General features: G+C 41.4%; 1 protein-coding gene across 2 annotated transcripts; it reads left to right on the top strand.

Moving 5' to 3' along the window:
• The first annotated feature begins 4,221 nt into the window (after positions 1 to 4,221).
• Positions 4,222 to 214,764, top strand: LOC126455662 (uncharacterized). Of its 2 annotated transcripts, none has more exons than XM_050091429.1 (4): positions 4,222 to 4,427; positions 128,515 to 128,705; positions 171,061 to 171,242; positions 213,603 to 214,764. In XM_050091429.1, the coding sequence occupies exons 1-4, from the start codon at positions 4,352 to 4,354 to the stop codon at positions 214,762 to 214,764; spliced, it is 1,611 nt and encodes a 536-aa protein (XP_049947386.1). In that variant the 5' UTR covers positions 4,222 to 4,351. The 2 variants fall into 2 exon arrangements, with proteins under 2 accessions (XP_049947386.1, XP_049947387.1); XM_050091430.1 differs by lacking the exon at positions 4,222 to 4,427 and adding an exon at positions 119,738 to 119,805.
• Positions 214,765 to 242,276: the final 27,512 nt, after the last annotated feature.

The raw sequence follows: 242,276 nt of genomic DNA on the forward strand, positions 1-242,276 counted from the left end.
CCCAGACTAAGCCCTTCATACACTGGTAAAATACGTTACTCTGCTGCATCCTTTTGCTAACCTCTCTCTCCATTCTCCATTATCACACTTCCTAGATACTTAAAGTTATCCACAATTTCATTGTCCTGTCCTTTAATATCAATTTGCCCTTACCTACTCTGTCTCCCGTGGTTACCACCATGGTTTGCTTTTCTACACATTACTTTTCATTCTATATTATATTTGTATCATCTGAAAACAAAACAAACTTGGCATCTGATAATGTTCCTGACCCATACGTATTATAAAAAAATGTATGTATGTATGTTCTCAACCAAACCCGGTACACATATCCTTTACTGTCAGACAACAATCGCTGTGGGGGTAAGGACCACGTACCTAATAAAGTTCAGAAGATATGACGTCATCAACAGATAGATGCGTGAAAAGTGCCGCATCATGCATGGCGTTTAAATGTATTACATCTGTACTACTAACTGTATTCGCAATAAATTTCGCAGACAGTATACATATGCTGCTCAATACACCTACAAAAAGTTCAGAGGATATGACGTCATAAATATTGAGATGCGTGAAAAACTGCCGCATCGTGCTTGACGTTTAAATTTATTACACCTTCGCTACTAACTTTATCAGCCATGTATTTCGCAGACAGTATCGACATATGACGCCGAATGTACCTACAGAAATACGTCATTGTACGACACATATCTGCAGAGATATGACGTCATAAACACTGAGATGCGTGAAAAATTGCCACATCATGCGCCAAATTTTAAGACATTTATTCTTTACTACTAAGACACCCGTACAGTCAAGTCAAATTAAGGAAATCCTTGACGCCCAGAAGCGATTCTGACACCTTTCAACTACGAAACACGAACGGCTGCACGCGAAAACGGTAGCCATCTATAAAGCTATGAGGAGGCGTTGCCATCGAGACGTTAACAAAATCGCGTTGCAGACACGCAAAGCAGCTGCATCCAGCATACAGAAACTGTCTGCAATTATGTTTCTCTATTTGGATACTACACTTATACATTTGTCCATTATGCATGTTTCATTGTACTACTGTTTCGTAATTACACCTCACTGCCAACACAGTTCATTTTTTGCTTTCGTTACTGACAGAAAACTGGCAACATGAATACCAGGAACAATGCCGGCTTTGTCAGCTAGAATACACAATAAATAGCAAGAGCCTTTAGATAGAACCCTGTGGGACACTACATGTAATGAGTCCTTTGTCTCTTTTTATATTCTGCTGTACTCTTAACGTCTTCTTGACGGTTCGTGTCTTTCTGCGGCGTCCTCGGGGACTAAGGAGAATGAATAAGATAAACATAGAGAAGCTTCCATCGCAACCTTGCCAGTGAATGGATTGCTACAAGATTTTTCGTAATTCGTGTTACACACATAGAGGTTGTAGAGGGGACTTGGTAGATCAAGTTTTACACAGGAACCTATGTCAGACAACGTCATCCAACGACGCTACAGAGCGTCGAAGTTATAGGCACCAGTGCCTGTAAATGGGGCTGATTCTGTTATGGCGTTGCAAACTTTCTAGGATGACGGAGAAGGATAACTGTATCAATTTGAGGTAAGGGTCCCTGTACCGAAAACGAACGAGTTGAAAGTTACAAGCGAAAACCGTTCTGATACCTACGACGGCGGAATACATGTGCTGGTACCGCTGTTTCTGAGACTGTATGGCTGTCAACTTTCAGAGGTGGTAGTGTAGACCAAAACAAAGAAAAAATGTCTAATAAACATGAGCTCTAAAATGCATACCTTAAGAGCTATGAGCACCTATTCAATAAAGATGTGTTTTGACAGTAGCGAACATGAAGAAGTGAGCGCTTCAGGCACGCATTTTAGAGCCCGTGTTTACCGGACATTTTTTTCCTTGTTTTGGTCCATACTAACTTATGTCAAAGTTACCTTCCCTACAATCTTAGCAACCACAGAAATAGCACATGTATTCCACTGTCAGATGTTTCAGAACGGTTTTCGCTTGTAACTTTCGACTCGTTCTTTTACAGTAGAAAGGCCTTTATCCTAAATTGATACATTTATCCTTCTCCATCGTCGCAGAATGTTTGTAACATCATATCGGAATCACCCTGTATACAGGATGGTCCACTGATAGTGACCAGGCCAAATATCTCACGAAATAAGCGTCAAACGAAAAAACTACAAAGGACGAAACTTGTCTAGCTTGAAGGGGGAAACCAGATGGCGCTATGGTTGGTCCGCTAGATGGCGCTGCCATAGATCAAACGGATATTAACTGCGTTTTTTTAAAATAGGAACCCCCATTTTTTATTACATATTCGTATAGTAGGTAAAGAAATATGGTTTAGTTGGACCACTTTTTTCGCTTTTTGATAGATGTGCGCTGTAATAGTCACAAACGTATGGCTCACAATTTTAGGGGAACAGATGGTAACAGGTAGGCTTTTTAAATAAAAATACAGAACGTAGGTACGTTTTAACATGTTAGTTCGGTTGTTCCAATGTGACACATGCACCTTTGAGAACTTATCATTTCTGAGTATGCATGCTGTTACAGCGTGATTACCTGTAAATACCACATTAATGCAATATATGCTCAAAATGATGTGCGTCAACCTCAATGCATTTGGCAATACGTGTAACGACACTCCTCTCAACAGCGAGTAGTTCGCCTTCCGTAATGTTCGCACATGCATTAACAATGCGCTGACGCATGTTGTCAGGCGTTGTCGGTGGATCACGATAGCAAATATCCTTCAACTTTCCCCACAGAAAGAAATCCGGGGACGTCAGATCCGGTGAACGTGCGGGTCATGGTATGGTGCTTCGACGACCAATCCACCTGTCATGAAATATGCTGTTCAATACCGCTTCAATCGCACGCGAGCTATGTGCCGGACATCCATCATGTTGGAAGTACATCGCCATTCTGTCATGCAGTGAAACATCTTCTAGTTACATCGGTAGAGCGTTACGTAGGATATCAGCATACATTGCACCATTTATTTAGATTGCCATCGATAAAATGGGGGCCAATTATTCTTCCTCACATAACGCCGCACCATACATTAACCCGCCAAAGTCGCTGATGTTCCACTTGTCGCAGCCATCGTGGATTTTCCGTTGCCCAATAGCGGTTTACGTTACCGCTGTTATTGAATGACGCTTCGTCGCTAAATAGAACGCGTGCCAAAAATATGTCATCGTCCCGTAATTTCTCATGTGCCCAGTGGCAGAACTGTACACGACGTTCAAAGTCGTCGCCATGCAATCTCTGGTGCATAGAAATATGGTACGGGTGCAATCGATGTTGATGTAGCATTCTCAACACCGACGTTTTTCAGATTCCCGATTCTCGCACAGTTTGTCTGCTACTGATGTGCGGATTAGCCGCGACAGCAGCTAAAACACCTACTTGGGCATCATCATTTGTTGCAGGTCGTGGTTGACGTTTCACATGTGGCTGAACAATTCCTGTTTCCTTAAATAACGTAAGTATCCGGCGAACGGTCCGGACACTTGGATGATGTTGTCCAGGATACCTAGCAGCATACATAGCACACGACATTTTTATCACAATAGCCATACATCAACACGATATCGACCTTTTCCGAAATTGGTAAACGGTCCAGTTTAACACGGGTAATGTATCACGAAGCAAATACCTTCCGCACTGGCGGAATGTTACGTGATACCACGTACTTAAAACGCAGTTGACATCCGTTTGGCCTATGGCAGCGCCATCTAGCGGGGCCAACCATAGCGCCATCTGGTTTCCCCCTTCAAGCTAGACGAGTTTCGTTCTTTGTAGTTTTTTCGTTTGATGCTTATTTCGTGAGGTATTTGGCCCGGTCACTATCAATGGACCACCCTGTATACACACATTTACAGACGGCGCCGGCGCCAATAACTTTGACGCTCTGCAGCGTCATTGGATGAAGTTTCCGCACATGGGATTCTATGTAAGACTGGATCTACTAGTTCCTTCTACGACCTGTAAGTGTATAACATGAATTGTGAGACACCCTGTATATGCGTAGTGGTCCCGCCGTGCTTGGCACGGCCCACTCCTCCGCGCCGGCTGGAGCGGCGGTACAGCTGGGAGGCATTATCTCCGAACGCCTCCAGATAAAGGCGGGCGCGCTAAAGTCCCCAGGGAGAGGTCCCAGTAGCTCTGTCAACATCACGGCGTCCGCTTATCGCGACGCCTCGTCCTCCAGACAGCGGGCATTCCGCTACTTCTCAGCCGCTGATGGGTGCCGCTCGTCCGCCTGAGATGACACGGCCGCCCAGCTAGACGCCAGCCACCCGCCGAGTACCCGATCGCGCACACGCCATGACGGAGGCGCCGCTGGAGAATGTCGTCTACTACCGCGGCGGTGGCGGCTACGCCTCCCTGCTGCGCTTGCCGCGTGAGTACACGCACTGCGGCCATCAACCCTTGTGTGTGTTTGCTAACGTACTAGAGACTGCACGCAGAATAACAACAACAATAATACGTGTTTCAAACGCTGTGCATTCGATTACATGCGACGAGCTGAAACTGTGTGCCGTACCATGGTTCGAAAGAGAATCCTCCTCTTTTGTGGTAAGCACACTATCAATGCCGCGTGGGCTCTCTCAGAGCTTCAATTCGCTGCAGACCTCTGATCGCCTCTTGTAAATCCCGTCAGCTTTACCCTGAGACGTGTTCAAATAGTGCTACTGGCAGAGTACTGTTCGCGAACGGGACATACCTAGTTTCAAGCTCCGATACGGTACACATATTTAACCTATCACAAAAAATTAAGGTAGCGTAAATACGACCTTGTAATTTGTTTATTGAATATGCACGTCGTGGTTTCTTGGTCTTCCTATAACGTCCTTCCAACGTCAGCGAAAGTTCCACGTTTTGTTACATTACCTTGATTCTTTTCTTTTTCCTGGCAGCATAAGGCCACATCCATAAGGGGTCGGCGAGTTGACGTGGATTTGGCAATGAACGGATTTGATCCGGGAGGGCAACGCGTCTCCCCTGATCCCGGAAGAGGCGTCGTAACGCGCACGCCTATTCGACCTTGTAGCATTACCTTCAGTAAATATTTTAATAGGCATTTGACAAGTATTGCAAGAATCATACAATGTAGGCTTTCATGGCCAGCATCTTTTTCAGTTAAAACTTCCGAGCTCAAATGACGTGGTCGATGCATAAAACTGCTTCCTAACGTTTCGTCACCAGCTGCAGGAGACATTTTCCGAGTATCCGTTTTACATCGGAAGATATCTCCCGCAACTGGAGACGAAACGTTAAGAATCTGTTCTGTACATCGACCACGGCCTCTCAGACCGGAAGCTTTAACTGAAGAAATATTACAAGACTTTCTCGAGGGAGTACTACCAATCAATACCGGCGCTTCCCAGAGATCCAAATTGTGGGAGGTGGCGCTTAGGTCAAGACACTGGTCTCTTTTTCGGGAGGAAGTACGTTTAGATCCCATCTGGACAGTCTGATTTAGATTCTCCGAAACTTTCTTAAAATGAATTCACACGAATATCGGAATAGATCTTTCAAAGAAGCAACAATTTATATTCAGCTCCGTTTTTCTTCTCTAGATGACCACGATGTCGATTAAACCTGACGTCCCTGCCATGCAGTCCTTAATAGTTCTTAGATTCGAGAACTACTGTTCAGAAAAGGGCTTTCCAGCGAAACCTCTGCAGCGTACTCGAAACAACCTTTGCAGCATGATGAAGTCCGTCCACATTCCTGCGCGTTGGGCTTGGTGGCGAGCTTCAGTTCTTGTAAGTTTTCATGTACCGCAGTGTCATCATGTCATCATAACTTTTCCGGAGCTGGCGTGCCTGTTGTTTCGTCTATGCCGCAGAAGTTTCTCTGGAAAGCCCTTACACATCCTCCATATAGCCTCGATTTCTCCCCAAGCGATTTCCATAGTTTTGGAGCCCTAAAGAAAGACGTTCGAGACCGTCCATTTGCTTCGATCGAAGAGATGCAGTCTGGATACAATCATGATTTCATAGGCAACGGCAAAAGTTTTTCGGTGAAGGCATTGACCGTCTTATATCACAGTGAGATAAATGTAATAACAATTACAGCGATTACTTTTGAAATAGTAAACACTATGCTTACTTTTTCCCATATGTCTCATTTTCATTTCACTGCCCCTTATAGTTTTTAGCAGCTCACACAGAGAACGTAACTATTGGTTGAATTTCAAGTTCTCGGAAACCTTTCTTTGGAAGCATATGATTTTAACCAAGTCAAAAATATGCAAATTGCATATTTTGAGAGTGTCTCTACCTATTTAATCTCGAAGAAACCTACTTTTGCACTCCGTATTGAAATAATTCCATTGTAATTCCTTTATTTTACTATGACTGCTTTATTATTTTTGACTCTCTGACTGATCAGTTTTAATTATTAACAGAAGGCTCTGATAATCGCGCCCTCGAGCACGTTGGCAGTCGAAATATCAACAGTGTTCTCCCCTTCAAAATGCATCTGAGTTTAGTTGCTAAATCTATGTAAGCCGCTCAAGAAAAGTTTTGCATCACATGTATGTCTGCAAACGTGTGAGGGCTTAGAGTCGGTGGGAGCAGGGAATAAAAGAACGAGCCTCATGAAAATAAAATGTATATCTACTGTGAAATAAAATTAAAACAATAATCAAAATAAAAGCAACTTGTTAGAAGATGCACGTCGGTAAAACCAAAATCTGCATCTGGGTAAAATTCAATAACATGATTCTCCACCGTTTGCATTTTAACATGCATGGATCCTACTCGATATGCTGTCCAGAAAGTTGTCGAGACGTTGCTGCTCATGCCATTCCCACCCTTCGATGGTGGTCTACATCTACATCTACATCTATACTCCGCGAGCCACCTTACGGTGTGTGGCGGAGGGTACTTATTGTACCACTATCTGATCCCCCCTTCCCTGTTCCATTCACGAATTGTGCGTGGGAAGAACGACTGCTTGTAAGTCTCCGTATTTGCTCTAATTTCTCGGATCTTTTCGTTGTGATCATTACGCGAGATATATGTGGGCGGTAGTAATATGTTGCCCATCTCTTCCCGGAATGTGCTCTCTCGTAATTTCGATAATAAACCTCTCCGTATTGCGTAACGCCTTTCTTGAAGTGTCCGCCACTGGAGCTTGTTCAGCATCTCCGTAACGCTCTCGCGCTGACTAAATGTCCCCATGACGAATCGCGCTGCTTTTCGCTGGATCATGTCTATCTCTTCTATTAATCCAACCTGGTAAGGGTCCCATACTGATGAGCAATACTCAAGAATCGGACGAACAAGCGTTTTGTAAGCTATTTCTTTCGTCGATGAGTCACATTTTCTTAGAATTCTTCCTATGAATCTCAACCTGGCGCCTGCTTTTCCCACTATTTGTTTTATGTGATCATTCCACTTCAGATCGCTCCGGATAGTAACTCCTAAGTATTTTACGGTCGTTACCGCTTCCAATGATTTACCACCTATGGCATAATCGTACTGGAATGGATTTCTGCCCCTATGTATGCGCATTATATTACATTTATCTACGTTTAGGGAAAGCTGCCAGCTGTCGCACCATGCATTAATCCTCTGCAGGTCCTCCTGGAGTACGTACGAGTCTTCTGATGTTGCTACTTTCTTGTAGACAACCGTGTCATCTGCAAATAGCCTCACGGAGCTACCGATGTTGTCAACTAAGTCATTTATGTATATTGTAAACAATAAAGGTCCTATCACGCTTCCCTGCGGTACTCCCGAAATTACCTCTACATCTGCAGATTTTGAACCGTTAAGAATGACATGTTGTGTTCTTTCTTCTAGGAAATCCTGAATCCAATCACAAACCTGGTCCGATATTCCGTAAGCTCGTATTTTTTTCACTAAACGTAAGTGCGGAACCGTATCAAATGCCTTCCTGAAGTCCAGGAATACGGCATCAATCTGCTCGCCAGTGTCTACGGCACTGTGAATTTCTTGGGCAAATAGGGCGAGCTGAGTTTCACATGATCTCTGTTTGCGGAATCCATGTTGGTTATGATGAAGGAGATTTGTATTATCTAAGAACGTCATAATACGAGAACACAAAACATGTTCCATTATTCTACAACAGATTGACGTAAGCGAAATAGGCCTATAATTATTCGCATCTGATTTATGACCCTTCTTGAAAATGGGAACGACCTGCGCTTTCTTCCAGTCGCTAGGTACTTTACGTTCTTCCAGCGATCTACGATAAATTGCTGATAGAAAGGGGGCAAGTTCTTTAGCATAATCACTGTAGAATCTTAAGGGTATCTCGTCTGGTCCGGATGCTTTTCCGCTCCTAAGTGATAGCAGTTGTTTTTCAATTCCGATATCGTTTATTTCAATATTTTCCATTTTGGCGTCCGTGCGACGGCTGAAGTCAGGGACCGTGTTACGATTTTCCGCAGTGAAACAGTTTCGGAACACTGAATTCAGTATTCCTGCCTTTCTTCGGTCGTCCTCTGTTTCGGTGCCATCGTGGTCAACGAGTGACTGAATAGGGGATTTAGATCCGCTTACCGATTTTACATATGACCAAAACTTTTTAGGGTTCTTGTTTAGATTGTTTGCCAATGTTTTATGTTCGAATTCGTTGAATGCTTCTCTCATTGCTCTCTTTACGCTCTTTTTCGCTTCGTTCAGCTTTTCCTTATCAGCTATGATTCGACTACTCTTAAACCTATGATGAAGCTTTCTTTGTTTCCGTAGTACCTTTCGTACATGATTGTTATACCACGGTGGATCTTTCCCCTCGCTTTGGACCTTAGTCGGTACGAACTTATCTAAGGCGTACTGGACGATGTTTCTGAATTTTTTCCATTTTTGTTCCACATCCTCTTCCTCAGAAATGAACGTTTGATGGTGGTCACTCAGATATTCTGCGATTTGTGCCCTATCACTCTTGTTAAGCAAATATATTTTCCTTCCTTTCTTGGCATTTCTTATTACACTTGTAGTCATTGATGCAACCACTGACTTATGATCACTGATACCCTCTTCTACATTCACGGAGTCGAAAAGTTCCGGTCTATTTGTTGCTATGAGGTCTAAAACGTTAGCTTCACGAGTTGGTTCTCTAACTATCTGCTCGAAGTAATTCTCGGACAAGGCAGTCAGGATAATGTCACAAGAGTCTCTGTCCCTGGCTCCAGTTCTGATTGTGTGACTATCCCATTCTATACCTGGTAGATTGAAGTCTCCCCCTATTACAATAGTATGATCACGAAACTTCTTCACGACGTTCTGCAGGTTCTCTCTGAGGCGCTCAACTACTACGGTTGCTGATGCAGGTGGTCTATAGAAGCATCCGACTATCATATCTGACCCACCTTTGATACTTAACTTAACCCAGATTATTTCACATTCGCATTCGCTAATAACTTCACTGGATATTATTGAATTCTTTACTGCTATAAATACTCCTCCACCATTGGCGTTTATCCTATCCTTGCGGTATATATTCCATTCTATGTCTAGGATTTCGTTACTGTTCACTTCCGGTTTTAACCAACTTTCCGTTCCTAATACTATATGCGCACTATTTCCTTCAATAAGAGATACTAATTCAGGAACCTTGCCCTGGATACTCCTGCAGTTTACCAATATTACGTTAACTTTTCCTGTTTTTGGTCTCTGAGGACGGACGTTCTTTATCAACGATGATAATGTCCTCTCTGGTAAGCCGTCAGGTATTTTATCGTTTCGCCCAAGGGGGGGTCCCTCTAACCTAAAAAACCCCCGTGTGCACGCCACACGTACTCTGCTACCCTAGTAGCTGCTTCCGGTGTGTAGTGCACGCCTGACCTGTCTAGGGGGGCCCTACAGTTCTCCACCCAATAACGGAGGTCGATGAATTTGCAACCACTATAGTCGCAGAGTCGTCTGAGCCTCTGGTTTAGACCCTCCACACGGCTCCAAACCAGAGGACCGCGATCGACTCTGGGCACTATGCTGCAGATATTAAGCTCAGCTTGCACTCCGCGTGCGATGCTGGTTGTCTTCACCAAATCAGCCAGCCGCCGGAAGGAACCAAGGATGGCCTCAGAACCCAAGCGGCAGGCGTCATTCGTTCCGACATGTGCTACTATCTGCAGCCGGTCACACCCAGTGCGTTCAATAGCTGCCGGAAGGGCCTCCTCCACATTACGGACGAGACCCCCCGGCAAGCACACCGAGTGCACACTGGCATTCTTCCCCAGAGTCATTCTGTAGTCATCCAGTGTGTGCTTAAGGTTCGTGCGAGGACACGCAACAACTTTCAACTGTGTCCAAACACACTGTCATTTTCCTATCTGCACGTACCGCAGGCCGCTTCATTCGGTTGATTCCTGTATCTGGAAGGAATATGTTCAGCGGATGGAGGAGGTGTGCTCGCATCCTCCACCAAAATGTTGACTGTAAGGCTGGGCAAAATGGTTGCAGGGTCCTGTCTCGATAATGCACAATATTCAACTTACCCTTAGCAGCGACGAGAAGCACTCGACGTCCGTATATAGGGTGTTCAATATTTTGAGAGACGGTAGTATGGACCAAATCAAGGTAAAATGTCCAGTAAATATGCGATCTAAAAAATGGTTCAAATGGCTCTGAGCACTATGGGACTTAACATCTATGGTCATCAGTCCCCTAGAACTTAGAACCACTTAAACCTAACTAACATAAGGACATCACACAACACCCAGTCATTGCGATCTAAAATGCATACCTTAAAACCTATGAGCACGTATTCATCTTCTCTTCTACTGCAAGCTCTAGCCGGTTGCTGTAACCGAGCGGTTCTAGGCGCTTCAGTCCGGAACCGCGCTGCTGTTACGGTCGCAGGTTCGAATACTGCCTCGGGCATGGATGTGTGTGATGTCCTTAGGTTAGTTAGGTTTGAGTAGTTCTAAGTCTACGGGACTAATGACCTCAGATGTTAAGTCCCATAGTGCTTATCGTTAAAGGAGGTGCTCAATATGGTGTCCAATCATAGTAAGGCATGCTTCTGTCCTAAATCTTCGAGAATCACGCTCTGTTTGAAAAACTCCATGTTGGTCGTGAATGCGCTGTCATACATTGATCACGCGTTCCTGTAGTGTTTGTACATCATTAAAGGGGCTTGCATACACCAAAGATTTCAAGTGTCTTCACGTTGATGATGAAGTCCCATACTCCTCGACAGAGGGTAGGGGACGATGCGGGAGACCCGCACTGCTGTAATAGGCAAGGTCCTAGCGGAGGTGGTTTGCCATTGCCTTCCTCAGACCGTAATGGGGATGAATGATGATGATGAAGACGACACAGCAACACCCAGTCATGTCGAGCCAAGTGAAAATCCCTGATGCCGCCGGGAATCGAACCCGGGACGCCGTGCTCGGGAAGCGAGAACGCTACTGCGAGATCATGAGCTACGGACGTGTCTCCACAACCAAAGGAATTAATATCGGGGGAACCTCCCCGACTACTCCATTGCCCATTAATGTCTGTGTGAGGTATTCTCGGACATTTAGGAGAAGATGGGGTGGTGCCTTGCTTCTAAAACTTCGCGTGGATTTTCATCAGCCCATGCAAGTTAATTACGCAAATTGGTAATCTTATCTCGCATGAAACCAGCTTCGTTTGTGAACTGTATTTTTTAAGCAGATCTTTAATACATCATTGCAACGTTCTTCATTCTGACAAGCTGATTTTGTGGTCGAAGGGCATGGACGCACTGTACATGACAAGGGTGTAGCATCGCCCAGACTGCAGTATGACTAGCCCCTATAGATGTTGAAATTCTGTGTACTCTAGTTCCGGAATCTTTGTCCATTTACCACTATCAGCCGTTTTCGTAACTTTAAAGCTAATGTTTGCTAGTCGCCGTTAAAGGTGGTGGAATAATTGCGCAGACGGTACCCTGCGTTCGGAAAATTTGCATGCCGGCCGGAGCGGCCGAACGGTTCTAGGCGCTACAGTCTGGAACCACGCGTCCGCTACGGTGGCAGGTTCGAACCCTGCCTCGGGCTTGGGTGTGTGTGATGTCCTTAGGTTAGTTAGGTTTAAGTAGTTCTAAGTTCTAGGGGACTGATGACCTCAGAAGTTAAGTCCCATAGTGCTCAGAGCCATTGGAACCATTTTTTGAAAATTTTCAGCATGCAATAGACGGGCTCAGAGGTTACTTCCATTTACCAGCCCGTGTGGAATAATAAGCTCGCATTATGTAGTTAAGTACAAATATAAAAGTGTAGTAAAGTAAAAACATTTCACAAATTTATCAAAACACTAACTGGTTACATTGGAACTCCCGGGTTCCCGGGTTCGATTCCCGGCGGGGTCAGGGATTTTCTCTGCCTCGTGATGACTGGGTGTTGTGTGCTGTCCTTAGGTTAGTTAGGTTTAAGTAGTTCTAAGTTCTAGGGGACTGATGACCATAGATGTTAAGTCCCATAGTGCTCAGAGCCATTTGAACCATTTTTTTTTACATTGGAACTAATGTATATGCCGCACTTACCCAGAACTGTGAATACGGTTTACAGTAACAACACTAACAGTTATTTACTACATACTACATCCTAGGACAGTAACAGGAGAATGGGTTTTCAATTGTTTACTGCTTTCTGTACGTCGTCAGTAATAGCAAAGGGCTTGTTGCAGAGAAGATGAACAAATGCATATAGCTCTTAAGGTATACGTTTTAGAGCCCATATTTACCGGGCATTTTTGTTTTGTGTTGGTCCTTACTACCACTTCTCAAAATATGGAATACTTTTTATAGCATCTTGTTGAATGCTCGAAAGACATCGCTGTGCTGTACGCCTGTTTAATGGGCAACTCCCTGCACTGACAACACTGCTTGCCGTAAAGTGACAACACGTACACCGTTAAGCTTGAAATGACTCTTCGAGGCTCGTTGACAGCCTGGAAATATTACACACAAACCGCACTGTCTTCTTCACGATTAGAGATACAGCGATCCATACTAACTTTTACCTCCATTACGCAAGTGGCTGTAGGTAGCGACTTTTTGTGTGAAACGAGTGTTGAGGAAGCTGTTCCGGTCAAAAAACACAAATTTATGTAAGTCATGAGGATGACGCAAATCTTTTTTGACCAGGTTAATTCAATTATTTTTCTGCATTCTTCTGTAATAAGTTTTGCCTCCTCCAGTACTACTTTATCTGAAAAGGTAAGAACATTAGTTTCAGATGTCTGTATTATTACTGTGCTTTATGGAAAGGTGCATATCTGTTGAAGGAAGAGAACTGATTTTTCATCTGTGATGATTAGATTATACGTTTTACGTTTATGCTATTGTTCAGATAATAGCAAATATTCTTCTCCATTACTAGTATAGTATTTTCATGGGTTTTATCGTCAATTTTTGTGTTATCATACCCAGGAGATACGGCATAGTATGAAAACGTGAGAGGGGAATTCCCTCTGTTAAAAATGGAAATCGACACTGTTGAATAGTAGTAGGACGCATACAATCGTATGCAATGGGATTTAAGTATGCCGGCCGGAGTGGCCGTGCGGTTCTAGGCGCTACAGTCTGGAACCGGGCGACCGCTACGGTCGCAGGTTCGAATCCTGCCTCGGGCATGGATGTGTGTGATGTCCTTAGGTTAGTTAGGTTTAATTAGTTCTAAGTTCTAGGCGACTGATGACCTCAGAAATTAAGTCGCATAGTTCTCAGAGCCAATTGAACCATTTTTTTAAATTTAAGTATCATTATGACCTTTCTTTGGATGTGGCCTTGTGAGCTTTGGCCGCTAATCTCTATTGCGTCCTTCCTGTTGAGAAGTGCTCGTTCAGCTTAGCTGGCAGCGCTCTAGCTTGCCACGCGGAGACTGATAGCCAGATTAACTGCCTTTGGTATGGCATGCTGTGCCGTGTGTGTGTGTAATTTTTTTTCTAGCGTTTTCCTACATCTCTAGAAGCCGTACATTCTTTTTATTACAAATAATTTGATTTGTAGGACACCAACAACTGAGAGGCATGATTAACAGAATGACAACCGCTTCAGTTGTAATAATGATTTATTCAGTCCACGACCGGTGTCGGTATTATAAATCCCACCTTCAGGTGCAAGAAAAACTGTAATATACAGAAGGATAGGAGGGAGTGAATATTACATAGCTGAAAAAATAGAAGAACAGACCAAGAAAGCAATGCGACTCACGTACGATTACTGTACTTAGTCACGAGTAACAAGCGCTCGGTCCAGTACGTGCAAAAACTTCTAGTCATTGCATCTTGTGCGGCACTAGAAAAAAGATAACGATACAGACCTATAAATGTAACATTCGTGGGGGTAGGACGAAGGAAAAAGGGACGAAAACCAAACGCTGTACTTACACTGTCCGCCGTCGAGCAGCCACACGCTTGTCATCCGTATAAAATCATTCACTTTGTTCAAAAGTCTGCATACCAGTGTTTTAAACATTCTGCGAGCGTTTAGGAATGTGCAGAACGGCAACAGAGAATCTCCGTTGTGAGGACAAGTTATCCCCCTTCCGTCTCCCCCCTCTCCCATCCACCCACGAATATTTGGTCCGCCAGCTTTTAGCTATACGCTGTGCAAGAATAAAAATCTGTAAGCGAAGTTATTGTTTTCAATAAAACCATTTTTTGACTGATAAAAACAGAACTGCTGTGAAATGGGAGATTATTTGCATGACGCCTTCTCTTTCATAAGAAAAGCCACTCATCCACAAACACTGCTAAAATGAAATGCGTCACGATATTGGTTAACATCGCCCTACAACACATGGACCTCGCCGAAGGGGTGCGGTTTACGGATCTCTGCGACACAGGTAGCCAAACCATAGGTGCAATCGTATCGGAGGGATATCTGTGGTTCCTGAAGAGGGGCAGCAGCCTTTTCAATAGTTTTGGCGGCAATGGTGAGAATGATTGACTGATGTGGCCTTCATTAGCCAACACGGCCTTGCTACATTGGTACTGCGAAAGGCCGAGAGCAAGGGAAAATTATAGCCTTTACATTTCCTGAGGAAATGCAGTTCTACTGTACTGCTTTATGATGATGGCATTCTGGTAAAATAAGCCGGCGGAAAAAAAGTCCCCAATTCGGATTTACGGGCGAGAACTACTCAGGAGGGTGCTGTCATCAGGAGAAATGAAGCTGGCGTTCTCCGGGTCGAAGTGTCGAATGTTAGATACCTTAATCGATTAGACAGGTTAGACAATTTAAAGAGGGAAAAAGACAGGCTGAAGTTAGGTATAATTGGCATTCGTGAATTGTGGGGACAAGATGATCAGAGTCTCGTCAGGTCAGTACAGGGTTATCAACACAAAATCAAATAGAGGTAAAGAAGATGTAGGTCTAATAATGAATAAGAAAGTAGGAATGGGCGTAAGCTAGAAGGAACAGCGTGGTGAATGTATTGCAGTAGCCAAGAGTTAGCTTTTCGTGACTGCTCTGAAAATCACACATAAGTATTCTCTTTGCTGTTGGATTGTGAAGAACACGCCGTCTTGTCGTTGTTGTGAAAAACTTAATGTGATGATAGCGGAATGAGTAAACGACAAAGACTGAAGTACATAACTTGGAAAGTACATCCGTTGTTCACACTAGTATTCTTTTTGTAATTCTCATACTACAGTAGCGCCAATCAGTTTAAAGACATGGATATTTGCAGGAAAATTGTCGTTGTTTGTTGAAATAGTTGTACTTAATGTAAATGCAATAGTAACAAATCCAGCGGACCGGCAAAGCAGTCAAATGATATCGCATTTGATGTCAGTAGTACGGTACATAACAAGACATCAAAGAATCATGTGGCAGAGGGTGGAACTCGGCACAAATGCAGTCGGCTCTGTGCGGTGTTAGTGTGTGCGTATGTGCCTTACTGCGGATACGAAACAGACATCATTAGTGACAGTGCTTGTTGTGTATATAAACCACGATTGTGACAATGCCCCGCGGAAAACAGCTACCGTATGTTGAAAGTACTTACAAGGAAACTGAACTCTCTTATCGTAAAATCGCCAAGAGTTTGAACTGTACAAGTGCGATGATTGATGATGCACGGTATGAACAGGCGGAAAATATGAGCAAATTAGAAAATTATCTGAGGCATAGAAATGCTTACAGTTGCGCAAAGCAAAGGCCACAGACCGTTATTCTTCTCTCAACTTGCTGCTGATTTACAGTTGCCTATAACCGCCAGACATGTACGACAAATTTTGTTCACATGAAAAATATCTTGCATTCAGGAAATGGCTGCAGAAACCCGCTGTAACTCCCAAATATAAACAGGTGAGATTGGAGTTTGCTGAAAAACATGTGACCTGGACTTCAGAATGTGATAAAGCGATATTCAGTGACAAGAAGTAGTTTAATTTAGATGGGCAGGAAAGATTTCAGTATTATTGACATGATCTGAGAACAGAGCAAAAGGCCATAATGAGCAGAAATTTTGATGATGGAAGTATTCTGTTTTGGGCAGCCTACTGCGCTAAAGGGAAATCACGCATTGCTTGGCTGAACACTAGAATAAACTCTTAACATGTACACTGAGATGCTAAAGACAGAATTGATTAGAAAGCATGAGAACCTAAGGGGCGAAGATCTAATGCTTCAAAAGATAGTACATCTGAGTTTGTTTCTGCGCCAACCAAAAAGTGGTTTGAAGATAAAAATATCGATATCTTGCCTTGGCCTGAACGTAGCCCGTATTTGAACCGCGTGCAAAACCTTTGGGGCAAGGCGTGTTCATCGCAATGGAAGGCAATCTGAGGCTATATAGGAGCTGAAAAGAGCGATACGAAAAGAGTGGGTGACAATTTTATTTCAAGAACTACAATCTCTAACAAAATGAATGCTGAAGAGAGCTTTTGAGGTAATTACTAAGAATGGTGGTTGGACAAAACGCTAACAATGCAATAACACGGCAGTAGTGCCTTTACACCAATTCCCATCCAGGTAACACCTTATTTTGTTACTCGGTTAATGAAAGAAGCTATGTAATTCCGTCATGATTGTTTATGTCTTGTATGTGTCTATTACTTTCATGGTAAATTCGACATGCTTCAGACATGATACTATTACTTTCATGGAAACCTGCATTTATTTATTTATTTAACCTGATCAGATTAGGGCCATCAGGCCCTCTCTTACATCGGACCAGTGTTCCACACATGCAGCATTTCACACATCAGAGTTACGTCATGATAATAGTTTACATAATAAAATTAGATTACTCTAGTGACAATATGAATAAAAAGTAATGACTAAGACCTAATAAAGTAAATGCTGGCAGTATTTTTGCAACAGGTGCTATACATACAGATTATGATGAAAGCAATAATAATAACAGTAAAAAAATCAAATAATAATGATAAACATGAGAAAAATTGGCAATAGTAATGACGATTTGTGCAGATGTACATTAATATCTTGGTGTGTAAAGTAGATGTTTACTACTATAGCGAGTTTTGGGGAAGGGAGATTTAAGGAGGGGGAAAGAGGGAAGTAATGAGGTAAAGTGCATTCATGTACAGAGGAAGGCATTACTGTTGCTTAAGTAGATACGTCGTTAACTGTTTTTTGAAGCCGGACATGATTTTAAGTTCTCTAACATAACGAGGGAGGTTATTCCAGAGTCGGGTTCCCGCTACTGTAAAGGACTTGGAGAAGGTGACTGAACGATGCAGTGGAACAGAGAGGATTTTATTATGATGGGAACGTGTGTTTCTGTCATGTTGTTCCGACATAAGCGTTAAGGACGAGGAGAGATATGAGGGACAGTGTACATTTATAAGGCAGTAGATGAGACAGAGTGTATGGAAATCTCTGCGTTTGTCTGCACGCAGCCAGGACAATTTTGCATATGCTGGTGAAATGTGATCAAAAAGTCGAACGTCACAGATATATCGGACGCAGGAATTCATGACCAGTTCCAGACGTCGCGAATTTTCCTGAGAGAGGCCTTGTAGGATAATATCGCTGTAGTCAATGATTCGGAAAATAAGCGTTTGTACTAATTTCTTTTTCAGATCGAAAGGGAAGAATTTTTTATATTTTTGTAGGACATGAAGGGATGCTGATGCTTTTTTGCACACTGCAGTTACGTGCTCTGTCCAATTTAGATTTTCATCTATTATTACTGCCAAACTCTTTGCTGAGGGAAAGAAGTTAATATTTGTTCCATTTAGGATAAGAGATGGTACGGATTCCCGATGTTTTGGGCTAATGAGTTTAGAGTGACCAACAAGTACCGCTTGGGTTTTAGATGGGTTTAGTTTTAGTCCTATGTCCTGTGCCCCTTTTGATAGTGCATCGAGGTCAGTATTGAAATTTTCAATATCTTTCTTACGATTGCTTGGTTTCGCACTTAGATGCAACTGAAGGTCATCAGCATACATATGATATTTGCAATAGGTCAGAACCGATGACACATCATTGACATACAGGGAGAAGAGTATAGGACCTAATACTGAGCCTTGGGGAACGCCTGAGTCTGCCTGCCGCCATTGTGATTTTATATTCCCAGACAGGACGCGTTGCTGACGAGACGTCATGTATGAGCGAAACCATTGCACTGCACTTGGTGAGAAATTTAGACCGCTAAGTTTAGCTAGTAAGATGTCGAAGTCGACAGTATCAAATGATTTGCTGAAATCTAAGAAGCAAATGATTGTCACAAGTTTCAGGTCATCTGTCACCTTTATCAGTGCGGATGTTGTGCTACGATGTTTACGGAAACCTGATTGGTATTCGTCTAGTAGGTTGTTAGTAGTTAGGTAGTTGGTGAGCTGGTCATGAACTACAGTATATATTCTAAGGCCTTTGATAGTGCAGGAAGAAGGCAGATGGGGCGGTAGTCAGAAGGCGCTGTGCTGATGTCCTTTTTAGGCAGTGCCTTAATTTGTCCCAGTTTCCAGGCCTCAGGGAAAACACTTGTGATTAATGAATCGTTGAAAATGTCTGTTATAGAGGGTAGTAGTTGGTCAATAATAAGTTTTACCATCTGGATAGTGATGCCATCATGTCCAGTAGATGCTGATCTAATCCGCATTATGGCTTTCTTGACAGTATTGCAAGTGACGTGCTGTAGATTGAATTTTTCTTTGCTACAGTCGTTCATCCCCATGAAATAATCAATGATTCTCTGTTTTTTTTTCTTTTCAATTGTGGTTGTAGGTACTGTGAAGAATCGGTTTAGTTCTTCAGCTGGGACCATGGGATTTTCTGCAACTTTTATTTTGCCTAAACCGAGACTATGGAGATTTTTCCATAGGATGGCTGGTCTACATCTATTGTCAGCTAATGTACGGGCATGCCTGAGCTTAGCGTTTCTCACCGCTTGACTGACTATGTTTCGTTTCTGCTTGTATACGGTATGATTTTCATTCGGCTGTAGGGTGTAGGGTGTATCTTTCACATAACCCCACAGAAAGAAATCGCATGGGGTTAAGTCGGGAGAGCGTGGAGGCCGTGACATGAATTGCTGATCATGATCTCCACCACGACCGATCCATCGGTTTTCCAATCTCGTGTTTAATAAATGCCGAACATCATGATGGAAGTGCGGTGGAGCACCATCCTGTTGAAAGATGAAGTCGGCGCTGTCGGTCTCCAGTTGTGGCATGAGCCAATTTTCCAGCATGTCCAGATACACGTGTCCTGTAACGTTTTTTTCGCAGAAGAAAAAGGGGTCGTAAACTTTAAACCGTGAGATTGCACAAAACACGTTAACTTTTGGTGAATTGCGAATTTGCTGCACGAATGCGTGAGGATTCTCTACTGCCCAGATTCGCACATTGTGTCTGTTCACTTCACCATTAAGAAAAAATGTTGCTTATCACTGAAAACAAGTTTCGCACTGAACGCATCCTCTTCCATGAGCTGTTGCAACCGCGCCGAAAATTCAAAGCGTTTGACTTTGTCATCGGGTGTCAGGGAGGAGGAGGTGGATATTAGTGTTTAACGTCCCGTCGACAACGAGGTCATTAGAGACGGAGCGCAAGCTCGGGTGAGTGAAGGATGGGGAAGGAAATCGGCCGTGCCCTTTCAAAGGAACCATCCCGGCATTTGCCTGAAGCGATTTAGGGAAATCACGGAAAACCTGAATCAGGATGGCCGGAGACGGGATTGAACCATCGTCCTCCCGAATGCGAGTCCAGTGTGCTAACCACTGCGCCAGGGTGTCAGGGCTTGTAGCAATTGTAAACGGTAAGGCTTCTGCTTTAGCCTTTTCCGTAAGATTTTCCAAACCGTCGGCTGTGGTACGTTTAGCTCCCTGCTTGCTTTATTCGTCGACTTCCGCGGGCTACGCGTGAAACTTGCCCGCACACGTTCAACCGTTTCTTCGCTCACTGCAGGCCGACCCGTTGATTTCCCCTTACAGAGGCATCCAGAAGCTTTAAACTGCGTATACCATCGCCGAATGGAGTTAGCAGTTGGTAGATCTTTGTTGAACTTCGTCCTGAAGTGTCGTTGCACTGTTATGACTGACTGATGTGAGTGCATTTCAAGCACGACATACGCTTTCTCGGCTCCTGTCGCCATTTTGTCTCACTGCGCTCTCGACCGCTCTGGCGGCAGAAACCTGAAGTGCGGCTTCAGCCGAACAAAACTTTATGAGTTTTTCTACGTATCTGTAGTGTGTCGTGACCATATGTCAATGAATGGAGCTACAGTGAATTTATGAAATCGCTTCAATCATTTGTAATAGCCCTGTATATTCCTCTTGTTTATCTACATTGTTGTCGGATGTATGTAGTACAGTAGGTGACAAATCAGAGCGTATGTACGCCCCTACTTCGCCCCCTCGTCTGTTGCATCTGTCATGCCTGAGAAAGATATAGCCATCTAGGTTTACGGAAGTTGTAGGAATACTTGGTTTGAGCCAAGTCTCTGACAAAAGTATTACGTGTATATCAGTAGTTTGAACTATATATTTGAACTCGTCGAAGTGAGCTGGCAGAGACTGGAAATTTGCATGTGCAATATGCAGCTTGGTGCGTTCGGGTGTTGATTGCCCGAGGAGTCTGCCTACCGATGTTTGCGGGTCGTGGTTAACGGTGACAAGAGGGTCTGGCATGAGGAATGCGGATGGCGTGTGAAGGAGGGGGGGGGGGGGAGGATGAGGGAGTGTCCTCCCAGTTCTGTGCAGTGAAAAGCGGCCGGGAGGGGGAGGGGGTGGGTCCCCCGGGGAGGCAACGGGATCTGCGGCCAAGGTCAGCGAGGTCTGCAACGGTTCTGGAAGTAGCCGTGGGCTGACAGGGGAAGGAATTTCGCTAAACACAACGGCAGTAATCTGCACGTAACGGTAGAGTGTGATTTCTACTACTGGATACAAGAAAAACTTCCGTTTCTTGTTACGTTACTTTGTGAATCTGCTCAACAGCTTGTCGGTACATCCAGTAATGCCTTCTTTGACAGGAGAAGTTTTTTTGTTGTGGCTATTTACATTGGAAGTACGAGGTGCATTCAAGTTCTAAGGCCTCCGATTTTTTTTCTCTGGACTGGAAAGAGATAGAAACATGCGCATTGTTTTAAAATGAGGCCGCGTTCATTGTCAATACGTCCCAGAGATGGCAGCACCTTACAGCAGATGGAATTTTACCGCCAGCGGCGAGAATGAGAACTGTGTTAAATACTTAAAATGGCGACGTTTTCCTTACTTGAACAGCGTGCAATCATTCGTTTTCTGAATTTGCGTGGTGTGAAACCAATTGAAATTCATCGACAGTTGAAGGAGACATGTGGTGATGGAGTTATGGATGTGTCGAAAGTGCGTTCGTGGGTGCGACAGTTTAATGAAGGCAGAACATCATGTGACAACAAACCAAATCAACCTCGGGCTAGCACAAGCCGGTCTGACGACATGATCGAGAAAGTGGAGAGAATTGTTTTGGGGGATCGCCGAATGACTGTTGAACAGATCGCCTCCAGAGTTGGCATTTCTGTGGGTTCTGTGCACACAATCCTGCATGACGACCTGAAAATGCGAAAAGTGTCATCCAGGTGGGTGCCACGAATGCTGACGGACGACCACATGGCTGCCCGTGTGGCATGTAGCCAAGCAATGTTGACGCGCAACGACAGCATGAATGGGACTTTCTTTTCGTCGGTTGTGACAATGGATAAGACGTGGATTCCATTTTTCAATCCAGAAACAAAGCGCCAGTCAGCTCAATGGAAGCACACAGATTCACCGCCACCAAAAAATTTCGGGTAACCACCAGTGCTGAAAAAACGATGGTGTCCATGTTCTGGGACAGCGAGGGCGTAATCCCTACCCATTGCGTTCCAAAGGGCACTACGGTAACAGGTGCATCCTACGAAAATGTTTTGAAGAACAAATTCCTTCCTGCACTGCAACAAAAACGTCCGGGAAGGGCTGTGCGTGTGCTGTTTCACCAAGACAACGCACCTGCACATCGAGCTAACGTTACGCAACAGTTTCTTCGTGATAACAACTTTGAAGTGATTCCTCATGCTCCCTACTCACCTGACCTGGCTCCTAGTGACTTTTGGCTTTTTCCAACAATGAAAGACACTCTCCGTGGCCGCACATTCACCAGCCGTGCTGCTATTGCCTCAGCGATTTTCCAGTGGTCAAAACAGACTCCTAAAGAAGCCTTCGCCGCTGCCATGGAATCATGGCATCAGCGTTGTGAAAAATGTGTACGTCTGCAGGGCGATTACGCCGAGAAGCAACGCCAGTTTCATCGATTTCGGGTGAGTAGTTAATTAGAAAAAAATCGGAGGCCTTAGAACTTGAATGCACCTCGTACTGTACTGTCCCCGCGAACACACACGCTCGGCGCTGTGGCTTATGGAAGCGAACGTAAACATTCGTTTTATAGTTTCAAATGTCGTGTTTTGTTGCAATACTTTATTTAATTTTCCAGATGGTTTTCGCTATATTAAAGGCGTCTTCACTGTTTTTAATGGAATGATAGACAGTTTTTTACATGCCATGATATTTATAGGAAAAATATAAAATGTAACTGTTACCTGTCTGTCCTGCCAAAATCTGCAGTTTTTCTTGTGCGGTCACGGGTTAAGGATGCAGTTCCACTTAGGAAAATTCGTCACGTCTTCGCCTCGAAATCTTTCATTTTCCATTAATTAAATGGTGTGAAACACTTCACTGCTGATTTGACAACCGCTTCAGATGTGTACTGTGACGATTACAGTTGTGAAAAGTTTGTTTAGTTTCTGTCTCAAGACATACTTGTGTACATAAGTGTTACCAACTTATTATGTGTTCTTTTCTGTACTTAGCTCTCATTTCATGTACGCGTGCGCGCGACCATGTGAAACAGCTTTTTATGGATTGGGACGATTAGGAATCTTGTAGCATATATATATAAAAGATATTTTCTTTGGTTATTTTTGCCGGCCGGTGTGGCCAAGCGGTTCTAGGCGCTTCAGTCTGGAACCGCGCGACCGCTGTGGTCGCAGGTTCGAATCCTGCCTCGGGCATGGATGTGTGTGATGTCCTTAGGTTAGTTAGGTTTAAGTAGTTCTAAGTTCTAGGGACTGATGACCTCAGATATGAAGTCCCATAGTGCTCAGAGCCATTTGAACCATTTGAGCCATTTTGGTTATTTTTGTTGATGACTTCCCATATCTCTCTTCTTTTCGAAAGATGGCCATTGCCTCTAAGTACTTAATACATCAACTGAAAGTTGTTGCACTGGGTGATCAGCAAATTCTATGCTAATTCCCCCAAGTATTCTGATAGCTTGGAGGCTTACAGTAGTTAGCACGCTGACCTTGTACTCGCGAAGACAGTGGTTCCAAACCCCGTGCGACTATCTATATTTAGATTTCCCGTCATTTCCGTATATCATTTAAGGTAAAAGCCGAGATGTGTACTTAGATTTCCTTTTCCTGTTGTAAGTAATGATCCGTCTGCAATGCCCTCATCCTCCACTGGAAGTTAAACCAATTCTTTCCTTTTTTTTACGAAAACGGTGTTTATTCGATTTCAGATTATTGACTGGTTCAGTCCGCTACTCTACTGCACACGACGAAGACTGCACTAGATTTGTAGCATATAGTTTGTAAGAAACTGGACAACAGCATACCCCACTGTCGTAGTTTTCCTTCCGTACTAGTTGTATACTCAGGCGTAAAATATTGTTGACTGAGCTTTTAGAATGCCGAAAGGAGCCAAAACGTTTCAGAAACGTCGGGTGCCAGTCACAAGTGACAAAGCTTTGTCTGTTTTAGAGACGTAGCCAGGGGAAAAAAAAAAAAAATATCGATTAGCACTATGGAACTTAACATCTGAGGTCATCAGCCCCCTAGAACTTAGAACTATTGAAACCCAACTAACCTAAGGACACGATACACATCCATGCCCAGGGCAGGATTCGAACCTGCGACCGTAGCGGTCGCGCGGTTCCAGACTGTAGCGCCTAGAACCGCTCGGCCACCTCGGCCGGCGTCGTGTATTTCAACCCAGAAAATAGTGGAACATATGTGTTCGAGAAGAAAATTAAATATTTGGCTAATTACTAACAGTGTAACCCTGCTCCTATTAAGCCTCGTTTTCCTGTAGGTCATTCCTCGAAGAAATAGCGGTAATGGGGCTTTATTTCGGACACTGCTGTGGTTAGAATACTGCGTTCACCGACTGACTGCAGCTGTATTTGCGAACTGAGTGATCAGGCTGCAGATCAGTAATCCTTGTGTTTCACAAGCTGCGACATGGTCACGAATTGAACAGTGACCCGAATATAGAATAAATTTCACGTCAGCTGTTACTTTTTTTTTTTCATCAGATTATCGGCTTCGGTCTATAATTACCATCTTCAGATCTGTTCTATAAAAATAGTATATTAGGACATTTTTTTGTAAAACAGATCTGAAGATGGTCATTATAGACCGAAACCGGTAGTCTGATGACAAAAAAATTTTGACCATTGACGTGAAGTAAAGGAAATTTACCATTGTATCTTATGACCTAGTAGCGGAAATGTTTATCCAAACATCCAGGCTGATAACTGATAAGATTTCCTCCTGACAAAGATGAGCAGCTGACTGAAGTGTGAACAGAAGATTAACGAATCAAACCAGTTGCGCTATAGAAATGTCTGAACTTACACTATGGCGTAGCAAAAGATAGACATTTTTTATCATAAGGCCGATAAAAAAATGACAGCCTTAGTCTTCGTGATAGAATATCAGAATACTGAAGCTCATCTACTGCAGACTGCTCACATAACTCACACACCATTTTTTCTCACAATTTTTTGAGTGTACAGATATACATCTTTTCTCTATTTTATTTTCTTCTCTCATTCCTCGAAGGCGAAAGAGGTGCGGCAGCAGTACAACATTTTACTCCACATTCAGAAGAATTCTTAAATACAGGTTGTCAGAAAAGTCTTTCCCTGATTACATAAATTGATAACTCAGGCTAGAAGTAAGATACAAATATGAAACTGGTGTCTAATTGTTTACAAACTATCAAAGTTTGTTTCACACATCAGTAAACTTCCACATGAGCACCCCTGGTAGCACGTAGCACATCTACGTGATATTCAATTTCCTTCCACACATTAGCCAACATCACTGGAGGAATCGATTCAACGACTGTGGTTATCCGTTGCCGCAGGATTTCAAGATTTGTTTCACGTGTTCGGTGACCTCGTCCTTGACGTAACCCTATAAAAAGAAGTCTAATGGGGTTATGTTAGGAGAGCGTGGAGGCCAAACCGTAGGCCCATCACGACCAATCCATCGCCCAGGAAAAGTCATATCGAGATAGGCACGGACGTCCAAACCCCAATGAGGCGGTGCACCGTCTTCCTGAAACAAGACATCGGGGTGATACTGAAGCAGCTGAGGAACAGCATACAGTTGCAACATGTCCAGATACTCTGCAGATGTGATGGTAGCCTCAGCGAAGAAGAATGTCCCGATATTTCGATCGTGCAATGGCGCGCACCAAACATTCACCTTTGGACTGCCTCTGGTGCACTCCATGACCTCGCCAGGGGGTTTTGAATCCCAAATGCGCACATTATGGCGATTCACTACTCCCCTGACAAAAAGGTCGCTTCGTCGGAAAAGGCAATTCGTCTGAGATAACCATCATCGTCCTCTATATGTGATAGCACTTCGACCGCAAAGTCATAAGGACGTGTACTGTCATTGGGCAACAAGGCCTGAACGATTTGCACTTTGTATGCACGAAACAATAAACGTTTGTGTAAAATGTCATGGAGAGAGCTTTTTGGCATCTGTAATTCACGTGAGGCCCTGCGCACCGATTTATTCGGACTTCGCAGAAAAGACTGCCTTACAGCTTCCACACTGTCTGCTGAGGTTCTTGGTTGACCAGACCCCGGAAGGTCAGCAACCGATCCTGTGTTCTTGAACTTCTCATACCAGGCTTTAATGCTCTTGACATCAGGTGGATTCCTTCCAAATGTTGTCTGGAAGTGTCTCTGCACTGTGGTTGGTGATCGTGTCTCATGGTACCACAGGACACACTGTGCCTTCTCCTGAGTGGTTAACATGAGTTCTTGGGCACTGCACCTCATCCACTACTTACGTACTGCGAACCTAAAACAGAAAAAAAACTTTGATAGTTGTAAACAATTCGACACAAGTTCCACATTTGTATCTTACTTCTAGCCTGAGTTACCAATTTATGTAATCAGGGAAAGCCTTTTCGGACACCTTGTATAACAACGACATACATTATCCGATCAGAAGTATCCGTGCACCACAATGTAATCCGATATTGACCACTGTATGTCACAAGAGACAGATCCGCCATTATAAAAGGAGGCGGGGAGTAGAGAAGCAGTAACAGCGAAATGGGTCGGCCAGTAGACCTCAGGGCGAACGTGGACTAATCATTGGATGACAACTGAGTAACAAATCCATCAGGGACAGTTCAACCCTTCCAAAGCAGCCCAAGTCGACTGTTTATGACGTGATATTGAAATGGAAACACGGAGGAACAACTGCAACTAAACCTCATGTACTGACGGAGGGGGACCGTCGAGCACTGTGGAGTGTGGTTGTAAAACATCATGTGAAATCAGAGAAAGGTATCACTCTTGAGTGCCAGGGCTATCACAATGTGTTTGCAGGATGGATGCCACTGTACAGAGAAGGACTGGAAATGAGTGATTTGGATTGAGTACCCTGTGGCAGTCCAATGGAATGGTTTGGGTCTGGCGAATACCCGAAGAACATTACCTGCCATCAAATGTAGTTCCAAAAAAATGTTCAAATGTGTGTGAAATCTTATGGGACTTAACTGCTAAGGTCATCAGTCCCTAAGCTTACACACTACTTAACCTAAATTATCCTAAGGACAAAGACACACACCCATGTCCAAGGGAGGACTCGAACCTCCGCCAGGATCAGCCGCACAGTCCATGACTGCAGCGCCCAAGACCACTCGGCTATTCCCGTGCGGAGCGTGGTTCCAACAGTGAAGTACAAAGGAGGTGGTGTTACGGTACGGGGGTTTTATCTTTGCGGTTTGGCTGAGGTTCTCTCATTGTAAATAAGAAAACGCTGAATTCAGAAGGATATTAATACGTTTTACAGCACTGTGTAGTGCGTACAGCTGAGGAAAGATGCGGAGATGGTGATCGTTTCTATCTGCACGACGATATACCCTGTCGTAGATTAGCGTCAACGAGACTATGGTTTGTCTACGATGACATTTCTAAAATAGTCTGGCTTGCCCAGAGTCCCAACGTGAGCCCAATGGAACGAATACCTTCGAGATGAGTTAGGGTGGCGGCCCCGAGGGTCCAACAACACTATCTTCTCTGTTTTCGGCTTTTGAGGAAGACTGGGTTCCATTCCTCCACAGACAGTCGGACAAGTCATGGAGAGTATCCCTAAAAAAGTTCAACCCGCCATAAAGACGAAGGGTGGTCACGCCCCACATTAATGTCCACTAATAGATGTCTGGACTTTTGATCAGTTGGTGTAAATTACCTCCCCCCATGAACCATGGACCTTACCGTTGGTGGGGAGGCTTGCGTGCCTCAGCGATACAGATGGCCGTACCGCAGGTGCAACCACAACGGAGGGGTATCTGTTGAGAGGCCAGACAAACGTGTGGTTCCTGAAGAGGGGCGGCAGCCTTTTCAGTAGTTGCAGGGGCAACAGTCTGGATGATTGACTGGTCTGGCCTTGTAACACTAGCCAAAACGGCCTTGTTGTGGTGGTACTGCGAATGGCTGAAAGCAAGGGGAACATACAGCTGTAATTTATCAAAATGGTTCAAATGGCTCTGAGCACTATGGGACTTAACATATGTGGTCATCAGTCCCCTAGAACTTAGAACTACTTAAACCTAACTAACCTAAGTACATCACACACATCCGTGCCCGAGGCAGGATTCGAACCTGCGACCGTAGCAGTCGCGCGGTTCCGGACTGAGCGCCTAGAACCGCTAGACCACCGCGGCCGGCCGTAATTTATCCCGAGGGCATGCAGCTTTATTTACTGTGTGGTTAAATGATGATGGCGTCCTCTTGGGTAAAATATTCCCGAGGTAAAATAGTCCCCCATTCCGATCTCCGGGCGGGGACTACTCAGGAGGACGTTGTTATCAGGAGAAAGAAAACTGGCGTTCTACGGATCGGAGCGTAGAATGTCAGATCCCTTAATCGGGCAGATAGGTTAGAAAATTTAAAAAGGGAAATGGATAGGTTAAAGTTAGATATAGTGAGAATTAGTGAAGTTCGGTGGCAGGAGGAACAAGACTTCTGGTCAGATGAATACAGGGTTATAAATACAAAATCAAATAGGGATAATGCAGAAGTAGGTTTAATAATGAATAAAAAATAGGAATGTGGGTAAGCTACTACAAACAGCATAGTGAATGTATTACTGTGGCCAAGATAGATATGAAGCCCACGCCTACCATAGTAGTACAAGTTTGTATGTCAATTAGCTCCGCAGATGCCAAAGAGATCGATGAAATATTTGATAAGATAAAATAAATTATTCATATAGTGAAGGGAGACGAAACTTTAATAGACATGGGTGACTGAAATTCAATAGCAGGAAAAGGAAGAGAAGGGAAGTAGTAGTTGAATATGGAATGGGGGTAAGTAGTGAAAGACGAGGCCCCCTGGAAGAATTTTGCACAGAGCATAACTTAGTCATAGCTAACACTTGATTCAACAATCATGAGAGAAGGTTGTATACATGGAAGAGGCCTGGAGATACTGAAAAGTTTCAGATAGATTATATAATGGTAAGACAGAGATTTAGGAACCAGGTTTTAAATTGTAAGACATTTCCAGGGGCAGATGTAGACTCTGACCACAATCTATTGGTTATGAACTGTAGTTTAAAACTGAAGAAACTGCAAAAAGGTGGGAATTTAAGGAGATGGGACCTGGATAAACTGACTAAACCAGAGGTTGTAGAGAGTTTCAGGGAGAGCATTAGGGAACGATTGACATTAATGGAGCAAAGAAATACAGTAGAAGAAGAATGGGTAGCTCTGAGAGATGAAATAGTGAAGGTAGCAGATGATCAAGTAGGTAAAAAGAAGAGGGCTAGTAGAAACTTTGGGTAACAGAAGATATATTGAATTTAATTGCTGAAAGGGGAGAATATAAAAATGCAGTAAATGAAGCAGGCAAAAAGGAATACAAACGTCTCAAAAATGAGATCGACAGGAAGTGCAAAATGGCTAAGCAGGGATGGCTAGAGGACAAATGTAAGGATGTAGAGGCTTATCTCACTAGGGGTAAGACAGATACTGCCTACAGGAAAATTAAAGAGACCTTTGGAGAAAAGAGAACCACTTGTATGAATATCAAGAGCTCAGATGGAAACCTAGTTCTAAGCAAAGAAGGGAAAGCAGAAAGGTGTAAGGAATATTTAGAGGGTCTATACAAGGGCGATGTACTTGTGGACAATATTATGGAAATGGAAGAGGATGTAGATGAAGATGAAATGGGAGATATGATACTGCGTGAAGAGTTCGACAGCGCACTGAAAGACTTAAGTCGAAACAAGGTCCCGGGAGTAGACGACATTCCATTAGAACTACTGACAGCCTTGGGAGAGCCACTCCTGACAAATCTCTACCATCTGGTGAGAAAGATGTACGAAACAGGCGAAATACCCTCAGACTTCAAGAAGAATATAATAATTCCAATCCCAAAGAAAGCAGGTGTTGACAGATATGAAAATTACCGGATCATCAGTTTAAAAAGTCATGCTGCAAAATACTAACGCGAATTCTTTACAGACGAATGGGAAAACTGGTAGAAGCCCACCTCGGAGAAGTTCAGTTTGGATTCCGTAGAAATGTTGAACACGTGAGGCAATACTGACCCTACGACTTATCTTAGAAGCTAGATTAAGAAAAGGCAAACCTATGTTTCTAGCATTTGTAGACTTAGAAAAAGCTTTTGACAATGTTGACTGGAATACTCTCTTTCAAATTCTGAAGGTGGCAGGGGTAAAATACAGGGAGCGAAAGGCTATTTACAATTTGTACAAAAACCAGATGGCAGTTATAAGAGTCGAAGGGCATGAAAGGGAAGCAGTGGTTGGGAAGGGAGTGAGACAGGGTTGTAGCCTCTCCCCAATGTTATTCGATCTGTACATTGAGCAAACAGTAAAGGAAACAAAAGAAAAATTCGGAGTAGGAATTAAAATCCTTGGAAAAGAAATAAAAACTTTCAGGTTCGCCGATGACATTGTAATTTTGTCAGAGACAGCAAAGGACTTGGAAGAGCAGTTGAACGGAATGGGCAGTGTCTTGAAAGGAGGATATAAGATGAACATCAAGAAAAGGAAAACGAGGATAATGGAATGCAGTCGAATTAAATCGGGTGATGCTGCGGGAATTAGATTAGGAAATGAGACGCTTAAAGCAGTAATTGAGTTTTGCTATATGGGGTTCAAAATAACTGATGATGGTCCTAGTAGTGAGGATATAAAATGTAGACTGGCAATTTTGTGAAAGTATTTGTATGGGGTGTAGCCGTGTATGGAAGTGAAACGTGGACGATAAATAGTTTAGACAAGAAGAGACTAGAAGCTTTCGAAATGTGGTGCTACAGAAGAATGCTGAAGATTGGATGGATAGATCACATAACTAATGAGGAGGTATTGAATAGAACTGGGAAAAAGGCACAACTTGACTAGAAGAATGGATCGGTTGGTAGGACATGTTTTGAGGCATCGAGAGATCACCTATTTATTACTGGAAGGCAGCGTGGAGGGTAAAAATCGTAGAGGGAGACCAAGAGATGAATACACTCAGCATATTCAGAAGGATATAGGTTGCAGTAAGTACTGGGAGATGAAGAGGCTTGCACAGGATAGAGTAGCATGGAGAGCTGCATCAAACCAATCTGTGGACTGAAGACCACAACAACACCAACAGTGTAAATTAATGAAAGAATAGAATGTATTACACAAATTTCAAAACTATTAAATATATGTTTTGATTGGAGACGTTAAACATAGCTACAGTTGCTGTTTTTAAAATCGAAGGTGCTAAATTGGAGTAGATGTTAAAATATTGTATTGAATTGGACACACCTGAATTAGGAAAAGACAACATAGGAGAGTGAATATTGATTGAGTTTGCGGAATCGTTCGATTTGAGAAAAAGAGGGATCAGGTAGTCTGGAACAGACGGAGAAATGAGAGTAATATGGGACGGTAAGTGGTAGGAAAACATGCAGTCTTGCGTAGGAGTAAACTAGATTGGAGGACGGCCTTGGAGAAAAACAGAGAAAAAAACGAAATAGGAGAGAGCAGTGGTAGACTTGATATGGAGAGAGCTGGAAAGAAATGAGTTAGATTTGGTAGGAAGGATAAATTTCAGGGAGGAATTTGTCTGGGAGTGAGAGTATTGAAGTCGTCCTACGAAAGAATGTGGGACCTGTTCATATTGATGTGACATGATATCAGGATCAGAAATTAGAGGGAAGGGACGATGGGGTCGTTGGGGTCGAGCAAGTCTTGAAATCTCTCCGTCTGACAGCCTCACCAGATACGTGATAATCTACCGATTCTCTATCCACAAAAGGAATATGGGCTGAACGATATTTACTAGCAGTATGAGAGTAGGAAGAATGGAGTTTAAGGCCCCGCCGATGACGTGGTCCTTAGCGCTGAACTGGCATGAGGGGTGAATCAGCCGTGGGTTCACTGAAACAATGTAGCGAAACAACGGAATTACCGAATCAGAATGCTACGTCAATCCTTGCGCCACTTCGTCACGTTTGCTAGCTAGGGGCCATGGACGCGAACCTGGCAGTGAATTTCGCTGAGTAGATATACATGTAAAATTTCATTTTTTTCGTTGTTTTTGGCACATAATTAGGCGCATATTAGATGATTCAATCTCAGAACGGTAATACGAATATCGTTGGTTTTTCTTATACTTATTGAGAATTTAATCAGATCCAATAATCAGAGTGACAACATGGTCCCGATTTCATGTGAAAATGTAGGTCGCCGTGTAACTGACCGAGTGGAGCAGCTCACATGGCGGAAGAGTATCAGCCTGCTACAGAATTCTCCCGTTCAAAACAAAATTTGTGGCTCATGAGCATTGTAGTGTCAAATTTCTACTATAAGCTACTAGAAAGTTGATTCTGTGTTTGTAAACGATGTTTCTCGTAGTCGTATAGTTCTAATGATCACCTCGAAAGACAAATAAAGCTATAACCGTGGTATCTGATGATGGTGTGAGTGTTGCTCAACATAGTCACCCTTCAACGTACACATTTTTCCCAACGATGGTTGACTATGCCCTTTGTCGAAGTCTGCATTTTGGCTGACGTGGAAACGTTCACATACCAAAACCCCCAAATTAGCCATACTGGAAATGCCTGCCATGCAACGGTTTCTTCATCCGAGGAAAGAGGAACTGTCTGGCTGTCAGATTTTCGAAAGCATGCGGAAATAGGGCAGGTGCTTTACTTGTTTGACCGTTTACCGTATTTGACGCCTCCGGACTGCATCTTAAGGAAGCATATCAAATCATTTGCACTGGAATCACGTGGGTGATGCTCAGACAAGGCTAACCAAATGTGATGTATCAATTGCGTGGGATATTTCTACGGATGGGACGAGGTTACATTTAACAGCACATAGTGCACTGCATGAAATATGTCTGGAGATGCTCCCTCTTTACACTCCTCAGCCTAGTTGGTGCCATTCGATGCATTTTGTAATAGCAAAATAGGTGCCTAATAAGTTTTAAATCACACACAAAAAAGAAACTACACCAACATACGTCTTCTCCCCGCATCTGAGTGTAAAATGTGCTCTTGGGTAGTAACTAATAAATACATAGACGTGTGTCTAATATGGGTAGAAGGCAGTTAAAAGCTATGGTGGAGTCGACAGAGGCAGTACTCGTATTCTGACTCAGGTCGCAACTGAAGGTAAAGCGGCTCGAATACAGCTGACGGCAAGCACTTGAGGCGTGGGCAGGTTGCCAGTAAACTTTAAGAGGCGGCGAGCGGCGTATCGCTTCTTATCATTGTACTGGTCAATAGAAAACTGAGTGCTCTCTATTTGTTTCATCATCCGCGACAGCACACATCACACTGCACTCAAAATGTATTCATCAAAGATTTTGAAAGTGTGCATAAACAAATCGAAAGATAAGCACGTAATCGCTTTCCAGGACACTGACAATCATATCCATCGGTTCTTCGGCGCCACGATATTTCTCCCTGAGCCCAACCGACAGAACACTGCTTTTACTAGATACCTTCTCAGGGTGACCCAGTATCCCTTAGCTTGTGACTCGCGAAATAAAAAGAAGCAGCATTTTCACAGTAAAATTTTGAATGCTATTATTTTTCTGGCTCTTTTTGCCACGACAATTTTATGTTTTCTAGGCATCACTACTGAAAATTAGCCTATTTTATAGCGCAACAACAATGCACTGAAAGAAAACATGATCGTCATGAAGGCGTGTACGTGGTCTGCAACCTTGTACGGTACTCCTTGGTCCCCATGGTGCCTTGCACGAGCTCCACAGGACCCATTGATGCCTATGTGAATGTTCCCCAGAGGATAATGGAGCCGGCGCCAGCTTGGCTGCGTTCCGCAGTACAGGTGCCAAGGAGCTGTTCACCTGGAAGACAACGGATTCGCGCCCTGCCATCGGCGTGATAAAGAAGGTGTCAGGATTCATCAGACCGTGAATTGCTCTGCCACTGCGCCAACGTCCAGTGGCGACAGTTACGTGCCTATTTGTCGTAGTTGCCGCTGTCGTGATGTTAACATTGGCACATGCAGGGGACGTTGGCTGCGGAGGCCCATCGTTCGCAGTGTTCGGTGCACTGTGTGTTAAGGCATACTGGGGGCCAAACCTCACAATAACCCTAGGTTAGGTGTGGGGCGGCGGTGGGGTAAGTGGACTGCTGTAGCCTGTTGTGGGGTTGTGTACCACCGAGAGCTAGTGTGGGGACGAAGCCTCTCCGTCGTTTCTAGGTTCCCAGTTCAATTCATACATACATAAAAATCCCAAGTTGGTACAAGGCTGCACAGTCACTGACCCTGTCTTTTGGAACTCGTGTCCTCCTTGCGACAGACAGGTGGACTGTGCTCTAAGCTATGCAGGTGGACACGGATGTCACATGGAGTGGATTTTTCTCAAGTAGTCCACATCTTCCACGACACTCATTTATGTAGAACCGCATTATTTTTGTCGGCAACACGTGTTATTTTATCAGAAGGAGAGGCACACAGCTTTAAAGAACAGTCAGGTCTCAGGCTGCAGAATAACATTAAATAAATCACGCATTTCTTCCTCAAGGGCGGTTTACGGAAGATGTTCAGTCATTTTTACTGGATGTGATTACAATGATTACAATTCATAGCCGTATGGTGTTCTTGTTGTAGATGAATCAGAAATTTGTCAGTGGAAGAAGCGGAAGTATATTGTTGCTTAGAAAGTAAGACTACACAATCGTTCGAAGGAAGAAGGACATCAGGAACAGATTGCAGTAGAGCGTGAAATTTCTTTTTTATCAACAGAGCAGAGGTTTACGGGTACCAGACATTGACATAGAAGTAATAAGAAATTTATGAAGCTGTTAGTCTGGGCCACAGTAACGTGTGAGTGTGAGACATGGATCATAGGGAAATAGAAACTAAAAGCATTTTACTTGTGGCATTACATGACAATACAAAAGATAATAAAAGTTAAAGCAGGACTGAAGAGGTGGTGGAAAGCGCTGGCAGCGAAGGGTATCAATGGGAAACTCTTCCCAAAGGAAGGGGTTGGTTTATCGTACGGATAATAAGGCGTCTGGGAAATAGCCAGTTTAAAACCACAAGCAGTAAAAGTTACTAGGGCAGCCAAAGACCAGAATATGCCGAACAGATTATCGAGCTTGCCGAGTATATTGCAAATAAAACCATCGCTACTACAGTGCAAAAAAAGAGACAGAGTACACCATCATATTAGTGGAAAGTCTGATGAATCAAAGAAAAGCAAGTCATCGTTGTCATCAGCCTTGAAACATTCGTGATTTGTGCGAAATATTCACTTTGCAATAATTCTTTGACGCGTAACATAAGGTGCAGTCAAATAAAAACGAGACAGATGAAAAAAAAAGTAAGAAAACTGTTTGTTGCCCGCCCGGTTAGCCATGCGGTCTAACGCACTGCCTTCCGGGCGGGAAGGCGTGCCGGTCCCCAGCACGGATCCGCCCGGCGTATTAGTGTCGAGGTCCGATGAGCCGACCAGTCTGTGGACGGTTTTTAAGGCGGTTTTCCGCCTGCCTCGGCGAATGCGGCCTGGTTCCCCTTATTCCGCCTCAGTTACACTATGTCGGCTATTGCTGCGCAAACACTTTCACCACGTACGCGTACACTATAATTTACTCTACCCTGCAAACATTGGGGTTACACTCGTCTGGTGTGAGACGTTCCCGGTGGGTCCACTGGGGACCGAATGGCACAATAACCCTGGGTTTGGTGTGGGGCGGGTGGGGTGAGTGGACTGCTATAGCCTCTTAATGGGTTGTCTACCACAGCGGCTACGGGGGGAAGAAGCCTCTCCGTCGTTTCTAGGTCTCCAGTTCAATACAATACAAACTGTTTGTTATTTTAAAAGTAATCGTCATAATTGTTAATACGTTTACATTTTCAGGAGCTGGTGCCCCACAGCCAGCAGAAATTTGAAAAATATGGATTCATGAGGTATCTCCATACTCGTACACGTCCATCCACTCGATATAATTTGAAACGAGATTCGTCCGAGCAGGCAACATGTTTCCAGCCATCAACAGTCCAATATCGGTGTTGATGGGCCTAGACGAGGCGTAAAGCTTTGTGTCGTGCAGTCATCGAGGGTACACGAGTGGGCCTTCGGCTCCGAAAGCCCATGTTTCGTTGAATGGTTCGCACGCTGACACTTGTTGATGGCCCAGCGTTGAGATCTGCAACAATTTGCGGAAGGGTTGTTCAAATGGCTCTGAGCACTATGGGACTTAACTTCTGAGGTCATCAGTCCCCTAGAACTTAGAACTACTTAAACCTAACTAACCTAAGGACATCACACACATCCATGCCCGAGGCAGGATTCGAACCTGCGACCGTAGCGGTCGCGCGGTACTAGACTTGCCTAGAACCGCTCGGCCACCCCGGCCGGCCGGAAGGGTTGTACTTCTTTCACGCTGAACGACAGATTCCCTTTAGTCGTCGTTGGTCCCGTTCTTGTAAGATATTTTTCCGGCAGCAGCGATGTCGGAGGTTTGATGTTTTACCGGATTCCTGATATTCACGGTACACTAGTGAAATATTCGTACGGGAAAATCCCCATTTTATCGCTACCTCGGAGATGCTGTGTTCCATCGCTCATGTGCCGACTATAACACCAAGTTCAAACTCACTTAAATCTTGATAACCTGCCATTGTAGCAGCAGTAACCGATCTAACAACTACGCCAGACACTTGTTGCCGACAGCAGCGCCGTATTATGACTGTTTACGTATCTCTGTATTTGAATACACATGCCTGTACTTTGGTGCTTCAGTGCATATGGCGAATATAAAACCATTGGCTAATAAAACTATGACTCTGTCACCGTAGTCACATCGTCAATACATGTGTCCCACTGAGACCAGACGGTCAATGCCTTCATGGAAAACTGTTTGCGGTTGCCTTCGGAAACAGTATTGTAACCAGACTAGCACCCCTTCGACCACAGCAGTTCTACGGCTACGAGTGTCCTTCCTCACGGCTCCAGACTATGGAAATCGCATAGGAAGAGATCAGTACTGTCTGGAGGCTGTGTATGGGACCACAGAGAAACTTCTGCAGCGTAGTCGAAACATCTCGTTGACTTGTGGGCTGACATTATACTGCTGTCCATCAACATACCTGGCAGTTTGGATTCGATGGAGCGCTCCAGTTTTTGCAGTACCCAAGTACGGCTTTGCATTAATTTTGGCACCGTGTTCCACAAAATCAATGAGAAGCGGGCCCTTTTAGTCAAAGAAAAGGTCGTCATGACTTCCCCGGAGCTGGCACGCACGGCTCTGAATTTCTTTGGTGGATGTGGATCCATATACTTCCAGTGTTGGCTCTGATGCTTGCTCTCCGGCCCAAAATGATGACACCATCTTTCACCTCCCACGGGACAGGAAACAATATTCTTCACCGTGATACCGTTCCAGGTGCTGCAGTGTCGTCGACATTCTGTTCAACTTCTGCTCCTTCGTTTGGTTTGTGGGGTGCACAGCTGTGCGGTCATCTGCGTGTTCCTTCGTCAGGCAGTGGGGAGCCCACCGCACACAGATTTTCCGGAACTTCAGATGCTCTGTCATGACGGCGTGAGTGGTACCAAACTGATGCCCAATATGGGTCGAATGTCTTCCACCGTCTGCCGTCGGTCATTTGTGACGGCAGCATCGACTGCAGCAATGACAGGAATGGTAATGACTCAATGAACTGTCCTGGCCATCTTTCAACCACATCCGATGCTCTCGACATTGTTTGTTCCATCCATAACATATGGGTACGAGACGTACTACGTTCGCCATACACCTGACACTCCTTCTGCAGTCGAAAACCGGACAACACCTCGCTGTTCCTGTTTCCCGGCCTCCATAGTGAAGCCCGGTCTCTTAAACTGACATACAACTGGGAGAGTGGTGTGCTGACCACATGACCCTCTGCAGGCTCATCCAGTGACACCTGTGGGCTGAGGATACCACGGCGGCTGGTCGGTACCGTTGGCCCTTCATGGTCTGTTCGAGCAGACTTTATTGTTTTTATTTCACAGTGAAGTCGGTAGCACACATGACTCGCTGCCTCACGCCGAGCACGTATGACAGACAAATGGCACAGAGGTGAACACTCGCACTGTTCGCTCCTGATTCGTAACCTGCGTTACCCTCGTCCGCGGCATTCTCGTTATATAGTCTGTATCGTTTTCATTTGACTTTCTATTGTAACGGCGACTGGAACGGTCGCGGGGTTGTAGTGACGGAAACGCGGCAGGAACCGCGGAGCGGCCCGCGAACAACAACACAACGGGAGAGGACGGACACGACGAACGGAAGGACCTTACGACACAGCAAGAACAGACAACAGAGTCACGAACCAAACGAGACAACCACGTCCACTCGTAAAGCAACACGAAAGTCAATATGCTGTCTAATGCGAGGCGATATGTCCTGAGATGCACGCGAGGTTAAACTGGTAGGCTGAGCGACAGGCAGGCGCTTAAGCACTCGATCGGGGACGCCGCTATTGGCCGCTGCAACCACGTGTTCCACTGTGGCGCCCTCACTCTGAATGCGGGCCAGGGAGCGCGCGCCGCCACAGCTTACGGCGCAATGGTAAGAGACCTCCATGGGTCTTCGACGTCCATGACGTCTGGCGGGGATTCAGATACCGTGGCGCGTGGTACCAGATCTCCCATTATGAATTTGAATCGTAAGATATTCTTCGCGCTTACCTCTGTTAAGGAAAGTTGGAAATCAGGTGATATCACCGTCCATGTTGCAAACCATGCACTCCCTGTCCACTGCTCTCCTACAAGTGTTGCACAGACACTTGCGTTCACTCAGAGCGTTGCAGTGCCATCATGTTGTTCCGCATTGACAGATGAATATTCCCCACGAGCATCAGATGTGTGTTATACAGAGATTGGCGTGATTTTGTTCAGAGGTGCGCATATAGCTTAACTCGCATCGCGGTAGCATCTGAAATGCCCTATTGGTCTGTTACGCTGGCTAGCTTGAGTGTGGTTTTTATGATGTTTTCCGCGCTCGTTTAGGCAAATGTAAAGCTGGTCGTAAACAGTCTCAGAAAATACGATAACACAGAAAACGAAGTTTACATAATTCACGACAGGTGTCACACACGACTTCCCTCCCTTAGGGCAACTGACACCTGTGCTGTCAGGAAGGCTACTTGGTCACGAAGTTAAAACAAATAACTTTGCCGTATAATGAAAACAGCGGACGCCATGCCACAGGATAAACACGTAGCTCGTGAACGATTTGTGGAAAGATATGTGCTGCTTGACAAAAGATGATCCTTTCTCCTAGATCTAGGATTGTTGTTAGCCCATTCCGCAGAATGTGTCAATCCTTCGTTAAAAGGTGGCTACCGATGTTACGTTGCTCATACGACGTTTTGCAAACGAATACTAAATTCATTATATTTGATTTTCTAGAAAGAACATTCTAATCATTTCTTTGCTGTCGCCGTACAGAGAAATACATCAGAGCAGTATGGCAAGGCAGGTTCTGGGACAAAGGGGCATTGTTTACGCTCTCTCAGGATAAAATAAGCTCCCTCCACTTCCCTCCCCTAGGCAGATGACGAGATCACCAAACCTCAGTACAGTTCTGGGATAGAGGATCCATTGTCCTGTTATGATGAGGTCAACAAGGCACATGACGAACTTCCAGACCATTAGGAATCAAGTTCCCCCTCCCCATTCCCCAACTTCATGTAAATTCAGTTGCATGAGAATTGTCATTCACACTTTGTTCGCCATAGAAAATAGATCACATTTACACTACGATTGCATACATAGTCTATAAAGTCATTGTATGAAGTTCTGATATGTGGACACCAACGACGTAATCTGCGTGTTGCGGATCACTAATGCACAGTAGAATTCATGCAGATTGATGAAATTCGCATGTTTAATGTATATGCATGTATCTCCTGAATTTATTTCCAGCATTGCCTCTCCATATGTATCGACTATAGACATCTTCCTCCAAAGGTTAATAGGAATAAGTGACAGGTCGTACACACTCATCATCTTCCTCACACTGTATTTCGTTGTACTGCCAAGACAGTCGCGTATGTACGCTTAGGCTGTAGTCTAGTGGTAAGCCATTGTCAAATATGTCAAAGTCACTGTTATGCACCAGGCCTGTATTCGTACATTTAGATCCGCTATGTGTCAAATTGTAGGTTTTGGCGAATAGCAGTATTCTAGAACCACTTAACTGAGGCAGTTCCGATAACTGTGGCTATCGCTGTGGGGGCACTGAAAAGTCCAATAAATCCGGAAGACCGCCTGTGGGTTGCTGTGGTAGTGCTAAGTCGAACACCAGTGTGACATGGTCCAGCAGCATGGACCCATGCACAACTAGAACAAAAAATAAGAAAGTTTAACACTTAGGATATTAATAATAATAATTTTTAATAATACAAATAAAGGATGGGCAATTACTTACTCTTCTTCTTATTGGCGGACCTCTGCTGGCATTTCACAGTGATCCTTCCCTATGCAGAACAAAGTTGGATTTATATTAAGATGGGGGAGGAGAGAATAACTTGATTTCTGTTGGCCCAGGAGACTGTCACATGCCTAGGTGACCTCGGCCTATTAGGACAATGGATCCTTTGTCCCAGAAACAGTACTGTGTTTCAGTGACTTCGGCACATGACTGGAGGATGGGAGGGGAGATAAGTAGAACAATGGGCTTTTTGTCTCAGTACCTGTCCTCCCCCTACTACTCATCCATACCTGGAAATATTTTTTTTTAGATCAGTAGAATAATATGCTCTTTATCTCAGAACCTGTCCTGCCCTACTACTTATCCATACCTGGAAATATACACTATTAAATTAAAAGTATCGAACACCTATTAGTGGACATTTAAATGTGGTTTGTCCACCGTTTGCCTTTATGAAAGCTTCAACTCTGCTGAGGACTCTTTCAGTGAGGTGTCAGAATATCTGTGGACGAATGACAGCCCATTCTTCCACAGCATTCGCAATCATAGACGGCAATTAAGTTGGACACTGCGGACCAATGACTATTTCATGTTCGAAGTCACCAAAGTCTCCTGGCGAATCATTCCGCTGTTACTGCTTCCTATTTACAACACCATACTTCGCCCCTCGTTTCATACTGACGAATCTGCCTCTAGTGACATCCATTTCGCATTACATGGGGTCTCCAGATACTTTCGACCAGATAGTATATTTTCATCTATCAAAACAGGCAATCGAACTTGTGACTAGTATAAGCTGTGGAAATTATTCTAGTATGGCTTCTAAATTCTGCAAATGATATAGCGGAAATTGGTGTTGGTGGTCCACCCACTACGAGAGATCAATTTAGAGGCTCCACAAGACAAAAACAAGCAAAGCAAGGTTATGAACGTGAAATACTCGTCTGTTGTATAATTGTAACAGACAGTAATCGACCACCATTGGTGAACTACGTTTCGTCGTATTGCAGAAGAACCACAACATCTGAGGTGTCTCTGCCAGAGATTTACTTGTCTGTTACTCGACAAAACGGACGGTAGACTTGGTGAAGCGGGAACTAACTTGATCATACGGCTACTAAAAGCCATATTACAGTTAGGGCACACACAAAAAGTGAACATGGGAAATACTGTTGCTGGAAACCCAAGGCAGCTTTCTGTCGTTAAATTTGTTAAAAATGAGAAGGAATAAGGAGTGACAGTGCTGTTGGGAAAGATGATGGAACGAATTAGCTAAAGATAAGTCAATCGTGTGCAAACTGCAGCACGAAGGATCCGATGCTGTGCAGAGTGGGAGTCAAAGTATCTTTCCCCCAAGGAAGAAGAAGTAAAGAGCACACAATAAGTATCATTTATGAGATGGATGATTTAGTTATTAGCCAGCAATTTCTTTGACACTATGGTCAATATAACGATATACGAGGGACAAATGTGCGAAAACTTCATAGACTTTGTCGCACAGAATGGACTTGATAGCTAGCAATGGAACTCAGGAAAAAAATTTTCTGCTTAAGCCAGAGAAAACGACTCATGTGCCAATAATACGATATACAGGTTGGTTAGACAGAGTCTGAAACGCTTGTAAGGGTGTTGCGAGGTAGGTTGTAACGAGAAATTATTGTCAAGGAAAAAAAAATCGATACGTTGCCCCGTTTCTGAGTTAAATAGGATTGAAGTTAGCCAATTAGGCCGTTGCGCCCGCAAATTCAAGCGGGTCGCCAGAGACGGTGTCACCAAACGTGTTCTTCGTTTGGTTTCCTAAAACTGAATAAGAGAGCGATTCAAAAATTTAACATTGGACGGTACTAAGGATCGGACCGGAGACAAAGGCTGAGCAGCCTCGTGGTCTGTCATTTATGCTATGAGAACAACTGACACCTATTGTATCTGGCGAGCCCCTTGAATTGCGCGACAGTGGCCTGATTGGCTAACTTCAACGCTAATTAACTCGGAAACGGCGCAACGTATCGAATTTTTTCTTAACAATTATTTCTCAGCACAGCCTACCCTGAAACACCCTTACAAGCTTTTCGTACTGTTTCTGAGGACCCAGCACACTATTTGTCAAAAACGTGTAACATCCAAAAGACATGTCGGATGTCAATGTAACTTCGCACACTTTTACAACATATGCTGGTACGTAAATAAGTGTTGCGATTCTCTGTGACATATAGAACGACCATCAGAGCGCATTAGTGTTGCTTGTGTTTAGCTTAGTTACCAGGTCTGGTAGGGTACATGAGGAGCGAGTGAACAGCGTCGGATATTGAGCGTTGACTACGAGGGACATGGAGATTCTGCATACTCGTGTGGGACAGCAACTGACAGAATTTGAATTGTGTGTCTCCACTTGGCCAGCTGGTGCAGTCATGCTTTACCCGTATTTTTGTGGAACTCGATGTGAGAGTGACCCATTGTTGGACTGCATGGGAACGTGTGACCAGGCGTACTCGTCGCCAAGGTTCCGATCGACCACATCCGATCACCACAAGGGAGGATTGCCATCTTATGCACTGAGCACATCGTAACTCCTTCACATCTGCGACTGCCATCAGAAAAGAAGTAATGGACTTCTGCAACATTCTGTGTTATCCCGCACCATTGATCGTAGTTTAGCAGTGACCGGAATTAACGTCCCATGCATAGACTGAACTTCAGGCGCTTCAGTCTGGAACCGCGAGATCGCAACGGTCGCAGGTTCGAATCCTGCCTCGGGCATGGATGTGTGTGTTGTCCTTAGGTTAGTTAGGTTTAAGTAGTTCTAAGTTCTAGGGGACTGATGACCTCAGATGTTAAGTCCCATAGTGCTCAGAGCTATTTGAACCACAGAACACCAAAACACAAACGACTGAGTTTGTAGTGGTGTCGTGACTGTAAACCATGGACTGCTGACTAACCACGTCGGATTGAGTTGAGTGCTGAATCGCGGTTGTGTGGTACCCCGGATGACCATTATCAGCGATTATGGCGGTGATTCGGGGAGGGGTCTCATTCTTCCAATGTTTTGGAGGGGCACAGCTGTGTTACTCCAGGCGCGGGAAGCCGTTGGCTATGACTTCAGATCTCTGCCAGTACAACGGTACGACACGGACATCCTGCGTTCGCATGTGTTACTTCCCATATGACAGTGCTGTGATGCCATTTTTTTAATAAGACAATGTAAGTGCACACATGGCTCGTGCCTGTGGCCAGCAGGACCCTACATTGTCCCCGACAGAACATTTGTGGGCAACAACCTCGCCCCAGTGGCCAGCATCCAGGATGCCAATCGCCAAAGAAACTGGTATAGGCACGCGCATTCAAATACAGAGATATGTAACCAGGTAGAATACGGCGCTGCGGTCGGTAACGGCTATATAAGACAACAAATGTCAGGTGCAGTTGTTAGATTGGTTACTGCTGCTTAAATGGCAGCTAATCAAGATTTAAGTGAATTTGAACGTGGTGTTACAGTCGGCGCACGAGTGATGGGACACAGCATCTCCAAGGTAGCGATGAAGTGGGGATTTTCCCGTACGATCACTCGCGAGTGTATGGTGAATATCAGGAATCCGGTAAAACATGAAATCTCCGTCATCTCTACGGCCGAAAAAAAAGTGCGCGAACGGGACCAACGACGACTGAAGACAATCGTTCAGCGTTACAGAAGTGCAACCCTTCCACAAGTTGCTGCAGATTACAATGCTAGGTCATTAACAAGTGTCAGCGTGCGAAACATTCTACGAAAGATCATCGCCTGGGCCCGTTAACACCGACATTGGACTGTTGACGACTGGAAACGTGTTGCCTGGTCGGACGAGTCTCGTTTCAAATTGTATCGAGCGGATGGACGTGAACGGGTATGGAGACAACTTCATGAATCCGTAGACCCTGCATGTCAGCAGGGGACTGTTCAAGCTGGTTGAGGCTCAGTAATGGTGTGGGGCCTGTGATATAGGACCGCTGATGCGACTCTGACAGGTGACAAGTACGTAGGTATCCTGTCTGATCACCTGCATCCATTCACGTTCATTGTGCATTCCGATGGACTTGGGTAATTCCGGCAGGACAATGCAACACCCCACACATCCAGAATTGCTACAGAGCGGCTCCAGGAACACTCTTTTGAGTTTAAACACTTCCGGTGGACACCAAACTCCCGAGAGATGAACATTACTGAGCGTATCAGGAGTGTCTTGCAACGTGCTGTTCAGAAGAGATTTACACCCCTTCGTACTCTTATGGATTTATGGACAGCCCTGCAGGATTCATGGTGTCAATTCCCTCCCACTACTTCAGGTATTAGTCGAGTCCATGCGACGTCGTGTTGCGGCACTTCTGCCTGCTAGTGGGGGCCCTACACGATATTAGGCAGGTGTGACAGTTTATTTGGCTCCTTTATAACATCCTTCCTAACCGAATCAGCGCCTGCATCCAGGCCAGAAGGGGTGCACCAGAAGGGGTGCAACGTCATACTAATTAGTGAGCTGATAATGGTTCAAATGGTTCAAATGGCTCTGAGCACTATGGGACTCAACTGCTGTGGTCATAAGTCCCCTATAACTTAGAACTACTTAAACCTAACTAACCTAAGGACAACACACAACACCCAGCCATCACGAGGCAGAGAAAATCCCTGACCCCGCCGGGAATCGAACCCGGGAACCAGGGCGTGGGAAGCGAGAACGCTACCGCACGACCACGAGATGCGGGCTAGCTGATAATTCCAAGATCTTTGTAAATTTGTCTATATCCTATAAACCCTAAAATAACATCACGTGCCCTCCCAACCCGTGAATTTCAATTTCATATTCTCCTCCCCTTTTGGGTGCTTCACTTTTTTCGTCACCTTTCCAAATTATATTTTACAAAAAAATTAAGCATCTAAATTAAAGCGGTGGCGATTTATCACGACGAAACATGTAATAATACACACATCGCTGCGAATAAATGTAGTCAAAATGACAGTGTGCAAAGACTACTGGTAAACGGTGCCAGTTGTTGTACAACTGTTGTGATATGCAGGACTCTGGCGTATAGACGTGTAGCGTGTGCAGCGTCCCATCTGTAAGAATGGTGGAGCGTGTACTATTAAGTACCTCCCTCCCTATTCCTGGGCCGTAAATAAGACGGTGCTGCCACCGTGACCAGGTCTTCATTTAGCTTTGCCGACATGCAGCACAATGGGCAGAGATGAGACTCAGAAATTGGGTTTCTACTTTGTTGGTCACAGTACAAAGAAAAGGAACAAAAGGTTTAGAGATGCAGAGATCGTCGTCGACGGCGAGGTCATTAGAGACGCAGCCCATTGCTTAAGGAAAGGATAGGAAATCAGCAGCAACTTTTCCACAAGAACCTTCCCTGCACCCGCCGTAAGTGGTTCAGGAAAATCGCAGAAAACTGAAGTATAGGTGACTGGACGTGAATTTGAACCCTACTCCTCCAGAATGTAAGTCTAACGCCGTCAATGCCATACGTAGATTGGTCTGTCGTCGTAGGAAAAAAAGAGGCAATACGTGCGAAATTGCAAAAAACATTATCTTCCTGCGTCAGTAACTGCTGTAAGCATATTACCTACAAATACAATACGTGAGAAGTAACTGATCTCTTTAATTTCATGAACTATAAAGAAAAGAAAGATAACGAGGGTTTATATTTTCAGAACGAGAGCTTCTTGTTTTGTTCATTTTCCTTCTGCACAGGAACCCACGAGGCGTGTCTAGCACTATAAGTGCGGCAACACTTCTTGCCGTTTTCGACTAGACGGCGCCTGACCTCTCATTGATAATTTTTTCCGTGTTTATGGTCCGACATGTTTAGGTCCTGCTTCGTGGGAGCGTAGTAGTTACGGGTCGTTAAGGGGCCATCAAAAGTCACGCGTTACGAGTAGAGCTCCTCAAGCCACGTGACAATTTCAAAATAACCGAAGACGTAGGCTGCTGTGCGTAACAGCTAGATGCAAGGGCTGATCACGACAGTGTCGAAGTAAACAAGCAGGAACTTTGTTTGAAACTTCACCTTTGTTTGATTGCAAAATTCCTCTAAATCCCCATCTTATATTCAGTTCTTTTAAAAGTACTGTTGGAATGCTGACTGCTGATCCAATGAAATTAGCATTTGTTTCAGGATTTGCTTCATCACAGTAATGAAATATATATTCTGCGAGCCATCGTTTCAAACTGATAAACAAAAGTCCACAGAATAGGAAGGCTGAAGACGTTTCGAAGCATACTTACAGGAATTTTCCTGTTGCAGATGTACGGAACAAAATAATAGTATAATTTCTCAATGATTATGCAGATGCATTTGCATTAAAAAAACTTTGTTTATATTGAACTGAACGATGTATTAACTCGTGCACATTTACTCCCACACACACGGACGGAGAGAGAGGAGAGAAGGGGAATTACCTTGTCAAAATCTGATTCCGGGCACAGGAATCATGCAGCAAAAAGTATCTGTTATTTGATACCTTTAACTCGCTGGAGGGGGGGGAGGGGGGGGGGAGAGGCAATGTTTTCATGGTTAAGTAATGTGCTCCATGTGAACAAGAGTAATGTTAAGTGGTGAATATTGGCGGTCATATTTAGTGCTCCTGACATGTTTGCGAACTCTACTATTCTTTTGAAACTGACTGATTAACTAAAAGCCGCACGGAGTGGCCGCGCGGTTTGAGGCGTCATGTCACGGACTGCGCGGCCCCTCCCGCCGGAGTTTCGAGTGCTCCCTCGGGTATGGGTGTGTGTGATGTTCTTAGCATAGGTTAGTTTAAGTTAGTTTAAATAGTGTGTAAGTTTAGAGACCGATGACCTAAGCAGTTTGGTCCCTTAGGAATTCACACACATTTGAACATTTGATTAACTAAAAACACTTGCGCTGGGAGTAAATGCCTTTGCGAGGCTGTTGTCAGTATACCAACTTGATTAAACAACAGGGACTATTCTACAGTAGCTTATTAGAATGAAAACAACATATCTTTATTTTACACTTTTGTGCAACAAAGCCGGCCGCGGTGGCCGAGCGGTTCTAGGCACTCAGTCCGGAACCGCGCGACTGCTACGGGCGCAGGTTCGAATCCTGCGTGGGGCATCGATGTGTGTAATGTTCTTAGGTTCGTTATGTTTAAGCAGTTCTAAGTTCTAGGGGACTGATGACCACAGATGTTAAGTCCCATAGTGCCCAGAGCCATTTGAGGTTATTTTTTGAAAAATCGTACGTGTACAGGAAAAAAATTCCAACGCTGTACGTATAGGGCACAGTACTGAATGGAAATGAATCGTTGACAGTGAGAAAATCGGAAAATAGAAGCTGGAAGCTATGAAATATATTGCTGCAGAATTGTGTTAAAAACTAAGTAAATAAATAAATAATGACTTCAAGAGATATTGGAAGCAGATGGGAATAAATGTTTGGAAAAGTCATTACAACGACAGGTTCGTTGGAAATGTGCTAAGACGTTTAGAACTTACTGACTTAACACAGAAAGAAGCACTAAAATGGGAAAGCAACGGTGCAGATTTACAGTGCAACAGTAAACACAGATTATAATAGGAGCTGGATGCGCTGGGTACGCGTAAATGAAGGGTGATGTTTCCAGTCGTTCAGAATACTAGGGACTGTAAATAAATCTGTATGAAGACTTTGAACGATTGCCAAAACCAAGAATAAGTGGCGTAGTCGTCTAAATATTTTCAAGCAAGCCTTCAGCTGGGCCAAGTACCAACAGCAGCACGATGACTGTCCCAGCGCGGTGTATGTTCGCACGGACTTGCCAAACGGCACTCGAATTAACGCAAATAGGATTGTGGCATTGCTGCCTTCGTGAAAGTCGCAGTTTGCATTTGAATTGTTTCAGTACGATTGCTACGCAACTTAGAATAAGACAGGCGACTGCAATGCCGGAGTGTCTGTTTTATCAAAACTGCCAAAATTTTAGCAAAATTGTCCAGTTTCTCATTTGGCACCCTTAAAGTCATGGATCAAAGCAATCAGGAGGATGCAGTATTTCTTGACGCCTGAGAAGAATTTGACTGGGTACCATACCAATGTTTATAGATCATTTGGGGTAGCAAACAAAATTTGTGACTAGAGTGAAGTTTTGTTGGTGGAGAATATGCAGCATGTTGTCTTGGAGGGCGAGTCATGGACAGAAGTAACTTCAAGCGTGCCCCAGGGACGTGAATTGGGACCCTTTGCTCTTCGTGTTGTATATCAGTAACCTATTAGGCAATAGTAATAGTAATGTCATACTTTACTCAGATGATGTATTTATCTGTAGCAGAGGTTCCCAAACTGGGGGGCGCGCCCCCCTAGGGGGGGGGGGGGGGTGATGATGTTGCAAGGGGGGCGCGGGTGGAGTTAGCGGTATAAACCTAATATTTCTTTTTAATATCGATATTTTAATAAAAATGAATGTGCAGGTATTAATGATAGATTATGGTGCTAAATGCAATCGTTTGGCGTCCCACTTCCCGCAATCCTATCTCAATAACCTATCCTAGAACATACAGCTTTTGAAGATCAAGTTTAGAATGTCACGTTTAGAATGTCACACACAGAAACTCTCAAAATTACGAAGGCGATATGCGTTAATTCTAATATATCAGATTTGTAAACAACTTACATCTGACAATTGGAAAACAGAAAAGTCAGGTATTAACTATTCCGTACATTTGTACACATGAACTGAACGTAATCATGTTATAACTTTTAGCCGTAGTAGGCTATGTTCATCAGAGTAATAATCACTTATACTGCGTAACTGCAAAAATGCCGTTTTATTACTCTGCCAACCCGCGGATCCCCATGTCATGCGATTACAGTGACTTTAATAGACTGTATACGCTTCAAATGAACTGGCGGCTTCGTAATTTGGACGCCAGGGTTATGCCCTTTGTCGCCAGAAAAATGTGCACGACGTGAATGCGAAACTAGTACAAGTGTTCGTTCTGAGCAGAGTACTTCACGCCGTTCTGGAAACATTGTCGTGACTGCTAACAATGAAACATAACCCAGCTAGGTAGACAATGAAGTCCATTAGTGAGGCTATTATTTTTTTTTTCGAACGGTCAGTACTACACCTCTTTCATTCGGATTACTTATGTCACAAAACAGTTACTTCTCTTCTGCCTTTTTGAAATACGGCATAATTTCGTTTGAAATTAGTGTACGTTCTTTGCTGCGACAATGGCTTCTTTTGGTATGAGTACAGAGATAACTGCTTGGCACTGTACACAGTTTCCAGCGATGTGTGAGGTGGATCCATGACCTTACTTAATTACTGTGAAATTTGACAACCAATTCATTGATGTTATCTCAAAACTTATAACGTTTCGTTTATAAATAACGAAAGATGGGGGCACGAAAACGATTTTCGCATAAAACCGCAGGCTGCACTGCTCAGAACAGCACCGCCTGGGTGCCTGTGGGCTGTTTCCGCCCTAATCCGGGAAAAGCACGTTTCTCGCAGCAAGAGCCCTGCTCGGCCACCAGGTCGCAGACAGACTGTGCACTGACTACCTGCGCTGCGGCTGGTCTTCCCCGTTCTTCGCCCCACTCCTCACTGGCAGTCATCTGAGGTGCCGACAGACGACAGTAGCTTTCCTTTATTTCAGTTGGTTGCTTGCAGTTGTTGACACATCTGATGTATTGGATTTTGCTGAAATCGCGTTGAATCTTTCCCAGTTGTGCCTCAGTAAAATCAGTGTTAGTGCGAAATTATACTGTTAACTTCTTGTTTTCTTTTTACTTCACCACGAGTGTCGTGAAAAAACGTAAATATAATGATGATTATATCAAATACGGTTTTGCTTCTATACAAAAAAATGGTGTAAACCAGCCGCAATGTGTTAGTTGCTATGAGGTATTGAGCAATGATTCCATGAGACCTTCTCGTCTGGAACGCCATTTATGGGCAAAGCATGGTGCATTGAACGAGAAGCCGAAGGAATTTTTTGCAAAATGTGATAATCTGAAACGAATGAAGCTAGACACTGCTGGATCCTTCGCTCAGACATCAGAAAAGGTACTGGAAGCCTCGTATGAGTTATCGCTACTTATTTCAAGGACCAAGAAAAGTATATTATCGGAGAGACACTAGTCAAACCCTGTTTGTTGAAAGCTGCTGATATTGTTCTTGGGTCAGAAAGTAAACAAAAACTTTCACAAATACCGCTTTCTGACAATACTGTGAAACGTCGGATTGATGATATGGCCGAAGACATACAAAATCAATTAGGTACGACCGTCAAACAATCGCAGTTTTTCGCAATACAGTTAGACGAGAGTACCGATGTTGCGAATTGTTGCCAACTGCTAGCTTTCGTTCGCTATATAGAAAATGAAGCAATTTAAGAAGTGTTGCTGTTTTCTACAGAGTTAAAGACAACTTCAAAAGCAATTCATATAATGGCAGCCGTCTCTGAATTCTTTTGTAAAAATGAGTTATCATGGCAGAAACTGATAGGTGTATGCACAGACGGCGCCCCATCATGCTTGGATGTCGCTCGGGATTCGTGCAAATGGTCAGAGACAAAAACCCTAGTGTTACTGCTATCCACTGTGTAATGCACCGTCAAGCATTGGCAGCTAAGACACTTCCAAAGGAACTCAATGATGTCTTGAAAGTGTGCATCAAAATCGTGAATCATATTAAAAAGAGTGCGTTAAATTCCAGGTTATTTACGGCTCTTTGTGAAGACTTGGGAGCAGAGTATAAAACACTTTCATTTCATACAGAAGTACGCTGCCTCTCAAAAGGAAATATGCTAGGAAGATTATTTGAACTTCGAGACGAAGTGATGCAGTTTTTGGAAAATAACAAACTGAATTGTATGTAGAATTTAGAAAGCCCGGTGTTCATGTTGCATTGGCTTATCTGTCAGATATTTTCGAATCTTTAAACACATTGAATTTGAAATTACAAGGTGGAGAGTCAAACATAATTTTTCATCGGGATGCCATAAAAGCGTTTACTGATAAGTTGCAACTATGGAAATGTAAGGCGGCCGGGGTGGCCGAGCGGTTCTAGGCGCTACAGTCGAATCCTGCCTCGGGCATGGATGTGTGTGATGTCCTTAGGTTAGTTAGGTTTAAGTAGTTCTAAGTTCTAGGGGACTGATGACCTTAGAAGTTTAGTCCCATAGTGCTCAGAGCCATTTTTTTGGAAACGTAAAATGTTAACCTGCAATTATTCCTGGTTTCCCAGATTGTTTGGAATCTTGGAAGAAGCCCGATTTCAAAATGATTTTAAGGATACTGATACTAAGAGTAAAATATCGAACCACTTGCAGCACCTCATTGATGAATTCGAACGATACTTCCCTAACACTTGTGATGATAAAATTTATTATGGGTTAGCGACGGATCCATTTCACGTTGACGTGGATGTGTTGCCAGACAGACTACAAGAGGAAGTCTTGATTCTGCAGTGAAGTATGACTTTGAGAAGATGGATAAGCCTTTATTTTGGGTGAAATATCTCACAGTGTATCCCAGCACAGCAGAACAAGCACTGAAACTGTATTCACCATTTTCAAGCACTTATTTGTGCGAAAGAGCATTTTCAGCGGTAGTGGCGATAAAAAATAAGCTTAGAAGCAAACTCAGTATAGCCAATGATTTACGTTGCGCAGTTTCTGCTATTCAGCAAAGAATTCAGAATCTTGTAAAAAATGTGCAAGCCCATCCTTCACATTGATTTATTTGTTTGTTTCTTGCCATATGTGTGTGGAAATAATATTTTTATAATAAATACGTCACATTATAAGAGAACTTGTTATTTTCCTCCTAACTATCCTTACATGTAGGCAATGCTGTAAAATTATAAAAAACTATTTCGAAGAAACAATATAAAATAAACATAGTGAATCTGATTTAAATATAAATACTGCGTGTGATCCTTATGGATTCTGATGTTACGTGTGGTATGTTATTTCAACTAATAATAGTATTTCTTCTGGATGAAGACAGCGAAAGTTTATCCTAGATATGGCAAGCGAAGAGTAGTCCTAAAATCGTATACTGGTGAAGAAATGGTGTGCAGCAAGGGAATGTAATCTAGGTAAGGAAGTTGTTTTATTCATATTTTTTTAAAGTTCTGTGTAGTCTGCAAAATTACTTCGTAAAACTTATTTTTTATTTTCTGTCTGGTTCTAGGAACTGGGCCTTTGTCGCCGTTCGGTAACTGTCGGCGTTGACATAAATGCCAACCTAATGCGCAATGACAATGGGGAGCGCTATAGGCGTACAAATCAGTGATGTTCGTTAACACCGTGACTGAGGGACTACTTTTGATAATGAGAGAAAGTAATAAGCTACACTCAACTTAAAATAATGGCCCGCATCCACTAATCTGCAAAGGTCGCAAATATTTTTCCTGGTTTACCAAGGACTTTCGTTACTTTAGGAGTGGCTTATAATCACTAGACTAGACTGATGACGTAATAACTGCCCACCATGTTACATGACGTCACCATCAGAAATTTTTGAATAGTTCCTTGATAAGTAATAAAAATCTATTTTTTTAGAGGGGGGGGGGGCACGGAAGTTTTCTTTTCGGCAGAAGGGGGGCGTGACAAACAAAAGTTTGGGAATTTGGGAACCTCTGATCTATAGTAAAGTTCTATATGAAGAAATCTGCATAAACATACATTCGGAACTTGATAAGATTTGGAAGTGGTGCGAAGACTCACACCTTCCATTTAATGTTAAAAAATGTGAGACTGTGCACTTCACAAAACGAAAAGAATATGGAATCCTATGATATTAATCAGTCAACTTATATACATAATTGGATTAACAATTCGTATGATTGTGAAGTGGAATGATCACATAGGCTTAGACGTAAGTAAAGCAGATAACTTCCGTTCATTGCAGAATTCTGAGGGAACTTAGTCAATCTGTGAAGGAATGACAATAGAACACTTCTGCGCCGCATTTAGAATATTGCTCAATTGTGTGTGACTCTTACCAAATAGAACCAACAGGGAATATTGAACTTCTTCAGAAAAGGGCACCATTAATGGTCACAGATTCGTTTGGGTTACGGGGGTGTCATGGAAGTGCTGAAAACACTGAAGTAGCATAAGCTTGAAGATAGAAGCAAATCAGCCAGCGAGAGCGCGCTTACAGAGTTTCTGGAAACAGTATTAAGTGACGAACCTAGGAATATTTTCAGCTCCCTACGTATGGCACCCATATGAAAACAGTGACAACATTAGAGCAATTATAGCGAGCGCAGTGATTCTTCCTGCGGTCCATAGGCGATTTGGACAGGAAGGAACCCTAACACACTGGGTACTTACAATTAAAGTGCAGTTACTCACGGAGGCCTAGCGTGCGCTGTAATTATGGTATGGCAGCGAAACTTGGTACATATGCTAACGTATGCCCTGTGAAGTGTCACGAGAATTACCCATCTCGTGGTCAACACAAACTTATGGAAAGCTTCGCTGCGTATTTTATTCTGGTACCCGTAGTAGATCCAGATAGTGTAGCGACTGAAGCCCTATGATCCACAGCAACATTTTCAATTCCCTCCTCGATTTTTGGCACATACTGAAGTTGACAACGTGAGGCTGGGCAATATTCTATGGAGTGATGGGTCACATTTTACGCTACAGAACGCGGCGAATACACAGAACTGTCGAATTTGGAATACTGTTCAACCGCGTGCTGTGCGCGAAGAGCCATTGCACTCACCGTGTGCGACCATGTGGCGTGGATTCACAAGCATCTTTATTCTCGGTCCGTTCTTCTTTAAACAGAATACACATAGAAGGCCTTTCAGGCGCACCGTGACGTTTTGCACGTTGCCTTCTCACCACTTGTCATATTTACGTGCAAGGAAAATTTAAGAAAAGAAGTGGTGTTCCAAAGTTCTCACCGGAACTCTGTCACAAATGAGGCACATGCTTTTTTGTCTGTGTCTTTTTTTTTTTTTTTTTTGCTGTGCATAAGCATTGTGGAAATCTGAGCGTAATTCACTGCAGACCTTACTACAGGTGCTTTATCTTGATCTAAGCTGATGTACATATCCTAGCGTCTTAACCGGCGACATTAACGGATCCACTCGAGAGCTCTTCCTCTCCTGGCAGTGACTAAACACCACGTGGTTCGCATCTACTATCTGGATGTTGCCTCATGCTGTGGGTGAATCTGCAACGGAACAATGAGATTCCAATAGCCGTTTAAGCTGATTCTCTCCTCACTAAGTAAGCCCGCAAGTAGATGATAGATGATTTTCGTTTCAATAAAATCTGCTCCTTCCATTAAAATATGCCGTAGTTTATTTCTTCCTTAGTTATAAAAAGCATAGTGAATATTTAAAAACATACCAAACGTGAATAGTAAGTAGTGATGTTATGTTAGAAACGGTGACTGAAAATCACTTAGTTTCAAATGAATTTTTCCTAACTAGAGTTTATTTATTTCATGTTTCATACATATTTTCTTTTTCTTAGCCTATATTATTTTATACATACTTTATACAGGGTGGTTGTAATTGAACTGTCGCTACTTGGGCTAGTGTTGACGGGAAACTATTTATCGTGTGGATACTCATCTTTATAGGAATGATGTTCAGACTGTGCACCGTAGGGTTTTCGTTGTCGATAGTGATAGTGTCATGACTTATTGATAGGCGCCGGTACTGGTACGGCGACATTGAGTTGAAGCACAAGCGTCAGTGTGCATTACGGTTGAACGCAGTCACGATGCGTCTGGACAAGGTCAGCAGGGCTTTACTCTTAAAGCTGTTTTATTACGACAACAGCAATAGTGCTGCTGATCTTCGCGAGTGTCGACGCATTAAAGGAATACAGAGAGTTCCTCTTTCCTCACCGGGGCTGAAGTACATGATTCGGAAATCAGAATTAACTGACGATTTGAGAATTGGTCCTGGGAGAGACCGACGGCCAATTGCACCAAAAATTGTTGAAGAAGTTAATATTGCCATAGTTGAGTATGCACAATCTGTGTGACGACAGCTGAACGTTTCGTGGTCCATCGTTCGAAAAGAGCTTCGAACAACTGTGAAATGGAATTTCTAATGTGGTTCCAGGCTGTCGTGGGTAACACTCATGTCACACCACTTTCTGCAAAGGTGACGTCATTTTGACGTCACACGCAATATGGACGACCGCAGACCGGCTATCGACTTTCTGACAAGGAAGAATACGAATGTTATTTCTCCTCGATTCACTCGCAACAACTTAAGCTGTCCTCTTAGGATTATGGGAGTTACGGTACGAACGATTCCAAACAAATATAGTTTATTGTCCTACAAGGTACAAAACATGTTGTCACAAATATCGATCAGAGCGAACTATCTGCGGGTCCAGGGAGGTTAGTTGAGCTACCTCTGGACAGCGACATTATTCCGGGCGACTCAACGGAGTTACGTCCCCACAGGTTCCCGCCTAACGACACACTTGGAAATCGCCACATTTTCGGGATTAAATAGCCAAATATTCATGAAAAGGCAGAACAGTGTTTTATTGCTGCTTGTTTCAGTCGCAGCAAATACAGCTGCCCTCTTTGGTTCCTGCCTCACCACACACCTGGAAAGCGTAGGGTGACCAGATGCAATTGTTTAAAAAGGGGGACAAACAGCTTCAAAAAGGGGGACAAAAGAAGAAAAAAGAGGACACATCAAACGGGTCAACTGCAGATGAGGATACCACCCGTCAGCTTTGGACAAGTCACGGGAGTGCCGGGAATAACCGGTGAAACCAGTAGTTAATTGTTGCTGAGCAATATTAAAAAAAATTAAAAACATTGATTGTGGTGACAGTGTGGCGTCAATTGTTTTGTTATGTCAACAACGCGGAATTGTTTACAGACCGAAAAACGTAAGACCATTCACCTCCCTTCATTCGACGCACCGCTTCCAACATCTACAACTCAAGCAGCAGCTGACGACATGTAAACTGCACTATAACCTTCCGAATACAAATAAATCGAATGACTATGAAACAATGAAATAAAACCATGACAGTTAATCTGTCGAGTTATTTCTTACATTTATTGGCCACTGTGACGTACGTTCCAGCTCCACATATCTTACATTCCGCTTCGAATTCATTTCTCCCTTTCTTAAAGTCGGATATTTGCAGGAAATGACATCAGAAAATGTATACTTTCGTTTAGGCATAGCCAAATATTTTACGTAATTCACTCGGTTAAAAATTACACTCACAAATCACACGTACACTACAGGAAGCCAAGCCAATACAAAGATACGAAACGAAAATTTTAAATAATCGATATTTGCATTCGCTTATAGGTAGATCAACGATAACATCGACGATCCTGGTACCACCTACTAACACTGCCTTCGTGCGTGTTTATCACGAAGGCTGAGCGAATAGTTAAAGTATTTAAGAAAAGAGCAATAGAACGGGACAAATTATAAATTTAACTGTATTACGCTCAACTTTGCGAAAAAGCCGGACACTGTAAAAATTCACCCGGACCCCGGACAAAGAGCTAAAAAGGAGGACATGTCCGGATTAATCCGGATGTTTGGTCACCCTAGGAAAGCGCTAAATATTTGTTTCATCCTTCGTTCTCAAATCCGACGGGATGTAAATGACATCGAATATTGCAGAAAATATGGAAGTTCCAGAATGTGTTAACAACGCTAACATGAAAAAAGATATATGCCTATGGCGATAACTCACATCATTTGACTCGACAAACCACGTGGTTTTCCATTCGCTAGCGTTTAGTCGCGTGATATTTATCTCCTGTCTTGGCTATCAGTGTCTCTTGAAAGGTTATATCGTTGATGCGTCATTATGTGACATTTAATGATAATGGTGAATAATTTTCAGTGCCCCGTTACATGAAACGGCACACTGCACATTATAATACAAGCGTGTTCATGCTTAATTTGTAAGTTATTGACGATAACAACTCATTCCTGAGAGAATACTCTTATATGAAGCTGCTAACCGTAGACAAAGGTTCTGTGAAATTTAATTATAGCAATAATGGTAACAAATCAGTCAAAGAATTATGTATTTTTATAAATCTCCGATACCCGTGCATTAAGTCTTGTGAGAGGCCCGTATCGAACACTAACGAATGTCCATAGGCGATCATGCGGTCGAGTCGGTTGCGAGTGACGTTGAAATGAGGTCACGTTTGTAGGAAGTGTGAAATGAGCGTTACCCTGCTGATGTTGTGGATGTAGATGATCGTCTCATTGAGCAACTTTTGTAACCTGCAACGTAAACATTATAATAAACGAAGAGTTAAGGTAATTTCTTCAGATTACGGAAACTTGCGATACTACTTAATTTTCACCTGTGATGGTGCCGATTTTAGGATATGAAGCATCCGACTCACGTTTTTCCGTAATTTCTCAATACAATGCACTCTGGCGAAGTTCTGTATTGTTTAAAGGTGGTCCAACACTTAATGATAGTTTTCCGTGCTTCTGGGTTATGCTACGGAAACTCCGCAACTCGTGGTCGTGCGGTAGCGTTCTCGCTTTCCACGCCCGGGTTCCCGGGTTCGATTTCCGGCGGGGTCAGGGATTTTCTCTTCCTCGTGATGACTGGGTGTTGTGTGATGTCCTTAGGTTAGTTAGGTTTAAGTAGTTCTAAGTTCTAGGGGACTGATGATCATAGATGTTAAGTCCCATAGTGCTCAGAGCCATTTTGCTACGGAAATTAGTCCTTCTATAAATGTCATGACAAAGTACAAAATACAACCTTGTTTTTACTTCTGCTTCATAAAACTAACGTAACATCATTTGTAACAGATGCCACTTACATTTGTGTACAGATTTATAATATGTGAAGCTTGTGACGTGACATGTCTAGGGAAAATAGTTAACTTATTTTGATAATCACAGGAAAATAGTTAACTTATTTTGATAATCACATAAACATCTTTTGTTTCTATCATACACTCCTGGAAATGGAAAAAAGAACACATTGACACCGGTGTGTCAGACCCCCCATACTTGCTCCGGACACTGCGAGAGGGCTGTACAAGCAATGATCACACGCACGGCACAGCGGACACACCAGGAACCGCGGTGTTGGCCGTCGAATGGCGCTAGCTGCGCAGCATTCGTGCACCGCCGCCGTCAGTGTCAGCCAGTTTGCCGTGGCATACGGAGCTCCATCGCAGTCTTTAACACTGGTAGCATGCCGCGACAGCGTGGACGTGAACCGTATGTGCAGTTGACGGACTATGAGCGAGGGCGTATAGTGGGCATGCGGGAGGCCGGGTGGACGTACCGCCGAATTGCTCAACACGTGGGGCGTGAGGTCTCCACAGTACATCGATGTTGTCGCCAGTGGTCGGCGGAAGGTGCACGTGCCCTTCGACCTGGGACCGGACCGCAGCGACGCACGGATGCACGCCAAGACCTACGCAGTGCCGTAGGGGACCGCACCGCCACTTCCCAGCAAATTAGGGACACTGTTGCTTCTGGGGTATCGGCGAGGACCATTCGCAACCGTCTCCATGAAGCTAGGCTACGGTCCCGCACACCGTTAGGCCGTCTTCCGCTCACGCCCCAACATCGTGCAGCCCGCCTCCAGTGGTGTCGCGACAGGCGTGAATGGAGGGACGAATGGAGACGTGTCGTCTTCAGCGATGAGAGTCGCTTCTGCCTTGGTGCCAATGATGGTCGTATGCGTGTTTGGCGCCGTGCAGGTGAGCGCCACAATCAGGACTGCATAGGACCGAGGCACACAGGGCCAACACCCGGCATCATGGTGTGGGGAGCGATCTCCTACACTGGCCGTACACCACTGGTGATCGTCGAGGGGACACTGAATAGTGCACGGTACATCCAAACCGTCATCGAACCCATCGTTCTACCATTCCTAGACCGGCAAGGGAACTTGCTGTTCCAACAGGACAATGCACGTCCGCATGTATCCCGTGCCACCCAACGTGCTCTAGAAGGTGTAAGTCAACTACCCTGGCCAGCAAGATCTCCGGATCTGTCCCCTATTGAGCATGTTTGGGACTGGATGAAGCGTCGTCTCACGCGGTCTGCACGTCCAGCACGAACGCTGGTCCAACTGAGGCGCCAGGTGGAAATGGCATGGCAAGCCGTTCCACAGGACTACATCCAGCATCTCTACGATCGTCTCCATGGGAGAATAGCAGCCTGCATTGCTGCGAAAGGTGGATATACACTGTACTAGTGCCGACATTGTGCATGCTCTGTTGCCTGTGTCTATGTGCCTGTGGTTCTGTCAGTGTGATCATGTGATGTATCTGACCCCAGGAATGTGTCAATAAAGTTTCCCCTTCCTGGGACAATGAATTCACGGTGTTCTTATTTCAATTTCCAGGAGTGTATTTCTAAAAGTTTTTCGTTCTCAAAAAGTATAATTTTATTCAAATCTGTCTTTTTTCCGAAAAGCGGACATGATCATGTGATTAATGTGATATCCGGAATGTTTCGCACATTACGTGATTCCCGCGACAGGTAGCTGAGACTACAATAAAACTAGATCTAAGTTAGTATCATCGTTTTACCAGTCGAGGCATGTAACACTTATTTAACTTAAAATGTCTGTTCCTTCACAGATATTATTCCTGTACTGCCTAACCTCGGTTAACACCGAACGAGATGTTGCTGTAGATAAGACTCGCATTCAAAAAGAAACTGTCCAAATTTTCGTCCGGCGATCTAGATTTCAGTTTGCCATCGTTTCCTTAAACCGCTAAATGCAAATGCACGGATAACACCTTTGCGCAAAGCATGGCCAAATTCCGTTATCATCATTCCTCAAGCCGGACTTGTTCTCTCTCTCTAACGATCTCATCATCGACGGGACGTTAAACCTTAGTATTGTTTCTAAACTGAGACTTGGCTACAACTGCACCCCCAAGTGCTGTACGTCGGAAGTAGTTGCATATTTTTAAAATGGATCGTCTGCCAGTTGTGAACTAAGTTACCGAACGGAATAATAATAATATTATAATAATTTCGTTTGGCTGAATGTCCTGGTGCTAGCCTTTCAATTAAACGTTAGCCACTTCGGCGACTTACATGACCCTCGTGTCCCTAACCTACCCCAGTTATTCAAACGAGGGGAGGGCACCTACAGTGTAACGTGGAATCCGAACCACGTGTCTTTCCTGGTGACTCCTCACGTTATTGGAAGGTGAAGGCTAGATTAAGTCGCAGATTGACAAATCCGAGGTCCGATAGAGATTCGATCCAGGTCTGTGTTATTGCTGCTAGACTACGTGGCCCGCCTAACCCAGCAATGAGTATCACAACCGTTCCTGAAGATAACGAGCAACTGCCTCGCAGAAATACTGTGCAGTTTAGATAAAACCATCCGACGCAACGCCAGTATACCTTTCAAGCAGTACCAGTCTGTTTGGAAGTCATCTTGAGAAATCTTGAAAAACAGCTGTTGGGAAACAAGTGTAGTTTTGCTTAAAGTTTACGTATGTCAGCTCAATAGCTTTCATTAGACTTTATTAGGATATTGAGAAACTGAGAACTGAAACAGCGTTTATGAACAGAGTTTCCATATCAACGAAACTATTCTTAGCGGTCCTAGAGAAATTTCTCAAAGTCTTAAATTTGGAATGCAGTTGATGAATATGGATTACTGTGTCATAAGTTGACCACATTCGTTTTGCTGACGACATTGCACCGTTTGCATCTATTACAAATAAGTTTCAACAACGAATGGAACGATTTAATAGAGAAAACTTGAAATTAAGCCGAAACATCAATTGCTGTAAGATTAAAATAATACACAATCAACATGTCGAAAAGAAAATCGTTCAAATAAACAACGAAGTCTTAGAAAAAGTCGACGACTTTTTAGGGCTGTTAAAGACAGTGGTTGGACGTACTACAAGGGAAATAACCAGCAGTGTACAAATTAAGACTTTCACTTGCTACGGTGAGATATAGATTTTTAGTTCGAAAACCGTTGAAGAACTGAGGTCTGTTCAGCATTGGAGAAATGAATGTTGGGAATTATTACAGCAGACAGGAAAACAAAGAAAAGAATCATGGAACAGACTAGAGAGGAATACATAATGCAAATGAAATTAGCTGGTGGGAAGTTCAGACAAGTAAATGGGCAGCTTTTGGACAAGGAAGTTCTTTGCTGAATCTGAGAGACAAAACCGGGACGACGACCTAATGAAATGGGCGGGCGGGGGAGGGGGAGAGATTGCATTAGAGAGCACACAGAAGCAAGATGGTTGCGTGCAGCTGCATGAGAAAGCCTAGAAAAAGCCTTTTGCAGCAGTGAGCATCAAATGGCCGTTGTTGTTGCTGCTGCTGCTGCTCATAATGATGATAAGAAGTGCATCTGAAACTTCAGAATGTAGGATCAACCCAAAATCCGTCGACAAACGTCGTCCTATTTGAGCTAGGAACATGGGGTAAAAAGTTTTTGGTGTAGCCCGGACCGACTGTCATTTGTATATCCATCCGAACATCTTTCTTACTGTAGCTTTGTTACAGTGTATCGAATAATTCCTCTTACAAACATCTTTGTTGCATTGCTGACAGCAGTTGTTCTTACGTAATTTAAGGATGCTGATTTCAGATCTGAGGTCGCTTTTTTCCTGAAAGCACTAGTTGTCATGCACTCGCAAAATGTCAGTATTTCATGTTATTATCATTAGATCATAATGTAGGCCGATGAATATTTAAATCTCTCGTACGTAGCCGGTAATTAAATTAAATTCAAATTACATAGAAACACAGTGTAAATCTATTCAGTGGTACGAACTGAAACGCTTACCCATCATGTAGAAAGTTACGGTTTGATAAAAGTTATTTCTAACTAACTAACGCTTTCTGTTGAGGCAGAAGTTTTCGTTTCAACCTCGTCCGTTTGTGGAGTACTTCAGGGAGATCTTATTTAATTCTCCAGCAACAGCCTGCCATCATATGTTCGTTCCATCTCTCTTCCATAGTCTTGAGGTCCTGATGGGGCCGAGCGACTGCTACGGTCACAGGTTCGAATCCTGCCTCGGGCATGGATGTGTGTGATGTCCTTATGTTAGTTAGGTTTAAGTAGTTATAAGTTCTAGGGGACTGATGACCACAGATGTTAAGTCCCATAGTGCTCAGAGCCATTTGAACCATCCTGATGGAGCCGTTTGTCTTGCTCGTCACCGACGTCTTCTAAGTTGTCAGGAAATTAGTGAAGATGACCATATTACACCTAAGAACATGAAATTCAGCTATGAGACTTTCATAGTTAACAGCTTCTTTATTAACAAGGAAGTTTTTCATTACCGCACCCACGCAGCCCTGTTCTTGATGTTCTTTTTTGCGACAAAATAGAGATAGTAGAATATGATATTTTATGCCTGTTTTTCATGCCATTTCCCTTTAGATTAACGATACAAAAATAGCAGTCGCTTGTGGGACCGGGATTCCGAAAGGTAAACATTTACTTCATTTCGTTCAGTCACGCAGCATTTCCTCAAAGTTGTGACATACAGTATGTGGTGCCCAAGCATTGCTTGGTCGCCAGATTTAAGTCCAAAAGTGTGCTCTGTAAGCTTGCATCACAAAGGATGTTATATTTCGTCTGGGGCGAATAGGGGTATAATATCTAAAAATGCAACAGAAACTGTCATGATGATTATTGCATTGATGTCTCTTCGTAGCCATGATGAAATGACATCAGATCTGAAAGAAAAGCAGATACAATGTCATAGCCCTAGTGATGACATAAACATGAAAGTAGTTAATCTAACCACAAACGGCTGGAATGAAAAGTTCTTACTGCATGGAAGCCAGAGCATGGAGAGCAAAACTGATTTAAGATGTGAAGGCAGCAGATCAGAGACATTAAGAATCAGTGAAACAAATCTCATGTAATTGAGAGTTCGAAAATTTTTTTGACCATTGTGTTACTTCTTCGGTAACAGCATTTCTCAGTTACATGGTATAGGTGCGAGTTCCGGGTAAACACACAGCCTTAATCTGTCGGCATATGCTATTTCCCGAGTGAAACCTTCATTTTGCGAGTTATAATACGAAAATACGTTCCGATCTCTTATGAATACTGTCATTGTGGGAACCGGATTACTGTAACTCAAAATCAGTTTGCTTGTCACTACTTGAATCCCATACTTCGATTAGCTTTGGCAGTACAATATTCGAAGAACTGGTTGCTGAAGCATAATTTTGTCAGCCGGCCGGGGTGGCCGATCGGTTCTAGGCGATTCAGTCTGGAACCGCGCAACCGCTACGGTCGCAGGTTCGAATCCTGCCTCGGGCATGGATGTGTGTGATGTCCTTGGGTTACTTAGGTTTAAGTAGTTCTAAGTTCTAGGGGACTGATGACCGCAGCTGTTAAGTCCCGTAGTGCTCAGAGCTATTTGAACCAACCATAATTTTGTCTAATAAATGTAACTCGATTCCACTGTTTTCTCGTTACTGTAGTATTGGTTAATTCTGTTATTTCTTATTTGCTGTAGATGTTCATGGGCCTTATGTCGGGTAGTACAGCAGACGGCAGTCATGATAGTCTCCTGATCCTGAAGAGCATGTGATTCTTTGAAATACTGCGAAACTTCAACACGAGACGACGCAGCGCCCGAGAATCTCAGTAACATTTAAGCACAGAAACCATCATTTCTGTCTTAATTTACGACTTCGTCTTAGTTTTATTCTCTGTAGATTAGTGGCTCAGTTTTCAAGGAGCTAGTTTGTTTCTTACAAGTGGTACTCATAAAACTGGAGGATTACTAATATGCCGATAGTCAGATCGATGTTATCGCACAATTTAGCGCAGCCGTCAAAGAAAAGATTATCTGCAGGCAAAGCTGAAGGCGGACTCCGCATTACTGATGTGTGTTTACGTAAGCCGCTGCACGCATGTGAGATGACGAGCGCGTGCTGCTGCTGTACATCAGTGTGTCAGAAATATGATGGATTACGGTGCGGTGTGGGTGATTATTACGGTCAGTGGGTGGCTTCCGTTATTGGCGTAAATAAATACACAGCTTGGGGACAAAAAACTGGAGCGCCCAGAACACATGATGGGATGTCAACATAACTTCGTAAACGTACCCAACATAGGATAGTCTGTAAATTATGAGCGTTGCAATTGTCTGTGACAGATACCCTAACCGCCAAATAAACTGTTATAGGCAAGCGTATTCAAGTACAGAGATATGTAAACAGGCAGAACACGGCGCTACGGTCGGCAACGCCTACATAAGACAACAAGTTCAAATGGTTCAAATGGCTCTGAGCACTATGGGATTTAACTTCTGAGGTCATCAGTCCCCTAGAACCTGGAACTACTTAAACCTAACTAACCTAAGGACATCACACACATCCATGCCCGAGGCAGGTTTCGAACCTGCGACCGTACAGCCGCGCGGTTCCAGACAGTAGCGCTTAGAACCGCTCGGCCACTCCGGCCGGCAAGACAACAAGTGACTCGAGCTGTTGTTAGATCGGTTACTGCTGCTACAATGGCAGGTTATCAATACTTAAGTGAGCTTGAACTCGTATTATAGTCGGCGCTCGATCGTGGGATACAGAATTTCCGAGGTAGCGATAAAGTGGGGATTTTCCCGTACGACCATTTCACGAGTGTACCGTGAATATCAGGAATCCGGTAAAACGTCAAATCTCCGACATCGCTGCTGCCGGAAAAAGATCCTGCAAGAACGGCACCAACGACGACTGAAAAGAATCGTTCAGCGTGACAGAAGTGCAACCCTTCCGCAAATTGCAGCGAATTTCAGTGTTGGGCCATCAACAAGTGTCAGCGCGGGAACCATTCAACGAAACATCATTGATATTGGCTTTCGGAGCCGAAGGACCACTCCTGTACCCTTAATGACTGCACTACACAAAGCTTTACACCTCGCTTGGGCCCGTCAACACCGACTTTGGAGTGTTGATGGCTGGAAACATGTTGCCTGGTCGGACGAGTCTCGTTTCAAATTGTATCGAGCGGATGGACGTGTACGAGTATGGAGACAATCTCATGAATCCATGGACCCTGCATGTCAGCAGCGGACTGTTCACGATGGTAGAGGCTCTGTAATGGTATGGGGCGTGTGCAGCTTTAGTGATATGGGACCCCTGATACGTCTAGATACGACTCTGACAGGTGACACGTACGTAAGCGTCCTGTCCGATCACCTGCATCCATTCGTGTCCATTATGCATTCCGACGAACCTGGGCAATTCCAGCAGGACAGTGCGACACCCCACACGTCCAGAATTGCTGCAGAGCGGTTCCAGAAACACTCTTCTGAGTTTAAACACTTCCACTGGCCACTAAACTCCCCAGACATGATAATTATTGAGCGTATCTAGGATGCCTTGCAGCCTGCTGTTCATAAGAGATCTCCATCCCCTCGTACTCTTACGGATTTATGGACAGTCCTGCAGGATTCATTGTGTCAGTTCCCTCCAGCTTACTTCAGGCATTAGTCGAATCTATGCCACGTCGTGTTGCCGCACTTTTGCGTGCTCGCTGGACACTGCACTTTATTAGGCAGGTGTACGAGTTTATTTGCCTCTTCAATGCATTTCGACCATCAGAGTGTATTAATGTGTTAAAGTGTTTAGTGTTGTTATCCGGCTCAGTAGGAGGCATAAGGGGCACGAACAGAGTCTGATCTTGAAGTACACGGAGATGCCGCGTACTTGTGTGAGACAGCGTTATAAGCACCTGAGAAAATTAGAAAGGAAACTTATGGATCTCCATTTGACCAGCTAGTAAAATCGTGCAATATCCTGATTTGTGAGGCATTCGGGCGTGACAGCGGACCGATGTTGGACGGCATGAGAACGTGGGGGTAGGCCTACTCGTCAAGATTCCGGTCGACCACGTCTGACCACCACAAGGGGGGATCACTGTGCTGTGAACCAAGCACATTGTAACAACCCCTTCACATCTGCGCCTGCCATCTGAGAAAAAGTAAAGGACTGCCTTCAGCTCTCTGTGTCATCCCGCGCCAATGGTCGGAGACAAGCGGCAGCTGGAGCGGGGAATTAACCATAGGCTGTCGTTAACAAGTAAAATCAACGGCTGCATTTGGAGTGGTGCCGTGACCGGGAAGCATGTGCTGCTGATGACTAGCGCCGCGATGTCTTCAGTGATGAATCGCGTCCCTACATTGCCTCGTCAGCGCGTAGGGCTGCGATCGTGGGAGTTCAGTTCTTTCAAGGTTTTGGAGAGGCACATCGTGTTATTCCTGGGGTCAGGGCGTGTGGAGGAGTCGGGTGTCACTTCACGTCGCTGCTGGTAGTGACAGAGGGAACTCTGATGGTACAACGTACGTCACAGCTATCCTGCGTTCTCATACCTCACCTCTCGTACGACAGTATCGTGTTGCAGTTAATTGGGAGGGCATTGTTCTTCTGTGGCACCTGTATGAACTCTGTGTTGAGGTACTCCCGTAGCCAACAAGACCCCCAGATCTGTCTCCGATAGATTTTGTGTGAGAGCATCTCGGGCGTCAGCTTCGTCTCAGAGCTAGGATTCGGGATATCAAGGACCTCGTGTAATAGTTGCCTCAGAAGAGGGTACAACCGCTTTATGCCTCCCTTTCCAACCGATCAGATCATGCATGCAGGCCCTAGGGTGCGCAGCGTCATACTCTATAGATGTGTTTTCTTTACATGTGTAGGTTGATTTAAATCAGTCAATGCCAGTCATTTTTTACAGCAAACTATGAGATTATGATTTCTTTGCTCCATTGTGGTTTGTATGCTGTTCATCGTATACTGTATTTTCTTTCTTCCACGCCGGCCAGGGTGGCCGAGCGGTTCTAGGCGCTACAGTCACGAACCGCGCGACCGCTACGGTCGCAGGTTCGAGTCCTGCCTCGGGCGTGGATGTGTATTATGTCCTTAGGTTAGATAGGTTTAAGTAGTTCTAAGTTCTAGGGGACTGATGACCTCAGAAGTTGAGTCCCATAGTGCTCAGAGCCATTTTTTTCTTCCACGAGAATATTCCGCTGTCGTTACGAATAACAACAATTTTTTTTCCATCATCAGGTATGTGTCCCATAATGTAATACGTCCGCAGCTCGTGGTCTGGTGGCTAGCGTTGCTGCCTCTGGGTCCCGGGTTCGATTCCTGGCCGGGTTGGGGATTTTCTCTGCCCGGGGACCGGGTGTTTCTGTTGTCCTCACCATTTCGTCATCTTTCGTGACGGTGGCTACATTGGACTGTGTAAAAATTTGGATTTTGTACGGGCGCTAATGGCTGCGCAGCTGAGCGCCGTACAAACCAAACATCATAATGTATTATCCTTATCTACTAATCACGTGCAAATTATTATATTTTACGATTGTTTTCCCATTTAATGTGATTTTTTTTTTCTTTTAGACTCGGGCATGAAATCCAGTATGGCTGAGGATCGCCCAGACAGTCTAGTGTCGGAGTACGAGATTTTATATGTAAACTGTGAGGCACGTAAAATAAGTTTCTTCAGATTCGAAGGTCTGAAGCTCAACCCTCAGCTGGAAGTAATTTTTCGGGTTTGAAAAATTCTAAGCTGCCTAGTGGTTCGTAGATAAGCCTTAGGTATCCCTATAACTCGTTGGGTTAGCCTGCTCAAATGTCAGAGGAAGGCAACTGGCGCACTATCTCCACTTTGACCGGCACTAGTAAAGCACTCGAGTGTTTCACTTTTATCGCAGCTTTGCCTTACCATGTCATTACGAGTAAGTCACAACACATTGTTCCAAAATTTTGATTTCGCCCCCGATACTGTTGTCGCACAAAAACGGGTTACGTCAAGCAAAGAGCTGCCGAAAGTGAAGGAAGAACGCATCATCTCCTCCTCGTCAGAGCGATGTATGGAAGAAATCTGTGTTGCGAGTGCAGCACGTGCGAGGTTGAGATAAGCCCAGCGCTTGAAGAGGGGGCGGGGGGAGGCAGGAAAGGGGGGTCGTCAGTCACGTCATTCTGTGTAAACAGTATGTGAGAGGCACGTCCTTAGGACAGATAACACAGACTGCAGCTATAAACATGGATACGAGCTAGGTGGGTATGATTTCCGACATGGGAAGTATAAAACACAAACTTCTTTGATAAATTTTAAAAAGATTGCCATGTCTTTACAAAGGAGCCACATAAAGCGTAGAAGACCCACAAACCACTGAAAATGCCTAATGCAATTATGTGCAACACGTTTAGTTCAAAGCAAAAGATGAGAGATTGTTATTATTACGCAGAAGATAAACATCGTTGAAGTAGCAACTAAGGTAGAATGGTTGGAAATGTTGATAATATAATTATACAGGGTGTAAGTTTTAAGTTGAGAAACCAGAATAACTCGAAAAATAAGCTTCACACAAAAAATGTGTAGAATCCAAAGTTGATTATTTTCGAGGGGGACATCAGCTGATGCTAAAATTGGCCCGCCACCCCAGCCCCCTAGGGGTGGGGCGGGAGGAAACTTTAAAATTTCAAATGGGAACCCCATTTTTTATTGCAGGTTCAGATTCTACATAAGAAACTATGTACGTTTTGCCTTAAACATTTGTTTTCTTGGTAGTTGGCGCTGTAATTGAATAAAATCCACGTTCTCATTTTTGCGTGGAAAATGGTTATGGATAAATAAAAAATACTTATTTACTTAGTGATTAAAACTCTCCCTCTCTCCCCATAGGATGGGGTTTGAGAGAGAGGAAGTAGAGTTTTACAAATGCTGACCCACATATTAAGCCGGCCGGGGCGGACAAGCGGTTCTAGGCGCTACAGTTTGGAACCGCGCAACCGCTACGGTCGCAGGTTCGGATAGGTTTTGTTTGTTTCGTGGTCATGAGGCCACACAACTTTTAATTATCAAACAAATCATCTGACTAACTAACTAACTAACCAAACATTCTACTTACTAACTAGTGACCTCTTTAACTAACAGAGTAAACAAAGTAAAAGACTAACCCACTCGCTAACTGTGAAACGTTCCCTTAGAAAAATTATGCATGACTGTGTTTAAACTGACACACAATATTTTTAGCGCAACGGAATCTGACTTTCAATAATCCCTACAAAGGAATGGCCCTGACTAACATTAACCTATACCTTTCACAAATCACTTACCTCACAAAAATCTTTGTTACTCGAACTACTGCAATACAGCGAGCGCCACTACTGCCAGCTAAATAAAAGATTCAAACTACTGAAGGCACTAACTACTAATAGGCATAGTTAGCAAATGAAAGATTTTGATAGAGAACAAACAATGTATTTACCTTACTAGTGTTCAAAAGTCATAATATATATAGCAGTTCACGACATCCATTCTTACAAATGTACTGTTTCTGTCCAGATCATCCGCTCTCAAAAATCCGCCATCTCACTTCCCCACATCCACCACTGCTGGCGGCTCACCTCCAACTGCGCAACGCTACGCGCTGTTCACATCCAGCTGCCCAACATTACAATGGCAAACAATGCAAACTAGCCACAGATTGCACACAGCACAGCCAGTGATTTTCATACAGAGCACTACGTGGCGTTACCAATAAGAAAACCTAAACAGCCAACTTACAACTGAAGGTGAACGTATTCTCTTTTAAGATTTGATGGTGCTGAAAATGAACGATTGGTTTCGTTTTATTGTTGATTATTTGCAAATACTTGCAAGTAAATGAATTTCGGGGTGCTTGTTTTCAGAGTCCTCTCGCTCCCACTTTCGGCCTGCTTGTTGTCCGTAAATCCCTTGCATCTCACCGTTTTTTGAAATCAAATTTTCAAAGTGATGACCTCCTACATCAATGCAATTATTGACTCGTGCTGTAAATCCCTGCACACATCTTGATAACATGTCTGGTGTAATTGCAGCGCAAGCATCTTTTATTCTTTGCATCATGTTTTCACGAGTGGTAGGCGTTTCCTGATAAACGATATATTTTAGATAACCCCATAAGAAAAAGTCTGGCGAGGTAAGGTCAGGCGATCTGGCTGGCCATATCACAGGATCTGCCCTGCCGATCCTGCGACCATGGTAAAGTCGATCTGGTACATCGCGCGCTACTAATGAGTAATGCGCTGAGCAACCATCATGTTGAAACCAAATATTTTGTCGAAGTTCGATGCTCGCGTCTTCAGGCAGATCTGGCAGGTCATTTTCAAATAGGTTTCGATATTTGTTGCCATTCAAATTACCGTCGATAAAATATGGACCGATCAGTTTATAGCCAATTACACCACACCAAACATTAACTGATCAAGGTCGCTGATGGTTGACTTCTCGAACCCAGTGTGGTACTGTTCACTCCAGTAATGCACGTTATGGTGGTTAACTTCGCCGTGATTTGTGAATGTTGCCTCATCGGAGAAAAGTGCTTTAGCAAAAAAGTTTTGGGTTGTTTGCAGCCGCTGAATTGCCCAGTGACGAAACGTTAGACGGTTTTTGAAGTCATTGTCATGTATTCCTGATTCATGGATACATGGTATGGATGAAATGTGTAGAGCTTCAGGATTTTCCAAACACTCATGTGTGAAATTTCTGATTGCCTTGATATTTCTCTTGTGCTCGCACGTGGATTATGAGCCACAGCAGCTACGGCTGCCACGTGATTGTTTTCTCAACAAACGGTAGCTGCACTGGTTCATTTTTTTCTGATCCACACTACCTTCCGCAGTAAATTATTTAATAACTCTAATAAAAGAGGACCGTGGTCTTACTCGGCCAGGAAAGCGCTGCGGATAAAGCGCGACTACATCGTCAAAATTTCTCCCACTTTCTCCATAGATGTACACCATCTCAATTTTGTCTTCCACAGAAATATAATTCATAATGACATATGCCACCTATTAATCTCCAGAGAGGAAAGATAAAGGGCGTCGAGAAGGCAGGGTTAGAATTTCTATGAGCGAGAAGCGGTCTTCTCGGCGTAATTCCGCCTAGCAATACTGACTCCGCGTCAAACGTGCTGTCTGAATGCTCAAACGGGTAAAAGATACAGCGCGTTTATTACGTTAATACTTATAATTACCGAGCGAGGTGGCGCAGTGGTTAGACACTGGACTCGCATTCGGAAGGACGACGGTTCAATCCCGCGTCCGGCCATCCTGATTTAGGTTTTCCGTGATTTCCCTAAATCACTCCAGGCAAATGCCGGGATGGTTCCTCTGAAAGGGCACGGCCGACTTCCTTCCCCATCCTTCCCTATTCCGATGAGACCGATGACCACGCTGTCTGGTCTCCCTTCCCCAAACCAACCAACCAACCAACTTATAATTTCTAAAGCCCAGTCTCATTACGCCGCTCATCAGCAAGGGCTGGATAAGAGCATCGATTATCGATCAGGGCTGAGTGGGATATCGATTAACGTACAGAATTGTAAAAATATAAACTACGTAACAGCCGCATATTCCGTAATAGCCGCGATATTCCGAAGTAAAATAAAAGTGTGAACAATGTGATTTAAGTAAATAAATTTATGAATGTCGTTTTCTACGTTTTGCCACCCGAAACTAAAAAACTCAAGCAAACACCCCAGTTGTGAGACTTATCGACAAACAAGAGTGATTACTCTGAATCTAATAAAAAATGAGGTTCGTGAGTCAGTTAGTTTTTTAGTTAATGAGTTCACACGTTAGTCAGTAAGATGTTTGGTAAGTTAGTTAGCTAGTCAGGTGATTTGTGTGATAATTATAAGTTGTGTGGCCTCATGACCACGAAACAAACAAAATAAACGCTAATTCCTCTCTCTCAAACCCCGCCCTATGGGGAGAGAGGGAGAGTTTTAGCTTTAGCAAATCAGAATTTACGAAATAAATAAGTATATTTTATTTATCCGTAACCATTTTCCACGCAAAAATGAGAACATGGATTTTCTTGAATTACAGCGCCAACTACCAAGAATCAAAACAACTGTTTAAGACAAAATGTGCGTAGTTTTTATGTAGAATCTGATTTTGCAATAAAAAAATGGAAGTTCCAATTTGAAATTTTAAAGTTGCCTCCCACCTCACCCCCAGGGGGCTGAGGTCGCGGGATAATTTTAGCACCAGCAGATGTACCCCTCGAAAATAATCAACTTTGGATTCTACACATTTTTTCGTGTGAAGCTTATTTTTCGTGTTATTCTGGTTTGACGACTTAGAATTTACACCCTGCTGGTAGCGGAAGTGTAGCTAAAAGGCCGAACTCCTTGAAGAGCAGGTGAATACCGCCTGTCTATCTAACATATGTAACCAACGTTAAAAGCTATGTATATAAACCAGATACCACTGATATCGTCAGGCAGATATTTGTCTTTGCGGGTGACATGTTAATCAGCTTCAAACTCTTGGCGTTTTTGAAACGACGCAAATGTTGATTCAGAGGAGCCGTGCAAAAAGATATGAAACTGTTGTAAAAATGGACCATCGTGTGTTTCCAATCAGGACGAAAATTCTTAGACACATATTGCTTTATTTTCAGCTTACCCACGTTGTCAAGCCTCAAGACGTCTGTTATCATTTTCCTTCCATTATTGGGTTTACGTCGAGTCATTATAGTGCCCTTGTATCACACGGGAAACGTTTCTGTTTGCCTCCGTCCTTCTCCTTTTACCTCGGTCATAAAAATACCGTATGTACAAACAGTTCTCGGAATAGACTCGTGAATGCTGGCTGCCAACAACAGCGAACTTTGTAAACATCACAGCGACAGACCGATGACGTGCGGGTATCTTCATTTGCGCTCTCCGCAACCGCAACTGAAAAATAACGCAATGGGACAAATCATACTTCATCAACAGAGTTATTAAAGACCGGCAGAAAAACAATGGCCTGGACTTGTTAATTACTCGTGAACTATCATTTAAAATACACATACTTGCAATCCCGAATAAAAATATCCAGATTATATCACTTTTGCCAATAATATTATGCAACAATTGGTAGTATTCTGGTAAATATCGTTAACCATTATCTTCTTTATTCCTTGTGAGTTAACGTCTTTACTGCATTGTAAACCAATCGCGGACACCATTCCTGCGCCACTGTTACTCATAGACTTTGAATATTACGTGTTAGAAAAGGTTTTGGAATGTTTCTAGTGATCGATCACAAAAAAATAAACCGTTAAGAAGCAAGTGAAGAATATTTCCATTTCTGCAACGATACTACGCTGGTGCGATATGAAGGAGGTGGCGTTCGACAAACGTCAAATTGGCACGATGTATATTACTTTCTTGTATATGGAAATGATTCAAAAAAATGGTTCAAATGGCTCTGATCACTATAGGACTCAACTTCTGGGGTCATCAGTCCCCTAGAACTTAGAACTACTTAAACCTAACTAACCTAAGGACATCACACACATCCATGCCCGAGGCAGAATTCGAACCTGCGACCTTATAGGTCGCGCGGTTCCAGACTGAAGCACCTAGAACCGCACGGCCACTATGGAAATGATTCCAAGATGAACGTCAACAAAAGTAAAACGAGAGTAATAGAATGCAGCTGAATTAAATTAGGTGGTGCTAAGGGATTTAGATTAGGACATGAGACACTGAAAGTAGTACATGAGTTTTGCCATTTGAGCAGCAAAGCAGGTGATGGTGGCCCAGCAGAGAGGATATAAAATGCAGTCTGGCAGTATCGCGGAAACCATATCCGAAAAACAGAATAGTGTTAATATTTGGTTGCCCTATTAGAAGTGAAACGTGGAAATAAGAACTTCGGACAAGAGGAGAATAGACGCTTCTGAAATGAAATGGAATCATCGTATGGCATTATTGGCCGCGAATCCCCATCTATGGTTTTTCGGTCACCTAGTGAAAATCTTTTTATTTGACGTCACTTCGCGACTTGCACATCGATGATGATGAAATGATAATGAGGCAAACACAACACCCAGTCCCCGAAAGGATAAAATCTCAGACCCAGCTGGGAATCGAACCCGCTCCCCCTACTCGGTAGTCAGCCGAGTTGACCTCTCAAGCTTTTGAAACGTGGCGTTGTAGAAGAAAGCTGAAGATTAAATGGGCAGATCGAGTAACAAATGAAGCTATCCTCTGTCGTTCTGTGCCGGTCGGAGTGGCCGAGCGGTTCTAGGCGCTACAGAGTGGAACCGCGCGACCGCTACGATCGCAAGTTCGAATCCTGCCTCAGGCATGGATGTGTGTGTGATGTCCTTAGGTTAGTTAGGATTAAGTAGTTCTAAATTCTAGGGGACTGATGACCACAGCAGTTAAGTCCCATAGTGCTCAGTGCCATTTGAACCATTTGTTGTTCTGTGATGAAGAGGCTTGCACAGGTAGACTAGCACCGAGAGCTACATCAAACCAGTCAAGGACTGAAGCGATAACAACAACAATGACTAGTATTTCAGTGCAACCGCACAGAGTAGATAAGGGTAATGCTGCCTACATTCTGCACACAGGGTGGCTCAGAAATGTTGCGATAAACTTCGAGGGGTTGTAAAGGGTGTCTTAAGGAACAAACCGAGAATAGGAACCTGCGTGCGGAAACATCATCAACGATGCCACAGAGCGTCGACGTTATAGGCAAGAGCGCTTACCCCAAGGCTACCCCTTCGGTACCAAATATGACTTTGTTCGCTGAAGTTGTGTAGGCAGAACGTCTCACAAGTGATCGCGACTGATTGGCACGATCGCCAATGGAGAATATGGAGCTAGCTGCTGTGTAGAAATGCTTGTCTCCTGTGAATGCCATGCTCTGTTGTCCTAGTGGATGACAGTTTCAGACACAGGTTTCCACCTGCAGTTTATTTTTCTCCTGGAACCCTCCCAAATCTCCAGTGTTTTTTAGTGTACAGAAGGAAAATAAACTGCAGATGGAAACCCACGTCCGAAACTATCACCCACCAAGGCGACTGAACATCGCATTTATAGGAGAGTAGGCGTGTCTACGCAGTAGATAGCTCCATCTACTGCGCTAGCGATTATGGCAATCAGTCGCAATCATTGACAATATTGCAAGACATTCCGCCTATGGTCCGTCAGCTAGAAAGTCATGTTTGCTGCCGAATGGTTGGCCCAGTGACGGGCGCCGCCGCCTATAACTTCGACACACTATAGCATCATTAGATGACATTTCTGGACACGTGTTCTTGTCCTCGATATTTTCCTAAAGAAAGCCTCTAAAACCCCTCTAAGTTTGCCGCAACATTTTTGTGTCACCCTATACAAGGAAAAATTACAGAGTGGATTTCACATTCAGGATTCGCATTTTGATGTTATTTGTTTTTGAGATTATGTGTTATTCCTCGTGTAAGAAGTAGAAACGGCTACCAGCTCGTGTTGGAAGTCGATAGTGACAAGATCGCGACCTATCGAGATGGCAGTTTAATGTTCTGAGATATTGCTGTTCACATTACTCGTCCAGTGGTAACAGAGGCACAGAAGAGGCATCACATTGTCTTTTCAGGAGAGTCTCGGTTTTGTGTGCAGCATTACAATGGAAATATTCATGTGTGAAGGCTATAATGAGAACGAACGTTTATAGATTGCGTTCATCAACTTCATAGGCCCCAGTAGGCCTAACTGGGATGATTGTATGAGGTGTGATCACTGCTGGTTCGAATGACCAGTAATTTGAGCAACAGCTGTTTCATTTCTGACGCCGTCAGGCCGGTGACTGTGGCCTGTCTTCGAAGTTTCCAAACCGCTTTCTTTCAATGAGGTAAACCAAGACCATGCGGAGCTGCACTATTGTAGCTACCCTTGATACAGATGGTGTTTCAGTTTGGCCTGGCCGGCACGCCCGCCACATCTCTTACCACCCTGAAAAAATTTGGTTATGGGTTGCTGAGAGACTGGCATGCCACCACTCGCCAGCAACTATGACTGACAAACTCTGGTACAGAGTTGAAGCAGCATGGAATGAGAATGCAGGCTTCCTCGGCGAATCTCGATGATAAAATCTTCTCAGGTTGACAGCCGAGTCAATGTGTTGTTTTCCAGCAACGTTTCAGCAAGTTTCTTACTTGCCTTCTTCGCCTGAAGATGGTAAGTAAGAAACTTGCTGAAACGTTGCTGGAAAACAACACATTGATTCTGCTGTCAACCCGACAAGATTTTATCAGCATGGAATGACGTACCTGAGTCTGTCGTCCAAGTCAGTTCAACTGGATGATCAGCTGGGGTTAAGCAACTGTTGCTGCCAAAATTGGGTCAGAGTAAGTTTGACTGTTGAGCTAGCCAGTACATTCGCCAGATCTCTTACCTCTCTGGAAACATCTGGTTATAGGTTGCAATCACCATCACTCACCAGCTACTATGATTGACGAACTCTGGAGTAGTGTTGAAGCAACATGGAATGACATAGCTGGGTCTGTCATCCAAGTCAGTTCAACTGGATGCTCAGCATGGTTTAAGCAACTTTGGTGCCAAAGTAGGTACACAGGGAGTTTGACTGTCGGGCTGGCCAGCACATTCGCCAGATCTCTTACCTCCCTGAAAACATCTGGCTGTAAGATGCTGAGAGAGTGGTACGCCACCACTTACCAGCCACTACGTTTGACGAAGTCTGACGTAGAGTTGAAGAAACGTGGAACGGCATACCTGGATCTGTCATCCAGGGCAGTTCAACTGATGTTCACCTGAGTTTAAGCAGCTATAGGTGGTATGGTAGGTAAAAAGGGAGTTCGACTGCTGATCTGGCCAGTGCATTCGCCCCCCTCTTAACTCCCTGAAAACATCTGGTTATAGGTTGCTGGGAGACTGGTACACTGGTATACCACTACTCGCCAGTCACTACAGCTGACGAACTCTGGTGCAGAGTTGAAGCAGCATGGAATGACATACCTGGGTCTGTCATCCAAGCTCAGTTCATCTGGGTGCTCAGCTGCGTTTAAGCAACTGTCGCTGCCAAAGATGGTCTGTGGCATTGTTGGCTGGATGGCCCCATTCAGGAGAGTTCGGCCACTGGGTACAAGTCATATTTCAGGCGACGCCACATTGGGCGACTTGTGTGTCAGTGATGATGAGACGATGATGGGGACAACACAACACCCAGTTGAATAAAATCTCCAATCTGGCCAGGAATCGAACCCGGACCCTCTGCATGGTAGGCAAGCACATATCCACTCAGCTAAATGGGCAGACAAAGATGGTAGAGAGGGTATTCAACTGTTGGTCTGCCCAGCACATTCATGAGACCTCTTGCCTCCCTGAAAACGTATGATTATAGGTTGCTGAGAGACTGGCACACCACCACTCGTCAGCTACTACTCTAGTGTTGTGCTGAAGCAGTGTGAAATGACACCCGGATCTGTCATCCAACCTCAGTTCAGCTGGGTGTTTGGCTTCGTTTAAGCCATTGTGAACAGCTCTGTCTTCTAAATTTTACATCCTGAAAGGGCGTATCTTTCCTACTATAGTGTACACATGCAATAAGTAATATGCTATTTACTAACCTTGCTGTTGTTACAATTGTAATGTCCAACATTGTAGTTTAAGATGAACACTGCATACAAGGTGACGTTGTGGTGCCTGGCAGGCCATTGGTTTAGTGCACTCTGTAGTTTTCGTGCATCACTTAACGCGAGTGTCCAAATTATTCCTTTGAAAAGGTCTCCGCCATTTCTTTTATCAGCTTGTCCCAATAGGCTCTTGCGCCCTGCTTCTAATGAACCGGTCATTTACGGACGTTAAACACTAGTCTTCCTTCATAAATACAGGCAAATTGAGAGTTAGAAAAAAATGCTTTAGCACTAAAAGTATTTTAAAATTTGCTTTTTGAAACAATAAACAAATTATACTTTTGGAAGCTATCTTGAAAGAAGTTTATTAAATGTGTATGTAAGCACTACATGGGAGATTCCTTTTGTACTCCGTTTGGAAAATGTAGTCTGTCTTTCGATATTGAAGTTACGGGGTCCGTTTCATCTAAAACGAAAGAAAGATACCGTTAGTATCTGCTTTACGTTTCCCAAGGAGAAATAGTTAAATGCACGCTAGTTACAGATTACGATATCTGTTGTCTCAAAAGTACGCAATGGAAAATATAATAAATAAATCTTCGTTACCGAAGTCACCACCCAATTCATTCATGAAACGGAAAGAGTTGATCGAGTTGGTTAAACAATGGACTCGCATTCGGTAAAGTAGTAGTAGTCAAAATTCTCATCCAAATATCCTTGCAAATTTCTGCAGTTTCACTAAAATACTTCAGTGAATGTCAGATCGGCTTAAGAATCATGTTGACATGCGAAGCCCCTCTGCATTTGTTAAAGTGTTAATATTTATTTATCGTATAAATATGCAAATACAATTCACATCAATATTCACACAATGAAGTACAAAAGGAACGTGCAGAAGCTCTGGTCTCATTTGATCTTACAAAGTGATGTCAAGAGAGTCTATCCATTCCAATGGCACTTATGATGTCCTTCCAGGCACTACTGAAACGTCTTTTGGGACAGTCTTCTATAATGTGGTGAATGATATGATCTGAAGCTTCACAGATACTCAGTGGGGTTTCCGAGAGCCCTTATTTGTAGTTTTTCCGTGTTCACATCGCATTCTGTTCAGTTGACGCCAGGTTCTTCTAGGCAGTTGCAAGACTGATATACCTGTGGGGTCTTCGAGGTCATGACGACGTCTGTTGGTGTTTTTCCATATCTTCTTCCACACATCTTCACTGATCGGTGGTTGGATCTCACAAGCTGACCAGAATGGTTTCCTTGACTCGAGACTCATCCTGCTTGGACTGAGCACAATTTTCTGGGCATGTTGTCTTTGGGAAAACTTTGAGTTATTAATTTTTTCCCGTTCACAGGTCACTGCATCTTGTCGCTTCAAATGTGCTGGAACGATGTTGCTCAGAGCATACAACCAACGTAGAGGAGTTGTTCTCGAGATGCCCGTTGTGTTTCTCATTGTATAGCTCAAATGAAAATCCATATTTCTGTCATACACACTCTTGTACCATAATGGTGTGCAATATTCAGTTACAGAATATACAAGAGACTAGGCCGCTGCGCAGAGAGTGTTTTGTACTTAATTACCTCGATGTCGACGGGGCGTTTAATTCTCCTCCTCTGCAAGAACTTATTTCTAGAATATCACCGTAAGTTCAGGACAGCGCACAAATGTAGTTAAAATCACGCGTCGCTAGTGTATGTAGTATGGTGTTTATTGAATGACACTAGTATTTAATACGCTACGCAAAAAGCTGAACATTCTTGACGGATTTTACAAGCCTTCAACTGAAAAACAAATTAATTACATCATAAGCCTTGGCGATGTATTCAGACCAGATAATCCTCTTGCCTACAACTCACATCAGCTACTTACAAATTCCGATACTTAAAAAATTGCAGCTACGTTTGATGCTTTTAATTCTTCCTCAGATGTAGCACCTTCGCCAGTACTGTGACTTCTTATCTTGATTGAATATCTTTAAAATATATGACACATTTTAACTGATATTTTTACAATTCGTTAATCCATAAAACAAAACACAAATACATCCGTTACTAGTGAAATATTAGTTGCAAAGCCAAATATGCAACATTTTTGAAATGGGAGAATATGATAGCTCACTGACTATAGATTTACTCAGTAGCTGTTCGGCATGTTACGAGGACGGGCTAAGAAGTAATGCCTTCGAATTTTTCATGCGATCATTCTTAAAGATTTTTAAATGAAACGAACGTTATTAACTTTCTGTATCTTTATTGTTTATGTCTACATGTCTGTAGCCCTGTGCCGCTAGAGGTTTCCGAACTGTAGGATATAACATGTGGGTGTGTAAAGTAACTGTGTCGGTCGTGAGAAGCAGCGTGCTGTAATAAAGTTTCGAATTTAAACAGTTCATCCTCACATGGAGCACCCTCTCCTTCCGCGTGACAATGCCAGACCATGTACGAGCTCTGCAACGTCTGCAACAATCCGACGCTTTAGGTTCACTGTCGTCATCCTCGATACAGTCTCGACTTGGCCCCATTCGATTTTCCTCTGTTCCCACGACTTAACGCACATCTTCGGGCTACGAGGAGTTCACTTTGATGGTGTTGAATCGATGCAAGCAGAGGTGAGTCAAACAATCTACGAGTATCAAGAAACACGTTCCTCGTTGGGAGAAATGTGTTCGCTGCTAGGGTGATTATGATGAGAAATAAATAGGCGGACACGAGGAATAAAGATGTAGTCTATTAAGGATACAGGGTACTTTTTGTAAAAATCAACACCTATTTCTTTCAGGCACTGTTTCTAATGTATATGTTTTACAGATTTTTTGTTAATATCAGGTTATGCAGCACACTTTCTAAGCAAATTAGATGGATTTTGAATATTTTTGAACCTGCATAGGGTTATTAAAAAGTTACAAAGAAATAGATACAATTTTTTTCCAAAATGCTTCCTCTAATTGAGGTACCATTTAATCCAATGTTGTACATTTGAAGGAGACCAGACTTTTACCAGATATGCATGACGTGATAGCTAAGGTACTAGACCTATTTAATTTCACCAACAAAAATGTTATTTTTTCCATTATTTAGTTGATTCTGCAATAAAGCTAGGGTCTACTATATAAGTATGGACTATTGAAAGTTACAGAAAAAATTAGAGCAATGCTTTACAAACTTTAGGACATATTTGTACCTGAATTCTGAAAAATACAACTTGCAGGAAATTGTGAATGAAGATATGAGTCCAATTAAAGTGTGCTTCAGAACATTCCTGAAGCATAGTCTTCATCATGTAGCATTTCTTCATTTTCAAGCTTCCTCTTGGCATTCCTTTTAGCACTTCTTCCTTCTTTGGTAACTTGATTAGCAAATCTTTCAGCTTCTTGCACCCCTTGTCTGTCACACACAAGCAATTGATCTTCCATATTAGAGCCACATTTTATGCCTAAATTTCTCAAGACTTCCAACCTTCCTCTCACTTCATCATTGAAACATATCACTGCATCTAGTACACCAACTTTTAATTATTTAGTCCTACAAAAACATTCTAAGGTAACCTTTCCCATATGCAATGGTTGAAAATTTCATTTGTATTCTGAGTGCCCCCATGAAGACATTTACTAAGCAAGACAGGTTCATTCAAGTCTCTAAAAAATGGTTTTATTTCATTCATAACAGGCTCAGGAAGAGAATGCTTATGATGATTTATTTGACCTCTTTCTTTTGCCCCCAAGAATCTGCTCCTTTAGGGCAAAGTCCGTGAACAGGGTGGTCATCTGTGGACAACTTATGAAAGTAGGTGGCCCATACAGCTTTTCTCATTGCTATTAGATCATTCAGAGGTGCATTTCGGCTAATGGCCAGTCCATAATAACTCTGAAGAAGTTTCTGTCACTCTGCCTCTGGAAGACAGAGATTTTCCATCAGATAGCAACTTTCATTTCGTTTCTCTGCATAGCTTCCTAAATGTAACACCCATCCTCTTTTTCACATGTCCACAACACTCCAGTTTTGTTACCAAGATATCACCATTAACATTGAATTCATTAATTTTATTGAAAGCTTTAGAGTCCCCATCGCCTAGGTACTTCGTATATCTAACATTATAATTTGGCACTGACCTCTGAAATATTTTTAGAGCTCCATCACACTCTATACCTCCACTGTAACCACCATAATCCTTAGAACACTGATGTTCAATATGTCCTTCAGTGTTACCATGGCAGGTGTGGCAGTACTTAGGTAAGCTCTCAACATCAACAATTTTTCCTTTCTCCAGAGAAGTGGCACTTACAACACCACTCAAGGAACGATGTCCTCGACGTTGCCATGTCCCATCATGTGCAAGAGCAATGTCCCTGGTTCCATTAATATTTTCACTTTCTTCCACTGCTCGTTTCATAGATGCTTTAGACACAACCGTCAAGGCACGTACAAGTATTTTTATGTACTTGCTGAACTTACTGTGAGGAGGAGGAAGGTCCACCAAACCACAGAACGTTTGCGCAGCCTTTTCTACTTTTCCTATCGCATGCATTGCATACACTAACTTCAAATTCACATCATATGAATTATGCACAATGTTCGAAGTCATTTTCGAGGTAGATTTATTGCAGTATCTACACAGAACAACTTAGTTTGACGCCAAACCCTTCCAGCTAATTTGTTGTTCAGTTATTTCCAGACAGCCTACACCATCATATTGTTTACATTTCGCTACTTCCTTTACCAAAGAAGACAAGAAGCAAACATCAACAACAACAAATCCATTACAAACAGCGTCATTGTTAACATAAAAATTTGAATCACCAGGAGGCGTGCCATGTGGGAATTACTTCCCTGAAGAACTGATACATAGGTTACTTCCAACAGTGTGGCTTGCTTTATTTGTGAACTGGTTACCACGGAATTTCCTTTTATTGAAATTCTTGATGCGTGGCATAGTTCGTATTTATTGCACACTAAAGGATATGTAATTCCACAAATATATGTAGCGCTTGGGCAACAAACATTCAGTAGTAACACGTGAACAAACTGCTTCAGCGAAACAAAAGTAAATACTTCAACGATAATCATTTATGGACACTAGAAACCTGCACTGTTATCAACATATACAATGTATTATACGTATAATTACTGGAAACAGAAAGTTCACAGTTCTTTTCGAAATAATACTGGTTTCTGTAACAGAACTAAATGGGGCGTGGCTGCATAAATGACTGCAACTTTAAAATTTGTTATATATAGGTCATTTTTCATTTGAAACCCTATAATGTATACATCAGTGTAATCAGGAAAGACTATAGAATTTAATAAAGTCATAAAAAGATTGATTTTACCACCATTTATAAGTACCCTGTATCCTTAATAACTTTTGTTGTATTTAAAAAGCTATAAGAGTTTTCACATTAAAAATGTTTGTCGGGCATTAATTTTCATCACGCCCTCATATGTGAGATAAATAGAGCCAAAGCTGGAAACGAATAAGTGAGTTATTTTCAAGTATTTAAAAATAAATCATTTATTGACCTATACAGTAACAATTACATAACTTATTGGCTCCTTTTTAGACATAATACTTGCTAACTAATACAGAAATATACAAAGATATTACCAGGGAAATTAAAAAAAAGGGAAGTCATTGGCACTTTGTGTCTCATCTAACCAATCTAGGAATTTTCACGGAAGTGTAAGGTTGTGTATACTGTTTTAATAATGAATAAAAATTTCTTAGCAGTTCATATAGTGACCAGCTTAGTCCTCTATTCGTTCTACATCTCCTGTTCCCAGCGACTCAGTGCACAATAAATTGTTACATATTGTACTTCAAGATTTCATCCACATCAAAACAACCACAAATAAATACAAATGGCAAAACATGAACGATTTGATATACACGAACAGGTCACAATAAGGCGCTCAGTCTGTGTCACAATTTTTCTTTTGTTTAGGCCTACGTACAGTATTCACTACACAAACGACTTTGATGGGAATGATTTTCATAATAAGTTCTGTTACCGCAGTTTACAGGAAATTAAAAATGCTGGAGGCTTTACAACACCATCTGCCCTTGCAATATTTGCTGACATCATTGTTTTCCTCGTCTGTCAAACAACAACTTCAGATGGTGGAGCTGCATTCTAAGAGCGAAGAGATATGAGTCATAGGTGTAATCAGAGATTAATTACCACAACCTCTTCTGACTTATCATGTACCTTTGTGTAGTCACGTGTCACTTCTGATGGGGGCTGCAAGTGCATGTTCTAGATTGTTGTCGATTAATTACGTCGGCACGGCTAACGCCTAATTTAGTACCCAGTTTTACATTAAGGTGACAAAAGTCACGGAATATCTGCTAATATCGTGTCAGACCTCCTTTTGCACGGGATAGTGCAGCATCTCGACTTGACAAGGATTCAACAAGTCGTTGAAAGTCTCCTGCAGAGATATTGAGCCATTGTGCCTCTATAGCCCTCCATAAATGCATCTAAGTGTTGCTGGTAACCGCGCGGGATTAGCCGAGCGGTCTTGGGCGCTGCAGACATGGACTGTGCGGCTGGTACCGGCGGAGGCTGGAGTCCTCCCTCGGGCATGGGTGCGTGTGTTTGTCCTTGGGATAATTTAGGTTAAGTAGTGTGTAAGCTTAGGGACTGATGACCTTAGCGGTTACGTCCCATAAGATGTCACACACATTTGGACATCTTTTTGTTGCTGGTGCAGGACTTTGTGCGCAAACTGACCTCTCCGTTATGTCTCATAAATGTTCAGTGATATTCATGTCAGGCGATCTGGGTGGCTAAATCACTCATTCGAATTGTCCAGATCGTTCTCCAAACCAATCGCGAACAATTTTGGCCCGTTGACTTGACGCATTGTCATCCATAAAAATTCCATCAATGTTTGGAAGCATGAAGTCCATAGATGACTGCAAATGGTCTCCACACAGTCGGACATAACCATTTCCACTCAATGATCGGTTCAATTGGACCAGAGAACCCAGTCCGTTCAATGTAAACACAGGCCACACCATTGATTTCTGCCTTTATTTCCCGTTTTGCTTGTCTACCAGCACTGACAACTGCATGCGAATGCCGCTGCTCTTGCTCGTTGAGTGAAGGCCGTCGGACACTGCGTTGTCCGCGGTGACAGGTGATGCATGAAATTCGGCACACTCTTCGACACTTTGGATCTCGGAATATTGATTTCCTACCGATTTCCGAAATGGAATGTCCCAGGCATCTAGCTCCAACTACCAGCCCGTGTTCAAATTCTGTTAACTCCTGTCGTGCGGCCATAAATCACGTCGGAAACCCTTTGACATGAATCATCTGAGTACAAATGTCAGCACTGCCATTTTATACCTTTTGTACGCGATACTATCGCTATCTCTATATGTGGATATCGCTTTCCCATGTACTACCAAATGATGTTTCGAAATCAAGCCAAGTTGTTACCTCAACTATTCAGAGAATGCAGTATACAAGCAGCAGGGCACATGAAAAGTTCAGTGTTCAGCACGTGAAAAGAAATGATCTCGTCGCTGTTTGACATATTTATTAGGCAAAATGGTGTGTAATGTTCGTGACTTTGAGGTCAAGAAAGAAGGAGAAGCTCCTTGGAATGGAGAAGACCGAGGAAGCAAATGGCCACGCCATGTTGGGGAAATCATCCCAGGTTTTACCAGAGGAAGTTGGTTACAGAAATCGCGGAAAACCCGAGATTGCATAGCCAAACGAAAATTTAAATGAAACCTCCCCCGTCCACAAGTTTTCCGTGCACCATTTGCCAGTTATGCCCCATGCCCGGTGTTCTATTCTCCCAATAATGAGAAAGGGAGGGGAGAAAAGGACCTTTAATATTACAACATTATTGATATAGTAATTTGATGGTGCATTAAGAGCATATATACGCACATTGTCATTGCACGCAAAGGCTGTAAGGTATATAAACTCACAGGTCACAATACAGGGTGTTTCAAAATGAATGGCTTGATTTCCAAACTCCATATTTATTGATAAAAACACAAAGTCTTAAAGTTTTAGCTATGCTGTTACAAATGCTCATTGTGTCCACCAGCAGCAGCACTTCAACATCTAGACGGAGCTAAATTCGTGTTAAGCTTTATACAATGTATCTGCTTCTACAGAAGTTATGGCTCTGTTATTCTGTTCTTCACTTCTTCTATGTCACGAGTTGAAGGGAAGATGAACACACTTTCCTTCACATATCCCCACAAGAAAAAAAATCGCATGGCGTCATGTCTGGCAATCTTGAAGGCCAAGAATGGAGGCCAGTGTCTCGAGGTTCCTTATGATGCAAAAGCGGAAGATTGTGTTTAACGTCCAGTCGACACTGAGTTCATTAGAGACAGAGCACAAGCTCGCATTATGTTAAGGATAGAGAAGGAAATAGGCCGTGGCCTTTTCAAAGGGCCGGCCGGTGTGGTCGAGTGGTTCTAGGCGCTACAGTCTGGAACCGCGCGTCCGCTACGGTCGCAGGTTCGAATCCTGCCTCGGGCATGGATGTATGTGATGTCCTTAGGTTAGTTAGGTTTAAGTAGTTCTAAGTTCTAGGGGACTGATGAACTCAGTTGTTGTGTCCCATAGTGCTCAGAGCCATTTGAATCATTTGAACCTTTTCAAAGGAACCATCCCGGCATTTGCCTGGAGCGATTTAGGGAAATCACGGGAAACTAAATCAGGATGGCTGGATGGAAGTTTGAACAGTCGTCCTCCTGGATGTAGGTCCAGTGTGCTAACCACTGCGCCACCTCACGCTATCCATTGTTGTGGCAGAGTGTCATTGAGAAACTGACGTATGTTGTGCCAATGTTTGGAGCCCCAGCCTGCTGTAAGATGAAGTCATCGGAGTCCTCCTGAAGTTGCGGAAAAAGCTAATTCTGCAGCATTTGAAGATAGCCCACTTCAGTCATTGCGTTTTCCTATAAAAAAAAAAAAAAGGTACCACGAGAAATGGCACAGAAATCTTCACTTTAGGTGGGCCTCTTTCATGCTCAATAACGTCACGAGGGTTCTGGAGTTCCCACATGTGTACGTTACATTGGTTTACTTTACCGCTAACATGAAATGTTGTTTCATCACTGAAAATTAACCTTGGTAAAAATGTATCGTCTTCCATGCCCTCTAGCAGAGCATTGCTGAAGTTAGTCTGATTCCCTTTATTACCAAACCAAAGAGTTTGCACTAATTCTAGTCTGTATGGTTTATAGACCAAACGACGGCTTAATCACTCGCTGTACAGCAGACATTCGCATGAGGCATTGCCAGTTCTCTGCTTTGCGCCGACTATTCTTGCGTGGGCTCCGCTCAACGTTTGCCGAATTGTTTCCACCATGTCGTCAGAAGTATGAGGTCGACCTGGACTGGACTCTTACCTTTGTACAAGTATCTTGTCTCTTCAGATTAGCGTTACCAAAGACGAATGTTTTTGGGTGCAGGCGGACCAGTGCCAAAACGCCGACGAAAAGCGCACTGAACCGAAATCACTAACTCAGTCTTTGCGAACTCCAGCACACAAAGCGCCTTCTGTTGAGCGGTAGCCATCTTACTTCTGACTGACTGCAAACTTAGAAGATGCGCCAACTGACACCTAATGGCGATTTTCTGAAACTCTAGGCCACGTCCATTCAAACAACACAATTTTCTTACCAGCACGTCCCAAGTTTAGTAGTTATTCCCGTTTAAAATCAGGTCATTCTTTTTGAGACATTCTCTTTTAGTTCACAACAGTCGCTTTGAACTGTAGATGGCGCAGAAACGGTACCACTCAACCATGTGACCCTCCACTTTTGACAAGAGTCATATACATCTGCATCTACAGGATTACTTTGCAATTCACAATTAATGCCTGACAGACGGTTCATCGAACCACGTACATGCTATATGTCTACCGTTCCACTCTCGAACAGCGACGGGGAAAAACGAACGCTTAAATCTTTCCACGCGCACTCTGATTTCTCTTTTTTATTATGATGATCATTTCTCCCTATTTATATGGAAAACAACAAAATACGAGGGTTGGAACTTTAATAGTGGCAACTATTATTTACAGCTCGTACAAAATAGATACGTGTTTCAAAGTTGTACTAACCTTCAAAGTAGTCACTACCATTGCGTATAACCCGTTGCCAGCGATGTGGCAGTCGTAGGATACTCTTAGCAGTGCTAGTTGTGTTGACAGTTCGAGCGGCACGGTCTATTGCTCAAGGAATTTGTAGCAGTTCTGAAACGAATGCCGTGAAGTGTTTCCTTCAGTTTAGAAATCGAGTTGAACTCACGAGGGCTTAAGTCAGGGGAGTGGGTGGTATAGCACTTAGCAGCCCAATCAGTCAAACAAATCAGCAACAGCTTGCACTGTACGTGCTTGAGCATTGTCCTGCAAAATGATGGTCAGATCCTGCAGAAAGTGTCATCACTTCTGTCTCTAAGCTGGTCGTAGGTTGTGTTCCAAAAATGAACAGCACAGAGACACGGCGTAAAGGCAGTGGTCGTAAAAAGATCCTAACCGACAGGACTGAGTGTCATTCCTTGTTTATGACACACAGGCCCCACGTCATCTCAGAGCCTGTAAGTTTGTCAAATGATTTAGCCCATCTCGAAGTCACATATCGTAAGGACGGTTATAGCGAAAGACAGATCAGATACGAGTTCCGCTTTTGAGCAACCGTGCGCCTGGTGAATGATGAAAATACCGAAATGGCACCAAAGGCTACGGCCTTTTTGCCTTAATCAGGAAGCATTTCCAACAGATTAGTAGTCTTTTGCAGTGATATGATGTGAAATATATTTTTCGACCACCAACTTAGATTAGGGCCCTTTAGGATCTATAAAGGATGATCTTGGTATTGGTTAGGTGGGTGTAGATCGTATTCGCCGCAGATGTGCCACGTCATATATTACTCATACCGTTAATTCTTGGCTCAAATGGCTCTGAGCACTATGCGACTTAACTCCTGAGGTCATCAGTCGCCTAGAACTTAGAACTAATTAAACCTAACTAAACTAAGGACATCGCACACATCCATGCCCGAGGCAGGATTCGAACCTGCGACCGTAGCGGTCGCTCGGCTCCAGACTGTAGCGCCCAGAACCGCACGGCCACTCCGGCCGGCTCAGTCAAGTACCTCCACAGTTGGCCTCATAAGGGCTTAGTGCACCCCGCTTGCCAACAGCACCCGGCAGACCCACATTCAAGTGCTAGTGAAGCCCAAAGCAGTTAACTGTGGTGATCTGACGGGAACCGGTGTTGCCACAGCGGCAAAGCCATTGGCTCCATATGTGGACGAAACTCGATTAGAGCATGCTGTTCTTCACGCGCCGACATAGTTATGTCACTCAACGCCATGTCACATACTACAGTTCGGAGCCCTTTAACAGTAGAAGGCTGCAGATATGTAGACATGAAGACTAAATACGTAGAACGTTAATAACGCTCGATTTGTTTAAAAAGTTTTAGGAGTTTTCACATTAAAAATCATAGGCATTACTTTTTAACACGATCTCGTAAGTCTTAGGTCAACATTCTCGGCGACCATTCTTCTACAGCTCTGTGATGGGTATGCTGTAGACAACACCAGTGTCTCAAGGCTGCACGCATGCCATCCTGCTTTGATGAGTAATCGAGTGCCCTATAACGGCGCGAATGGTCCGCTAAAACACCCGATCTTAATCCCATTTAATGTGTCTGTGACTAGTTATAACGGGCGGTGAAACGTAGCAATCAACATACCCGCAATTTGCACCGAACTGGATCCAAACCACGTTCAACATTACAAATGTGAAAGGAACTCTGTCTGTTAAGTTTCACGACTAAAACGCTGTACCGATGTAGTATGGAGATAGTTTGAACGTTTAGGAAGGACAAAGACTACTTTAGAAAGCGTGCAGTACAATACATTTATTGATTTGGGGAATACAACGCGAATTGCGGAACAATACTTACTGTTCGAAAAAGCTATGTACTCTTTGACCTTTAAACTTTATTAACCTTGTGAAAATGTTTTTGTTGTTTGATGTGGTCTGTATAATACGATTCAGCGTAATGAATACAGTGCCTCTACAATACTCTACGTGTTTAATGAATACTTCCATTCCAATATCAGTCATAGATCCATTGAATTTTAGCCACTGGGCGTCACGCGTTCTTATAGCTTCTAAGACACGCATCAGCGTGTGTCAGCTGTTGGTGGTCTTGTGGTGGGCGTTTTGAACCATCGCCTGTGGGATCCCGGGTTCCATTACCCGGCGAGGTCGAATTTTTTCCGCTCTCGCCTGAGTGTGTGCTTTTTCCTTATCATAATTTTACCATCATCGATGAGCAAGTCTTCAAAGTGATGTCAAATAAAAAGACTTTCACCAGACGCCCGAACTTCCCGGACGATGTCTCCCGGCCAATGAAGCCATACACACGTTTCATTTCATTTTACTTATTTGCGAGCGCAGCTGCGGGTAACACAAACACTATGTGATCAAAAGTATCCGGACACCTGGCTGAAAAAGACTTACCTGCCTGAAAAAGACTTACAAGTTCGTGGCGCCCTCCGTCGGTAATGTTGGAATTCAGTATGGTGTTGGCCCAGCCTTACCCTTGATGACAGCTTCACTCTCGCAAGCATACGTTCAATCACGTGCTGGAAGGTTTCTTGGGGAATGACAGCACATTCTTCACGGAGTGCTGCACTGAGGAGAGGTATCGATGTCGGTCGGTGAGGCCTGGCACGAAGTCGGCGATCCAAAACATCTCAAAGGTCTTCTATAGGATTCAGGTCAAGACTTTGTGCAGGCCAGTTCATTACAGAGTTGTTATTGTCGTGTAACCAATCCGCCACAGGCCGTGCATTATGAACAGGTGCTCGATCGTGTTGAAAGATGCAGTCGCCATTCCCGAATTGCTCTTCAACAGTGGGAAACAAGAACGTGCTTAAAACATCAATGTAGGCCTATGCTGTGATAGTGCCACGCAAAACAGCAAGGGGTGCAAGCCCCCTCCATGAGAAACACGATCACACCATAACACCACCGCCTCCGAATTTTACTGTTGGCACTACACACGCAGGCAGATGAGGTTCATCCGGAATTCGCCATACCCACACCCTGCCATCGGATCGCCACATTGTGTCCCGTGTTTCGTCACTCCACACAACGTTTTTCCACTCTTCAATCGTCCAACGTTTACTCTCCTTACACCAAGCGAGGCGTCGTTTGGCATTTACCGGCGTGATGTGTGGCTTAAGAGCAGCCACTCGATCATGAAATCCAAGTTTTCTCACCTCCCGCCTAACTGTTATAGTACTTGCAGTGGATCCTGATGCAGTCTGGAATTCCTGTGTGATGGTCTGGATAGCTGTCTGCGTATTACACATTACGACCCTCTTCAACTATCGACGGTCTCTGTCAGTCAACAGACGAGGTCGGCCTGTACGCTTTTGTGCTGTACGTGTCCCTTCAGGTTTCCACTTCACTATCACATCGGAAACAGTGGACTTAGGGATGTTTAGAAGTGTGGAAATCTCGCGTACAGACGTATGACACAAGTGACACCCAATTACCTGACCACGTTCGAAGTCCGTGAGTTCCGCAGAGCCCCATTCTGCTCTCTCACGATGTCAAATGACTACTGAGGTCGCTGGTATGGAGTACGGTACCTGGCAGTAGGTGGTAGCACAATGCACCTAGTGGCAGCACAATGCACCTAATATGAAAGACGCATGTTTTGGGTGGTGTTCGGATACTTTTGATCACATAGTGTAGTTATTGTATAATTATGGAAACGGTTGTCCGACAGCTCCATAGAACAGCGAGGGCATTTGAACGTAGACATGTTATTGTACGTGGTTTATGGCAGACGGAGCGTCGTGGATATGATGCAATATTCACGAGCGAATAAATGATTCAGTGGTTACAGATGTGTGTAAGAAATTTTCCCGGGCTCTGCATGTGAAGTTGAAGACTGGTAAGGAAGAAGCGGACGTCTTTGAACGACTACATCTGACAGGAACGAACCGATGCCCTGACTTGTCTTCAAACTGATCATGGAGGTGAATTGTACGATCGCTGTTTCATGCTAGTAATCAATACGCGGCTTCAGCTGGACAAGGCACACCTGAAGAAACTGTTGATCCTCTTTCTTGCCGAACGGGTACCATTATCAAAGTAAGAGGCGATACTACATTGTATTATGGAGATATCTCCTGTGGGTGACAAATCAGTGTCTAGTGTGCTTAGCATTCCTTATATGTGCAACACGAATTATGAGAGTTGTAATCAGACGTTCAGCAATTCGTGGGTCTTTTAGAATTCACATAGCCATAAGATCGTGGAAATTTTGACTTGCACCTACATCAGCCCATCGTAATTGTGGCAGGGGACCTTGATTCGTCACCGCATGGTTGGTGCAGAGATACAGTGATAATGAAGTGATATCGCTAATCCCGATAAATACACAGTACAGCAGAGATTAAACACTGCGTTTTCAGCTGACATTGGTAACTGACTCCGATAAGGCGCCAGGGTTATGTCTGCACTTCCTACACGGTGCAAGTTTTTTTAACTCACTCTAAGTTCTGTCATTGTGTTTTATTTTGAGATGTACTCTAGGACTTCGTCATCGACGTTGGATTTACCTCCTAATGAGTAACACGATTTCCGGCCGGTGTCGCCGAGCGGTTCTAGGCGCTTCAGTCTGGAACCGCGCGACCGCTACGGTCGCAGGTTCGAATCCTGCCTCGGGCATGGATGTGTGTGATGTCCTTAGGTTAGTTAGGTTTAAGTAGGTCTAAGTTCTAGGGGACTGATGACCTCAGATGTTAAGTCCCATGGTGCTCAGAACCGTTTGAACCAATTTAGTAACACGATTGCGGCATACTGAATTTCAGAATAATGCCGATAAGTCATAATCATTAACCGGTTTACTCATTGCTGAATCTCGAGACATCAATCTGTCATTTACTTCTTAAGTAGCAGAGTCGTCGACATCCCATCAACAGCTATCTTCAGCTTTTCTAATGTGAATAGGTGGGTCTGTAATCTACACTCCTGGAAATTGAAATAAGAACACCGTGAATTCATTGTCCCAGGAAGGGGAAACTTTATTGACACATTCCTGGGGTCAGATACATCACATGATCACACTGACAGAACCACAGGCACATAGACACAGGCAACAGAGCATGCACAATGTCGGCAGTAGTACAGTGTATATCCACCTTTCGCAGCAATGCAGGCTGCTATTCTCCCATGGAGACGATCGTAGAGATGCTGGATGTAGTCCTGTGGAACGGATTGCCATGCCATTTCCACCTGGCGCCTCAGTTGGACCAGCGTTCGTGCTGGACGTGCAGACCGCGTGAGACGACGCTTCATCCAGTCCCAAACATGCTCAATGGGGGACAGATCCGGAGATCTTGCTGGCCAGGGTAGTTGACTTACACCTTCTAGAGCACGTTGGGTGGCACGGGATACATGCGGACGTGCATTGTCCTGTTGGAACAGCAAGTTCCCTTGCCGGTCTAGGAATGGTAGAACGATGGGTTCGATGACGGTTTGGATGTACCGTGCACTATTCAGTGTCCCCTCGACGATCACCAGTGGTGTACGGCCAGTGTAGGAGATCGCTCCCCACACCATGATGCCGGGTGTTGGCCCTGTGTGCCTCGGTCGTATGCAGTCCTGATTGTGGCGCTCACCTGCACGGCGCCAAACACGCATACGACCATCATTGGCACCAAGGCAGAAGCGACTCTCATCGCTGAAGACGACACGTCTCCATTCGTCCCTCCATTCACGCCTGTCGCGACACCACTGGAGGCGGGCTGCACGATGTTGGGGCGTGAGCGGAAGACGGCCTAACGGTGTGCGGGACCGTAGCCCAGCTTCATGGAGACGGTTGCGAATGGTCCTCGCCGATACCCCAGGAGCAACAGTGTCCCTAATTTGCTGGGAAGTGGCGGTGCGGTCCCCTACGGCACTGCGTAGGATCCTACGGTCTTGGCGTGCATCCGTGCGTCGCTGCGGTCCGGTCCCAGGTCGATGGGCACGTGCACCTTCCGCCGACCACTGGCGACAACATCGATGTACTGTGGAGACCTCACGCCCCACGTGTTGAGCAATTCGGCGGTACGTCCACCCGGCCTCCCGCATGCCCACTATACGTCCTCGCTCAAAGTCCGTCAACTGCACATACGGTTCACGTCCATGCTGTCGCGGCATGCTACCAGTGTTAAAGACTGCGATGGAGCTCCGTATGCCACGGCAAACTGGCTGACACTGACGGCGGCGGTGCACAAATGCTGCGCAGCTAGCGCCATTCGACGGCCAACACCGCGGTTCCTGGTGTGTCCGCTGTGCCGTGCGTGTGATCATTGCTTGTACAGCCCTCTCGCAGTGTCCGGAGCAAGTATGGTGGGTCTGACACACCGGTGTCAATGTGTTCTTTTTTCCATTTCCAGGAGTGTACTTTGCATAATCCTATCATCTACGTGCTGCTCTTCCTTGTGGTCTTCTGTTTCTTTTTTGCCTTGCAACATGGTCTTAAAGTTATCCCGTCCTTTTATCAAAATGTGCCCAAATAACTGAAAGCATCTTTGACTGACAAGGAAAAAGAAACTTCTTGTGATGCGAAATTCTTCTATAATGGAAAGATTGGTTCCTCTTTCTGTCCATGGCACGCGTAACATATCTCGAAAGCATCAGTTTGGGCCTTTCTCACTACCTTTCACGGTCCAGGTTTCGCAGCCGCACAAGAACGCAGAGAACACCAATGGCTCCACCCAGCGCATCTTCGATGCTCGGATACTATCCGATTCTTCCAGATCTTAGTTGGTCTAACAATTGCAGTTCGGCCAAGGACGATTCGTCGTTTTATTTATCACAGTTTACTGTGTCATTGATCAGAGATCCTAGATGTACGCAGTCATTCACCGCCTTCATATCCCTTAAACAACTTGTAAGTGTAATTTGGTCTAAACCTTGTCAATTAATAATAATTAATGTGGTCTTTTTCATGTTAGTCTCAAGACAGAAATTTAAACTAATTATCTTCACTCTGGAAAACTGATTAGTAAGCTCTTCCTCACTTTCTGCAGTTATAGTAGTATCGTCAGTAAAGCAGAGATTGTTGATTTACCCATCACCAATCGAATTCCACCATCCCAGTCATCCGTTGCTCCCCTGGTGACATTCACTGCTCAGGTTTTATGAGCTGAGCAGACAATATATGTACTTGTCTGGCTGTCCTTGTCACATTGACAAGTTCCGAGTATTCACCATCGGCCTGTACTCCTGACTGTTAGAAAAATCTTTTGTTTGAACTCATATCGTCATGTATCAGCCAAAATCAAAATATCTCAACCACTGCATTTTTAAGAATGAAACGACAGTAATGTTTTTTCGCTTACTGATCATTTCATTTTCTACCTGGGGAGGGGATGTAGCAGATGTCAGCAGTAGTCATAGGGCGCTCTTCATCCAACAGAAGTTTTAAAACTGTATGTATGATCAAAACATCGATAACAAAATGGTACAAGTCAATAATAAAATAACGGAACCAGTTAGTAAAATTTGTAGGCCCTATTTAGAGGAGCTGAAGACCACAACTGGACGGACAAGAAAGGGAATAAATGGAAGACTAAAAGTATCATGGAGTGTCTTTTTGAAAACTACATAGAATTTCAAAACGAAACTTCTGAAGCATTGGAAGTGGAAAGTTTATAATCAATGTGTATTAGTAATATGTATTTTGTCACTCACGCCCAGCGGGCTCACAGCTCTTATCTGAGTAGGTGCTTTGCTACGACTGTGCCCCAACCTTTGTAGCACTACTTCTCTTCAAGGCTGCAATCCTATACTTCTACCATCCCTTTTCTCCCTTTGCCTTTCCATCAGATGGTCTGCCTAGTCCAGACCCTGCTTGGATCTGGTACAGGATTTAGGACCATACTTTCCCAGTTCACTTCTGGCGCCCTCTTCACTTCTTCATTAGCAAATCCATGGACCCCATTGTTGGGTTTGACTGCCATCACTTTTCCAAATTTTTCATAAATGCCAATCGTGCAGGGAAGGTCACTCAATGTGGTGTACGATTCACCTCTATGCATTTCCACTTTCACATCCTTCCTTTCCACTATGGTAGTATACCATAAACCAGGCATGATAGCCATCCTGTTGTGAGGAGTCGTAAAGTGCTTGCACGGTGGTAGCCCCCTGACCACACATGGATCCCACTATTAGTGGTTCAGTTGCAAAGTCGCTAGTATGCCGAGGAGTAAGTGCCCATCGCGATTGGGGCATGGGGACTTCGAGCAATGGATTACTGGCCAGTTACCTGTTGCTGAGGCTGGGTGGCGCCTTGAGGAAAGCCCCCAGTAACAGACGGTGGCACCATGGCAGATGACTTGCATATGGGGTGGATCAAGCTTTCTCCTACTTGTGGCCATTTGATCCCATCAGTATCTTCAGAAGGCAAGAACTCGTTCAATGCAGAGAGATATGGCTCAAAAATGTTTCCTTCCCTGGCTACACCATGGGAGAAAAATAGTTAAGTGACAAGCAGAGAATACTCTTTTTTTGGCCACAAAGCATTTATTCTTTGTAGAGAATATAGAGGACAGGTTTCGGAAGTTACAGCTATCTTCAAGATCTTGAAGAGTGGGTCTATTTTGATTAAAACAGCATCCCGTGCTCAGTGACAGGTGTTGCTTGTTTGTGACAAACTGGATAGCATTCTGGTGACGATCACTCCTCATAATAATCTAAACATGGTTTAGGACATTACTTTCCATCATGATCTCCTTTTGCAGTCTGATGTAAGCTTGATGCCAGCTTGGAGTGCTGGGGTTTACACTTTGTCTGTCATGTCCATTGGGGGCCAAAGAGCAATAGGATTGCTACCAAGCGATTCATCATGGCGTTGAGGGCGATTTGTTGCCTGAAAAGGTCAAGGTGATGGTATATCGATGTGATATGAAACTGTACTCCCCTCCCCCACCCCCATCCCATGCAATGATTCAAAAGTATGAAATTCAGACACATGTCTTCACATTGTGATGTAAGCCCAATCTGTAGGGATTGTGGACAACGGAATGTGAATGTTCTTTGAGCCCCTCCCCCCCCCCCCCCCCCCCATCTGCATCAACTGTGAAGTGCACCATTCTCCATGCTCACCAGACTGCATCGTCTTTCAGAGAGAGAGAAAAAAACATAAGAAAGAGACCAAGAAAAAGTATGAGCATTTTCATCCTGCACTCATACCAATTGTTGTATGCTTCAGTTATGACTACGTCGCTCTCTCTGCAGATGGTGCTCTCACCTGTTATGCCTCCTTCAGCAAGATCTCAGAACTGTTAGACTGTGCCTGCCCCCCCAGCTGATCGGGGTCTCTCCTCCTGCTACTTCCTCCACACCCACTTTGGGAGTAATGACTCCCCACCTGCTGGAGATGTCGACCCCATCCCCCAATCAGAGATGCATCACCATCATCTGGCTTCTCACGCCAGAAACGGATCTCTTTGGACACACTCATCCAAGGTTTCTGCTGGTCTGCAACTGGATACCAGCCAGTGGCTGAAGGAGACAAAGGTCGCCAGTTTTAGAGCCTCAAGATCTTCCTCTGTCTCTCAAACTATTTCAGGGATGCCCTGCCAGCCACCCAAACCCCTAAGAAGAAGAAAGACCAAAAGAAGTCTTCAAAGTCGAAGGAGATACTGGTGGCCCCCACGCCTCTATATTCCACATGTTGTGCTTTAGTGTCTGAGGCATCGACTCTGGTCGTCCCTGAGGCTCCAGATCGCACCAGAACTTATGTGTCTTGATACCATACCCTCTCAACCAGTGGCAGCAGGTGACCCTGGGACATATCCTGTCTCCTTGGTCTCTTCACACCCTCCCAGTATACTGCCAGCGTGATTCTCCAGTGGAACTGTAGCGGTTTTCTCCACCAGCTGGCTGAGCTATGATATCTCTTAAGTTTCTCCCATACTTTCTGCATTGCCCTTCGGGAAACTTGGTTTCCAACAACGTGGAAGCTTGCCCTTCTTGGCTACTGGGGATATTTTATGAATCATGCAGTCTGTGATAGGATGTTGGGTGGAGTTTGACCATATGTTCTTGACTGTGTATTTAGCGAACTTGTTCCAATTGTTACAACTTTGGAGGTTGCGGTTGTTCAGATAAGGTCATTTCAGGATTTTACCATCTGTAATGTTCATCTCCCTCTCGATGGTGGAGTGCCTTAGAACGTATTGTCTTCATTGGTTTCTCAGCTCCCCCAACCGTTCCTGATCTTGGAAGACTTCAGTGCTCATAGCCATTGTGGGGTGGAACTATGATCACTGGTCACAGTAAAGACATTGAAAACTTACTGTCAGATCTCTACCCCTGTCTCTTGATACTGATGCCCCCACACGCTTCAGTGTGGCCCAGGGAACTTATTCGGCAATTGATCTTTCTTCTACTTGCAGCCCTTGTCTTCTCCTATCTATCCACTAGAGAGCCCTCAATGACTGTGTGGTAGTGATGACTTCCTTATCTTCCTGTGTCTTAACTTCCCTGGGTGCCACCAAGACCGTCTCTCCACAATGCCGACTGGAATGCTTTCACCTCCACTTCCGCTCTTAGCTCCCCGCTACATGGACGTGTGTTCAGAGTGCAACACCAGCCATTCTATCAGCAGCTGACTTAGTGATCCCCTATTTTTCGGGATCCTCCATCAGAAGAAAATACGTTGGTGAACCTCAGAAATAGCTGAGGCCAGTAGAGATTTCAGGCGCGCTCTCCAACGCCAAAAACAGTATCCATCGATGGAGCACCTCATTGCCTTTAAATGGCTTCAGGTCCACGTCCACCACCTAATACAATGACGAAAGCAAGAATGCTGGGAACGGTACATTTCAACCATTGAACATGTACGTCTCCTTCACAGGTTTGGGCAAAGATCAGACGCCTCTATGGATACCAGTCCTCTGCAAGTGTCCTGGTATTTCCTTGAACGGTGCTATTTTGACTGACCTAGACACTGTCGCCAGACATTTTACTCTGCATTATGTTCAGAAATCTGCATTGGAGTATTATCAACCTGGATTTCATGTCCTTAAACAGCGATTGCACTCATCTTTCACCACAAACCACCTGGAGCCCTAGACTACAACACACAGTGAGTGGGAATTCTTCCGTTCCCTACCCCTTTGCCCTGATACATCCCCTAAGCCAGACAGCATCTGCAACCAAATGCTCAAACACATGTCATTGAATTTTCAGCGTCATCTCCTATCTTCAACCCTATCTGGAGCGAGGACGAGAACGGACCTTACTGCCAATGTGGTGCCCAGATTTGGGTGCTTTGCAGTGATATTGAAACTTCCTAACACACTACTTCTGGTGCTAGTGGACGACGCCAAAGTGGCTGACATGGTTTTCCGTTTCACCTGTGACGGTGGCTTCTACTCATCTCTGTGAGGTGGGGCACTTTGATCTCATTGACTGCCTGAGGCGATGGATGAGCACCACTCGCCTGCTGTGGTCCATAGGACCCACAGTGGCCCTTGCTCTGTGGCCCAGCCTGGTCCCTACCTTTCCCACCGTTTTATTCTTCTTATTCATTTATGTTTGCTGTTTTGTCTTTCCTAACATATTATCATCCTGTCTATGCTGCTCGTCTCCTTAGGGTAATGATTGGTGGGTAGTGCTGGTCGGATGCAGACGATGCATCTTGTAAAAGGTCAACTGCCTCTTACGTATAGAGAGCAATATGTCTTTCCCTCATGCAGCTCGCAGTAGGTACTATCGATAGTTGAGCGCCCATTGCTCCAGGAGGAGTCAGTGTTGAGACTGAGCAAGTAAGTTGTTTGATGCTAAGCGAGCAGGGTGGATTTCGGCAGGACGGCCGACCACGTTTACAGTTAACGGCTGTGTGTGTCACCCAAAGCGGTGAGCCTGACCTCCAGCAAATACGTAGATGACGTTAATTGAGTGATTTGTTTGATGTGTTTAAGTGTTCATTCGTGCACCGTGATTACACAACTGCGCTGGTCACCCACGATTTGAATTGCAGTGATGATTGTATATTCAGTGCCACATGAAGGATATTGGTGTGTGACGGCATAAATAGGCATCTGAGATGTGTTAACCGTAATTACTTTGTCAGACGAAGCAAGTAACTGCCTCATTCGTGCCGTTTAGACAAAAGATATAGGACATTAACAACAAAGTATGGACCGATTTCTGGTATCTGACATCCTAATTAGCTATGTTGGATTTGATATGAAACAACTCCTGTGCAAATATTAACCAATCAGCCTTTGTCAGTTGCACATGGTCAAACTAATTTAAACTGTTAGGTTGTAATCCACTAGTCAATAATGGTGTGTTTAACAGTCTCCCACCACATAGTATGCCCTTTGGACCTGAACTGCATTCTGGACAGAGCGGCTCGCCAACCCCCTCTCACTGCCCTCTTACTTCTTCTTCATTTTATCTCTTTGTTACAACTGGGCTTTCCAGGATTTGCTTCTCTTTACCCTTCCTCAGAGGATTACTCCTGATTCGTTACATGAAGGATGAAAGGACTGATGACCTCCAATAATCAACCAATCACGTCAGTCAGGCATTAACTTTTAAAACGAAACAATCCAAAAACTGAAGGTTGCTCAGTGGGGAATGGGGAAACGCATGTTAGTAATATTCAAGCAATCAGGAAATAAAGAATTGAATCTCAAACAGACTTAAGTAAAAAACGTAATTCTGCATGTAATAGGAATGAAACACAGGAGGACGGTTTATGTAGTCAGGTGAATGGTTGATAGACAGACCAAAAGACGTTCTTTGTTGGATTCCATGAGATAAGAAAATTTAATTCAAGATAGCGGTATAACATTAGTAAACATGCAGGAGCGAGATGGATACACATTCCAACATATCTGGAAACAAAAACATTTTCCACGGAATTCAACAAGAATTTCGATAACATCAATTGTGTGAAACTCTGTGGTATCATCCAAAGATCGCGGCGCCATACCGAAATCAGCAATGCACATCGATACCACAGACATTAATGATGTTTCACTGCAATCTGCAATGATGAACGGGAGAGGCTGAAGAAGGCACACTCTCTCAGCACAGAAGTGCCCTCGTACACAGATCAGTATAGAGCAGAACATGGAAGTACCCCACCCATTGCTCCCTCAGCTGAAGCAGCCAACATCATTGAGTACGATTAAAGAGTGTTTTCATAAATGTTCAATGTTGTACTTCAAAAGATTTGTAGTTGTATGCATCTAGTAATGCTTTAATAATCAATGACAAATGCAAATTATCAAGCCCTCTTGTGGCAAAGGAGTGTATCAAGGTAAGTAAATCTTTTTACCATTGAATGAGCCATCTCCCACAGCAAGCAAAGAACCCACAGTTCTCGGTCGACGATTATTGTTTCGTCTGGTCATAGCAAACTTAACTCGCATTGTTCACATATGGCATCCACAGTGCTATGGACAGAGGAAACCTGTTTTCTCCGGCTGTTGAGTCACAGCCAGAATCAGTAATATCGTACAAATTATCTAACAGTTTGTAATATATGAACTGCCGTTCGTTTGCGAAAGGTACTGCATACGGAATACTAATACAGCCCATACATGAATACTATTCAAGTGTACCGTAGTCATGTCAGGTCCAGACTAATTGGAACGATCCTTTTTATACAAAGAAAGGGGCGTGAATGGTTTATTAGATGGGTGAGTGAGTGTAACAGAAATGATGAAAAATCCTAACTGGCAGATGCTAGAAAAAGACGCCGTACTCCTCATGAGAAAATGCTACAAGGATTTTCCGTTGAAGGCAGAAACGAGGATTATTTGTCTCCTCCCAGTGTTCCTAACACATACAGACGTGGCAAATAAAATGAGGCAGACATAAGCTCTCACAGATGTGTACAAACATTCTGTCCATGCTAGGTCTGTGAATGGAACGTAAAGAGATACTACTACACTGAAGAGCAAAAGACCTGCCTAATATCGTATAGGGCCCCTGCGAGCTCGCAGAAGTGTCCCAATACAATGTGGCATGGACTCGACTAATGTCTGAAGTAGTGCTGGAGGGACGTGACACAATGAATCCTGCAGAGCTGTCCATAAATCTGTAAGAATACGAGGGGGTGGAGATCACTTCTGAGAACACGTTGCAAGCATCCTAGATATGCTCAATAATGTTCATGTCTGGAGAGTTTGGTGGCCAGTGGCAGCGTTTAATATCAGAAGAGTGTTCCTGGAGCCACTCTGTAGCAATTCTGAACGTGTGGGGTGTCGTATTGTCCTGCTGGAATTACCCAGGTTCGTCGGAGTGCACAATGGATATGAATGGATGCAGGCGATCAGACAGGATGCTTATGTACGTGTCACATGTCAGAGTCATATCTAGACGTATCAGGGGTCACTTATCATTCTGATTGCACATGCTCCACACCATTACAGAGCTATCACCAGCCAGAATAGTCCCCTGCTGACATGCAGGGATGTCTCATAAGAAACTGTTACAAGGATATTCGTCTCTCATCGCATATCACTCTAACTGCACACGCCCCACACCATTACAGAGCCTCCACCAGCTTGAACAGTCGCCTACTGACGTGCAGGGTCCATGGATTCATGAGATTGTCTCTATACTTGTACAAGTCCCCCGCTCGATATAATTTGAAACGAGACCTTTCCGACAATGCAACATGTTTCAAGTCACCAAGAGTCCAGTATCGGTGTTGATGGGAGGCGTAAATCTTTGTGTTGCGCAGTCATCAACAGTACACGAATGGGCCTTCAGTTCCGAAGGCCCACATCGATGATGTTTTGCTGGGTGGTTCACGCCCTGACTCTTTTTGATGGCGCAGCATTGAAATCTGCAGCAATTGAAGGAAAGGGTTGCATTTCTGTTATGCTGAACGATTTTCTTCAGTCGTCGTTGATCTCTTTCTTGCACGATCTTTTTCCGGCCGCAGCGATGTCGGAGATTTGATGTTTTATCGGATTCGTGATATTCACTACACAGTCGTGAAATGGTCGTATGGGAAAATCCCCACTTCATCACTACCACGGAGATGCCGTGTACCATTCTGCCGACTATGACAGCACGTTCAGTCTCACTTAAATCTTGATAACCTGCCATTGTAGCAGCAGTAACCAATCTAGCAACTGCGCCAGACACTTGTTGTCTTGTATATGCATTGCCGACCTCAGCGCCGTATTCTGCCTGTTTACATATGTCTGTTTTTGAATACACATGTCTATACCAGTTTCTTTGGCCCTTCAGTGTATATAGTACAACAAAGTGTGCCCTGTTCCATGCGTTTCACAGTGTCCGCAGAGTGTAGATGTAAATGTACAGGGGTTGGCGCATGCTTGAACATAAATGCAAATATTAACCAAGCCTGCAGGTTGAATTGTTGTATTTTATCATGAACAACACCTGTGTAGTGCCCTCAGTACGTTGCAAGTGTCAGTCATGTTCAGAACAGTATTCCCTGTAGTAGTGACTGAGCTAAATGATTTCGAACTTGGCCAAGTTGTTGGTAGCTGTATGCTTCCATAACCAAAGTATACAAAGTATTTGGCGTGCCAAGAAGCACTCTATCGAAAGTTATGCAATGCACAGGGAATAAATTGCTGGGAAACATCAGAAGACCTGACCTTGTGCAGAAAGACGTCGTAAATCTATTGAACAATGTGAAGTTTTCTTCACTACACTTTCAATCGCATCAGTGAATGTGGAACGTAGGGAATTTGCTTGGATGCAATACCTACCTTTCCAAAATGTCCCCACAACTGTAACTGAAGGGATAACAACATAGATGTGACAATGAAAGGTCAAAAGAAATAAAATTATTTTCCAACATAAAAGAAACCATTTCCACAACTGTTGTGACATCTGAGTCACAAACAACAAGAATCTTCAATGCATTCACTTTTGACGCAAAAGAAATTACATTTACAAAACTTGTTTTACTGGAATGTCGAGTGAAGTATGAGAATTTCCTACGTGTCAAGGAAAGTACCTTTCATCAGAAGAACAGATAAAAACACAAATATACTTCTCATGAATGAAATATGTGTTTGTATTCTCTTAATTTCAATGGAATATGCTGCAGTTATACAAATGTTCGAAAGTATTTGTTTTTGAATAAGTTGTAACTTATGGCACCGAATCCGAGCGATTTGGCTGTTTTTCATGTATTTCATGATCATTCTTGTCTCCTCGTAATCCGCTAAACCACGACAAGAATGAAACTGTGTTTTGAGAAGTTGTGTCTTTTGCAAAATTTTACCGTGTGCTACAATGTGTGGCCCATAGACCTTTGGGCGACAAGGGTTGTAACCATAGTTAAAATGAATACATTAAATTTACACACATAAACTGAAATGTTTAAATATATTTAAATGTTATAATTAATCGTTTAACTCTGTGAGAAAAAAAAAATAAATGAAAAATGTATATGGTAGCAGTGACATCGAACCCAAACTGCTGAGTTGCCAGCTTCTTCCTTTTTTCCCACTTGTTGCACTTTACCATTGGGCTACTGCACTGATGCATGAACTGCTGCTCAAAAATATCTCAAATTTGTAGACAACATTTCACCTTTTCCTACAGCCTACTCAGGTTAAATATTCAAGAAATTTGAAAGGGGCATCATTCCACACCCTTGTGTTGTTAGTTTTACATTTGGAATAGATCTAACAAACTTTTTAAAAGTAACTCTCTCGTTCAAAGATATACCAGAAAGGGCCCTACAGCAGATCATCTATAGAAAACACTTTCATGCAAAATTTTCTGGTATATGCACTTTTCTACGACCATCTATATCCTTTTCATTTGCGAAACTAGTAATCATAACTAAAGTGCATATGTTAATTATATATATATATATATATATACACACTCCTGGAAATGGAAAAAAGAACACATTGACACCGGTGTGTCAGACCCACCATACTTGCTCCGGACACTGCGAGAGGGCTGTACAAGCAATGATCACATGCACGGCACAGCGGACACACCAGGAACCGCGGTGTTGGCCGTCGAATGGCGCTAGCTGCGCAGCATTTGTGCACCGCCGCCGTCAGTGTCAGCCAGTTTGCCGTGGCATACGGAGCTCCATCGCAGTCTTTAACACTGGTAGCATGCCGCGACAGCGTGGACGTGAACCGTATGTGCAGTTGACGGACTTTGAGCGAGGGCGTATAGTGGGCATGCGGGAGGCCGGGTGGACGTACCGCCGAATTGCTCAACACGTGGGGCGTGAGGTCTCCACAGTACATCGATGTTGTCGCCAGTGGTCGGCGGAAGGTGCACGTGCCCGTCGACCTGGGACCGGACCGCAGCGACGCACGGATGCACGCCAAGACCGTAGGATCCTACTCAGTGCCGTAGGGGACCGCACCGCCACTTCCCAGCAAATTAGGGACACTGTTGCTCCTGGAGTATCGGCGAGGACCATTCGCAACCGTCTCCATGAAGCTGGGCTACGATCCCGCACACCGTTAGGCCGTCTTCCGCTCACGCCCCAACATCGTGCAGCCCGCCTCCAGTGGTGTCGCGACAGGCGTGAATGGAGGGACGAATGGAGACGTGTCGTCTTCAGCGATGAGAGTCGCTTCTGCCTTGGTGCCAATGATGGTCGTATGCGTGTTTGGCGCCGTGCAGGTGAGCGCCACAATCAGGACTGCATACGACCGAGGCACACAGGGCCAACACCCGGCATCATGGTGTGGGGAGCGATCTCCTACACTGGCCGTACACCACTGGTGATCGTCGAGGGGACACTGAATAGTGCACGGTACATCCAAACCGTCATCGAACCCATCGTTCTACCATTCCTAGACCGGCAAGGGAACTTGCTGTTCCAACAGGACAATGCACGTCCGCATGTATCCCGTGCCACCCAACGTGCTCTAGAAGGTGTAAGTCAACTACCCTGGCCAGCAAGATCTCCGGATCTGTCCCCCATTGAGCATGTTTGGGACTGGATGAAGCGTCGTCTCACGCGGTCTGCACGTCCAGCACGAACGCTGGTCCAACTGAGGCGCCAGGTGGAAATGGCATGGCAAGCCGTTCCACAGGACTACATCCAGCATCTCTACGATCGTCTCCATGGGAGAATAGCAGCCTGCATTGCTGCGAAAGGTGGATATACACTGTACTCCTGCTGACAATGCGCATGCTCTGTTGCCTGTGTCTATGTGCCTGTGGTTCTGTCAGTGTGATCATGTGATGTATCTGACCCCAGGAATATGTCAATAAAGTTTCCCCTTCCTGGGACAATGAATTCACGGTGTTCTTATTTCAATTTCCAGGAATGTATATAAACTGAACTGTTTAAATATATTTAAATTTTACAGTCAAAGCTTCACATTGCGAGGGATGAAATAAAATGAAAAAACTGGTATCAGCAAGATTTGAAAACAACCTGACGAACTGCCAGTCAGTGCATTTGACCACTTTTATTTCCCTCAGCCACAGCGCCATTACATCAACTGCTCCACAATAATTGCTCATATTGTACGCTTTCACAGTTCATTACTTTCAGTTTCAAAGAAAAATACTGACCTGATCCTGCAAGCAATGTGAGCATCAAGGGAATGGAAGATAACAGAACATTTGAGCTAGAATTAGAAAAAACTGTTAAATAAATGTTTTATAATGTAGAGGAATGTTTTGAGTCCCTAACAAACAGTTGTATTTTCTTCATTGTCATTTGAATTGTGCAATTCCAATGTGAAATTTATGTTTTGTTTGTAGACACTTTAACTCTAAATGATGTGATAAATATGTTCTTCAAAGTGTACTGCATGCATGTCAAATCATTGTTTACTAGTTCAGAGAGCATGTTTAAGACCAATGCATTAATTCGTTGTCTCAATTTTTAACACACTGTGAAATATTAGTATTATATTTATTATACATTAATTTGTAGATTTTTGCTGTGCATAAGCTGTATGACATTATCATATTTTACCATATGAAGTTGCGACACTCACTGCTATGAAAATTGTTACCATCTGATAGGTGGAATGACACTAACAGCTCAAGTGGCAGGGAAGCCAGCTGTAAAATTAATGTTTGTTTTTAATTATTTTTCTACTTAATTAAGAAAATAGTTATTATTGTTTTACGTTCCAAGCATTATTAAATTATCAACAGAGAAGAGTGATTGTGAAATAAATAGAAAAATAGCCAAATCTCTCTGATTCAGTGGCATAAGTTACAACTTATGCGTAAAGAAATACTTTGGAATACGTGTATAATTGCAGGATATTCCACTGAAATTAAGAGAACTCAAACACGTATTTCATTCATGAGAAGCATATATTTCTGTTGTTGTTATGATACATACTTTCATTGACACATAACAATTTTGAATGAAGTCTAATGTTTTGGAAATTTGCGCACTTCACTCAACTGTGTAATACACAACTACTTTTGTAAATGTAATTGCTTTTGCATCAGAAGTGAATCCACTGAAGACTCTGGCTGTTTGTGGCTCACATGACGCAGTAATCGAGGAACTGGTTTCTTCTCTGTTGGGAATGTTTCTTTTGACACTTCATTATCATGTCTATGTGTATTTCCTTTCAACCACAATTGTATTGGCTTATTTGTACGTTAAATAATGTAGGTATTGCATTCCGTACAAGTTCTGTATGTTCCACACTCACTAATGGGACTGAAAGTGTAGTGAAGAAAACTTCCCATCGTGGATACACGACATCTTTCTGCGAAAGCTCAGTCTTCTGTTGTTTCCTAGCTATTTTCCCTTCTTAAAAGAAAACAATATTCACCAGTATATACCTGTAGTTAAAAGAGAATTTTAAATAAGATGTTCTATAATGTACCGTTTCATACCTCCAAAGAGTCCCTAGGAAACTAAAGAAAGACAGAAGTATTGTAATTTTTTAGTTACTACCAATTTTTATAGCACTGCATATGCTGTCTATTCTATGTTACACATTTATATAAACGACACGATTCGCACTCATCCATTATTGCATTTTTAAGTGTACCTTTCCGTCCACTTGGAGCACTGCTGTCACAGTGTGTAACAAGCATGACAAGGAATTTTGTGACTGTATAGATTTGTTTAAGCAGCTACCAGAGAACTACTTTCAAGGACTAAAAAACAGGTGATGTGTGTTTGTTGTTTTCTCCGCTCAACCTTTCAGATCTGAATTTTTTGTAGCGGAAGAAAACTTCTTTTCATGCCTTAATGCTCTTGGCATGATTTTTAATGATTTTTGATACAAGATTAATAAAAAAATGAGAACTCATTTTCAAAACATACTGTGTACACTTGGCATCTTTTTATAGACTAAAATAACTAATTTTGAAATATTCACTGTTGTATTAAATAAACTTGTAATTCCATAATTACCATGCAGGATAACAACTATAATAATTATTCATATATACAGCGGAATATAACTAACCACTTCTATATATTCTGGTGGCCACAAGCACTGCATACTGCTACATTAACTTGTTAATATTTTATACTGAAGCCCAGCAGTTGGCAGCACTTGTACTTGATAAAAAGATTGAACATTCACAAATGTGTACATGAGGTTGCCACTGGGAAAAAATATTTCTGTTACAACTACGAGACAGTGAAATTCAATGTACACAGTTATAGCCAGTAGGTCTGAAAAGAGATAAATGCATCTCGTTCCATTTCTGGTCAGATTTCCGAACACAGTGATGTATCAATAGCTGATACATGTAGCAGCAGCAACTGCATATCTAGATCTACATCTACATTTATCCACTCCAAACCATGGCAGAGGGTACATCCCATTCCACTCACAAATGGAGTGGGGGAAGAATGATTTTTTTAATGCCTCTATGCATGCATTAATTATTCTAACCTTATCTTCATGATCCCTATGTGAGTGACATGTAGGGGGGCTGCAGTATATTCTTGAGTCATCATTTAAAACTGGGTGTTTAAACTTTGTTAACAGACTCTCTCAAGGGTAGTTTACATGTATGTTAAAGAGTCTTCTAGTTCAGTTCCTTCACTAACTCTGTGACTCACTCTCACAGATTAAACAAACCTGTGACCATTTCCGTTGCCCTTCTCTGTATATTTCAATATCCTCTGTTAGTCATATTTGGTATGGGTTCCACACACTTGAGCAGTATTGCAGGATGGGGTCACAAAAGTGATATGTGAACTATTTCCTTTTTAGACTAATTGCGCTTCCACACTGTTATACCAATTAACTGACATCTACCATCTACTGTACCCACATTTGAGCCTATGTCACCATTCCATTTCATATCCCTTCAAAGTATTACACCCAGATATTTGTATGACTTGCCTGATTCCAACAGTGAATCATTGATATTATATTCAAAGGACACTACGTTTTTTCGTTTTGTGAAGAACACAGTTTTACATTTTCGAACATTTAAAGTAAATTGCCAATCTTTGGATCACTTTGAAATCGTACCAAGATCTGGCTGAATATTTATGCAGCTTCTTCAGACAGTACTCCGTCATAAATAATTGCATCATGTGCAAAAGGTCTAAGGTTACTATTAATGTGGTCTACAAGATCATTAATATACAATATGAACAAGAGGGTCCTAACACACTTCCCTGGGGCACACCCAAAGTTAATTCTACATCTGACAATGACTCTCCATCCAAGATCACATGCTGTGTCCTCTCTACCAAAAAGTCCTCAATCCAATCACAAATTTCACTTGATTCCCATATGATCATACTTCTGAGAATAAGTGTAATTGTGGTACTGAGTCAAATGCGAGTTGGGAATCAAGAAACACTGCATCTACATGACTGCCTTGAGCCAAAGCTTTCAGTGTGTCATGTGAGAAAAGTGCGAGTTGGGTTTCACATGATCGGTTTTATGCATCCATGCTGGTTGGCATTGAGGAGGTCATTCTGTTCAAGATACCTTTTTATGTTTGAACTCAGAATATGTTCTAAGATTCCACAACAAATCGATGTCAAGGATATTGGACAGTAGTTTTCTGGGTCACTTCTACTATCCATCTTTCAGACAGATGTGGCCCTTGTCCAAGAAGTGGGCACAGTTTTTTATTCGAGGGATTTACAATAGATTAAAGTTATAAGAAGTGCTAAGTCAGCCGAAAATTCAGTATACAAACTGATATGGTTTCTATCAGGAATTGTAGCTTTTTTCAATTTTAACTGTGTCGGTTGTTTCTCAACACCACTGAGGCTAATACTTATTTCATTCACTTTTTCATTGGTATGTGAATTAAACTGGGGCAATTCAACTGGGGCAACATTTGACAACAGAATTTAACAGTTCAGCTTTTGCTTTGCTACCCTCAATTTCAGTTCGTGTCTCATTGAGTAGGGCAGGACACTAACAGCCTTTACATATGAGCATAATATCTTTGGGTTTTGTGAAAACTCATTTCATAATATTCTACTTTGGTAGTCATTGAAGGTATCATGTGTTGCTCTCTTGACAGCCAAATGCGTTTCATCCAGAATCTCTGTATCTATAGCCCTACACTTTGCTTTACGTCTATTGTGCACTAATCTATGTTTCTTTGGAAGTTTGTTGACAGTCACTGTATACCATGGAGTTTCCCTCCCAGCATGAATTGCTCTACTGGGTACATATCTATCCAGTCGATGGTCAACTATTTTTTAAACTTGAGTCGTAATTCCATTACATGCTGCTGTCCTATGTTGAAAGTTTCAGGTTCCTCATTGAGATTTTTTATCTAGTTTAACGAAAAAATGTATCTTTCTGATTATTTTAGTTGTCCTTTGTACTTTGGTAATCATTATTGCCACAACTGTCTCATGGTTCACTGACACCAGTTTCGATGTGGACATCCCAAAAGACGTCAGATCTATTTGTTGCTACTAGATCCAATATATTTCTATCACAACTGAAGTTTCTAACCACCTGTTCTAGGTAGTTTTCAGAGAAGACATATAGTAATGTTTCATAGGATGCCTTACCACACCCACCACTAACAAAACTGTAATTTTCTCAATTAATTGTTGGGTTGTTACTTTAAATCCGTCTTGATTGCAAATTTTTTTGTTATTCATATGACCGGTTTCGGTTCATTCAGAACCATCTTCAGATCTGATATTTAAGTTACAGGAGTAACCCGTCCAATTCAGCAACTTTCACATGCTACGTCACAGATGTAGTTACAGGAGTAACCCGTCCAATTCAGCAACTTTCACATGCTACGTCACAGATGTGACGTAGCATGTGAAAGTTGCTGAATTGGACGGTTACTCCTGTAACTTAAATATCGGATCTGAAGATGGTTCTGAATGAACCGAAACCGGTCATATGAATAATAAAAAAATTTGCAATCAAGACGGATTTAGAGTAACATTATAAAATCAGTGATTGCTGTTATCCCATAAGACATTATGTCTGTTTTTGCAAATAATTGTTGGGTGATTAAAGTCTCTGCTGATGATTAGAGTATGACTGGGGAACTTAGGTACAAGTGAACTAAGGTTTTCTCTAAGGTTTTCGTTTACATCAGGAGATGAGTCTGGTGTACAATAGAAGGATCGAATGATCACTTTATGCTCACCCCTAATATATATATACAGCTTCAGTTTCTGTCTCAGCTGATTTGAGCGTCTTCTCTACTGCAACAAAAAGATCACCTCCATTTCCCATTTGCCTATCTTTTCATTATGTACCGACATTTTCCCCAAAAATCTCACTGCTATCAATTTCAGGTTTCAAACAACTTTCTGTACCTAGTATCATGTGAGCTTCATTGATTTTCAGGAGCGCCTCCAACTCTGGCACTTTGTTGCAAATCCTTTGGCAAGATTTATAAATTTTCTCCTGTGGGAGGCATTTCTTTCGCTATTGCAGTCATACTTCTGGGTTTCCTACAGCTATCATTGTCTGGATTAGATGAAGAGTCGTCTAATCTGAAAAAAAAACGCTTTGTGTGCACACCATGCACATTCAGCAACATGAGAAGCTCCGATGTGTAGTGCACACGTGACCCATTTAAGGGGACCCTACAGTTCTCAACCATATGGCACAAGTCCAGGAAGTCGCACCCTAGCTTGTCACAGAACCTTTGAAGTTTCTGGTTCAGTTCTTCCACTCGACTCAGAGCCAAAGGGCCATGATCAGTTTTGGTAATGAAGCTGCAAATTGAGAACTTTGTTGAAACTCCACACACAAGGCTGGTCTTCTCAACCTTCTCTGCCGCTCGTTGAAGGACCCAGGAATGACCTTGGAGCCCAGACAACAGAAATCATTTGCTCCAACATGCACTACAATCTGCAGTCGGTTCCACCCTGTTCACACAATGGCTGCTGGAATAGCCTCTTCAGTGTGCTGGATGAGCCCACCATGCCCACACATTGAGTGCACATGATGTCCTTTCCTGTCCCTTGCTACCATTTCCCTACGAGGCACCACCATTCATTGTATATTAGAACTGCTGACAATTAATAGACCCTCTACACTTTTGTGTTTGCATCCCCCTGACACTGGATAAAATAGATTACCCCATGACAGGTGAAGTGAGTCCCACTGCCTCAGTTTCAGTTTCAGTGAAAGACAGCACCTCAAACTTGTTGTTTAAAGGGATTGGTACAATATCCTGAGTCCTCCCTATCCCCATCCACCCTGTGCGGAATGCCTAGATCTACCATTGACACACCACTTGCAGTCAGGTCCTGTAATTTCTGTAGAAGAGACAGGATCCACAGGAGAGGATAGTACTTGAGGTGCCTCCAGTATAGATATCACTGTTACATGGCTCTCAGGAGCTCTTCCAACACACTGATTCGCAACAGCTGCCAATCGTTTAACAATAGTCAGAGCGATTTCCAGCTGCTTATGAATGGCAAATAACTCATCCCATGTTTGAGAATAGCATTCGCAGTGGGGCTGCATTTTGGCTGGTGCAATATATTAAGTGGCAGTGAAAACAGAACATTAAATTAGGGCCTCTGATTATCTTTTATCTGTTGAGTTAAAACGTTCCTAATTCCCCATAAGAACTGAAACAAATACACAAAACGATATTTCCATTAAGGCAACACAAAAGTCTGGCCAAAATTACTACTTTCTTAACAAACTCAAAAACAGAGTTAATTTGTGAAAAATGAAATAACATATAGAGCTACCCCTCTTTAAGGGAAAACTAGATGTATCACAATATGTTATCGTATGAGGAGGAAGGAATACAGCTACTGCTAAATGTCCCTTTATTTTCTTCGAATGCTAAGTCATCTTCCATGGTGAGATCGTGTGGAGCACAGCGGACTCGAATGTAGTGAATACGTCTTAAATTTTCCTCAATTTTAGATGGTACAATTGTCGAAAACGCTGTTTTAACAATCCAAAGCAGTGCTCAACAACACACCTGTTTTTCGAGAGTCCAGTGGTAAAATGATTTTGAGCTCTAAACAGATGCCCCATATTTCTAAATGGGGTAAATAAATTCGTAATGCATTGTCATCGAAAAGAGAGAATCCATGAGGATTTAGTTAAGTGTTGACGTCCTGAACAGTTCCCCATCACATACAGCACCCAGATAACTGACGAGTAAGTCCCGCATCCGTTGGTCATATTCACAGACTATTTGCAGTTGCAGTGAAAAACAGTTTTTCCGGTTCAAATACCACTGGGGGTCTTTGGAGGACTGTTTATTCTACTGTGTGTCCTGTCGATTACACCAATCGCTCCAGGAATCCTATTTCCCCGGAAATTATCCTCAATTTATGCCCTTTCCTTGGCGGACAGCCACTTTGTAAATCCTAAATCACTAAACAACTATGTAATTCTTTTTATGACATGGTGCAAAAAACCAATACAATTGTTAAATCTGTCTACCACATATCTAAAGCTTGCTGCTTCGTGGTCAGTAACCGCAAAAACATCAGAATGTGCTGTAATGGAAGGAGCTTGCTATTGCTACCTTCCTGATGCTTACAATTGCTGAATTTTTCTCTTAACTCCTCCCCCACACAACACCCACACGAAAATATTCCATAAATTCAGTGTCTCTATACTGCAGCATGACATTCTCGAAATATTTTTTTTTTTTGTCTTTTGGTAAGATGTAACACTTCCAACTCCACGTCACTCAACAGAAAAATCGGTTTCGATTTGCTAGACATCTGGAATAAGTGGCAGTTATAAGTTCCGTATTTCAATCAATTGCAGTTCTTTTGCACTTCTAGAAGTAAAGATGAATTTATAGGAATAAGTAAAATGATTACCTTACATTTAACGAACAACCACAAACATGAACTAGTCGAAAACTGCAACTACAGCAGCTTCCAAAATATCAAAGAACTCGCCAAACAAAGCATGACTCACTTGGAGTATACCGCGCTCTATCTCAGGCAGTTCTGCGCATGCTGCATGGTAGCTTGGGAGAGCGAGAAAAATTTTCCAGGTAGAGTCTGGCTGCTTCACCTCACTGCTTATACAGTGAACAGCCACACACTAAGTTGCCAGAAGCGGCAGAAGGAACTGTTTATATGCGGTTTCAACTCTGCAAATGCGCATGAGCCCGCCGGAAACTGCTTGAACGAACCTTCTGTGTTAGCACAGTCTAATAATACGTACTATTAGACTGTGTTTGTATGTAAATTCTGTGATACAATCATGTAAGTGATGCAGCGGATGATTATAAACTAATCTAAAAAAAGGCCAGTTCACACCAGCCGTCATATTACGTCTCGACACGTCAAGGTTTCTCGGGGAGAAAGTATTGACAAGTGGCTTCGCGTGCTAACATTGGAAATTGTTGCCGCGCTGACGCATTTTATAGTAGTGGATTTTGTGTTTTAGCATCTTCTTAATTATTGTTGTTGTTGTTGTTGTTGTTGTTGCTGTTGTTGTTATTGTGCTTTGTTTGCTGGAAAATTGCAAGTGTTCCGTGACAACTTGGATATTCTTCCATTGAGTGTTCTCACAAGTGAAGTCATATACATGAAAGCAAAAAATTATGTAGGTTTTACAATGATTTTGAAAAAACCCTCTATATCCATATCTGTACACCGAATACAGTCATACCGACAATTGATGTAGCATATGAACAGGGCTCAATTAACAGGGTACATTTCTCCAAATTTTTCGGTGTTCGCATTAATGACAACTTGAACTGGAAGAAGCATATTACTGAGCTTCATAAACAATTAAGTTCAGCTTCTTTCGCTCTTCGTATAATCGCTAGTCTTGGTAATAAACAGATCAGCCTCCTAATGTACTTTGCATATTTCCACTCAATAATGTCTTATGGAATAGTTTTCTGGGGTAACTCACCACTTAGACATAAATTATTGATTGCACAAAAGAGAGCAGTGAGGATAATTAGTGGTGTTCACCCAAGGACGTCATGTAGACACCTTTTCAATGTGTTAGGTATTTTAACTGGACAATCAGAGTACGTATATTCGCTAATGAAGTTCGTTACAAATAATCCATCTCAATTCGCAAAGAACAGTGATGTTCACCTGTACAACACTAGAGGGAAAAATGACCTTTCCTATCCGTTATTGAAGCTGTCAGTTGCTCAAAAATGAGTACATTATTCAGCAACAAAAATCTTTGATTAGATTAGATTAGATTAGATTTACTTTCATTCCAATTGATCCGTAGTGAGGAGGTCCTCCAGGATGTGGAACATGTCAGAAAAACAACAATACATGACAAATATTTAAACTAAAACAAATAAGCTAATGTACCATTCCACAGGTCCCAAGTGGAATGATCGTCATTTTTTAATGAACACTAAGAGTCATTTTACAAATACTATTGCACTGAATTTAAAATAAAAAAGTTTTTTATTTATTTATAAGGTAAGAAACATGTAATACAACTACTGTAATACTTATTTACAATGAACACATTACTGCACTGAAATGGTGCAGAAGTTAGATTATAATTTTCAGTGAACACATTACTGCACTGAAATTGTGCAGAAGATATGTTGTACTTATATACAAATCAGTTGGTTTTCCTCAGAAATTCATCAATGGAGTAGAAGGAGTTGGCCACCAATAAATCCTTTAGGCTTCTCTTAAACTGAATTTCATTGGTTGTTAAGCTTTTTATGGCTGCTGGCAAGTTATTGAAAATGTGTGTTCCTGAATAATGCACACCTTTTTGTACAAGACTAAGTGACTTTAAATCCTTGTGAAGATTATTCTTATTTCTAGTATTGATTCCATGAATTGAGCTATTGGTTTGAAAAAGTGATATATTTTTAATGACAAATTTCATTAAGGAATAAATATATTGGGAAGCTGTAGTTAGTATCCCTAGTTCCCTAAACAGGCTTCTGCAGGATGTTCTTGAGTTCACACCACATATAATTCTTACTGCACGTTTTTGTGCCCGGAAAACTTTAGCTTGGCTTGATGAATTACCCCAGAAAATAATCCCATATGACATTATGGAATGAAAGTAAGCATAGTATGCCAGCTTTTTCATTTTTATATCCCCTATGTCTGACAAAATTCGCATTGCAAACAGAGATTTGTTAAGACGCTTCAGCAGTTCTGTGGTGTGCTCCTCCCAGTTGAATTTATTATCAAGCTGTAATCCCAAGAATTTAACACCGTCCACTTCTTCTATCTTCTTGTCATCATATGTTAGACATATACTCTTGGGACACCCCTTACAAGTTCTGAACTGCATGTAGTGTGTTTTTTCAAAGTTTAGTGACAAAGAATTGGCTAGGAACCAGTGATTAATGTCTACAAATATTTTATTGGCTGATCTTTCTAAGACTACACTTGATTTGCTATTTATTGCAATGTTTGTATCATCAGCAAACAAAACAAACTTGGCATCTGGTAATGTTACTGATGAAAGGTCATTGATATACACAAGAAAAAGTAAGGGCCCCAAAATGGAACCTTGTGGGACCCCACATGTAATTAGTTCCCAGTTGGATGATGCCTGATAGCTTGATACATGTCTCTTTCCTAATAACACCCTTTGTTTCCTGCCAGAGATATAAGATTTGAACCATTTTGCAGCATTTCCTGTTACACTATAATATTCTAGTTTACTTAAAAGGATATTGTGATTTACACAGTCAAATGCCTTTGACAGATCACAAAATATACCAGTTGCCTGCAATTTTTTGTCTAATGAATTAAGTACATTTTCACTGTAAGTGTAGATAGCCTTCTCAATATCAGAACCTTTTAGAAATCCAAACTGTGACTTTGACAGTATGTTATTTGAGATAAGATGGTTATAAAGACGACTGTACATTACTTTTTCGAAAATTTTCGAGAATGCTGGCAACAATGAAATTGGACGGAAATTTGATGCTATTTCTTTATCTCCCTTCTTAAACAGTGGCTTAACTTCAGCATATTTCAGCCATTCGGGAAATATTCCACTGATAAACGACTGGTTACACAGATAGCTTAATATGTTACTTAGCTCAGAATCACATTCTTTAATTAACTTTGTTGATATTTCATCATACCCACTAGATGTTTTTGATTTTAAAGATTTTATGATGGACATTATTTCTGTTGGGGTAGTGAGGGTCAAATTCATATTATGGAAGTTACTTGAAGTGTCTGGTCTAAGGTAATCCATAGCAGCATCTACCGAACCTGACAACCCCATCTTTTCAGTAACAGTTATAAAATGTTTGTTAAAAAGTTCTGCAACACTATACACATCTGTCACCAATGCATCATTTACTCTTAATGCTATTTGTTCCTCTTCATGTCTGGTTCTACCGGTCTCCTCCTTCACTATATCCCATATTGTCTTTATTTTGTTATCTGATATGACTATCTTTTCCTTGTAATATATTTGCTTTGACATCCGTATTACAGTCTTTAATATTTTGCAGTATTTCTTATAATGTGCTATAGCATCAACATTGGAAATGTTTCGGATTGACAGATACAGTTTTCTTTTTGTTTTACAAGATACCCCTATTCCTCGAGTAATCCATGGCTTCTTTGTAGACTTTGCTCTAACCTTGGTAAGTTTTGGGGGAAAGCAGTGTTCAAATAAGGTAAGCACTTTATTAGCAAAAATGTTATATTTTTCATTCATGCCATGAGCACTGTAAACATCAGTCCAGTGAATGTCTCTGAGGAGTGTCCTAAAATAATCAATTTTTGGCTTACTGATTACCCTCTTGAGCTCAGATTTAACAGATTTTATGATCATTTGCCCAACGACATAAAGTGTTACAGGTAACAGTTCGAGTTTTAAATCTAGCTTAAAATCATTTCTTTTGGACAACTCCTTCTACTCTGTGGACGAGTTCCTTTTTCAGAAAGGGTAAAAAAAATGTACCTCTAAATGTAGTTGCATGTGTAGAACTAAAAATTTGAGTAATATTAATATTAGCACATTCATGTATATATATATATATATATATACACATCTTGTATTCTGACTTGTTCCATGTCAAATCGATAAAACAATCTGCAAAATGGTTTATGGAACATGACATAACTAAACTAAACAGAACAGAGCTGACACCAACAGTGTATACAAGTAAGAACATATGGGTTCTTAAGAAATTTTCATTACATAACGTTTTGAGAGAAAAATTCAACTCTAATTAAATAGTAAAATATGGTTATTTATGACTTAATAGTTACATAAGGAAAAAAAACATAATGTGTAAAATAAAAAGGCTCTATTAATTTCCTTACAAATATTGTTTGATGTGAAACTTCCTGGCAGATTAAAACTGTGTGCCCGACCGAGACTCGAACTCGAGACCTTTGCCTTTCGCGGGCAAGTGCTCTACCAACTGAGCTACCGAAGCACGACTCACGCCCGGTAATCACAGCCTTACTTCTGCCAGTACCTCGTCTCCTACCTTCCAAGCACTTGCCCGCGAAAGGCAAAGGTCCCGAGTTCGAGTCTCGGTCGGGCACACAGTTTTACTCTGCCAGGAAGTTTCATATCAGCGCACACTCCGCTGCAGAGTGAAAATCTCATTCTGGATTGTTTGATGTTTTTGTATGTATACATTTTCTTATGTCTTGAAATGTAGTTTCGCGTTTTAGCACTTTTTCACATAAAATTGATCAAGAACATGCGTTATGAAGTTTGCTTTGGCCATTAATAAACTTTATCGTCGTAAATTCCTCAGTTCCGATAGTATAGTCGAACTTTTGTCCCACGGGTGTTAAATCATAATCTCACTTTCACCAGTGCGTAGTGGGCTACGCGAATTGACGTGACGTGATGGCCAGTATGAACTGGCGTGTAGTGGTCAGAGTGGACTCAATGGAGTTGACGGAGTGTATCAACCACCTTCACTCTGCCAACAAACCAACATATTTAAACTACATGAGAGAACGAACGAAAGGAAAATGAACGATTTTCCAGATATTGGAAACACTGGAAGATACGGATAAATATACGTGTTATCAGTGAAATAATTGTTCGTTTTTTGATCCGTGAAAATTTGCAGTGTGCTATTTCACATGAAATATAGTCTGCGCAACTCAATAGATATTATAGATTTCGATGACTGTGGAAATCCAATTGTTTATATTTAGAGAGAGAGAAATACTAAGAGTTCTGTTCCGTGGGTCGTTTGCAGTAATCGATTACTCTCGAGTTTGCGTTTCTGTATGAAGTGTATCTGTGGTGTAATAGAATGTAAACATCGACAGCTGATGCTTATAGTGAAAAACAACCAAGTTTTATTTTCAAGACTTTGTAACTTTATTCATGAATTTTGTGGTAAACAAGGTACATAAATATATTCTGTTTATATCAAGGATTTATGACAGTCAGTGACAATCGAGAAATCAATGTAATTATCAACTGCGTCAGTAACAACTACCTGTTCTAGACACCAAACAAATTTATTAGTCCAAAACACGTCAACATTACGCTTCTTAAAATAGCGTTTCTAGGGAAAATGTGTCTGTCTCATCAGTATCCCATGTTTCGAAGACTGACATCAGTTGTTACCCCTTGCCGCTTTTTCATAATTTGTTGCCAGACACCATTAGTTGATGAGAAGACTTCCCATCTTTGTAATATGTTACTGTTATCATTTAGTTATGTGTTACATAATTTGCATGTTGACAATGATGTGTGTTTAATGTGACTAGTATAGTATGGATTAGTCTGGTTTGTTGTAGCAGCTTGAGTCCATTGCGATAGTGAATGTCACGAAATGCAGTCATTTATATGACTATCTCCTCGCCGTAATTCGTAGGAAATAATGTGACAATTTAATTACTTTGTTTTACAATAGTATGATCAGTGTTCTGTAGAGGACTTCCTTTTTACATGAAATCGAGACTCCAGAAGAAGACTACCTTTTTTTGTGTGCTGGTTTCATCAGTTTCAAACAAAATGTCTCATTTTACTTTATATGGAAATGTATAAGATTCTGAAAAACGTAGGTACATTATAATCATCTCAATTTTGTTTTAATCGCCTTTTAAATACATGCAACGATATTTATACTTCACATCATACATTCCACACACACACATCACTTATTCGATTTCATTCTTCCATTATTTCCTTTGGAAGGGTAACTTCAGCACTCTTTTTATGTACTTGAAAATAATTGGAAAAAGAGAAAAGGCAATAACATCAAATTTATTATTTAAAAACATATCATTTACATATAATACATGTTGTCTGCATCTGTGTTTGAACTGCTGCCTTGGCATCAGCTTGATGTTTCATCCAGATCGAACTGGATAATGCTTTTTTATGTTCAAAATTTCCTCATAATACTGTTATGTAACTGTATTATCTGTGATTAGTCTGAGATTGCAACTAATACCATGTGCTAAGGGATTTATGTATAACGTGAATGGATATATCATTTTTGCCTGAATCACAGTCTGCTGCCTTGGACTGTACATCAAGGACTACTGTTGCAGAATGTCAAACACATTCAGCTTTCATAGAGTTCTGCTCTTTCCCCAACTTATTAAAAATATATTTAGCTGTCACTCTCGAATGCAAAGTCTCTTCAAAAATGTGATTGCATATGAACTTTGCTATGCATGAGAGAGATTACTTTGTGCAAATATTAGTAACTTTATGTCAATAAAGTTTGCATGTGGAATGATTGTGTGTGTGTTTTACTACATGGTCTTATTCTCATAGTTTTTATTTGAAGCATATGATGTGGGCGAGCAGAAGTGTTGTGCAGTCTTCTTCAAGCACCAGTTCAGAAGCACGGAAGTATACATTGCTGCCCAGCCATCTCAGTGTAGGTTTTTTGTGATTTTCCTAAATTACTTATAGCAAATGTTGAGATGGTTTCTTTGAAGAGAATGTGATCAATTTTCCCAACCTGAGCACATTCTCCATTTTCTATCACCACCTCTTTGATGGAATATTAAACCTTAATCTTCCTTCCTTCCATTAAATACCATTTCTCTAAATTTATCCAGAGGTTTTTGTGAGAACATTGATTAATTTCTTCCAGAGATTCCCATTTACTTTGATCCACTGACATGTTACTGCCTTAGCATTATACCTCCAGATTTATTCAATATCATCCGTCTTGCTCTTGAATTGCATTTCATTCACTTACTGTGTTCCATAGGTTCTAGTAAGAAGAAAAAACTTCAGGGATGTAAAACAAGTCTAGGTAAACTGTAACGAAAGAGAAGTAATTTTTAAAGCTTCAGTTGTAGACTGTACTATGAAATATTCGCTATTACACCAGGTGTATGTAACTTTTAATATTAGAATCAAAGCCGCAAATTTGGAAAACGCTGCCATTTCCTCACTTTTATTAAGTAATTACTGTTTATCTTGTATTGATAGCTTAATATTTCCATGATTACATGAATAAATAAATGAAATATTTTTCAGAGAAAACAGCTCCTATCAACAGTTAAGGGGATGGGTGTTAATGAACGATGTGAAATATTGATATATGCGTATGACACAGAAGGTTGTAGTGATGGTTCTGTGTGTGCTTCAGGTGTAGATGTTGTTGTGTTTTGTTTACCATTTGTCTAGTTCTTGTCTGTGTTCTGGCAGCCATTTAATTCTTGTGCTTAGTTCATATTTTTGTTTGTCACTCCCATCCATGATATGTAAAATTTGTATAGAATTATTGTCATTATGGAACACATTCCTAGTGCTATTGATGGTTGTCGTATCTGTACCTTTTCCTCTGGGGACCATCCAGGGAGTGAGGGAATTGTTGGAATTGACATTTCAATTGATGCTGTTTTTCTGATAAGTCTACATTGTAACAGAAGAGGGTTAATTGATATTTGAAATGACTTGAGCTCACCAAGGAAAAAGAGACATTTGTTAAGTGTTGTCATTTAATAGACCTAATGCATGTGAGTGCTGCTAAGTCCACATGTGGAGTGGAATTGTGCCACCATCAAATGGAGGTGGTGGTACACAGCGTCCTTACACCAAAACAAGGAAAAATTTCACGTAAACATATGTCCAAAACTTCATTTTCAGGTTATTAATGAAAGTTTATCAACACACAAATTCATAATAAATGCTCAGAATTTCCTCCTCTTGCTTCTAAACATGCATACACTCATTGAATCATGGACTATCAACCCTTTCAAATACTCCCTGACATTTTCATATGGCTTTGCGGGCTTCCATGATACATCAATGAAGATGTCTGCATCCAGGTGGTGTGTGCTGCATAGATCAGTTGTTTAAGGTGTCCTCAGAGAAAAAAATTGAGGGTTGAGGCTGGGGGAATGTGCAGGCCAGGTCCTTCTGTACTTATCCATCTGCTATGGTAGATACTGCTCAATGTGTCTTGAACACTGAGGCTGAAATGTGCTGGAGCTCCAGCATGCATAAACTAGATATTTCTTATTTGCGGGGACAGATCTTCTAGTAGATTCTGAAGAATGTGCTGAATAAAGTCCTTAGTGGCAACACATGTAGGATGGGTTGGGAGAATGTATTGCCCTACAAAACAGTCATCTTCAATTTCAGCTCACACATTAACCTTAAACTGATGCAGATGTCTAACTTGTACAGTAATATGAGGATTGTGTCAACCCACATGTGCTGGTGATGGAAAGTGTTACTCCATCTCTTCCAAATGTCGGCTTGTTTGTAAACAAAACTCAGGAGACAAACAAACCATTGACAAAAGTTCTTCTGTGGTGGATGATCGTTGAAGGTGATACAGATGCATGAGATGTTCGTGAAGTGCCTCCACATTGAAGTTGAAAATGTAGCACAGGCCAGGGCCACTTGTCTTGCGCTGATACCTGGCTCCTCTTCGACAGCTTACAGAACCTGCTCTTCCTAGTCATACATCACATGGTCTTCCTCAGTCAGTAGACTGTGGTGCTACAGATTCTGACCTGGCAATGCAACAGTACAGCATCAAATGCTGTATGACTTGGCTGTCTTTGGTCTGGAAATGCCATCTGATACAGCCATGCATTTTCATACAAAATTATGTACGGTTACTTCCCTGATCCTTGTGAATATGTTATACTATGGCGCAGGTCATTACTGACGTACAGATTTTTCTGTGGAATCCTGCACATGCTGTGTGACAAAACCTACGTAATGACCAACACCCATTGGAACCTAGTTTCAACAATATTGTTGGGAAAAGTGTAAAAGATATCATGCTTTGTCTTAACTACAACCACTTATGATTAGAAAGCACAGACTGAATGTGAATGCTTGTTACACAATATTTTTAAAAGGCAGAGCTATATAAAAAGATAGGTCAAAGCTGAAGTGACTTCCAACAGCAGCATATTACATTAAATGAACTGTAGCAGTGAGCAAGTGCTTGTGGAGAGAAGATTAATGTTTAATGTATCCACAGATGTGGATCCAACATGGTTCCTGTCTCAATATTAAGGAGTGGTGTGATGGAGTAATTTCTTCATACATACCAAAGGTTATTCTTCATACATACCAAAGGTTATTCTTTAGAAGAAATGGTTATTGTAGCAGATGTATCATCATGTGCAGATCTTGTGTTGGTAGGGGCAAATACCATACTCTTCAAGAAATTCACATAAGGAGTGTGTTCATAACATGAATACAACAGATTAGGGTTGCAAACATTTCTCTTCTTGATGAAAAAAAATGCTATGAGATGTGAATTGGTACAGTATGTTGATAATGATTCGTTCTGATGTGTTTCTGATTTAACTTTTCTCAAAACATCTTCGTTACAGTTACACACTACCATCTTTTCCTCATACCTGCTCACAAACTTGTCTGGGCGCAATGGACAAAGAAATCCGATAGTGTGCCATGGAGGAGAGCCAGAATATTGTCTACTCAGGCAAATCATATTTCTTCTAAGGGATGATACTTTGTACCATGTTCAGAGTCTCCAGTGAAACCTCCCAGACTTGCATGTAAGTTGTGGTGGAAGGTGGAGGAGATATTTGATGTTCTGAGAACTCTTTAATTATGCAAAAGTTGATTCATTCATTGATCTAAATGATATGTTGAATAATTACATTGAGCTGGTGGATGTCCAGGTTTTTTCTTTTGTGTGCCATCGTAATAGAGACGGTAACATTACAAGCCGATTCTTTTGTTGCAAGGTTAAATATTCAGAAGCAGTCACACTTTTGGATTGAACCTCAAAGCTACTAAAGCTTGAATCCCACAGAAAATCTCTCAAATCTCTCAGAATTACATGTCAAATATCAAAATGAATGTCAAATGTCAACTACATGCTCTGACCAAGTTTGAGTCATGCCAGCAATGATATCCAGATAATTATCCAGTCATTGCCTTAATGAATTTCTGCCATTTGTTGCTAGTATGTGGTAGTGCTGCCCAATTTGTGGTTTGTTGACAGACTGATCTGTAGCACTGGGGTCATTCCATCCCAAGTGATCACATTTTTCACAAGCTTTCCGCTCTTGTGTTTCTGATTTTGCTCAAATTTACCATGAGTAGAGATATACTGTAGAAATGAACTCGTGCAAAACTTGAGTTCATAATACCCAATATGTTTGAAAATGTGGTCCTGTGTTTGAGAAGCTCTTCGACAAGGGTATGATGAAAGTGAACAAACCCCATTGTCTGACATTTCTTAATACAGTGGAACACCATCTAGGAACATCTTGTTTTCAGATCCTATACAACTGTTGGTCCTGAATCGGAAAAAACATGGTGTGCAGTAGGAAAACACTTTGCGTCCCAGTATAATAAATCAAAGTACCCCAAAAAATGTGCATAGAAAAACATTCAATTTTTTTGGAGTTCTCTGTAGGCAGGTATCTCTGGAAGGAAAAAATGCAAAACAACTATAATTTAGCAGATATATTAATGGTACCTGGGGCAGGGTCTTATCAGTACATCTTCTTGCTGAAGCACTTATTGTGCATCACACTCAACCAGAAACATGATGCAAAATATAAAACTGCAGAAAGTGAGCCAAGTTCAGGCACAAATATTGCAAAAGGATGACTTCAGAAGTTCTTCCATCCAGCACCTCTGGTAAGAGCACACTTTCCTCCGCTAGAAACATCTTGTTGTATCTGAGAGTTGAGTCAGCAAAAGGGATGAAAAAGTATTATGCAAATGCAAGCTCTGTCAATTGGCATATTATTTTTAAAGGCAGAATTGTATAAGCTCAGAAGATTTAACTTCCCTCAAAACATCTTTGGTACAGTTATGCACTACCGACATGCCAATTTGTTATTAATCTGAGACAGTTGTTTATTCAGTATGGAAAAGAAAACATGGAGCAAAGAAGTTGGGTTTCCTAAATTTTGTGAGATGCAACAACTAAAATGGTGGATTACTGTTGGAGCAAATTCGGTATGCGTTTGCACAATCCATCAAATTGTAAAGCTAATGTGTAATGTGGTCTCTACTGACATTGACTACAAAGCCCTTCTTGCCAAGATTTTCTGCAATTTAGATTTAGATTGCATGCTTCAGTGGTGTGAAAGCTGCCCAGAAAGCATAGAAGTAGGGAAATATTTAACAGAAGTGTTTAAAAACTGTGATTTTGGTGATGTGATTGAATTCAAACAATGGACCCAAACTGATTGTGATACACTGAAGACAAAGTAGCTGCCTATTGAAGAAGTTAGTAAGAATTTGATTCCCAAAATTTTGAAGCTTTGTAGTCATGCAAAACATCAGACTTGTCACTTGAAGAAAATCAAAGAAAATTTGAAGCCTGTGAACTACTCATTCTAATGCATTTTGCAGAAAATTATTCTTTCCTCATCCAAGATGCTGTTCAAAGTTATCACTGGGACAACAATCAAGTAACATTACACCTATTTGTTGTATACTATAAACTGAGGAAGTACAATGTATTAGCTTATGCATTAGCTGTGCACGTCTCGAGCATGACACCATTGCCGTCCATATATAGCTGGCCAGATTGATGAACAATCTGTGAAGTAGTATACATTCACTATTTCAGTAATGGTTCCATTGCTCAATACAAGAATTACAAATAGTTTATAAGCCTGTGCTATCACAAGAAGGACTTTGGTATAACTGATAAATGGATATTTTTGGGACAAGCTGTGTTAAATTTTTGTGCTATGGAATTGGTGGAACATCCATTATAATTATCCGGGCTGTTATGCCGTGGTCGGTTGATGAATTCTGTGTCGATTCCCAACGTTTCGTCACCGACTGCGGGAGACATCTTCAAGGTGGTCCGTAGCTCGATGGAAGGTCCAACATACCCACTGGCTCGCTACCACATTCCAGTTATCTGGGTTTCAAGTGAAACAACTTATTTTGTGACTTCGGTTTATCAATCAACTGACACTAATGTGGTTTCCATTCATCAACCGACCACGACATAACAGCCTGGATAATTATAATGGACATGGTATTTCCCGGCCGTGAAAGTCTACATTTTAGTATCTAAAGACTTAGCAACAAGAACAAGCCTGCAATGAACTACAGATGATCAGATTTTACCCCCAGAAGATTTATTCAAATTTTGGGACCAACAATTCCAAGGAATCTTGTTCATTTTTGTTACTAGCCAAGAAATAGAAGACGAAAGAAAGCTAGAACAACAATTTGTAAATCACCATACTTTAGCTGGAACATTTTTTTCCAGTGGATTCGAACCACATTCCAGTTATCTGGGTTTCAAGTGAAACAACTTATTTTGTGACTTTGGTTTATCAATCAACTGACACTAATGTGGTTTTTGTCTCAGTTTTAAACTGTATTCCTGGTGAATACATTGCATGCATCTACGACAATCACTTGTGGATTGGTAACATGTGTGGAGTTGATATTGAAGAACAAGATGCCCTGGTCAAATCCGTGTGTTCTTTTTGTCCAGCTTGCTCATTTTGTTAGTCTGAAAGATAAAATAAATATTGGATTCCTGAATAGCACATCATCGTGAATATTGCAGCACCTTCAGATCTAGAACAAAATGTAAAAATTATCGGACTCCAAAGAAGGTAAAAAATCTGTGCATTTTTCACTGCAGGTTTTTTTAACCACTTTCATGGATTATGATGCTTCACAGAATGCTTCACATTCTGTCACACTGTATTTTTCTGATTGACAGCTGAAAGTTATCCAAGACCTGAAAGTGCTTACGTGTCTCTTGTAACAAAAGAGCTTCAAACATTGAGTTTTGTTCATTTTCACGCACATTCATCAAAAAGACATTGAAATAGAAGGCCAATGTTTCTCATATACTTAAACTCATTATTTAAAACTTTGCACAGGTTCATTTCTTGCGTAGTTCTAGACCCACAACAAATTTCAAGAAAATTGAAGCTCAAGGAGTGGGAGGCCCATGATCACTTGAGATGGGATGACCCACCACTTAAGGTTTAGTTTATGTTGGATGGTGCTAAATTTGTTGAGTTGGCAAAGACTACAAATGAGAATATGTAATGAAGGTTGTGGTAACAAATTTATCTTTCACATAGCCCTTGTCTACATTCCCCATATATATACCTCTCTTTTTACTACGAAAACTATAACCTTTAAAATAAAAAAAGTTACACTAGATAATTGACATATCTCCAACAGATATTTTGTTGCAAGATATTGTCATATATCGTCTGTAAACTGTGAGCAATGCAAGGAGGGGAAGGGGATATGTTACATAACCATTGCCCTTTGTTAAGTGTCTTGTAAATGTGCACAATATTAGGATCCCAATACCTAATGTTTTGTGGGATGAGCTTATTTATGTTGCTCACATAGTTTCAGATTTTGATTTGACATATGTAAAAAGCGTAATCGATTGAGGAGAGAGGGAGGGTGGAGTATTTTTCCATGATGGGAAATTGTCTAAATTTTGAATACTTTGTCTTCTGTTAACTTGCAAAAGTATGTTAGAACAGTGGCAGTATTCTTTTTCCAGTGCTAAAACAGCATAATTAATTAAAATGTGGGTAACAGTAACTGCTTATGTAGAGTACTACTGTATTAAATGCAATACTGGATTTTCCCATGTTCCTCATTACTTTCCTTTCATTTTGTTTCCAGAGAAGGGAGCGATGCATGGAGCACGACGAGTTGCAACTTTCTGCTTGTTGACAGCAGTCCTTCCAACCGTCCTCCTTGTTATACCCTTGTACCTGCGTCACAGTGTTTTCTCAGACAGAATGTTTGAAGTTGCTGAGGATGAAATTCTGGTTCTTGAAACGGTAGAGGGAATATCTACTGTGTTCTGCCAGGTGAGTCAATAAACATAATAATATTTATTTGTAAAGGTGTAATTTTGAGTAAAAAAACTTCACACGAACTAAATGGTTCTATTACACCAATGAATTGGTTTCATTGATGCAAACGAGTGCGAAAGATATATGTTAGGAGGAAGCAATAGATACTGTGATTATTGTGCGTGCTCTGTCAGTGCTATTCAGAACCACTCATTTTATTTCAGTCTCACACAGCTGTTAGTTCAGCACTCTGTAACTTTTCATCAAATGCAGAAACTGAATGATGAGGGAATGAACTTTTTGTTATAAGGGCTACAATGTGTTTCCACAGATTTGTGAATGACCATACAACAATATAATATGAACACACCTTTATTGCTCTAGGAGATTTCGATGAACTGAAATTCAGTTCTGAAGATTCTAATAAAAGGCAAAAGCTCTATCACTGGTGCAGTTCAACAGAACATATCTGAGAGATGGAGGGATGGAGTTTTGAAAAACATTTCTCTCATATTTAATCACTTCCACATTACTGAAAATCAGCCACGATTTACTTGGTTGAAGGTTCACTATAATGTGACTTAAGTCTTATTGGGCTTGCGTGTGAAATCCAGTGTCTGCAATCTTCTCTCCTATGTTATAGAAGCTATCAATTTCTTACCATTCTGCACCATTGTCCTTGAAAGTACATCTACCCAATTGGCCATGCTAATCCTCTTTGTACCTTTCTAGTTCTAGTTAACATACTGTGAAAGCTAGTACTTCTGTTTGAAACCAGTCTAGTTGTCACTTGGGCCACTTAATGTAGTATCTGTTGTAAATCACTCATTTAAATGCTTAATCCAGACCTGAAATATCCTTTGTGACAATAATCTTCTAAGCGAAACTGCAATGAAATAACAGCAGTAGCAACGTGGTGTTGTGGTTATGATACTAGACTGTTGCATGGAGGGTCGTGAGTTCAGAAGTCACCTGAACTGTATAATTTTAATTTCTATATTCGGTTCGACTATATTCTAGAAGTATCCACAAATGTCAAGAATCATTGTACTGGAATGTTCTGTAACTGTATATATACTGTATGTGTTCTGGCCAGAGGCAGTTCGCTCTGCGCTCTTGTATGTGCAAGTGCTGAATAAACCTTCGTTAACTGAAGTTAGTGTTCGTCATTCATCTAATTACATCTTCTTCTACATGACATTATTGTGGCGGAGACACTGGGTATTGGAACTTGTGGTAGTGCACATGACACGATAAATCAGTCTAATCTAAAAGCTGTAAATTCAACTAAATACCTAGATATTACAATTACGAACAACTTATATTGGAAGGAAAACATAGAAAATGTTGTGGGGAAGGCTAACCAAAGACTGCATTTCATTGGCAGGGCACTTGGAAAATGTTACAGATCTACTAAGGAGACTGCCTACACTACGCTTGTCCGTCCTCTTTTAGGAAATTGCTGCGCAATGTGGGATCCTTACTAGATAGGACCGATGGAGTGCATAAAAAAAGTTCAAAGAAGGACAGCACGTTTTGTATTACTGTGAAATATGGGAGAGTGTGTCACATTAAAAGAAAGGCATTTTTCGTTGCGACGGAATCTTCTCACGAAATTCCAATCACCAACTTTCTCCTTCGAACGCAAAAATATTTAGTTGACACCGACCTACATAGGGAGAAACTATCACAACAATAATATAAGGGAAATCAGAGCTCGTATGGAAATATATAGGTGTTCGTTCTTTCCGTGGGCTCTACGAGATTGGAATAATAGAGAATTGTGAAGGTGGTTCGATGAACCCTCTACCAGGCACTTAAATGTGATTTGCAGAGTATCCGTGTAGATGTAGATGTAGAAACTACTTCTGTGTACCAAGTGCTAGCAGACTAATTTGCACAGAAAATCTGTGTCAAAGCATTTGCTGGTGTTCTGTGACGAGTATCTTAGAGTGTGCAGCCAGGAGTACTTGACTTCGGATTTGGTAGACCCAAGTTTTCCAGTATGTACTGCCCATCCATTCTTTGTGTAAGTGCCAAGAAACAAGGAACATCTACAAAACATAAAAAGCAAAGGACATCTACAAATTATTTAATACTCTGTGCATGAACAATGAGCCAGGAAGATGGATGACTGAGGGTTGAGGCAGAAAATTTATAAATATACATTATCTGGGGTAATTCTCATACCTCAGTTTTATTAGTTTATCAAAGCATGTGGGGCTGTGCTTATAATAGCAATTTTTATGATAAAAACAAAAAAAATTCTGAACATAATTGATATGCCACTGAAGAGTGACAGTACCCTCTCAAGTAATTAACTGTGGATAGACCAACAAGAATGATACTGAAATAGAGAACTAAATTGTAGCAGACCATTAACACATCATAAGCTGTTTCTGCTAGCATTGGTAAGTTACACTATTTTTATGTGTAAAAGTCTTCTAAAATATTGTGGAAATGCTGAAGTCAGTAAACAGCCAAGAACTGATAGTGAGTTAGTGAGTAGGAAATAGTTCACTGCATTAAACAGGGCAAATGCACCTGCAGTCTTGAGTACTTGCTGTAAAGTTAATCTCCTCCACTCTTCAGATATACCATAGATTCCATAGCCCTTGTTATTAACTTTTGTATGTGTTTGCTCCTGTCACCACTTGGTGAGTAGATTTTTTATTTATCCAATTCTATCATATTATTACTAATAAAACTGTAAAACCATTGTGTCCTTTTGAACACAGTAGTCCCCAAAATTACAAGATAAGTTTCATAGAGGTTTCCTTTGGTAACTTGAGCGTAGCTTGGAGCAACATACAGACTTTATTTCATCAAAATCAGATCGGGGGAGGAAGGGGGGGGGGGAGATGTTTTAATTAAAAGTTTTATCTAAAACTGTCATGTTGATTTGTTTGAACACACAAATCTCCAAAACTGCTAGATGAATTTTCATGGGGTTTTCATAGTTAACTTGAGTGTAGCGTAGGGCATTGAACATGGCGAGGGGGGGGGGGGGGGGGGGAGATAAAATTTTATCTAATATTGTCTGCTCAGCTTAGTAGTTTGGATGTTTAATCACCATGGCATAGGACACCAAAGAATAAATAGATGGTGGTGTTATTTTTTTTTAACTAGGTGACAGAATTGATTTTCAGAAGTTTATATCAGTGACAGAATTAAGCCCCACAATCTTATGTTTACGAATACAAACAAATAGCGAACTTACTTGGCTAAAATGTACGGATTAACTGATTTTGCTTTATGTATAAAAATTAATGACATTGCTTTGCTTCTTTCAATAGTTTGTATTTATATTCTTTGCTAGGGAAAACAAATTTATTAAGTTTGCTTTGTGACTTGGGCACCTACTCACGATATACCATTTCACTTCAAGTGTGTACAATTTCCGGTAAGCTTATGGTATGCCATTACCGTAAATAAAGCACAAGGCCAGGATGCTGTGTGTTGCAGTTCTCCATCTGCTCATCACCTAGGGAGCTTTTCAGGTCTGTAATGCCCCTCTGTTGAGCAAGTAAAGTTTCTGTGAAAAAGATACCTGCAATAGAGATAGAGCAAAAGTCTACCACATGTTGCCACATATCTGCTCCCTTACAAAGTCGAACTTCCAAAATAGATTCTCTAGATATAACATTATTAGAGAAAACAGGAGTGATAGAAAGGGTGAAATCACCCTCCTCATCCATGAAACTACAGCATACCACCAGTTAATTCTCAAGCAGGTGTGCCTGTGTAGAAATTGCGCTATCCTTAAACAACAATGTCTTGTACGGTTCCATTGTTGTTTTACAATTGTGAGCCCATAACTGTTCCTTCTATTGCTACAGCTAACACAATGATAAGTAGTGGTGCCATATGTCCAAGTGAGCAGCAGCAATATACAATAAACAATGAGCTAGGTGAGAAAAAATTTACGATCCTTGCAAGAAAATGCCCCATATTCCAAGCTAGTGGCACAATCCCATAATGAAGCAGTTGTCGATCACATAATTAGCAATTTAATAAGCAGTTGATCAGGATCTGATGCAACTGCACTGTTTAATGCTTTGCTTGGGTTATTACTGTGGTGTAACATGTGTATACAACAACAGAGTAATATAACAAAAGTTTATTTTATTATTGTTTAATGAAACAGTGATTTAGTTCACATAATGTAAATTTATTCTATCATTGTTTCATTGAACTGAGATGAAAGTGCGATTTTGCTCAACCATGTTTACGTTGGTAACATAAAGGTAGCTGTTCTTTACATGTGTACAAAGTATGCTGCAGGCTCACTCGGGGTTTAGCGGCACTGGTTATGCTACGATCACCACTTCACCTCATGGCAGCCCACATTAACCTGTCAGGTAGCTCAGTTACTATCATACAATACCTCTTAACTACCCACAAAGGACAGTCATGACATATGCCTGGAAATTTCACAGATACACAATGAGCAACTAACTCAATTCTCAAGTGGCAACATGGAGTGTACAAGGCAGCAGACAGAAATGGAGCCGCTATTCCTCCACTAATAATAGTCCAGAACTACATACTGTTGGAGATCTTCAACCGGCAGTGGCACCTTCACCTTACCAAAGGAGCTCACTTGTTGATATCTCCATTTCTTGCTCTGATATGTGTCTGTGAAGTTTTGAAAAATAGAATGGGGATGGATGATTATCCCATCCTGATCACTTTGACAGCAAATTTGCGTACTCTCCAGATAATTGGACCAGGCAAATGAAACTGTGACAAAGCTGCCTGTTTGGTCATTTCATCTTTCTCTTGTATCAAATATGCCAATTTCCTATCCCAACTCACTGACTTATGCCATAAGACTTAGTCATGGTACCACTGGAGAAACTAGCTTCCACAACCATCATAAGGAAAACTGTATACTGCTCTGTAAAAAAGTCCTGTGATATGGTTGAACCCGGAATACTCTTGAGCTATTGCTTGAAGGTGACCAGCATTAAGGGTGAAGCAGTTCTTGAAACAATGCAGAAGTGATTTTTTTTACAGACACAGTCATCCCAACATCTGTAAATCCTGAGTCAATTTCATATGATCTCATTGTGAAGGATCACTTTCAGTGCACACTCATTAATGAGGAAACTTCTTCTGACAATCAAACCAATCTCTAACACTGCCACCGAGAGTGATAAAATTTGTTACTCAAATGTTTTACATTTGCTATTAGAAGTGTTACAGCATCTGCCGTGTATCCTAGGTCAAATGCAGAGTATATAATCATTATAGATGACATTGGTCACACATATAATTGTGCCCATACTGAAGTAAAGAAATAGTCCTATTGCTCTGTCAGCAAAGCTCTGGAACATGTTATGGAAATGGTTCTCAGGAGAGACATCTGACGTCGTCGTGAAATTCTCACAATATTTCATCAGCACAATGGAACATCATCTTCTGGTGTGATAAAAACACTGCTGAACTGTGACTGAAGCTGTTAGGGGTTCCGCATTCGTTTGCTGGCCATGGGTTTGGTGACCCCGGGGTTCCTGAGCTGGGGACTGCTAGATGCCACCAGTCTCCTGATGCTGTAGGCTCTGAGCATGCTTCAGCAACCACTGTAGTGGAACATTGTGTGCCACAGGGAGTGGGGATCTTGGCTTGACCACCCAGATCAATGATAGTTTCTGCGGCGGAAAACACGATCCCTCATTCTTTAGGGTGTCCCGGCGAAAGACAGTCCACATGGTGGTCGCCGGAAGTCGCTGAGGCAATTAAGGAGCGTCGGCGATCTCTACAGCGGCGTAAGCGGCACCCTTTCCTGGTGCACCTAATAGCCTTTAAATAGCTCCAAGCTCGTGTTCACCAGATTATCAAAAGACAGAAACGGAAGTGTTGGGATAGGTACATGTCGACCATTGGATGCCATACATCACTTTCACAAGTCTGGGCAAAGATCAAATGAGTTTTTGGGTACCAGACCCCAACAGGTGTTCCTGGTGTTAACATAAATGGCGTGTTATCTACTGATGCAAACGTGATTGCCGAGCACTTTGCTGAGCACTATGCTCGCGCTTCTGCGTCGGAGAATTACCCTCCAGCCATTGCCCCGACACAGCTCCTGGACCTGATCAGATCCACAGTCAGATGATTAAACATCTCTTGTCTGACTACAAGTGACATCTCCTCATGATCTTCAACTGGATCTGGTGTGATGGCGTCTTTCCATTGCAATAGCAGGAGAGCACCATCATACCAGTTCTCAAACCCAGAAAAAACCCGCTTGATGTGGATAGCTATTGGCCCATCAGCTTCACCAACATTCTTTGTAAGTTGCTGGAATGTGTGGTGTGTCGGTTGGGTTGGGTCCTGGAGTCATGTGGCCTACTGGCTCCATGCCAGGATGGCTTCCACCTGGGTCACTCTACCACTGATAATCTTGTGTCCCTTGAGTCTGCCATCCAAATAGCCTTTTCCAGATGCCAACACCTTTTTACCATCTTTTTTCATTTACATAAAATGTATGATACCACATGGCGACATCATATCCTTGGCACATTATAGGAGTGGGATATCCGAGGCCCACTCACGATTTTTATCCAGAATGTCCCATCACTTCGTACTTTCCGTGTCCAAGTTGGTCCCTCCCATAGTTCCCACCATAACCAGGAGAATGGGGTCCTGCAGGGCTCTGTATTGAGTGTATCTCTATTTTTAGTGGCCATTAGTGGTCTAGAAGCAGCTGTAGGACCGTCCATCTCACCTTCTTTGTTTGCAGACGATTTCTGGATTTCGTACTGCTCCATCAGTACTGGTGTTGCTGAGTGGCGCCTACAGGGAGCTATCCACAAGGCACAGTCTTGGGCTGTAGCCCACAGCTTTCAGTTTTTGGCCACAAATTCATGTGTTACACACTTCTGTAAGCATTGTACCATCCATCCAGAACCAGAACTGTACCTTACTGATGATCCCCTCACTGTAGTGGAGACGTATCGATTGTAGCGCCCTTGTTCAATCCCGCCTTGACTATGGGAGTCTGGTTAATGGTTCGGCAGCACCATGAGCATTGCATTTACTTGACCCAGTGCACTACTGTGGTGTTCGGCTAGCGATGGGAGCTTTTAGGATGAGTCCGGTGACCACCGTCCTTGCGGAGCCTCGAGTTCCACCATTTGCAGGTCAGGGGTGCACAACTGCTCACCAGTTACATTGCACATGTTCATAGTTCTCCCGTGCATCCAGATTACTGTCTCCTTTTCCCACCCATGGCGGTTCATCTCCCGCATCAGTGTCCCAGGTTAGGGCTTACAATTGCAGTTCGCGTCCGATCCCTTCTATCTGAACTGGAGTCCTTGTCTTTACCACCTATACTCGAGGTCCAATTGCGTACACTTCCTTGGTGTACACCTAGGCCGCAGCTTCGCCTGGACCTTTCACATGGCCCAAAGGACTCAGTTCACTCCGTGGCTCTCCGCTGTCATTTCATCTCGATTCTTAACATGTACTGAGGCCATGAAGTGATTTACACCAACAGCTCGATGGCTGATGGTCAAATCGGCTTCGCGTGTGTCCATGGAGGACATATTGAACAGCATTCCTTGCCCAATGGCTGCAGTGTTTTCACTGCAGACCTGGTGGCTCTATCTCGTGCTCTTGAGCACATCCGTTCATGCCATGGGGAGTCATTTCTTCTGTGTACTGACTCCTTGAGCAGCGTACAAGCTATCGACCAGTGCTACCCTTGTCTCCTTTGGTAGCGACCATCCAGGAGTCCATCTATGACCTGGAACGGTCGGGTCGTTCAGTGGTGTTTGTGTGGACCCCAGGACACATTGGAATCCCAGACAACGAACTTGCTGACAACTGGCCAAACAGGCTACACAGAAACTGCTTATGGAGATAGGCATTCCAATAACTGACCTGTGTTCATTTTTATGTCGCCAGGTTTTTCGGCTTTGGGAGATGGAATAGCATAGTCTCAGTACGCACAACAAACTGTGTGCCATTAAGGAGACTATGAATGTTTGGCAGTCCTCCATGTGCACCTCTCGCAGGGACTCTGTGGTTCTCTGCTGGCTCCGCATTGGCCATACTTGGGCGACACATGGATACCTCCTGCGCCGTGAAGACCAGCTTGAGTGTCGATGCGTCGCCAGGTTGACAGTGGCCCATATTCTGATGCATTGTTCCACTTTGAGTGCCCTGTGACAAAATCTTCGGTTACCAGACTCGTTGCCGCTAATTTTATTTGACAACGCCTCATCAGCTGATTTAGTTTTACGTTTTATTCATGAGGTTTTTAGCGCATTTTCTTTGTCCCTCTGTGTCCTCCACCCTCGTGCTTTCAGGGTGGAGGTTTTAATGTGTTGCAGAGTGGCTGGCTTCTCCTTTTTATTCTCATGGTCATCCAGCCATGGTAATCTGTTTTGTCGCTTTACCCTCTTCTACCTGTTTCTTGTGTTTCTGTGGTTTTCTTCTTCCCTTTTTTTCCATTTAAGTGTTTGTTGCCCTTCTGTCATTCTTGTGGTTTTTCCTTTCTCTCCACTTTGTGTTGTCAGTCTTGCTTGTTTTATTCTCACCCTTGTGGCATTGTTTTATTCAGAACAGGGACCAATGATCTAGCTGTTTGGTCCCTTCCCCCCTCTTTTAAACAAAACAACCAACCAACATGAAGAAATCAAAAAGCCATGGGCGAATTACAGCAAGGGTGCAGTGACATGCAGGGATCTAGTGCACATTCCCAAAGGAAAACAGAAGGTTGCGTGTGCCCAAGAAGGCATAGTTGATGTCCTGAATGATATGGAAAGAGTGGAAGATGATCTGGTCAAATCCAGCTAATGCATCCTAACTTTCAATAGCACAAAGTTACCGGAGTATGCAGGGAAGGTTTTCTTTGTTTAAATGTGTGACTTTATTTCCCTAATCCAATGCGCTGCTTTAAATGTCAGCATTTTGGGCATTCTACTCGTTGATTTAAGGGAGAAGCCACTTGCAGCAGATGTGCAAAGGCTGCCCATGAAGGAGTCATTTGCTGTTCTCCAGTGAAGTGTGTGAATTTCTCTGGGTATCACAGTGTATAGAGTAGGAACTGCAGCATATACCTTGAAGAACAGAAGACACGAGAGCTTAAAACTGTGAAACCGGTGAGGCCAGAAAGATGTATAAGGCCATGTTGACATACATGGGAGGTGCCACCTTTACTTCTGTTCTTAAACAGCCTGTACAAAAAAACTGATGCTGCTGTATAAATGGAGGTTGCTAGTGTTGGTGTTTGTCAATGCACTTGTGCTGCTGCAGTTATTTCAAAGCTCATAGCTGCCCCCAGAACATCATAAAAGGCTGTGGCTGCTGAGATTGCAGAACTCCCTGCCTCTCCAACGATTCAGTCTGGTCCATTGTCCAGGACTGCCACTACCACTCTGCAGTTGTGGGTCCATAGTCTGCTCAGGCCAAAAATCACAGGCAAAGCATCAACCACTGATGGAGATGGGAAGTAAGCAGTCTGACAATGTCAATGTAACTCCCTCAGATGTCTCACACTATTTCTCTTCAATGAAGCCTTCTCATGCAAAGGCTGAGCTTCCACCTATTGTGGAAAGACTGGGTGAAAGTGCTACCACAATGATAAATTACTCCCATGCTACAGTGGAACGTTAATGGGTTCAGGACACACATGGGGGAGCAGATGATGTTCCAAGTATGTTATTATATTTAGTACCCACTCCATGGGCACCAACTGTCCTTTACTATGTTTCACTGGAGACAGGATTTATGGCTCCCTGTCTGATAAGGATGATGAACTACATGGCTCAACAATTTGTTAAGCACGTTTCGTTGTCATTGTACTCCACATATACATTGTCCACACAGTCATGTGTATATGGCACGACACATTCCACTGGCTCATCTTGCAGAAACATTAATATTTCATCTGCTAGTTCATTCTCACTCTATGAAACCCTTTGGGTTCCTTTCCGACGAAATGTTAACTTCGTCAACTGTTGTAGATATAATGCAATGTTTGCTTTGTTTTTCATTGCCATTGCTCTGCTCTGTATCAACACCACTAGAACTGTAGCACTGTTGTGATTTACTCATCGACTAATCAGTTGAACTACGCTCCATAGCCTGAAGCTGTGTTCACCATTGGATGCCTCCAGTCCCGTCCCCTATTGCCATTAGCAGCCAATATTATGGTTGCATGGTAGACAGTATGTGGGATGTCAAATGCTGTAAACATTATTGGCATCTTGCGACCTCCGACCATCGACCTCTCTTTCTGCTATCCAGTCCTCGCTGTCTTTGTTTATTACTGCTCTGGATTCACCTACTGGATGGAGTTCTCCCAGAAATGATACAGCTACTGTGGATAATCAGCGGATCTAACTGGACACCATTCAGCTAGCTGACTTAGTCTGAATACCACGACAGCATCCATGAGTGGGTGGATCGCATCACGAGTGATCCACCATGCTACTGACTTCACCATCCCAAAGTCCTCTGGTCATCTTCAGAGGCAGCCCGCCCCTTGGTGGGCTGATGAGTGCTGTTCATTAATGTGGATCAGGCAAGTGGCTCTGCAACAATTTAAGTGCCACCCAGCAGCAAAAGAACTCGCAGCCGTTTGAATGGCAAGGGCCAAGGCTCGATGCATCATTTAGAAGAGCCAGGAAACATCATGACAAGCAGTGCAGGACCTGTTAACCATTCAGTTTGTTCCACAACAGTGTGGGAAGCAATCAGGAGGATTTCCTGTAAAGGCAGTCAGTTACTTATAGCGGCATTGTTGAAATGGGTGTCTCCAAACAACATATGGAGACATTGCGTAGACAATGGCAGAGCATATTGTACTGACTACCACCATTGCGAGCCAGGATCCAGTGCCACCATGGAGACGGTCGAGGTGGACTTTCTGTCCACCAATTCGGCGTCCTACAACTGCCCATTACCCATGTGTGAGCTGGATTCGGCACTGTCGGACGCTCGTGATACTGCACCTGGTCACGACCAAATCCAGTACTGCATTCTGCAGCACTGGCAAATGGTGCCAAAAGAAATCCTCTTACGACGTTTGAATTTGATTGGCTGATAGGCCAGTTTCCCAATTCCTGGCAAGAGCCAATTTTGATACCTCCCCTCAAACCAGGAAAACACCAAATGTGTCCCAGTTGTTAATGGAGCTGTGCCTTACCAAGCTATATAGGAAAAGCCCTAGAGTGCATGGCCATCTGATATCTGCCTGGATATTAGAGATCAGGCAGCTCCTTAGCAGCTGTCAGTATAGATTCAGGAGATGTTGATCAACTGTCAACAACCTGACCCTTCTAAAGGCGGCAGTCCATCAGGCTTTCCTATGTAACAACCATTGACGGGGGGGGGGGGGGGGGGGGGGGGGGTATTTTTTGAAATAAGTGAGGAATGTAACACTACTTGGAGGCACAATATACTCAGTCAGTCCAACGATGCTTTCACAGCCAGCTCCCCGTCTTCATTAGGCCCTTCCTCTCAAGATCCCTTTTACGTACAGAGTCAGTGACATGTTGACAGATAGTTTAAAATGGCTCTAAGCACTATGAGACTTAACATGACAGATAGTTTTGTGCAGGAGAATGGTGTTCCTCAGGGCAATGTTTTAAGTGTCATCCTCTTTGCCATAGCCATTAATAGTATAACATGCACAGTAAAGAGTCCCATCCAATGCTCCTTGTGTGGACGATTTTGTGGTCTTCTGCTCTTTCTCCAGTATCACAGCAGTGATTTATCAGTTGCAGCTTACAGTGAAGAGAGTGGAGGTGTTTGCTGCAAAGACTGGTTTTACATTTTCTGCAGATAAGTGTCTATGTTTTCATTTTAATGGTTCTTGTCAGATTTTTAACTTTCCTGAATTGCGTATATGGGACACCATTCTCCCTTTTAAAAACTCTGTCAGGTTCCTGAGTCTCATTTTTTTCTCAAAATGGTTGTACTTACCACAGCTAAAGGACCTGAAGGTGAGAGCCCAGAAGGCACTGAATATCTTTAAAGTACCTTGGGGAGCAGACAGATCATCATGGGGTTGTGACTGGACTACAGGTGCACATTGTATAGCTCAGTGAGGCTTTCTTACCCAAAAATCATTGACACAATACATCATGAGGGGACCAGGCTGGCCATAGATGCTTACAGGACCAGCCCCATACCCGTTCTCTGTACCGAAGCTGGTGAACCACTGCTTACCATTCAATGGCAACTCCTCATGGTGCACCAAGTGTCTACATTCCTTGACACTCCACTTCCCCAGTATTCCATCCCATTGTTCGCCCAGCTGTGTAACATCTATTCTCAAATTTTCTATCAGAGGCCAAGAGTAACTTTAGATTTAGTGCAATATCGGAGAGTTGTACTCCTGCTTCTTTTTTTAATACATTTTCTGACATTGTGTTGTCCTCAATGCCAAATTATCTGTTATCTTGAGGGCATTGGAGCAGATGAGATGTGCTGTGCCTGCTAAATTCCTTGTGTGTGCCGACTCCCTGACTGCCCTTCAGTCTCTGCATTGTTTGTGTACAACCAGTGAAGTAATCCAGGATATCCAGAATGCCCGTCTCCACTTACAAAAACTGAGGAAGGAGGTTCCTTTCAGCTGGGTACCAGGGCACATGGGCATTGTAGGGAAAGGAAGTGTGCATGAGCTGCTTAAGAGGCATGTTGTGAACCTCAATTAGTTCAGTGTACTGTCCCCCTACATGCTATCACCTAACTGTTGATGTTCAGAATCATGTGTCGATGCGAAGAAGAGGACCTGGAAATGACAGATAGTAAGCTGTGTCTAGTATACTGCACTATGTGGCCCCAGCATACCCCCTACCAGCCGAGCTGGCAGGATGAGGTACTATGTACTCTTCTTCATGTAGGCCACAGCCCTGTGATGCATGGCTTCTTCCTCCAGCAAAAGGAACCTCCAATGTGTGGTGCTTGTGGCATACAGATCACCATTTGCCACATTTTACTAGATTGTGTTTTATTTTCAGGCCAGAAGCAAGAGGCCAATTTGCTGACAGATCTGCCCTGTAGTTTAAGTGACATTCAAATGAATGTGGTTAGAGTTTAAGGTTTTTTTATGTGTCCAGCTTGTTTCCTAAGATTTTAGGGAGATGTTCTTAATGTGTCAACTGGCTGACTGGCACACCCATGTTTTTTATAAGTAGTCAACTAGTCATATTTCCCTCTTTTGATATAGTGGCTCTTCTTCTGTATTTCTTGTTTTACTTCAGTTTAGGACCTTTAAGGTATTTTACAGACTGACTCATCCTTGTTTTTTGTAAGTGTTTCACCAGACACATTCCCCTGTGTTGTTATTTTAGATCCTCTGTCGTTTTGATTATGCTTGAACCCCAGGTGAAGCACCTTTCATCCTTTCGCCTTTGTCTTAGGGCATATAAGATCAAGTTATTGTGTGGGTCAACATGTGTAAGGTGGGAGTGAGTTAGTGTCATTTTGTGGGCTTAGTTCTCACTGGGTGACAACATTTTAGCCATTTTCTCCATATTTGTTTCTTTTAATATTTGAAAGGATGCTGATAACCTTGCCATTGAGTTCCTGTAAACTCCAAACACACACAAACTGTAACTGAAGCCTATTATTTGTACCAATGTAAATAGAAAATGCACAGGCAGAAGGTACCAAAGTCAGTGGCAAGTAATGAAGATTTCCAGATTGATAGCAGGAAAGAGAGCTATGCCACCTGTTGCATGATAAGCCAAGAGCTTTGGCACATACACAGAGGCTCTTGTTCTTACTGTATGCTGCTGTTGACTACCTCAGTGCCCTGTGTTAGTAGCTGCAGGCTGATATGTGTGTCTGCACTGGCATATGATCATCCTTCTCCACTGGCTCCTGAATATGTATGTCACCAACAAAGTGTCAACCATTTTATCAGCAGTAGTCGCCCTTGTGATCACTATGATTTTAACGTATCCAGCGTTACGAGTTAACTCTGTACTTTGAGTGTCTGTTTAGCACATTCATCGAGCTGAGAACTTCCACCACTTTAACAACACTTACCCAGTAGGAAGACATCAACTAGAGAATTTTGCATTGTACTGAGACAATTTTTTGCCACAGCATATTTCTCTGGCTGGTCCAGTCATGTTTGTTGTCAATGTTTGACACATCTTTCTTGCTCAGTACAACGTGTTTGTCCAATGTATGATGTCCCAGAGCTGCAAAGAATCTACACCAGACCGTCTCAAACCAAGATTGTCTTTCACTGAGCCTAGAAGAGATCTGAGTTTTTTGTTGCGGATGGAAGATGCATTGAACTTTGTTTTTTCAGTAATCTTCCAATTTCTGAAGAAGTGCTGCCAACATACGGCAAGATGACCATTCCTCTTTGCTTTTCACTTTCTTCCATCTCTTCGCTTTGTATAAAAGGTGCCAGGTGTTAAACATGGCGACTCTCCCATTCAGAATATACGTTCTAACATCTTAAACATGCCACTTTGTTGTAAAAGATGATGATAGCTGGTGGCCTGTAAGTATAAGACGATTTGTGTAGGTTTATGGTACACAACATGATCCAAGGTGCCATCCTCTTTTTCTCCATGCCAATGCACCCAAGAACAGTAATTCACTATTTTTCTGCATCTCCATCATAGACTTGTTGTTTGAATGAAGAGTATCCCATTGTGTTATGGAAACACAACCAATGATGCAGTACCATGAGGCCAGATTACAAAGATGTCAATCACATATCACCAAAAGCATGTAGGTTTTGACTTTGCTGACTGGAGTGCTCTCTCCTCAGAATCTTCCATTAAAAATTAGCCACAATGGGAGACGAGGGACTATTCAAATTCAACACCATTAGTCTGTTCAGAGTATTGGTCATTGAATGAAAAATAGGTTGTGGTGACACCACGCTCGAACAAATCAATGAATTTCCTTTCCAGTTTTTCTCCAATGAACAACTGTGATTGCTGCACTGGTGCTAGAGTTAAAAGAGAGAACACATCAAAATTTGCAAGAATATCTGATGGTGTAGGTCATAAGTTCTTGAGCTGATGATGGAGTCTTCTGAGTTGCAGATGTGGTGCTCATATTTTCCTATCAAAGGCCTTAGTTACACTGCCAGATCTTTTGCCAGAGAGTAAGTGAAAGGCAATCTTGGTTTGAGAAAGCTTGGTGTCTATAAGATTCCTTGCAGCTGAAGGACATTATACTCTGAAAGAAACTTGTTGCACTACAGAAGACAGATGGATTGAACGTTGACTATACACACAACTCAACTAGCCAGAGAAATTTGCAGTACAGGGCACAATATGGACTACAAAAATATCAAAATTCTCTTGTTTTCATCTTTTTACTGGGGCAGCATAATTGAAGAAGTGGTGGAAATTCACATCCCAACAGTTCTGCTGAACAGAGACAAAGGATGCCAACTTACCACAGCGTGGGACCCAGCACTGGCAATGTTAAAATCCACAGTGACCACAAAGGGATGATACTTCTTTGGCAACACAGATATTCGGCTGACAATAGGAATGATGGTCGTATGCTAATGCTAATGCATTTATCGGCATGCTCCTCCTCCAGAGAGTGCTCACATGGCTGACAGCAGTGCAAAACATGAACAACAGCCTTTGTGCATGCACTGAAGCTCTCGATTCATTGTCTAACATGTGACATAGCTGCCTTTCCCACTACCAATCAGGAAATCTTCACACTTGGTCACCAAATTTGGCACCTTCATTTTTTAAACTGTGCCTGCAATGGTGACAGGAATGCAGTCACTTATTACCAAGCATCTGAAATGACTTCAGAAAAGAAAGGGGATTGTAGGACAAACATGCATTATTGAAACTTGTATCTTAACTGATCTCATCCAACACAGCTTTCTAACCACAGTCTTCTTTGATATCTCAGCTCCATACAGCAATGTACAAGTTTCTATGCTAATACATAGGCATTGTACTCTTAGAATACTGGATACTTTCATCACATTTATCTAGGGACTGCTTCGCACTTAAGATATACATTTGTTAGAGCAATGATATGTTGGACCTATGAATATTACTGCAGAGCTTCCCTCAAGTGCAGTCCTCAACTCAATATTCTATTCCACCAATTACTAAATTATTACAATATTATGTTACAGAATGGCACATATCTCCAGGAAATGTGTCATAGTCTGTATCATGCTGCCATATTGCTTGATGGTTGACTGATAAAAACTGGGTTCGCATCACCAAGTCACAAATCTCAAGTAGTCGTGTACTCACAAACATGTGTAGCATTGGGCTCCACAAATGAATTTAGAAGAGTATAATACTAATAACTTTGACTGACTGCACTATTCTTGAGACTGATCTTTGACTCAATATGACATGATAATGCCATATTAAGTATTTATTTCCAAGACTAATAAAATTTCCATTGGCTGTGCATTGTGCCATATTTGGTGGAACAAAGTAGCATGGATCCCACTGCAATGCTCCCTCCTGCACTAATCACTGGAGGAACCTCAACTGGATTGCTGTGTGAACATCTAACACATTTTCCAGGTTAGACTAATTAAGAAACTGCACCATTAGAATCTATATTAGAGTAATACCTTCAACCTCACCTAATGTTCTGCTCTTTGGAAGCAGCAGAGATGCTTGCTCACATTTGGCACCAGTATATGGTAGATGAACATTAAGACTCCCAATTCTGCAGTCTACGTCGTTTAGAAAGTAACTGAACAAAGGAACTTCTTGAAACAAATTACCTGTTTTGCCTCCCCCCCCCCCCCTTCTTCTCTCTCCCCCTTCCTCCCTCCTCCTGTCCTCCTACTCCTCACTGCAGTCTCTCTCTCTCTCTCTCTCTCTCTCTCTCTCTCTCTCTCTCTCTCTCTCTCTCTCACACACACACACACACACACACACACACACACACACTCTTCTTGTTGTTGTGGTCTTCAGTCCTGAGACTGGTTTGATGCAGCTCTCCAAGCTAGTCTATCCTGTGCAAGCTTCGTCATCTCCCAGTACTCACTGCAACCTACATCCTTATGAATCTGCTTAGTGTATTCATCTCTTGGTCTCCCTCTATGATTTTTACGTCCACGCTGCCCTTGTGATCCCTTGATGCCTCAGAACATGTCCTACCAACCGGTCCCTTCTTCTAGTCAAGTTGTGCCACAAACTCCTCTTCTTCCCAATTCTATTCAATACCTCCTCATTAGTTACATGATCTACCCATATTATCTTCAGCATTCTTCAGTAGCACCACATTTCGAAAGCTTCTATTCTCTTCTTGTCCAAACTGGTTATCGTCCATGTTTCACTTCCATACATGGCTACACTCCATACAAATACTTTCAGAAACGAATTCCTGACACTTAAATCTATACTCGATGTTAACAAAGTTCTCTTCTTCAGAAACGCTTTCCTTGCCATTGCCAGTCTCCATTTGATATCCTATCTACTTTGACCATCATCAGTTATTTTGCTCCCCAAATAGCAAAACTCCTTTACCACTTTAAGTGTCTCATTTCCTGATCCAATTCCCTCAGCATCACCAGACTTAATTCGACTACATTCCATTATCCTCGTTTTGCTTTTGTTGATGTTCATCTTATATCCTCCTTTCAAGACACTGTCCATTTCACCGAGCGAGGTGGCGCAGTGGTTAGACACTGGTCTCGCATTCGGGAGGACGATGGTTCAATCCTGCGTCCGGCCATCCTGATTTAGGTTTTCCGTGATTTCCCTAAATCACTCCAGGCAAATGCCAGAATGCCCTGAAAGGGCATGGCCGACTTCCTTCCCCATCCTTCCCTAATCCGATGAGACCGATGACCACGCTGTCTGGTCTCCTTCCCCAAAACAACCAACCAACACTGTCCATTTCGTTCAACTGCTCTTCCAAGTCCTTTGTTGTCTCTGACAGAATTACAATGTCATCGGCGAACCTCAAAATTTTTATTTCTTCTCCATGGATTTTAATACCTATTCCGAATTTTTCTTTTGTTTCCTTTACTGCTTGCTCAATATACAGATTGAATAACATCGGGGAGAGGCTACAACCCTGTCTCACTCCCTTCCCAACCACTGCTTCCCTTTCATGCCCCTCAACTCTTATAACTGCCATCTGGTTTCTGTACAAATTGCAAATAGCCTTTCCCTCCCTGTATTTTACCCCTGCCACTTTTAGAATTTGAAAGAGAGTATTCCAGTCAACATTGTCAAAAGCTTTATCTAAGTCTACAAATACTAGAAACATAGGTTTGCCTTTTCTTAATCTAGCTTCTAAAATAAGTCGTAAGGTCAGTATTGCCTCACGTGTTCCCATATTTCTGTGGAATCCAAACTGATCTTCCCCAAGGTCGGCTTCTACCAGTTTTTCCATTCGTCTGTAAAGAATTCGCGTTAGTATTTTGCACCCGTGACTTATTAAACTGATAGTTCAGTAATTTTCACATCTGTCAATGCCTGCTTTCTTTGGGATTGGAATTATTATATTCTTCTTGAAGTCTGAGGGTATTTCGCCTGTCTCATGCATTTTGCTCACCAGATGGTAGAGTTTTGTCAGGACTGGCTCTCCTGAGGCTGTCAGTGGTTCTGATGGAATGTTGTCTACTCCCGGGGCCTTGTTTCCACTTAGGTCTTTCAGTGCTCTATCAAACTCTTCACGCAGTATCATATCACCCATTCCATCTTCATCTACATCCTCTTCCATTTCTATAACATTGCCCTCAAGTACATCGCCCTTGTATAGACCCTCTATATACTCCTTCCACCTTTCTGCTTTCCCTTCTTTGCTTAGAACTGGGTTCCCATCTGAGCTCTTGATATTCATACAAGTTGTTCTCTTCTCTCCAAAGGTCTCTTTAATTTTCCTGTAGGCAGTATCTATCTTACCCCTAGTGAGATAAGGCTCTACGTCCTTACATTTGTCCTCTAGCCATGCCTGCTTAGCCATTTTGCACTTCCTGTCGATCTCATTTTTGAGACGTTTGTATTCCTTTTTGCCTGCTTCATTTACTGCATCTTTATATTTTCTCCTTTCGTCAATTAAATTCAATATTTCTTCTGTCACCCAAGGATTTCTACTAGCTCTCGTCTTTTTACCTACTTGATCGTCTGCTGCCTTCACTACTTCATCCCTCAGAGCTACCCATTCTTCTTCTACTGTATTTCTTTCCCCCATTCTTGTCAATTGTTCCCTTATGCTCTCCCTGAAACTCTGTACAACCTCTGGTTTAGTCAGTTTATCCAGGTCTCATCTCCTTAAATTCCCACCTTTTTGCAATTTCTTCAGTTTTAATCTACAGTTCATAACCGGTAGATTGTGGTCAGAGTCCACATCTGCCCCTGGAAATGTCTTACAATTTAAAACCGGGTTCCTAAATCTCTGTCTTACCATTATATAATCTATCTGATACCTTCTAGTATCTCCAGGGTTCTTCCATGTATACATCCTTCTTTCATGATTCTTGAACCAAGTGTTAGCTATGATTAAGTTATGCTCTGTGCAAAATTCTACCAGATGGCTTCCTCTTTCATTTCTTACCCCCAATCCATATTCACCTGCTATGTTTCTTTCTCTCCCTTTTCCTACTCTCGAATTCCAGTCACCCATGACTATTAATTTTTCGTCTCCCCTCAGTACCTGAATAATTTCTTTTATCTCATCATACATTTCATCAATTTCTTCATCATCTGCTGAGCTAGTTGGCATATAAACTTGTACTACTGTAGTAGGCATGGGCTTTGTGTCTATCTTGGCCACAATAATGCATTCATGTTTGTAGTAGCATACCCGCACTCCTCTATTTTTTTATTCATCTGACCAAAATTCTTGTTCCTCCTGCCACCGAACTTCACTAATTCCCACTATATATAACTTTAACCTATCCATTTCCCTTTTTAAATTTTCTAACCTACCTGTCCGATTAAGGGATCTGACATTCCACGCTCCGATCCACAGAATGCCAGTTTTCTTTCTCCTGATAACGACGTCCTCCTGAGTAGTCCCTGCCCGGAGATCCGATTGGGGGACTATTTTACCTCTGGAATAATTTACCCAAGAGGATGCCATCATCATTTAACCATACAGTAAAGCTGCATGCCCTCGGGATAAATTACGGCTGTAGTTTCCCCTTGCTTTCAGCCGTTCGCAGTATCAGCACAGCAAGGCCGTTTTGGTTAGTGTTACAAGGCCAGATCAATCAATCATCCAGACTGTTGCCCCTGCAACTACTGAAAAGGCTGCTGTCCCTCTTCAGGAACCACATGTTTGTCTGGCCTCTCAACAGTACCCCTCAGTTGTGGTTGCACCTATGATACGACAATCTGTATTGCTACGGCATGCAAGCCTCCCCACCAACAGCAAGGTCCATGGTTCATGGGCTTACTAATTTTTATTTTGATTTTCACTCACATAATATGAAATACAATAGGCATAATTGTATTCAAAATTCTATGGGAGAAATCACACTTTTTGTTTTGAGCCAGTTTTTTTAAAGCTAGGTTCACGCAGGGAGCAGTTTATGCAGTGTGTGTCTTCAAGGTGGATGGTTGTTAATCTTTTTTGAAAATGAAGTTTCAAAAAGAGATGTGGAGTCAGTTGCAATTTACATATTTCTCTGGGACATATTTACCCCAAAATTCTTCAGAGGATGCAGTTTTGCAAGTTTGCGAAGAAATATCTTTCTGCAAGTGTGTTATCCCCATTTGGAGTAAAGGTCTTGAAAGTCAGAACAACTTCCCAACCACATCAATCCATTCTGCTGCTGGAGAAAATTTAAGAGGCGATTTTTAAAAATTGCGACAACTTCTCTATCTTTGCAAAGTCTTGGAATCTTCCTGCAAATTCTTTCCTAAGTTCTCACATACAATTTGAAAATATTGCAATGTCTATTTCAGAATTATTTTTACATTCAAGAATTGTTAGAAACTGGATAAATTTCCAGCTTGTAATATCTTTTTCAAAGATACACAGTTTGCAATGGAAAGAAGACATACTTTATGTCAGAACCCATATTAGTTTCCCCATCTCCTTGTAGCTCGATATTGAGTACATTTAAATTTTTCAGAAAGTCTTTCAGGAAAGCCGCAGCTAGCTTATTGCATTTTCTTCCTAGGAACTCCAGATGCTTCCTTGCTTCTTGTGTATCCCAAGTTGTGTAAGGAGGAGATTACTTCTTCTTTTATTTGCCAAAAACAATCAGTCACTTGACCTTCACTTAGCAAACAAACATTTTTTTGCTATAGTTAGTCAGAATGTGCCAAATTACTCTCAGATTGAAACTCTTTGAACTGTCTGTGCTGAAGAGGAGCACAAGTACCTCATAAAATTTATCAACCTGATCAAGCTGTCCATTACTTCTTTCAGAGTGGCACTAAGTTTTTCACAAAGGACGGCGTGGTGAATTACGTGTGATTAAGATAGCAGCCCAGCATTCTTATCCTGGATTCTCTTTACTAGTCCCTTTCCTGTGCTGATCATTGCTGGCATCAGTTGAAAGAGACACCATTTTAATTTATGTTTGATTTTGTCATGATGTGTCTTGAATAGATTTTCTCGACGAGTCTTGCTTGTAAATGATAATATTGCTAGCAGTTATTCCCTAACTGCTTTACTTTCAGTATCCAAAAACACATGAGGGTAAACATTTGTTCTTCATCAAGAATGCCGCACGATTAATGAGTTGCTATGATGTAGCAAGACATTTTCTGCAGAAGTTCAAGCAAACTACTTTTATTGTTAGCAGCCAAAATTCCACTTCATCTTGCATTGCCAACAATGGAGTACCTTGAATTGCAGCAACAGCATCCTTTTTCTCTCTAAAAAGTGCCATGATCACTTCCAGCATACATTTTTTAGTATCCGAGTCTGAAAATAGCTTCTACTGTTTATTAAATGACACACACACACACACACACACACACACACACACACAAACAAAAAATTGCTACTTTGATAGTTTTTTCTTGTGTGCTTGTAGGGTGATTGATTTAGTAAGGGTGTGCTTTTTTAAAGGAAGCTAGATATGCCTGGAGTTGTTTTTGATAAGCTTTACTGCTCTGAGAAAAATTTTTGTGCAAAAACTGATGAGTTGTCTTGTAGTGTTGCTTTAAATTGGCACTTTTAGCATGAGAAACAGCTTTGTTACGTATGAGGGAAACTGGAACAGCTTCAAGTCTATCAGGCAGTGTAAAACCATATTGTTCAGTCAACTCAAGCAAAATATTCCAATTTTCACTATCAACTTTACATTTTTTAGGATCATGATTGATGCAAAAAAACGTTATAAGTCTTGACAGTAACAAAACAAATGAAGAACAGCTCCATATGAGATCACAGTACCTACTGATGAGGTAATGATAAAATCTGTTTGTTTTATTTAGATTCATTCTATGTAAAAATACCACCACCCGGTACAGAGCACATGCCAACACACCACAGAAGAGCTACTTCTGTGTCAAAGTGTATGTTGATGCACTGCGAAAGTGTCGCTTCCATGTTACATGTCGCTGCAGCCATGTACATGCACCTGAAAGAGAAAATTGTTATTTCACAATAAAGTTTCATAAAGGGTGTTAAGCTGTCATTCGAGTTACGAGCACAGAAATTGTGTTAAAATGAATATTCCTGCTCTGATTAAAAAAGATTTCATAGGTCACCAGAGTTAGAAATCAATTTATAAAATTTCGTGTTCCATTAGATAAATTCTCGTGTTACCTTAAGGTGTACAGAGCTTTTATGTGGATCAATATAACATGCTGTGCTGACAGGCCAGCATGCCCCCCTTCCCCTGCCACCTGCCCTGCACTGCACAGCATAGCAATTATGCATTTAATGTGCTTAATAACCATTCAGAACTCAAATCACTCACACAGCTACTTGTAAAATACAATACAAGATACTAAGGTTTTTGTTGTGACAGTGCCACGACATTTAACAGTGCCGCCACGACAGTAAGCGCAAATGGCGATAGAGGCGCTCCGCAACTCGGCTGAGCGCGGGAGCGCCACCTAGCTACGAACGGCGCCGGCCGCATGTCACGGCACGGCAGTCGAATAAGAGATACTGAGTTGTTATCATGTAACCAGCTATTGTTTCTAAGTGAGTGTGTTTGAATATCCACGTAATTATTGGTGATTAAAGGTTATAGCACTTTTTGGCGACGAGGTCGGATATTTTCACTGCGTTGTGGATTTGTGTGTTCGTGACGGGGCAGACATGGAACAGCTTATGCAAGCGCTCATTGAACAACAAACACAGCTGACGGCTGCTATTCAGGCACAACAAACACGGCTGACGGCTGCTATTCAGGCGTTGTCGACGTCGCTTACTCATCGTATGTCTTCCTCTTCTCCACCTCCATTCCCTCCTTACGACGAGGCAGCTGAAGACTGGGAGGATTATGAGAAGCGTTTGCAGCAACACTTCTTGGCTTTCGGCATTGTCGACGCTCCTATGTGTAAGTAGTTATTTCTATCTTTGATTTCCCCACGGGTCTATCAGCTGCTATCTCAGTTAGCCCCTCTGCGGGAACCTGCCTCTCTGTCCTTCCAAGAAATGTGTGACTTATTATCTAACTATTACCAAAAAAACACCCATGTCGTTGCTGCCCGCGTGGCGTTCTACCGGTGTAGCCCCATCAATCTTACCAGGCTTGGGTGGCGGAACTACACGGTCTGAGTAGGGAATGTCAGTTTGTCACGGACACTCATCATGAGTCTTATGCTGATTCAATGGTTAGGGATGCTATTCTACAGCTTGCTCCTGATAAAGAAGTTCGGCAACGTACCCTACAACTGCCAAACCCGTCGTCGTCGGAAGTTCTAAGCATCGCTCAATCCTTTGAAGTGTCTCACGCTGCTGGCGCACAAATAGACACGTGGTGTGATGTAGGCGCTGTACAGTCAACTTTCGACATGGACAATTTGCCTGTTTCACAGGAGAACGAATATGTGGCGGCGGTTCACTCGTGTAAACAACGTCGCGTTGGGCTGCAACGCTCGCAGCGAAAACAGCAACCACAGAAGCAGGTTCGTTCCGCACTTCCTTCTTGTCCACGTTGTTTCATACAGCATGACAGGGCCGCGTGTCCAAAACGTTGGGCCACGTGTAATTCATGTAGGAAAAAAGGCCACATTGCTTCTGTGTGTCAGTCCCCTAAAGTTCCTGTCAACGAGGACGAGGCATCGGACATGGATGTTAACTGTGTGCTTTCTCAAACAAATAAGTTGTTTGTTACTGTTCGTGTTCTGGATAAAGACATTCGCATGCAAGTGGACACTGGCTCTGCAGTAACTCTCATTAATTCTCGCACGTATTTGGAGTTGGGCTCCCCTCCCTTGTCTCCAGTTACGCGAAATCTGAGAACTTATAATAAACAGAAAATTCCTATCAGTGGCCAGTTTGATGCTTCCACTGCCTACAAGTCTGTTGTTAGGCCCCTCACATTTTATGTGGTGGATCATGCGGGCTCTGAAAACCTGTTCGGTTATGATGCTTTCCAGCTGTTCGGGTTCTCCATTGATGATGATGTGCACCTCATATCTGAGGATATTCCGTATCAACAGCTGGATAGATTCTGTTCTGAATTTTCGTCCGTGTTCTCTGCTGGTCTGGGTCGTGCCAAGGATTTTGAAGCCCACATTACTCTTAAACCTACAGCTTGCCCTAAGTTTTTCTGGGCACGCCCTATTCTGGTTGCGTTGCGTGCACCTGTCAAGGCTGAGATAGACAGGTTAACAGCTTCAGGGATTCTCCTTCCTGTTACCTCCAGCGAATGGGCATCGCCAATCGTGGTGGTTTCTAAACCAAACGGAAGTCTGCGATTGTGTGGTGATTTTAAAGCCACTGTCAACGCTCAGAGCCTCATTGACACTTATCCTCTTCCCCGTCCTGAGGAGTTATTTACCAAGCTCGCTGGGGGCCAGTTCTTTTCCAAACTTGACTTATCGGAGGCGTACCATCAGTTGCCGTTGGATGCTTCTTCCAAGGAATTTCTCGTCATCAACACTCCTTGTGGGTTGTATCAGTACCAGCGGTTACCATATGGCGTCGCTAGTGTGCCGGCCATTTTTCAGCGGTTTTTGGAACAGCTCACGGCTTCCGTTCCCGGCTGCATAAACGATCTGGATAACATTGTTGTCACGGGGGCCTCCACTGAGGAGCACCTTCGCAATTTGCGTTCACTGTTTCGGGTTTTGCATTCGGCTGGGTTGAGGTGCAATCTGGACAAGTCACAGTTCTTCCAAACCTCCATTGTGTATCTTGGTTTCCACTTGTCCCGTGAGGGTATACGTCCTCTACGTCAGCGCGTTGCGGCCATTAACACTCTACCCCGGCTGTTTACAGTCAAAGAACTTCAGGCGTTTCTAGGCAAGATTGCTTATTATCACAAATTAATTCCATCCGCGGCGGCGGTAGCTCATCCTCTGCATCAGCTGTTACGCAAAAACGTCCCTTTCTGTTGGTCCGACGAGTGTGAGCAGGCTTTTGTCCGCCTGAAGGCTCATTTGCAGTCGGCGCCTTGTCTTGCCACATTCCGTCCAGGTCAGCACTTGGTTCTGGCGACTGACGCGTCACAGCTGTTCTCGCCCATCGATATGAGGATGGGTCGGAACGACCCATCGCCTTTGCTTCCAAGATCCTCAACGATGCGCAACGGCGTTACTTTCAAATCGAAAAGGAGGCGCTCGCTATCATTTATGCTCTAAAAAAGTTCAGCGTTTCTTTGTATGGTTCTAAGTTTCACCTCATCACCGACCACAAGCCGCTGGCCTCTCTGTTCAGCCCATCGGCGTTGCTTCCGGATAAGGCAGCTCACCGCCTGCAACGTTGGGCCTTATACTTGTCTCGTTTTCACTATGAGATTCACTGTTGCCCCACAGCCCAGCACACCAACACTGACACATTTCGATGGGCCCCGCCCCGGTTTTCGATCGTGATGAACTACTCTGTTTCCACATTGATGAGGAAGAATGTCGTGCGGTCGAGGGTTTTCCACTTACAGGTTCGCAGGTCGCGTCAGCTACTGCGCGGGACCCAGTCCTGTGTCAGGTGATCGGTTTTGTTCAACGGGGTTGGCCGGACAGGACCCCGGGCCGGGCATTGGATCCCCTTCGCAACTACCATGCCTTGCGCCTTCGTCTGTCTGTTCGTGATGGTGTTGTTCTTCTGGCCATGGATGGCGCATCTCCACGGGTCGTGGTGCCAGCCTCTCTTCGCAAAGATGTTCTCAAACTGTTGCATGAAGGCCATTGGAGTATTTCTTGGACTAAGTCCCTGGCCCGCAGGCACGTTTATTGGCCCGGTATTGATTTGGACATCGCCCAAATGGTTACTGCGTGTGGTCTGTGTGCTCAACAACTGGCTGCACCTCGTACAATGCCCTCTCCGTGGCCTGATCCGACGCAGCCATGGGAACGGGTGCATGCTGACTTTGCCGGCCCCTTCCTCGGTACTTATTGGCTACTGTTGATTGACGCCTTCTCGAAGTTACCGTTTGTTGTTCGATGTCCGTCGCCCACCACTGCGGCGACGATGCTGGCTTTGTCCGAAATCTTTGCGCTAGAAGGTCTTCCATCCACGATCGTCACGGACAATGGCCCTCAGTTCTCTTTGCAGGCCTTCCGTGATTTTTGTACTGGACAAGGGATTCATGATGTTACAGCACCGCTCTTCCATCCGCAATCGAATGGGGAGATCGAGCGCCTTGTCCGTACTTTCAAAAGCCAGATGAAAAAATTCCTTAGTGATTTTTCCACAGATGACGCTCTGCTGCAATTTCTGAGTTCTTATCGCTTCATGCCTCTGGGTGATCGCAGCCCTGCTGAACTCTTGCATGGCCGCCAACTGCGCACTCTACTGCACCTGCTTCAAGGCCTTGTGCTGTGTCCCCTAGTGCGGGAAAATACTCAGTGGGTGCCGACGTGTGGGCACGAGGGTATGGATCTCGCCCTAAATGGATTCCAGGGGTGGTCAAGGCTCTTCGCGTTTGCCGGCTTTGTGAAATACCTACGGACGACGGCATGGTTGTTCGCCATTACCACCAGATGCGCCCACGAGTCGTGGCCACGCCTGTGCCACTGCCCCTTCCTTCGCCTCCACCAGCCCGAGAAGCCAGTCCTGTCGCTGCTGCCAATCTACCGTACGTGTTGATGCAGCAGACGTCGCTACCGCTTCCGAGTACGCCGGAAACGGCCCCAGTCGCGACACCGCCTTCTCCGGGATCCATCTCGCTGGAGCACACCCCCAGGTCCATGACACCTATGGATGCTGCTCTGGAGTTTTCACCCATCATCTCGTCCAGGAGACACGTTCCACGCACGAGCTTCCGTCCTGGACATTTTCGACCATACTCTCGTGTCTCTCCGCGGGATCTTCTCGGGGCCTCACAGGAGGCCATGGATGTCTCCGCACTGTCCATGTCTCCAAGGAAGTGAGTGTTCTTTTTTTTTTTTCCACGGGGGGAAAAGTGTTGTGACAGTGCCACGACATTTAACAGTGCCGCCATGACAGTATGCGCAAATGGCGATAGAGGCGCTCCGCAACTCGGCTGAGCGCAGGAGCGCCACCTAGCTACGAACGGCGCTGGCCGCATGTCACGGCAGTCGAATAAGAGATACTGAGTTGTTATCATGTAACCAGCTATTTTTTCTAAGTGAGTGTGTTTGAATATCCACGCAATTATTGGTGATTAAAGGTTATAACAGTTTTGCTCAAACATATTGTTATCAATAGAAAAATATTTTTTAAATAATTTACTTGAGTAATTTCAGAAAGTTTTTGTTGGTCTAGGTTGGTCTAGCTTTTGACCTTCAGTGGTGTGGACGTGGACCATGATCCACCATTGCTGACGGTGGCCCTAGCTGTACATATGGACAAAAATGTTCATTTGGTGAACATAATGTAGAAGGTGTTAAGTTGCGGGAGTATGAAATTTTGGTGTATTTCCTCTGGATTCCATCACACCAAGGCCTCCAACAAAAGGGATATGTTCCCTTCCTCACAAAGGATGCAATGCAAAAATGGGCACTTTCTTATTCCCCATGTTGATGTATCCAACAACATCCCTGAACATGAAGCCGGGGAACCTCTAGTACTATAACGTACAGCCTGTTCCAAACCCACACCATCTCTCTCTCCTCCCCCCTTTCCCTGATGCTTCCCACCCCCCTTCCAGAAGAATTGGTTTATGGAATTGTCATGTGACACATGGCGTCCAATATCAGTGACAAACATGTGTTTCTCAAGATTGTAACCTGCTGGTCAGCTACTATGTGCTCCCGTTGTACTAGTATAAACTTGTTGTAATCCTCAGATAGATTATTAATTAAATATTATGTCAATTGCACAGCCAATAAAATAAAATTTAAAAAAAAAATTTATTATGTAGGCCAGCTGTTCAGAACTTCAACCCCTTGTGAAGTGAAGGTTTGCAACCCACTTATGACAGACCACTAGAAGACATTGACATAACTCGAGTAATTATGCTTCAACAAGATGTGTCTATATCTTCTTATGCTCGTTAATAATTGAGTTACAAACTCTCGCTTCCCAAAAGGTTGTTTAGTTTGCCAAAGTTGACTTGCATTTAAGCATTTTTGTTTATTTTATTTTGTTGCTGTTTATTGTAAATACCATGTAATCAACATCATAATACATCGCCAGTAGATGTGACATCCTGGTAATGATACCACAAAGTGTATAATATGAAAGTATAGGAGTCATGCCAGGAGAATTCAGTGCTGGATGATGTAAACCCCCCCCCCCCAGCACAAATTCTGATTGGTCAGTGTTAGTGACTGTGCAAGTGTGTGCCTAATAGGTAGGAAATAGAGTACCTTAGGGACTAGCCTGGTCCTCTTTGATTTTGTTCGTGCTTCTAAGATTAGAAGTTTAGTGTTTGGACATCAGTTATCTAAAGTAGTACTACACACTTTTCAAAATAAACTAAAGAAAACACATTTATATGCTCTTTTTAAGTATAAAACACTTGTTGATTAAGAAATTTGACAGTAGCTCAGCATGTAACATAATTGGTTTGTATTCATTAAGCTGATGGTTCAAATCTCACTAGTAGCATACTTCCATTATTACTTTCTCTTTTAAAATTGATTTTTATTAACAGTTGAAATTTTTAATATCAAATATTGAATCAACACTGTAGGAAAAGGCAGATTGCTACTTACCGTAAAGAAGAAATGTTAAGTTGCTGACAGGCACAATTAAAAGACACGCTTTCAGTCACATCCTTCATCAGTAAAGCACACACACAAGCAGGCACACCTCATGCACACACGACTGCCAACTCCAGCATCTTGGGCCAGAATGCAACTGTCATGTGGGATGCAAGCAGCAATCAGGAGAGGGTGGAGAGGGAAATGGATAGTAGTGTACAGTTGGGGGAGAGAAATGAACAGTGCCTGGTGGAGTGTGCAGGGACCAGACTGTCAACAGGCGCAGTGTCACAAGGTTGTGGGGCAGGGAGGTGGGAGAAAAGGAGCAAAAAAGGAGAGGAGTGGGGGAAGATGGGTGAATGCATTGGCAGAGTGCTGCAAACAGTCAGGGTAGGAGATGAGAATGGGGAGGAGATGATTGAACAGAAGGGTAGAAACTGTTGGGTGGAGGGTGTGGGTACAGTACGTTACCATAGGTTGTGGCCGGGATAATACAGGAGCAGAGAATGTGTTGTAAAGATAACTCCCATCTGCACAGTTCAGGAAAGTTGGTGATGGAGGGAAGGATCCAGATGGCTCGGATTGTGAAGCAGCCATTGTAACCAAGTGTGGTATGTACAAATGCATGTTGTGCCACAGGATGGTCTACTTTGCTCTTGTCAACAGTTTGGCAGTGGCTGTTCATTCTTGTGGACAGTTGGTTGGGAGTCGTACCGATATAAAAAACTGGGCAATGATTGCAGCAGAGCTGGTAAATGACATGGCTGCTGTCACAGGCAGCCCAGTGCCCGATGAAGTAGGATAAACTGTGACAGGACTGGAATAGGAGATGGTGGGCGGGTGGATTGGACGCGTTTTGCACCTGGGTCTTCCATAGGAATATGATCCTTGTGGCAAAGATGTTGTTGAGGTTAGCTGGGCGACAGAACACCACTTTAGGAGTGGTGGGAAGTATCTTGGGTAGGATGTTCCTTGTTTCAGGACAGGATGTTAGGTATCCAAAGCCCTGGTGAGGGATGTGTTCCAGTCTGGGGTGGTACTGGGTGATGAAGGGGACACTCGCTTGTGACTGGTTCTTGGGGGTGTTGGGAGATTGGGGGCATGAGGGGAAATGGCACGGGAGATCTGTTTGTGGACTAGATCTGGGAGATAGTGCCTGTCTGTGATGGCCTTGGTGAGACCATCAACATACTAAGCAAGGGAGTTTTTGTTGCTGCAGATATGCCATACCCATGTGGACAGGTTGTATGGGAAGAAGTTTTTGCTGTGAAAGGGATGACAGCTGTCAAGATGCAAGTATCGTTGGTAGTCGGTGAGTTTAATGTGGGGAGAGGTGCGTATGGAGCCATCAGAGAGGAGGTGGTCAACATATAGAAAGATTACACGCTGGGTTGAGGAGGATTGGAAATACCCTTCATGAAAAGTTTTAAAAAAATTAAAATTTAGATAAAATTCTGCAATCACATACAATTGCAATGGAAAACATACATGAGAAATTGAAATACCTCAAGTAAAGCCAATTTACTTGCAATTGATGTGGTCAGTAGTTCAGTAAGACAGTACAGTTAATAAGACAGAGGGCTATTCACTTTGTGTTTAGCTTAGCTTCAATGAAACTTGTGTTCTGCAGATATCACTTGTAACTCAGAAGTTTCTGCAATGATCAAAAAATGTTCTGTTTGGTTCTCTGGAGCCTTAAATCCAGTCTAAAGCAAATTGTTCAGTCAGTGTGAAATGGGTGCTCTTCACATTTTTAATGAAAGTGGAATACCATACTTACTAATCAAAGTTGAGGCAATTATTTTTCTGAATATAAATAAATAGGACACTGAATGATCATCGTACAACACACCAATATTACCAACCAAGCATCAGATTACCTGTAATTTGACATTATAAAAATTAATCCAGTATAGTTTAGTTGCCACAATTTTAATTTTAATCAGTTGCTATACAATTGAAAATTTATGCCTTTTGACTCATATAGTTTTGAGAAGTATCCTTATTATGTTTAAGATTCTGATTTTTAAATTCCATTTATCACGAGACTATGCTTATGCTGACTTTCTGCCAGTACTGACAGTAATTTTGTCTTTGCAGTAATAATCTGACTTTAACAGCATCAACAAATAAGCGATACTAACAGTGTGAAAGAACAGATAGTGCTCACCACATAGATGAGGCACTGAGTGACAGACAGTCACAATGAGGAAAAAACTGTTGTTTATTATCAGCTGTTGGACTAAGTCCATCAGACATAGACAAAATAACACACACACACACACACACACACACACACACACACACACAGAGAGAGAGAGAGAGAGGGAGAGAGAGAGAGAGAGAGCGCCATTGACATCTCCAGGCACTAAGGTAGTAATTGCAAAAGAAAATGATACCTGGAAAATTGATAGAGTACTGGCATCAAACTTAGGACTGATCATCAAAACAAGAACATCCCGTCCCTCATCATCACTCGTGGAACAAAGTTATGCACTGTAAGAATTACAGTACAAGTCACATGTTGAATGAATGACGAACTGTAAGGGTAGGAGAGAGTAAAGAAAAACTAATGCTCAAACAGGCCACAGTTATTAAGGTTTGATAAGTATTTTGTTGATTTCACTCTGTGGAAGAAATCAAAACCTCCTCCTCCATGAAACTGACCGAAAAGCAGCAATGCCTGTGTTTTAACTCCTGTTGAATGCCCTGATTATTTCTGCTGACTGATGACCATAGATGTTAAGTCCCATAGTGCTCAGAGCCATTTCTGCTGACAGTATTATGTTTAGTAAGCCCAAATTGTCTTACAGCTACTAATTCAACTCTCAGCTCTCAACTCTATCAACAAAGTTAATTAAGGCATGTTCTTGTGATTTTAGTACAATTCTAAGTTACTTGTGTAACCAGTCAATTATAACAGGGACATTTCCTGACTGGCTAAAATATGCAGATGTTAAGCCTCTATTCAAGAAAGGGGATAAAGAGATACCATCAAACTACAGACTGATTTCACTTTTGCCAGCATTCTCAAAAATTTTAGAAAAAGTAACGTACAGGCAGCTTCTCAACCATCTGACCACAAATAACATATTATCAAGAACACAGTTTGGATTTCTGAAGGGTTCTGATTTCGAGAAGGCTATTTACACCTACAGTGAACATGTACTTAATTCATTAAATAACAAACTACAAGCAGCAGGTATTTTCTGTGATTTGTCAAAGGCATTTGATTGTGTGAACCACAACATCCTTTTAAATAAATTAGAATTCTATGGCGTCACGGGCAGTGCTGCAAAATGGTTCAAGTCATACCTCGCCAACAGGAAACAAAGGGTGTCAGTGCAAGGGACTAGTGAATTAAGTCATCAGTCATCATCAGAATGGGAAGAAATTACATGTGGTGTCCCACAAGGATCCATCTTAGGGCCATTGCTTTTTCCTTGTGTACATTAATGATCTCTCATCAGTTACACTGCCAGAAGCAGAGTTCGTTTTGTTTGCGGATGACGCAAGTATTGCAATAAATAGTATGTCGAGTGTAGTTCTAGAAAGATCTGCTAATGATATTTTCATGGATATTAATAAATGGTTTAAAGCCAACTCATTGACATTAAACTTTGAAAAGACTCACTACATGCAATTCAGAACCTGTAAGAGGTTTCCACCCAGCATATGCATAAAGTCTGAAGAAGAGCAGATAGAAGAGGTTGACAGTCTTAAATTCCTGAGATTACAACTTGATAATAAATTCAGTTGGGAGGAGCACACCACAGAACTGCAGAAATGCCTTAACAAATCTGTATTTGCAATTCGAGTGTTAGCAGACATAGGCGATATAAAAATGCAAAAGCTTGCATACTTTGCCTACTTTCATTCCATAATGTCATATGGTATAATATTTTGGGGTAACTCTTCAAGTCAAACAAAAGCTTTCAGAGTCCAAAAGCGTGTAATACGTATTATTTGTGGAGTAAATTCACGGACGTCATGTAGAAACCTCTTCAAAGAACTGGGTATAGTAACCACTGCCTCTCAGTATATTTACTCCTTAATGAAATTTGTCCTAAATAATATATCTCTTTTTTCCAACAAACAGCTCAGTTCATACATACAATACCAGGAACAAAAATTATCTGCACAAGGACTTAAAAGCACTTACTTTAGTTCAAAAAGGGGTCCACTACTCAGGAATGCTCATCTTCAATAATTTGCCAGCAAACATAAAAAATTTAGTTACAAATAAAGATCAGTTTAAAAGGAGCCTGAAAGACTTACTAGTGGCCAACTCCTCCTTCTCCATTGACGAATTTTTTAATAGAAACAAATGATGTATTGTATATATTCATACTATTAGTATTGTTATTTCAGCTTTTTTTTTTTTTTTAAAAAAAAGGGGGGGGGGGCATGTTCCACATCCACAAGGATCTCCTCAGCACGGATCTATGGAACGAAAACTAATCTAATCTAACAAGCTTTTTTTGTACATTTGCCATTGGGACATATTCCAGTGCACCTTATTTCTTAAAAACTGACATATCTACTTCCTTCTTACCATCAACCTGTGTAAAATATTTGTGGTTTAAAATCAGTGTGTCTGCATGCAGCTTAAAGTATGATAATATTTTATTTGAGAAGCTCAGGTTATTGTTGTAATAGGAATACCATTTCTGGATAACTTTTCTTTATCTTTATCATCTTCATCATCGTACAGTTCCGTTTCACAGGTGCTCTTAATGAGGGGGACTGATGGCCTCAGATGTTAAGTCCCATAGTGCTCAGAGCCATTTGAACCATTTGTTAATAAGGGATGGTGGTTATTGTTGAAACAGCTGGTTTGCAGTCTAAGTTAACCTGACTGTCAAAACGGCTCAAAATAAACAGTTTTCAGAACAACCAAAATGTAGATTTTGAATAAAGGAGTAGGAGATCTCAACCAATATGGGGTTAAAATTGTGGCGGAACTTGGTATCATTATCTTCAGCAAAGATGGTGAAGATAAGAGGGATGGGCACAGAGACAGCACGAGAGTGCGATTTCACAAGTGGATGACTTTCCTCCGTTGTCACCTGTGGAATGCATCAGTTTCCACCATGAGGCAACCATAAAATTAAGGGTTCACATATTATCCCAAGTCAATAACATGTCAATAATTATATAGGTATATCAATTAAATTTGTGTTCTTTTCTTTGTGGATATTTTCTCCTTACACTACTGCTCAATCTCTCTTCTGACAGTCCTATCAAAAATTTTTGAGAAAGTAATGTATTCAAGAGTAGCCTCCCATATTTGTAAAAATAAAGTACTAACAAAATGTCAGTTTGGTTTTCAGAAAGGCTTTTCAACAGAAAATGCTATATACGCTTTCACTGATAAAATATTAAATGGTCTGAATAGCCGGACATCACCCATTAGTATTTTTTGTGATCTCTCAAAGGCCTTTGATTGTGTAAATCATGGAATTCTTGTAGACAAGCTAAATCATTATGGTTTGAATGGGGCAGTGCACAGATGGTTTAATTCATACTTAACTGGAAGAATGCAGAAAGTTGAAATAAGTGGTTCGTGTAATGTTAAAACAACAGCTGATTCCTCAAACTGGGGGGGCTATCAAGTACGGGACCCCACAGGGTTCGGTCTTAGGTCCTTTACTATTCTTGATATACATTAATGACTTACCATTCCACATTGATGAAGATGCAAAGTTAGTTCTTTTTGCTGATGATACAAGTATACTAATAACATCCGAAAACCAAGAACTAAGTGATGTAATTGTAAATGATGTTTTTCACAAAATTATTAAGTGGTTCTCAGCAAACGGACTCTCTTTAAATTTTGATAAAACACAGTATATACAGTTCCGTACGGTAAATGGCACAACTCCAGTAATAAATATAGACTTTGAGCAGAAGTTTGCAGCTAAGGTAGAATTTTCAAAATTTTGAAGTGTGTCCATTGATGAGAGGTTAAACTGGAAGCAACACATTGATGGTTTGCTGAAACGTCTGAGTTCAGCTACTTATGCTATTAGGGTTATTGCAAATTTTGGTGATAAGTATCTCAGTAAATTAGCTTACTATGCCTACTTTCATTCACTGCTTTCGTACGGCATCTTATTCTGGGGTAATTCATCATTGAGTAGAAAAGTATTCATTGCTCAAAAATGTGTAATCAGAATAATTGCTGGAGCCCACCCACGGTCATCCTGCAGACATCTATTTAAAGATCTAGGGATCCTCACAGTAACCTCACAGTATATATATTCACTTATGAAATTTGTTGTTAATAATCCAACCCAGTTCAAAAGTAATAGCAGTGTGCATAGCTATAACACCAGGAGAAAGGACGATCTTCAATATGCAGGGTTAAATCTGACTTTGGCACAGAAAGGGGTAAATTATGCTGCCACAAAAGTCTTTGGTCACCTACCAAACAGCATCAAAAGCCTGACAGATAGCCAACTAACATTTAAAAATAAATTAAAAGAATTTCTAGATGACAACTCCTTCTACTCATTGGCTGAATTTTTAGATATAAATTAAGGGAAAAAAAACCTTAAACATTAGTGCCATGCAATATTTTGTTTAATGTAATATCTTGTACAGACATCTTTTATTAACCTGACACATTCCACATCATTACGAAGTGTCGTATTCATGATCTATGGAACAAGTATTAATCTAATCTAATCTAACATGATATCGAAAGTTTGTTGTACCTCCTCCAGTTTCTAATCTTTTAAAGCAAGTGGAGCATTGTACTTTAGAGCTACCGTACTTTGTAAAATATTTCCAAACTAGGGGTCTGCAATACAACTGAAGTCCAAGGACAATAACGAGAAACTAACAGGGGGCTAGGAGGGGCAAGTCTTCCACACTGCATGTACTTGCATTCCATGTAACAGACCATGCCACATGACGACAGATATGTCGTTGCCTCAGCAATGTTGTATTAATTGTTATGTGTTTGTTCCTAGTTTCTGCATTGTTATTAAAATAAGCTACTCGGTTTTCCCATTTTCTATAATAAATCAATATTCCAAAGGAATGGAATTTTTGTACTAACAAACATTACTCTTAAAAAAAAAAGATTTATTTAAAAACCAAACATTTTAGCACTGCCGTTAAGGCAAATTGATATGTCTTTTGTTAACCTAGTTATTACATGTCCAACCAATGGATTCTGGGTCTTCCTACAGGACATTTTCTTACACATTAAGGAGTAACTTTCAGAGATGTAATAGGGAAGGCAGTAGAGGGTCACATAAGAAACAAGACACAGTAGAAATCCATGGATAACACAGGAAATACTGCAGTTAATTGGCGAAAGGAGAAACTTTTGGAACACAGCAAATGAAGCAGGTGCAGGAGATACAGTCTAAAAAATGTGAAATAGACAGAAAGTGCAAAATGGTAAAACACAAATAGCTAGAGGACAAATGTAAGGCTGTAGAACCATACCTAACTAGGAGAGAGATATATGTTCCCTACAGTAAAGCTAAAGAGACATTTGGAGGAAAGGAAAGCACCCATATGAATATCAAGAGCTCAGATCGTAAGCCAGAACTAAGTAGAGAAGGGAAAACACAGAGGCGGAAGGAAAATATAAATGGTTGAAATAGGGGAAACAGACTTCGAGACAGTATTCTGCACTGTCTGGTCACATTAATATGACCATCTGGCAAAAATTTGAATAACCACCTTTTGCAGTGTGGACAGCTGCAAGACACGCAAACAGGGAGTCAGTGAGGTTCTGGAAGGTACCAATGGGGATGTGGAGCCATGCCAACTGCAGTGCTGTGGGCAGCTGCAGTAGGTTTCTCGGTTGACAGCCTGTGGCATGAACAGCCTAATCAAGGTGGTCCCACAGATTTTCAATTGGGTTTAAAGCTGGCGAGTTTGATAGCCAGGCGAGTACAGTCAACTCAACCTAGTGCTATACGAACCAAATATATACAGTGTAAGCTGTGTGGTAAGTTGCATTGTCATGCTGGTAGATGCCATTGTGTTGAGGAAAAACGAACTGCATTTAGGGGTGAACATGGTCCTCAAGAACAGATGTGTACTTGTGTCGATTAATTCTGCCTTCCAGAATGATGAGATCACCTGGTGAATGTCCTCCAGCATGATTCCCTCTGACAATTGTTGCAGAGTGTTTGCTTTCAGATGTTTTACATCATAGCTGCTAATGGTCTCCTGTCCAATGGAGCATAGAACATCCAGTCATGATATTGGTACGAAAATTTCAATCTTCACCACCAATAGACAGCAGTCAGCATAGTTGCATGAAACAGGTGCCTAATGTGGATGTACATAAGCAGTAACATTCACTAAAGTCATCGAGAAGACACAGTTAATAGCCCTGTTGGTTCATCTGAGTGGTCAGTTGCTCAACAGTTGCACATGTATTAACCCGTCCACATCTCCGCAGCTGTTGGTGGCCCTGTGACCTATGGCCTGTGCGGCACCACATTTGCCTTGGCACCAGTTTTGAATAGTGCCATTTTACCATGCATGGTATACTTTAACCATGGTGGCAGACAAACAGTTTACAAACCTATCTGTTTCAGAAATGCTTCCACCCTTGGCCTGAAAGCCAGTGACGACCCACTTTTGGACATCAGATAAATCGCTCTGTTTCCGCATTACAAAGATGACTGCACTGTTTTTCACATCCCCCCCAATTTGTTTTATATACCACCCATTGCTAGTGCTGCCACCTGCTGTCTGTGACTGGTTGTTGCAGGTTGAAATTGAACATGGACATGGTCACATTAATGTGACTGGACCTTGTAGAAAGAGAAGAGGATCTAGATGAAAATGAGATGAGTGAAATATTACTGTGAGAAGAATTTGGTGAAGCATTGAAAGATGTAAGTGGAAAAAAGCACCCTGAGGTAGATAACATTCCCATAGAATTGCAGAAATCATTGACTGACACAGCCATGACAAAATTATTCCACCAGGTGTGCAAGGTCTATGATAAAGGCGAAATATCCTCAGATGTGAGGAAGAATGTAATAATGCCAATTCCAGGTTTGAATACTACAGAACAATCGGTTTAGTAAGTCATGGTTGCAAAATATTTACAAGAATTATTTACAGTATAATGGGAAAGGTGATAGATGTCTACCTCGGTGAATATCAGTTTGGATTCTGGAGAAGTATAGGAATACATGAGGCAATACTGATCTTACAGCTTATCTTAGAAGGTAGATTGAAGAAAGGCAAACCTATGTTTATAGCAAACGTAGACTTAGAAAATGCTTTTGACAATGATGAGTGGAATACAGTCTTCGAAATTCTGAAGGCAGCAAGGGTGAAATGCAGGTAGCAAAAAGTTATCTGCAACTTGTAGAGAAAGCAGACAGTAGTTATAAGAATCAGAGGGTATGAAAGGGAAGCAGTAGTTGAGAAGGGAGTCAGACTGGGTTGTAGCCTATCTCAGCTGTTATTCAATCTGCACATTAAGCAAGCTTTGAGGAAAACTGAGGAGAAATTTGGAAAGGGAATTAAAGTTCGGGGATGCGAAATAAAAATATTGAGGATTGCTGATCACATTGTAATTCTGTAAGAGACTCCAAAGGACTTTGAAGCACATTTGAACAGAATGGACAATATCTTGAGCATAGTTTATGATATGAACACATCAAAAGTAAAAACAAGGGTAATGTAATATAGTCAAATTAAATTGAGCAATGCTGAGAGGATTAGGTTAGGAAATGAGACATTAAAAGTTTTGCTGTGTGGGAAGCAAAAAAACTGATGATAGCTGAAGTAGAGTGGATATAAAATGCAGACTGATAATATCAAGAAAAACATTTCTAAAAAAGCGGAAGTTAACATTTAATGTGAATTTAAATGCAAGGAAGTCTCTTCTGAAAGAATTTGTCTGGAGTTTAGCCTTATATGGAAGTGAAAAAGTGGACAATAAGCAGTCCAGAGAAAAGACAATAGAAGCTGTTGAAATGTGATGCTGTAGAAGAAGCTCAAGATTTAATGGGGAAGATCAAACAACAAATGAGGAAGTACACTTGAGTAAATAAGGTATCAGTTGATAGGACACATCCTGAGGCATCAAGGAATTGTCAGTTTGGCAATGAAAGGAAGTGTGTATGGTACAAATTGTAAGAGACCAAAGCTTGAGTACAATAACAGATTCAAAGGGATGTAGGGTGCAGTAGCTATGCAAAGGTGAAAAGACTTGCATAAGATTGACTAACACAAAGAGCTGCATCAAACTAAACTTCAGACTTAAGAGAGTGGCAGCAACATCAACAATATCATTTGTACATCAACACAAAAAGGAGGTTGCTGTCATTACTAAGGAACTATTTTTTGTGATGCAACTGTTCCAATCTTGAACTATGTCTTATATTGTGACAAGTTTTATCAGAATCTTCAAATCATTGACAGTGGATGAGTAGTGCTTCACAAAAATCTTGTGTTTCAAGTCCGAGAACAAAATGTTAGACTGACACTGCAAGTATGTTGTTACTATGTTCAGTTAGTGGAATCACCTTCAAAATAGGACACATTAGAATTGCATTGTTCTTTCCCCTGCTCCAGATTTTTGTACAGATGCTTTCCCATTAGACAACACAGCTGCTCCACTGTTTTTGCCATCCAGTGGAGTATGAAAACATTTTTGTAGTAAACTGCTAGTCCTCGGAGACAGAATTGATCGATTTTGTTGAAATATTTACAGCATAAGGGAAAAGTTCTAGGTAAAGAATAGTTGTGCACTAATACACAATGATGAATAGTTTAACTAGTCTTTTATTTTGTGTTGAGGTAGCATATTTTATTGGTAATTAAGTTAATGTATGTTACATACTCTGAAATACCCTTTTTCATGAATATGTGTTCCTATGCAGATAATTATGAAATCTGCCATTTTAAGGCAGAATTTCTGTTTGGCTGACCCACTGTGTTTATGACTGTAATTAGACATTCGTATTTGTTGCTTCCTCCTAATTACTTGTGTCTGCCCTTTGACTTATGATTCAAGAGTGACACACTTTTTTTCCTATCTCTGTCACTTTTTGTTCCTAACTCTGTCACTTTTTTGCACCTGTCTCTCATTTTTCTCTTAGCTCATGGCTTCCCCTTCTGACTTTTGAGTTTCTGAAATGTAGTTTTAATTGACTCAAGTATTATTCTAAATAGCTAATGAAAACCTGTACTAATTGCAATTCTGTCTGATGATCTATTTGTATGTGTCTTACATTATAAATTAATTTGTAATCATTGAGGGGTGTCTGGCTGTTGTTTTTAGGTTAGTAATATGTCAGTAGTTGTTTACCATTTTCAGCCACAGTATTTTTCTGTTTATGTCCAATGCATTTTGGAGCTACAGCTTAATTTTCAAGAACTATTTTTTCACCTTCACATAGCAGTAAAAGAAACAGTTGTTAATTTTATTATGAAGGTGTCTGAGATGGAGTGAAACAGAGAAACAATATATTGCCTAAAGATAGTGTGCTATTTTTGAGATTTTTTCTAATTTATGTCTCTTTCATAAATTGCATCTTTTTCAGCTTCTTTCTCTAACATAAATTTACTATAGCAATTTTTCACTTTTGATTTTCATTTCGATGTTTTTTACTATGTTATACGTGGCAGGTTTCCTATGTTTTATTATTTTACTTTAGTCAGTTCCATTTCATTTTCTTTCTTTCAGGTCGTTCAGTTTTCTACCTCCAGCTTAAAAACTTCTCCATGCCTTAACACTGTCACCATAACTCATTTGAACTGTGGATTTCATATGAAATAAGAAACTTTGGATTTCTTATGTAATAAGAATCTGTTTTATTAAATAAGCACTGACTGAATGGCTGGCAACTGTTCACCTTTCAGAAAAAATGCTGAGTGGCAGATAAGCACTTATAAAGCAGATTACTGATCTGTTGTTCAGAGAAGGAAGGTTAGATAGATGAATGTACATATGCTTTGAATGCTACAGCATGAGCAATGGTTTAGAATGAGAACCACAAGAAGCCATGCTCATGAAAACGTATTTGCTTTCAGCTGCTACTTCATATCTTTTAACTTACGAATACAATCTCACACCTGTGTTCCTAATGTCAAGTCCTCTTATCTATGCCATGAAAGAAGGAACTGACAGTCTCTATTACATCCTAAGGAACTGACAGTCTCTGTTACATCCTACAGTCTTCCAAATCTTGATGGCATCAACTTCCAGTACCCCAACCTCTCTAATCTCCTGTCATTGCTCTCTCGATCATCTGTTCCTTTTCTGTTTTCTTTCTCTGTCATGTGAATGTGAGACTACTCATTTGCCTTTCCTCCTTTATCATATACAATTATATTTACTTTTTATGTAATTTCTTAGATCTTTTCTTCATCCTTCTTTGTGTCCTACCTCCCTTTCTGGTTTCCTCTTTCTTGATGCCTCCCTACTCGAAACATCTACACTTGTCCTGTCCATAAAATATCCCTGCCTTCAGTTAGTTCTGGAAACTGTCCCGTATTTGTGTCACTTCGTTGCCCCACTTCCCCATCAACACACTCTGCCCAGAGCTACCTTTTCCTGTCTTAGTCTCCCCCACACTTCATCCCTGCATCATTTTTGTGGTCTAGGCTAGCACTATCCCAGTAATGTTGTGAGATCAGAATCATGTATGAATGTATAAACTTTGTCTAATGAAGAGAGTTCAAAAGTCTAAGAAAATAGTTATTTCTGCCAAAACACTTCCTAATGTTCTTTTAAATTATACTTATTTGGCTTTCAGCTTCTCAGGATATCTTCAGGTGACAACCAGTTCACTTGTCACCAGAAGATGATAACAAGAGGCCGAAAGCCAGTTCATGATTAAGTAAATGTAATTTGCAGAACATTAGGAAGTGGTTTCCTTTGTAATACTACTATCATGTTCTACCAAGCACCAACAGAAAATTCAGTTAATGTTATATTTGTCATTCATCTTTTCATGTCTTAAGGTACATGATGACATGTCCTCTCAATCATTGTTGTCAGTACATCCAGAAATTTAATTATTATAAGTTCATTATTATTGAGTTTCTCACATAGCCATTGAAAATATCGTGGAACTCAGCTAACATCAGTTGTGAACTGTAAATATGTTACACATTATACTGTTTCTACATGGGGATTGCATTTTCTCCGTTTATACTTACTGATGTATGAAATTTTATTTGCCCAGTTTATATTGGTTTGTTTCTGCACTTTAGTCTAGTTAATTTTGCAATTTCAGGGCCATTCTTTGAAGATGAATTCCACCTTTAATGCTTTTCAGCTCAGGACTGTTCCTGAGATTGGTACTAAAATGAAGTCTTCAAAAATAATAAAAAAATTCTCACTTCATGATGATACTTGGGAATATTGGGGTTTCTTTTTGCCAAAAGGATCTGCTATAAATGTAACACTTTGCTCAAGGTCAGTAATATTTCATTTGCATTAAAGTTTCTAATCACTATGAATCTTACTTCTTTCAAATGAAAACAAGTGCCACCCAGAAATTCATTTTAACAATATTCTAAATTAAGTTCTTTTTGACTATATAACTTAAGGACAACATACCAGAGTCTTGGAATTGAAAATACCACTGGTATATGTGATATTTGCTGCAAATGCTCTTTTACATATTATCTGCAGTACTCTCTCTCATCTCAGTGTAGTCATATCACTATTTCGCAATAGTGAACCCAGTGACCTTTCATTCAACTTTGTTTGTATTTTTGCGCTATGCCAAGCTCCATTTTCTCTTTGGTATCAACTAATGAAATATTACCGTTTATTTTAATTTCATGGATTAGTTTACATTTTCACATCTGCTTTGTGCCGTTTTCTCTAGTGTGGGGCTATTATTGTTTTGATCAATTTAAGTTTATCATCTTTCACTGTTAAGCTTTATTTGTACTATTATATCAGAGTAAATACAAAGTGCTGTAACAGATTATTAAACAAATCCTATATAGTGCTTCCCAAAATACAAGTAGTTATGTGTAAACAAGTATGGAAATCTCATGGATTTTGTGATGTTGATGCCTAACTCAGCTGTTATTGTTAGCTTACTGTGTAGTATGAAAAACTGCAGTTATGGATAATTAAGACACATTTGTTACCCACAAGTGGTTTGACATGGCTGTAAGCAATAAAATGAAGCTTCCTGGCCTACGTGGTATCAGGAGAGTAGAAAGCATGATCCCTCCATACAGAATAATCACAGGAAACTATCTACATACTGAATAAAGGGGCACACACAACTTAATATTATGGCAGTCAGGAAATAGGGGAGTGTGATTATTCTCGGACATTTGTGCTGAACACAGCAACTGAACGTGTACTTCTGAATAGTTACTTTGTTAAGATATGTTTACATGGGCAACAGAAATAGATTATTGTTGACAGTACTGCTGGCCATACAAATTGCAGCCACATGTCAATAACATTTCTGGCAACTGCTGCTTGTGAATGTTTGCAACAGTACACTTCAAGGCCAGTAGTGTTTATATGGGTCACAGTATTTCTGCAGAATAGATAAAAGTTAGGCACTGGAACTGAGTACAGCTCTCCTGTATTTGCATTACACTAAGTTTTGCAACCCGCTTGGGGCCCTTCAGTTTTTGGCTGCTGGTAATTCATACAATAGTTTGATATCACTCTTTAAAATTTGCTCAAATGGCTCTAAGCACTATGGGACTTAACATCTGAGATCACCAGTCACCCTTCAAAATTTGCCTCTCACTGATAAGCCTCTTGGTATGAGACATTGCAACACATCAGTGGAAGGATGTGAGAAATTCATGAAGTTAGTTAGAAATAACAATCAAATATTTGTGATGATATTTTATTGTGGATCAACAGCACTATGAGAGAACAATGAATTTCACAAATGCAATACATCTGTGGCCAGACTTACGGGACATGATGTGTGCGAAAACAGGAATAGAAGAAGAAGAAGAAGAAGTAGAAGTTGGCAAGTTACTGGCCCTGAACACAGAAACACATGTGGTGAAATGTAAAAATGTTTAGATCACTTGACCTGTGTAAAATTGAATTATGGCTTACTCCATCAGATTCTTTACTATGTTTGTAGCAGTGAAAACGTCGTTTTACAGACTGCTTCCTTTGTGTGTATTAATTTCTATGTGCTGTAGCTCTGGCTGTAAAAGTATGTTTCAAATTTTTGCCCACTTGTACTTTGTTTTAGACAATAAAAAAATTGCACACCAACTTTTGAACTGAACTGACATAATATTGTTTCATCATTCAAAATATGCAACTTAATAGCGCAGCACTTATGGCTGGAGAAAGAGGCAGCAAGGCTAAGAGTGAGAGGAAAGCATTTACAGGCAAGTACAGAGATGCTTCCACTCATAGAAAATATTTTCCTCTCATGGTGATCAAAACCAGCAACTCCCTCCTTGACCATACCTCGGCAACTACTTACAATGGCCTACTCAATCAGCAGTGTTGCTAGGCCATACTGCAACATTGAGGTGTATTGCAGACAGATTGCAGCAATGTTGATACCAACAATATTGCAGTATAAGAAAACACACACACACACACACACACACACACACACACACACACACACAAAATTCAGCTGCCCAGCTACATTGTCCCAGCTCACTAATTGGTGCTCCCCTGCAACTTAATTGGTGAAGAATTGTATTGTATAGGATGAGCAGGGAGAGGAAGAGGTGGAGAGGAGGGCCAGGGTTATTGGAAGGAAAATTTGCTGGTGATGGAAAGAGAGAGGCAAGTACGTGAGATGGGAATGTGACGCCATTGTGCTTGCTTTGTCACAGGTAGGGGGCTTGTATATGGAGAGTCAGCTGGGAGAAAGGGATAGCAAAGAGGAAGAGGGAGGCAACAGAAAGAACTGTGTGAGTGTAGAATTAGTGAAATGAGAGGTTATGGAGCAGGCTTGCAGGTGGGTGTGCAATAAGGGCTAGTAGAGGTTGAGGAATCAGAGAATGTGTTGTAAAGACAGTTCCCAACTATGGCATTCAGATATGCTAGTTGGGAACCATTGGGCACTGAAGGAGCCAGGTATCAAGCATTGTCAAGTGGCCACTGTAATTGATGGTTTGTGATCAACAGCATCTCTGCCACTGGGTGCTCATCGCTGTTCTTGGGCGCAGTTTGGAGTTCTGTTGATTCTAGTAGACAGTTGCTTTGTGTCCATGCTCACATAAAAGGTGTGCAAAAGTTACGTGATATGACTGCTTTTACAGGTGGCCTTACCTCTAATAGAATAAGAGTATGCACATTAGGAACAGAAGTAGGACATGCTTGGTGGGTTCATAGGACAGGTCCTGTATCTGGATCTTCCACAGTGGTATGACCCAAGTGGCAAGGGTTAGAGTGTAGATGCACCTTAAGGATGGACCAGGGTATTTCATAGATTAGGTGGCTGGCAGAATACCACCAGAACACCAGAAGGAGTGGAAAGGATTGTGGGGAGAGTGTTTGTCATTTCCAATTGCAATGATAGGTAGTCAAAGCACTGGCTAAGGATATAGTTAAGTTGTTATAATGCCACAATCTTCCTGACATCAGTGTTCAATAGCCTCCGTCTCTCACTCATTCCATTCCCATGGTGCCCCACCCACCACCCTACCCTTCATGTGATGTGTTCTACAGTGTGTCCAAGAAATCCTCATACCCATAGATCAAAATACTGTATCGTGTATTGAAGTACTTTTGTATAAAACTATGCATCCCCCCATGAACCATGGACCTTGCCGTTGGTGGGGAGGCTTGCGTGCCTCAGCGATACAGATGGCCGTACCATAGATGCAACCACAACGGAGGGGTATCTGCTGAGAGGCCAGACAAACATGTGGTTCCTGAAGAGGGGCAGCAGCCTTTTCAGTAGTTGCAGGGGCAACAGTCTGGATGATAGACTGATCTGGCCTTGTAACATTAACCAAAACGGCCTTGCTGTGCTGGTACTGCGAACAGCTGAAAGCAAGGGGAAACTACAGCTGTATTTTTTCCCGAGGACATGCAGCTTTACTGTATTATTAAATGATGATGGCGTCCTCTTGGGTAAAATATTCCGGAGGTTAAATAGTCCCCCCATTCGGATCTCCGGGCGGGGACTACTCAGGAGGACGTCGTCATCAGGAGAAAGAAAACTGGTGTTCTACGGATCGGAGCGTGGAATGTCAGATCCCTTAATCGGGCAGGTAGGTTAGAAAATTTAAAAAGGGAAATGGATAGGTTAAAGTTAGATATAGTGGGAATTAGTGAAGTTCGGTGGCAGGAGGAACAAGACTTTTGGTCTGGTGATTACAGGGTTATAAATACAAAATCAAATAGGGGTAATGCAGGAGTAGGTTTAATAATGAATAAAAAAATAGGAGTGCGGGTTAGCTACTACAAACAGCATAGTGAACGCATTATTGTGGCCAAGATAGACACAAAGCCCATGCCTACTACAGTAGTACAAGTTTATATGCCAACTAGCTCTGCAGATGATGAAGAAATAGATGAAATGTATGACGAGATAAAAGAAATTATTCAGGTAGTGAAGGGAGACAAAAATTTAATAGTCATGGGTGACTGGAATTCGTCAGTAGGAAAAGGGAGAAAAGGAAACACAGCAGGTGAATATGGATTGGGCGGAAGAAATGAAAGAGGAAGCCGCCTTGTAGAATTTTGCACAGAGCATAACTTAATCATAACTAACACTTGGTTCAAGAATCATAAAAGAAGGTTGTATACCTGGAAGAATCCTGGAGATACTAAAAGGTATCAGATAGATTATATAATGGTAAGACAGAGATTTAGGAACCAGGTTTTAAATTGTAAGACATCTCCAGGGGCAGATGTGGATTCTGACCACAATCTATTGGTTATGAACTGCAGATTGAAACTGAAGAAACTGCAAAAAGGTGGGAATTTAAGGAGATGGGACCTGGATAAACTGAAAGAACCAGAGGTTGTACAGAGTTTCAGGGAGAGCATAAGGGAACAATTGACAGGAATGGGGGAAAGAAATACAGTAGAAGAAGAATGGGTAGCTCTGAGGAGGGATGAAGTAGTGAAGGCAGCAGACAATCAAGTAGGTAAAAAGACGAGAGCTAATAGAAATCCTTGGGTAACAGAAGAAATATTGAATTTAATTGATGAAAGGAGAAAATATAAAAATGCAGTAAATGAAGCAGGCAAAAAGGAATACAAACGTCTCAAAAATGAGATCGACTGGAAGTGCAAAATTGCTAAGCAGGGATGGCTAGAGGACAAATGTAAGGATGTAGAGGCTTTTCTCACTAGGGGCAAGATAGATACTGCCTACAGGAAAATTAAAGAGACCTTTGGAGAGAAGAGAACCACTTGTATGAATATCAAGAGCTCAGATGGCAACCCAGTTCTAAGCAAAGAAGGGAAGGCAGACAGGTGGAAGGAGTATATAGAGGGTTTATACAAGGGCAATGTACTTGAGGACAATATTATGGACATGGAAGAGGATGTAGATGAAGACAAAATGGGAGATAAGATACTGCGTGAAGAGTTTGACAGAGCACTGAAAGACCTGAGTCGAAACAAGGCCCCGGGAGTAGACAACATTCCATTAGAACTACTGATGGCCTTGGGAGAGCCAGTCATGACAAAACTCTACCATCTGGTGGGCAAGATGTATGAGACAGGCGAAATACCCTCAGACTTCAAGAAGAATATAATAATTCCAATCCCAAAGAAAGCAGGTGTTGACAGATGTGAAAATTACCGAACTATCAGTTTAATAAGTCACAGCTGCAAAATACTAACGCGAATTCTTTACAGACGAATGGAAAAACTGGTAGAAGCCCACCTCGCGGAAGATCAGTTTGGATTCCGTAGAAATGTTGGAACACGTGAGGCAATACTAACCTTACGACTTAGCTTAGAAGAAAGATTAAGGAAAGGCAAACCTATGTTTCTAGCATTTGTAGACTTAGAGAAAGCTTTTGACAATGTTAACTGGAATACTCTCTTTCAAATTCTGAAGGTGGCAGGGGTAAAATACAGGGAGCGAAAGGTTTTTACAAGTTGTACAGCAACCAGATGGCAGTTATAAGAATCGAGGGGCATGAAAGGGAAGCAGTGGTTGGGAAAGGAATGAGACAGGGTTGTAGCCTCTCCCCGATGTTATTCAATCTGTATATTGAGCAAGCAGTAAAGGAAACAAAAGAAAAATTCGGAGTAGGTATTAAAATTCATGGAGAAGAAGTAAAAACTTTGAGGTTCGCCGATGACATTGTAATTCTGTCAGAGACAGCAAAGGACTTGGAAGAGCTGTTGAACGGAATGGACAGTGTCTTGAAAGGAGGATATAAGATGAACATCAACAAAAGCAAAACGAGGATAATGGAATGTAGTCAAATTAAATCGGGTGATGCTGTGGGAATTAGATTAGGAAATGAGACACTTGAAGTAGTAAAGGAGTTTTGCTATTTAGGGAGTAAAATAACTGATGATGGTCGAAGTAGAGAGGATATAAAATGCAGACTGGCAATGGCAAGGAAATCGTTTCTGAAGAAGAGAAATTTGTTAACATCAAGTATAGATTTAAGTGTCAGGAAGTCGTTTCTGAAAGTATTTGTATGGAGTGTAGCCGTGTATGGAAGTGAAACATGGACGATAACTAGTTTGGACAAGAAGAGAATAGAAGCTTTCGAAATGTGGTGCTACAGAAGAATGCTGAAGATAAGGTGGGTAGATCACGTAACTAAAGAGGAGGTATTGAATAGGATTGGGGAGAAGAGAAGTTTGTGGCACAACTTGACTAGAAGAAGGGATCGGTTGGTAGGACATGTTTTGAGGCATCAAGGGATCACAAATTTAGCATTGGAGGGCAGCGCGGAGGGTAAAAATCGTAGAGGGAGACCAAGAGATGAATACACTAAGCAGATTCAGAAGGATGTAGGTTGCAGTAAGTACTGGGAGACGAAGAAGCTTGCACAGGATAGAGTAGCATGGAGAGCTGCATCAAACCAGTCTCAGGACTGAAGACCACAACAACAACATTTTAACGGGGCTGGGCATTTTGATGAATGCCAGTCTAGTGGTTCTGAAATTGTTCTTGAAGGAATTAGCACACCTGAAAAGCAGACTGTGATGGATCACAATCCTGTTTATCCACACATGGTCCACAATTCCCTTGTGTTTTAGCAGAGATGTTAACCATGTTTACATGTTCAAATAAGAATTTGCATTCATGTACCCTTAAAAAAATTGGTCCAAACTGATATTGCCATGACATCCTAGTTCATATCATAGTATGAGGTGGATTTATTTCCAGTTTCTATGCATAATTGGATCTTTCTTTGACCAGAAAATCACATTCTCCCTTTTTGAGTTGCAATATATCACAAATTCACCAGGAAGTAATTCTCTTATGTAAGAGAGGGAGATTGGGAAATTGTGGCATCAAAGCAGTGCTGGCTGCAACTTGATATTCAATTTCATCATTAGACAATTCATTTATAAACTCTGGTGTAAATCCTTTCATTTTTAAATAGTTTCTTTTTTAATTTGGTCATGCCATGTTGACCATAGTACTTGTTCCTTTCACTTTTGTGGATGGATTTCCTTGGTTCCTATTCAGTTGATCAAGTGATGGCAGCACACTTTCCTGTTGCATTTTCTTATGTTCATTATGTAGCCTGTCTTTGACACTGCCTGAATCAAATGCATGTTTCTCCCTGTCAAACAGAGTAGCTTTATGATAAGAAACATTGCCAAAGCAATCGCTAAGTACACTTACTATCTCTGTCATTTTTCCCTTATGTGCTTGTATGTGATCATTTGTATTCCCACACAGATGCTACTGATCACTCCTAAACAGTGTAACTGTATTGTTTCACATCAGCAAAGGCTTCACAGCCAAAACACTGCAATTTTGAAACAAAATATTACTGTACTGACAATAGGCTTTCTCCTCAGCTTCAAAGGAGGGATACCAATAAAACTATTATTTATTTCCCCAATTGTACAAAGCCAGTTGTACAAGGACTTCTTGGATACCCTGTACACTCACACCCTTGTCTCGTCTCATCTCCTGTCTCCCCCTTCCCCTCTCTTGTGCTGTCACCAGTGCCACATTCCTTTCCTGTGCATTTGCTGACCCTCTCTGCCAGCCATTGGCAGTGCTGCTGTCCAAGTCTTCTTGCTTCTAAACATTTTCTTTTTCCCTATCACCCATTTCACCCCATCTCACCAGTCAAGCTGCAGTGCTGGTACAATATAGTAACTTTTAAGTCCTGTTTATGGATTATGGGCCTATCTACAACTCTTTGCCTCAGCTGTATGGTGAATTGTTGACTCAAGGATGTTGCTTACAACACTGAAACTTAAGGGGAGTACTTATGGTGAAATTGGTCAAAAAGTGACATTTTCTGATTATTATCTCTTAATAATATTTTATCTCTCCTGAATAATTTGATGCATCATTTGTCAATTAATTCCAATTGGAAGTGTACTTTTTATCATTTCAAAGTTAATAGTACAAGTGTAAAAAAATATCCGGCCTTCTGCATTGACTAGCTATCTCTGGAACTATTCAATCTACAAAGCTATTTATTCCTTGAATTCATATTAAGAGGTTGGATGCACTGTGTAAACAGAAATGGCAGTATTGCACATGCAACTTGTGCATTTACTTTGAGGGTGTAGTGTTTTATAGGTGTTGAACTGTAAACATAGTGGTTTGGTGCACTATTACACGTTCTTATACCTCTTTTCAACATGATGAGAAGAAAGAGTTCTCTTAAGAAGTGATATTTCCATGGAAATCAGCTTACTACTGTATCTGAATCCAGTGCTGATACTGAAATAGATGTTTCACAGACACATGAAAAGGACATGCCTACTAGTGCTTCGAGGAGGAAACTTGGAAACCATGAAGATTTATTTATTGACAAAGGAGGTCATGTAAATAGTTCAGGTCATGTTTTATTAGATTTGAGTATGTTAGGACAAGTTTTACAAGATGCTGTATTATGTAAGGTTTGTGGTGGGCAAATTAGCATCTTTGAGGACGCATCTGCAAGGATTGCAGGCACTCTGCATCATTTTGGACTTCTCATAAGTGCAAGAATGACCGCTTTGAGAACAATGTTAGATTTTTGTATGAAATGAGGTGCATAGGTAAAGGACTGACTGCAGCTCAAGCAACATGTGTGATGCTGAATTTGTCAAACCCACCGACCAGATCAAGCAAGTACGCAGAAGTAATTGGTGAATGTGTCAGATCTGTTACTGTTGCTTCTGTGAAAGCCACTGCTGAAGAAGCAGTAGAATGAAATAACATGCCAGACTTATCTGTCGCAGTTAATTGTACATGGCGGAAGAGAGGCCACACATCTAAAAATACATTTGCAACTGTCACTAGTGTAGACACAGGTAAAATTTTAGACATCAAAGTGCTAACTAGATACTCCCACCAGTATAAATCAGTTGAAAATGAAACAAGTGGGAGTCATAAAACAAATTGTGCCGCCAAGAATTATTAGGGAACTAGTGGGGGTATCGAGGCTGCTGCAGTTGTTTATATGTTCAGACGCTCACAGCAGGAAAGAGGTGTGTGCTACACTGAGTACTTGGAGGATAGTGATTTGAAGGCCTTCAAATCAGTCATGGAAAGCCAACCTTATGGTAAAAAGCATATTTTGAAGATTGAATGTGTGGGCCACATTCAAAAATGGATGGTAAAATGCCTTTGAAAATTGAAGCAGACAAACGGAAAAGAAAACTTATCAGATGGGAAGACACTAAGTGGTAAAGGAAGACTGACAGACAAAAACATTGATGAACTCCAGAAATATTATGGAATGGCAATAAGGAACAACACACGCAACCTACAAGGAGTGAAAAGAGCAGTGTGGGCTACATTCTTCCACAAATCATCCACTGGTGATACACCTATGCATGGTCTTTGCCGACCAGGTGCTGATTCATGGTGCAAGTACTGCAAAGCTCAGGCAGTGGGCACAGAGGAACAAGTTAGGCATAGAAACAGCATACCAACTGTAATGAGGGAGGTAATTAAGCCAATATAGAGAGAGTTAGCTCATCATGATCTTCTTTCCAAAAATCTCCGTGGTTGAATGCAAAACCCGAATGAGTCTTTCAATAATGTCATTTGGAACTGCATACCAAAAAATGTCTTTGTAGGCATGAAAAGTCTATGCTAGGGTGTTTCTGATGCTGTGACAATGTTTGATGATGGAAATAAGGGAAGAATTAGGGTACTACAGTAACTTGGTATCACTCCAGGAGCCAACACACTGCAAGCCTTCCAGTGAATGAATCGACTGAGGATCATGAAAGCGCAGTGTGCAGCAGAGGAAATGTCTAAAGAAGCAAGAGGCAGGAAAAGAAGGAAGCTTCTAGGTTTGCAGGATGATATTTATTTATTTACACGTCAAGTTCCGTAGGACGAAATTGAGGAGCAAATCTCCAAGGTCATGGAACATGTCAGTACATGAAATTACAATATAAAAGTGAGAACAGATAAAAATAAAATGTTTGTGAACCCGAAAAGAGTCAGTCCATAAGTTTAAGTAAACACAATCAACAATGCAACAAGAATCTGCTTAAATTTTCAAGGATCTCCTCGACAGAATGAAAGGATTAACCCATGAGGAAACTCTTCAGTTTCAATTTGAAAGCACGTGAATTACTGCTAAGATTTTTGAATTTGAGTGATAGCTTATTGAAAGTGGGTGCAGCAGTATACTCCACACCTTTCTGCACAAGAGTTACGGAAGTTCGATCCAAATGCAGGTTTGATTTCTGCTGAGTATTAATGTGAGTGAAAGCTGCTTATTCTTGGGACTAAGCTAATATTGTTAACAAGAAATGACAGTAAGGAATATATATATTGAGAGGCCAGTGTCAAAATACCCAGACTTGTGAACAGGGGTCGACAAGAGGTTCGTGAACTCACACTACTTATTGCCCGAACTGCCCATTCCTGAGCCAAAAATATCCTTTTAGAATTGGAAGAGTTACCCCAAAATATAATAGTATATGACATAAGTAAATGAAAATAAGCAAAGTAGACGATCACTCACTTCAGGTACAGTTTGAATAGTAAAAATGCTAGAAACTGTAAAAACTGGGTCTTACTGTGATTTAGCATTAGTTTATTTTCTACAAGCCATGGACTTAGGTCATGAACTGCACTATTTGAAACCGAGCCAATGTTGCACACAACATCCCTTAGTACCAAGCTAGTGTCATCCGCAAACAGAAATATTTTAGAGTTATCCTCAATACTATAGGGCGTATCATTTATACAAATAAGGAACAGGAGTGACCCCAACACAGATCCCTGGGGCACTCCTCACTTGACTGTTCTCCACTCAACCCCACATTACAGCCATTCTCAGCATTGTGAATAATGACCATTTGCTGTCTGTTGCTAAAGTAAGAGGTGAACCAATTGTGAGCTTCTCCCCATATTCCGTAATGGTCCAACTTCTGGATTAATATTTTGTGATCAACACAATCAAACGCCTCAGTTAAATAAAAAAATATGCCTAGTGTTCGAAACCTTTTGTTTAACCCATCCAGTACCTCACAGAGAAAAGAGAATGTAGCAATTTCAGTTGTTAAATGATTTCTGAAACCAAACTGTACATTTGATAGCAAATCATGTGATATAAAGTGATCAGATATCCTTACATACACAGCTTTTTCAATAAAAGGAACTATTTAGCAAACATTGATGGCATAGAAATAGGTCTAACATTGTCTACATTATCCCTTTCTCCCTTTTTATAAAGTGGCTTTACTACTGAGTACTTTAATCGCTCAGGCAACTGACCATTCCTAAAGGAAAAATAACAAATATGGCTAAATACAGGGTTAACATGTGCAGCACAGTACTTTAATATTCTGCTAGGCACTCTATCCTATCCCTGAGAGTCCTTAGTATTCAGTGATTTAATTATTGACTCAATCTCCCCCTTGTCTGTATCACATAGGAATATTTCAGACATCAATCTCGGAAAGGCATTTGCCAAGAAAGTTATATGATTCCCTGTAGAAACTAAATTTTTATTTAATTCACCAGCAATGCTCAGAATATGATTGTTAAATACTGTACATATATCTGATTTATCAGTGACAGAAATATTTTTACTACGAACTGACTATATCGTTGACCTTGTGATGTTGACCAGACATTTTCTTCACAATTGACCACATAGTTTTAATTTTGTAATGTGAATTAGCTGTTCTATTTGCATAGCACATACTCTTTGCCTTCCTAATAACATTTTTAAGCACTTTACAGTACTGTTTGTAATGGGCTACTGTAGCTTGATATAATTCCTGCTTTGTTCTACGTGATATCCTTATCCCACTAGTCAGCCACCCGAGCTGCCTATTACTGCTAGTACCCCATTTAGAACTTCCTAATGGACTCAACGAGCATGAGAAATGGGTTAAGGAAAGCATTATATTTCTTATCCATGTTGTCGGGACTCTAAACATCCTGTCACTCTTGTTCCTTGACTAGGTTTATAACACTCTTTATTGTTGTTGGATTAACTTTCATACATAGTTTGTAATTATATGTGACATTTCTTTGAGAACGAAAGCCCTTCAGTGTTAAAATTTGTGCATGATCCAGATAACCTAATTATGGGTCTGACTGTTTCTAAGAGCTGGCATGGCTCCATATGTGAGTTGATGTCAAATAAAATGTTTGTACTTGATTTCCAGATAATTATAATTTTCAGAATATTTGACCCATTATCTCAGGAACCAGGGACTTTTTTTTAAAACAAAATTGAATATAATTTTTGAAAGATCATAACTAACTAATAGTCTGTCTGTATATTCTGATCCTTTTCTGAAAAGGAGTGAAACTATACTTCCTAAAATTTCAGATTTCTGTCTCTCAAAGGTTCTGAGATAATGAGTCATCAGTATTGCAAATTTAACACTGTAGGTGTATGACGTACATACTCCCCTTAATACAAATAAAGATGAGCCTAAATAAGAGGGAAAATTTTTACCTGAAATGGTCAGCATTATGTGATTGTTGTGAATTTGCACCTGTTGGAAACGTAACATTCTGTTGCCACACACAATGAGACTAACAGAGTGGGGTGGGCCACATGCATTAAAATGCTGGTCTGTTCATATATGGGATCAGCATGTGTCATTATTGATTTTCAATGGAAGCAGCGATGTAGGTTGTTACATAATTTACTGACAGAAACATCACACAACTTAATCTAAGAGAAATAGAGAATGGATACTTGTAAATAACACTTAACAACCAGTATAAATGGTAGTGGCTAATTAATACAGTTGAACATATTTATTTCAAAAGTATTTTGAAATTTCTTCTTTCTAGAGAGCAGTAATCAATTTTTAATATTTCCCACTTTATGAATGTATTTAATGCAGTAACCAGTCACATTACACACCAATTTAAAACTGCTTTGCTGCCATGAGCCCTACTAAAGACATGTACAGACATTAATTGTATTCTCGGATTTCTTTTACCTCTTTGTAACTGTTATGTCATAATGTATAGCACTTGTAGAGCAAATGTGTATGCCTTTAACTTTTTGTGTACAGTCCCATTGTTATTTCCAAGACCGCTCAGCCTTCAATGTCAGCAAGTATATAACTGCTACACTATGAACATATTTCCTTGTTAAATGCATTTAGGAGCAAGTGATAACCGTACATTGTGTTCAATAACCTTGTCATTAGCGTCTACATTGCCACAGAGATGCATTTATAATTTTTGTGTATTATGTCAATAACCAACTATTATTAAAAATAGACAGTTTTTTTGTCACACTTATAATGTTGTTTGCATATGAAAAGAGTGGCAATTAGTGTTTAATACAAGATGGTCAGAAACATCTGAACAGTTTGTAAGGCTGTTGCAGAGTAGATTGTGCTGCGAAATAATTGTTAACAAAAAATTCGATATGCTGCATTGTTTATGAGTTAATTAGCATTGAAGTTAGCAAATCGGACAATTGTCCATGCTAATTCAAGTGGCCTGCCAGAGACGTTGTCACCAACTGTAAAGCAATGGCATTGTCTTAGACCCTGTAGGTACAAATAGGCTGGACCTTGTGGACAACGTCAATATACAAATGGGGATGTCATTACAGCAGCTATGATCACAAAAGTTAATAAATCAGTCAGGAAGGCTAGGAGAGAGTTTCTGCTAGATAGAGAGGATAAACAGTTATTAACATCTTACTTAGACGGTGAATTGGCATCACTTAGTACCAGTAAGATGGATGTAGAGGAATTATGGGCAAAGTTTAAGCAGACTGTAAATTTCGGTGTGGAGAGGTACGTGCCTAGTAAGTGGATAAAGGATGCAAAAGACCCACCATGGTTTAATGATGAAATTCGTAAGATGCAGAGGAAGCAGATGATGTTGCCCTCTAGGTTTAAAAGGCACACACAAATGACGACAAGCGAAAGTTAGTAGAGATTTGTGCATCTGTGAAAAGATATATGCACAAAGCATACAACAACTACCACCATCACACCTTAGCAAAAGATCTGGCCGAAAACCAGAGAAAATTCTGGTCATTCGTAAAACTGCGAAGTGGACCTAAGGCTTTCATTCCGTCCCTTATTGACCAGTCTGGTCCGGCAGTTGAAGATAGCAAAATGAAAGACGAAGGTTTTAAATTTCACGTTCAAGAAACCGTTTATGCAAGAGAACCATACTAATGTACCATCATTTGACCATCGGACAGACTCCTATATGGATAAGATAAAAATAACTATATTTGGCATAGAGAAGCAACTTAAAGATTTGAAAACAAGTAAGTCACCAGGTCTGGATGGAATCCCTGTTCAATTTTACAAAGGCTAGTCTACAGCATTGGTCCCTAACCTAGCTTGCGTTTATCATGAATCTCTCGCCCAGCACAAATTCTCAAGTGACTGGGGAAAAGCACAGGTGACTCCGGTATATGTAGATGTAGATAGATAAGAAAGGTAAAAGAATGGACCCACAAAGTTAGAGACCAATATCTCTAATGTCTGTCTGCTGCAGAATCCTTGAACACATCTCAGTTCAAATATAATAAGCTTTCTTGACACTTAGCAGCTTATGTCCATGAAACAGCATGGTTTTAGAAAGCATCACTCTTGCGAAACTCAGGTTGCCCTTTTTTCACATAATATACTGAGAACTATGGTTGAAGGGCAACAGGCAGATTCCACATTTCTAGATTTCTGAAAAGCATTTGACGTGGTGCCCCATTGCAGACTGTTAAGGAAGGCATGAGCATATAGGATAAATTTACAGATATGTGAGCGGCTTGAAGACTTCTTAAATAATAGAACCCAGTATGTTGTCCTCAACGGCATGTGTTCACGAGAGACAACGGTATCATCAGGAGTCCCCCAGGGATGTATAGAGGACTACTGCTGTTCTCTATATACATAAATGATTTGGCGGACAGGGTGGACAACAGTCTGCAGGTGTTTGCTAATGATGCCTTGGTGTATGGTAAGGTGCTGAATTTGAGTGACTGTAGGAAGATACGAGATGACTGACTTAGACCAAATTTCCAGTTGGTGTGAGGAATGGCAGCTAGCTGTAAATGTTGAAAAATGTAAGTTAACGCAGATGAGGGGGAAGCACAAACCTGTAATGTTCAGATACAGTATAACTAGTGTCCAGCTTCACACAGTTAAGTCACATTTTAGGAAAGAGAGGGTCACCTGTGAAGGAGACTGCATATAAGACACTGGTGCAACCTATTCTTGAGTACTGGTCAAGTGTTTGGGATCCGTACCAGGTCAGATTGAAGGAAGACATAGAAGCAGTTCAGAGGAGGGCTGCTAGATTTGTTACCGGTAGGTTCGAACAAAACTTGAATGTTTTGGAGACACTTTGGGGACTCAAATGGGAATCCCTGGAGAGAAGTTGGTGTTCTTTTCGGGAAACTTATTGAGAAAATTTAGAGAACCAGCATTTGAAGCTGACTGCTGAACAATTCTTCTCTCATCAATATACATCGCACTTAAGGACCACAAAGATAGAATACAAGAAATTAGGGCTCATATGGAGGCATACAGATAATCGTTTTCTCTTGCTCTATTTACAAGTGGAACAGGAGGGGAAATGATGAGTAGTGGTGCAGGGTGCCCTCCGCCGCATTCCTTACGATGGCTTGCGGAGTATCTATGTAGATGTAGAGCCGGCCGAAGTGGCCAAGTGGTTCTAGGCGCTTCAGTCTGGAACCGCGCGACCGCTATGGTCGCAGATTCGAATCCTTCCTCGGGCATGGATGTGTGTGATGTCCTTACGTTAGTTAGGTTTAAGTAGTTCTAAGTTCTGGGGGCCTGATGACCTCAGATGTTAAGTCCCATAGTGCTCAGGGCCATTTTTTGTAGATGTAGAAACGTGTTCTTTATTTGGTTTCCTAAAAATGAATAAGAAAGTGATACAAAAATGGGACGTGAGACGATAGTAAGGATCGAACTCAAGTAATGGTACAGGGTACCCTCTGCCATGCCCCTTACAGTGGCTTGCAAAGAATCTATGTAGATGTTGATGTAGAAATGTGTTCTTTGTTTGGTTTCCTAAAAATGAATGGCTGAGCAGTATCATGCGCTACCATCTACACTATGAGAACAACTGACAGTAATTTATTTAGCAGGTTGCTTGGAGTTGCCTGTGCATTGTCTTATTGATTAACTTTAATGCTAATTAACTCAGAAACAGAGCATAATATTGGATTTATTTCTTAACAATAATTTCTCAGCACGAGATACCCTGGAACACCAATAAACTTTTCAGACTGTTTCTGACCACCCTATATATTTAGCAGAGGAGGCATTATTTTTAAATAAGCTGTTGCTTTTTGAGTCATACAGTTGTTCTGCTGGTTATCTATTGCAGCAAATGTAACACCTATGTAAGGCCCTGAATGCTGTTGGAGGATGACAAATGTGTCAGTGTATGGCTAATTATAATAAAAGCTATTCACTGTAGTGCTTACAACGTGTTGCAAAACCAAAATTCAAAATTTCTGTTGTGTACCAGAATATGTAATAAGATATGGGTTTAATTTCTGGAAATCTATATTTAACCAACATCTATGGTGGAATACATATTAGAACTATTTGCATGAGAAGAAAACCCCAAATTGTACTACAAACAGAGAATCCACATTGAAAGCAGCAGTTGTATGCCTTATATTGTGGTCTCGTGAGCTAGACTGTCTGCATATGGATCAATTCACACTCGTCATGGATGGGATTCATTCTCGACGTGGTTTCTCATATTATTCACCCAACTGTAATCTCTCTCCAACAAAAGTAGAGTCTAGCTAAATGAATGTACACCCTGTAGCCAAATATCTGACATTAAGCATGCAGATAAGTGAAAATTTTATCTTCAGAACATGTGGAGAAAAAAAATATTTTCTTCTATCAAAAATGATGTATTTCGTTTTTAGTTACAGTGGCTGAATGCAAGCGAAAATGAAGAACCTGCAGAGTATGTTCATCAAGAATCTCAAGTCCAAACAGAGTGATAGTGGAGCAAAAAACAAGAAACGCCATTACCTGATGGATGCAATGAAATTTACTATTTGTTTCATAAAAGTAACTGGTGGCCATACTGATAATTTATGTACGATCTGCCATCCTTCGCCAACACCAGATGTTTCCAAAATGGAAAATCTCAACGAAATAACCCTCTTCTCAGAAAATATTTTGTCCAGTTTGAAGTATCGGAACTAACCAATAATGACCACTGTCCTCCCTGTCGTCACGCCAACCCACACCTGTGGCAACACCACCTGAGTCATCTTGGCCGTGATGCCAGGACCACGTTTGACAATTCATAAGGACTGGGTGACAGCATCATCTGATCCCAGGTAACCCTGGGAGAAGACAAGTCAGGAAGAGAAAATGTTCAAATTTTCAAAGTGATGCAGACAAAGCCTTTGCTGAATATTTTTCATCACAATCTTGATGCAGACAAGGGATATTCAGTTGAGGTGTTATAAAAGAAATGCATTGCTTCTCATAGATTAGGTTACAGGGACCTCTCAGGGAATCTTGTACCATTCTGGAAGAAGAGAGCCGCCATCCTAGCAGGGCATGGCAGGATTCAGCATCAACGACAGTCAGTTTTAACATTCATCCCCCGCTGAAGAAACACCAACAGGAAGTGGTTTTTCCGTGTTGACAGAGCTAGCAAATCATCCTGAACATTGCAGCATCTTCCTTATCACTAGAACTGTTCATTATACAGGTGTTTATTGAAGGAAATATCCAGCAAAAGTTTTGTTGCTCCCTGTTGGTGAATTGCAAGCTGTCTGAAGGAAGATCGCACCCATGATGAGTGTGAATCGATACATGTGCAGATGGCTGTTCATAATTCATTTGAAATGGGCTTTACCCTCTTTGTCATAGGTAACATTAAACAATAAATAAGCTGACAACTAAGTGTGATATTTCCAAAATCCTCAGACTTCTGCAAGAGCTTGATTATCAAATTTGCATAACATTCTATTTGCCCAGTTTTGCCCAGTAAATTGTTTACTGATTTTAGCTGCATTTCCCCAGAAGAGCTTCTTGCAAAACAACTGGGAGTGAAAATATGCTAGATATGTAATTGTCTGTAGGTCAAGAAAATAACTGAATTACAAAGGCAAAGCAGTTGCATGAGTTTTTTCTTCAGCTTGTGTGTTGATTCTGCTTAATAGTATGCCTGAACACCCAGTATTTGCAGACATGATGTTCTAACAAGTAAGCTCCCTACAGTATCTACTCCTGGACCTGCTGAACATAGTTATTAGTGCAAAGGATAAACTTTTGTAAGATTGTGACTTAGGCTATGTGCTTAGTCTTTGTTCTGCTTTGAACCTCCAAGCCCTGCATTTACAAATTCTACAGAACACTTTATCCTGAATTTCACCTATTAATCAAAAAGAGTTACACATTTCATACTAGTGCATTCTAAGCGTGCTGTTACTGTCAATTGTGCAATAGATGTAGAGGTTCAGAGTGTCTATCATGCATGAAAGTCATTAGCATGCAATCGCCTTTACATAATATTCATCTGAAAAGCCTAAGTCATATGTGATATCTTATAGCATTTACCATCAATTAAAATACTAGTCACTTTTTATTTTCCACTCAAGGATTTCTCAACAAGTTCTGACATTTCCCTCCTATGACTGTTATATGAAATGGGAATTTTAGTGTGAAACCAGAACAAGAAGTAAATGATGGCCAGAGAGAACAATTGAAAACAATAAAAATATGAAGAAGACAAAACAGAAACTTCTGTTGGAGTAGACTTCATGTTTTGTTATTCAAGATAAATATGAACAGAGAGAAAACTGTACAAGAATTCTGAAATTTCTGGAAAAAAAAACCACGTGTTTTTACAGTTCAAAAGATAATTAAGATAGTTTAATAATGAAAATAATGTCAAAACCATGTATAAAGCTGTTCAAAACATGAAGAAAAAATAGTTTTAATAGAAATTGTGAAAAATGAAAGCAGAATAATGCAAAAGGCACTTACAAAATTATTTACAGAATGCTTGCGAAAGAAGACATGTCTGCAAAATTGGAAAAGCACTTCACTAGAAAAAGGATAGACAGGACCTAAAACCACGTATGGTACCTGTCAGCCCCTTCTCTATAATAGAAGATATTCACTAAAATTATAACCAATCAGTGTTTTTGAGAATATTTCTTGTGGAGAAAATCAGCGATCTAGCTAAAACACTTCAAAAATGGATTAAAAACAGTCCTGACCGCAATAAAATATCCATTTGTAATGGTAACCCGTTTTGGCCAGAATTTATCTTCAGATCATTTAGCAGCTAAGCAGTTGTCTTTCATGAAGCCACAATTTCTGCTTCATTCACAGCCATCGCCTATCATCATGGTATAAATGGTCTGAAGATGGTCATATTCTGACCTAAACTGGTTATCAAGACTGTTTTCAATCCCTTTTTAAAGTATTACCGATCACATTGAAAAACTATGGCTGTAGCAGGTGCCAGTAGTTGAACTCAGTTATAGTGGTGTGACACCAACAATATTTTGCAGTCTGATTGGAGTCCAGGCTGTGAGTGTGCATAACGGAGCTCATAACACCTGAAGAAGACAGTCGAGCCGATCATTGAAAGTTTATTGAACACAGGTCATAAAATTAGTACACAAAGTATAACTTCAGTGCACAGAACTGAGTCCAGGCATAGACATCAGTAAACAGCAAGCAAGGATCTGGCCAACACAATAATCCGTAGAGAATCAGTTGTATAGGTAAGAGCTGTAGTTGGTGGTGCGGTCAGACTGTAGCAAATGAGCAGACACAGTAATCTTCTTGTGCTTCGCTTATGCCACCCCAGAGGCCAATGCTTGGTGCCCTGTAACCATATGTGGCAATCTAATGCTTTGGACGACTTATAAAGTGGTGAAGTATATGTATAAACTCCCACGTCTTTAATGATACGACTTACTTGAGATTGTCAGCCGACTTTCCTTGCTGGTTACCTTGCTACTGCAACCTCCTTTTCTCTTCTTCTCTGAAGTATATTTGCTAGGAACAGAAATTTCTCAAGACTCCTCCTACTTATAAAAATAAGCAGATGTACGCAGTTTCTTTTGCTTCACTTAACAACGTATATTTAAACATCAGACTTTTACAGATCTCATTCTCCACATAAACAAACACTGTCAATTAAGTCTCCTTGCCTATCCAAAGGTTAGAAACAAAGTTCATTTTCACGTAAGAGAAAGTTGGCTTAAAAACCCAGTCCATTCTCATCCTGAATCTGAATACACATCTTATCCTCTCCAAGTCCAAGACAAGCATTAATTAACAATATCTCAACTGTTCTTTTTTTTCCACTACAATAGTCAAAGTTATAAAAGAGCACAGAATACATAAACACTCCTTGTTCTTTCACTACAGCTTCCATGGTGTGACTGGCAAGCACTTGTCGGTGCCGTTCGATCGCTGTTTCTACAGTCGTCTCACGATAAACTTCAAACCTGCACACACAGCCAAGTGATGCACAGTAAATAGGTTTCCTTTCTCCCATTCACAACTAAAATATCCAGTGTTCAAGAAAGTGGAAGGCTGAGTGGTTCTAGAATTTACACAGAATTTCTTGAAGCACTACATATTCCCCCCCCCCCCCCCCTCCTCCCCTCCTTAGATCAAACACGCGATATTTTATACACAATTATTATGTACATTAATACCACATATAATAACAATTCACATTTCAACAGTATATATATTCCACATTTTTTAATAACCATGAATAACCTTTTATTTAATATTTAGCTATTCTTTTTTCTTCACTTTAATAATAAAACATGAGCATTACACTCAATGTTGGAGTCAGCTCTTTTAATATCTATGAATCGTGAAGACTAAATTTTTTTTCCTTCTCCCCCCCCCTCCCCCCCCCCCCTCCCCCACCCCCCTATCATAGGTTTCAGGTGTTTTATGACATATGAACAATCTATCTCCGGTTCTCAACTTTTTGTACTACTTTCCTTTTTTAAGTATGTACTATTTTCAATATTTTATGTAGTTTGGGGGAACTCTGGGCACTATGAAGCATTCCTTTGGACACTCGTAAACTTACATAAAACGTAATAATGCTCATTTTGTATAGAATTCAAACTTACCAGGATAATCCATATAAAATGCGTGACATCTGTCACAATGCTATCGTTTTCCTCTAGGATCAGTACCTATACCTTGCCTGTGGGTTGACCATAAGAGTGCGCTTCCTCTTTCCAATCTTGTAGTTACACCCTGTTATACAGCATCCCTATTCTTTAGGCTACAGGTCGTCCTCTATCTATGTAGGTACAACTGCCCTTTATATTTAGTAAATGCTGGGTACGCACTGCTTATTCTTCCTGAGTAGGCCTCATGGTTCGTACTTGGGCTATATGAGTCCCCCTATCGTACAATTCATCAGAATATTTGTTGGACTGACATTCCTTAATGACTCTCACAATTAACTCCTCTTTGGCTTATGTTGTCTTTCATTACTCGTGCCTCTTTCTTATGAATACTTGGAAATCGTCACAGTTTTTATATTTATTTTTATGTACACACATTCTTTCCCCCTACCACACTTGGTGGTTCACACATTGCGACAGGTTTCTAATCTTTCATTCTAATGTTTGTGTTTAAGTGTATTTTTTTTATGTATGCAGATGTGCGTTCATGTTGTCTGATTCTTTGGCTTTCTTATCTGAAGATAAGATGTAGGTTATTGGAAACCACGGAAACAAGGAAGGACTAATGCGATAGAAGTCGATGAATATGGAAAGAAGGAAATATAGATAGGTCCTCAAATGAGAAGTAAGAAAGGAAATAAATAGAAATGGTTGCTAAGATTGAAGAAGAGAAAGAAGATAGCCCCAAAGACAGGAAACCCTTTCCACCCCACTTCCCCAGGATCCCTACCTCGCAGGTACATGAGTGAGACACTGGAGGTGGTTTGATTTTAAATCGTCTCCTACAGAACGGACATTCCCACCTTCACCCTTGAGGTCCCTGAAGGAAATCTTAGCAAACCTATGGAAATGGCAAATGGTGATGAATCAGTCACACTTGTTTGTGAGGGTTGTCTGCAAGGTGTGATGTGTGTCTTGTGTTAGCCATGATTTATCGGTTGGTGTAAATCCTGCTTTACAATACCCACCCCTTTCAAAATTTATACAAACCCTCCCATTTACATCACATCTCATAAAAGGTATAAAATATCCTATACAAAATAGAAAATTATACACTACAGTATCATAGTCGTTCAGTTCGTCACATTATATTTTTCACAAACATAATATTCTTATTCTGTTTATTTTGTCTAAATCAGTATTTGTTTTATTGTCATATCCAGTTTCCAATTAAAGTTTACAAGATAGTTTAAGATTTTCGAAATAGATGACAGAATAGTTTAAGATTTGTAAGGAATTCAGTGCAGGAAATCTATTTTGGAAGAAACACCAAAAACAACTCAGGATCCGACGGTCGTCACTCCGCCTGTTTACTCAGAATGTTAATGTCCCTGGGGGATATGTAGCTTTACATCTTTTACATTGTACTTTACCTTTTCTGATCCAGTTGTAGGATTCACTAAAAATAATGTCTTGGAATGGATTATCGTTTGTATTCGGTATGGTCCTTCATATTTTTGGAAAAACTTCTGTGTCTCTTTCTTCATGGGAGACTTTGAAGGCATTGTTTTACAAGAACTAGGTCGTCGACCTTGTACTGAGGTTGTACAGCTTTCTCATTATGCTTACTCACCCCTTGTAGGGCCTTTTCAACTAAATTCTTAGAAGCTATTTCCTGGTCATTTTGTAATTGACACTTGGTTGTTCAGGCCAACTAAAACATTTAATGAGGTGTTTTCCTACAAAGGGTTTGCCTATTACTTCTAATGGTGTCAACCCAGTTGATAAATGTGGTAATTCATTTAGAATAAGTTCAAAGTCTTTAATTTTCATTGCCCGTAAAGTATGTTTTTCATGGCAGTGGGTACGGCATAATTTTCCGATTTCCTTCATTACTCGTTCACATGGATTCGAGGACGTGTTATAATTGGATATTAACATGTGACGAATACCTTCCCAAGTTAGAAACTCTTTAAATTCGTTACTCATGAACTGTGGTCCATTATCTGTGAGAAACCGCTTTGGTTTACCTACTTCTAGAAGGTATTGTTGTAAACAGTGTACAACTGTCTGCGTATTTGCTTTTTTGATAGGATATAGCTTAACATACTTTGACCAGTACTCTATGATGACCAAAATGTGTGACACTCCTCCCTTTCCTTTTGGAACTGGTCCAAAAAATCCTGCTGCTGTGAGGTTATTTAATGACTTATTGATAATCAGATACATTTTGTATTTCACATGGGAATTATTCTTTCACCTTCTGACAGATTTCACAGGTTCTAATTAAAGATGCTACTTTATGCCACAGCTTCTTAAAATAATAAAACTTATTCATTTGGGTTATATACTTCTTGATTCCGAAGTGTCCATATCCTGTATGAACATACCACACAAGTGCATCTTCCATTACCTTCGGAATGCATAAACACCAAAGTTCCGACGTCACGCTGCCCCTCCAAAACAAATTATTACCTATAATTGTCCATTTTCCTACTTGATTAGGAGGTAAGGAATTCCTGATACACATAGCAAACATTTTTGTAAAGTAGGAATCATGATGGGTATTCTCTGTTATTCTTTGAGCCATCTCTTGTACTCAGATCTTTGGATATTCTACTGACATAAAATTAATTGCAAAAATAATGCTGGGTTCTTCCGTGCATTTTAATTCTTCCATTCCTATTGGTAGCCTAGACAAAGCATCCGGTACAGTATATCTCGGAACCTTTTACATATTGTATTTGAATATCATATTCCTGTAGGAGCAGCATCCACCATATTAACCTACTGTGCAATAGTCAATTACTCATTAAAAAGTATAGAGCTTGATGTTCGATATAAACATGGATTTCTGATCCCCATATTAGTGTTTGAAATTTCTGGATACTCCATACAATTGCTAACAGTTCTTTTTCAGTAGCCTTGTAGTTTAATTCATGTTTTTTTTTTATTTATTTATTTTTTGTTAAGACTACGGCTAGCAAAAGCTATGGTTCAGTACTCTACATTGTTTAGATCCCACTCTCCTTGGAACAGTTCTGCAGCAATACCGTACTCAGATCCATGTGTTGACAATTTAAATGGTTTGCCCATAACCGGATGATGTAATATGGGTGATTCAACAAGTGCTCTTTTGACATTTTCAAACACTTCATTCACCTCTTGATCCCAAATCCACTGTACTCCCTTCCTTAATAAAATAAAATAGAGAAAAATATTATGATGATTATTCCCATAATGTTCACAAGCACAAACTTAGTGTGTAATTGCTTTGGTGCATAAGAAACATTACTCACATTTTTCAGTAAAAGCAAAGGAACATTTTTTCTAAATACATTGTCAAAATTTATTTTACGTTCCAGCTTCCTTTTTAGCTTTTTCTGGTTTGACATGTGGTGATCCCAAACCTTCCTCTTTAAATGAATTCTTTTTAGCTTTATGTTGAATGAATGTCATTTGTCTTAAATAAGATAATGAGCAAAAGAAATGCATTAGTTTTTCTAATTCTGGTATGCTACTTTAAAATTAAGAACCAAAAATAACTTTTGCATGATGTGTCACTGCCAGTTAACATAGCTCGATGAAACTTGCACCATACATAGAAAGAACTGCTACAGATTCTAAAGACGATTACTGAAAGTAGTACACAATGGGAAGAACAGTAATGACACTCTTATTCAAAGACAATAATTACATTGAAGTCACCGCAATTTATGAAGCTTCCCTGAACATTGCAACAGGCAGGATGTGGTGATTACAATGCTGACAGTAAGATTGGTAAGGAGTTCATGTGGTAGAGCATTCCATTCCTCCACCAGTATGGTTGACAACTGCTGGGTTGTGGTTGGTGCATGTAGACATGCTGCAGTACATCATCCCAATGCATCCCACAGATGCTCAGTGGGATTTAAATCATGGGAACAAGCAGGCCTGTCCATTTGCTGAATACCCTCTCATTACAAGAGCTTCTCCACCTTCGCTTTTCAATGCATTCGCATGTTGTCATCAATGAAAATGGAGTCGAGGCCAAATGCACCCTTGAAATACACACAAAAGGAAGGAGTACAGTGTCACAATAACGTTGACCCGTTACTCCTGCACCTGGCCCACCAAAACTATCACATTCAACAATGTTTCTGGGTGCATTACATGTTCCCACCTCTCGCCATATGGCATACTTTGCAGTCCTGTTGCGTTTCCACACGCCGTTTGATGTGGGGTCCCTTCTTGCTAGTTGCACAATGCACCATCTGTTGCTGTAATTGACCATGCTCAACCAACTCCTCTGTTTTGGATAGCAGTGTCTGTGGTTCAGAATGCTCCTCATGCACATGAAACAGTGCTGTGAGCACTACCACACTCTTGGGTTACACTCATCACACCTCATCCTCCTTCCATTTTCCCAATGATTCTTCCCCATCTGAAGTCATCCAAATGTTGTCTCTGGGCCATGTTGTAATGGAGATCACTGCCATAGTGCATGGTAACTGCTTACTTATTGACACACTGTGTCTTTTCCTGTTTTTTCAATTGCCTCCTGCTGCAAGGTCAGCCCCATTTGGCACTGTAGTCACACTGACTTCACATCACATGCCATCCAGCTTTCTGTGCATGACTGGGGGACCTCTGGCAACATGCTTCTGCACTTACATTCATTTCCACCATGTTGTTAATATGTTGTGTTACTTTATCCACCTTGTCCATAAGTTTTACACGGCAGTGTATAAGAGATGTGAAAGTAGGCTGAGGTTCTCTCGTTTACGGTGTTTGTAAGCAAAAAAACTTCAAGAAAACATGATAACATTGACTTGGACACTTTGTTTATCTGACATTAAATGATACACATTCCTAATCAAATTAAACGATTCTTAGATGGAAATTATTCTAGGTGGGGACCTGCTCTGACTTATTCCTGGTCTGTCCAGGAGAATGTATGCTCACTTTGCTAACATTTCTGAAAGGTCCTTCTTCATTGCCACGTCTCTGTGACAAATGACACTCGAGTGTGAATGAGTCACAAGCTCTAGGAGTGCAGTGGAAACTCGCATGCTTGCTGGGGCAGATATCAGTTGTCAGCTTTTGCGCCATTGTACTTCCTACTGACATTGATGGCTACAAGTGTGCAACTGAGCGGCGAGGAGCTTACGAGCAAGTCTGAAAGCTGGGACGACTGGATTTACCTGGTTCTGAAGTTAGCTGGTTGATTCTCCAGTGTTAAATGCTGCAGTAAGGCAGTTCAGTGTGCACTTTTTTCACTCATCTTGCTGAAACATCTGGTGTGTTATTCATAACTGTGGTATAGTCATCATGTTATGATACAATTTGAGCATTACCAAAGATCACCAGGTCAAACTAATGTATATCCATAGAAGTTTCAGTGGAATTAGCACTATCTGTTTTATATATCACCTTGGCCTATAATCTGTGTAATTTAAGTCCTTCCACATTTTTTTATTAAAGTCATTCTCCTGTTTTTGCATTTCAGTGTCCCCTCTATAAACGCAACATAGTAACGACAGTGTATGGACAGCATTGTCAGAGAAACTAATTTGGTGGCCTCTCAGTTTCAGTTGTACTCACAATTTATCAGAGTTTGCCCCATTGTTGTTTATTTTATGTTGCTTAAACTGATTTTGGATGCTTCTTTTATGTTGTCTCTGTGTATGCACATATGCCATGCATTTTGTATACTCCAGTGTCTGTTAGTGGAGGATGCAATTTCTCTCAGTCTTCCTGTTCCTAGTAAACTTCTGTTATAATCAATGATCATTTTAACAACAGGCAAAAGCTTTTCCTGTAGCTGGTTACTCTCCAATACATGCTTCATATTTTCCAGGATGTACTGCTATATTTATTTCTTTGACAGAATGGGTATTACTTCTAAAAATATTTTTCAAGTGGGACCATTCTTCCTCCAGTTATTGTGGCTCACATTTTCCTCTCACACAGTTCATAAGTGCCTCAATTATTGTATTCTTCTTTCAGTAATGGTGATTGGAAATTTTGTGAAGGTGTCAGTCTGTGTGAGCAGACGTTCTATACATTTTGTGTGCTTTAGTTCATCTTTTCTCCTTGGTAGTTGTGTTCTCAAAATTCAAATCTGTGCCTTCTCTCTTTTCCATTGTAAACTTATCTAGGAATTAATACGATTCAGAAAATGTAACACTGTGCTCATTTTCTCTTGCGGCCATGTGTCATGCATGAACCAAAACCCACTTGTTGGTCATTTTTTTCTGTACAAAAAGCAACTACTTTAAAATTTAGTATATATAAATTCAGTTGCAACTGCACTGAGTGAGTTCCACATATCCAAAATGTCAGTTTGCTCATAGAATTTGTCAGGCCTTTGAAAGAAGTGTGATGTGAAACACTTTTTAAAGAGACGCAGAAAATTTCAGAATGGTTTATAATATTTTTTAGGCTTAATTTAAGGGTTTTTATAATTTTTCCCCCAAAGTGATGAGAAATTATGCATCATAGTGGTCAAGTGTTGGCAATCCCGTAGGTTGTATATGCAATAGAATTGACAGTAATTCTCAATGAAATGCCTAATTTGTGAATTTTTGACAGTTTCTGTGATTTGATGAGACATTTTTTACTTATGGGAGAAAGGAACTTTTATTAGCTTGTTCATTGCCCTAAGTATTGCAGTTGTGAGATCTCTTTTAACCTCTCTTTTTGTCTTTGTAGTTGTAATATGTCTTGGATTTTAGTGCAGTATTCCTCTTTCTTCTTTACATTTTGCCACATTATATGAAGCAGCAATAAACCATTTGATAACTACTTTCACATAAATGGCACAAGATAGGTTGTCAGTGACACCACATTATCACAGTTGTGTAATATACACAATTATGCAGGGGAAAAGTAAAAAAATCCATCAGTTGTACATAAATGTACATAAATAGAGTACTATGTCCTTAAATCTATAGCATATAGTGCAAAACAACAAGTTCAAAGGAAAGTTTCATCCTTTTGTTAAAATAATCATAGATTGTAGCAGTAGAATACTAAGAAAACATGATAGTGACACAATGTTCAAATCAACAAAACATACAAGTCAACACCTGAATTCCAGTAAGGACAGTGTTCTCCACCACCCACAACAGGAGTATACAAAATCCCACGTATGGTGTACAAAGACTCAAGAAACACAAGGGCAATTATCATTTGGCCAACAGGGACAAAATCAGCAGTAGTAGATCACACCCTGAGACTAGGGAGTAATGAAACTTGTTCATCTAACATTTAATCTTCTGTTGATGTACAACCACTAATATGATAGAATGTATAGAGTTGCCATTGATATTCAAAAACAAAAGAGTGACATTAAAAAGGGAAAGGCATAAATTTTATGGATAATGAGCTATAGAGCTGAACAGGAGGGAAACTTTGAACTCTTTTTGCCAAATGAAGTTCACGGCATACATCAATGTGATTCATTGGACTCTAGCAGTATTTGGATTATGTCATGTCATAATATCCATTGCTTGGTTACGACTAATAGTTCAGCTTTTTAAGCAGGCTAAGTGGGTAAATTGTAGATTTTATTGCGTTGATAAAGCATGTAATATTGGCGAATGAATCAATCGGCTGTCTCCATAGTCCCTCAGGATGTCTTCAACAGCGGGAGATTAAACTTCAGACATTGCTGTGTATTAATAAGAGCAATAAAGAGACAGTGAACAGATATGCATATTCATTTACCTTCAATAATAACTACACCTTACAAAAAGCATACACTTTCTTGAATATGTGACACCCTTGTTGCATTTTACAGTCAGAGCTGTGCAGTTTTCAGCTATGTTGAGTATTTCATTCATTAATACTCATTCTTCTGTTGTGGTATTATTAAGTATGTACATTTGATGGATTTTTTACTTGTTCCATGCGTAATTGTGTATGTTGCACAACTATGATAATGTGGTATCACTGATGACCTATTTTGTGCCTTTTGAGGAAAGTTGGTTAGTGTGTAATTAATAAATGTATTTTATAGTATTTGCAGAAACTATCACAGACAAGTAGTGATCAGGCATTTGAGCACTTGTACATAGCAGGTGTAATGACATGTGGTATGTGAGTGAGGATAGATCAGAGAATAGAAGAGACACTGAGCAGTGAACAGACTGGTATAGGATGATCAACTGATTAGCTTATACAACTTCTGTAAATCTAACCCCCCCCCCCCCCCCCCCCCCCCCCCCGCTCTCTCTCTCTCTCTCTCCCTGTAAAATACAGGGAGCGAAAGGCTACTTACAATTTGTACAGAAACCAGATGGCAGTTACAAGAATCGAGGGGCATGAAAGGAAAGCAGTGGTTGGGAAAGGAATGAGACAGGGTTGTAGCCTCTCCCCGATGTTATTCAATCTGTATATTGAGCAAGCAGTAAAGGAAACAAAAGAAAAATTCGGAGTAGGTATTAAAATTCATGGAGAAGAAGTAAAAACTTTGAGGTTCGCCGATGACATTGTAATTCTGTCAGAGACAGCAAAGGACTTGGAAGAGCAGTTGAATGGAATGGACAGTGTCTTGAAAGGAGGATATAAGATGAACATCAACAAAAGCAAAACAAGGATAATGGAATGTAGTCAAATTAAATCGGGTGATGCTGAGGGAATTAAATTAGGAAATGAGACACTTGAAGTAGTAAAGGAATTTTGCTATTTAGGGAGTAAAATAACTGATGATGGTCGAAGTAGAGAGGATATAAAATGCAGACTGGCAATGGCCAGGAAATCGTTTCTGAAGAAGAGAAATTTGTTAACATCGAGTATGGATTTAAGTGTCAGGAAGTCGTTTCTGAAAATATTTGTATGGAGTGTAGCCATGTATGGAAGTGAAACATGGACGATAACTAGTTTGGACAAGAAGAGAATAGAAGCTTTCGAAATGTGGTGCTACAGAAGAATGCTGAAGATAAGGTGGGTAGATCACGTAACTAAAGAGGAGGTATTGAATAGGATTGGGGAGAAGAGAAGTTTGTGGCACAACTTGACTAGAAGAAGGGATCGGTTGGTAGGACATGTTTTGAGGCATCAAGGGATCACAAATTTAGCATTGGAGGGCAGCGTGGAGGGTAAAAATCGTAGAGGGAGACCAAGAGATGACTACACTAAGCAGATTCAGAAGGATGTAGGTTGCAGTAGGTACTGGGAGATGAAGAAGCTTGCGCAGGATAGAGTAGCATGGAGAGCTGCATCAAACCAGTCTCAGGACTGAAGACCACAACAACAACAACAACAACAACAACAACAACGTTGCTTATCCCGGAAACTTCAGCTATATAACTTGTAATATTTTAATATTTTGTGTTTTAACCATGTACTTTGTTTAATATTGCCCATTGTGTAAAAATATTATTTGCAATGTAAATCTTGGTTTTTGCACAACATAAGTTACTATTAGTGCTCATTTATATAATTCTCAACACCATATAGCGGAGATGCTGAGTTGCAGTAACACTCTTAGTTTATGTATTTTGATTATTGTGTGTAATACTACCCATTGCCAAAAGTTTATTTTATAATGTTAAAAAGCATGTTTGTTGCACAACTTGGATGAAGAGTGTTCAGTTTAACAGTTTCCCAGCCTATGTCAAGACCTCACAAAATTTAGCTTTGTAACTATTTAACCTGTAGTACTGTGTAGTTTAATTATATATTGCACTTATTATTGTCCATTGTGCAAAGCATAATTCAACATTAAGAGACTTATAATGTTTGGTTACATAAGAACTAGTGTCTGTTTCAGTCACCAGTCAGTTGTGTCCTATCGATGGTCTAATAAGCCAAAAACTAGTTTGAAATAAACAAAAATCAGTAGAACAAAAGTACTGTACTTGTTATTCAACCTTAAAGTACTGGAAAAACATCACACTTTTAATTTAATGCAGTAACACTAGGACCTTGTCAGCTTCTAATGATTTTATTGTATTTAATAGATTTCCTATCCGGCATATTCTTAATTTACATTAATCAGTTTATAATATAAGTGACAACAAGATCATATTGTTCCTTCGTCAGGCTCAGCAGCTTCTCCACATTGATGACAGTTTTGGCCAATTTAACTCAACTGTGTAAAAGTGCTTGATTCATATAGGTACATAGTTGCTAGAGTTGGTGATGGCTTGTTGGTGTTTTATTGAGGTTTATTGTGCAGAAATCTTGTAAGAAGTGCCTGTGGTTGATGTCATACAATCCAAAAATCAGTTGCTTAAGAACATAATAACGTGCTAACTAGAAGCAAGTGTAACCAGACCCACGTTTTGTGAAATTTCAACATTGTTTTGCCACTCCTTGCTCAGATTCTGTGTATTTTCTTGGTGATGCACATGCTCCCTATAAGGTAGTTCAAGAGCTATATTCACAGGCAGTTCCATTCCTGTGTAAGAGCAATCCAGAGGTTGGGAAGAGCCTTGATGGCAGCTAATAGCAATTTCCAATGCACTGTAGACATGTTCTATACGATTCACACCTGCAGATGCAGTGGCCAGTCCATGCAGTGGAATCTTCAGCTACAAGGAAGTGTCTCCCAGTGTAACACTTCTCTGGATAGGCACTATTGTCCTTGAAGAAGAAGACTGCAACAGCTGCCAAAAAGTCGCATATGTCATTGCAGTATCTCACCTCTGTGCTTTGTGCCATGAACAATATTCATGCAACCACTAAAAAAAGTGTGAAACTCTGTTATGTCAATCTGTTGTAAAACCTCCTCACAAAATGACACCCATCATTACCAAACTGCTCTCTTCCCATGGTGTTACTATGATTATGCAGGCTACAACTTGTGCTTGGGACAAATACAAAATGGAACAGAATTCATTGTGAAGAGAATATTTCCTCTTTCCTTATGCACTACTTTCTGTTGTTTATGAATTGTATGTGTATACAAAATTGTGATTAACTGCCCCATGTATAGATGACAGTTATGTTTTGGGGGAGAATCATGACTGACATTTATAGTGATTGATAACTTCTTTATTTGCTTCTGTCCTTAATTGGACTTAACTTTTTGACACCAGTGTAAAACTTGACCAACAGAATGAGAACCTAAACTGCTAAAGAAGCTCCATTTAAACATTATGTACCTCGATAATCTGCAAACCATTGTGAAGTGCATGGAAGAAGGTAATTCCCACTAAATGATATAATAGGGTTTCTTCACATTTGTGAAGTGGACAATTTTTCATTTCTGAACATTTAACACATGTTGCCATTCTCTGTACCTGACTGAAATTTTATCATGCCCTGACTGGACATTTGTGCAAATTTTTTTCTGATAGTACTCCATTATAGATAACAATATCATCTGCAAGAATTCTAAGGGTACTATTAAGGGGAGGTTTACTGTCTTTGGCCTGAAAAAATCATGTTTGAGAATTTTTTCTCTGGATGTGTTATAGATATCAATGTCAAATTCGGTCAAAATGTTTATTGATATTTCCTCCACAAACTGGAATTTTTTGGACTGGAAATGTCAAAGAAGGCGGAAGTGCCATCAGAACGAAACAAAATTTCGATGTAGACCTCCATGTGCAGTATGTCACAGGTCAGCCGGCTCATCTAAAATCAAAACTGAGTTGACGTTAGTGAAGTATATAAGATTCTTTAGGAGTTGTACGTCGCTTAAGTTATTTGGACCATAGGAAACAAACTGGTGGCCATTTGAAAAAAAGGGTTTTTATCTATTTATTTATTTATTTTTTCCATTGATTTATCGACTTCGTCGGCCAAGTAAAAATATTTATAATTGATGGGTCGGAGTAAAGGTGGTACAACTCCTAGACAATTTAGTTAGCTTCATCGGAAACAAAGAATCATGCCAATCGGTTCAGTAGATTTGAAGTTACCATACCACACAATAAAAAAAAGTCATTTTGAGAAAAATGCGTTGCAGTTTTGACTACGTATAAATGCAATATTATGCAACGTACTTACAATCTGCTATTCCGGGTCTATAAACTAGTTCTTCCTCTTCCTCATAGAGGGTGTTCTGCTCGATCTGGGCCATCCTGCGCTGCTCCAAAGCCGCTCGTACGGCTGGTGACAAGCGGTTTTCGGGCGCTTGAATCTGGTGGTCATCCGAACGCTTGGCGAACTGCGTCGAATAGAGTCCCAGGGTGACGTCCATTATTGTCATGGTCTTCAGAATTGCTGAATACCCTCCGTTGAAGCTGCTCACTGCCAGGAAAATCTCAATCTCCACAGTCTTCGCATGAGAATGCACTCATGCAATCACTTGTGGGTAACTTCCAAACACACGCATTCAAACTTTCATTTGAATTTTGTGTGTTTCCTCCCAAGCACTGGTACAATAAATTGTCCTCCTAAAGAAAAAAACCGGTGCGTGAAAAAGGCCGATGTCAGGTAGGTGCTTTTTTTTTCCATCCATGAATAACAAACATTTCCATTCCGTATTGAAAAAAACCGTTTCAGGGGTGGATTCTAAACACTTTTATGGATCCAAAAATGCAATTTTAAAAAAAATTGATTTTTTGAACCGAAAAACCTCCCCTTAATATCGCGACACAAGATCCTACCTGAGCCGTCTTATAGAATTTTGTAAAGATACTTTCTGCTGTAACTTCTTTCTTCGTTTTGCTTCAGTTTTGTTGCATATGTAACAACCTTATCATATATACTGTCTATTCTCTTTTCACTTAAGTGACATTATCAATAACATTTTATGAGGTACGTCCTATAATCTTCAAGAAATTGAATGTTCTGTTCAAACCACTAGCAGTAGTTAGTTTTTGCATTAGATATCTGATTCTAAATATTCCCCCTATCAGCTGGTCACAGACATTTTTCTGATTGTATGCGTGTTTTACTTCTTGTTGATAAATGTAAACAAGGATAGGGAGCCACTTACCTTTAATGAGAACTTAGACATACATAATAGTGTGACTGTAGATGGGGTCCATTTTTTGAGTATGTGTGAAGTTGAACTGAAAAGAAACACAGAGTAGCTGCTCAAAAGGTATTGAAAATTCTCTACTATTGTGTGAGTTTATGCAACATGCATCAGTCAGCTATATAGATAAGCGGTTGCCTGTCCTCATTTTTGTTTGTTTTTCAATCCTTCTATTTGCAGTATTATAGTACTAATTATTTCTGATCTTTTTGCACCTTGTACAACTATAATTTTTGAAATGGCTGACTTGAACCAGCAAAGAATCTTTATTGCATATTACGAGGTCTATTCAAACAATTCCAGAACTTTGTCCACAAAATTTTTGTACATTTATGTTTTACTCATTTTGCATGGTCTCCATTAAAATACTCTCCTCCACAATTGATATACGTCTTCCAACACTTGTTTCCATTTCCGGAAGCAGTCTTGTTGTATGAAATGCAGTCTGCAAATTTCCTTTCATCTTGTCTGTCATCGCAAATGTTGATCCTTGCAATGGGGTTTTCTACTTTGGAAATAAAAAAAAAAGATGAGGCAGCACATTGATATCGTTTTCTGTGCAATAGTCACGCACCAACAGGGGTGAATAAGAAGGTGTGTTATCATGGTCCAAGATACATGAATTGTCTTGCACATTTCTGGCCATTTCCTTCTCACATTTTCTCACAAGTGTTGCTACGTGTTCCAGTAGTACCATTGATTGACAGTATTAACAGTTTGACACTGTGGCAAGAATTCATGATGAGCTAATCCTTGAAAATCAAAGAAAACTATAAGCATGGCTTTGACATTTGACCTGATCTCATGAGCTTTCCTTGGTCTTGGAGAACATTTCCTGACCAATTGTGAAGACTGAATCGCGGTCTCAACATCATAGCCATAGACCCATGTCTCATCACCAGTTATGATTCTCTTAAGGAATATCTAGCACTCATTTGCTTGATGCAATAGCTCTTTACAGACTGCAAGGTGAAGTCTTTCTGGCATTGACATGAGTTGTGCGAAGAACGTGGTGGCAACACAGTACATTCCAAGATACTGCATCGGGATTTCATGATGTGGTACAACTGAAATGGTACTTTCTTCTGCAATCTCTTGGACAGTCAGTCTTTGATTGGCATACACAATTTCATTGACGTTCTTGACATAAGTGTCATCAATAGATGTCAAAGGGTATCCTGAACAAGGGTCATCGTTAACTTCCATGCAGCCATTTTTAAACCATGTGAACCATTCGTAACACCGAGGATGGCTTAAGCAATCATCAGTGTAGGCTTCCTGCATCATTTGGCGTGTCTCTGTAAAGGTTTTCTTGAGTTTCATGTAAAATTTAATGCAAACACATTGCTCCTCTAACTCTGCCATCTTATCTTGAAATTTGTAAATGTATGACACAACATTATACGCAATACAGCACAGAACAATAAATAACAGACATACAACAATGAAACTTCTGGAAGTTACACATTAAACAAATGGTATGTGTGTAGGGATGCCAACCACATTTTGCTCCAATACACCATTGGCATGAAATTATGAATGACCCGGAAATTTTTGAACAGACCTCATATTTCAGACCAAAGAAAATTGTATCTCAAGGTCACAAAATACCTGAGGACACCTAAATATTTCATTCTGACAACATTCCTTCACTTAGCTTGTTTGTTGTGAAGGATTTCACAACAAAGAGAAATGTAACTATTATCTCCCTCCCTGGAGGTCCTTCTTCATATTGCCTAGTCAATACACTTTTCTCTCTCTCACCTTGATCCGAAGCCTAGTTCAAGTTTACATTCTGTTAGATACATTCAAGCAGAATCAACAGTTAATGAACACATTACTGACAGTTGACTTGCAGCACTTCTTCAAATGAAAAAATCATTGTAGCTATTGTATTCAAGCACGAGGGGTTACTTTGAAGATGATAGAGGGAAAAGTTCTGTAGTGTATGGTCCACAAACCTGTTTTACCCACAGTGTGACCTATGTTTCACCTTATTATAGCCTATTTTCTAGCACAATAACATAGCTAAATTGTTGATACAAGAGGCTGGTACACTTAGAAGCAAAGAATTGGTTTCCAGAATGGAGATGAATTCTTGGTACATTCATGTTACTCATGTTGATATGATAGCACTACAAAATATTTAATTAATGAACCTACAATAATCTTAAGATGTAATTCAAACTGGGCAGTTCTGGAATAATTATAGTGAAGTCCATTGGTGGACTGCCACTCAGATGAGCAGAAGGCCATGGTGGCAATGCCCCAACAGGGCGCAAGCATGACTGATTTGCATGACGGGTCAGCTGCTCTCTGTTGACATCTACCATAAACAACTGCTGAGAGTTGTGGCCTACCATGACGCCTGGCAGCTACCCCTGCCACAGGCCAAAGGAGTGGCCCCAAACAGTTGCCATGAGAAGAAAACATGGTAGACTACACTGGTCAAGGGAACAAGGCTCAACATACAACAAATTCAAGACTCCCCACCCCTGAAAATGTTCCACCAGACTGCACTCATTGACCAGTGTTGCCTTGTACGTAGCCAGAAAACTGGACAATGCACCTTTGTGGGAAGAGGCAGAACAGACTTCTTCATGTGTATCTCAAATGTAGTCCCTTACTGCTCCACATGTGATTTAGAGGCCAGGTGAAACATGACAGCATCAGATTCTGGATAATGTTGCAAACACACAATTCTTCCAACACCTGACACAAATTTATTACTGTTATTGAATGAAAGAGTCCTGAGGGGTCCCTTGATGCCAAAAATAACCAACAACATGCAAATAGTGGGAGTCAGTGATGTGGAGAACAGCTTATCTACATACAGGAATTTGGACAATGCATCAACCACCAACAATCACATACCGCCCAAAAATAGATCCGCAAAATTGACATGCACCCTGCCCTAAGGGTGCTCTGGAACCAGCCGAGAAGAAAACTGGCACACCAGTACAGCCTAGTTCTGTGCACAAGTCTCGAAAGGCCACACCAGATGTTCCACATCATGATGGATTATCAGCCAGTGGGTGTGATAGTGTGCCAGTGCATTCATACAAGTAATACCCCTGCGCAACTAGAGTATGTAAGGACACAGAGCTGCGAGACCTCTGGACAATGTTGATTGAATCATACAAGAGGGGAAAACGTATGGCATGCCATATCTGCCCCCAAAGAGATGCGCTCCAGCCAATCCACATCGACAGCTGAAATGATTTTTCAGAAAAGCAGGTCAGCAGCCATAGTGATAATGACCTCACATACTGTCAACGGAAAATCCAACGGTTTGCTGCAAGGTATCACCCACCGTGAACATGAGAGCCCCCTAATGATCGAACTGCAAATCAGGACCTACTGATAGCCACACAAATGCATCAACACTGGCATGTTTGGTGATGGAGCACTAGTTACTGAGAAAGAGGGTCCACATTTGCTGTTATCTGGGAGCTTGGATTAAGGACCAGATAAGGAAACTAATGGCTTGTAGTTGGTGACAAGAAGGAACCCTACCCTGTACAAGAAAACATGACATTTTTTTAACTCCAAATATAATAGCAAAGTGACTCCTTTTCCCCATGTGAATAATTATGCTGCACAGCGGACATCTTTGATGCCTAAACATTGGGTTGTTTGATGCAATTCAAGTTTCAATGGGACAGAACCGCACCATGGCGTACTGGGAGGTTTCACAGGCTGAATTAAAGGTTTACATGGTATAAAAGAAGACAGGCAGGGAGCAGAGCACTAACATTGTTTAAGAGGTTGAAGCTCATTGACATTCCACGGACCAGACAAACCTGAAGTCCTTTTTATAAAGAGGATGACAAATGTGTGCAGCCCAGGGAATTAAATGAACATAATATGAAATCTAACCCAAAAACACTGGAGCTCCTTCGAGTTCTTGGGTGCCAGCAGGTTGACAGTAGCTTTGAACTGTTCATCCATAGAGGTGATCCCATCTTTGTTAAGCACATAGCCAAAAACGCTCTTTTGGGGAGAAAAAAACTGCACATTTCCAGCTGGTAATGAAGGCCATTCTCCAGGAAACATTTAAGGATGGATTTAAGTTTCCATAAATGCTCCTCCTGTGTAGGGCCAATTACCCAGATGTCATCAAGGTAATTGATGGAACAGGGAATCTCCTGAATCAACTGCTCCAGGTACCATTGACAAATTTCTGGTGCATACAAGATCCTAAAAGGCTAGCAGTTAAATTGGTAGAGCCCAAAGGAGGTGTCGAGGACCATGAAAGTCTGAGAAACTGCGTCCAAGGCCAGCTGCACATAAACATGTCTTAAGTTGATGCATGAAAAATACTAACCTCCCCAAACAACTTCATCAACAACTCCACCAGCCATGGAATTGGATATGAATCTGCAGCACATTGCACATTGACTGCATGTTTAAAATCGCCACAAATGCATCCTGTGCATTTGGGCTTCTGAATCACCACCAGTTGGGTGGCCCATTGATTCAACAAAGTAGCAATGATCTCTTGATCCTGCTAACATTGAAACTTGGCCTTTACTTTGCCACTCATGGAAAAGGGAATGAGACAGAAGGGGCAAAATTTAGGTACTGCCAACAACTTGAGGAAAAGTGCCTCGAAATTTTCTGCCCAACCCAAGGCAGTTTTAAACAGCAAGCCGCATGACCGTATTAAGCACCCCGAATCATGAAAAGGAATGGGTTGAGACAGTAAATGCATTTTGCCAACTATCTGGAAGCCAAAAACAGAAAAATCATCAAGCCCAAAAGTATTTTGCACCAATAGTGAATTGTCCACTAACTATGTAAATTGCCATTCCACATTCTTATAACACATGGAGATGGAAAAGTGCTCCCCCACAAAGGAATGCACTGTTTACTGTAGAATGTAATGTGACATAGTGGCCACTGTTACACCGGGCACCCCAGGAACCTGTATGTACCTAAATAAGTGAGGCTGATCATCCCTTGGCTGCTTGAAATTCGACTGGTCACCCATCCACAACCAGTGTCAGCAAAATACACTAAAACGACACGTGTAAGGCATTGAAGACAGCCTCAGCATCCTGCAAACACACAAGAGTGTCCGACGCCTGACTCATGGCTCACCAGCTGTCACCAACAGCTGCCAAATGGTCTGTCTGATGGCCTACCCCACACCTGGCTTCCACATGTCCGCAGTCTTGTTAAATGTACGGCAAGTGCCAGTCAGGGCACAATCATCGGCAAAGACTGCCAGTGTTGCAATGCCATTGCACTGGACTCATCAACACATGGTGACTCAGCAGGAGGCGAGGCCAGCTGGGATACCCTGCGGAGCACTAGGAGTCTTGGAGCTGTTTATCATGCATACCTAATTGAGGAACCTAACATTTATCAGAAAAGACATCCATTGCCAGTGCCGTCAGCTCATGCAATTCCACAACCTGGGCAACATTGACTAAAGAAGGGCTGGACAAGGTCAGTACCCTAGTCTGAACTTGAGGATCATATATGTACTGGACAACCACATTCCGAATTAGCTAGTCTACGTAAGAGGTAGCACATTTGGGACACTCAAAACAACATTTGCACAAGAAGCCCTGAAGATCAGTGATTCAGGCCACGTATGACTGCCCGCGATGATTCTGGAGCTGGTTAAACTGCAACTGTGCCGCCGCCACACATGTATGGTGCCTTAAATACTGCATAAGCAGAGCTTGTCAAAGGGGAGTTTCTTGGGCTCAGTGAAGAGCTTCAAGTATTGGATACTGCTTGACAAATACAAGGCAGTCTTATCCCCTGGATCAATGAGACCCTTACCCGGGAGTGCAACAAGAACTGGCCCAGGGAATTGTCTCACTTCTCCATAGACTCATCAGAACTTGAAAAGGCTTCAGGGGCGGGGAAGAAAACAGCACAACTGGTGCCTAGCCCACCACTAGTGGGACAAGGGGACAAAGCAAATCCACATTCTGGTTCATCAGTACCTACATCTGCTCTTCCTGCTGTTCCTTGTATAGACACAATTGTTCCAGCCAGTATTACAGAAATGCTAGGTCCATGCTGGTCTAAAATGAACACTATGTAAAGGGGGAGAAAAAAAAGTAAGAATGTCCTTTGTCCCCACAGGAATGACAACACGGTTACACTACACTGTCAGTGTGGGTACTTCACTGGCTGACAGTGGCTCAGTAATAACTGGGGAACAGAACTCGAACTGAGTGTGGTGGTACAGTGGTTAGTACACTGGACTCGCATTCGGGAGGATGACGGTTCAAACCCGTCTCCGGCCATCCTGATGTACGTTTTCCATCATTTCTCTAAATCGTTTCAGGCAAATGCCAGGATGGTTCCTTTGAAAGGTCACAGCCGATTTCCTTCCGTAATCCGAGCTTGTGCTCTGTCTCTAATGACCTCATTGTCTTCGGGACGTTAAACACTAATCTCCTCCTCCTCCTCCTCCTCCTCCTCCACCACAGAACCCCATGAGAAGAAATGAAACTCGTGGTGTGGATCAGTCTATGGAAAGTAGAAGGTCTGAACACTCGGTAACAACTTTCATCATGAAGTGGAAGAAGAGGTGGTGGTTGAACTCACTGTCAGTATAAGCTGTGGCTCACTCTGCATACTGCCGCCTGTAAGTAAAAATGTCTGTCAACAGGTCTGGCCATAATACGCATCATGTGTGTCCTTCATGGCAGGTTTCCGCACTATTCCACTGCACTATCCACACCTGCTTGTCTGCCTCCATCACTGTGTTTGCTTCCGGGATTACTAAATTGAACACTGACAATATTACGAAAAGGACAGTTTGCTACTCACCATATAGAGGAGATATTGAGTTGCAGACAGGCATTGCAGAAAGACTGCTAAACATGCGAGCTTTTGTCCAAAAGGCCTCGTAGACAACACACACAAGCGCAGCTCATATACAAATTACCGCTGTCTCTGGCCACTGAGTCCAGACTGCGGGCAGCTGTGCATCTCACATGTTTAACAGTCTTTTTGTTGTGTCAGTCTGCGACTCTACATCTCCTCTATATGGTGAGTAGCAATTCATCCTTTTTATAATATTGTGATTATTCCATTGTGGATCATTGAGCAATGATGGAAAGCGAAGAAAATTATATATAACATAACATTACATAGCTTTTCCAACAAACGTCTTTCTTTGTAACCTACTGCAGATACTAATTACAATTTTTTTTTTCACTTAAAAATGAAACTTCATGCTTATATTACAGTGACATTTTTGTTGTGATGTACTGTTTGCTAATATCTATCTACATTTAGATCGATACTCCGCAATCCATATTATGGCGAGATGCGGAGGGTAGCCCACACCATTACTAGTCATTTCCTTTCCTGTTCCACTCGCAAATAGAATGAGGGAAAAACTACTGTTTGTATGCCTCTGTAGGAACCATAATTTTTTGTATGTTATCTTCGTCCTTACATGTTGGAGGCAACAGAATCATCCTGCAGTCAGATTCAAATGCTAGTTCTCTAAATTTTTTTCAATAGTGTTACCAAAAAAGAACATCCTTCCCTCGAGGGATACCCATGTGTGTTCCTGAAGCGTTTCCCTAACACTTGTTTGTTGTTTGAACCTACGAGAAACAAATCTAACAGTCCGTCTCTGAATTGCTTCAATGTCTTCCTTTAGTCTGACCTGGTATAGATCCCAAACATTCGAGCTATACTCAAGAATATGTGACTCTAGCAGCCTGTATGTGGTGTCCTTTACAGGTGAACCACACTTTGCCAGAATTCTCCCTGTAAACGAAAGTCAACCATTTGACTTTCCTACAACAATCCTCGTATGCTCGTTCCATTTTGTATTGCTTTGCAATGTTACATGCAGATATTTTAACAATGTGAATGTGTCAAGGGGAACCCTACCAATGCTGTAACCCAACATTATGGGTTTGTTTTTCCTGCTCATCTGCATTAAACTGAGAGTTTTGGCACTATTATTTGTCTTGGACTGATTCCAGACTATAAGACGTAACAAGTTCTTAGTTAAGGTAATTTTAGCATGAAAAATATGAATAGAACTATGTTGCCTACGTGCTTCCCTGATAGCTTGCTGAAATAAACATTCTTTTGCTGTATGAAGATTAGGGAAATACCTGTTGCTCACATTAGAGTATTGTGAATGTGTGGTTTTTAATTTTGATAGGCAGTTCATAACATTTTGCTTTTCTTCCACAGCAACCCTGGAGCACGAATGTTGATTGTCAAGGGAGACAAAACTCTCAAGAAATGCGACCTGATTGACCAAGGTGTTCGAAAGGTGTCTGATAGAATTCTTGTAGACAGGTTCTATAATAAAGGGATCACTGTGTATGAGATTAACAAACAGCAACAAAGTCTTACAGAGAAAGGACGCAGTGTTCCACAGCATGATACTCATATCCAAGGTATGTCAGAACAGTCTGCTGAACAGTTTGAAGGAGAAGATGAAACAGACGATGGAGGTGATTATCCGCTCTCATTTTCAAAGGGAACGAACAGAGTAATTCTTCCTGTACTGCCCAAACAACTGAAGCAAAATATTGAAAAAATCCCAAATTTGGATGAAGTGAAACAGAGTGATACAGGGAACAGTGATGATGATAGTTTGGGTGCTGAAGAAGTTCAGGCATTAGAGGTGATCAGATCTCATTTACAGAAACATGCAAATGATTCCATGTATTTAACTAGTTTGAATCAAAGTAATGACACAAATGCTAATTCGTCAAGAAAAATGCGACATGCCAAAAGTAGAGCTCGAAATATCAGGCGCAAAGAAGTGAGTGTTGCTGGTGATGAAGGACAGTACCAAAGACAGCGGAGGGATGTCCATGCGTTGGATGGAGGTATGGCTCATGGTGGTACTGCTGCTAATTACACAGAACCAGAAGATGATGTGGAGTCATCAGAGTCAAGCTTTGAAAATGAACTGCTGCGTTGTTACGGGAAACACACTGTATTTGAGCATGACCTTGTACCGTCTCAGAATTGTACAAAAGGTGCCAGTAATATGACATATACAACAATCGTAGACTATAAGGTACAAGAAGATGGCTACTACCATTACATATTTTATAGTGATAATGATTTTGTTGATAATACTATTAATGCAGTATTTGAAATGTTTAAACCTAGATTCAAGTACACTAATTACACTCATGCTTGTATAAATCAAACTGAATGCAACTTTGATTTATCCTTTTGGTCAAATGAAGTGGTAATACTGGAAATGCCTCATTACAGTGCCATTGAGACTGAACGAAAATTGCATTTGATTTCCAGCTGTTACCCTCGAATGGCAGTGTATATAGTATTTCCAATTTCTGTCTTGTTCTTGATATTAGGTTGCGCTTTTCTGTGAATGGATATGTGGCCTATCTTGTACACTATAATAATGTCCTTGGACAACAGACTAGAAATTGGTCTGGAGTGCTGTCATTATGCAACTCACTTTCATATAACATAGTATGGATTTAATAAGAGCTTAAGTTGTGATTCTTAGGTTTTGCAATCTGCTTATAAGTTTTTCATTATTTTACTGCATACTTGGATATCTAAGTTAACAGAAATTAGAAGCCCAGGTGAAAGTAGTTGCAGCAGATTTTCACATTACGGACACAGTCTCAAAACAGCAATTAAAGCATAGAAAGGCGAACCAACTATAAATTATGGACATCCAGTTATAAAAGGGAAACAAAAGTAAAGAATAACAATTGAAATCACTATGAGCATCGGCTTTCCCACCTCCTTTCTCTCGCTCTCTCTCTCTCTCTCTCTCTCTCTCTCTCTGTATGCCAAAGTGCTTGTTCCTCAGTCTTTTAGTGTATTGAGCCTTGTAAGTGATGGGTTGGTAAGCTGGCCCACCAGTTCTACAATTTGAGGCCTCTGATCTGGTGTATTGTGTTTAGCAGACCATAAGGGCCTGACTGATTCCTGCTTGTGTAGGTTATTTGAATAGAATGTCAATACAAACTTCTGTTCTCAGTCACCTGTCCTCTAAACCTGCACCAGTGGTGAAGTAATAATATACTGCTCTGATATTTGGAAAGAATTGGGCCTGAGTCCTAAAGTGAGCGTCTTAGCTGTACCAAGCAAGATGACCCTTTCGTCAGCTTACTGGACTCGCATTCAGGAGGACAGTGGTTCTCATCTGTGTCCAACCATCCAGATTTAGGTTTTCCGTATTTTCCCAAAATTGCTCCAGATGCTAAATTCCACCATGGTTCACTTGAAAGGGCATGGCTGATTTCCTTCTCCATCCTTGAAACATTTCGAGCAGGTGCTCTGTCTCTAATGGTGTCAACTGGATGTTAAACGCAAATTTTCCTTCCTTCCTTCCTTCATCCTAGTTCTAGCTGTCACAATTTGCCTCATTCTACCAAAATAAATGTCAGAATTTCTTAAACTAAGCCACAGCTAACTATGTCTCTCATTTCTGTCAAAACTGGACGAGTGTTTGCCGGCCATTGTGGCTGAGCAGTTCTAGGTGCTTCAGTCTGGAACCGCACGACCGCTATGGCTGCAGGTTCAAATCCTGCCTCGGGCATGGATGTGTGTGATGTCCTTAGGTTAGTTAGGTTTAAGTAGTTCTAAATTCTAGGGGACTGATGACCTCAGGTGTTAAGTCCCATAGTGCTCAGAGCCATTTGAATCATTTTTGGACTAATATCATCATTTAAAAAAATATGCAAAAATGAATCGTAAGTCTCATCATGTACAAGAATATGACTAGCTATGAAAAAGTATAAGCTCTTTCATTTGCATGTCACATCGCATTTCCTTCCCACTGCACATCACTCACAACTACTATCATCTATTATTGGATAGTAAAAATAAGCACTTGGATAGCTTGTCAACACAATGCTGTTCATTAAATGTTTCAAAACTATTTTGCTACACTCACTGTATCTCATCACCTTTCAAAACGAGTCATAAACCATTTTTTTCTAAATGTCTTTTGGCAGATAAACTTGATCATCACATTCATTAAGGATCTTTTCATCTACAGAATATTACCAATCTATCAGCTGAAGCTTCAGTTGCGAAACAAGGCAGATTCACATGGGACAAGCTCATATCTGTAGGTGGACCACATGTGTTTCCATTGTCAACATGGTGCTAAACTTTACTCACATTCATCATGAGGTGCCCAACTCACAGGTGAATTCATTGAATTGCTTTTAACACCTCCATGACTTGATGCAAGATTGGTTTGCATTCCACTCTCCAGTTGGTGCATTTTAAAAAAGGGTTGTCTTGAAAAATAGGAATTTTTTTTATTGATATCAGTACACCCATCATTTTCAAATGCCCACTTCATGTTGTGCAACTTTGTTGAAACATAATCATAATGAAGTTATGTTCCTGAGCCTGTAACAATGCTATTTATGAGAGACTTTTAAAAAGTAAGTTACACATTGTTATCGGAGGGAAATAACTTTTACTGAATGCTGCACTATAGTTTACATGTACATGACCTAATTTTTCAGCAGAGTCACCAAGTCTGTGTAAACAACAGTCAGTATGCTTTACCAGTTTCCAATTCCTCAACTGTAAAAATCTTCTACTTGGTCATGGAACTGCTCAAGAACTGTGGTGAGAACATCTTTGTTATTGGAAAATCTCTTCCCTCCCCCCCCCCCCCCCCCCTTTCACCCACACCATCCCTACCCCCGCACCCCTATCCCTACCCTCACCCCAACCCTACCCCTATCCCTACCCCTACCCCCACCCCCCACCCCCCACCCCCCACCCCCACCCCCTACCCCTACCCCTACCCCTACCCCTACCCCTACCCCTACCCCTACCCCTACCCCTACCCTTACCCCTATCCCTCAAATGTTCTTTCATCTTGCCAAAAAAGATTGCTTGGACATTGTCATCTGTGGTTGATGTCAGTTGCTTTCCTTCCTGATCAGCATTGCCCACATCTGTGTGTCCTTGGTCAAAATGTTGACTCAGTTTCACTGTACATAGATGTGACATTGCATTTGACCCTTATGCTGCCAGAATTTGACTGTGAATCTGTGTGCAATTTAGACAATTTGACCACAGAATTGTACTTCCCTGCGTTCTTCAGCTTTGGAATATGTTTCCACTTGCTGCTCTATTTCATTCCCATACTGTGATGCACCTGTTATTCATACAGCAGAAGAACTGTATCTACAGGAAAGCTGGAACATACACCACTTTTGTGATTCAATTATCATAGCATGGGACAGCATATGTAATTTACTTTCTGAAATCCCAACATACTTAGTTCAGTGAATGGTTTTAGAATTTTTTGCACTGGGAGTAATGTACTGTTTGCTCTTATGGAAAGAATTGTGGCATCTGCAAAAAACAAAGCTTGTCACTTTGATATGGTGTTTTATGTAGTGGTTGTGGATTACAGTTATGAACAGGTCCAGCGACCCTTGCCAGTTGCTGGTATGGTGTACAGTGATCTTCTTGCACTAAAATGTATTACTGTAATATCATCATCCTGCCAACTGTTTGAGCATGTTGTTGTAGGGGGGGGGGGGGGGGGGGGGGGGGGAGGATCTTTGAAGCTAGAGCTACTCCCACTAAAACATTTAAATATTGTAGAGTGACATGAAAATTCATCCTCTGATGACAGGTGTCATTTCCTGAAGTCATGAACCTACTGTCAGCCATGAAAAGAAAGTCACAAAATTATAAGGAGAGAAGGTAGCTGGCCAGCAATTATGTTAGGGTGGAGAAATTCCGATGATGCCAACGAAGACTTTGTTCCTGCTCATCCTCACAACCCATGTGTCCCTCTCATCTTCTGAACTGAGTCACCTGCTGCTCCTTCTAATAACTTTCATTCCTGTACCATGAGGTAGCAGCTCCAAAAATCAGAAAATATATTTGTATATTTATATGTGACTATCGGCAGTATTGGAATTTCACCCCATGAAGGTAGAGACCAACCAGCTGTTTTGTCTCCTTGTAATTTTATTGTTTTCTGAAGTGAATTTTCTTCAACAAAAGTTTTTCTTGACTGCTAATCATTCTTCTTTCATCCATTGTTTCATATCTTGATATTAACAGCTCAACAGCTATGGTAGAAATGATTAAAAAAAAAAGCTTAAAGCAGGCAGCTTGTGGCTACCTCACCGTGCTGTCTTCCACAGCCCTTGCAGTCCCACGTGACATAAATGAAAGTAGCTTGTCCCAGTTTGTGAGCACAGTAAATGTTAGTAGGCTATGTGAATTTTAAATTGTTTAGTTATCCAGTCAGTGTTTGACCGCATAAGGCGTCAGTAACATTCGTACTTGCAGGGGGTACCAAATTTGTTGGGTACTGGAAAAAGTGGAAGAATATTGTAATTCTGGTGAGAAAGAAATCAGGAGTAATGAAAATATTGATGTATTCTGAAATAAGAATTAACCAAAACACAGTATTTAGCAGAGGGCAGCCTTCACTGATGTTATGCAGTGACAGAATACACATATTGAAACCATAGCTAGCTACACAGAACTACACTCAATCTGGAGAGAGACATTTAAATACTGTAGAGTGACATGCAAATTCATCCTCTGATGACAGGTGTCATTTCCTGAAGTCATGGACCTATTGTAGAATAGATCAAGATAGCACAGGGGGAGATTCCAGTGAATCTTACCGCACAGCTGGCACCCTTAGTTTGTATTTGTAGCATGAGATACTTGTATTCACTGAGTGAATGAATGGCATGTGTCCGCGCACACTGTTGCTATGTTCTGCTCAAGATGTTACTAGCTAAACTACTACTAACTGCAGGACGGTAAGTGCCTGTACCAAGACTCATCTGCAAGAGTGAAAACGCTGCAGCTGTAGGCCTGCTCGGAGATCAAACTTAATGGGGCAGAATGTGCCAAGAGGTAGACCTTTTGTGCCTTAGATGGTATCAGTCCTGTAAGCTTACAACTTGAGAAAAATAGAGCCTTTGACAGTTATGTGGGAGGGCAGGGGGCAAAGCCTCCCTGCTGAAACATCGACCAAAAAGTTTCCATTCAAAGACCGTATATCCCAGAATCGGTATGCTAATCAGCCAAAATCACTGTTAACATTGAGACAATCATCCAACCAGTGAATCAGGTTGAAAATACCTGTTTAGTAAAACATTCTGTCCTTCTGCACAAGAAGTCCGTAACGCTGCTACACGTCCTTGTCTGACAGGAATCGTTGATCCTTGAAGGCCTTTTAGAGACAGGAGGTGTGATAATCAAATGGGGAGATGTAAGGACTACAGGGCAAGTGCGCTAGTGTCTCCCACTTGAGCTGGCGTTACATCTGTGTTATGACATTTACAATACATGGGGACATATGTCATCATGAAGCAGCAGCACTCTTGTCACCATTCCACAGTGGTGGTTTTCAACAAATATGCAGCCCTATAGACATTCTTCATTCCCTTATTGATGTCTACCATTGTTTGTCTTTCAGCAGCCAATAGAAGAATAACAACATGTTGATCCTATTTAGATGCATTTGGTAGTAATGTCACAGTAGTTCACATTTCTGCATTTATTAAGTGCATGTTGGAAAGACACAAATGCTACACTAATTCCTTGCCTACATTTCGATGCATGTATACTCGCATCAGAGTTGTGCCATGTTGCGTGTATGCTGCAGTAATGCTCTCAGATGAAAATTTTCTTTTGCTCTTTGTAGAAACTGACCATTTGTTTTTGCTGAAAGAGATTTCCTATTCTGGCTCAGTTCCAACCATGAGAAAGTCAGTGCTCATTATCAGAATGCCTATATTATGAAGAAGAAAAACTTATTAAATCTTGAGTAGTTTTTAATGGTTGTCACCATTTTGAGTTAGTTATCAACTGCTCTTAGAATGATGCCTGCCAAAATCTGTTTCTGTTTTGGTTCCTCAGTATGTTAGGAATACTTGTCAGGAAAATTCCTTTATTTTTTAAATTTTGTTAATGGTTTGAATCAAAGTTGAATTTTGAAGCAACTTGAGGTAAAAGTGATAGGGAAATTATGGATGTACCAGTGGTTTGTTCTTTGGCAAATAGTGTGGAATTTGTCATCTTCTGAATGATTGCTTATTAATTCCTACTTAATTCTTTCTTTGTTTGTGGCCTTGTGCGGCCGCCTACACAAGTGTGTCTCTATGTGGGGCTATCCTGGGAGGGTTTGTTGTGCCACAAGTTTGTTATTTTGAGATTAGTCTTTGCTTCAAAATTTGGTCCTGTGTCAAAGATTATTGACTTTACCATTTAGTAGTAGTAGTAGTAGTAGTAGTAGTAGACAACAACAATAATTATGTATTATTCTACCTAAAATGCATCTGAATTTTCCAAAATAAAGGGGGCGGGGGGCAGCACATGTTAATTCTTCAAGCACAACTGGGGTGACAGTACACATCTGTGTTTGACCTAGACATCAGTTTCAGTAGAGGGCAGTGGTTTGTTACTTGTGTACAGCTATTTCTTTTGTCAAATGAAATGAAATGTTCATATATCATTATTGTTGAGGAGACCCCATCTGGGATGGGATTGTTCGGCCACCTGGTGCAAGTCTTTCTATTTGATACCACTAAAGTGATGTGTGCATCTTTATGATGAAAGTGAGATGAAGTGATTAGAGCAGTACAGACCCAGCCAGGAATCGAACCTGGGACCCCGCAGTCTAACCATTGGACTGACTGCTATTTGCAGAACTTCATGGAAAAAAAATTCTAAGGTGTCTTCTTTCTTCCCCTCTTTGTAACTGCATACCTTTCTGTGAGGCAAAGAAACTGAATGCAAATTTTGATTCTTACAGTTTGATAGTGCTTACAGTTTCTGTCTCTTATACAATGTGAGTTTGCACGTGGTAGGCCTCCATTGCAGTGTTTATAGATGTATGTTTCAGCAAGACTTCCAGAAAGAGGATCATTCATAAGGAAAGCTATCATAATACCTATGATTACCCTTAGGGAGGGTGACCTTAAGTTGAAGCAAAAGAATCCATTTTCAATTATATTAAGTGAGGTGGCATACTGATTAAGGCACTGGACCCGGAAGACCAGGGTTCAAATATACACCTGGCTGACAAGTTTAGGTTTTCCATGGTATTGCTTAATGCAAATACTGGAATGGTTCTTTTGAACAGGATGTGACTGATGTACTTCTTGGTGGTCTTCACTGTAAGACTTGTTCGATGCAGCTCTCTTCATTGGTCTATCCTGTGAAAGCCTCTTTATCTCTGTGTAATGACTGCAACATATGTCCATTTGAACCTGCTTATTGTATTCAAGCCTTGGTTTCCCTCTACAGTTTTAACCCCCACCACCACCACCACCACCACCACCACCACCATCACCACCCATTACCAATTTGATGATTTCTTGACACCTCAGAATGTGTTCTCTCAAATGATTCCTTCCTATACTTAGTTTGGGGCACAAATTTATTTTTCCCCCAATCATTTTATGATATAAATAGCAGTTTTTTTTATCATCAGGATATCGATCCCCATTTTTTGCTCCGTTGTAGTAAATAATGTATTCCAGGTTTTATTGTATGGCTCTCAGGTACTTATTTAAATTGAGTCTTAGGGCCACAAAATTTTCTTGGTATTGTTTAGGAAAGCCGAGTGAAAAAATTAATTAATTAATTAATTAATTAAAAAATGCCCGTTAAGGCTCATAAACTGTTGCAAACAGTTTGACTTCAGCAGGCTATACATACAACCCGTCAACTTATTATTGCTTAGTGTAAGTGCTTATGATGAATGTTACTTAAGTATAAGTGCCTTATTTGTTGGTGTTGGAGGAGCAAGAAGGTAGATGATGAAACCTGCTGCTAGTTCATAGTCTTCTACCCTTGAAAAACCTAAGTGGGCAATCAATTTTGAGGTCTTCTTCCAAAAAACAGTGTTATGATACATGGAATGTAAGCTGGGATTTTAGTACACTGTCTGATGATCAGGGGCTGTATGTTACCATTTCTCTTCCTCTTAGTGGTCCTTTCTGACTGTGAAAATTGTTTCCACTGCCAGAATTTGAACAAAGTACCTCCAAGCAAACATCCCTGTACTAGTGTGTGCTAAGTAGGAGACTTTTTCAGTTGTGATAACTTTGATAACAAGAGTGAATAGTTATTTCAGAAAAGAGATTTAAAGTAAATTCTGCATGAACACTTGAATTTTATGTGGAAATACTTCATGAGTATTGAGGAGCAAGGTAGTGGAACAGGGAGAGAGAATATGTATCTCTGTGTCCATGATCACATTACATCACAGTGGTTACAACAGTTTATTGTATAACCTAAAAAGTGTTAAACCCAGTGAAAAATATATAAGTAAATACAGACATGCAGATTGATTAATGTTAAATGTAAATTAAGATTTATCTAAATATTTATGTATAAACATCAGTTTTCTTTAGTACTCAAACATGGGCATGAAAAAAGATTTTAGGAAATTATGAAAGTGAACAGTAATTTATGAGCCCATAGAAAGAAGGACGTGATGTCTGTGAGCTGTCAACATACAATTTTCTCACCTCCAAAAAAAGTTTCATTTGGGAACCATTAGTGAATTAAATTTTCCTTACTACTGTCATTGGTGAAACATTATTAGGTCCCATCAGAAAGAAAACCATAATTCGTTTCCTCTAATCTATACCGTCACTGAGCACACCGTAACATTAAAATGAGCAGAGGCTTGTCCCAGCCATCTTTTATCTTCCATCAGAACATCTTGTATTATTGTACAGCCAGATTGTCGTGTAGCATATCAGACTGATACTAATGGTTCAACTCTACCGCAGAAAGTCTGTTCTGGCATAATTAATGACAACCAGTTCTATTGTAGTTAACAATATGATTTGATTATTGTAAAATTTCAGTCTGTTTTGTGAGTTGTAACTATTTTTTTTTTAGAAAGGTCTAAATATAGTGCAGGCTATCTTCCCTCTTATCTGTTTAATTGGTTATAAAGATCTTCTTCTTCCTCCTCTTCTTCCATATATATAATAATTACTTCTAGAGATTAATCTAAGTCCTTCAGTCTGGTTTTGAGTTTCCCTGTGTTTCTCCATCCTGTTGGTTTGTAGCAATCTTACTGGTATGCTCTTTTCATTTCTTTCTTTGTCCTTGTACTTTTTTCTTTTAGATACATTAATCCTAATTATGCTGTTATATTGGTATTTCTCTTTGAATCTTGTCTTGTGCATCCTGTTATATGGCCAAGGAATTTCAGTTCCCTATTCTGTAATTCTAGTGTATCTTTCTTTCGTTTTTGTCTAGGTTTCATATCAATATACTACTACTGGGAGTCTATTGTCTAAATGTCAGAAGTGTCTGTTTTCTCAGTTTCCTTTGAGAGTTTCATCTAATGGCACCATTCATCAAGTTAATTTTTTTAACTTACATTGGTAATTAATTTCATCTTCATGTTATATGTTGCATCATAAGTGTGTAACATTTTTAGTGACTATTATTTCCCAAATAACTAGAATATCCAGTGTGATCCTCTCATGATAACCAGTGGCAAGCAGAAAGGCAAATGTTTTTGTTTCACTGGAATGATTGTAATACAGTTAAGAGTTTCTGTCTATCTGTCAAAACTTGTACAGTTGTAACATGGTGTGTTTGTTTCTGAAACTGAGTAGTATATAAATTCGGAAAACTGTTGCAAAGCTCAGTCAAGCTGATCTTGTGATCCTATGACAGTTATGCATTTTGTATGTGACTGGATCAATTTGATCAACTTAGGCCAACTTACATCCCATTTTAGATCATTTAGTACCTTATATGAAGGACTATATGTAATAACTGTAAAGACAATCATATCTCAGTGGGCTTTATCTACATAGAAAGCAACAACAAGCATTTCACAAAGTTAACTATCTTGACGTGTTTATGTCGGTGCTTCACCGCAGAAAGAATCTGGGAGAGATTATGATTGTGTTACTTGCTTTACTGTACAGAATTGCTGGCTTGTGAGGACCTCTGTGAAGACAAGTGCAAATCATTTGTAATAATATTCAAACTGTAAGGGAGCTGTGGAAGTTAATCCCAATTAGAGTCATATAATTGCTGCTATGTAGATGTGTCTTGTCTTGCAGAAACAGAATGAAGTTAAAGATTGGAAGAAATGCTATTTTCCCTTAGAACTTTGCATGCTCATTTGATCACAGTTGCTTGTATCACCAAGTAGAATAAGAGAGGTGCACTTTTTGTCACAGGAAGTGTTGATAAAGGAACTGAAATTTTTCAAAACATTTTTGTAAGTAATGTGTTTCCTAACTCTTACAGATAATAAGCATATCTTAACTGCAGAATAAAATGGTTCTCTATTTAGTTTTTTAATGTGCTGCAGTCAAGTCACAACACTGCTTCTTAAACAAGAATTCTCTCAGAATGATGGAGGATCAAATACTAATTGATTGTGAGTTGTATAATGAAAGCTAGAATAATTTGCTGTTTAGAGAGACTGAATTTTGTCGTCATGTTTTTCACTTGTAGTAGAAGTACTCATCAAGCTGCAAATCATGAATTTTTTTCCAATAATTACATGTGATTTAACATTATCTCTTTAATAGTGAATGCCCGTAAGGCTGCCCATAGGTATCACATCTTTGTAGTTATTGCATTACATATTGTTGTTCTTGTTATGGTGAACACAGAGTAATGTATAAATTGATTTATAGAAAATACTGTAATATTTTTCTTCATGTGTGAATCTGAAGCAGGCGTAATCTATTGTTATTGCAGGTAACAAGAGATGTCCTTATGTTTGCAAAATTTAGTATCATGAAGTGCCTTAGATAATATATGTGTGTATATAATAGCTCCTGTTCCATTTTTCCATTCCATATTTGGGATTTCTGTGTGTTACTGTTTAAGTTAAGGTTGATCTTCTAATCTGTTTATTTATTGTATGTCTCTGAGTGGCTTGTGTTAATGATTTTGTGTAACTCCATGAAACTGTGATGTTCCTATCTCTTTACTGAATTATTGTATGTACTTCTAATTGTATCTGAGAATGTGTAGGGGAAGGGGGGGAGGTGATATTTACTGTTTGGAATATAGATGTATACAGAGAGAAGCAGTATTACATGTATTCTTCTAACTGATATTTTTAATCTTCTTACCTGTACAGTTCTATTCTTAAAAATTAAATGCGCTGGAGATTACATATTAACTTACATGCTTCTTTGTGTCTAGTTTAAGTACCTTTCACGTGCCAATTGTTTAATGTACACTCACTATTTTCTACACTTTTTGTTGTTGCTAAAAATAAAATAGAACTTTTGATATTGAAATACACTGTTAACACAGTACTTGTTTGTCACAAACCTAAAGCATTTATCAGACGAAGACATAAAACTCACGTATTGGTAATTTAGTATTATTATCTGTATTAAAATTTAAAGTCATTCCCAGTTCATTTGTTCTCATGTAACTAATACAGTAAAAGCTTCAAAGTGATGCTGCTATTTGGATGATATTATTGTGACACAGTTTATGTTCAGAACATTTACTTGATATTTCATTAATCCCACTTGACTGAAATTTGTAGTCTTCTCTTTAATCATAATTCCAGGAATTTTTTATATTGTTTTGTGTAAAAAAATGTTTAATGTTTGACTAGTATGAGATTTGCAAGTCTCATATGTATAGAAGAAGATGTGTGTGCTGGATAAACATTTTTCTAATGATTGTCTTCTTGATTCAGACATATGAAATATTAGCAAATATTTCATAAAAGGCTAAATTAGACTGAAACCTGTTCATAAAATAATAATAATAATAATGCATTTGGTAGAAGTTTTGAAGGTGAAATGTGATATTTTCAGTTGGTAATGAGTTTCCTACATTTGAAGTGTAACATTTCATGTGAAGAGAGAGATTACATGTCATTATTATTGTTGCACATAGAGAGAAAGCATTTATTTTTGTTATCCATAGGTACATAAATCATACTTTGCATTTTTATGTCTTTGTTAGGTCTTCCAAGTAGTTGATATTTGCATACTGTGATAAGAGGGTTGCCATAAACACAAAAGAAATATGAAATCCTAACCAATGTTGGTGAGTAAGATGAAGAGAGAGATATAAAATCACTTAACCCATTACAAATAACTAAATTTTCTGAGAACTCTTTATTACTTGTCACAATTAAGTTATTTCAACAGTTATCTCTTATTATTGAAATACACATAAACTAAAATGAAAATTTTTCAGTGAGAATAATAGCAAAGATATTAGGTAGCTGAAATCATGGTTGTATATAATGTTGTATCTGTTACATTACTTTTGAGCTGTATCAATTTGTTACTTGTATTTTCACTTGGTTAATTACCTGATTTGCCCAGAAACTGCCATTTAAAGATCTGTCCCCTATTTCCATAGAATGAAGATGGATTTATGGCTTCTTTTCTACTGTTTTCAATGTTTATTTCTTTGGAAAAGAGTGTATTTTATAGATGAACCATTATTTACTTATGACATTGTTAACCCCTTATAATTCACACAATGTAGTTTTGGCAAACTTTTTTCCTCTGTGACAAAAATATACATGTGTTTAATTATTGACAGTTCTTGTTATTAGTATCTGTTAATTTGCTAGGAAAATGCAATAAAGTGGCAACCCAGTGTAAAATAAATAGAAATAAATAGTGTGTGTGTGTGTGTGTGTGAGAGAGAGAGAGAGAGAGAGAGAGAGAGAGAGAGAGAGAGAGAGAGAGAGAGAGGGGTGTGTGTGTGTGTGAGTGAGTGAGTGAGTTAGTTAGTTAGGTTTTGTGTATTGCTTTATTATATATAAAGACCCAAAGAGATATTTTAGTACTTAATGTGCACTGTACAAAAGCAAAACATTAATTGTGATATCCAAAGTGATGGAATTGTATAATAAAGATTAATAACATTACAAACATATTGTCTTTTCTTTTACTTAAACAATTTTTTATCGTGGAAAATTTTCCATTGTACTTTTTCACATGGAAACTTCTACAGCTGTGGTGATTCATTGTTTTTAACACAGCTTCATGTTGCATTGGCTCCTGCATAATGACCAAATACAACAAAAAATACCCTGTGACAACTACAGGCTACAACATTATCTAACAAATATTGAATATGAATGTTCTTAGAAAACAGATATTTAAAGAGAAAGATATTACAGAGGAACAATGAGCTTAGCAAGTACATCATAATCAGTAGTGGCCCTCTGTGGTGGTGCAAAGTGTGCATTGCACCCTGCCCACCAGTTTCAGGAGGGGAGGGAGGGGCTAAATATGTACTAGGGCTGCACCACATAGTCCACCTTACTTCAACATTAGTAAAGGTGCCAAGATAGTGGTCACACCCAAGACTGATAGGCTAAGGCTATCTCTGATCATACTATAGGTGTATGAGCCCACAGGAAACTTCTGCACAAGGTAAATCCTCAGTTTAGAGATTTTGTGGTAGAGACATAATCAGTAGTGGTCCAAAGAACATGTACAACAGTGGAAGGCTGTATTTCTACAACTTCTGATGATTAGGGAGGATGGTATACTTGAACAGACTAGTGTGAAAGACATGGTTAATTTGCCAGTCAATTGAAAAACTGAAGGAGATAATTATGCCAACCTGACAACAGTCAGTAGTTACTGCTCAAGAATGACTTGTGGAATTTGAACCACTTTGTCCAGTTGGTAGCCCCAAGGAAATTTAATAAAATTATATCGGTTATAAATATTTATATTTAAATAACTTTGTTTTTCTTTTGGAGCCATGGGGAAATCACAGCTTTGCATGTCTAGAGTTAGAAAGTGGAAGTGGCACCTGCTCAGCTCTTCTGAGGGAAAATTATCTTATTAGAAAGATTGTTTTTACTGACAGCAGTATTGCTTCTCCAAATATACAATGTTAACATAACTGTTGACAGTTGAGCATTTACCTAAACATACAGAAAAGACGTTGTACCTTGTGGTTTCTATGCATTTGGTCCATCATATGATGTGTTGAGTGGAAAGGAGATCAGGTTGATAATGCTGTCTGTTTTCCCTTCCTGCGTGTAAGAGCATTCAACTTCATACTGATAATTTTGTGGTTGCATTGTGAATGTATTTGGTTATGGAAAGTAAATAAAAAACTCCTTTTTTGTTACTGCTTGTTCATATTCAGTTGCTTCATACAAACAATTGTCCAGAAGAGTGTATTGTCATAAATAGTACTTGGGCGTTTTTGTTCATTTATTTTGATTTTTATAGTCCGTTCTGTTAATACTAATTGCAATAATAATTTATGCATACACTAAAAAGACATTATTGTTAATTCATACATTGACTGAAGTAACATTAATACATGAAAGTAAATAGGATATATTTTACAACAAAACAAGAATTTATAAAAGCTCAAAAAAGGTTTTGCATCACCTTCATGACTTTCTCAATACTTTTTTGACCATAGGAAATCACTACATACAGCTACCTGTCTTGTGGAGCTAAAAGTGAATCAGCATTCTCAGTGTAGTTCAGTAGTGTGTATGACCTCCAATCGTTGATGAGACAATATTGCTTGTGTACATTGATTAGTCTGTCAACATGTCTCAACAAATTATTTCAAGCTTAAGATTGTGTACAGAATGTTACTTTATGGCTAGAAGAGTTAGCACAACGTGAAGCTGCCCTCTGAATTGGCGTGCACCGCAGCGATGACACTTGGACATTTAACTGCTATTGTGAGACATAAAACACTGAAGATCTGTATGGTATTTGGCATCTGTGGTCAACAAAACCAACTGATAAGAGATACCTGCAAATTGTGGCATGTAGAAAAGAATGCAAAAGAGCTGTGCATTGCCTTTCAGAAGGCAAATGGGAGGCCTTTCAGCCCAGACAGCATGTAACTGTCTCCACATTATCAGTTGGCCTTTAATAGTCCACTATGAGCAACAGTGCAACCTTCAGCATAGTGATGCATGAAGGATGTGGGCCAAGGAACACGTGGAATGGATTCTGGATCAATGGCATTGCATTCTTTCCACTGATGAGAGCAAGTTTGTCTGAATCCAGATGATTGTGACACGAGAGTGTACCACTGCATGTCTCAGGCATGCAGTCCCACCAATTCAGCAGGGAGGTGGGTAAGTCGTTTTTGGACTGGTATCATGTACAGAATTATTGGCTTCTCATGACTGTCTAGAGTAAAGGAACATCCAACCTACTGTCCACCCCTTCACTTAACATTCCCACAATGGGGTTTGTGTTTCCAGACAACAACGTGTGGCCACCTTGTGAACAACTTCTTCCAGGAGCCAGGAACCAATCAAGTGCAATGGCCTTCAGTATCTGCTGTTATGAACCCAACAGAGCATCAGTTGAACTTGCAGTATGGGGTCCAGGAGCCCTACTAACACACTAGATGCACAGAATGGGAGTGACATAGTGTTGGATGTAACCCAACAGAAGATTCTGGTTTCATGGATGTGCACTGCCAAACAGACTGCAAATTTTTCCCTTTCGACAGTAAAGTTACTTTTAGGATTCCTCAACTCAGTCAGTAAAACAGGAACCCTTATAGAATCACTTTGTTGTTTGTCTCTGTCTGACTGTCAAGGGCCCATCTTCTCCAGAACAAGTAGAAGTATCAAGCTGTGATTTATGTCATGTACTATGGCCTGTAGTCTCTTGGCAATGCAAAAATATTTAAGCTTCTTACTCAAAGCAGTCAAAAGATACAGACATTTATGTCACATATTTTGATATACATTCACTCATCAGGAACTATAGGGTACTTCCTGTTGAACTAGAACTGTAAAATTTTGCAAGAAGCAACGTTTCACATACAAGTACAGGAAAAAATCCAAAAATTTTTCATTTATAACTGATGATGATGATGATGATGATGATGATGATGAAGTCCCATACTCCGTAACAGAGCATAGGGGAACAATGCGAGAGACTCGCACCGCCGTACTAGGCAAGATCCTAGTGGAGATGGTTTGCCATTGCCTTCCTTCCGACTGTAATGGGGATGAATGATGATGATGATGATGATGAAGATGACACAACAACACCCAGTCATCTCGAGGCAGGGAAAATACCTGACCCCGTCGGGAATCGAACCCGGGACCCCGTGCTCGGGAGGCAAGAATGCTACCGCGAGACCACGAGCAGTGGACCATTTATAACTATAGCATATACAAAATATTTTTTTGCCCTTTGTTGTCCATCTGCCTGTCCATCTGTTAAGACATATTTTTCTCAGGAACAAGTAGAGGTATCAAATTGAAATGTATGTTAAATACTAAGGTCTATGGTTCCTTGATGTTGTAAAAATTCATTTTTTTATTTATTTAAGCTGATCTGATTTGGGCCATCAGGCCCTCTCTTACATTGGACATGGGTTTTGAAGCTTCTAAGTCAGTGCCATTGAATGTACGGACAAGAAACACAAATCCATGTGCAGATGCATGTGTGTTTGTCTGGGCAAGACTCAGTGTCAGGGGCAGACATAAAATGATAACTGGATCCTTCTATCACCCACTAGACTCATCTCCTGATGGAACTGAAAACTTTACAGAAAACCTCAGCTCACTTTATGTAAGTTCTCCAATCATACTGCAATCATTGGTGGAGACTTTAATCATCCAGCAATTAATTGGGGAAATTACAGTTTTGTTAATGGTGGGTGTTATACACATCCTGTGAAACATTAATAAATTCCTTCTCTGAAACTACCTAGAACATATAGCTAGGAACACCACTCATTATGGAAATATATTGAATCTAATGGCAACATATATACCTGACTTCCTTGAGGAAGTCCACATTGAAACCAGTATCAGTGACCATGACGCAGTTGTGGCAACAATGATTACCAGAGCATGGAGAACAACTAAAATGAACAGAAAGATATGTATATTCAGTAAGTTACATAAAAAATCAGTAGAGTCATATCTCAATGAAGAATGTCAAACTTTCAGCACAGGGCAGGAGCATATAGAGGAACTATGGCTCAATTCAAAAGAATAGTTTACCATGCGCTGGATAGATACATACCCAGTAGAACAGCTCATGATGGGAGGGAACCTCCTTGGTACAGTCACTGTAAAGAAACTTCTAAAGAAACCGAGATTACTGGATAATAGGCATAAAACAAAGCTAGGTCTGGAGATAGAGAGATGCTGAATGAAGCATGTTTGGATGTCAGGAGAGCAATACGTGATGCCTTCAATGATTGCTGTAACAAAACATTGTCAAATGATATTTCACAAAACCCAAAGATATTCTGGCCATATGTAATGGCTGCTAGTGGCACCAAAGTTAATGTCCAGCCCTTAGTGAATAAGACAAGAACTGAAATTGAGGGTAGCAAAGCAAAAGTGGAAATGCTTAACTCCATTTTCAAATATTTGTTTACAAAGAAAAACCCAGGGGAATTGCCCAATTTAACTCTCATACCACTGAAAAGCTGAATAAAATAAGTTTTAGTGTCAGTGATGTTGAGATCCAGTGAAATTATTAAAACTGAACAAAGATCCAGGGTAGCTGAGTTAGCCCCTCTTCTAACTATACTGTATTGTAGATCCTTGGACAAAAAACCATGCCTAGCTCTTGGAAAAAGGCACAGGTTACACCCATCTACAAGAAGAGTAGTAGAAATGATCCAAAAAACTACCACCCAATTTCCTTGACATTGATTCGTTGTAGAATCTTAGAACATATTTTGAGCTTAAACATAATGAGGTACCTGAAAGAAGCTGCATAAATATTCAGCCAGATCTTGGTAAGATTTCAAAGTGGTCCAAATATTGGCAACTTGCTTTAAATGTTCAGAACTGTAAAATTGTGCATTCAACAAAACGAAAAAAATGTAGTATACTACGACTGTAGTATCAATGAGTCACTGCTGGGATCAGCAAACTCATACAAATACCTGGATGCAACACCTTGTGGAGAAACAGAATGGAATGATCACATAGGCTCAGTTGCGGGTAAAGCAGATGGTAGACTTCAGTGTATTGGTAGAATACTGGGGAAGTGCACTCAATGTACAAAGGAGATTGCGTAGAAATCATTCATGTGACCAGTTCTAGAATATTGCTCAAGTATGCGGGACTCATACCAAACAGGACTAGCGGGATATAGAATGTATGCAGAGAAGGGTGGCACAAATGGTCACACTTTTGTTTGATCTGTGGGAGAGTGTCATAGAGATACTGAAGGAACTGAACTGGAAGACTGATAGAGGTAAACTATCCTGAAAAATCCGTCAACAAGGTTTCAAGACTGGCTTTAAAAGATGACTCTAGGAATATACTACAATCTCCAATGGTGTAACAGTAAAGCATATGCCTGGAGACCCAGACATCATGGGATCGAATTTCAGGTGGACCACAGATTTTTCGGTTTTCGTTTGAACATAGCCTTCACCTCTCAACAATGTGAAGAGTCACCAGAAACAATACATGGTTCAGATTCCACGTTCAACTGTAGGTCCCCTTCTGCTGATTGGATAATGGGGATAAGTTATGGACACACAAGTCACCAAAGTGACATCCAATAGAAACACTTACACCAGGCCATTATTATTATTATTATTATTATTATTATTGTCATGATCATCTAGATACATAACTAAGTTTGTATGTAACCTCCAGAGTGGGAGTCCTTCTCCCACTTTGATTTGTAGTTTCGGTGAGGGTTACTCTTTTGTAGGATTCTCATGTGTTCATCTGGGTCACATAATAAGTTCTCCACAATATTTTGGCAGACAGACTTGGTCTCATGATCTGGTGGTACCAGTTTGCCGAAATATTGCAGAGAACTTATGATGTGACCTGGGCAGACCCCAAATAATTATACAAGTTAGAAACAGGCTGAGAAAACATCAGATCACTTATTCTTTCATTCACTGCTCCCCTTGAATTTATGAGGGCATGCTAAAAAGTCAAGCTTCTGAACTTTTTATGTGAAATTTGTAAAGCTTTTTAAATAAACCCAACATTATTAACTTTGTACATCTTTATTCTTTGTGTCTACATATTTATTTCTAATCATAGTCATCTTGTTGATTAACACATTTCTCCCAATGAAGGACCAACTTGTTGATATCATCACTACAGAATGTTTCACTTTGTTGAAGAAGCCACAATCTCACCTCTGCTTGCACCACTTACTTACTATCAAAATGAAGTCCTGGAAGGTGTTATTTAAGGTCAGGAAACAGTTCAAAATCAGGAGGGGCCTACTTGGGACTGTATGGAGGATGATCAATGAGAGGGAATACAAGGCGCTGGATTGTTGCAGATGTCACAGCACTCATATGGGTTCTGGCATTGTCATGCTGAAGGAGAGGATGCTTCATGTGTGGATGAACACTTGGAATTCGAAAGTCAATTACATCATACTGTTTCTCACACTGACGTAATTATGTTACACACTGCTATGTTGCTCACTAGAGTTTGGACCCCTTTAGATGCAGATGGCTGCAAATATATAGACATGAAGGATAAAGCAGTAGAATTTTAATAACATTTATTTTATTTAAAAAGTTGTAAGAGTTTTCACATAAAAAAGGAGGCATTACTTTTCAGCATGACTTCATGGACCCACACTTATTTGCAGATATACAAGTGGAACAAAACTGTTTTGTAGCAGTTTAGTTGTACATGTGCTAATGCAATATCACAGTGATTCAACAAAATTATGTATCAGTGTGCTCATTTATGCTAACCAATTTAGCAGTTGACTAAAATGATTTTTCCATGAGGTATTCCTTCAATTTGCTTCGAATTTTGGTGTTTCAAGAGCAAAGACTTTGTTTTTAATTTCACATCCTCAAGTTGTTAGAAGTACACAAACTGTTAATAGCCATTACAGCTGTCACTAGTGACAATTATCTGTGCCTACTTCTCTTCCATTTAAACTTCAATACGCCTTTTTTTATATTTTCCATTTTCTTGTCTATTTTTCCTTTCCCGTGTGCAGGTTTCACAGATTCCAGTATGTGAAACTGAAATCAATGCACAACATGACATAGAACAACACTGTTTCACAGAAACAAGCAGCGAATGGTTGGAAGTTTGTGTGTCAGCCATAGAAAAAAGGGAAGTGGAAATGAAAGCCAATTCTTTTTTGAGAGGGGGAGGTGGAGTTGGTAGGCAAAAACACTTTGGATAAGATTCTTTTGGATGAGACACCACTGTATGAGATCAATAGATGTAGTTAGATATACAGGGCTATTACAAATGATTTAAGCGATTTCATAAATTCACCGTAGCTCCATTCATTGACATATTGTCACGACACGCAACAGATACGTAGAAAAACTCATAAAGTTTTGTTCGGCTGAAGCCGCACTTGAGGTTTCTGCCACCAGAGCGCTCGAGAGTGCAGTGAGACAAAATGGCGACAGGAGCCGAGAAAGCGTATGTCGTGCTTGAAATGCACTCACATCAGTCAGTCATAACAGTGCAACGACACTTCAGGACGAAGTTCAACTAAGATCCACCAACTGCTAACTCCATTCGGCGATGGTATGCGCAGTTTAAAGCTTCTGGATGCCTCTGTAAGGGGAAATCAATGGGTTGGCCTGCAGTGAGCAAAGAAATGGTTGAACGCGTGCGGGCAAGTTTCACGCGTAGCCCGCGGAAGTCGACGAATAAAGCAAGCAGGGAGCTAAACGTACCACAGCCGATGGTTTGGAAAATCTTACGGAAAAGGCTAAAGCAGAAGCCTTACCGTTTACAATTGCTACAAGCTCTGACACCCAATGACAAAGTCAAACGCTTTGAATTTTTGGCGTGGTGTCAAATGTACTGAACGAAAATAAAACTATAAATCTATCAGCCTTCTCTGTGCACTGTGTGAGAGATTCACTAAAAATATTCACAACCACATAGTTAAAAAAAAAAAAGTCAATTATAATCTGGCAAAGGACCAGGCTGCCTTTAGAAGAATAGCATGATTGACCAGTTGTAAGTTGTGAACAAAATTATGGAAGAAAGAAATGAGTGGGCATTACAACTTTGTCTGGGATTAATAGTTTTTGAGAAAGTTACTGACTTACATTAAAAAAAAAACTTCTGACCGAAAACCCTCGAAAAACAAAACACTGATTCATACTGTGTCAGCATACTGAAGAATGTAGAGGTTGTATCATAATTAATGACATAAATGCCTACAGTTGAAATTGCTTGATACAACAAGTGAAAATGTCTAGTAAACACGGGCTCTAAAATGCATACCTGAAGAGCTGTAGGCACTACGTCATCTTCATACTGGGAAACAAATCTCTTATATTGCAAGGTCTTTGCTTTCCACATTTGAGAGATGGTAGTATGGACCAAAACAAGTAAAAAATGTTCAGTAAACGTGGGCTCTAAAGTGCATACCTTAAGAGCTACGACTGCTTGTTTATCTTGGCTACTGTGAAACACATATGTTCCTCTGAACAAGTGCACATGTTTATTAGACCTTTTTTTGCTTCTTATATCGTGTACCTTCAGCTTAATTATGATACATCCATTATACTGCAGTGCTAACGCTCATATTACAATTTATCACAAAAAGTGAGAAGTTCATAATTGAAAGAGGAGGCAGGTAGGAAGACTCTGTATTACCAAGCTTATTCTCAGCAGTCCTAGTGTAAATTTTCGTGTCTTTAAACTGGAAAAATGAATAAGAAATATCACTTTATCTATATGAAGAAAACTCAACTAAAACTAACTCTGTCCGAACAGGTCTCAGAAGACCCTAATGGTACTGACCAACCACCATGTCATCCTCAGCCTATAGGGATCATTGGATGCGGATATGGAGGGGCATGAGGTCAGTACATCACTCTCCTGGCCATTGTCAGTTTTCATGACGAGCCACTACTTCTCAATGAAGTAGCTCCTCAGTTTGCCTTACAAAGGCCAAGTGTACCCTGCTTACCAGCAGCGCTCAGCATTCCGGATGGTCACCCATCCTAGTGCTAGCCAAGCCCGACAGCACTTAACTTAAGTGATCCGACAGGAACCGGTGTCACCACTGCGGCAAGGCCTATACGAAAATGGAAGTTTAAAATCAGTATGTCTTAAGAGTTTTGACTTACGACAGAGAAATGGGGACTTTAAATGTGAAAACCATTTGAAACTAAACTGTTTAACTTGTTTGCCAAGTATTTTATGTCTAAAAACAGGTTTTTTTTCTTCTTTGTCTATAAATGGCACCATTAATTTGATAGGATCTGATGCCCTGTGCTCCTGATTGGATAGGTAGTCTGGAAGTTATTTGACTTTGATTTTAGTTTTAAAATGTGTTAGTTTGGTCTTTGTCATGTTTATGTGTACTAGCTGTTAATTATTTACTCAAAATGTTAATAACAGTATTACTATCTCATACATAGTGCCAACAAAGTCAGTAGGCCTGTAACAAAGCCCGAAAGACTGTACATATGATTTTGAAACATATAATTGTTTAGTTTCTTTATTTTAATGGTTAATTGATATGTTGCTGCTACAGGGACCATTTTTTTCACTATGTCTAAATCCCAATAGCAATTCTATCCAGAAAATTGCTAACTTCAATATCATATTGGTCTATGTCATAATATGTGTCCATTTAATGACTGTTCTGCTATTTGGTGACCATATATGGGACTCAAATCACACAAAATTTGTGATAATGCAGCATTTACAACACTTTTAGCAAGCTAGTGCTCAGTCTACAGGGGACACCACAAAATCCTTTAGAATATCCCAGCAGAGGGGCCAAAACTTCAGTCGTTTGAAGAAACCTGGTTTCAACTGCCTCTCGCCGTACCCTGAAATGAGCAGTATTGTACCTACCATCCTTCCCACCCCTCCCATAGTGGTATTCCACCACCCACCAAACCTACACAATATCCTCATCAATCCCTACTCCACCACTTGCCCCAACCCCTTGCCTAATGGCTCGTATCCCTTTAATATGTGGGCATGACACCGAACAAGCTGCCTGTCAGCATGAATAGCCACCAATAAACTACTGCCAAGAAATAGCTGGACCACCCATTTGATGAGCACGCTGCCCAATACAATGTTCTTCATGTCAGTGACTACTTTGATGCTTGTTGCTGTTACAGCGACCCTCCCTACCAACACCTCTTTTCTGAATTGCACAGGTGGAATTTCTCCCTGTAACATATCCTCCATTCCTGTAAACCCCCTGGTCTCTGCCTTCATTAGTCACTGCCCACCATCTACCGATCCCCTTCCCTGTCCTCATTCAAGCACTACACAGACTTGTGTTCCAGCAATACATCAACAATCTTTTTACTTCTCTTCTTTTCCGCTCCCTCCCCTCCTCTCACCCTGTATCTCACTTCCCACCTCCACCTAGCTGCCATACCCTCTCCCCACCACATTTGAATACTCCCACAAGTAGCACTTCACTGTCCCCCACCCTTACCCTGCTGTCCCTCCCCCTCCCCACCCTAGTGTCTTCCTTGCCCTCACCACCCAGATTGCTTCTTTCAGCATGCACTGTTCCTCACAGTCCGGCCGTGATGTGTGTGCGTGTGTATTATTTGTCTACTTCAGAAGAAGGCCTTTTGGCCGAAAGCTTACTTGTTTAGCAGAGTTTCTGTTATGACTGTCTGCGATTCAACATCTCCAGTATAAGGTGAATAGCACTCTGTCCTTTTCATAATATTGTTTTTATGTTGTTTTTCATTTGCTGACTTAACTTATGCTTAATTTACAGTTAGTTGTTCACCAGTAAAAAATAGTCTTACTTGACAAATGTGGTCATGTGGAAGCATATTTATTGTTGTCTTATATTAACCAACCATTTTGTGTTAGTATGTAAAGTTACTTCTCTTCATGCAGCTGGAGAAAGAAAAAGCTACATTCACCTGATTTGTGTTGATGGAAACTATGTGTACAACAGGGATCTTACCTGAATGATGTGACATGCCTTTTATTATTGTTTTGTAATTGAAGTTATTTTATTAATACCATCATTAATTATCATGTACATGCCATAGCAACAACTTGAAAAATTTAAGCACATACTAGAACATGTGATGTTTGCTGATATACCAGAGATTTATTTCTCTGTACATCTAGCTACTGAAAATGTAGCATATTGAGGAACAATCCCACGTAGGCTGGCACCAGCAATAGCAAGCATCATTTATGACTTTCAGCAGCCATCTACTTGTCTGCCATTAAGAAACAAAGCGATTAATAAATATTAGATAGAATTACTGGTAGTATGTATCAAACACTCAGGTCCCTTGAGAAATGCTGCAGATCATGTTCAGCAACTGGTGATGTTCCCCAAGGCGAACAGTTCTTTTACGCCCATTTGGTTGGTTTATGGTGGCCATGTCTATGTAAATCATTGTGTAGTGAACCCAGATTAGTTGATTATCAACTTGCATAATTTCAGAAGTTGTTCCGCCTTTGATGTTATAGGATTTACAAATGGTGAAGCTGAAGAGGGTGGTAATGGCTGAGTGCACGGGGCAGGTTTTACGGCAGCAACAGTTATGAGGGTAGGTGTCATGAGGTAGGCAAAATGATTTGGGAATGACATGTTTGACTAGGACATAATGGAAATTAGGAGAATGACAGAATATGATAAGGGTATCAGGGAGAGAGGGTGTCATTTCAGGGCTTGACATGAGAGAGTCATAACCTTGGCAGAGTAAAGTATTGAGGCAATCAAAGCCTTAGTAATACTAGGTGACATTGGGGGGTGGGAGGTGTTGCTCCTGAATGTTATGGAAGTGGGAAATGTGTTAGGCCAAGGATGAGAGGAAGATACTGGACAGAAAATTTGTTTGTGAATAAGAACTGTGGGGTAGTTACAGGAGAGAAAAGTCTGGGAAAGGTTGTCAGAGTAGGTATTGAGGGGAAGCAGATGCCTAGGCTGTAGGAAAGGAAAACGTGCTGTACAGCATGACTCAAGGGATCTGAATACTTGCCTTGTCACGTGGGCTATTTGGTCTCTCCCACTCAATACTAGTTTTCTTGAACTCCAGAGATTGGAACTTGCCCTCCAACACATCTTTGCATTCCGACAACCTCCTGGACTTCATCTCTGCCAACAACCCGCACTCTCATTTTTTGTACATTTTAATATGAATATTTTGCTTAGTAAGATGAAGGGATTTACCATTCAAGCTGTCCTCCAGTCTGTAAATTCTGCTAATCTGTACTGTTTGTATAAAATAGTGTATAGGCAGCTGATGGCATTCTGTGTAAAGTTACATAAATACTTTCTTTAAAGTATTCTTTTTTTTTAAATTAGCATCTGAATAGTAGAAAAGAAGGAACAGTGATTGTCTTCAAAGCAGCTGTTTTTCTCATAATGTATGTGTAATTCTATTATTATTCATGTGAGTAGATTACCACTAATCAGCATTCAATATTAGTAATGTTTACAGAAGTAGCTTTCCCTCTATGCTGTCACTCCTGCCAGTTGATGCATAACTTGACTTGTTCCACATCCCTGGAAGCTTTCCTTCATGACAGGATTTCCAAAGCATTTCATGTGAATGAATGAATGAATGAATTTATGTGAACAGCTGAGTTTTTCTTTTCATGTATAAGAAAATATACATCCCAGAACATTAGAATCTTTTTTCATCCTGTATGTTACCGTGTAGGGACTTCCTCCTCATAGCACAATAGAATATACCAATAATATGCAAAAACAAGTTTTATTTGATCCAAGATTTATTCATGAATGCACAATACAGAAACACCTCTCTCTCACATCGCTCAGCACAAACTGCTTGTCCAGAGTGTAGATGCTCCACACTTCCTCTCAGCTCTATTGGTGAGCGATGTTATTTGCCTCGATATCCTCACAGTGCCCCACCCCCCTCCTGTGAGTGCAGAGATCTGGAGGCTGTGGTGTGAAGTTGGCACATGTGAGGCACAAAGTCTGTCACTCATTGTCACAGGCTGCTCAGATATCACACGCAGTTGGTACGGCGCTAGTCATGGTGGAAGGCAATGTGGCCAACTGTAGTGTGAGTTGGCAGGGTTATTTCTGTCTCTAGTTGTAACAGTGATGAATCACATGTGAGTGACAGTGTTGAATCATGTGTGACTGATATCAGACGCGGAGGCATATCTGAGGCTGGCTTGCTAATCATCAATTCACCTGCCTGGGAGATTCGTGAAGACACCGCCACACTGTTGTCAGTAGGCGGAAGGTCCATCAACCATGAGCATTTCTGGTTTGACAGGTCATGATCTGGTTTAATGTGAGGCATCTAAATTGTTTATGTGAATATATAGTGTCTGTTCATGTGGACATGTCCGAAAGAACAAACACCACACAGAATACACAGCTCAATACATTATATGTAAATTGAAGGTAGAAGGGGGAGAAAGGAAAGGAAAGTGAGGGGATTACTGATGTCAGCTGCACAGGGACATTACATGAAAGCACAGACACCACACATTCATATAATTGATTTGTGTACTTGGGAAATGGACCCATCTTCATTGCAGATGCACAAGTACATCCAACCTCCTGTTGGAATCTCAGAGCAGCGAGTATGGAGGAAATTGACAGGGACTGTGGATAGGTGGCACTTGGTGAGAAAGTGGGTCAGCTGTGGGGCATGCAGAGCTAGTTCATGCAGTTGCAATAACGTTGTGTCATGGATGGTGCAGTGCTTAATGCATGTCCATAGTAAGCAGGAGATCCAGGTCTGAATCCCAGTACAGTACACATTTTCACTCGTGACCGCAGATTCTGCTTAATGTCCCAATGCAGCTGACATCAGTAATCTACTCCCTTTCCTTTCCTTTCTCCTCCCTCCACCTTCAATTTACATATAATCTAGATTGTTTTCATCCTGAAAGTCATCCATATCCTCCCAGGTGATGAGGGACCATGCAGGTTTTAGTCTGTTAATGGAGAGTGTCATACAATTGCCACTGAATTGATATTGAATGCATTGCTGCTGCATTTTAACATTCAGACTATTCCATTGTAGGGAGCTGTAAGGCTGGTCAGATAGTGTCATTATAGAACATCAAATATGTACAGTCTGTAAGTCTGTTGTGTATGAATGGCTTTGGTGCTGAACGTGCAGATGGGGGAGGCACCAGTGAATTGTGAATGTGGTTTTTGACCCATTGCATCATCACAGGGAGTTTCAATGGGCTGATGTAGGGGTCAGTAACACAGATTCTGCTGGCAGTGTGAGTTTCTCTCCACAAAAGGTAAGGGATCTCTGTTTGCGAGCATGTCATCCTACAATGCTGTGTAGATGCGGAGAAGCATCCACGAAAGGGCCTTGGTCCATGAGCCCACATGGCACGTGAGTGCTGTTTTCATCATGCAGTTCCATTGTTCCACCAGGCCATTGCTCTGGTGATGGTAAGCCATAGTGCAAAGGGAGGAGATACCACAGAAGTTGCAGAGAGTGGTGAAGAGTGCCAATTTGAATTGCTGTCACTGATCTGTGGAGATGGTATCTGCGCAACTAAAACTTGATATCAAAGCTGTTACGAAGGCCTTTGCCATGGATTCAGCCGTGATATGTCAGCTGACCAGTTTCCACTCAGCATGAAACATGATCAACAGTGTAGAGAAGGCATTTGTACCCTTCTGGCTCTAGCAGATGTCCCACGAGGTCAAAGAGTACATGGTGGAAGTGCCCACATGGTATTTTGAAACTTCCATGGGGCAGCAGCACATGTCAGCCCACCTTGCTTCACTGGCAATCAAGGCATGCATGCATCCTTTCATGACAGTTGCATCCGACATGCGGCCAAACAAAGTGTTCGGTGACTGGACAGATTGTCAGTTGAACTCCTGGGTGTGAAATATTCGATGTTGTGTAAACAATCTCTCCTGCATTAGTGTGGATAACAATATTACATAAAGGAAAGTTGTTACTCACCATACAGCGGAGATGCCGAGTCACAGATAGGCCCAACAAAAA

This window comes from Schistocerca serialis, chromosome 2 (assembly GCF_023864345.2).
Source record: "Schistocerca serialis cubense isolate TAMUIC-IGC-003099 chromosome 2, iqSchSeri2.2, whole genome shotgun sequence".
NCBI lineage: Eukaryota > Metazoa > Arthropoda > Insecta > Orthoptera > Acrididae > Schistocerca > Schistocerca serialis.

Coding starts and splice junctions, on each gene's coding strand:
- LOC126455662 (XM_050091429.1), top strand. CDS start 4,352: ATGACGGAGGCGCCGCTGGAGAATGTCGTCTACTACCGCGGCGGTGGC. Junction 4,428..128,514: donor CTCCCTGCTGCGCTTGCCGC/GTGAGTACACGC, acceptor TTTTGTTTCCAG/AGAAGGGAGCGATGCATGGA. Junction 171,243..213,602: donor AATGTAACACTTTGCTCAAG/GTCAGTAATATT, acceptor TTTCTTCCACAG/CAACCCTGGAGCACGAATGT.